This window comes from Mustelus asterias, chromosome 9 (assembly GCF_964213995.1).
Source record: "Mustelus asterias chromosome 9, sMusAst1.hap1.1, whole genome shotgun sequence".
NCBI lineage: Eukaryota > Metazoa > Chordata > Chondrichthyes > Carcharhiniformes > Triakidae > Mustelus > Mustelus asterias.
The window spans coordinates 78164791-78448489 of record NC_135809.1 but is presented as its reverse complement, the minus strand read 5'-3'; the positions used below and the strand labels follow the sequence as shown (position 1 = coordinate 78448489).

Here is a 283699-nt window from a genome sequence, read left to right as displayed (position 1 = left end):
CCTCAGTGTACCCGAACAGGCGCCGGAGTGTGGCGACTAGGGGGATTTTCACAGTAACTTCATTGCAGTGTTAATGTAAGCCTACTTGTGACACTAATAAATTTAAAAAACCCTAAATTCCTCCAGTTCCGACCTCCTGATGGCCTCCCAGATTTTAATTATTTCACTATTAGTGGCCACTCAGCTACCCTAGGCCCCAGGTCCTGGACTTCTTTCCCTACATCTCTCTCTCCTCTTTGCAGAGACTCATTAAAAGCTACCCTTTGACCAAGCTTTTGATTATCTGCTCCAATACCTATTTACGTGGCTGTTTTGCATTTAACATGGTTACATCTCTTCTGGCACAGTGTCACGTGATCTGTAGTGATGTAAGCAGAGGGATTTGAGGGCTTTTCTGGCTTTTGTGTGTTGGTTCTGGAACCAGCAACACTTTCTTAATAAACCTGCATCGTGTTTTACTGCAATCCACTGGCGTAGCACTTCATTATTTTTCTCTTTGTGGTAGCTACCAGTTGATACATAAAAGTGGCTCAGTGTCAAATTTTGTTTGAGAACACTCCTGTGAGATGTTTTACCATGAAGGGTTTTACCAGGATACAGGTTGTTGTTGCCATGTTCCAACATTTTACAGCTCACTGTACCAATTGATAAACACTAACGCTATATGTTCTATCTTCCATGCTTTGAGCGTGCCGATAACTTCTATACCAGCGGAATGAAACATTTTTGAAGGTAGATTTGGTGCAGTGTTTTCAGTAAGTGCTCAGTTATTAGGTAAAATGTAGAGTTGCCATATTCCCGGATGACCACAGTTTGCTCTCTGAGGATCACCATTCCTCAGATGAGGGACAAGGTTGGGAAGGTGGAGCCTTAGCCAGTACAGGAATTGAACCCATGCTGTTGGCATCGCTCTGCATCACGAACCAGCCGAACAGCCAATTGAGCTAACTGACTCACCTAAGCTATTACTTACCAGTTTAACAAGTGAATGTTATGTCCCAGCGCAAGTTTAGAATTTATTACGAGTATTTTTTTTATTATTCTGATTATTGAAAGAGAAGTGAATGACCAAAAAGAAGTGAAACATTTTAGAGGAAGGTGTGAGAGTCATTCCATCTCGTGCTTCACTCTACATAATGCTGGTTTCAAATCGGCCAGCACTCCACGTTTTGAACAGTTTGTGAAACTATCAGTGGAGGGAGAATTACTGGGTGCACTATGGTAAAAATGAATGTAAGTACAAATTAATTGCTAAGTTAAAAGCTCATATCTACTGCAGGGGAACTGTCGATCACTGATTTCCTCAGGTCACCCTGATGGAGGGGATCATACACAAAATAAGGTTCAGGCCCTGTGTAGGGAGAACTGGTCTGTGTGGATCAGCTACTTCTGCCCTTACTCCTTATGATCTTAGCAAATTTTTAATCAGTAAGGGAAACAAGGGTTATGGGGATAAGGCAGGAAGGTGGAGCTGAGGATTAAAAGATCAGATCAATTGCGATCTCATTGAATAGTGAAGCAGACTTGATGGGCCAAATGGCCTACTTCTGCTCCTATGTCTTATAGTCCTATGGGCCAGAATTCTCCGACCTCGCCCGCAGCTGGGATTCTCCAGTCCCGCTGCAGTGAATGGAGTTATTGCTGAACGCCAAATTCTCCGTTCTCGCTGGCAGCGGTGGCAGGCGAACGAGATCGGATCTTGATCTATTATACACCTGGCCCAATGATTCTTTCAATTTAAAATTAAATGTGCAGCGTTCATAATGAGAGGCTAAATGTCTACCACTGGTTTTGCTCCAACACTCAGGAAGCTGTGGCAACTCTTTGATGGATTTTTGCCTCCCTGCCCCACCACCCCAGCCCTATTTTGGATGGCTCTTGGCCTTTGCTTGTGGCTGGGGAAGTATGAAGAACTTGGCCAAGCAGTAAACCCTGATAATGCCCTCAATCCTGCCCGCCTCCAATACTGCAGACGTTGTCACCTTAGCAGTCGTTACACTTCCACACAACAAACTGATGGGTGTTCTTCCTGTTCCTGCAGCCTCGTCATGCGCAACCTAGTTCAGACATTGCAACTTAGAACTGGTGCCTGTGTCAAATGCAGTGCTAAATGCACGTACAAGTAACTTACCAATCAGTCGACAAGTGTGCTTGTTTCAACAAAGAGAGATTTACAGGAAAACAAACACAATGGATTCCTTCACTTACACAAGGAACCTCAGAAAGAACAGTATGTCCATAAATTATTTCAGCAGAAGTGGGGTCTACATGCCCTTCTAAATTGCCAACGACAGTTCAGTCTGTCAATCTTATTAACACACCTCAATTTGTCTTGACAGTAACCACATTGAGGACATGTGTAGAAATAGCCCATCACCTCGGCAACCACATTTTAGTAATATGAAGCCCACCATGCTGGAGAGAGTGAGCAGCAGTTAATGCTGAATACACTAAAAAGCGTCCTATTGAGCAGGTATTTCTATCCAGCTTCTCAGTGTTTTTATTTTAGTTGAATTAACTGAGAGTTCTTTCGGGTCTGCCCAGCACTAGGAACTGGAACGTGTTTCTTCTGTTTCTGCGCCTGGATTCCCCCAAATTACCCCGCCAAGGAGAACTCTGCTCTGACCTGAGCGTAGCATTGGCTAATACAACTGTGTGACATTCTGACTTCCCTTCGCAGAGGGGAATGCAAAGGAGGCCGGAGTAGAGGATGTAAACTGGATATATGTAAATGAAGGGGGTACAGAGGTAGGAGGGATGACGGAGGAACCTAGATGAGGAAGGTCAGGAGAGGTAGTGTTGATTTATTCATTCAAACAATGTGGGTGTCACTGGCTGGGCCCACCATTCATTGCCCATCCCCTCAGAAATACCCTTCAGAAGGTGGTGGTGAGCTGCCTTCTTGAACTGCTGCAGTCCCTGTGATGTAGGTACACCCACAATGCTGTTCGGGAGGGAGTTCCATGATTTTGACTGATCTGACAGGATTTAACATCACTGGGTTAGTAATCCAGAAGCTCAACCTAATGTTCTGAGGGAATGGGTTCAAATCCCACCATGGCAGGTGGTGAAATTTAAATTCAGTTAATAAAATCTAGAATTGAAAGCTAGTCTCAGTAATGGTGACTATGAAACTATGAGGCTACCAAATAAACCTGTTGGACTTTAACCTGGTGTTGTTAAACTTCTGACTATGAAACTATCATTGATTATTGTAAAACCCCATCTGGTTCACTAATGTCCTTTAGGGAACGAAATTTGCCATTCTTATCTGGTTTGGCCTACATGTGACTCCAGACCAACAGCAATGTGGCTGATTCTTAACTGCCCTCTGAATTGGCCTAGCAAGCCACTCAGTTCGAGGGCAACTAGGGATGGGCAACAAAAGATGGCCTTGCCAGGGGCGCTCAGACTAGCGATAGACTAACATTTAAGAAGGGGGCGGCACGGTAGCACAGTGATTAGCACTGCTGCTTCACAGCTCCAGAGACCTGGGTTCGATTCCCGGCTTGGGTCACTGTCTGTGTGGAGTTTGCACATTCTCCTCGTGTCTGCGTGGGTTTCCTCTGGGTGCTCCGGTTTCCTCCCACAGTCCAAAGATGTGCAGGTTAGGTTGATTGGCTATGCTAAAATTGCCCCTTAGTGTCCTGAGATGCGTTGGTTAGAGGGATTAGTGGGTAAAATAGGTAAGGATATGGGGGTTGGTCCTGGGTGGGATTGTGGTCGGTGCAGACTCGATGGGCTGAATGGCCTCTTTCTGTACTGTAGGGATTCTATGATTTCTATGAAGTACAAGAATTTTGAATGCAATAGATTGTGGTCCAGGAGCAAATGAAGTTTGGTGAGAACGGGGCTCACAGGATAAATGGTTGAGTGCAGGGCAGTGAGTGAGCGGGGCAGTTTGAAGTATAGATACTATAAAATCAGAGACCAAAAATACCACCAAATTGAATCAAGCTGGCATTTCCTTCTTTTCACAAATCAGATAGCCAATTTTGTTCTGCTTCTGACGACACTGGATAGAGGTCCCACTGGCCATTATTTTGAATCAGACAAAAGTCTGCGGGAATAATAGTCAATGCTGTAAAATGGGGGTTTGAATTAACTGCTCATTATGCCCCAGGCTTTATTTCACTTTCCATTAGAGTCAATGGAATAATAACAGGTGAGATACAAAGTGGGCTGTAAAGTCACTATCATTTGTTTTACACTATTGTGCCAAGTTAAAAGGTACCCTTATATTTTTAATATCGATTATTTAAGGTGCAACCAGTCATTCTGAATGTGGTTTTACTGTAACCAGTTGTTGAACTGCAGCATACAAGTAGTCAGCAGGGCCTTACAAACACACTCACTGGCCATTGTTCTTATGCAAATACAGTTTGATTGCAAAGCAAGTGGAACCCATGAATCAATTCACCCTGCTTACTTTGTTCTGATATACCATCCATTTAAGGTAAAAGACATGGGCTTGTCAAGCATCTTGTTGAGGTTTAAGAAACTGTTACTTAACCTTGATGGCTTTGATCAACTGTGAAAGATGCCTTTTGAGTTTCCTGTTTCCCAGTTCAAACTTCAAAAGAATAAAAGATGCTTTCCAGGCAATGCACTCTCAGTTCTCGCAGATTTATTGAGGTAGATCTTGACTTTGTGTGATAGTGTTAAACCGCCTGTGGCGAGTTGGCAGTCTGCGTTACAGCTTTTCCACTGTAGTCAATAAAAAATCTGGCCAGATGGAAAACAGGCTGCGAACTCACTATACTATCACACAAAGGTAAATTTCATCCTATTGAGTTAAAGGCAGATTCTTCGAGACTCCTAATTCTCACAGACACATTTGCATCATAAATTCAGATCCAGGTTTGTAACTATTAGCAGAGTTAATGAAGTATCACATTTTAAAATTACTAACTCACCAAAATAGGAAATATAAACTAAATAATGAACTGTACAGCAGTGACCCTCTGCTACTGTTTAACCTGAACTCTTCATCAATCTATCTAGAAGTTTGCTATCTGGGTTGCACGTTCGCATCTAACCAAAGTTCAAAACAGGACAAGAATTCATCACTCATTGAATAAGCCAATTACAATGATGACCCATTGACATTAAAGATAGAATAAACTTTCATTTCTTTACTGCCTTCCATCTCCTCAGGACAACCCAGAGCATTTCAATAGCAATGAAAAACCTTTTCTTCTGAAGTTTAGTGCACAAAACCAGGTCAAACAAATGACCAGTTAATCTGTTTTTAATTGGTGTTAAATGTGGGATAAATTTTAGCCACAACACCAGGAGGAGGAGGAGGACCAGGTGTATTCCTCTGGGGTGGAGGCAGACCAGGAGGGAGTGGAGCAAGAACCCGACAGGGAGCTGGAGTATTGGCGGTGGCAAGGGCCCAAAATGCCAGGAGGACCAGGAAGGCCCTGACTGCTGCCGGATGCTCTGATTAGGAGGCTTGGTGTCCGGCAGCTCCAGCAGCTCCCCACCGCCCCCCCTGCAAGCAAACCTGCAATCCTGCTCCCCCTTCTAAGAACCCTGTCTACCAAACCATGGCCCTTGCCTAACCTTCCAGAACCTTTGTCCACACCCCCACCTCCCACCAAGAACAGCATTTTCTTCCCCCCACCTCCGAGGGTCACATTGACATCACACCAGGCTGATGGGCCTGTGTTGGCCACGCCAGCGAGTGACATGTCCGGACAGGAGGGTGGTGACGATTCACTGTGAGGCAAGCTGTGATGCTGTCCTGGTGATGCTGAGGTCTGACTCCTGCCTGTCCTCTGATTGCACACAGACACCCGTACCCATGTCTCAGTGAGGGTCAGGCCATCATCGTTTGACCCAACGCTCCGGGGGTGAAGGGGATGGCGGGGGGGGGGGGGGGGGGGGTGTGAGGCCTAGGGTTTAGTGAGTGACGAGGCTTTCATTCCAGGATGTCTGTCGCCATGGGTCTCCATGGCTCTCACTGTTGGGATTGCTTGGAGGTTGGGGGGGAGGGTTTGGGCCGTGGGGCTGCAGGAGATTCTGAGTGTAGATGGGGAGATAAAAGCCCTGTGGGAAACTGGACAAAGACGGAGGAGTTGCGGCTTTGCGGTGCAATATTCTTGAAAGCTGATTATTTACAGTGCCAATTACCCTATCCCTAACTATGGTGTCTGCCTTCACCCGTGCCTCTCAGTGCTCCCAAATCTTCTTAATCTTGCATGGCTTAACGCTATATCTAAGTGACTCCCCAGGATGCACATCAGAGGGGAAAGTGGCCTGCTGAGTTGCGTGCCCCGTGGCCAGCGATGCCCTCTGAAGAGTGAAATCTGAGGGGGCCTGGCTGACTTTCAGGTGTCACAGATGTAGTTGTGACATTGTTCAGCCCACTGCCCAGGAGATGCACCTTTTTCAGGAAGCAGGGGATTCAGAAGGACTGGAAACTCCCAGGTGGATGGACCTGGGATGGCCTCAGCACTTCCTTCCTCCTGAGGGTGCACGTGGGCCCCTGGGAACAGGTGGCATGTATCGGCACTGTGCCTCGACAGGAAGGGATTGTGATGAGGAGTGCCAGAGGGATTTGAGGAAGATGCTGGGGGTCGGGTGCTGGATGGCTGCGGGGTGTCAGAGAGTGGATTGATGTGGACATTCTAGGTGTGACAGACCGGACAGATGCCAGGATGTGACAGATGGACACTCACCCTTTGCAGCTCGAACAAGGTCATTCATTTTCTTGCAACATTGGATCCCAGTCCTCAGTGTCAGGCTGCTGTCATTAACTGCTGCAAACACTGCAACCCAGACTGCATTGGCTCCCCTGCTTCTGTGCCATCTACCCACTCAAGGATACAGGGTGGCCCACCTCTGCCCCACGGCATCTAGAATCTTCTCTCTGCTCTGCCATTCTCCTGGCATGACTGGCTGTGAGTGCAGAGGGAGTGTTTGAAAGCAGCTTCTTTTTATTAACAGTGCCCAGCTGCAGCCAGTTCAGGTGAGTCACATACCTGGGGACTCCATACTGGCGTGTTTCACATGGGGGTTCACAGTGTGGGGCGATTGAGATCTGATACACACCAGACATACCGGCACGGATAGCATCGTTTTCCCACCCAAAATGACACTTAGGCCATGATTTTCCCAAACAGTGCGAAAACCGGAGCAATCCACGCCGATCTAACAAGATCCCGACATTCACTCCGCCTCCGCCATAACCCCTGACATGCCCCTTCATGCTCCACTGCCACTCAGCATTCCCCCTTGGCACTGCCCCTGGTACATTTCTAGGGTGGCAGGTGCACATTGCTCAGCCATGTTGTGGGCGGGGCATATGTTATTCATCTCTAAAATGGCCACTCTTCATGTTGTAACTTTGAGAATGAGTCAGCAGACTCGTTTGGTCAGAGCCTTTCAACAGGGGATCCTTGGCTGAACCTGAGGGTGGTGGTTGGCAGAACCAGCCAGCACTGTAAAGATCAGGGATCGAGGATTGAACCTTCCTATTTCATTGGAACAGAAGCAAACCATTCATTTGTTTAGATTATGGCTGATCTATATCTGAGCTCCATATATCCAGGTGAGGGCAGCAGAGTGGCAACGCTGATTGGCTGTTTCAGGTAAGATTTGCATAGGCGCAGTCACTGTGACCAGAAGGTGAACTTCCGGAAGAGACCCTCCGTCTTTGTGTGAAGGCAAGTGTCCACGTGAGGGCAGCAGAGCAGTGATGCTGATGGGACAGCAGGGTGGCACAGTGGTTAGCACTGCTGCCTCACAGTGCCAGAGACCCAGGTTCAATTCCTGGCTTGGGTCACTGTCTGTATGGAGTTTGCACATTCTCCCTGTGTCTGTGTGGGTTTCCTCTGAGTGCTTTGTTTTCCTCCCACAGTCCAAAGATGTGCAGGTTAGATTGATTGGCTGTGATAAATTGACCTTAGTGTCGGGGAGAATAGCAGGGTAAATGTGTGGGGTTACGGGGATAGGGCCTGGGTGGGATTGTGGTCGGTGCAGACTCAGTGGGCCAAATGGCCTCCTTCTGCACTGTAGGGTTTCTATGATTCTATGATATCTGACTTGGCTCCATAACCCTTAATGTCTAACAAAAATCTACTCATCTGATTTTGAATGTTTCAATCGTTTACACTCTTTGTGTGAGGAAAATTATTCCAACATCGCCCCCGAACGGCCTAACTTTAATCCAACGATTATGAGGCCTGTCCTGGACTTTTCCACCCGAGGAAATATTCCTGTCCTTCACTTTATAGGCCGTCAAAACATTCCACCTTCATCGCCAGTGTTAAATCCTGTTGTACTGAGGATTCTCCTCAATAACTGCGCCACAGTCAGGCATCAGGGAACACAGCTCTTTATTCAGTCAATTCACTCCACACTCCAAATGTAAATTGTCCACTCTGGGCGGATCCCAGCACCTCACCCTACATCCAAGGTCACATGGCTTGTTCCCTTAGGCAGCATCTGTGAAGAAAGTCAAAAAGTGACACCAGACTTCAATGCCATTGTAAACAGAAGTGAACATTAAGCCATGGGTTTGGTACTGTTAACATACCAATAAAGGTTTTATATTTATTTGTACATACTGAGCTTTTGTGGCTGGCTTCCATACAGTTTTCATATTAAAATCTGGCCCTCCAAGGTTTCCCCACCTTGAATCTAACCCACACAGTACTTGACATGACAGTGTTTGACAGGACAATGTAGAGGAACATTTAATCTGTATCTAACCTTTGTTGTACCTGATCTCAGAGTGCATGTGTTGCTGATGCACTCCTGATCCTCATGACTGGTCCTCATGACTGGAATCCTTCATCTATGAATAGATTTAAACAAAGGAAACATCACAATACTTCTGACAGGGTGTTCCGCGGTCATCTTCCAGTCCCTTCAGCTACCTCCATTAAGTAATCTCCAGTGAATTTTTCTGCCTCTTCTCCTGAGGATCAATAGCACAGATCTACTTACAGCTCTTAGCGGGCGTGCCCGTACAGGAAAGGTGACGTTATAGAATGACACACACAGCTGATTATTGATTTTCATTTTTCTTCCCATTTTCTCAAACCCCTGTGAGCCCAGCCATAAATGATGAATAAACGCTCTTGCCCCAGGCTCCTTGTGGTGACCTAACATAAGCTGCCACTTCAAAGGCCACATTCATGTGGTGCAATGATAGATAATGAAAGAACATGTTTGTCTCCAGAATTTCCAGTCGCACTGATGGTGCCAATGGCTGCAAGGAATAAAGGTTTCTGTTTGACTTTCAGTCTCATTAGGCTGCTACTGAACCACGTCACGGGATATTATCTCTATAGCAACCCCATTCCAACACATAAAGTGGAAACTTGGCCTCAGGGGCCCTTTACAGACGGAGTTTGTTTGCAGGCACCTATTAACAGTGAAACTGACTGTAGAATGTTGTGGGTTCCCTAAATCACTGGCAACAAGAACTTCCAACCAGGGTAGTTTATTCCTGAGCTTAACAGCTATATACATTTGTGCTGGGCTTATGCTCCCAGGGATAAGTCCCGCGCTCCCACCATGTGACCACATTTGTAGTCACGCCATTGCATTCTTACGTGACCACTTAGTCTACATCTTCCCTGTTTAGTTGGGATACCCGGTGGTATGAGGTGTAAAAGTGTGCACAGTAGGAAACTATGTACAGACCATTGTGTGACATACCATTAAACAAACTGACAATATATAACTACTTACAGATATATAGAGACATGGATAAAACTGTAGCAAATGGTGCATAGCCCATCACGTCGCCTTCTCCCCCACCTTTTCTGTTGGAAAGAAATCCTGCAATTTGAAAGTCAGTTCTAGGCTAGATGGTAATGAAGTCCTGGAATTTTGTGTTTGACCTAGTCAGGCACCCTGAGCGTGTGATTACACCAGTCAGTGGTGTTGTAGACTTTCTGTGGCCAGTGTCCTTACTGTTAGCAAAATGGGATGTTTCATCTGTGAGGTCATCAGGTGCAAGATTTGCTGTATTAGCCTCTATAGGAGACTGCATGTCCACTGGTGCGGAGGGCTGGTGCCGTAGGCGGATGATTGAAGTGCGGTGTTATCTGTTGGTGCTGATTCTGCTCCTTGCAGAAGGTGATGACAATTGTGTACAAAATGGGCACCATCTGAGGCTACCATGTAATTGTTCAGCTGTTAAGCATTGCTGTGCACCACCACCAACTGGTCATGGCCACATGCGATCTGAGTCCTGACCGGTTGACCAGATGTTAGTTTGCCGAGTTTGTGGACCGCTCCAGTTGGAGCAGGGCATCCCGTGTACTATGAATACTTCGGTTTCCCACTTAAAATTCCTGCTTTGTTTATCTGATTGTCTGTTTAACATACAGATATTGATGGCTGTGTAATGTTAAGTCTTTTTCTTACAGCAGCTGCTTATAGACTAAATCGCTATATTTTCCACAAACTACCTGATCCCTGATTAGGTCTTCAGTAACAGCTCCTCATGCATATTTATTTGGCAATACTTTAAAGGTGGCCGTGTAAGATTGTATTGACGCAATGCTCTTTGGTTCATTGATTTGAACAGATGTCTATCAAGAGTTATGTTTTTTACCGGGAGACAGATATTCTTGAACTTTTTCAGGATTATCTCTGGGTCTACTTTTTCCTCCTCTGTCTGAAGAACAAACGACTCAAATTTTTTGACAGTGTATGGATCAAGAGAGTTAACAGGATATAAGCCTGTACCTTTTTCGATTTACAGTAAGAGTTTTAACAACACCAGGTTAAAGTCCAACAGGTTTATTTGGTTTATTTGGTTTATTTGCTACCAAATAAACCTGTTGGACTTTTAACCTGGTGTTGTTAAAACTCTTACTGTGTGATGCGCTATCAATTAGGCAAAAGACTACTTGTGTGCCAATACAACTGTAGGCTTTTATTCATAACAGAATCAGGAGCACATCCCAACAGGTAACCGACCCGAACTGAACAAGGGGGAGGAGACAGCCACCTTTATACTAGGTGACAAGGGGGGAGGAGCCGAGCCGGCAGGGGATGTGTCCAGGCATAACAACGGCACAACTGAAGTCCACCACACTGTGTTCACCCCAGTCCAACGCCGGCATCTCCACATCATGACCTTTTTTGATCTGTCAGAGAATGCAGTATCACAGTAAATACACCACTCCTTCTGGAACTTCTCCCAACCATTTGCAATATTTTCATCAAAGACGGGTGGGTCGATGCGGTGAAATCTTCGTGCCACACTGCCTACTTCTGACACCATGTAAATTGTTGTGGATTCCTCAAAACACTGACATCAAGGACTTCCAACAAAGGTAGTTTATTCCCGAGCTCAATAGCTACAACCCTTTTAATCTGCCCACAATCTCAGGGATAATTCCCGCACTTTCGGAGGTAACTCCCGCGCTCCTGCCATGTAACTTCTTTCGTGGAGGCATCATCATCTTCTCATGTGATTACTTGGTCTACACCAGTTATGACTCCAGCCAGTGGAGAGATTTCCTCCTTATTCCCCTTTATTCCAGTTTTGCTGGGGCTCCTTGATGTCAAACTCGGTCTAACGCTGCCTTGATGTCAAAGGTAGTCACTCTTACCTCAACCTCTGAAGTTCAGTAAATAACCTATTATATTACTTTTGTCTTTACATTTAAATTAGGATTAACTTGCCAGAATTATTTTTGTAGATTTAAACAAACGAAATAGGTCTGCCCTATTGGAATCTAGGTAACTATGGAAATAACAGATAAGGAACATTGGCAGCTGAGACCTAATCCATCAACCCGCATGAATAGGGTAAAAATGCCATTTCAGCTCAGCATCTTGCTCTCATGCCCAGGTATCCATCCTTGCCCTGCTACAATGCTTCAGTGATGCCCAATGCAAAGTGGAAGAACCACACCTCATCTTCCGATTACAACACAATACAACCTTCTGGACTCAACATTGAGTTCAATAACTTTAGACTGTGAATTTTCCCCTCCACCTTGACCGTGCTTCCCACCCCCTTTTTGATTCTAGGTTCCCTTGGCTTGCCCCAACACAACCCCACTCCACTGCTCCCCCACATGGCCATCCGTCCCTTGTATTCAGGTTTGATCTCAGCATTGACCTTTGTTCTCCTATTCACACATTCTGCTATCTTTTGCCACTATTAGCACTTCTTCAGTGCCCTTCTCAATCTCTTCTTTACTCCGACATCATAGAATCATAGAATCCTACAGTGCAGGAGGAGGCCATTCGGCCCATCGACTCTGCATCGACTACAATCCCACCCAGGCCCTATCCCCATAACCCCCATGCAAGTATCCTAGCTAGTGCCCCTGACACTAAAGGGCAATTTAACATGACCAATCTACCTAACCCGCACATCTTTCAGATTGTGGGTGAAACCAGAGCAGCCGGAGGAAACCCACTCTAATAACTCCATGGAGGCAAAAGTCCCGTCACCAAGTTACTTTATTTACACCACATATCTGTACACAACGAGCTCTCCAGTTGCTCCCTGCTGAATGCAAGCTGGGAGTCTGACACACCTGCTTTAAATAGGGAGCATGAACCATTTAGGACTCATCAGGTAGTTCATCCTCTAGCAAGCCAACCTCATTAGCCTGGCTAAAGTCATCACAGTAAAAAGTTTAACAACACCAGGTTAAAGTCCAACAGGTTTATTTGGTAGCAAAAGCCACACAATCTCCACATCATAAAGTCATCACACCCATGCAGACACGGGGAGAATGTGCAAACTCCACAGACAGTGATCCAAGCCGGGAATCAAACCCAGGTCATTTTCCCCTGTGAATGTTCCCCTTCATCTCTCCAACTGTATAATTCTTTACATTTCTACCCCTCTTCCGTTCTGAAGAAGGGTCGTATGTATTCAAAATGTTAACATTTTTTCTCCCTCCACAAATGCTGCCAGACCTGCTGTGTTTATCCAGCATTTTCTGTTTTAACTGATATGAATAGCTGGACAACCCCCATCCCCCCCACCCCTCAAAATGAAGGAGTGACTACAGTTTTAATTAAATAATTATTAATTAATTTGTGGTTTTCACCAGATTGGTCTTTAAACTTACACAGGTTAATATTAGGCATGTTCCTGAAGATATTTTATGCTTGATATAGAGTCTTCTTATAGAACTTAGGTTAAAATGTGGACACAAAGTGGCTAAAAAAGCTATATTTAAATCAGATTAGAAGAAGGTTTAGAAAACAAAAGTTATACAAAATATGAAGTTGCACGTCTGATATCAGATTAAAAGAACACATGGAGCAAGTTCATTATTCTATTTTCAAAATAGGCCAAGATCTTTTCAGCTAAATCAAAGAATACGTCAGCCAATCAATAGGTGACAAGAACACATTAACATGCAGAGAAGGAGGTTCCAGAACCTTCTCTATCCCTGTCGGGTTAAAAATCCCGTATCCAGAGATACTGTTAGCCGGCCATATTCTGCCTGGAAATTCTGATCCAAAGGTTGCACGCCCTCATGGAACTGATCACACAAGAAAGTCACAGAGGTCTTATCGATGAGATAAGTATACTCTATGCTTTGGGTGATGTATTTGAAATGAGTTTAGTGTTGAAACAAGACAGAGAATGAAAGTAATTGTGTCAAAGTATGAGCCAGGATTCTCCCAAATAAATTCTAAATCCCCAATTCATGTGAAAACAGACGTAACTCCGTCCGCTTTTTTTAGTGAGATTTCTAGAATGAATCTCTGACACTCTGAGCATTGCAGTGAGCCCTGGAGGTATTCACTCTGAAAATCCAGGGGCGAGGCCTATTCCCACTGAAGAGGCTGAAATCACCATGCAGAGCGGGCCACCACGCAGAGCGGGCCACCACACAGAGCGGGCCACCACACAGAGCGAGCCACCACGCAGAGCGAGCCACCACGCAGAGCGAGACACACAGAGCGAGCCACCACGCAGAGCGAGCCACCACGCAGAGCGAGCCACCACGCAGAACGAGCCACCACGCAGAGCGAACCACCACGCAGAACGAGCCACCACGCAGAACGAGCCACCACGCAGAGCGAGCCAGCACGCAGAGCGAACCACCACGCAGAACGAGCCACCAAGCAGAGCGAGCCACCACACAGAGCAAACCACCACACAGAGCAAACCACCACACAGAGCGAGCCACCACACAGAGCGAGCCACCACACAGAGTGAGCCACCACACAGAGTGAGCCACCACGCAGAGTGAGCCACCACGCAGAGTGAGCCACCACACAGAGCGAACCACCACGCAGAGCGAGCCACCACGCAGAGCGAGCCACACAGAGCGAACCACCACACAGAGCGAGCCACCACGCAGAGCGAGCCACACAGAGCGAGCCACCACGCAGAGCGAGCCACACAGAGCGAGCCACCACGCAGAGCGAGCCACCACGCAGAGCGAGCCACCACGCAGAGCGAGCCACACAGAGCGAGCCACCACGCAGAGCGAGCCACACAGAGTGAGCCACCACACAGAGCGAACCACCACACAGAGCGAGCCACCACGCAGAGCGGGCCACCACGCAGAGCGAGCCACCACGCAGAGCGAGCCACACAGAACGAACCACCACACAGAGCGAACCACCACGCAGAGCGAGCCACCACGCAGAGCGAGCCACCACGCAGAGCGAGCCACCACGCAGAGCGAGCCACACAGAGCGAGCCACCACGCAGAGCGAGCCACCACGCAGAACGAGCCACCACGCAGAGCGAGCCACCACGCAGAACGAGCCACCACGCAGAACGAGCCACCACGCAGAGCGAGCCACACAGAGCGAGCCACCACGCAGAACGAGCCACCACGCAGAGCGAGCCAGCACGCAGAGCGAACCACCACGCAGAACGAGCCACCACGCAGAACGAGCCACCACACAGAGCGAGCCACCACGCAGAGCGAACCACCACGCAGAACGAGCCACCACGCAGAGCGAACCACCACGCAGAACGAGCCACCACGCAGAACGAGCCACCACGCAGAACGAGCCACCACACAGAGCGAGCCACCACGCAGAGTGAGCCACCACGCAGAGCGAACCACCACACAGAGTGAGCCACCACGCAGAACGAGCCACCACACAGAGCGAACCACCACACAGAGCGAACCACCACGCAGAGTGAGCCACCACACAGAGTGAGCCACCACGCAGAACGAGCCACCACACAGAGCGAACCACCACGCAGAGTGAGCCACCACACAGAGTGAGCCACCACACAGAACGAGCCACCACACAGAGCGAACCACCACACAGAACGAGCCACCACGCAGAGCGAGCCACCACGCAGAACGAGCCACCACACAGAGCGAACCACCACGCAGAACGAGCCACCACGCAGAGCGAGCCACCACGCAGAACGAGCCACCACACAGAGCGAACCACCACACAGAGCGAACCACCACACAGAGCGAACCACCACGCAGAACGAGCCACCACACAGAGCGAACCACCACACAGAGCGAACCACCACACAGAGCGAACCACCACGCAGAGCGAACCACCACGCAGAGCGAACCACCACGCAGAGCGAACCACCACGCAGAACGAGCCACCACACAGAGCGAACCACCACACAGAGCGAACCACCACACAGAGCGAACCACCACGCAGAGCGAACCACCACGCAGAGCGAACCACCACGCAGAGCGAACCACCACGCAGAGCGAACCACCACGCAGAGCGAACCACCACACAGAACGAGCCACCTCACAGAGCGAACCACCACGCAGAGCGAACCACCACGCAGAGCGAACCACCACGCAGAGCGAACCACCACGCAGAGCGAACCACCACGCAGAACGAGCCACCACACAGAGCGAACCACCACACAGAGCGAACCACCACACAGAGCGAACGACCACGCAGAGCGAACCACCACGCAGAGCGAACCACCACGCAGAGCGAACCACCACACAGAACGAGCCACCACGCAGAGCGAACCACCACACAGAGCGAACCACCACGCAGAGCGAACCACCACGCAGAACGAGCCACCACGCAGAACGAGCCACCACGCAGAGCGAACCACCACACAGAGCGAACCACCACGCAGAACGAGCCACCACACAGAGTGAACCACCACACAGAGCGAACCACCACGCAGAACGAGCCACCACACAGAGTGAACCACCACACAGAGCGAACCACCACACAGAGCGAGCCACCACGCAGAGCGAACCACCACGCAGAGCGAACCACCACGCAGAACGAGCCACCTCACAGAGCGAGCCACCACGCAGAGCGAACCACCACGCAGAGCGAACCACCACACAGAACGAGCCACCACGCAGAGCGAACCACCACACAGAGCGAACCACCACGCAGAGCGAACCACCACGCAGAACGAGCCACCACGCAGAACGAGCCACCACGCAGAGCGAGCCACCATGCAGAACGAGCCACCACGCAGAACGAGCCACCACGCAGAATGAGCCACCACGCAGAGCGAACCACCACACAGAGCGAACCAACACACAGAGCGAGCCACCACACAGAGCGAACCAACACACAGAGCGAACCAACACACAGAGCGAACCACCACACAGAGCGAACCACCACGCAGAGTGAGCCACCACGCAGAGCGAACCACCACACAGAGCGAACCAACACACAGAGCGAGCCACCACACAGAGCGAACCAACACACAGAGCGAACCACCACGCAGAGTGAGCCACCTCACAGAGTGAGCCACCTCACAGAGCGAGCCACCACACAGAGCGAGCCACCACACAGAGCGAACCACCACGCAGAGTGAGCCACCTCACAGAGTGAGCCACCTCACAGAGCGAGCCACCTCACAGAGTGAGCCACCTCACAGAGCGAGCCACACAGAGCGGGCCACCACACAGAGCGGGCCACCACACAGAGCGAGCCACACAGAGTGAGCCACCTCACAGAGTGAGCCACCTCACAGAGCGAACCACCACGCAGAGTGAGCCACTCACAGAGTGAGCCACCACACAGAGCGAGCCACCACGCAGAGTGAGCCACACAGAGCGAGCCACCACGCAGAGTGAGCCACACAGAGCGAACCACCACACAGAGCGAGCCACCACGCAGAGCGAGCCACCACGCAGAGCGAGCCACACAGAGCGAGCCACCACGCAGAGCGAGCCACCACGCAGAGCGAGCCACACAGAGCGAGCCACCACGCAGAGCGAGCCACCACGCAGAGCGAGCCACCACGCAGAGCGAACCACCACACAGAGCGAGCCACCACGCAGAGCGAGCCACACAGAACGAGCCACCATACAGAGCGAACCACCACACAGAGCGAGCCACCACGCAGAGCGGGCCACCACGCAGAGCGAGCCACCACGCAGAGCGAGCCACACAGAACGAGCCACCACACAGAGCGAACCACCACACAGAGCGAGCCACCACGCAGAGCGAGCCACACAGAGCGAGCCACCACGCAGAACGAGCCACCACGCAGAGCGAGCCACACAGAGCGAGCCACCACGCAGAGCGAGCCACACAGAGCGAGCCACACAGAGCGAGCCACCACGCAGAGCGAGCCACCACGCAGAACGAGCCACCACGCAGAACGAGCCACCACGCAGAGCGAGCCACCACGCAGAACGAGCCACCACGCAGAGCGAGCCACCACGCAGAGCGAGCCACCACGCAGAACGAGCCACCACGCAGAGCGAGCCAGCACGCAGAGCGAACCACCACGCAGAACGAGCCACCACGCAGAACGAGCCACCACACAGAGCGAGCCACCACGCAGAGCGAACCACCACGCAGAACGAGCCACCACGCAGAGCGAACCACCACGCAGAACGAGCCACCACGCAGAACGAGCCACCACGCAGAGCGAGCCACACAGAGCGAGCCACCACGCAGAACGAGCCACCACGCAGAGCGAGCCAGCACGCAGAGCGAACCACCACGCAGAGCGAACCACCACACAGAGCGAGCCACCACGCAGAGCGAACCACCACACAGAGTGAGCCACCACACAGAGTGAGCCACCACACAGAGCGAGCCACCACGCAGAGCGAACCACCACACAGAGTGAGCCACCACACAGAGCGAACCACCACGCAGAGTGAGCCACCACGCAGAGTGAGCCACCACGCAGAACGAGCCACCACACAGAGCGAACCAACACACAGAGCGAGCCACCACACAGAACGAGCCACCACACAGAGCGAACCACCACGCAGAACGAGCCACCACGCAGAGCGAGCCACCACGCAGAACGAGCCACCACACAGAGCGAACCACCACACAGAGCGAACCACCACACAGAGCGAACCACCACGCAGAACGAGCCACCACACAGAGCGAACCACCACACAGAGCGAACCACCACACAGAGCGAACCACCACGCAGAGCGAACCACCACGCAGAGCGAACCACCACGCAGAGCGAACCACCACGCAGAACGAGCCACCACACAGAGCGAACCACCACACAGAGCGAACCACCACACAGAGCGAACCACCACGCAGAACGAGCCACCACGCAGAGCGAACCACCACGCAGAGCGAACCACCACACAGAGCGAACCACCACGCAGAGCGAACCACCACGCAGAGCGAACCACCACGCAGAGCGAACCACCACACAGAACGAGCCACCTCACAGAGCGAACCACCACGCAGAGCGAACCACCACGCAGAGCGAACCACCACGCAGAGCGAACCACCACGCAGAGCGAACCACCACGCAGAACGAGCCACCACACAGAGCGAACCACCACACAGAGCGAACCACCACACAGAGCGAACGACCACGCAGAGCGAACCACCACGCAGAGCGAACCACCACGCAGAGCGAACCACCACACAGAACGAGCCACCACGCAGAGCGAACCACCACACAGAGCGAACCACCACGCAGAGCGAACCACCACGCAGAACGAGCCACCACGCAGAACGAGCCACCACGCAGAGCGAACCACCACACAGAGCGAACCACCACGCAGAACGAGCCACCACACAGAGCGAGCCACCACACAGAGCGAACCACCACGCAGAGCGAATCACCACGCAGAACGAGCCACCACACAGAGTGAACCACCACACAGAGCGAACCACCACACAGAGCGAGCCACCACGCAGAGCGAACCACCACGCAGAGCGAACCACCACGCAGAACGAGCCACCTCACAGAGCGAGCCACCACGCAGAGCGAACCACCACGCAGAGCGAACCACCACACAGAACGAGCCACCACGCAGAGCGAACCACCACACAGAGCGAACCACCACGCAGAGCGAACCACCACGCAGAACGAGCCACCACGCAGAACGAGCCACCACGCAGAGCGAGCCACCATGCAGAACGAGCCACCACGCAGAACGAGCCACCACGCAGAATGAGCCACCACGCAGAGCGAACCACCACACAGAGCGAACCACCACACAGAGCGAACCAACACACAGAGCGAACCAACACACAGAGCGAACCACCACACAGAGCGAACCACCACGCAGAGTGAGCCACCACACAGAGCGAACCACCACACAGAGCGAACCACCACACAGAGCGAACCACCACACAGAGCGAGCCACCACACAGAGCGAACCACCACACAGAGCGAACCACCACACAGAGCGAGCCACCACACAGAGCGAACCACCACACAGAGCGAACCACCACACAGAGCGAACCACCACACAGAGCGAGCCACCACACAGAGCGAACCACCACACAGAGCGAACCACCACACAGAGCGAGCCACCACACAGAGCGAACCACCACACAGAGCGAACCACCACACAGAGCGAGCCACCACACAGAGCGAACCAACACACAGAGCGAACCACCACACAGAGCGAACCACCACACAGAGCGAACCACCACACAGAGCGAGCCACCACACAGAGCGAACCACCACACAGAGCGAACCACCACACAGAGCGAGCCACCACACAGAGCGAACCAACACACAGAGCGAACCAACACACAGAGCGAACCACCACACAGAGCGAACCACCACGCAGAGTGAGCCACCACGCAGAGCGAACCACCACACAGAGCGAACCAACACACAGAGCGAGCCACCACACAGAGCGAACCAACACACAGAGCGAACCACCACGCAGAGTGAGCCACCTCACAGAGTGAGCCACCTCACAGAGCGAGCCACCACACAGAGCGAGCCACCACACAGAGTGAACCACCACGCAGAGTGAGCCACCTCACAGAGTGAGCCACCTCACAGAGCGAGCCACCTCACAGAGTGAGCCACCTCACAGAGCGAGCCACACAGAGCGGGCCACCACACAGAGCGGGCCACCACACAGAGCGAGCCACACAGAGTGAGCCACCTCACAGAGTGAGCCACCTCACAGAGCGAACCACCACGCAGAGTGAGCCACCTCACAGAGTGAGCCACCACACAGAGCGAGCCACCACGCAGAGTGAGCCACACAGAGCGAGCCACCACGCAGAGTGAGCCACACAGAGCGAGCCACCACGCAGAGTGAGCCACACAGAGCGAGCCACCACGCACAGTGAGCCACACAGAGCGAGCCACCACGCAGAGTGAGCCACACAGAGCGAGCCACCACGCAGAGTGAGCCACACAGAGCGAGCCACCACACAGAGTGAGCCACACAGAGCGGGCCACCACACAGAGTGAGCCACACAGAGCGAGCCACCACGCAGAGTGAGCCACACAGAGCGAGCCACCACGCAGAGTGAGCCACACAGAGCGAGCCACCACGCAGAATGAGCCACACAGAGCGGGCCACCACACAGAGCGAACCAACACACAGAGCGAGCCACCACGCAGAGCGAACCACCACGCAGAGCAAACCACCACGCAGAGCGAACCACCACGCAGAGCGAACCACCACACAGAACGAGCCACCACGCAGAGCGAACCACCACACAGAGCGAACCACCACGCAGAGCGAACCACCACGCAGAACGAGCCACCACGCAGAACGAGCCACCACGCAGAGCGAACCACCACACAGAGCGAACCACCACACAGAGCGAACCACCACGCAGAACGAGCCACCACGCAGAACGAGCCACCTCACAGAGTGAGCCACCTCACAGAGCGAACCACCACACAGAGCGAACCAACACACAGAGCGAGCCACCACACAGAACGAGCCACCACGCAGAACGAGCCACCACGCAGAACGAGCCACCTCACAGAGCGAACCACCACGCAGAGCGAACCACCACACAGAACGAGCCACCACACAGAACGAGCCACCACACAGAGCGAACCACCACACAGAGCGAACCACCACGCAGAGCGAACCACCACGCAGAACGAGCCACCACACAGAACGAGCCACCACACAGAGCGGGCCACCACGCAGAACGAGCCACCACACAGAGCGGGCCACCACGCAGAACGAGCCACCACACAGAACGAGCCACCACACAGAGCGGGCCACCACGCAGAACGAGCCACCACGCAGAACGAGCCACACAGAGCGAACCACCTCACAGAGCGAACCACCACACAGAGCGAACCAACACACAGAGCGAGCCACCACACAGAGCGAACCAACACACAGAGCGAGCCACCACACAGAGTGAGCCACCACACAGAGCGAACCACCACGCAGAGCGAACCACCACGCAGAGTGAGCCACCACGCAGAGTGAGCCACCTCACAGAGCGAACCACCACACAGAGCGAACCAACACACAGAGCGAGCCACCACACAGAGCGAACCACCACGCAGAGTGAACCACCACGCAGAACGAGCCACCTCACAGAGTGAGCCACCTCACAGAGCGAACCACCACACAGAGCGAACCAACACACAGAGCGGGCCACCTCACAGAGCGAACCACCACGCAGAGTGAGCCACCTCACAGAGTGAGCCACCTCACAGAGCGAGCCACCTCACAGAGCGAGCCACACAGAGCGGGCCACCACGCAGAGCGAACCAACACACAGAGCGAGCCACACAGAGTGAGCCACCTCACAGAGCGAACCACCACACAGAGCGAGCCACCACGCAGAGTGAGCCACCTCACAGAGCGAACCACCACACAGAGCGAGCCACCACGCAGAGTGAGCCACACAGAGCGAACCACCACACAGAGCGAACCACCACGCAGAGTGAGCCACCACGCAGAGTGAGCCACACAGAGCGAGCCACCACGCAGAGTGAGCCACACAGAGCGGGCCACCACACAGAGTGAGCCACACAGAGCGGGCCACCACACAGAGCGAACCAACACACAGAGCGAGCCACCACGCAGAGCGAACCACCACGCAGAGCGAACCACCACGCAGAGCGAACCACCACGCAGAGCGAACCACCACACAGAACGAGCCACCACGCAGAGCGAACCACCACACAGAGCGAACCACCACGCAGAGCGAACCACCACACAGAGCGAACCACCACACAGAACGAGCCACCACGCAGAGTGAACCACCACGCAGAGTGAACCACCACACAGAGCGAACCACCACACAGAGCGAACCACCACACAGAGCGAGCCACCACGCAGAGCGAACCACCACGCAGAGCGAACCACCACACAGAGCGAACCACCACACAGAACGAGCCACCACGCAGAGTGAACCACCACACAGAGCGAACCACCACACAGAGCGAACCACCACACAGAACGAGCCACCACACAGAGCGAACCACCACGCAGAGCGAACCACCACGCAGAGCGAACCACCACGCAGAACGAGCCACCACGCAGAACGAGCCACCTCACAGAGCGAGCCACCACACAGAGTGAGCCACCACGCAGAGCGAACCACCACACAGAGCGAGCCACCACGCAGAGCGAACCACCACGCAGAGCGAACCACCACGCAGAACGAGCCACCACGCAGAGCGAACCACCACACAGAGTGAGCCACCACGCAGAGTGAGCCACCTCACAGAGCGAACCACCACACAGAGCGAACCAACACACAGAGCGGGCCACCACGCAGAACGAGCCACCACACAGAACGAGCCACCACACAGAGCGGGCCACCACACAGAGCGAGCCACCACGCAGAGCGAACCACCACGCAGAGCGAACCACCACGCAGAGTGAGCCACCACACAGAGCGAACCAACACACAGAGCGAGCCACCACACAGAGCGAACCACCACGCAAAGTGAGCCACCACGCAGAGTGAGCCACCTCACAGAGCGAACCACCACACAGAGCGAGCCACCACGCAGAGTGAGCCACACAGAGCGAGCCACCACACAGAGTGAGCCACCACGCAGAGCGGGCCACCACACAGAGCGGGCCACCACACAGAGCGAGCCACCACGCAGGGTGAGCCACCACGCAGAGCGGGCCACCACACAGAGTGAGCCACCACGCAGGGTGAGCCACACAGAGCGGGCCACCACACAGAGTGAGCCACCACACATGCGCCGATCTCTGGGAGATCGCTACACACATCCTCCTCGCATTGAAATTGCTGGCCTCAACCTCCCACAAACATCGCTGGCCTCATCACTGGTCTCTGCCCCTCCCCCCACACATATCGCTGCCCTCTCTACCCTCCCTTCCCACTCCTCCCCCCCGACAACCTGGACACTGCTGACCTCCACCAACCCGCAGAGACCCGGACATCAGTGTACTCCTCCTCCCACCCCACTCCGTAACCTGGACATCGCTGGCCTCCAACACTGCAACCACCAACCCCTCCCCCCCGCCCCCTCCCTAGCAACCCCCCTCCCCACCCTCCCACCACATTGTGCTATGCTGCCAGGCCCCCGTTCATCCTCAGTGCACTGGCCTCACTGCTGCCTTTTACCAAGAGCGCTGGGCTGCCGTGCACACCCCCTGCCTGCCAGCATTCCGCCTTGTTGAGTGAGACCCTTGAGCATTGCATCTCCCCCACTCTTGACATGTACCTTGTTGAGTTTCCCCAATCAGCACCTTTGGAGATGGCTCACCCTCTATTGAAACCAGGTTGCCTGGACATTATATGCAAGGAAATTTACCTAATGGGCCTATGACTGGCCCAAACTAACTGCACCTGGACTCCCTTAACAATGATGTGGAGATGCTGGCGTTGGACTGGGGTAAACACAGTAAGAAGTTTAACAACGCCAGGTTACAGTCCAACAGGTTTATTTGGTAGTAAAAGCCACACAAGCTTTCGGAGCCTTAAGCCCCTTCTTCAGGTGAGTGGGGATTCTGTTCACAAACAGGGCATATAAAGACAATTTACAGAATAATGGTTGGAATGTGAATACTTACAGCTAATCAAGTCTTTAAGGTACAAACAATGCGAGTGGAGAGAGCATTAAGACAGGTTAAAGAGATGTGTATTGTCTCCAGACAGGACAGCCAGTGAGACTCTGCAGGTCCAGGCAAGCTGTGGGGGTTACAGATAGTGTGACATGAACCCAATATCCCAGTTGAGGCCGTCCTCATGTGTGCGGAACTTGGCTATCAGTTTCTGCTCAATGACTCTGCGCCGTCGTGTGTTGTGAAGGCCGCCTTGGAGAACGCTTACCCGAATATCAGAGGCCGAATGCCCGTGACCGCTGAAGTGCTCCCCAACAGGAAGAGAACAGTCTTGCCTGGTGATTGTCGAACGGTGTTCATTCATCCGTTGTCGCAGCGTCTGCATGGTTTCGCCAATGTACCATGCCTCGGGACATCCTTTCCTGCAGCGTATCAGGTAGACAACGTTGGCCGAGTTGCAAGAGTATGTACCGTGTACCTGGTGGATGGTGTTCTCACGTGAGATGATGGCATCTGTGTCGATGATCCGGCACGTCTTGCAGAGGTTGCTGTGGCAGGGTTGTGTGGGGTCGTGGTCACTGTTCTCCAGAAGGCTGGGTAGTTTGCTGCGGACAATGATCCAGCCTTCAGGAGAACAGTGACCACGACACCACACAACCCTGCCACAGCAACCTCTGCAAGACATGCCGGATCATCGACACAGATGCCATCATCTCACGTGAGAACACCATCCACCAGCTTCACGGTAAATACTCTTGCAACTCGGCCAACGTTGTCTACCTGATACGCTGCAGGAAAGGATGTCCCGAGGCATGGTACATTGGCGAAACCATGCAGACGCTGCGACAACGGATGAATGAACACCGTTCGACAATCACCAGACAAGACTTTTCTCTTCCTGTTGGGGAGCACTTCAGCGGTCACGGGCATTCGGCCTCTGATATTCGGGTAAGCGTTCTCCAAGGCGGCCTTCACGACACACGACAGCGCTGAGTCGCTGAGCAGAAACTGATAGCCAAGTTCCGCACACATGAGGACGGCCTCAACCGGGATATTGGGTTCATGTCAGACTATCTGTTTTCCCCACAGCTTGCCTGGACCTGCAGAGTCTCACTGGCTGTCCTGTCTGGAGACAATACACATCTCTTTAATCTGTCTTAATGCTCTCTCCACTCGCATTGTTTGTACCTTAAAGGCTTGACTAGCTGTAAGTATTCGCATTCCAACCATTATTCTGTAAATTGAGTTTGTGTCTTTATATGCCCTGTTTGTGAACAGAATTCCCACTCACCCGAAGAAGGGGCTTAAGGCTCCGAAAGCTTGTGTGGCTTTTGCTACCAAATAAACCTGTTGGACTTTAACCTGGTGTTGTTAAACTTCTTACTCCCTTAACAAGCCAGAGCTATGTGTAAACTACAAGTATGGACACACAGGCAGTCACACCAGGAAGATGGCACAGAGGAGAAGTGCACCCAGTTTCTCAGAGGGTGAGCAGGCCCGGCTGCTGGATGCAATGGAGGTGAGGTGTGGGCTGCTCTACCCCACTGAGGGCTGCTGCCCAAGGGGTTGCGCAGTAAATGCCATCTGGGAGGCTGTGGCTGCTGCCGTAAGTGCCCGAGCAGTGGCATGTCGTTCTGGAGACCAATGCCAGAAAAAAGATGAATGACATTCTTCAGGCAGTAAGGGTGAGTGTGCATCCCATTCTGAAATCTGTACAGTGCTGTGCTTACAATGTGAAACCATCCCCAGACAACTTCAAAGGCAGCCACCAGCACCCCCCCTCCCTGACCCCCCAGCACTACGTCCAGCCCCTGAGGCACCACCCCACAATCACTACTCCACAAAGGCGAGGCATTGCCCCGAGATAATCCACCCGAACGCCCTCACTCCTGACACACATTGCACATACGTACATTTCATACATCATGCTTTCAAACCCCCTTATGTCCCCACAGGAGAAAGTCACACATAACCTGCGTGAGAGGGAGAGAGCTGGCGGTGGTGTACCTGAACTTCAGCTGCTCACGGGGTTTGAGCTGTGCGCTCTGGAGCTGGCAGGGGAGGCAGGGGAGGCAGAGGAGAGAATGGTCACTGACAGCCAGGTCAGTGTCCGGCATGCAAGTGAACATCAGCTGAACCCTATTCCTAAGGTCTTCTTTGAAGTAAGTGCCATACTGCGTGGGCTGTTCTCCCTCCCTTACCCTAATGTGTGTCCTTTCTTACAGGGGACGATCCTGATGCACCAGGCACCCCTCCCCCCCCTCCCCCTCCCCTCTGCTTGGGAACCAACTCCCAGGAAACCTCTCACCTCAGAGGGAGGCTCTGAAGAATCCTCTGTGGGATAGCACCGCGACTTGGCATCAACAACACAGAGACTATCACAACGGTGGGGCATGTTAGTGCTGAGGGTTCTGGGTCATGAACTGGTGAGCACTTCACAGCCGCTGATGCACATTGGGTGGAGGCAGGCACATCCAAGGGTTTCGGGCATATGGAAGTCTGCCGGAGGCGAGGATGCAGCTGGCCTCAAGCCAGATGCCGGACCTCAGGATTTGGTAATCCTGAAGCTGGTGGAGATGCATCAGGAAACCCGGGGAGTTGTGGACGGGCTGTCAGCAACTATGCTGCGACTGCAAGGCTGTTTAGGGGAGTCAAACAGAGTGCTGTGGCAGGAGATGGTGCTGCCACAGCGTGCGAACCACGCCAACACTGCAAGGGTGGCAACCTCAGTGGAAAGCCTGGCACAGGGCTAGAGCCCATGCTGAGACCTTCCACCCAGGAGACTCTGGACATCCCCAGACCTTCCTCACAACGGGGCATCTCATGGCCAGCTGAATGAACAGGGTGGCGCAGAAACATTAGTGTCATCCGCAAATCAGCCGGGGCCCTTCAGGTCTCGGCCCCCCAAGGAATGCCTGCCAAGGGCATCACAGGTAACGGGGCGCGGATCACAGCTGGACACCTCTACCTCCGATGTGCATCCTGAGGGAGCACCTAGATGTAGCAGTAGGCCACACCAGATTAGAAAGTTATAGGGTCACTAAGAGGGCACAGGTGAAGGTCAGCAATAGTCAGGGTTAAGATTTTTGTAAATGTTAAGATCAGCATTAAATGATTTTTGTACCCCACAGCTGTGACTAATCTGTCTCTGATTCTCCCCCCCTCCCCGACAGAGCTGAGTATTCCCCGATTCCAGGTATCGAGGCGCAGACTGCTGTGCTGCGTGATACCAGGCTCTCGACCATAAGTTACAGAGCATCTGCCCTGCTTTTCCCACCACCCACTGGACCCTTTGCCAAACACCATCCCCCTGGCATCTGCACTACCCTCCCATCCTTCCCCAACCCCAGGCCCGCCTTAGCACCCCCCTGGCCCATTGGCCCACACATTTATGTTCAAAACCCTTACTCCTATGTGGGCCCAAACGTCAGTGTGTAGTCGGAGAACAGGTAGGAGTCAGACTTGTGTGGCACCATGGCAGGATCCAAGTGTGCCTTTCAGCGAGTTGTCATCACCCTCCGGCCTAGAGCAAAGACTCGCTAGCACAGCCAGTCCAGGCCCATTACCCTGTTGTGATGTGACTCGGACCTGGGGGGAAGGGGAGGTGAAAGTGGGTAGGGGAGGGGAAGGAGGGTGGGGGAGGGGAAGGGTGGGAGTGTGAAGTGAAAGAAGGTCGGGGAGGGGATGGGTGGAGGGTGGGGTGGGGATTGAAAGAGGATGGGGATTGAAAGAGGACAGGGGAAGGGATGGGTGGGGGAATGGGATATGTGACACATACTCAGACATACTCATGCGCACCTGCACTTGCACACACATGCACTCACGCAAATCTGCACTCACACAAACCCACACTTGTGCACACATGTAAAGGATTCCATATGAATTCTCTTCCGCTGTGACCAGTGAAGGCTGGGTGATTGAATTTATTTAAAACAGAATTAGATTTTTGACAGCTAAGGGAGTAAAGAGTTATGCAGGGGATGGGGACAATTTTTACTTCAAATCATCTTTCCTTGTTCTTCCTTCCAAAATATATATCACACGTTTTCTGTATTAAATTGCATCGACTGTTATATATTTAAATGGTTGCATGATTGCTTTAAGAGCTAGTCACATGATTTGATGGTGATGTCATTGGGGTATTTCATAGGCTCCTGCGTTAGTTTCATTTTCTGCTCTGTATAGGTAACATCTCCTACAATAAATCTGTCACAGTTATTTTGAATCTATCTGTGCAAACCACATTTTTTTTCTTTTTGTTTAAAACCTACAACCCTTAACCTAGTTCAGATATCACAAAAAGGAAAATTGGCAACAAGTCAGAAATTTGTTTCATTGAGAACATTGAGAAAAGATCCTGATTAGAAAGAAAACATGGTGGGTCCTCGCAATTTGAATATTAGCAGGCGAGGGGAAATCAACATAGGATTAAAGATTAAAGTGCCAGTAATGGAAGACCAAACTAGAAGAATATCGTGTTTTTCACCAGGGAAAAATAATCGGGTCGTCTCCTTGAAGATACATGTGTTGCAGTGTGGAGCAGCAGAGTGTGAGACTCACTATGCAGTTGAAAAAGGGTAGAAGCTGATGGATGGTTTTAAAAGAAGGGGTTTTTCCAATCAAAGAAGGGTGAGATTCCAGGCAGTGTCTGGCATATTTGAAAAGAGCGGATGTGATGATGTACAGCTGGAATCATTTGAAAAAAACCCACCAAGTCAATGGTCTCCAGGGTAAAAAGGAGGGTACTGGGAAGACAGTAAAAAAGAATATTGAGCAGTCTCGAGTTGCTAGTGCCTGCAAGAGAAATGGTGCGTCAATTAGACACCACGGCTCCTTTCAATAAAGAAAATGAATCATGGAATTCCTATGCAAAGCAGTTTCAGTACTTTCTACAAGCAAATAACATTGAAAATGAGTTGCTTGTCCCAGCTTTTTCTCATTATAATCGGAAGTAAAACTTTCTATTTGCTTCAGAGCTTGATTCATCCGGCAAACCCAGGAACCAAAACTTAAAATGACTTGATCAAGATCCTTGAAAAGCATTACTCTCCGCCAACACTGATCATTGCGGAATGGTGGGATGATCTTTCGGAGATTCAGTGCAGACTTGATGGGCTGAATGGCCTCTTTCTGTGCTGTAGGGATTCTATAATTATATGGTCAGGTTCCACTGAAGGAATTAGCATTGGAAGGCAAAAGCATTGCTTAGTTTGTGACAACCATAAAAAGGCTGGCACAACATTGTGAGTTTGGTGAGTCAGTAGAAGATACCCTTCGAGATCGTCTAGTTTGTGGACTCCAATACGAAGCTATCCAGAGAAGATTGCTTACTGAACATGCTTCGACTTTGTTAAAATGCATCTACTGTTATGTATTTAAGTGGTTTCATGATTGTTTTCAGAGCTGGTCACCTGGTTTGATGGTGATGTCATTTTAGTTTCATTTTCTACTCTGTATAGGCAACAGCTCCTATAGTAAATCTGTTTTTGTTATTTTGAATATTTTTCTTAAAATCCACAACCCTTAACATAATTAGGACATTACATCTACCACATTTCTACCCATTTTTATATCCTTCTGCAGCATGTTATTACCTTTCTCGTTGTTTATTAACTTTTTGAGTTTCACATAATCTGCAAACTTTGAAATTATGTCCTGTCTACACAAGTTCAGGTCATCAATATATATTAAAATGAGCTACACTGGTGTCCCTCCAGATATCTTTAACAAGCTGTGTAAATATGAGATGTTATTATACTTACTGAGTGTAACAGTGACTTTAGTGGCAAGAGGTCTATACTGCATCATTATATATTCTGCTGACAGCCTGTCTATTTTGAGCACACTAGATTAGTCTCGGAGTGGGATTAGAATGTTGATTTGTCTGCTGGATATGGGGATGGTTCACACACTTGCGGAGAGATGGAGAGATGGCTAGTAATTTCAGACTGGGTGTCAGTTGGGTTTGAGCTGCTTCACAATACAAGCTTTTAATGAGTGGACAGAAGAGACGACTCAGAAACTTTTAAGCCCCATCTATGTTTTAGGCCTGGACACCTAGAATTGGACACAAGGTGACATTGACTGGGTGGATCACACAGATCACAAGGTTCAGTCCAAAACAAAACCAGACTCAAATTCCATTTGGGGGTGTGAGGTGGGAGGAGAGCTAGGAACATAGGAATTAGGAGTGAGAGTAGGCAATTCAATCCTTCGAACCCGCTCCGCCATTCTGTATGATCATGGCTGATCTCCATCTCATTCTAACTCCACTTCCCTGTCTTTATTCTGCTTTTGATCGAATATTTATCTATCTCTTTCTTGAATCCATTGATTGATTCTTCATGCACTGCATTCTGGGGCAGTGAGTTCCATAGATTCACAACCCTCTGTGAGAAGTAGCTTCTCCTTATCTTTCATGAACCTCCCCCTCTTACTCTACAACTATGGCCTCTTGTTCTAGACTGTTCTAGAAGGGGGAACATTTGGTTAACATTTACATCATCAATCCCATTGAGTATTTTATAAAATTCAATCAAGTCCCCCCTCATTCTTCTGTACTCCAGCAAGTAGAAGCCCAAGCTACTCAACTGCTCCTTGTATGATAGCCCCTTCAAACCTGGAATCAATCTCGTGAGCCTGTTCTGAACCGCTAAGTTGTAGGGGTTTTTGGGGAGGTGGGGAATAGGGTTGGAATGGTTACGTGTCCTCCACAAATCCACCATTCAACTTTGAAAGCCAACTTTGGGGGTGTTCCCAGGCTACCCAGGAGTTGTACACATTGCATAATCTCAAAAGGCGCAGTGACAGAGAAGTTATTTATTTCTTCTATCTGAGTTGACAGTTTTCTAAGTTGTCAGCCTATCTTTTCAGGATCTGACTATGAGTAGAGTGATTTCATCAAAGCTCATCCCAGTGCTGAAGCAGGAGGAGATGAGCCATATAATGTTTGAAGTGTTTTATAGAAGTTCTTCGGTGCTATGCTGGTCATAGAACTGCAACTCACCTTCCTCTTTACTCCACCAGGTGTCACATATAATCCTTAGTTTGGTCTGGATTTGTTTCTGAATGTTCTAAACTTACTTCATTTTGTTGTTCTTTAACTGTGATTAATGCAAGTTGTTTTTTGATTAGATTTATTATTAACACATGTATTAGTATGCAGTGAAAAGTATTGCTTCTTGTGCGCTATACAGACAAAGCATACCGTTCATAGAAAAGGAAACGAGAGAGTGCAGAATGTAGTATTACAGTCATAGCTAGAATGTAGAGAAAGATCAACTTAATGCAAGATAAATCCATTCAAAAGACTGATGGCAGCAGGGAAGAAGCTGTTCTTGAGTTGGTTGGTACGTGATTTCAGACTTTTGTATCTTTTTCCCGATGGAAGAAGGTGGAAGAGAGAATGTCCGGATATGTCCGAGTTGTGTTTTTAATCAAGCAACCTCTAAATGCTGTCAGTGTTTTCATCAACCCAGTGGTGATTTTTACAAATAGTTTGGTCCAACATTTCCAAAGCTTCAGTGTGAGCCACCTCTCAAAATGAAAAGCCATAGAAAATGGTTAGAGCACAGAAGGAGTCCTTTGGCCCTTCACGTCTGTGCCAGCTCTATACAAAGCAACTCAACTAGTCCCATTCCCTCAGCCTTTGTAACCCTATTAATTTTCTCTCTACTGATGTTTATCCAACTCCCCTTTAAAAGACACAGTTCAACTGTCTCCACCACACTCACAGGCAGTGCATTCCAGATCCTAACCACTCGTTAAATAAAAACGTTTTTTCCTCATATCTCCTTTAAAAAATTTTTTTTCCAATCATCTTAGATCAGTGTCCTCTAGTTCTCAACACTTCCACTGAAGCAGCTTTAATGTCACCAGAAGCTGTGTTCAGAGCGATCAAACATTTCTGAAAAGCTGTAGATCTTTTGTCTGCTTTTTACCTGGGTGCGAGTGAGAGCTGTGTCTCAGTTGGTGGCACTCTCATCTGAGTCACAAGGTTGTGGGTTTCAGTCCCACTCCAGAGCTTGAGCACATCAGTGGAGTACAGAGGGAGTGCCACACTGTCACAGGCACAGCCTTGCAGATTAAACATCAAGCATTAAATTGAGAGCCTGTCAGCCCTCTAAGGGGGATACTAAAGACCCCATGGCATTATTTTGTAGATGAGCAGCCAATATTTAACTTCTCATATCATTATCACATTGCTGTTTGTGGGAGTTTGCTGTGTACAAACTAGCTGCTTCATTACATCTGTGACTACACTTCAAAAAGTACTTCATTGGCGTAAAGCACTTTAGTACATCCAATAGTCATGAAAAGCACTATATAAATGCAGGTCTTGCTCTTTTGTCCTGAGGTCTCTGAGGAGCTTTAATGTGAATGTTGAGTTTTGCATGAATAATTTGTCTAGCTTTTCACGCCTCTTGTTGCTTTGCTGATGTCAACATTGTTGATGTTTTTTCTGACTAAGATATAATCTTAGATGCCATTTCTTAGAACCAGTGTGTATCCAAGCTGTACCTTAACAACTGAAGATGGTGCTGGTGGTGAGAAGGCTGTATTTGATATAACTTCCTCGGAGGACAAGGCTTTGGTCATTGTAATTTCCATTGCCATGTTGGCAAATGAAGCCCTGCCCAGTTTCAGTGTGTGACCAACATGAGGGTTGAAGTTGCTGAGGACAATGAATCAATTCTTAGATACCTGAGAGATAGCGAGAACTAGATCACCATAGAACTTGCTTTTAACTTGGTCTGGGTTGGTTATGTTTGATGTGGGGATGCCGGTGTTGGACTGGGGTAAACACAGTAAGAAGTCCAACAGGTTTATTTGGTTTATATAAGCCCGTTGGACTTTAACCTGGTGTTGTGAGACTTCTTAGTTGGTTATATCTCCTTTAGGCTTGCATTGGAAAAAGAGAGGATCAGGCAAGCTAGGAAAGTGTTTATATGGAGTAAGGGGAAATATGAAGACATTAGACAGCAAATTAGAGGAGTAAATTGGAAGGAGGTATTCTCGGGGAAATGTACTGAAGAGAGGTGGCAGTTTTTCAAGGAATGTCTGTCTAGAGTTCTACAGGACAACGTTCTGAGCAGACAGGGAGGTGTTGGTCGGTTAAAGGAACCGTGGTGCACGAAAGCTGTGCGGGACCTAGTCGAGAAGAAAAGGAAAGCGTACAAAAGGCTCAGAGAGCTTGGCGAAGATAGGGATTTAGAAGAGTATACGGCTTGTAGGAAGGGACTAAAGAAGGAAATTAGGAGAGCCAGAAGGGGTCACGAGAAGGCCCTGGCAGGTAGGATTAAGGAGAACCCGAAGGCGTTCTATAAATATGTGAAGAGTAAAAGGATGAGACATGACGGAATAGGGCCTATAAAAGGTGAAGGTGGGAAAGTCTGTACGGAACCAGTAGAAATGGCAGAGGTGCTCAATGAGTATTTTGCCTCGGTTTTCACAGAGGAGAAGGACCTGGGTGGATGTACTGCGGGCTTGCGGTGGACTGAAAGGATTGAGTATGTGGACTTTAAGAAAGAGGTTGTGATGGAATCTTTGAATGGCATCAAGATAGATAAGTCGCCGGGTCCGGATGGGATGTACCCCAGGTTACTGTGGGAGGCGAGGGAAGAGATTGCAGAGCCTCTGGCGATGATCTTTGCGTCATCGATGGAGATGGGAGAGGTGCCGGAGGATTGGAGGATTGTGGATGTGGTTCCTATTTTCAAGAAGGGGAATAGGGATAGCCCAGGTAATTACCGACCGGTGAGTCTAACCTCAGTGGTTGGTAAACTGATGGAGAAGATCCTGAGGGACAGGATATATGAGCATTTAGAGAGGTTTAGTATGCTCAAGAATACTCAGCATGGCTTTGTCAAGGGCAGATCGTGCCTTACGAGCCTGGTGGAGTTCTTCGAAAATGTGACTAAACACATTGACGAAGGGAAGGCGGTAGATGTGGTTTATATGGATTTTAGCAAGGCGTTCGATAAGGTCCCCCATGCAAGGCTTCTAGAAAAAGTGAGAGGGCATGGGATCCAAGGGGCTGCTGCCCGGTGGATCCAGAACTGGCTTGCCCAAAGGAGGCAGAGAGTGGGTATAGATGGGTCTTTTTCTAAATGGAGGTCGGTCACCAGTGGTGTGCCCCAGGGATCTGTTCTGGGACCCTTGCTGTTTGTCATTTTCAGAAATGACCTGGATGAGGAAGCGGAGGGATGGGTTGGTAAGTTTGCCGACGACATGAAGGTTGGTGGGGTTGTGGATAGTCTGGAGGGATGTCAGAAGTTACAGAGGGACATAGATAGGATGCAAGACTGGGCGGACAAGTGGCAGATGGACTTCAACCCAGATAAATGCGTCGTGGTCCATTTTGGTAGGTCAAATGGGATGATGGAGTACAATATAAAGGGAAAGACTCTTAGTACTGTAGAGGATCAGAAGGACCTTGGGATCCGGGTCCATAGGACTCTGAAATCGGCCCCGCAGGTGGAGGAGGTGGTTAAGAAGGTGTATGGTGTGCTGGCCTTTATCAATCGAGGGATTGAGTTTAGGAGTCCGGGGATAATGATACAGCTATAATAAGACCCTTGTCAGACCCCACTTGGAGTACTGTGCTCAGTTCTGGTCGCCTCACTATAGGAAGGATGTGGAAAAGATTGAAAGGGTGCAGAGGAGATTTACAAGGATGTTGCCTGGATTGAGTGGCATGCCTTATGAGGATAGGCTGAGGGAGCTCGGTCTTTTCTCCTTGGAGAGACGAAGGATGAGAGGAGACCTAATAGAGGTATATAAGATGGTGAGAGGCATAGATCGGGTGGACTCTCAGAGGCTTTTTCCCAGGGTGGAAATGGCTGCTACGAGAGGACACAGGTTTAAGGTGCTGGGGGGTAGGTACAGGGGAGATGTTAGGGGTAAGTTTTTCACACAGAGGGTGGTGGGCGAGTGGAATCGGCTGCCGTCAGTGGTGGTGGAGGCGAACTCAATAGGGTCTTTTAAGAGACTCCTGGATGAGTACATGGAGCTTAATAGGATGGAGGGTTATAGGTAGGCCTAAAAGGTAGGGATATGTTCGGCACAACTTGTGGGCCGAAGGGCCTGTTTGTGCTGTAGTTTTCTATGTTCTATGTTCTATGTTATGTTTGGTCATAGGCATTGATGATGGTGAGATGATATTTCCCAGCTAGTAATTTTGTTGTCACCAAGTGCTCACTGATACCTTCGGGAAAGGATTTAATAGCATTCCCAGTACCAGTCTTACAAAGTCCCTCTTCGGACTCTTCAGCAGAAAGTAAAGTAAGCTCCAGTCTCCTTAAATTGGCTAACTTCAGCAAGCTGAGTTTTGCTTAATGCCGCAGTGTCTATTTTTTTCACTGGACAGTGTGCATTTCAACGCTGAACAGGGAAATACTGACTTCTTAATTTTGGAGATGTGTGTGTGTGGTGGGAGGGGGATGTGGTGAACCATTGTTGGTTCCCACTGGATAGTACTGAGCCAGGGCTGGCCAGTACTACAAGGATGTACATATGTTACTGTTGGATTGTACTACTGTTGCTGTTGGGTTAGGGTGGGGTTGTTACACCTGTGTTTGTTACTGTTGTGGCACATCCCAGTCGGGCTCTGCCTCCTGGGAGAGGTATAAGAGTCCCTGCTCTGGCCGGGACCCCTTCAGTCTGGGATAGTGTACTAAAGTTCTGATAGCTTCATTATTAGTTAATAAAAGCCTTCATTTGCTGAAGCTTCGAGCCTCGTGTCTAAATTGATGTGCATCAATTTTATTAACTAATATTAAACTCTCGACGGAAGAAAAAAAGAAAGGAGAGTATGGAGCAAATTCTCAAGCCAGAACGTCTGACGCTAGATCCACGTGTGGTGGGCGCTTCTAACACCTTCGACCACTGGCTGAAGTGTTTTGAAGATTACCTGGCAGCCTCCGCAGCGGTCACCACAGATGATGACAGACTCCGGGTCCTCCATGCGAGGGTAAGCGACACAGTCTACCTCGCGATCTGTGCGGCCACCACTTACCCTAGGGCCCTCGAGCTTCTAAAGAAGCGCTATACAAAACCTCCTAACGAGATACACACTCGTTACCTCCTCGCTACACGACGTCGGCAGTCGGGCGAAACCATGGAGGACTATGCCAATGAGCTCTTACAGCTAGCCAGGGGCTGTGACTGCAAAGCTGTGTCGGTGAGCAGAGCATGTACGACCTCGCCCGAGATGCGTTTGTGGCCGGGGTCGGGTCATCATACATCCGTCTCAAACTGCTGGAAAAGGGTAATCTCAACCTTACCCAGGCCATCGAATTAGCTGAAATGCTCGAGTCGGCTTCGAAGAGCTTAGTCTTATATCCAGAGGACCACGTGGAGACAATGTGGCAGGAGCAGTCGCAAATCCCTCCTCGCCCCTCGGGCTCGAAGTGCTGTGTTATGGCGTGCTCCCATTTGGGCCAGACGACGGCTGCAGCCCCATGTGGCCCACGGTGCTATTTCTGCGGAGGAGCAAAACATACCTGACAAAAGTGTCCCGCTAAAGCGGTAATCTGCACCGCATGCGGTAAAAAAGGTCATTATGCAAAAGTGTGCAGATCGAAACCCAGGAACGGCAGTGCGGCCTGCGACTCTTCGGAGCTTGGATCATCACCATCGTCGTCGAAGTTGTTGCAGGGTTTGTCCACGTGCGAGTCCAGGACGACGCCATTACGGTCGACGGAGTCGGAGGAGTATGACCACCAGGGGTCGCTGAGTTTGGCGCCCTCACCCACATGTGATTCATGGGGGCGGCCATGTTGGTCGACGATGACCACGAGCGACCAGCAGGGGTCCTCAGCATCGACTTCAGCTGCCTGCAGTGGCGTTCATGAACCAACGGTGGCGTCGATCATCCTGGACCAGGCTAAGCCTCACAGGCTCGATCGTTCAATGATGGATATCCAGGTAAACAATCATGTGCTTTATTGTCTGTTTGACAGCGGGAGCACTGAGAGCTTTATCCACCCTGACACTGTGAAGAGGTGTGGACTCCAGATTCAACCTGCCAAACAGACAATATCTATGGCATCAAGGTCCCGGTCTGTTGCCGTGCTAGGGAGTTGCGTGGTAACCTTGAAAGTACAAGGCACAGTTTACGAGCGTTTCAAGCTCCTTGTGTTGCCGTATCTTTGCGCGCCAATTCTTCTCGGACTAAACTTCATGGTCCACTTGAGGAGTGTGATCCTACAGTACGGTGGGCCACTCCCTTCGCTGGCAGTGGGAGAACAGCTGCAGTCTCCAAATTGCCCAACGCGCCCCGCCTGCAATCTTTCTACGTTAAAGATCACCACACCCTCTTTATTTCAGAATCTGGTACCAGGCTGCAAGCCCATCGCTACTAAAAGTAGGCGTTACAGCACTGAGGATCGGATCTTCATCAGATCTGAGGTTCAGCGACTCCTCAAAGAAGGGATCATACAGCCCAGTGTTAGTCCGTGGAGGGCACAGGTTGTTGTGGTCAAGAGCGGGAACAAACCCCGGATGGTCATTGATTACAGTCAGACCATTAACCGATATACGCAGCTGGATGCGTATCCTCTCCCGCGCATATCTGATATGGTCAATCAGATTGCGCAGTACCGGGTGTTCTCCACCATAGACCTCAAATCCGCCTACCACCAACTCCTCATTCGCCCAGAGGACCGACAATACACAGCCTTTGAGGCGGATGGTCGCTTGTATCATTTTCTTAGGGTTCCCTTTGGTGTCACCAATGGGGTCTCGGTCTTCCAGCGTGCTATGGACCGAATGGTGGACCAGAACAGGCTGCAGGCTGCCTTGTACTTTCAAGGTTACCACGTCAACCAAGCTGGTAAAGATATCCCCGAGGAAGACTTCCGAGGGAATGAGAACATCCTCTCGTGGGGAGTAGCATTGGTCGCCGTACACAGGAGGGAGCGGATAGAGTGAAGCGCATCAGGGAGGACCTCCTGCCAACGGGAGACTGGAAGACCTTTGGATTTCAACGCCAGTAGGACAGCCTTCCAGACTGTAGCATTCTCTTGTTCCACCTGTCCATTACCCCTAGGGTTGTAACTCGTGGTCCTACTAGAGGCAATCCCGTATGAGAGCAGGAATTGCCTCAAGTCATCGCTCATGAACGACGAGCCCCTGTCGCTATGGATATAGCTGGGGTACCCGAACAGGGTAAAAAGATCACGGAATGCCTTGATCACCGTGGCAGCGGATGTATCCGAACAAGGGACAACAAACGGGAACCGGGAGTACTCATCGATTATGTTTAGAAAGTACACGTTCCGATCTGTTGAGGGAAGGGGGCCCTTAAAATCAACACTCAGTCTCTCGAAGGGACGAGTGGCCTTGACCAAATGTGCCCGGTCAGGTCGGTAAAAGTGCGGTTTGCATTCCGCGCAAATCCGACAGCTCCTTGTCACCAACCTGACGTCCTCCACCGAGTAAGGCAGGTTGCGGGCTTTTACAAAGTGGTAGAGCCGAGTGACCCCAGGAAGGCACAGATCATTATAGAGGGCGTTCAAACGATCCTCCTGAATACTAGCGCATGTTCCGCGTGAGAGGGCATCCGAGGGCTCATTGAGTTTCCCTGGACGATACATGCTATCGTAGTTATAGGTGGAGAGTTCAATTCTCCACCGCAAGATCTTGTCGTTCTTGATCTTGCCCCTCTGCGTGTTGTTAAACATGAACGCCACGGACCGCTGGTCCGTGATCAGGATGAACCGTTTTCCCGCCAGGTAATGGCACCAGTGTCTGACGGCCTCCACAATGGCCTGGGCCTCCTTTTCCACCGCTGAATGCCGAATTTCAGGGCCTTGGAGGGTGCGGGAAAAAAATGCGACGGGCCTGCCCGCCTGGTTAAGTGTGGCGCCCAGGGCGAAATCAGATGCATCGCTTTCCACCTGAAAGGGGATGGATTCGTCTACCGCGTGCATCGTGGCCTTCGCGATGTCGTCTTTCAATTTCTTGAAGGCCAATTGGGCCTTTGGCGTGAGGGGAAAAGTCGTGGACTTAATAAGCGGACAGGCTTTGTCCGCGTAGTTGGGGACCCACTGCGCATAATAGGAGAAGAAGCCTAGGCATCTTCTCAGTGCTTTTGCGCTAGCGGGCAAGGGAAGTTCAGCAAGGGGGCGCATACGGTCTGGATCGGGGCCAATGACCCCGTTTTCCACCACGTATCCCAGGATGGCTAAACGGCGCGTACAGAACACACACTTCTCCCTGTTGTAGGTCAAGTTCAGGCGAGATGCAGTGCGTAAGAAGTTTTGGAGGTTTGTGTCATGGTCCTGCTGATCATGGCCGCAGATGGTGACATTTATTTCAGAATCTGGTACCAGGCTGCAAGCCCATCGCTACTAAAAGTAGGCGTTACAGCACTGAGGATCGGATCTTCATCAGATCTGAGGTTCAGCGACTCCTCAAAGAAGGGATCATACAGCCCAGTGTTAGTCCGTGGAGGGCACAGGTTGTTGTGGTCAAGAGCGGGAACAAACCCCGGATGGTCATTGATTACAGTCAGACCATTAACCGATATACGCAGCTGGATGCGTATCCTCTCCCGCGCATTGTTGTCCCTTGTTCGGATACATCCGCTACCACGGTGATCAAGGCATTCCGTGATCTTTTTACCCTGTTCGGGTACCCCAGCTATATCCATAGCGACAGGGGCTCGTCGTTCATGAGCGATGACTTGAGGCAATTCCTGCTCTCATGCGGGATTGCCTCTAGTAGGACCACGAGTTACAACCCTAGAGGTAATGGACAGGTGGAACAAGAGAATGCTACAGTCTGGAAGGCTGTCCTACTGGCGTTGAAATCCAAAGGTCTTCCAGTCTCCCGTTGGCAGGAGGTCCTCCCTGATGCGCTTCACTCTATCCGCTCCCTCCTGTGTACGGCGACCAATGCTACTCCCCACGAGAGGATGTTCTCATTCCCTCGGAAGTCTTCCTTGGGGATATCTTTACCAGCTTGGTTGACGTACCCAGGACCCGTACTCCTGCGGCGACATGTAAGGGCCCGCAAGTCCGACCCCTTGGTCGAACAGGTCCACCTCCTCCACGCCAACCCTCAGTATGCCTATGTGGCATATCCTGACGGGCGAGAGGACACGGTCTCGATCCAAGACCTGGCGCCTGCAGGGGACGTAGCAACTCCTGTCGCTCCCATACCCCCAGTAACAAATCCATTATCTCTCATTTCTTCCCCGGACACGGCGCGGGCAGCATCGGGACCATTGCTTAACAACGTTACTCCAATGCACAGCTTGCCTGAGCCCCGAGGATGGTCGCCACCGCAGGGCGTGTCAGGATCCCCTGCACTACCGTCTCATCAGGGTTAACCGGCCTGTGAGTCCGTGGAAGAACAGCTGGACGCCGTTTTGGGGAGAACGCCACCGCAAGTGCCTACTCCGGTGTCACCGCCGGTATTGAGGAGGTCACAACGACGGTGCGGTCCCCCTGACCGTCTGAACTTATAGACTGCTGACATTTTATTCTGGTTTTTGTACCCCGCCGGCCATGGTGAACCATCGTTGGTTCCCACTGGATAGTACTGAGTCAGGGCTGGCCAGTACTACAAGGATATACATATGTTACTGTTGGATTGTACTACTGTTGCTGTTGGGTTAGGGTGGGGTTGTTACACCTGTGTTTGTTCCTGTTGTGGCACATCCCAGTCAGGCTCCGCCTCCTGGGAGAGGTATAAGAGTCCCTGCTCTGGCCGGGACCCCTTCAGTCTGGGATAGTGTACTAAAGTTCTGATAGCTTCATTATTAGGTAATAAAAGCCTTCATTTGCTGAAGCTTCGAGCCTCGTGTCTAAATTCTTAGAATCCCTACAGCACAGAAAGAGGCCATTCGGCCCATCGAGTCTGCACCGACCACAATCCCACCCAGGCCCTATCCCCATATCCCTACATATTTACCCACTAATCCCTCTAACCTACGCATCCCAGGACACTAAGGGCAATTTTAGCATAGCCAATCAACCTAACCCGCACATCTTTGGACTGTGGGAGGAAACCGGAGCACCCGGAGGAAACCCACGCAGACACGAGGAGAATGTGCAAACTCCACACAGACAGTGACCCAAGCCGGGAATCGAACCCAGGTCCCTGGAGCTGTGAAGCAGCAGTGCTAACCACTGTGCTACCGTGCCGCCCCATCAGGGGAGTGGGGGCTGGGGGGCGTGTGTGAAAATTCCACCCATATACTCTGCTTCCCGCTCCATGGATTCTGTCAGAGCTGCTGCGAGTTTTCAGCATTTTCTGTTTTTTTATTCTTCAGAGGCGACAGTGCTACCATTGAGACAAGGTTCACACGAGATTCTGAGACTGGGGGTATTTAGGCTCATCCTATACCTACCCTCTCCCCCCCTCCTCCTCCTCAGCCCCCTTCTGTCCCCCCCCTTCCCCTACCTACCCTCCTCTTCCCCCTCCCTCCCCTCCTTTTCCCCCCTCCTCCTCACCTGAAACAGTAACAAATGTTTCACCCCTATCAGGACATGTCTGGTCATTCGCACCGGAGGTATTTCTGACTCTGGATAACTATCCATCACTCTGCAGCTGCCTGAATGCTTGTTTGTGCCTCAGGTGCTGTCAGTTTATATGGAAGCTGATGGATTGTGTGCAGAAACCCATACAATAATTCGCCACTCTACCTGCAGCTTTGCTTTCTTTCCGGACATGACTTAGCTGCTTTTTCCACTGAATGACTCTGAGGAGGTGATAAATTAAATAACTCGGAGAGATATTCAACTATTGAATGCAACACACACATCTTCACTCACTGACAGGCTGCTCCTCCCAGGCCCTTATGGAAGCAATCAGCCAGATTTACCTTTGCTTTCTGAGTGTTTATTGCCTTTAGATGCAGGTCAGCTTTCAGAAGGTTCTTTCCATGGTCAAATAGCCCAAGATTTTCCAGTCTTTGTTCAGATTTCAGATGCACCACTGGGGAAATCTGTCACATGGTCCTTCTCTGCAACACTTCTATGATTTGAGTGTCTCCTTAATGTCTCAGCAGCTGACTGGACACAACACTCCAGTCCCATCCAGTCGATTGATGTGCTTCCGAATTCTACATTGCTACGTTGAAATGCTGAACAGTACCTCCAGCTTTTTTGTGCCTCTTATTGGCCTGGCAACTATCTCTAGCTGCGTATCTGACTCTTCCCATTGGCTTTCCTTGGTTATTCAAAGCAGCTGCTCCCACACGTCCCAATGGCTGGATGAACTTCCTGGCTGACCACTCCTCCCCTTCACAGCTAGGTAGTACTCTGGCAAAAGACCAAGCAATAACAAATTGCTTAATGGCGATAAGGGGGAAAAGTTATCCACAAAATCCCTCTCCCTCAGGTGATCAAAGTCACTCCAGGAGATCATATAGGAATGTAGGAACAGGTGTAGGCCATTCAGCTCATTGAGCCTGCTCTGCCATTCAATACAATCAAGGCTGGTCAGATGCTTCAATGCTTTTTACACCCACTCTCCCCATAACCCTTTACGTTACTGTTAATCAGAAATCTATCAATCTCTACTTTAAACATACACAATGACTGAGCTTCCACAGCCCTCTGGGGTAGAGAATTACAAAGATTTATGACCATTTGTCTAAAGAAGTTTCTCCTTATCCCAGTCCCGAGTGGCATCCTGCTTATTTTGAAATTGTGCCCCTGTCAGACGAAGGGAAACATCTTCCCTGCATCTACCCTGTCTATTCTTTTAAGTATTTTGTAGGTTTCAATGAAATCACCTCTTATTCTTCTAAACTTTAGAGAATACAGGCCCAGTTTGCCCAGTCTCTCTACATAAGGCAGTCCTGCCCCACCATCCCGGGAACAAGTCTGGTGAACCTTTGTTGCAATTCCTCTATGGCAGTAATATCCTTTCTGAGGTAAGGAGCCCAAAATTGCACACAGTAATCCAGGTGTGGTGAAACCAAGCTTCTATAATATTGACAGGTGCAGCCTAACCAAGGTTCTATAATACTGAAGCAAGGCCTCACTACTCCTGTATTCAAATCCTCTTGCAATAAAGACTAACATTTCCAGTCGCCTTTCTAATAGCTTGCTGCATGTTAACCTTCAGTAACTTATGGACAAGGACACCCAGGTCCCTTTGTACATCTACATTTTCTAATTTCTTACCATTGGTCAGGGCATGTTTCCTCTTTGTTAATCCACTTCCCAATCCTGAAGGCATGCAGAGAATCACACACCACATTAATCAGCAACACATTCTGGAAGATCACTACTCTCTAGGAAAAGAAGAACTACCAAACATCCAATCTATTCCAACTGTCAGGTAGATATAATGCATGTCCTCTCAGTCCTCTCCAAACCACCATCTGACTGGACTCCTGCAAGATCTTGCCTCACTATGGACTTGTCTTCTGTGATCTCCACTTTGCTCCTTTATGGGAATTACAGATTCAGTAGCAAAGCTCCAGTGAGTGAGGAAGCTGGAAATGGTGTTAATTTTTAACACCAGCAGTCAACAGGGGTTGGACATAAAGAACGGGCTTGTCTGCATTTTAAACTTAACGTGAATGTCTTTCCTTTCTCCCAATGGCTTAAGCCTACCAAGAGTAAAAAAGCCTTTTATTTGATATTGAAAATAATCAAGGCATCAGTTCTCCAGGAGAAAGTAGTTTTATTTGTCTCTATGTAGTACCTGTTGGATTCGAGTTGGTGATGCAGTGAGCTGCGAGACCTGTAGAGAAAGTTCCTAAATGAAATGACAGAATTTACAGCACACAAATGGGTCGGTCGTTTGGCCCAAATAACCTGTGTCATTTTTATTCTTCACACAAGCTTTCAACCATCCCTCTTTATCTAACCCTATTATCATAACCTTCGATTCCCTTTCCTTTTCATGCAGTCACCTTGATTTCCCTTACGTGCATCTGTTTCTGCTCCTTGTGGTTCCACATTCTCTCCTGAATCTGTCGTGCTCAGTAATTACATATTCTGCCGATCGTTCATCCAATGTGTGCACCGTTTGATGAATAAAACACAAACTAGAACGGACACCTGCTCTGATCCTCTCCAATGTGGAATGTGAAATTGTGATTGACAGCTGAGAGTGTGGGCACCACAGAGACAGATAATCCCTTTAAATTCAATTCAGCTGCATTTCCATTTTAATCTCCTGTAAACCAAATGGATTTAAATCCTGATATTCTTTTCCTGCAAGAGCTGCTTATCTCAACCAACACTGCAGATAGTGACAAGAAAATAAATCATGGGGGGAATGCAGCTTTAAAGAGTCTTTACAATTCTTCATATTTAAACAGGGACTAATTAGAAAGTAGAAATTCTAAACACACTCAACATTTTTCAATTTTTAACTGATTATGATACAAGATGCAAATACGTGTTCATGTCTAGCATACTTAGCTGCCCACGGGCTATGGCAGCCTCACATTGTGTGGCTGTTCGGCAGTCGCTCTACTAGCTCTTTGTGAGGATTCCACCAATGTTTCGCTTGTGAATGATGCCCCCCTGTGCCCCCGCCCAACCATCCTGGAAGGACAAAGGTAGCAGGTGCACCGGAAAGCAATCTTCAAGTTTCTTTTCAGGCCACACACTCACCCAACTTGGACATATATCAGCATTCCTTCATTTTCATTTGGTCAAAATCCTGGAGTTTCTGATTATTTGGCAGTACCATCATCACATGGACTACAGCAGATCACCATGACCTTCTCCATAGTAACTGGGGATATTAATAATTGCTGACCTAGCCAGTGACGTTTGTCTCCCAACAATTAATGATGAAATTTAAAACAAAAACCTCTTTGTGACCTACTCTTTCTCTCAATGGCTCCCACCTCGCACCGTTTCTCTAACTCCCCCAAACCCCTTTATGAAGGAGCTGGACCAACCTAAATACCTCATGTGAAAAGATTCCACTCAGTTGAGCGGGAAAATTCCATCCTTATTCTCCTCTGAAACTGTTATTACTGATTCTTTGCAGAAACCCTTCCAAACATTCACTCAATGAACACATGTAACCTCTATTTACAGGTGTTAACTTACAGAGCTCCACCGGACACCCCATTCAGTAAGCTTCCCTTATGATGGTGGTGGATGTTTGAAATCCGAACCTTTTCATTCAGCGGACAAGCTTTCATTCTTTTCTCAGAGAAAGGCAGTTTTTGTCTGATGGCCTCATCCACTGGTGTTGCTTCCACATGGTACAGTGTTGGAACTGATGCATGTATCGAATAGGGACTCAATGTGAGGGAGCTATGGGGACTAAGGTTGTCTGCTAAATGCAAAGAGCAAGACTGGAACACGCTGCCGGAGGAGGTGGTGGAAGCAGATTCTATAACAACGTTCGAGAGGCATCTGGATAGATACATGAAAAGGTAGGGAATAGAGGGATATGGACCACATGGAGGCAAGAAAATAGTAGATTAGAGAAGCATCTGTGTTGGCACAGACTTGGTGGGTCGAAGGGCCTGTTCCTGTGCTGTTCTTGGTTCTTTGGTTGACCATCCCTGACTCATCGGGAAAGACCAACTTGACCAGCCTGGTGGATCTTGTTTCCTTTGGTGGAGGCCTGGGATCACTATCTTCCTGTTGAGGGCCCTGTGAACTATCTAGTAAGTTGGTCAGATTGTCTTCTTGGTTGCCCAGATAGTCAACCCAGTCCAGTGAAGGCTGTCAGCCGATGGATATCAGTGAGGATCTGTTCCACCCGAGGATACTGTGGTCAGTGTGCACAAGATAGGAGCGAAGTTAAATGAACTGACCTGGCTGGGCTGGTTCTGGTCTCGGAGCCAGACAGACTCCGCTAGCGAGACTGCTGTTAGACCTTGTGCATTGTGGCAACGGTTGCATGTCGTGGTTCGGTTTGCACAGTAGTGGCTCTTTTTGCCATCACCTTTTCTATCTCTGTCATCTTGAGGCACAGTCAAAGGGAGACTCGGGAGCTGTGTGTGTAATCTCCTATCTATTGAGAGTCCCAATGGAACCAGACCATTCAGCAGCGGAGTAATTCAGTAAGGTCAGATCCACGTCATCATTTTTCTTCAACAAGGGTTTGACTGTACAGACCCCTCTTTCAGCCTCTCCATTGGGCTGTGGGTATCTGGATGAGTTGCTGATATGGATGAAGCTGTATGGCCCAGTGAAGCATTTGAAATGATCATTGGGGAACTGGGTATCATTGTCAGAGACAATTAAATCAGGGATGCCGTACATGGCAAAGCTTTTCTTGAGCATGGTAATAACCAGCACCAAGCTGGGCCTATGTAGCCATTTGGCATCAATCCACAATGTAATGGTACACAATGATAGCAGGTTTTATTCTTGATGAGAAATAGATCCATGCTGAGGCAATCTCATGGTTGGCACAGGAAGGAGGAGCCCATGAGACTTTCTTGTGGTCTTGCCTATGGATGATACAAGTGTAAATTATGTCCTTAATAACTCTAAGGTACCTGGCCACCAGACTGAATTGTGGGTCCTAATCTTGCATTTGGTGATACCCAGGTGTCCCTGGTGTAACCTTTGGAGAAGGTCCAGCCTGAGGTCCCAGGGAATGACAATTCAGTCATTCCAGACTCACAAATCATTCACAAGACTGAGGTGACAATGTTGTTTAAAGTACTGCCTCAGGATACAATTGCTCGGAACATACCCTGGCCATCCAGTGATTCAGTACAACACAGTACTCCTGTATCTGTGCACACTAATCATCCACTTTTTGGTTTGCTCAAATTTTTCCTGGTTTCTGGATGGTCACTGGGGGGAAGCGGGCAGACAAGGAGATGTAGGACTCAGCATTCTCAGCAAAGTGCACATCATTCTGTGCAGACTTCCCCACAGGAATGCTGGACAGCTCATTAGCTGTGGTTTGGTGTTTACTCAGGACATACTATATCGCGGCGTTAAACCTGAAATCCAAATCTTTCAATTTTGGTGGCATCTTTGCTAATTTTTTGGTGTTATGCAGGGTGATAAATACCTTTCACACACTTTACTGCCAGGGCCATCTTTTCAATGACAGCATAACACTACTTTGTTACTGTCAGTGCCCTAGAGGCATAATACACCAATGTGTGAGAGCCATTCTGCTGAATTTGGAACAATACAGTTCCTGGCCAATGGACAATGTGTCCACCATAGTGGGTATGTCTGCCTTGCAATGGGCCAGTGATTCTGTGGCCGCATGTCTTTGATTGTGTCAAACGCCCTCTACTGGTGCTCCTGCAGCACCAGGCCTGGCCCTGCTTCAGGAGTTGTGGTAACTGCTGTTTGATGTGTACAAGATTGGACAGAAACTTATCCAGCTGATTAACCATGCCCATAAAACATTGAAGATCTGTAACTTTCAAAGGCAGTGGGAAATCCTCAATGGTTTCTGGGGATCTGCTTGGACGTCAGATGTGTAAACAATATGGCTTAAGAAGCAGACAGTGAGTTTTAAAACCTTGTAGTTATAATTAAATGCAAGACCAATGGCCTATAAGCATTGGAACATGTTTGCACCCTGGCGTTGTGCTCCAAAGTGGTGAAGCAATGAATGAGAATATCAGCAGATGACTCCATCTAGTCCTCCCAAAATGTCAGTCATGGTACGTTGAAAGATTTCAGATGCTGAGGCACTTCCAAACGGTCGGCGATTGAAGCAGTCGTGGCTGAATGGTGTGATGAATGCTGTTAGTAATTTGGTCTCTATGTCTAATGTGAGCTGCCAGGGGCCACTGTTGGTGTCTATTAATGAAAACCCAGCTCCTCGCAAGCTTTGCCTTGCTTTCATCAACAGATGTCAAGGGGCAGATCTCCCTCTTTACGGCCTTGTTCAAATCTGTGAGTCCACACAAGTGTGAAGTGAGCCATTAGGTTTGGGTGCAGGCACCATACCTGAGCACCAATGATTGGATAGTGTTGCCTCTCCTTTTTTCAAGAGAGGGTGTGGGGCCTTTCATGGGGTAAACAAACAGAGCGACTTGGCGTCTGGCTCCAAGGTAATATGGTAAGCTGTTGAGATCTGTGAAGAACTGTGGAAATGCATCCTGTTTCTCCTGGGTGTTTGGCACTTGTAAATAGGTTGCATATCTGAGTAGGCTGCCCAGCTCAGTAACAAGCAATTTGGGCAATATAAAGAATCTCTGTAATTTCTCTTTCCTAAAAATGAAGGGTGACAGTCGTCTGCCCTTGCACCTTGAGTGCAGTGCCACCTGAAATGATAAAATGGTTTGAGAACTCAGGCTTCAGCCACTGGACTGCACCAGAAAGAAAGGACACTCCAGCTCCTGTGTCCAAATTAAAATTGTTTTTGTGGCCGTTGACTATGATATCCACACTCCAAAAGGTCTCCTTAGAATTTGCAACTTCGTCCTAGAATGGCACTTCTTCTTCCTCTGTACATTGTCTGGATGCAGCTGGATCTGATTGATCTCCCTTTAAATGTAAGAAGCTTTCTCATGCAGTATACTGCTTTATAATGGCCCCACCTCCTGCAGGAATGAACTCTACATTTATGGTGAAGCAGTCTTCGAGCCGATATGGTATTTCACGCTACAACGGGCTCACTAGATAGTGACAGTGACAATCTCCTCTTTGTTCCATCTCTGTTTTTTAGTGGGTTGCTGGTAATTCTATTGGTCACAATCTGGACAGAGATAATGGTCTGACTCCACAAAGTGACTCAGTCACCCTGGATTAAAATTCAGTCCTGCTTTCGTATCCCAGCCTGCTTCGCCAATTGAACTGCCTTGGACAATGTTAGCTCTTCTCTGGTCAGCAGAAAATCAGATTAGATTTCATTAAGCACTACCATCACAACATGGTCTCGGATGAGTTCATTCTTTGGAGCCCCATACTCACAACTATCAGCCAAACCACAAAGGTCCTTATGGAAAAAGTCAACACTTTCGCTGAATTCCTGAGAGCACCTGTTAAACTTCGCCCAGTCTATAATGTTGCTCTGAAGATTGAAATATGAATCGATTACCTTAATAACTTCTTCATAAGTTGCTGTGTCCTCATTAACATCGTTATTAAAATGTTATCTATGCTGCAGCCAATGGAATAGAAGAGCGTGTTGATCTGTTCTTTATCAGCCTCTGTGCTTACCCTGAAGCGGTCCTGTTGCTGTTGAATCTGCAACACCAGTTTTGGCAGTACGCTGCTCAGTCGGAGACTTCCATGGGGTCAAAGGTAGAGTTGGGAGATTTTCCACAATTGTCTCTTACTTTAATTGACTTCTTGGGAGTCCTTCAGATTCTTTGCTGCAGTCATTCCCTTGCTGCTATATTTTTGACGGCTTTCACTTTCCCACCGCTGACAGTTTCACCAGGGATCCCTGCTATTCAACACATTTATCGCTGCCATCATGAAGTATCGTCACAAGTGGTCCACGGGTGTGTTTAAGAGACTACTGGAAACAAGGCATCAGAAACTTCCAAACATTTATTAACTCCATACCACCACGTATAGGGATAAGTAAGCATGAGGTCCCTTCTAGAAGCACCTCTCCCTGAGTTCCACTGACACACGGTCTGACATCACTGCTATATGATTGTTTGGTGCTTCACAGAGAAGTCTGGAGGCTTGTATGGTTAAACATACTGTTAACCTATAACTATGTACATAGCCAAGGTATTGTCATGTAAGGATGGTGTCTCTATGCTAGCCTCCTTTCAGACTCGACTCCACACAGTCTATTATATGACTCTCTACATCATATCACGATGGCACAGTGGTTAGAACTGCTGCCTCACAGCGCCAGGGACCCGGGTTCAATTCTGGCCTCGGGTCCCTGTCTGTGTGGAGTTTGCACATTCTCCCTGTGTCTGCGTGGGTTTCCTCTGGGGGCTCTGGTTTTCTCCCATAGTAAGAGTTTTAACAACACCAGGTTAAAGTCCAACAGGTTTATTTGGTAGCAAATGCCATTAGCTTTTGGAGCGCTGCTCCTTCGTCAGATGGAGTGGATATCTGCTCTCAAACCTTTAACCTGGTGTTGTTAAAACTCTTACTGTGTTTACCCCAATCCAACACCGGCATCTCCACATCATTTCTCCCATAGTCCAAAGATGTGCAGGTTAGGTAGATTGGTCATGCTAAATTGACCCTAGTATCAGAGGGATTAGCAGGGTATGTATGTGGGGTTAAGGGAATAAGGCCTGGGTAGGATTGCGGTTGGTGCAGACTCGATTGGCCCAATAGCTTCCTTCTGCACTGTAAGGATTCTATAATTCTATACCTTGTTGTTCTATCACCAGGATGATAGGGAGTGGGATAGCTTGATCTTGGTTTCAGATAAAGCTCGGCACAACATCGTGGGCCGAAGGGCCTGTTCTGCGCTGTACTGTTCTATGTTCTATCTTGGGTGCGAGTAATCTCCAGTCCCATATTAAACCTTACTCTGCCAAACACCCTAATATTATAATCACAGATGATGTGTGTTAGCTATTAACATGATAACTATTAACCCTATATATATAGTGACTAGGCTGCCTTGCGGGAGGGAGGCTGCTTTTCACTTTGATTAGAAGATCACAGTTTTACATCCAAAGAATTGTGCTTCAATTTTACTTTCAGCAAAGCTGAATTGTGCAAAACCTGTGACTGATTTGTGAAGAAATTCTTTGCTCAGCTCAGAAATTGCACCAACTGCAGAAAACAGCCAATTGTCTTGTTCAATGGCCCATTAGTCCTTAAATAAGCAATTCAGTCTCAACAAAAGCAGCAGGAAGACAGATTCTAGCAGTGAGTGATGACTTCTGAAATGTGCTTGCAGCATTGTCTCAAGGTAACAGGCTGTGGATTGATTATAAATAGCTTGCTGATCTTGGCTGAATTATCCAGCTTCAGCCCAATATCTGTGCAAGCAGCATTAGGCGAGATTAGCTATGATTTCCAGTTATGTCAAGTAAACTGTGCGTTCGTTCCAGGTTACCTCAATGCTGTGGAGTTTTCTCAAATTGCCTGAGAGAAATGTTCTGTTTTCTTAAATTGGGGCAACACTCTCTCTCCATTGCAGGTAGAAACCTGGTCATTAGATGCGAGTACTCTCGGAGTTGGTGTACGTAGAGCAGGTCTGGCTTATACCCTGATCCTGCGCTGCAGCAGTCACCTGAACCATGTTCGAATTCATCTCGAGATCCAAGATGGATCATATCCATAGGGACACCGTGCGCAAATCTCTGGATAAGGGAGGAAAAAAATGTACCCAACAATGCTCTCACCCTGATGACCACTTTTGTATGTGGCTGCAAACACCAAGTGTTACTATATACTGAGGCGCTACCTGTCCCCAGTGTTGCAAAGGATGAGTCTGGTTACATTGCCGTGAATGCTCCAAGTAGTTAGACTGCGCCATATCACTTTCTCTCTTAGAATCATTTATGCAGAGAAACCTTTGACCACAAGGCAATCAAGCAGTAGTCTGTACGCAATGTCCTTGGGTCACTGAGGAAAAAGGAGATGGTGGATCCTGTTGGATGGCTCCCTGAGCAGACTGTCAGAGTCATTTGGCAGAATGTCTTCTCATCAAAACTTTCAAACAAGCACGGAGACCTAGCTTGGCTGGTAGTGAGATAGGCCCTCCTTATCAGACCCTTTATGCATGAGACATCTGTGCCACCACACGCTGCCCTCGAAGCGGCTGCGGTGGTGAACAGTTAGTTAAAGTTTATTTATTAGCTTATTTATTATTGTTACTTCAATGAAGTTACTGTGAAAATCCCCTAGTAACCACACTCTGATGCCTGTTCGGGTACACTGAGGGACAATTTAACATGGCCAATCCACCTAACCAGCATGTCTTTCAGACTGTGGGAGGAAACTGGAGCACCTGGAGGAAACCCACGCAGACATGGGGAGAATGTGCAGACTCCACACAGACAGTGACCCAAGCTGAGAATCGAACCCAGGTCCCTAGCACTGTGAGGCAGCAGTGCTAACCACTGTGCCACATCACACACCACCTTGTGGACTGTACCTTTGCAAAGAAGGTCTGGAAAGAGATGCCTTGGTTTCAATCGAAGATCACCCCTTCATCCCAAGCAGCTCTGTGATGCAGGATTCTGTTCTCTACAGGCTGTTCCCAGGGCCCCACTCCGAGACAAATATCAGCTGCTGTTGGAGAATCATCAGCTCAATGATAGATGCTCTTTGGTCTGCCCAAAACCTGTTGATCTTCCAGTGCAAAGAATTGTCCTCGACCGAATGTTGCAGACTGGCCAAAGTCCGGGACTATGTGCTGTGGGACACACTGAAGCTTGGGGCAGCCGTCGCTAGGGCGCAATGGGGAAAGGCCACTGTGTAAGACTTTCTATGATGTGGAGATGCCGGTGCTCTGTTTGTGAACAGAATTCCCACTCACCTGAAGAAGGGGCTTGCAGCTCCGAAAGCTTGTGTGGCTTTTGCTACCAAATAAACCTGTTGGACTTTAACCTGGTGTTGTTAAACTTCTTACTAAGACTTTCTAGCCAATGTACACTGAGGGGCTGATAACCAGGTAAAACCCCTCGAACTGTAAACTTAATCCTCACCATATGTAACTCTATTGAAGCACCGCAGAGTGCAACATGACCGATTATATAGTTGGTAAAGAATTGTTCTCTCTGTAATGAAAATATTGAAATGTTTGTAATGTTCTCATTACTGAATTGAAGCACCTCAGAGTGCATCTTCATCTCTGGAGAAAATGTGAATATCATTGCACTTTGTTATAACAATGTGAAATGTCTTGTAATGTTTCTTTCAGATTATATATGAATAAAGTATATTTTTGCAAAAACAAAGAGTAGGAATATAAACAATATACGCTGTCATGGTGATGGAGAAAAAGTCCCACAGAATTATGTATAAAATATTGAACTTTTAAAAAAGACCTGAGTTTTATTTTTTAAAAACCCAAAGATGGCTGATAATGTGCACACCAGCTACTGACTGGATTGCTGCAGGGTGATTCTCCAAGGAACAATGAATACCTTCCTGTTTCCTGTCAAGATACTTCTAAAAACATCCAGATTACCATCTCCATTAAAGACAAAGAAACATAATTGCCATCGCATCTCAAGAGATCCTGTGAGTAATGCCTAGATGGAATTGTGGATTCACCATCCCAGCTGGAATAACAAAGAATGTGTTAAAAGTCAGCTGAAAGACTGCCCGAGTGTCTATCTGTGTGTGCTCTGTAAGAATAATCAGCTAAAAGTATTCCACACTGAAGGTAGTTAATAGTTAACAAACACACTCCACCTTAACTCAGGAAAGCCTAGTTAAATTGGCTCCTTTTAAAACCCAACTGGGTCTGGGTCTGAAGGAAAGGGAACTGTATTAGATTAAATCTTGTTGCTACCTTTAGAGGGGGTTGAATAAACACAGGGAGCCAGTCACCCCTCCTCACCCGGGTTTGTAATAATCCCAACCAAATGGTGAAAATTGAGGGGTCTCACCCAGATCAACAACTTTTGGCGAACCTTACCTGTGGCTGGTCATAACAAGACCAAAGTGGAGTCGAACTAAATGTTAGAATACCCAACTGGAAACAAATGTAAATCTCATCATTGACTGAATGGTATCCTCCAAATCTAGCTTAAAGTGAAATATCAATGACGATAATAAAAGATTAATGGATGTGGAGACAGTGGGCCTGATTTTACCATTTTGAGTCTAAGCGTCGAATCTGGGCGTCAAATAGATCCGTGCCTAGAATCCTCTTTCCATGCGCAGTTCAAAAAAAAATCCGAAGCAGCGCGCCCGGGCGGGAAAGAAAAAACAGCAGAGAGAGGAGGGGCGGGGGGGGGGGGGGGGGGGGGGGAATCTTGCAAACTGCAAATAATGTAGCATCTTCTTTGTGCTGCCTAATTATCTATGGGAAAGGTAATTAAACTCCAGTGTCCTAGTGAGCAATTAGTGACCTGTATAATACATTTGTGATCTGTAACTGGATTGTTGATGCTCAAATGTCCAGAGTCCTGTGGTGAACCTGGAAGAATTGTTCCTGTGGTGGAACTTGGTTGGAAATAAGATTCAAGGAGATTACTAAATCTTGTTTTCACCTGAACATTGCACAGAATTAGAGGAATTCCCTTTGGAAGATAATGTCAAAATTATAATCGCAGGAACTAAAAACCTGACAGTCAAAAATTTGGGAAAATATTTCAAAATATGGATGGGGGTATATAATGTTGAAATATTTTCCCAAATTTTTGACTGTCAGGTTTTTAGTTCCTGTGATTATAATTTTGATATTATCTTCCAAAGGGAATTCCTCTAATTCTGTGCAATATTCAGATGAAAACAAGATTTAGTAATCTCCTTGAATCTTATTTCCAACCAAGTTCCACCACGGGGACAATTCTTCCAGGTTCACCACAGGACTCTGAACATTTGAGCATCAACAATCCAGTTACAGATCACAAATGTATGATACAGGTCACTAATTGCTCACTAGGACACTGTAGTTTAATTACCTTTCCCTTAATTAGGCAGCACAAAGAAGATGCTACATTATTTGCAGTTTGCAAGATTCTCCCAAGTCCATCCTCCCCCCCCCGCCCCCCAACCAGAGATCCATCTGAGCCCGCCCCCCTCCTCCAGCAGAAGGCCAGGAAGGTGCTGCAGGCTCTCGAAGGACTGCAGGTCGGAAGGATGGTGGAGGGAGACCAGCGATTGAGGTAGGTTGGGAGTGTGCTCTGCCGAGGGGGGCCTGCCTCCCAGGGGGGTCTGATCCGGGAGGGGGGGCCTGCCGGGAGGGCCTGCCTCCCAGGGGTGTCCAATCCCGGGGGCGGGGGGGGGTCTGCCAGGATGGTTAGCGGGGGGGGTCCACGAAGGATGGTTGGGGAGGATAGGCTTCGGAGATTCCCCTGCAGAATAGAAATCCGCTTCGGACTTTTATTCTGCAGGTCGCTAAAAACACAGATCCGGTTCGGGCCGCGCGGTGGGATTTAAATGCATCCGATTCGGGCACGGGCCAGACCTGCACCCGAATTGGGTGTTGGTAAAGCCGCAGTCCGCTTGGATTCGGGTGCAGATCGCGGTCCAGGCCCGACGCCCAACTTTACCACAATTTCGCACCCGAAAATGGGCGCAAAGTTTTGGTAAAATCGGACCCAGTGTAGAAGGGTGGAATTGAGCTAAAAGATCAGCCATGATTGAATTGAATAGTAGTAAATGCTGGAAGGGTTGAAAGACCCTTTCCTTCTCCTCTTTCTCATATTCTTAGCAACATATAAGTATGGTACATTGTTAACTAGAACACTGGACTTAGGGGTAAGGAAGGTAACAGCAACAGTGACAGCCAATACTATAACAATTTATGTCGCATCTTTAACATAGAAAAAAAAATCCTCAAAGCGATACAGTGAAGGGCAGTCAAAAAATATTGATATCAAGTTATTAAAGGAGATATGAGGAGGGGTGGCCTCTTAAACAATGAGAGAAAGGTAGCCAGGCATAGGTTAGAGAAGGAATTGCAAACCAAGAGGCCCAGGCAGCTGAAAGTATGCCCACCAACTGTGGGCAGTAGGCAATTCACAAGAGGTCATAACTAGAGGAATGCAGGCTTCTAGGAGTGGGAGTTATTAGGGCGGGAGGAGATTTCATAAATCAAGAAGGAAAGTGGCAGCATGGCTGCTTCACCGCACCAGGGACCCATGTTTAATTCCAACTTCGGGTGATTGTGCAGAGTTTGCACGTTCTTCCTGTGTCTGCATGGGTTTCCCCTGGGTGCTCCGGTTTCTATCCACAGTCCAAAAATGTGCAGGTTAAGTGGATTGGCCGTGTTAAATTGACCTTTAGAGTCCCAGGATGTGTAGGTTAGGGGGTTTAGTGGGTAAATGTATGAGGTTATGGGCACAGGGAAGAGATGGGCTTGGCTAAGATGCTCTGTTGGAGAGTCAGTGTAGACTTGATGGGCCAAATGGCCTCCTTCTGAATTGTAGGTATTCTATGATTCTAAATGCCATGAAGGGATTTAAACAAGGTGGGAATTTTAAGTTGTAGAGACTGAACAGACAGATGATTGGTGACAAAGACTCGATGTGGGATAGGATGTGGGTGCAGGGTTTTGGATGAGCTGATATTGATGGAGGATGGAAAATCAGTCAGGAGAGCTGATTCAAATAGTGAGGAGGTAAGTAATGTTACAGAGGTGAAAGAAATCAGGCTAAGTCATGGGGCAGCACGGTAGCAAAGTGATTAGCACTGCTGTCTCACAGTGCCAGGGACCCAGGTTGTGTCACTGTCTGTGTGGAGTTTGCACATTCTCCCCATGTCTGCGTGGGTTTCCTCTGGGTGCTCCAGTTTCCTCCCACAGTCCAAAGATGTGCGGGTTAGGTGGATTGGCCATGCTAAAGTGCCCCTTAGTGTCAGGGGGACTAGCTAGGATAAATGCATGGGGTTATGGGGATAGAACTTGGGTGGGATTGTGGTTGGTGCAGACTCGATGGGCCGAATGGCCTCCTTCTGCACTGTAGGATTTTATAGAGATATTACAGTGCGAGCAGTTCAACTTGGTTGCAAAAAATCTGTTTCAATCTGAGACAGTGACCAAGGAAGGGGGATAGAATTGATGATGTGGGAACAGAGCTTGTGGCTGGGACTCTCCACCTTGCCCGCCATGGAATTGGCGAGGGCGAGGGTTCAACAACAGAAATCTCCATTGACCTGGAGTGGAAATTTCCAGTCTCGCCCGATGCTGGCTTCAGTTTTTCTAAGGTTCAATTGGAAGAAACAAAGGTCCATAACTTCTGATCAGCAGCAGAAAGCGATGGGCTGCCCAATTTCCCTCCCAATTTCCGAAATCTTCTCCAGCCTTATTCATCCCACTCCTGGAACCTGCAGTCCTCTGATCTTGACCAGAAAAAATTTCTGCACTTTTACCTGCCTTGAAAAATAGAGCCCAAACTCCCAATGGGAGCAGCAGAGTTCAGCCTTCAGCAGAACCATCCCCACAAACCCCAGCCTTCAGCAGGGCCATCACCACAGGCTCCAGCCTTCAGCAGAGCCATCTCCACAGGCCCCAGCCTTCAGCAGGGTCATCTCCACAGGCCCCAGCCTTCAGCAGGGCCATCACCACAGGCTCCATCCTTCAGCAGAGCCATCTCCACAGGCCCCAGCCTACAACAGAGCCATCACCACAGTCTCCAGCATTCAACAGAGCCATCACCACAGGCCCCAGCCTTCAGCAAAGGGAGCCATCGCCACAGGCCCCAGCCTTCAGCAGGGCCATCTCCACAGGCCCCAGCATGACGTAGAACTATCTTCACACGCCCCAGTCTTGAGCAGAGCCATCCCCACAGGCCCCAGCCTTCAGCAGAACTATCACCACAGACTGCAACCTTCAGCAGGGCCATCTCCATAGTCTCCAGCATTCGGCAGGGCCTGTCCACAGGCCCCAGCCTTCAGCAGGGCCATCTCCACAGGCCCCAGCCTACAACAGAGCCATCTCCACAGGCCCCAGCCTTCAACAGAGCCATCTCCACAGGCCCCAGCCTTCAGCAGGGCCATCTCCACAGACCCCAGCCTACAACAGGGCCATCTCCACAGGCCCCAGCCTTCAGCAGAACCACCTCCACAGGCTCCAGCCTTCAGCAGTGCCATCTCCACAGGCCCCAGCCTTCAGCAGAACCACCTCCACAGGCTCCAGCCTTCAGCAGAACCACCTCCACAGGCTCCAGCCTTCAGCAGTGCCATCTCCACAGGCCCCAGCCTTCAGCAGAGCCATCTCCACATGCTCCAGCCTTCACGGGCATTCAGCCTCTGACCTCTGGGTAAGCGTTCTCCAAGGTGGCCTTCATGACACACAATAGCGCAGAGTCGCTGAGCAGAGACTGATAGCCAAGTTCCGTACACATGAGGACGGCCTCAACCGGGATATTGGGTTCATGTCACACTATTTGTAACCCCCACAACTTGCCTGGATGTGCAAAATCTCACTAGCTGTCCTGTCTGGAGACAATACACATCTCTTTAACCTGTGCTTAATGGTCCCTCCACTCACACTGTCTGTACCTTTAAGAGTTGATTAACTGTAAAGACTCACATTCCAATCATTATTCATTTAAATTGAGTTTGTGTCTTTGTGCCCTGTTTGTGATCAGAACTCCCACCCACCTGACGAAGGAACAGCCTGTTCCGAAAGCTAGTGGCTTTTGCTACCAAATAAAGCTGTTGGACTTTAACCTGGTGTTGTTAGACTTCTTACTGTGTTTACCCCAGTCCAACACCGGCATCTCCACATCATAACATTTTACCAAAGCAGCTGCAATACGACATTTTTTGTTCAATTGCATCATTTTTTGAAATTTCTTACAAAATATATTTTTTCTCTAACACAACGATCAATAAAATTATATATATATATATATTATATATTAACACAACAATTCTGTTGTCTGTAAACAAGGGGGTGGGGGAGGGATAGGGAGGGAAAGGAGATGGAGGGAGTGAGAGGGAGGGAGGGAGGGAAAGGGGGGAAAGGTGGGCAGAGAAGGAAAGGGGGAAAAAGGGGAAAGGGAGAGGTAGGAAAGGAGGGAAGGAGGGAGAGGGTGGAAGAGAAGGGTTTGGACAGTAAAACTGAACATTTTACATGTAGCCTGACTCTTCCGCACCTACGTCAAAGCCTCAAAAAGAACTTCAATTAAGAAGCCAAACTAAAAGCATGGTAGAACGTAACTCCAGATTTTCAAACTGCACCAGATTCTGTAATATCTATCAGAGAGATAGTTCACATCAGCTTACATATGTCATCTTAAGGAATACTTTCCCAAAGCATTTGAACTAGCCAAGTTACATAAGGATCAACGCTGTGTCAGGGGACTCTTAAAATTGGAATAAACAATGCTTAAAGTAAATAGCAAAGTCCAAATGGACTTCAGCTGAAATTTATTCCAGACACAATAACATCCACCTTGTTATATATTGTGGCTGAATGGAGTTTAACTTTTAACATGCTGAAAGATCTTTAATCAAGCAAACCTGATTTTTTGGTTAAAGTTGTTTTTTCACTATGCTAGGATTTCTTGTGGCCAGTGGCCCGGAATTTGTCAAAGGACAGAAGTGTCAGATTTTAACAGCTTCTCCTTGGCAGGGATGAGTTCTGTACAGTCTCTTGGAGCCAATGATTTCTTATCTGTGCATTGTAATGTAAACAATATGCACTTAAGAGGCCGAGGTATGATGAGGCCTGAAGTGATCACTGCCACTGTTCTACCTGCATTTGATTGGCCTAATCGAATGATGCAATTAAGGGTTTCTGATCAATTCATTGGCTGGATGACAGAGAATCTTCCGGAAGCGAGTGGAGAATTGTGGATAAAGAGACATGTGAGCCTTTGTTTGGCAGTGATAACTCGAACAGACCAACCATCGCAAGAAGACTTGTACCCTGAAGGATGCTTCAGAGAAGAAGATAGATTCTACATCGAGGATATTTCTTGGCCAAAGTTTTCCTAAACTCGGTAGTATTTATTTTCAGTTAAATAGTTGAAGTTGATGTTTAGTTAAAGTTGATGCTGAGTTAAAGTTAATATGCAGTTTAAGAGTTAAAGTTCAGTTGAAAGTTGATGTTCAGTTAGAGTTAAAATTCAGTACAGAGTTAATGAGTTGCAACTGTTTATGTTTGAGTTGGTATTAGAAGTGTTAAATAAAGAAATAATTGAATTATTGTCCTTGTTTGTCTCATTAAACTGGAATGCTTGAAGGTGTTTAAATTATAGCTATATAACGATATGAACATATTTTGTTCCTGGAATTAGTTGTCATGACAAAGTTGTAAAATATTTTAAAAACCTTTCTTTCACCTTCTGTGTATTACATACATGTTAAACATCTTTGTAAAACATTTACAAAAATAATTAACCCACCCAAAGAATGTCTGCTGCCTCTACTTGCTGCAGCTAGACCAAAATATCAAGGCAAAAGCTCACCTATCATTAGCGCAAGTGATGGAAGTTTGGCCAAAATTGCAGCTCAGTGCTTCAATACCGGCAACTTTCCAAACCCGAATCAGAAGTTCAAACTTGGCACTCTTTCAGCGTGCATGTGCTGGGACTTCCGTGTTGTCCTGACAGGGCACAATCCGCTTAAGTCAGCATTCGGTCCGGAGGTAACAGGCCATAAATTCCTTCAAATTGCATGTTGGACAAGCAACCTGACAAGGGGTGTTGGGCAATAGAGAGCACCAAGGACAGGTCCTTGTGCGAGTAGGAGGGAAATCGCTGTTAGAGATGAGCAAACAATGATTATAGATGATAAAACTGAAACCAAATAAAGGTAGTCCCAACCAGCTGAACAACAGAGGAAAGGCATTAGAGAAGGATGTTATAGGTGACAATGTCATAGGCTGCAGAGATGTCAAGGAAGATGCAAGTGGGTCACGTATCACAGTCACAGAAAGACTCTATGAGAAGGGTGAACTGTTCCCAGCTAACTAGGGGAGTTAAGGATGGTATCAAATTGAAATAAAAGTTGTTCAACATTGCAAAGATTATTAGCAGGCCAGAAGATTGGGAAGAGGGAGTTTAGACAGATTTTTTTATGACAAAGGAGTCAAGGGTTATGGGGGGGCAGGCAGGAAAATGGCATTAATGCCACAATCAGATCAGCTGCAAACTTATTAAAAGGCAGAGCAGGTTCGACAGGCCAAATGGCCTACTCCTGCTCAAATTTCTCATGATTTTGGTCACAGAAATGTGACAAAAAGAAAGCTTTTGTCTTTCTCGGTGGTAGAGGTTGTGGGTTTGGAAGGTGCTGTTAACGGAGCCTTAGCTAGTTACTATAGTGCATCTTGTGACTACTTATCTCATTGTCACTATGGACTGGTGGTCGAGAGACTGAATGTTTAGGATGGTGGATGGGGTGCCAATGAATCAGGCTGGTTTGACCTGGATGGTGTCAAGCTTCTCAAGTGTTGTTGGAGCTGCACTCATCCAGGCAAGTGGGCAAATTGTATCAGTCAATTAGCAAGAGACTGGGATGCCAAACAATCACACTTCATATTTGCCCTCAGTATGCAAGATTTAAAAATTATAATTGAAATGATATATTTGTATATAATAAAACCTCTATGGTGTTCCTACTATAGGTAAGTCAATTTTAGCAGTGAGTTCTTTACGATTTACTCTTAATTTTTCTGTAGGAGGAAAAAGCAGGTTGATTAGAGTTCTAAACAATGGCAGTCAATGTGAAAAGATTTATTACCTTAAAATTCAATAAATGTAAACACAAGAGTCTGATATGGATCACCTTTGATGGAATTGAGTCTGGTATGATGGGATTGGCTCTGATATGATGTAAGTTTTTGTTTTATTCATTCATGGAATGTGGGCATCATTGGCTCAGCCAGCACTTATTGCCCATCCCTAACTGTCTTGAGAATGTGGTGGTGAGCTGCCTTCTTGAACCACTACAGGTGTGTGGTGTAGACACACCCACAGTGCTGTTAGGGAGGGTGATCCAGGATTTTGACCCAGTGAAGCATGGTGAGCCAGTAAGATAGGACGAGGGGCGAAAACTCAGGTTCGCGCCCAGTTTCTTGCCTCACGAGCTTGCCGGCCCCATTTTGCCGGTGAAATCAGCTTCGTGTCCAGAAAGGGCGCAAGGCTGATTTCAACCTTAATTACATGATTAACAAGCCCCAGGTGTTATTGCCTAGGCTCACTTACCCTATCCTGGCAGTGCCAAGGGGGCAGGACATGAGGGGGGCAGGGCCTTACGAGGGTGGAGCCTGACCGGGAGGAGAGAAGGGGTGAAGAACTCTGCAAGGGGGGGGAGTTGATTGGTGGGGTGATGATCGGGCTGGTAGGGGCTCGGCGATTGGGGGTGGCGATCAGGAGTGGGGGCAGTGATCAGGTGGGTGAGGGGCAATGTCTGGGGCAGCAATGTCCAGGGTGACGATCAGAGAGTGTTATTGTCCAGGGCAGCGATTGACGGGGTGGCAATGGGTGGGGGGAGTGACAGGAGGTCTCCCAGTGCACTGTGTACTGGGTGATCAGGGCGCCTGCACAATGGCACCCCTAGAGCTCAGTAGCCAGCTTCACAGGTGAGCTGAGGATCCACCCGCCCCCCCCCCCCCCTTCTACAGGCAAGATTCGCATTACGGCTTCTGTTTTGCACAGAGTGCTGTAAATTCACGTTACTTACCTCGCTGAAAAAAAAGTGAGAAAATCTACCATTTTCTCACCCGTTCGACACTTAGAATTTTTTCTGAGAAAATTCTGCCCCAAGTTTGCAGAATTCATTTTGGAGTGAACTATCTGTGCTTGAGCATCACTTGAAATTCAATACTACATGGAGAACTTCACAATATTATAAAATCCTCATCTAAAAACCCTCTGTACCAAATGTTATAGACATGTATTTCGAATCATTGAATCTCACAGCACAAGAGGCTCAGTTTGATATGGCTATGCCTATGCCAACTCTTTGAAGGAGCTGTCATTTTTAGTCCCACACCCTAGCATTTTCCCCATAAACCTGCAACTTAGTTCTCCTTAAGTACATGTCCAATTGCCGTTTGAAAGCTCCTATGCAATCCGATTCTCCCACCCTCTCAGATATTGCCTTCCAGACTTTAACGGCCTTTCATGGGAAAAGGTTTCTCCCAATTTCTGCCCTTATTATTTTGCCAATATTTTAAATCTAAGATCTACGATGGTTACCAATCCACTTGCCAGAGGAAACACATTGGCCCTAATTGCTCTATCAAAACCTCCAAGAAGAACAGTCCTAGTTTCTCTAATCTTCCCATATAACTGATGTCTCTCATGCCAGCTATCATCCTGGTAAACCTCTTCTCTATTGTTCCCAATGCTTTGACATCTTTCCTCAACCATGGTAACAGGAATTGTACACAAGACTCCAGCAGTGACCAGTGATTTGTAAAGATTTAGCATGCCTTTCATCTCTTTGTATTCAATGCCCCATCCACGAAGCCAAGTATCCCACTAACTGTACGAGAAGATGTCAGGCGCGTGTCCCAACATCATTGTGCGCTTGTGTAATACTTTGGTTGGGCGCAAGAGTCAGAAGTGCACCCGCGATGATCCAGCAGGTAATTTATTCCATTAAGGGGCCAATTGAAAGCAATTTTACGTGGCTCATCTACTTTTACAGTTGGCGGGCAAGCTAATTGGCCATGCGGCATTTATGTTTTAGCTGCAACCTGGATCCAGAGCAGGATGAAATGTTAGGGCTGAAATGCGATTGATAAAGGTGAATGGGGACTGAAGTTTGTGCTTGAATGTGCTGCCTAGACACGGTTTGCAATTTTTTACATCAAATTTTATTTTGTACAGGTCTGCAACTCCCTGAGACAGCTCCGCAGTGGCTGTCTCCCTGAGGGAACCCATTAGAAATGCCAACCTCACCCTCTCTTTTCACAGTGCCCACCCTACCCAGCAGCGCTGAGCGTTTCCTTGTGTGCATTTCATGCTGGCTGCCCATTAATTGGCCAGCCAGTGTGAAATTGCAATCTTTCTAGGGCTGATTAAGGCCGGAAACACATTTCATGCTGGCTTCAGGGCTTGCCGAGAGTGTGCACCAGGTGGGAAAAAAATTCAGGCTAGTAATCAAATTGACTGCAGCAGCACTGGTTGTTTCAAGTTGCATAAAGTTCCCCCAATGCCTAGCATCAGATAAAATATTCATTTGAGTGCTAGTTAGCAGTGGCCCTTGCCCTCTAAAATGAGACAGAAATAAATTTTCAAACTCTCTCTCTGTAATTAGTTTCCTCCTTTTTAAGCTGTAATTAAGCTTGTTTTGTTGTGAAAATTAAGTGACTGGATCTTTGTACCATCATCATTTTAATTTGATTTGCATTGTATTATGCTGCAAAAAGATGCATTTCATGGAATCTGATTGAGAAAATACAGTAGAATTTGCTGGACTGGGGCTCATCTCTTCATGTGCCTTAATGCGACCTTTCCCTGCACCCCCCAACTGAAAATAAAACTTTTCCCACAAAGTTGTTGCAGGTGTGAGCTTACAAGAGTATGGTAAAGGTGACAGGGTATCTGGGACCTTAGTAACCCAGACCAATACTGTCTCATATTAACCAATGAGACTTGAGGGTTAAGAAATACACAGAGGAAACAGTGAGGAGGGTGAATTAAAGCAGAAGAGTTCAATGTTGAATCAGGGCCACAAAGAGAAAGAAAGAGAGGGAAATAAAAACTGGATTAAGAGCGAGAGAAGCGCTAGGCAGAAAGGAAAATTTACACTTTAAAACTTCATATTCTGAGTATCTCCAGCTCAGAAGGAATGAGGCTCCACACTTTTAATTGTTTACTTTCAGGGCTAGAGGAGTTGATTGGCAATCATTCACAATGGTCATGTTGATAAAAAGGTTCTGATTATTAATGTTGGTGTTGAGTTTAATGAGCAATTAATGCGCAATTGCAGTGACTTCATGACAGACATGACTAAGTGAAGTGCAAAATGCAGTTTCTGCAAAGTGAACAGAGGGGCCTCAGCAACTTGTGGTGATTTGCAATTCATGGGCTATCTTTTCCTTGCCAGAAGTCGCTCATTAATTTGCACATTAATCATCAAAAGCATTGTTCGCAAGCTGATTTTTTTCAACAAATTCAGGCCTATTCTAATTTTCAATCTATTTTCATAAATTTCAATATCCCATCCTGCTGCTGAGGTGAATAACGGATGAAATCACATTCCAATTCCCAGCTATAACAAATTAGCAATAACACTTTAAGTTATTAAAAAAAATCTTTTTATTACCGATTACAAGAAACACACAAATTCTGAATAGAATGCTGCAGAGAGCTACTCTATAACATCTTTACCTGTGAGGTCTGACCCTTTTCCAGTGGTGCAGGCCTCCTTGAAGCAACCTTTTATACATAGTCATCCCTTTGTCCATACAGAGCACACTATTGAGCACTATCCTCTCAGCAATTTGCATTAATATACAGTATTGAGAAGTAATAAACAGACAGCTTGTTAAACAAGGACTCTATTGCAGAAAAGACTGCATTGTACACTGGCTGCTTACAATTCTGTGGGAGTGGGTAACAGAATAACACATTCATCTCAAAATCAAATTGAAGGGATTGTGATCAGTGGCTATGCACTATCCTGTTGGGGATCATTCTGTGTGAGTAGACTACAATGGCCCAATGTAATGAGTAATTAGTGCATATTTCATACATGTGGCACGTACATGCCTGAATGTATACTGCGAATAACTTTCTGTTGCCTTGTAGGCTGCTCTGCTATATACTGTGCCGTCATAAAACAGACAAGATAGAGCATCTGGACTCGCAGGATGATGCCACATTTCAAAGAGAAAGGTGGGGATTTGAACCATGTCTGGTACAATCCCTCACATTGGTCTCAATGTGGCTGGTCCAGTTGAATGCACTAGGCTGCATCTTTGGAGACAGCCAGAAGAAACCTCCCCATTCCTCTGAGTGGTAGCTCCAGCTGTATAATAAAAGATTATGACCTAGCAAACTTTTTCAGTGGTTTTTATATTTCTGCCAAATGTACAAATGATGTCTGTCACATCAAAAAAGGAACAAGTCTCTCAGAAATATCTTAAAAGTGCTTTCCACACGAGATGGTATTGTTGATTTTGACTAAAATTGGATCAGCTGCCTGTCAGACATTTCTTTCAATTTACATGTTCAATGAAGAGAAGTGAAGGCTCTTTTATACTATTGACCAAAGTCAAAATCACTCCCAAAGAATTACTTGCAAGCACACTGGTTGTTTTACTTATCAAATAGGGATGCCATCAAGATCCCTTAAAAAGCAATAAATCTGTCGGTGTATTGGTTGAAGGACAAGAGTAGGTCAAGATTACAGACTGGTTTGGGAGATAAGTGATTATATAAGGGAATGTACCCCTGTAGGAGGTCTCGGAGTGGTGCAATCTCTTGTTGAATGCCCAGTAATGGTAGGACTGCTACCTCTGCGTTTCTGAAGGTTTATATCGCATAGCCTCCATGTGGTGTGCCTCTACACTCTCCACATTGGTCGCCTAATCTGTCAATTCTCATGCTGCCAGCCTTTCCAAGTCAATTGGTAAGTGAACAGTGTCTTTTTCACCCAACTGGATGATTCCAACTATTTGCTTTCCCAATTCCCACATTTTAAAAACTGATAAAGAGAAGTGTTGAAAGAAAATGATTTGTTTCTTTCACACCCCTTTTGTTTTTTTCTCCTGGTATGTCCCAGAGATTAATCTTCAATTCAAGAGACTACAGAACAAACCTGGAAGGTTGACAATCCAAAATGATGGTAAAATTCTACCTTGTAAGAGTTTTCTGGGCAATCACTCATTGACCAACGAATCTACTTCAGGCACTGTTAAAGGGATGAAAGGAGGTGCTTCTCATACCATCAGAACAACATGGTTATCGGGAACAGGAATTAACAAAAAAAATCTTAGATATGTGTATAAATCAAACACATCTTGGCCAGTAGCAAGATACAATAAATAATGGCTCAGTGAGGTTACTTGGGATGCACTTTACAGTCTGGTTCTCCATTCAAGACCTCATCTCTGTGAACAATTGTTATCTCTTGCTCCAGGCAACTGAGTTGTCCTCCGGATCCAGCACAGAGATAGCAGCGGTGTCCAGTGATTAAAAAGTTTCCGCATTCATTCAGCAGTTTCCAATTTCAATAGTCATTAGGTTGACACGTTAAAAAAAATTGTTTTAATCCTATGTGAGAATCCAAGGACTTCAATACGAAAAAGTGGGGAAAGCCAGTTGGAAAAAATTCAGGAATATCTGGAAGACAAACAGTTTAAGAAGGAAGACCAATGTTATTGTGCAACAAAGCAGGCAGTTGTTCTCTGCTGTATCTCTGTAGTTTGTTTTACACCAATCCTCCCTGAAAGTCATAGATTTCTCTCAAATGGTGCCACCCAGACCCTGAGGTGCCAATGTTATGTGGGGATTGTTAAAGAAATCTCTCCACCTCTGGGTGAAAAGACAGAGACCACTGCCAATATACCAATTGCAGAGGGGAGAGACTCTCACAGCTGTATATCAATGGGGGTGATCAGCTGATAAACTAAGGCCAGTGTTGAATAATTAATTTAGGACTTACACTATGAAATAATTCAGTCGTAAAGTCAGGCCAGGGAAGGAACACTTAGTGAGATATTAACAGGTCACAACCCTTCATAATTGTGAAAATTAAGGCATAAAGTAAGGGTGTAAGTTGTAAAAGTGGATCCATTCTGCCTGCAGTTCATTGCTTCAACACTGACTTTTAAAGATAATTTATACTAGAAATAAAGTGGGCCAGAGTAGTACATGGGTCAGCTAAAGGTAGAGTTTTCTTTCTCTTTTTCTGTCTCAGCCTCTGTGTTAATTAAAAGAAGACCTCCATACATCTTCTCCAATAACTTTTACTAAAATGCTGTACAACTTATCCTTACAATTACATTGTTCAGGTTAGAAGCTGAATTTGATATAATTCAGTAAGAGGTAGTGCTAAGAGCAGTCTGAGATTGAGAAATGTGAGCGGGAAGTCAGTTTAGCAATGTTATTTCTTGTGTTAGGTGGATTCAGTTGGAACTGAAGATCCAAGCAGAACAGTTAATCCTGTCACAAAGGGTTTCCTCAATTTAACATTCTGGAAGCTAATGCTTGCTTTCCAGTTAAGAAATAAGATTGATCCAACCAAACCATTTGTGAGGATGAAGTTGTTTAAACTTTGAATGCAGTTAATCATAGTTGATTAGTTGAGCTATTTGATTGACTTGCTATTGAAAGCTGTTACTTCAACAGCTATTTAAGGAATTAGGTTTAAGTAACCTCACCAGTTTATAGCCTCAGTCTCTGGTCATTGTTATAATTAATATTCAACATCCATTAGCAATGATTTATAGTGATATACTGTAATGTATGTGAAGCCTATGATGTTTGTTTTGTTAAACAATCTTAAATCATTGCCACTCAACTATTAGTTAACTTTGACATGCATGAATACTAAATATGTGTACCCAATTTTAATGTTAAATTACAATTTGGTACTAATAAAGTACCAAATTTATGGTCTGACTGGTTCCTTGATAATTTGACCAAAAAGAGCTAACTAACTCTCTTAGCAGCTTAATGGTAGCCTAACCAACAGTAATAGGTTTGAGTATTACTGAAAGAAAGAGATTTTGTGTTGAAGCTTTTCATCTTGCACTCATCAGGACAGTTCACAAGAATACCAATGTCAGGGGAAACAACAAATTTATATTTGAGAAGAGTGTCGATTAACTGGAAAGTAGAATCTGATTGATAGAGACATTGCCATGGAGTGCGCAACAATTGATGCTGACTGACAGTTAACTGCCAAGCACTATTGATCACACTGACAACCAATTTAAGATTGTCAGTCGGGTTTGTATGTGTGTGTACTGGGAGGTATGTATATTAATACATAGGGCCCTGTTCTTTGCAGACAGAAATAATGTGTACACACATAATGCTTATTTCAGCTACAAAAAAATAAGAGACAGCCATTTGCTGGTTCAGTTTTCAGGGCAATGTCTTGACCAATCAGTGTCAAACTGCCTGATTTAAATTTCAAACAAAGCTTGGCAGCTAACTGTTGGTCACCATCAACTGGTGCACTCACCATGGCAACGTCTCTATCAATCAAATTCCATTTGCCAACCAATCAACACTCTCTTTTCGTACAGTATAAATTTATTATTTTGCCTGACATTTGTATTCTTACCTGATGAATGCAAGATGAAAAGCTTCAACAAAAAATGTCTCTCTTTTCAGTAATGCTCAAATTCTAATGAAGGTCAAATGACTAGTTAATAAATTCATTTAATTTTGATCCAAACTGAATAATATAGGAAAGCTATATGTCTCTTTAATCTTGATGCCTCAATCACTGAAAACTGTCTATTCTCATTTACCTAGTTCCATCTCTTCATAATTTTGAGTTGTGGGTTGAAAATTAACGTGTCAATTTTACTGTTGCTATGAGATAAAAAGGCTTTTGTTCAATCAGCCCAAGATGAATTTAACTTCAAGTTAGAGATGCAATAAAAGTGCAAACTCCATTACACCATCCAGTCGCCAACCAGCCAGGGGCCAGATTCTCTACATTCATTATTGAATTCTGGTGCAAGCTTACCTGCATCTTGCTTACTTCACCAAGGTCCATTAGCACTGGGAGGCTCGCTAAACCGCCCCCCTGTCCCTGGAGGAGGGGAGTCATCTCTGTGTGAGTTTTCCCTTTTGGAAAAAGAACAGGAATGTCATCTTAAGCAAACACACAATGGTTGATAATTTTGTCAGAGTTGCTTCCACTCTACTGCTCTAGCATCGATGGAAGTACAGTAGAAACCGCATTTACACTGTACATACAGCAAAATACTGGCTGAAGAACAGGAAATTCCAGGTCAATATGTGGTTTATAACATTTATAGGAATGTTGTACTTCAGCAAGTAACACTGTGCATTATTATTTCATTTATGAACAGAAATATTATACCCAGTAACACAACGTATCACAATAATAACGGTAGGCCTGTCATAGCACTGCTCTTGCGTTTTGTTACTTCTGTTGCTTGGAGCCTGAATAGTTTGCCCATCATTGTAACACAGCTTATTTACTAATGCAATGCATCACTTATCTTGCACAAGATCAGAAAATAACAATTTGCTGACGATAAGGCCAATTAACATTTCCATTGGAAGGAAAGCGAGTTCAATGATTTTATATTTATCCATTTGGCAGTTCTGGTTACTGGGGAGTGAACTTTGTACTTTGGATCCCTAGGTCAACATTTATAATATTTGTCAGCTGATTAGCAGACTCCACTGAGTTTTGTGGGGCCAGGATTCTATAGCTGGAATATATTTTACAATCAAATCACATGAAGCCAAGGTACAGATCTGTTCCCCTATTCCCCTGTTGCTCTCCGTGGTGGCACGGTGGCCCAGTGGTTAGCACTGCTGCCTCACAACGCTAGAGATCTGGGTTTGATTCCAGCCTTGGGTAACTGTGTGGAGTTTGCACTTTCTCCCCGAGTCTGTGTGGGCTTCCTCCGGGTGCTCTGGTTTCCTCCCACACTCCAAAGATGTGCGGGTTAGACGATTGGCCATGCTAAATTGTCCTTAGTATTCAAAGATGTTAAGGTTAGGGGGATTAGCCATGGTAAATGAGTGGGGTTACAAGGATAGGGTGGGGGATGGGCCTGGGTAAGACGCACTGTTGGAGAGTCGGTGCAGACCTGATGGGTTAAACAGCACTGTAGGGATTCTATGGTTCTATCACAAGCACTGCAAAAGCACCAAATATCATAGCATGCTTTGTCGTAAATGGCAACCTGATGACAACATCAAGGCTCAGGACTAGGTCTTCTGTCTACAGATCACCTATATGAAAATGCCATCAGTAGCACTTCTTTCCTATCAGTATGAATCATCCCAGCAGCATGAAACCATATAAAGAAGATAGAAATAACATTAAAATGACTCTGTTTCAGCATTTAATTATCTAGGCACTAAAATAGTTATTTTCCTTGTGTTTAGATGAATATTTGGTGAGGAAATCATTTTCCATATTTTATCATTTTAATTTATTGATGTAGAGTCAAATTAAATTCACCATCATAAAAATGGATTATAAATTATGAAATCTATGTTGTTATATATGTGTTTATTTCAATGTGAACAGGAGGTTGAGTAAATTGGGCTTATATTCACTGCAGTTCAAGAGAAAGAAGTGAGCTCATTAAAAATTACAGAATTCTGAAGGGTCTTGATTGGGTCAATGCTGGTCACAGAATCTAAAACATGGGGCACAGTCTCAGGATAAGGGGCTGATCATTTAGCACTGAGAAGAGGAGAAATTATTTTAGTCAAAGGGTTGTGAATCTTTGGAATTCTCTACCATAGAAGGTTGTGGATGCTCTATCGTTGAATACATTTAAGGCTGGAATGGATAAGGTTTTTGGTCTCTCAAGGGAACAAGAGATATGGGAAATGGGTGAGAAAAAGACGTTAAAGCCCAAGATCTGCCATGAACATCTTCAATGGTGGAAAAGGCCCAATGGGCCATATGGTCTATTATGTTCTTGTGCAACATGATGATACAAAGTTGGGTGGGAGGGTGAGCTGTGAGGAGGATGCGGAGATGCTTCATCATGTTTTGGACAGGCTGAGTGTGTGGGCATATGCATGGCCGCTGCAGTGTAATGTGGATAAATGTGAGGTTATCTAATTTGGTAGCAATAATAGGAAGACAGATTATTACTTGAATGGGTGTAAATTGAGAGAGGTGGATACTCAGCAAGACTTTGGTGTCCTTGTGCATCAGTCACTGAAAGTAAGTACGCAGGTACAGCAGGAAGTAAAAAAGGCAAATGGTATGTTGGCCTTCATAGTGAGAGGATTTGAGTTTTATTACAATTGTATAGGGTTTTGGTGAGTCCACACCTGGCATATTGTGTGCAGTTTTGGTGTCCTTATCTGAAGAAGGATGTCCTTGCTATAGAGAAAGTACAGCAAAGGTTTACCAGGCTGATTCCTGGGATGGCAGGTCTGCCATATGAGGAGAGACTAAGTCAGTTAAGATTGGATTCATTGGAGTTTAGAAGAATGAGAAGGGATCGCATAGAAACTTATAAAATTCTAACAGGGTTAGACAGTGTGGATTCAGAATGTTCCCAAAGTGAGGAAGTCCAGAACTGGGGGTCATAGTTTGAGGATAGGCGGTAAGCCTTTTTGAACTGAGGTGAGGAGAAATTTCTTCACCCAGAGGATGGTGAATGTGCGGAATTCACTACCACAGAATGTAGTTGAGGCCAAAACATTGTGTGATTTCAAGAAGGAATTAGATATAGCTGTAGGGGACCAGAGGGATCAAGAGATATGGGCAGGAAGGGGGAATCAGAATATTGAATTCGATGTTCAGCCATGATCAAAATAATTGGCGGAGCAGGCTCGAAGGGCCGAATAGCCTACTCTTGCTTCTAGATTCTATGTAACATGCGATGTTATTTTATGCATATTTAATGAAAAAATTGGGTGTAGGGTAATGTATAAACTACTCAGTAATTGTAATGGTGCAATTGTGTGCTGTACTTTTATTAATAAGACACTTGCCTCTTTAAAAGTGGTTGGTGTTGTTTTGTAGAAAGAGGTTGGGAGCTGATCACAACATTACAAAAAAGCCAGAGGCGGCTTTGGGACCAAAAGCCAAATCATGGATCAGCAATTAGAGTCAACAGCCCAGTTCCAACCTGGCTCCCCAAGCAGCAATTAAAAGAAAACGAAGCTGGCGGCTTGTTTTCATTTCAATTCTAACCCAGTGAAAAGAAGTAAAGATTGCACTGGAGTTCATTGACTGGTTGCAGGAACACACAGGACATGTCGGCAGATTCCGACGCACCATTTGGAACCAAATACTCACCTTCTGGGCTGGATGATGGTGGTCGGGTGTAGTTTTTGGGTGGGAGAAAAAGTAATTTGAGACATTGTTTTTATCTTGCGGGGGAAGATATAAGAGGTGAGATTTAATTAAAGATACTGCGGCTCAAGACAGTGCCAGAAAGAGCACAAAAGTTCACCCTTGAGGGCCATTTTGGGAAAAAGATGAGCTCCCGACTCTGGATGCTATTGAGAAGGATTTCTGTGCGTGTGGGAGTGTCCCAGCACTGCCACTTATACATTGGCAAGTGGGTGGCTATCCAATTCCAAGGATGCATCGCAGCACAGGAGTTTTTTTGGGTTTACTGACAGTAAATGGAGCGTGATATAAAGGGAGGGCGAGGGGGAACGCTGATGTTGTACAAAAGTATTTCATTGGCTGCAAAATGCTTTTGGATAAAGTAAAGTTTATTTATTAGTCACAAGTAGCACTGCAATGAAATTACTGTGAAAATCCCCTAATCGCCACACTCCAGCGCTGTTCGGGTACACTGAGGGAGAATTTAGCATGGCCTAACCTGCACATCTTTGGACTGTGGGGGGAAACTGGAGCACCTGGCGGAAACCCACGCAGACACAGGAAGAATGTGCAAACTCCATGCAGACAGTGACCCAAGCCGGGAATCAAATCCGGATCCCTGGCACTCTGAGGCAGCAATGCTAACCACTGTGCCACCGAGGCGCCCTGATGTTCTGATCTGCATGTCTTTCCTACTTCATTATAACTCCTGCTGCTGCACAGAAACATTATTCATGCCCACTCAGCACCCACTCCATCTGCCGGCACATGCATTGCGTCCCGGCCCCTTGCAAACCCCCCCCTCACTCTATTCCAGCACCTAGCTACTCCGATCGTCCGATGCAGCAAGAGGCCAGGAGCGAGGGGGAGAACAGGGCAGTGTTGGATCTGAGGAGTGGGGTGGGCAATGCTGGGATGAGGGAGGGAAGGGGGTGAGTGAGAGGGATCAAGAATAACAAACACTGTTGTATGTTAAAAATGTGCCATTTTCCATTTTGATGCAGGTAGCTGCCTGATATCTCGCCTTTAAATACTTGTATCATGCACTATACCTCTGCCAAGGCTGATAAATCTTTCCTATGTACTTATAAAACAAAACGCAGAACTCCAGATTGGTTCACGCCAGGCACGGTACAACTGAAACATCCTTCCTCACTTTTTATTTTGCTCCCCTTGTGATAAAAGTCAAAATTCCATTCCATTTTTTTTGTCCTTAGCTTTTATAAGAACATAACATAACATAAGAACATAAGTAGGCCATCTGGCCCCTCGGGCCTGCTCCGCCATTCAATATGATCATGGCTGATCTTTTTGTGGACTCAGCTCCACTTACCCGTCCGCTCACCATAACCCTTAATTCCTTTACTGTTCAAAAATGTATCTATCCTTGCCTTAAAAACATTCAATGAGGTAACCTCAACTGCTTCACTGGGCAGGGAATTCCACAGATTCAACAACCCTTTGTGTGAAGAAGTTTCTCCTCAACTCAGTTCTAAATCTGCTTCCCCTTATTTTGAGGCTATGTTCCCTAGCTCTAGTTTCATCCGCCAGTGGAAATAACTTCCCTGCTTCTATCTTATCTATTCCTTTCATAATCTTATATGTTTCTATAAGATTTCCCCTAATTTTTCTATATTCCAATGAGTATAGCCCCAGTCTACTCAGTCTCTCCTCATTAGCCAACCTCTCAACTCCGGAATCAACCTAGTGAATCTCCTCTGCACCCCATCCAGTGCCAGTATATCCTTTCTCAAGTAAGGAGACCAAAACTGTACACAGTACTCCAAGTGTGGCCTCACCAGCACCTTATACAGCTGCAACATAACCTCGCTGTTTTTAAACTCCATCCCTCCATTTGCCTTCTTAATTACCTGCTGCACCTGCAAATTAACTCCTTGAGATTCCTGCACAAGGACACCCAGGTCCCTCTGCGCAGCAGCATGCTGCAATTTTTTACCATTTAAATAATAGTCCATTTTGTTGTTATTCCTACCAAAATGGATGACCTCACATTTACCAACATTGTACTCCATCTGCCAGACCCTTGCCCACTCACTTACATTATCTATATCCCTTTGCAGACTTTCAGCGTCCCCTGCACTTTGCTCTTCCACCTATCTTATTGTCATCTGTGCACAGGAATGTTCAGTTTCCTTTTCTTCCCAATCCCTGGTCTCCTACCACTAAGAAGAGATTTATAAGAATGTTGCCAGGGCTTGAAAAATGTAGCTTTGAGGGGAGATCGGATAGGCTGGGCTTGGTATTCTTAGAACAGAGGAGGCTAAGAGGTGACTTACTTGAGGTGTACAAAATTGTGAGGGGCCTAGATAGGGTAGACAGGAAAGCCTTGTTTCCCCTAGTTAAGGGGTCAATTACTGGAGACATAGATTTAAGGTGATTTGCAGAAGGATTAAAGGTGTCATGAAGGAAATCCACTGCCTAAATTGGTGGTTGAGGCTGAAATGCTCAACTTATTTAAAAGGTACCTGGATCTAAAGTGCTGTAACCTGCAAGGCTACAGACCAGGTGCTGGAAAATTAGATTAAAATGAGTGGCTATTTTGTTTTCTCTTTTTTTGGCCAGCCAGACACAATGGGCTGAATGGCCTCTTTCTGCACTGTAATGTTTCTATGGTTCTATTTGAAGTTGTCTTTCTCACATTCAAATTGGATGATCTCACATTTCCTGACTTTTTGCATCCCTGTTGTGCCTCATTTGTGGGTGTCTTTGCCTGGTCTAGTGTTCCTACCGTGTGCTACCCCAGTGGCTGCTGCCACATGCTTGGTGGAAGCCTTCTGACTTTCACTGGGGGTGCCTACAGATAGCCTTGCAGGAGCTCCTCAAACAACTCCCTGACTTGACAGCCCAGCTTCTGACTGCATCACCTTGGAAAAAGTGGCAGTAATATGACTGGCTGGCTGACTGGCAATCGTGCAAGTATAAATGTCGGTCATCTTAAGAGATGATAGCAGATTCACGTTCCACAGAGTTACTGGCACTCTGGGGTCAGTGCCTCAACAGTCCTTGCAATCTGCTGGAGCAAAGATAGGTGGATTGCTGTGAGACCCTGAATGCCGCTTTGAGCACTGAAGCCCACACGAGGGCAGTGCTCACATGATAGTAAGTATGGATCTACATCTTCCCTCTGTAGCACTGAGATGTCTTGAAGATCTTTTCCTTTTTAATTCATTCATGGGATGTGGGTGTCGCTGCAGTGGCAGCATCTGTTGTCCATCCCTAGCTGCCCTTGGACTGGGTGGTCTGCTATCCCATTTCAGAGAACTGTTACAAGTCAACCACATATTTTTGGGTCTGGAGTCACATGTAGTCCAGTCCAGGTAAGGATGCCAGATTTACTTCCATAAACGGCATTAGTGTGGATTTTTACGACAATCAACAATGGTTTCATGGTCATTATTAGACCTTTAATTTCAGATTTGTATTGTATTCTGCCATGGTGGGATTTGAACCAGGTCCCCAGAGCATTACCCTGGGTTTTTGCAGTACTAGTCCAGTGACAATACTACTGTGCCACTGCCTGCTATATGCTGCAGTGAAAGTTGAAACAACAGCCAGTAGACACTACATCATGGTTGGTTGAGCAGCACTCTCATGGAATTGTTGAACACTTCATGTTAGAAAGAATGGGCTCCAACCTCTGCTCTTGTCCTCTGCACTGGAGCTGAGATCCTCAAAGCTCCAAGACAGTGACAGGAGGGTATCTGGCAGGTCTGTCAATGCCCCAAACAACTTGGTGTGCATCATCTGTAGCTTTCTCCTGTTCACTGCCTCATCAATGCTCGAGTCCCCTGCAACATAACTCTTCTGTATCCTTGCCTCTGGGGAGCTGGCACATGAGCCACCCTTTGTCTGGTCTGGCTACATTAGGTGCTTTGCATCTCCCAGACTGTGTGAAAATTAAAATCTTCAACTACAACCACAATACACAGCCCTCTGGCATACAGAATTCAAAAGATTCACATCTCTGATTGAAGAAATTTCTCAACTCAGTCCAAAATGGCCTTTTTCTGAGACCCTAACCTTGTGTTCTGGATTCCTCAGTGAAGGGGAAACAGTATCTATCCTGAGGCCCCTTAATAATTGTATATGTTTCACTTATATCACCTCTCATTCTTTGAAATTTCAGGAAATAAAGGTTTAGTCTACTCAATCTCTCCTCATAGTACAATTCCCTCATCCCAATAAACCTTTGCTGCATTGCCTTTAGGGAATGTATATCCTTCCTTTCCAAGGAGACCAAACTACATGCAGTACGTTAGGCTTGGTCTCACCAATGCTCTGTGTAATTGTAGTAAGACTTGGTTACTCTTACACTCCAATCCCTTTGTGACAAAAACTAACAAATCATTTACCTTCCTAATTTCTTGCTGTATCTGCATATTGGCTTTTTGTAATTCATGTTCAAGGACACTCCTGAATACACACCCTTTCAGTGTCTCATCATTTGAAAAATACTCTGCATTTTAATTTTTTTTCTACCAAAGTGGATAACCTTACACTTCACCATATTCTGTTTCATCTATCATGTTTTTGTCCACTCACTCAATCTGTCTATATCCCTTGGCTGCCTCTTTGCTTCCTTGTCACCACTTACTTTCCCATCTAATTTGATCTTGTTAGCAAATCTGGATATGTCAATCCTCTCATCTAAGTTATTGATATGAATTGTAAATAGCTGAAGCCCAGGTATTGATCCTTGCAGTATCCCACTAATTACAATGTCCTGTTTATTCCTATTTTCTCTATTTTGTCCATTAACCAATCCTCAATTCATGTAAAATAGCACTCCATAAAGTATTTTATGTCATAACCTCTTCTGCAGCACCTTATTGAATACTTTTTTGAAAATGCAAGTAAACTATATAAGGATTTCCCCCTTATTCATCTTATTAATGACATACTGAATTGCAATGGATTTAGAATCCATAGAATCCCAACAGTGCTTAAGAAGGCCATTTGGCCCATCGAGTCTGTACCAACTCTCCAAAGGAGCATCTGAAGCTGGGAGGCAGCAGTGCTAGCCACTGTGCTGCCCGTTTGTCAAAAATGCTTTCTGTTTCATAATCTGTGAGACTTTGTAATCATATTATGATTTTTTAAGTATCCTGTTACCACGCCTCTAATGATAGATTCTAGCCTTTGCCATCTCCTGATGTTAGGCTAACTAGCCAATAGTTCTCAGTTTTCTTTTCTCCCTTTGTAAAAGAAAAGGTAAAGGTAAATCTTAAATAGCTGGGTTTTGTTTGTTACCTTCCATTCCTTGGGAACTATTCTGGGACTTAATGAATTGTGCATCCTTTGCTATTCATAATTCTACCCAGAGTGTTTCCACTCCCTGATCATTCATATTATAATTTTTTGTTTTACTGTAGGGGGTATTTTATCAGTATTGGTATCCCTTTCTCTTTCTCTATTTCCCACACCTTTGTAGATCCCAAAGATTGAACTCCTTAACACACATTCATACCCAGTTTATTGCTAAGTCTCTGTAATTGTTAATGTACTATATTTTAAGCTAGGTATGTTTCTAATTTTCTATAACGAATTTGCTTCCAACACATGTACACAAAGGCATGCCAATAATATCCTGTTGTTTCTGACAAGGACTCCTATGTCAGTGCCATCCTGATTAGATTATGACATTACTTAATAGCTTGGTGATGCACATTAATTGTTTCTGGCATTTGTGCGTGTTTGGTGATTGTTTTTCCAGACACGTACATGTGTTAGTAATCAACAATATTGGTGGGGAACATGCCCAGGGATGATCAGTAGTGGTCTAATTGGGTACGTGAAAAAAGATGCAGCTCTATCTTTGGATGGTTTATTTATTTTCTGGGCACGGACAGGCTGAGGTTTAAATGAGTCCACCCAAGACAATTCATCTTCATTTCACAACATGTGATCTGATTTATACTCGAGAGGAGTGTCGTCACCTCATGGGCTGCAAAAATATCCATGTGAGATTATAAGCTTGTGTGCTGTAACTTGTGAAATATGGTTGGCTTAAAATATACATGTCAACTGAACCCAGAGTCCCTTTTAATGTCATCTGTGAGATTACTTAAAAGGACCTTATAGGTACAATACAGCTACAATTTATATGCCTTGTATCGCACATTGAGAACAAGAAAATATCATTATAATCTGGGTGGTGCAGTGGGTTACTAACATTGCACGCTCAGTCCAGAATTATAGGACGGAAGTCTACAAGTCGAGAGGACAGTCCTCATCTACTGGAATATTTTTATCAATACTTTGCTCATAAAATAAGCCTAATTGTGACAATAGTAAATAAACTTAAACTTAAATATGAGTACTGAACCAGGCACACCCAAATCCCAGCACTGTTTGGGTCAGATTTGTTGTCCAAAAGTGGGCTTTTACTCAACCTCAGGACAGCAACCTCTGCACAAAAAAAAAAGATTTTTCATGCTAGTGTCACATCTCATTTGATGAGGTTGATCATTCAGTGCCACCTTTCAGAAATTTAGACAGGTCTGGTATGGATTACTTAGTCATGATGTGGAGATGCCGGCGTTGGATTGGGGTAAACACAGTAAGAAGTCTCACAACACCAGGTTAAAGTCCAACAAGTTTATTGGGTAGCAAAAGCCACTAGCTTTCAGAGCGCTGCTCCTTCGTCAGGTAAGTGGGAGTTCTGTTTTTGGGAGCCTTGGCAAGGAGAATTGGCAAGGATTAACTGCCTTCTGCTGTGTTGCAGCAACTATGCTGAAGATTCCGCAGGTAATTGCTTGCTGTAAATTCCCACTTACCAGACGAAGGAGCAGCGCTCCGAAAGCTAGCGGCTTTTGCTACCAAACAAACCTGTTGGACTTTAACCTGGTGTTGTGAGATTTCTTAATGGATTACTTAGAACAGACTTGATCGAAGACCTGTTCCACGGTTATTGTGGCTGCTCATTGATAGGCAGCAGGGAGAGGGCACACTCATTGCTGAAAACTTCATGGAATTCAACTGCATCTTTGTGACAAAGTGTGTTGGGGCCACATGTGAAGAATGACCATGTGGGTCAGGTATCTGAAACCATCTGTCTTCCATGGGAGAAAGAAGAGATCCCATTCCACAGCAAGCTCCATCAACTAAAATAAGACCAAAATACTGTGGATACTGGAAATCTGAAATTAAAACAGAAAATGCTGGAAAAACTCAAGAGATTTGGCAGTACCTGTGGGGTGAGAAGCAGAGTTAATGTTTCAAGACTGTATGATAGTTCTTCAGAGCTATGATCCTGTTTCTCCCTCTTCATTGGTGCTTTCTAGAACTTTTGTTTTTATTAATTGCAATCGACTGTCAGTTGGCCCGTCAATTAGAGAGCCAGAAATGTCATGGAGCAATGGGGAAACCTCTTACCATCTGGACCAAAACTTTTTCATTACAATAATATTCGCCAATGGAGGTGGTTTAGGACCTACAATTATTCAGGAAAATACGGTATTTCATCAGCCTTTCAGAGGTGCCACACATGAAAAAATAAAACATGACAGGACCATGAATCTTTCCCATTTTCAGCACTAAAGCATTTCACGCCTCAGTGCATACGACACCGTCTCCATGGCAACGGGTATAATTTACAGCAAGCAATTACCTGCGGAATCTTCAGCGTAGTTGCTGCAACACAGCAGAAGGCAGTTAATCCTTGCCAATTCTCCAAGAGTGGGTTAAAGACTCCCAAAAACAGTTTAATGACATTTAAACCTGCTGTAAATTCAAAAATAAATGATCTTTTTTCATCTTTGTCCCCATCCTGAAGGCACTGACTCTTATTGTATCATGGATGCAGGCTATTCTCAGGGCATCAAGACCAAGTGACCATTCTGCATCTGTTCACTGAGGCAGTGAGAGCCAACCAAACCTGAGCCTCTCCTCACCCTGATCTTAACTTGCCTTCATGCCCACTGGGTCAAAACCGTGGAACTCCCCAACAAGCAGCAATGTGGTAGCATTTCCACCACATGGACTGCAATGATTTAGAAGGTGGCCCATGACTGAGGTCTCATGGGTAACTGCGGCAGGCACATAATGTTGGCCTTCCCATCGATGCTCACATGCCGCAGAACGATGATTTAAGAATTGTTTGCCAGTATGACTCACTAGATTGAGACCACGAACAGGAATTTCATGTGAATCTTCCCCAGCCAAAGGGCACAATGCTGTCACCACCACCAATCTCTGTCATTCCGCCTGAGTCACATGTTAAACACAGCACAGACTATGGATTCAAACCGGGACAGTTCAGCTACTCACTGGCTCAAGTACTCACTGAGACCTCAGCAGTGGGGCTAGTGACGTCTTCTCAGTACGGTGGTGTTCACTGCCCCGATGTGGGAGCACCACTGCTTCAGAAACTGCCTCCAAATTTCCTCAGACTCTCTGGTGTTGTGTAGCTGTAACTTTGTCAGTAGTGAAAGGGGAACACTACGACAGCAGAAAGTCTGAGGGTCATAGAGCTTTGCAGCACAGGGGCACAATCCAGTTCCCTGCACCTATCCTCCCTCTGAAGGATACTCTCCATTTAATCCCATTAGCCTGCAATTTTCCCAAATTCTTTGAACTTTCTTTCAGGTATTTATGTCCTTTCCTTTTACAAGTAACCATGAATCTGCTTCCTTCACTGTTTCTGGTCATAACATATCCCAGCAACACTCTTGTGCACAAAAAAGTTAATCTCTCCATTCATATAGTCATGCTCCTTAGTCACTGACTTACCAACCACTGGAAGTGGGATTCCTTTACTTTAGCAAAAATCATCATCCTCATCACTGACAGTGAACTAGATGCAGCATCACACACTGACTGAACGAGACCAAACACAGGTCATCAGCTTGAACTGGTTAGAAATATGGGATAAATAAAGACTTCGCACAACAAATCTTCAGAGGGAAAAAGTTAAAGCAGTATTGCTACCTTGGTAATGATCTTCCTGACATTTCCATTACATTGTAAAAATAATCAACATCTTCAGTATGGGATTATAAATGTAATTTTTAAACTGTCAAAACTTTAATCACCTCTCTTTGTTTTAATTCCCTTTGCTTTACCTCAGAGGGCAGCCATGGCCCTCTTTGTTTGATCAACTCTGCAGTTTACAGAGGTTCTGACTAAGGTTGATGGTGTGTGCCTGGCAGATTCCCTGCACACATTGCAGAGTTCCTACCAGAAGCCATGTCATGTCAGGAGAGGCCCTGGATTAGAAGCAGAATGAGTCGCCCCACTGAGAGTGCAGCATTGGCTGTTTTCCAAATTGGATAGTCAGACCTCTCTGAGGTGGTGGCCAAACAAACACTGGGCTTGGTGTGGCAAAATAATGGCTGTTTTTAACTCAGACTCTGATATTTTCCACAAAAAAGATAACATTTGTTGGCAAGATAAAATAATGAAGTCTAACTGCTACATCTTGCGTATGATCCACTGACTCAAACTCTGCAGCTGTCGAGGACCTTGACAATGCTATATTCCACTGTTAAAAGATCATATTATTCTGAGGTGGGGGGATTGGGTGGAGGTTACCCTCTCTTTCAGCTCTCCATTGCAGAAGTCTAGATATGACACATTTAAAAAACAGGCCATTCTGCCCAACTAGTTGGGTCAGTAATAAAAACAGAAAATGCTGCAAATACTCAGCAGGTCAGGCGACATTTATGGAGAGAGAAACAGATTGAACAACAGCCCAGGTCTTTCAGTCTCCAAGTCATCAGAAACTATGCTCAAGATACACATTGGATCCCTATGGAACTCTGATGCACTGATTTCTGTGGGAATTGCCTTGGAGGTTTCAACTAGAAGTTTCAATGGGCAATTTCCCTGCTCCCCTGGACTCTCCAAAAACAGACTGACTCCGTTGGAGGCTTCAGATGAATCTGATTTACTTATCCGAATAGTTACTTAGGAATCGTTAGACAGAAATTTCCTAGTCTAACTCCTGGGTGACTATAGAACTTACCGCCCCAAGCACCAATCCCAATACAGGAAGCTAACTTTCCTGACCTCCACCAATTACCTTCCAACCCGACCCGACTACCTCTCCTATCTGATCAGCATCGGACACAGTGGTCCCCACACTGATCAGAAGATTTGGGCCAACGTTACAGTCCTGTGATCTTTCATCAAAAACATTAATTCTGTTTCTCTCTCTACAGATGCTGCCTGACCTGCTGAGTATTTTCAGCACTTTCTGCTTTTACTTCCAGAATCTGCAGTATTTTCCTTCTGCCTACAAATAGATCCTGACAGGGAACAGGATTACAGTTGTTGCAGCAAACACTGCTTATGGTCAACAAAGATCTTTTTCCATACATGCTCTGGCAGGAAACCCTTCACTATAGTTGCAACAGGGCGTATAGCCCCCTTCAACAACAACTTACATTTATAAAGCACCTGTAATGTAGTAAAACATCCCAAAGCACAGAGCATAAATCAAGTAAAAATTGACACCAAATCAAAGGAGACATTAGGACAGGTGATCTAGGTTTTAAGGAGTGTCTTGAAGGAGAAGGTAAAGGAAGAGAGACAGAGAAATTTACATACTACCATGGTTAGAGTGAGAACACTGGTTGAATTTAGGGTGCCTGTAAATCACTCACAAGATCAGATACTGAGGTTGCATTTCATAATGATTCTAACAACAAGATATGTGGTACCAAGCTGCCATTGGAGGTACTTACTAAAAATGTACTTGAGCACCACACAATGGCTGCAATTGAGTTTGGGCAAAGTAAAGTGTCCTTGTAACACTTGCTGCAGGAAAAACTGACCTCTCCTGCAGAATGATTTAACATGAGCTTGTCTATTCTCTTCAGTATAGTTCGATCCTGTTGCTTAGAGTTCTTAGTTCTGCCGCAGATGTAGCTGCTACTCTGTCTAGGATAGATAGCCAATATCATAGGGAGACAGAAATAAAGAATTAGGGCCTGATTTTACCATTGCGTAAAACGTGGTAAAGTCGGGCGTGAGGCCATTAATGCAATCCGCGCCCGCGTCTGTGCAGATGGCCACTTTACTGAGGCCGGGAATGGCTGCGATCCGATTCGCGCCCGAAACGGGTGCAACGGCGATTTAAATGCATTTGCATGCATTTCAATTGAATTAATGAATTGCCCGCCCAACTTTATCAGCATTTCCCTCTTTACCATCGCGTTCGTGCGTCCAGATTGGGCGCGAAACAGACATGCTCGGCAAAAAGTCTGTTTTGGGCACTCCAGCTGCTGAAGAGGTGAGTTCAGCACTTCCAATGGCTCTCTGACTCAGATCGGTGGTGGTGGTGGGGGCGGGGGAGGTAGGCGGGCCAGATCATTCTCTGGTGAGGGAGGCCCGATCATTGTCTGGTGTGGGGGAAGGAGGAGGCGGGTCAGATGTATCTCTGGTGGGGGGAGGGGGGGGGGGCAAGGGAGGCCCAATCGTTGTCTGGTGAGGGGTGGGGTGAGGGGGGAGGGAGGCAGGCCAGATCATCCTCTGGTGAGGGGGTGGGGAGGGAGGAGATGTACCTCTGGGGAAGGGGGAGGGGTGGGAGGCCAGATCATTCTCTGGTTTGGGGTGGGGGAGGAAGGAGGCGGGTAAGATGTATCTCTGGTGTGGGGGGGGGGGGGTGTGGGGGATTGGGGGGGAGGGTCGAAGGAGACCTGATTATTGTCTGGTGGCGGGGGGCTAATGCGGGCCAGATCATTCTCTGGTGAGGGGATGGGTAGGGAGGAGGATGTACCTCTGGGGAGGGAGGCCAGATCATTCTCTGGTTTTGGGGGGGGAAGAGGAGGGAGGCGGGTAAGATGTACCTCTGGTGGTGGTGGGGGTGGGGGAGGCCCGATCGCTCTACTGGTGGTGGTGGTGGGGGGGGGGAGGCCAGATGGATCTCTGGTGGGGAGGGCTGGGGGGTCCGCTGTTACTCTGCAGGCGATCGGTGTGGGGGAAGGGGGCAGGGTCACGATCGGTCTGGGTAGGGGGGAGGGGGTGGGGGTGGTGGATAAGGGGGACAGTGATGTTGTGGGGGCCATCGCTCCCGCTTTTCGCTCCCGGGCCGCTTTATCCGCTTTTTGCGGCCCGGGAGCGATGTGACACGGGCGCACTTTTTCAATTTTTTTTCCTCACTGCGCATGCGCAGTTCAGAGCTCCGATTGTTTCAGGCGTGCTAAGCCCCGCCCACAGCGCGATTCGGACTTGCGATTTTTTTTCAAGCTAAGTGCGTATGGGGGCGCCTGAAAGCAGATTTCCAAGTCAGATCTGAATTGCGCCCAGATTCAGCACTTAGAATGAAAATGGTAAAATCGGGCCCTTAGAGTTCTATAGCACCTTTCATGACACAGGATATCCCAAGGAACTTTCCAGTCAATGAAGTGCTTGTAAAATGTAGTCTCTGTTGTAACTTCGGAAATGCAGCAGCCAATTTCTGTACAGCAAGCTCCCACAAGTAGCAATGCAATAATAACGAGGTAATTTGTCATTAGTATGGACTGAGGGATAAATATTAGGAAGAATACCCCTGTTCTTCTAGTGCTATGGTGCATTTTATTTCCAGCTGAGATGGAAGATTTGGCCTCAGTTTAATCTCTCCTCTGAGAGGCGTCGCCAATAGTGCAACACTCCCTCAGTGCCTGGAGAAGCTTTAAATGGATGGCAATGAGTTAATGTATTGAAAAATGAATTGCGTGTCTGTACTAAACTCCCATAACACCTTCATGAAAAGAGTTATGTTACTCCAGAGACATACTGCAGTAATTTGCACGTGTTCTCCATCTGGTATGTCCACCAATTTTGAAAGCCGAAGAGAAAATTCACTATTTTTACAGGCTTGAATCCAAGCTAAGAGCAATGTTTACACATGTGTTTTGTAAGGATTGTTATGAAGCATCTGCCCTGTCTCCCTTGGGGACTGGTGCTAGGCGAGAACCATTGGAGAAGGTAAGACCTGCCTTGTCTCCCTGGGGTGATTGGTGCTGGTATCTCTGTGGAGAGTAATTTGGATGTTAAACAGTGTGTTACCACCTAATTAGACAACATCAATTGGAGAAATCTGTGCTTTGGCAAGCCAGTATCAATCTTCAAGCAGTGTTTGGCCAGTGCACCCAGTAAACTTACTGTTAATTGAGTGTGACCATTACTTTGTTAACTTGCCTTTGTGGAATTAGCTTTTGTGCCCATTTCCTACGAATGGTGACCAGCCCTATTTCTGAACTGAATAAACAAACAAAAAAGCTGCAGCAGATGCTGAAAATCTTGAACTAAAACCGAAAAATGCTGAAAATACTCAGGTCAGGCAACGGGCCATAAGTCTAATTAACTGTGTCATCCTAAAATCTACAAAATTGTTGTTGTGAGATTCCTCTTGACTCTGCAAAAGACAATGGTCGCCATCAGGGACAGCACCATCCACCTTCTAATCTGTGCTGGCCCCAAGAGTGTAAAAAGAGTACAGTACTCTTTCCCAAACTCACAGGAAGAAGATGGACACATATTGCTTTTCTCTGAGAAGGGCCCAAGTCATAGAGGTTTACAGCATGGAAACAGGCCCTTCGGCCCAACTTGTCCATGCTGCCCCTTTTTTTAAACCACAAAGCTAGTCCCAATTGCCCGCGTTTGGCCCATATCCCTCTATACCCATCGTATCCATGTAACTATCTAAATGCTTTTTAAAAGATAAAATTGTACCTGCCTCTACAGCTTGTTCCAGACATTCACCACCCTCTGTGTGAAAAAATTGCCCCTCTGGGGCCTTTTGTATCTCTCCCCTCTCACCTTAAACCTATGTCCTCTAGTTTTAGACTCCCCTACCTTTGGGAAAAGATATTGACTATCTAGCTAACCTGTGCCCCTCATTATTTTATAGACCTCTACCGTCCCTGAGAGGAAGAATCTAACATAGCCAGTCACTCATTAGATATAGTACAGTGGCCTGAACTATGTTAACAGGATTGAACAGAAACAGAGTGAAACATTTATAGGGGTCAAAATCCCTTTGCCTGTAATCAGCACTGCTAATTATCACCCAGCGATTAAAGTGATATGGTTAGAATGAGCATTTCAGTGTGTCTGAGCTAAGCTGAATGGGTATGACCAGGGTCTCCGTGATGATGCTTTAATCTTGACTTGCTCACTCAATTCCCGGTTATAGCCAGGGTTTTGAAAGCTATCTGGATATGAAAGAGGCGTCAAAGAGAAAAACGGCACTGGTCCAACTCCTTTAGGACTTGACAAGAGTACCAAACCGTTACAGGTAATCACAAACAAGTGGTTTGATTGGTTGAGAGAAATGTAACCATTCAAAAACATCCTTTGCAACAGAAAGCAGTCTCATGCTGTGTTTTATATAGCTGTACGCTCAATAAATATTTCAATGGTTATGTGGAAATATGGGACCTATATCTGACAAAAGCAATCAGCTTGACGGTCCCACTCCTGGCATCAAACACACTGGAATGCTTACTCTAACCATAATACTTTAATCATTGGGTGATAGTTGTCAGTGGTGACAGTGCTGCTTACAGGCAAAGGCACTGTGGCCCAATGGATCTTTTGTTCTGTTTCTGTTCTATCCGGCAGCATACAAGCTGCTGCAGTACATCTGCTTCATCCTCACTCATCCTGAAGGCTCTGCTCAAGGATAGTCATGAAACATCTTCACTGTCATACTTGAGTTCTGCTCATTGATTCAAACGTGAGTTCATTTTCAAAAATATATAAATTGGTATCAAATTTTACATCTGCCAAAGTTCATTCTATCTCCACCTATATACACATTTATCATATCCTCCATTATATCTATCCATTTATTGATATGCTCATCTACCTCCTTTTGTCAGCTTAGTTTTCAGATGGTCGATCTGCCTTTTCTATAACGTATGTTTATGTATTTTCTCTGATTGACAATCAATCTGTCTGAATAGGTACTCTCTCACTACCCTTTGCTCTTCCTGTTTGTCTGTCTCTCTTCTTAAATATTTCTGTTTCCCTATTTGGCTGTCTCCCACTTGCACATTGGGGACACACCAGCAGAGTAAATCAAAGAGCCCTTAGTGTTGCCATTTCTTCATGTCCTGACTATTTCCCCAGCCCCTTCCCTCTTTAATAGCTCTTGAACCAATGTACCATTCCTGCAATGTTTTATACTATTGCTTGCTTTGTGAATTATCGTCATGAGGGGGGACTTAAAACATTGGAAGCAGAGTAGGCTATGAGGAGACTTAATCAGGGCTTCTAAAAAAATCATGAAGTGTTTACTGAGAGTGAGAAGGAAGTGAGTACCTCCTCTGCTAAGGAGGTCATTGACAAGGGGGTCAGCAATTTAAAATGATCACTGAGAATAAAGATAGAGGTTAGGAAAAACTGCATAATGTCTGTTTGAGACAGAGATCATTGCATTTAAGGAAAAACTGAAGTAATATTTGAAACAGAGCAAGATACAAAGCTATGCACTGACAGAGAGTAAGGAAGTGGGATTAGTTTAAGAGGTGGCTCAGACCTAGAAAGCCTTGTGTTGTATTGTGTGTGACGGCCTGGAGATATGTGAAAAGCAGCACCAGTTCACTTACTTCCCTCTCTTTTGGGAAGTACTTGATCTGAGCCTTACACTGCCTCAAGTAAATATGGTTTGGGCAAATGCAAATGTGATTCTGTGACTTGTTAGCCCTGGAAGAAGTATTCATAACACGTTCAATGGCTGATAATCAGTCTGAAAGTCCTTCCACCACTTTCTTACTATTCCTCAAAGGGAAAAAAATGCACGTGTGAAGATTTGCCAAAAGAAAATTGGAATCTTCTTTTGATCAGTAACCTTCAGTCTTCTGAAGACTGAATATCCTACACAACTCATGTAGTCAATAAAATCGGGCCCATGAATGCAGCAACTATATATATATAAAAAACAGAGTTTGTTAAATATGCAGAGTCCAAAAACAGCTTCTATTTCACAGCTGACACACTGGAGACTTTTTACATTTGCTCACAGTGCTGTTCAAATGTGAAGGGATTTAAATGCCTTAGTGGACAGTTTTACATTCAAATTAATGAGGGGAGATATTTTAGTTTTGCTGTCAGGACAAACTAGACAAGTCATGCAATTAGTTAGCCTTTCCGTTTCTGTTTTTTTCTTTAATGCATTGGGCCTGAACTTCCACAGATTGGCAGAGTGGTACCACCCTGCTTCGAGTTGCTTACCTCAAACTTATTTCAATCCTTTCTATTCTGACCTTTTGATTCAGGCTGGGTGAGATTTGTGTAGCGCAGCAGGCACCTGAGGCCTTCTGCTGATGGCTGCAGATTCAGATGAAGGGAGGCCATGCCTCCTTTTTTACGGCACTAGCTGTAGTGGGTGCAGTTGAGCTGGGTTGAAATTGGTTTGTTGGTCTGGTAGGGTGTTGCACTACTCTGTTTGTTGTTTGCATGGACAGGGGAATGGCGGGGGGGGGGGGGGGAGGAGGAGGCGGCACAGTTGATTGGTTTGGGGGAGGGGGGGTGCCATCAGTGGTGACATGGGGCAGTCTGGGGAGTTATGCAGTTGGGTTGGGTGGAGAGTTGTTGATTAGTCTGGTGGGCGATTCAGTCACTGGTTGGGGGGCGTTTGATTGGTCGGGGGGGTGCTGTGCAGTGCAGGTGGTGGGGTCAGTTTGTCCGGTGGAGATGTGCAGTTGGGAGTGGTTACTGTCGGAGGAGGTAGAGGCCTAGTCAGGATTTCTGGAATGAGTTGAGGGGTGTCAGTACAGTAGTTACTCAGGAGGTAGAAGTAGTTATTCTAAATAACTATTGCTATAAGACAGTCAGGACCTTCCAATGTATGCAATTTAAATCACATTTTCAGATGGTTCTGTGCTATACTGGTTAACAGCCTAAGCAACTAGGCCCAACATAAATTGGACACTTTAAATTATTACAGTTAAACTGCTTCTACAAGCAAGGCCTGATACCATGTGGACAAGGTTACCACAGGTCAAAAGCAAACGGGCTGGCTCAGAACTGCCCTGCATATTGAATAGGAGATGCTCAACCTTAACAATGGGAGAGTTGTTATGACCCGAAACCCAACAAAAGGCACTCAGCCAGAACAATAGAACAAGACATTACTTTTGTGAATTCTCCAGTTTCAGATGGACTCTTTGATATTAACCATATCTTGAAAGGGGCTATGTGCACCCAGGACACCTAGGATGACCTGGCCCAAACGCATTGGGTGCTGTGACCCCTGCCCTGTGACTCCATTGGCTGAAAGCCAGAGAACATTCCAAAACGGCTTGGAGAGGGGGTAAAAATGGACATCTGGAGATGACGCCTAGCGAAGACTCGACCAGACTGCAACTTGCAACCCGTGATGACGGAAGAGGGCGTGAGAGATCCACCTTTGAACCAAGAAAACCCTGAGTTTATATGTTGATGTGAGGTCAGTAAATTAAATACAACAGCCCAGCCAACTTCACCAGAACGGGTAGTATATGTGCTTTTCAGGCAGTCAGCCTAGTTTCGGGAAAAGTTAATTTATTATGTAAGAGCTGTTTCTTTAACTTGTAAGTGTTTTAATAAAGTGAACCAAAGTCCTTTGTCTGTCTCATAAAGTAAGTAAAGTGACTGGCATGGCAGAGTAGGGAAGTTCTTCAATGCATCTTGATACATTGCCTTGGAGCTGGGAATTTTTGAGCCATCATCTCAAAAATATTCTCCCTTATTGTTATCTGTTGCATTTTCTCTTTTTCTCTTGCCATCTTGCCTTACTCCCTCAGTTTGTGCCTTCATGACTCTTTGGTTTTGCCTGAACCGCTCTTGTTTTTCTTTCTGTGAGTGGAATTTATGCTCTCCCCCGAGATGGGTTTGGTGGCAGGAGAGGTTACATTTAATCAGGTTGGAAGGTGATCGGTAGGAACTATGCCATCTTCCTGCCTTTGCTCTAATTAAGTCAATATTAGTTACATAAGGGCCTCATCCCACCACAGCTGGGGGAGATCGTTGGATTCAATGCCTCCAGCAACATTAGCTTTTGCCATATTATCCGTAACGGTTGCTGACTCCAAAACTTTTCCTAACTCTGAGTCATAATGTAAACTAATAATGGTCTTGGTATCTGCAAACAACTCTTCTGTGTTGCAATCTTACAACCCAAGATACTGGACCACTTTGGTTTAAAATTATTCCCGGTAAACACCTTTGGTTAAAACCAAAGTTCCTGATGTAAACATGATTATCCAGTTTGAACTGCCTCTGTTTGGCATGGTAGTCATGTCCTTCCTTCTGCTTCTCTTGTTGCCTGCTCACTTTTACTCGAGATCTGGATGAAGCAGATCTTGATAAGACTTTGGCCTTCTACCTCACAACAGATTCGCTGGAGAGAGCCGGGTTGTGGATTGTAGCGTGATGCGATACTGGAATAAAAATCTTGACAACTTTGTACTCAAAAGTATCACCTGCCATTCTCTTCAATCCCACATTCAGAGTTTGAACAGCTCACTCTGTCAAATCATTCGAAGCCGGATAAAACAGCACAGTATGAACATGGCGGACATCATTCTTTTGCAAGAATTCTTGAGGTAATTCACTGTTAAATGTAGTGCTGTTATCCGAAAAAAGCATATCTGGTGGACCGATTTGCAAACATTTGACGTCATTTCTCAATTGTCACAGAAGCTGTAATATTACTCATGACATCTGCTTTTTGAATGCGCATCTACGACAATTAAAAACATGCAGTTCATGACATTTCCCACCAAGTCCACATGAAGTCTGTACCATGGACAATCAGGCCATTGCCAAGGATGAAGTGGTGCTGGTTTATATGACATTGTCGAACAAGATTTCATCTTGTTTGGTCTCCAAGCCCAGATCCATATTAGGCCACCAACATATGACCTGCCTAGACTTTTAATTCTAGAAGCAGCTGGATGTGGCTCATGAATTTTATCCATGACTTGAGAACAACCAATGAAGAAAATTGTCTAGGGAGGACACAATATTTTGGATGGCAAATCCAGTAAAGAGAGATGACTCAACGCATCCACATTTGTGTAGTCTTTCCCTGCTCTGTACACGATATTGTATTGATAAGCTGACAATGTAAGCGCCTAGCACTGACTGTATTCTTGCTGATGCCATAGGAAGAATATATTTCAACCTACTAAGAAATTCAATGACTTGTGGCCAGTACATATGGTGAACAAACCATAGAACCATGGAAAATTACAGCTCAGAAACAGGCCTTTTGGCCCTTCTTGTCTGTGCCGAACCATTCTTTGCCTAGTCCCACTGACCTGCACTTGGACCATATCCCTCCACACCCCTCTCATCCATGAACCCGTCCAAGTTTTTCTTAAATGTTAAAAGTGATTTACCACTTTACCACTTTATCCGGCAGCTCATTCCACACTCCCACCACTCTCTGCGTGAAGAAGCCCCCCCTAATATTCCCTTTAAACTTTTCTCCTTTCACCCTTAACCCATGCCCTCTGGTTTTTTTCTCCCCTAGCCTCAGCGGAAAAAGCCTGCTTGCATTCACTCTATCTATACCCATCAAAATCTTATACACCTCTATCAAATCTCCCCTCAATCTTCTACGCTCCAGGGAATAAAGTCCCAACCTATTCAATCTCTCTCTGTAACTCAGCTTCTCAAGTCCCGGCAACATCCTTGAGAACCTTCTCTGCATTCTTTCAATCTTATTTACATCCTTCCTGTAACTAGGTGACCAAAACTGTACACAATACTCTAAATTCAGCCTCACCAATGCCTTATACAACCTTACCATAACACTCCAACATTTATACTCGATACTCCGATTTATAAAGGCCAATGTACCAAAGGCACTCTTTACGACCCTATCCACCTGTGACGTCACTTTTAGGGAATTCTGTACCTGTATTCCCAGATCCCTCTGTTCAACTGCATTCTTCAGAGTCCTACCATTTACCCTGTATGTTCTACTTTGGTTTGTCCTTCCAAAGTGCAATATCTCACACTTGTCTACGTTAAATTCCATTTGCCATTTTTCAGCCCATTTTTCCAGTTGGTCCAAATCCCTCTGCAATCTTTGAAAACCTTCTTCACTGTCCACTACACCTCCAATCTTTGTATCATCAGCAAATTTGCTGATCCAATTTACCACATTATCATCCAGATCATTGATACAGATGACAAACAACAATGGACCCAACAGCGATCCCTGCGGCACACCACTAGTCACAGGCCTCCACTCAGAGAAGCAATCCTCCACAACCACTCTCTGGCTTCTTCCATTGATGTGGAGATGCCGGCGTTGGACTGGGGTAAACACAGTAAGAAGTTTAACAACACCAGGTTAAAGTCCAACAGGTTTATTTGGTAGCAAAAGCCACACAAGCTTTCGGAGCTGCAAGCCCCTTCTTCAGGTGAGTGGGAATTCTGTTCACAAACAGAGCATATAAAGACACAACCTCAATTTACATGAATAATGGTTGGAATGCGAATACTTACAACTAATCAAGTCTTTAAGAAACAAAACAATATGAGTGGAGAGAGCATCAAGACAGGCTAAAAAGATGTGTATTGTCTCCAGACAAGACAGCCAGTGAAACTCTGTGGGGGTTACAAATAGTGTGCCATGAACCCAATATCCCGGTTGAGGCCGTCCTCGTGTGTGCGGAACTTGGCTATCAGTTTCTGCTCAGCGACTCTGCGCCGTCGTGTGTCGCGAAGGCCGCCTTGGAGAACGCTTACCCGAATTGCTAGGGGAGCACTTCAGCGGTCACGGGCATTCGGCCTCTGATATTCGGGTAAGCGTTCTCCAAGGCGGCCTTCGCGACACACGACGGCGCAGAGTCGCTGAGCAGAAACTGATAGCCAAGTTCCGCACACACGAGGATGCCTCAACCGGGATATTGGGTTCATGGCACACTATTTGTAACCCCCACAGGGTTTCACTGGCTGTCTTGTCTGCAGACAATACACATCTTTTTAGCCTGTCTTGATGCTCTCTCCACTCCCATTGTTTTGTTTCTTAAAGACTTGATTAGTTGTAAGTATTCGCATTCCAACCATTATTCATGTAAATTAAGTCTGTGTCTTTATATGCTCTGTTTGTGAACAGAATTCCCACTCACCTGAAGAAAGGGCTTGCAGCTCCGAAAGCTTGTGTGGCTTTTGCTACCAAATAAACCTGTTGGACTTTAACCTGGTGTTGTTAAACTTCTTACTGTGTTCTTCCATTGAGCTAGTGTCTAATCCAATTTACGACCTCCCCATGTATACCCAGCGACTGAACCTTCCTAACTAACCTCCCTTGAGGGACCTTGTCAAAGGCCTTGCTGAAATCCAGTAGACAACATCCACCGCTTTCCCTTCATCCACTTTCCTGGTAACCTCCTCAAAAAACTCTAATAGATTGGTCAAACATGACCTACCATGCACAAAGCCATGTTGACTCTCCCGAATAAGTCCCTGTCTATCCAAATATTTGTAGATCCTATCCCTTATCACACCTTCCAATAACTTGCCCACCACCGACGTCAAACTTACTGGCCTATAATTTCCCGGATTTCTTTTGGAACCTTTTTTAAACAACGGAACAACATGAGCCACCCTCCAATCATCCGGCACCTCCCCCGTGAATACTGACATTTTAAATATGTCTGCCAGGGCCCCTGCAAGTTCAACACTAGCTTCCCTCAAGGTCCGTGGGAATACCCTGTCCGGTCCTGGGGATTTATCCACTCTGTCCTAGAGGTACTGATGGAATCTTTCATTGCAAAAACAATAGCTCGACCTTCTTTGTCCAACTGTGAACATCTTTTTTCAGCCTTTGTCAGTGTCCTAGATGTAAAACTGATGGTTTTTTCCAGATCGTTCCTCATTAAATGAGAAAGTACCGCTCCCACACAAGAAGGCGAGGCTTTGCATGACAGAATAGGTTCCTTGTCTGGGTCAAAATGGACTAGCAGATTAGGCAATTGCAACAGCACTTTCACATCTTTGAAAGCCTTCTTTTGTGCTGACTCCCCACTTCCATTTAGTTTCTTTGTGCAGAAGTAGATACAGTGTTGTCAGGTCTGGCAAGAACTTTCCATAACCATTTAGCAAACCCAAAAATGACTTGAGCTTGAACACATTCCTGGGCTCTGGAGCTTCCTTAAAAGCTCAAATTTTCCCTTCCAAGATACTCTACACTTTGTGCCCGAAAAATGTACTTGCTTCTCTTCAGACGCAGTCCTGCCTCTGAAAACCTTGATCCAGATTGCTGAGTTACTCCTCCTCACTATTCCCTGTAATTAAAGTGTCATGCAAGAGGTTGTCCACTGTCCTCTGAAAAATTGCTAGACTGGAGAATAAACCAAAAACTCCTTATGCGTGTTGATGGTCACGTACTGCTTCAAGTTTTCCTCTAGTAAGAATTGTTGATATACCTGGCTCATGTCCAAGTTTGAAAACATTCTGACTCCTTGCAAGAGTTGAAAATAAATCTTCCACTCTAAATAATGGAGAAGCATCTAACTTGGAAACCTGTTTAATGGTGAGTTTGTAGTCACCAAATGTGCGGACTGTACCATAATTTTTAAGGACAGGAATGATTGGAGTTGTCCAATAAGAAAACCAAATAGGCTCAATGATTCCAAGCTTTTGCAGCCATTCCAACTCCTCCTCCACTTTCCTTCTAATGGCACACTGTAGTGCTTGAAAAAAAACAGAGTAACCTGAGGATCTATGTATAATTTCACGATAGTACCATGCAATGTACCCAATCCATCCTTGAACAGATCTGGATACTTCTTAACAACACCCTCAGTTACCTTTGTGTGCTTGATCAAGACCCAGTTCAATGGAATTTTGCTGAGCCAGTCATGCCCTAGAAAACTCAGCCCCTATCCTTTGATCACAAGGAGGTGTGCCCTTGCTTCTTGACGATTATACATAATATGGATTTCCAACGCCCGAGCAAAGGTATGCAGTCTCCCGTGTACGTCCAGAGTGAGGACCGGTGCTCGGCTGGTGTCTCAAGTTGAATTGTAGGTCTCTTCATTAATTAATTAAATCCTGTGTCCATCTCCATCTTGATTTGTTTACCATCAACCACCGCTGTAGTAAAAGTAGGCTCTGCTTGTGCCTCATTCACATTAAACATGCTGTAAGCTTGCTCCTCTGCCTGCTCTGAGCTGTCCAGATGATGTGTAACTGATTGAGGCTTCTTCAAACTTAAATTTTCTTGCTCACCTTTGCCTTGCTCTTCATAGCCTTGCACCTCTTCACTAAATGTCCCTTCTTGTTGCACCAGTGACAAAATAACATCCATAAATTTCTAATGATTCACACAGTGTGGCTCACCACACCTAAAACACTCCACTGCTTTCACCTTTTTGCTTGCCACCTCTTTATTTATTTGATGCAGCCTGGGCACCAGCATTAGCCTTCTGAATAGCATTACTGGCAGCCATTGCCATGTGCTGCAAAATTTCTAGAGCCTTCTTAAAACTCACTGTGGCTTTCCCCAACAACTGCAGGGTTATGGTGATTCTGGAGCAGAGCAACTAAATCTGCAAATGAAATCTCCCCTGGTTTCTGTGGCACGACCAGATTTCTTATTAACTCATAAGTCTTCTCCCCACACACATGCACACTCAGGAGAATTGAGCACTACTTCATCTCATCTTCCATTCCATTTGCTAAAAAGAAATTTTGCACCCTTTCCACGTATTCAGCCCAGTCCTCACTTCTCTTATTGAACTCACTGACAGCCCCAAACATAGCAATGGTGCTGCTAACTTAAAATTCCATCAGATAAACCGATAATGAAAACTAACTACTCACTGTATGCAATCTCATGTTGCCATGCTGAACATTGGACTAACTTTGTTTTCTTTCCTTGCCACTTTCTCTTCGTCACCAAGGAGGTGATAACTTAAATTCACAATAAAAGGCAGTCGAACGCATTGTCAAAAGAACCATCTTCTTTAAATAATAAAATAACAAAGTTTACAAACAGCAATAACTAATCAACAGTAATTGTAGAATAGGCCTTGCTTGCAGAACACTCTCTGCAGACTGAAAAGCTTCCAAAACCTGCACATGCTCAGAACTCTCAACAAAAGCCAGGGGATTTTCACAGTAAGTTCATTGCAGTGTACTTGTGATGAATAAATAAACTTTACTTTAAGCCAGTAGAACAATTACAGAGGAGAAAAGGCTTTATAAGAATATTCAGTATTCAAAATGGCATTCCGTAACAATGGGAGATTTAACTGCCTTGCCAGTTTGATGTCTCCCTTGACAGCTCAACTGCGTTTATCCACTTTTGATGTACATTTATGTCTATTTTAAACAATCCTAAAGGACATTTGACCTTTCCCAAAGGGCAGCTTACCTCTTCCAAAGATGTCCTAGGACCATAGACAAAAGGGTACCTTACTCTACAAATGGATACCCTACCTCTCCAAAGGTTGGAGCTAATGTGCACAAATTATGTTTTGGACATCTCACTACTGAAAGTTGGTTCTGACAAAGTGCAGACATCTCCATGTACCCCACCCAGCCCCACCTACCTCAGCTCCTCCAAAAAATGGTGGGGGTCAGGGTCGGGGCAGAACTTCTGCATTTGGAATTCTGGCGCCATTTTAACTACAATGGAAAGCCTCTCTATCTGCGTGAAAAATCAGGCCTAAGTGATCAAGGCTGATTGTTAAATAATCAACAACTCCATTATCATTGTATCATGCAGCTGCCAAGATGGTAGAAGTCGGTCTATAGATGGATCCTGGTTTTTACTTCTCCAGCAATTCCTATCTTCCTATTATCTCTCCGCATCTTTCTCTGACTCTCTGGAAATTTGATAATGCCTCTCACGAAAAAGGGCTGCTTAGTCTCAAAGAATGACCAAAGCCTTGTCATTTATTTCCAAATGAACGATAAGGAATTTTCCCCGGGTTTGTTCTTCCCCTGTTGTCAAACAAGAGTAAATAAAAGGTGACACCAATGTAAATGCTGTACAGGATTAGCAAAGAGAAAGGAAATCACTGTAGTTAGTCCAGTAGATGGGACAAAAGATGCCTTTTGTCTGACTAGAGAAATGGAGAAGGGCTGAATGGCCTCCTTCACTGATGCATGAGATGAATAAAAAGCATGTACTTTGCTGTTAATTCAAATCACACAAGCAACCTTCACAGGAACAGTACTGATGAGGCCCTTGGCTCATTGCCAATATAGCCTTTGGTCCTGCGGCAATGCCAGATGACCTCATCTGCAGCTGTGGATAAGGATGGAAGTGACAGACACGGTCAGCTAAAGGACCAGTCCCACATTGGCAAAGACACTAACGCATTCAATGATGCACTTGGAGGCTTAATCCTTTGTCTCTCGTCCATGACGAGTTGGAAGTCAGCTTTCATGGGGGGAAAGCTAGTTCTGAAAGGGTTAATTCTTATTGCAATTGCTCTGCACCTTGAATAAGCAGCTCACAGCATTCTGCCTTTTAAACCCTTCTGATTTATCAGTGGTGAGAGAAAAAAAATCCCCTTTAACTAGTAATCTACCCTGACCTTTAGCAGCCTAATTAGAGAGGGATTAATACCACTACCAGACCATTACACAGGCAGTAAAAATGAGCTCTCTCTAATGTATTTACAAGTGTAATGCAAAACTCAAGAGTGAGAAAATGATGTGCTATTGTAACCAAGGTACCTGGGCTGAGCAGCATACTAATCAGTATGGTGGGAGCAGCCTCCCTCCATCCAACACTCTCCACAGTTGTCACCCTATCCTGCACATTGCTGGATTTATTGCTCAGCAATACTTAATCCTTTCTGCCATTTGCAAGACGTATATTTTTCTGTCCCCCCTTCAATCCTCCTTTGCAAATTCCTTGTTCACTTGTAAATATTCTTTGTTAAAGTCACACCACCCCCCATCTAAACCTAACTGGCACCGTTTCCATTTCTGCCAATGGATCTTATATTAAAATCACATTTGGAAACCTATTTTTAAAAAAGTTTATAATTTGGTTTTTGAAATCTGTGTCGGTTCTATTTCCTCTGTGGGATCTGTACACATGGCTGTTCTGTAACTTGCACGTGAGCCTTGAGAATGAGGACAAGCGAGTCTATTGTGGAGACAGCACCATGTGGGGGTGATTCTGTCTTCACTTTGTATCCAGTTTTAGCAGGGGTCATAAGTAAAGCAGCATCACAAACCAGTTCCTCCTTCACCCAATTCAACCCAACCAAGCCACACCGAGATCAATTCTTACATAAACACTGTTCCTCAGAGCTCAGCTGACTCAGCATACATGGGAGACTGACCTTCATGGTTTGTTTGGCTTAACAATCATTTTAAAAACATGAAAAGACATTGGGGGAAAATAAAATTGCTTAACCATCCCTGGCTGGTATTTCTAACCAAGACTACACTAAAGGAAGGATCCTATAAATTTACATTGCCAGTGGTAGATTCATTTACTAAAAACATGTATTGCAGAAACACGGCCGTGTTGCTCACATTGACCACAATGAGAATCATGGAAAACATGGCCATCACTTCCCATCAGTGCTCACAGTGGACAAGGGTTCTTGCTGGGAGGATGATTTCACACAACTGTCCCTTCAGTTTATGTTAAAGTGCTGTAAAGCACCTTGGGATGTTTTTCCATGTTTTAAAAAAATTCATTTATGGGATGTGGGCATTGCTGGCTATGCCAGCATTTATTGCCCATCCCTAATTGCCCTTGAGAAGGTAATGGTGAGCTGCCTTCTTGAACTGTTGCAGTTCATGTAGTGTAGGTACACCCACAGTGCTGTTAGGAAGAGTTCCAGAATTTTGACCCAGCAACTGTGAAGGGACGGTGATATATTTCCAAGTCAGAGTGGTGAGTGACTTAGAGGGGAACCCTCAGGTGGTGGTATTCCCATGCATCTGTCCTTCTCAATGGTGGTGGTCATGGGTTTGGATGGTGCTGCCTAAGAAATCTTGGTAAATTCCTGCAATGTATCTTGTAGATAACACTGCTGCCTCTTGTTCTTTGGTCGTGGAGGGAGTGGATGTGGGCTGCTTTGTCTTGGAGGGTGTCGCGCTTCTTGAGTGTTGTTGAAGCTGCGCTCGTCCAACAGGTGGAGAGTATTCCATTACACTCCTGACTTGTGCCTTGTTGATTGTGGACTTTGGGGAGTGAAGAGGTGAGTTACATGCCACAGAATTCCCAGCCTTTGACCTGTTCTTGTAGCCACAGTATTTATATGACTCGTCCAGTTAAGCTTCTGGTCAATGGTAACCCCCATTGCTGGGTAGATTCCAGTATTATAGTTAAAGGTGAAATAAAAATACAAGTTGTTACTGAATACAATTGCTGCCACTATAATACACAATGTCCCAGTCAACGCAACTTGGACATCTCTTAAATTGTTACAGTAAGAGTGACACACACGGACACTGGTATCCTCCCCTCCATATATTCTCCACATACCTGTTCTCACTTACCATCTTTCTTCCCTCTATCTCTTCTTCAATCTCACTCTATTTCCATGACTCTACTATCAGCCTCCTGTTTCCCTGACTCCATTTTAAAAATATTATATATATTTAATATATATTATAAAAAACTTGTCCGACGATATCAGGCTGAGTAAATTAGACCAATACCCTCTGGAGTTGAAAAGAATAAGAGGTGATCTCACTGAAGCAGAAGATGCTTCAAGAGTAGACACTTCAAAGTTGTTTACCTTGGCTGGGAAATCTAGAATATGAGGCCACAGTCTCAAAATAAAGAATCAATCATTCACGACTGAGATAGGAATAAATTTCTTAATAAGAGTGTTGTGACTCTGGAATTCTATACCCCAGAGAGTTGTGGATGCCCCAGCATTTATATTCATGGCTGGGATGAATGTTCTCCATCACTTCTCACTCAATTCTCATTTTCCCTTTCTCTCCGGCTCCACTTTTTTATCTCTCTTCTTATGCGAGTTTTACTTTTCCTGCCCTCACTACTCTGTTCTCTCTCTTCTCCCTCTGGCTATATTCCTTCCTCTCTCTGGGTGTGTCCTCTTCCTCCTTCCCTCTGACTATTTTCTCTCTTTCTTTCCCTCTTGCATACTGTTATCTGTCTTTTGCCATCGATCTGTTCTGGGCTGTGTGTTTCCCTTTACCCTCCTGCTCGGCTCTTCTGCTGAACGCGGCTCTCAGACTCTCAGAACTCTTTTTGTCCTCAAACTCGTCTCTTTTTCAGTGGATCTTGCAGTATCTCTTCATCATATTGCAATTATCGTCCAGTACAACCTGTGTGCCTAAACGAACACATCTATTTCTATAAAAAGGTGATGCTGTTCCTACATTACAACAGTGATTTCACCACAAAAGTTGTTGATTCGAAGGGATGCCCTGAGGTCATGAAAGACACTACAGAAATGCACATCTCTCTTCCATATGCTCTCTCGCCCTCGATACTCAAAGCAAATTGTAGTTGCTCAGTAATATGTGTCCATATAACTAATTTACATCTGAATATTAGGATTAAGTACCACAAATCATTAATATTCTGTTCCGAACAAGACCATACTGTTCAAGAACCATTTAGCTGGAACATATTTTGAGTCCGATTCAATATTAATGCAATTTGCATTTGGAAATGGTGACTAATTTACATACTTAATGGTTATGTTGTTGCTAACAGCATAATAGAATAATAATGACACTCCCCGCAATTAAAAATGATTAGACATTTTGATTTAACTTATTCATGAAATGGTAACATCCTTGGCTGCACTTCACTGCTTCCTCAAATCATTCTTGGCCGACAGAAGGCTAAGAGGAAACGACAGAAAAATCATAGAAATTAGAATTGCAATCTGAACACTCCTTACACACTCAACCCGTACCCTGCACACTCATTACACACTCAACTCACACCCTGCACACTCATTACACACTCAACTTGCACCCTGTACACTCATTACACACTCAACTCGCACCCTGCACACTCATTACACACTCAACTTGCACCCCGCACACTCATTACACACTCAACTCACACCCTGCACACTCATTACACACTCAACTTGCACCCTGTACACTCATTACACACTCAACTCACACCCTGCACACTCATTACACACTCAACTTGCACCCTGCACACTCATTACACACTCAACTCACATCCTGCACACTCATTACACACTCAACTTGCACCCTGCACTCATTACACACTCAACTTGCACCCTGCACACTCATTACACACTCAACTCGCACCCTGCACACTCATTACACACTCAACTTGCACCCTGCACACACACTACACACTCAACTCGCACCCTGCACACTCATTACACACTCAACTCGCACCCTGCACACACACTACACACTCAACTCGCACCCTGCACACTCATTACACACTCAACTCGCATCCTCCACACTCATTACACACTCAACCGGACTCTGCACACTTATTACACACTCAACTCGCACCCTGCACACTCTTTACACACTCAACCCTCACCCTGAACACGTATTACACACTCAACCGGACCCTGCACACTTATTGCATACTCAACCCGCACCTTGCACACTCATTGCACACTCAACCCGCATCCTGCACACTCCACCTCACCCTGCACTCCTTACACACTCCATCCTCACTCTGCACACTCCACCCCCACCCTGCACATTCCTTACAGTATTTGTTGTTGTCATCAGTGTAAATCCCCAGGCCTGCAGGGTTTAAAAGAAAAATCTTGGCCCTGTCTTATCAAGTCACCACATCCCGAGATGACTCCTGGCAGCCTTAACTGGAATAACTGCTGCCTTGTCAAGGCTGCTTCACCTGAGCCCTTGAGCCGAAGGAAACCACCAGCTCGCCCATCACCTGTCAGGGTGAGAGGGCTTTACAAGTCAGAAAGTGGCCCAGACCTTCCTCTGAGAGGGAGGGTGGGTGTCTGCACTCACTCTCCTTTCATTGTAGGTAGTACATTATTCTTCATTCTAGACCTGTTGAGCTCAATATGGGACAGCCACTGAGGTATAAAGATCAGTCGAAAAATACTTGAGCGACGGTGCATTGGTCAATTACGTCTCGATGCTGGATTGTTTAGAAGGGACAACCCTGACTGAGTTTCTCAACCAAATAGATACAAGTACCTAAATCAACAGTTGTTACTATATCTGCCTTTACATTATCTTGTATGTTAACGTTAAAGCAAATAAAAGTTTAAACTTTAAAGCTTGAAAGTTTATTTATTAGTGTCACAAGTAGGCTTACATTTACATTGTGTAGACTTTGCACATTCTCCCCGTGTCTGCATGGGTTTCCTCTGGGTGCTCCAGTTTCCTCCCACAATCCGAAAGACATGCTGGTTAGATGCATTGGCTATGCTAAATTCTGCCTCAGTGTACCCGAACAGCGCCAGAGTGTGGCTACCAAGCGATTGTCACAGTAACTTCATTGCAGTGTTAATGTAAGCCTACTTGTGACTAACTAATAAACTTTAAAACAAAGTTTTCACAAAACTATGAAAATCCTCTAGTCGCCACATTCCAGCACCTGTTTGGGTACACTGAGGGAGAATTTTGCATGACCAATGCACCTAACCAGCACGGCTTTCAGAGGAAACCAGAGCTCCTGGACAGGGGGGCTATGTGCAGACTCCACATAAGACAGTGACCCAAGCCGGGAATCGAACCTAGGTCCCTGGCACTGTGAGGCAGCAGTGCTAACCACTGTGCCATTGTGCTGCCCAATACTTCACTGTGTCAGTAAAACCTCAGTCATTATTTGACTCGAGTCTCTTCTCTCCCCTTCTGTTATTGATTCTGACAGGTCTGCTTTCTGCTTCAGATCACTTCCCTCAGGTTCTTCTTCTCCCTCCCACACCTCCATTCCTCAGTTAGCACTTCACTTAGCTCCCTCTCACTCCCCTTCTCTCAGTTTCTGTGGGGACATTGCTCTGTGAAAAGACACAGAATGATGTGGGATTTCACTCTTCCATCTCTGTATGACTGGGCCAGAGCTCTGCCTGGCTACATGCAGTTGAGGAATTCACCAGATGGGTTTTCAGGTTTACTAGACCTTGCCCTACCAGATCACCAAGTAACTTGATTTTCACAGGAACACAGGAATTACTGGATGGAAAAAAAAACCTCCATCTAGTTTGTCTTCTACTTTCCCAGTAGTTGCATGTTATTATTGTGTCAATATTGTGCCTATAAGAAAAATAGTCAGCGTCATATTTCTTGTGAAGGGACTGTTTTATAACTCAACTCTGTTTAAATGGTGCCAATTTGTCCACAACCGGCAGCCCATATGCTAATAGTGCAGAACAATAATTGCTCTTAGTTATTGGGGTTTTTGTTTTAATCTGAGCTGATGCAATTTTGTTATTATTGGGATTGTCCCCTGGCGTTTCAGGGTAGGGTTAATTAAAGAGAAAATCATGTGAATGGGTGGAGCTAAGCTTACAGAGAGAAAAACAGACAGTTGTTGTTTGAATTTGAAAGGAGCAGCTCTTTCTCTCTCTGGAAATTGAAATCTGGAACTAGGGGCATAGCTTCAAAATAAAGGGGAGCAGATTTAAGACTGCATTGAGGAGGAACTTCTTCACTCAAAGGGTTGTGTATCTGTGGAATTCCCTGCCCAGTGAAGCAGTTGAGGCTATCTCGTTGAATGTTTTTAAAGCAATAATAGATACATTTTTAAACAGTAAGAATTAAGGGTTATGGCTCGCAGACGGGAAAGTGGAGTGAGTCCACGAAAAGATCAGCCATGATCTTATTGAATGGCAGAGCAGGCTTGGAGGGCCAGGTGGCCTACTCAATTATGTGAGTAATGTTCTTATGGTCCCTCACATAATGACAATGGAGTGTTGACTAATGATAGAAATAAATCTCTAACAAATTAATTAACAACAGACCCGGGAATGATGTGAGACATATTCCAGTATTGGACCACTTTGGAAACCATAGGTCCTAAAATCAGCTGCTCCTCTCAAGAATGATTCTTGAACACTATCACTGATTGTACTGCTTCTGGGCACTGTGAAAAAAGGGAAGACATTCAAACCCAAGACACGGTTCAGGGAAGAGCCAGGAGACTGATCCATAATGTCACAGCTTTGAGATATGAGGAAAGGCTGGAGAAAATTGGGTTTGGAAAGGAAGCGACTGATCTGGCAGAGTTACGTGGTGAATCATTCACCATGCACTTATGGAAGCAAAGGAAATAATTTTACTCTTTATCTCTGTGCATTGTACAAACTGAGGCCTCTGTTACTTATTGGCAAAGATGGAAACGGGAAATCCAGGATATGCAGCTGCTGGGTCTCCTCTTTATTTCGTATTTGTGTTCAAACTGCTTTCGTTCCAATTCTGACACATTTCACTAAAGCCCACTTCCTATTGGCTATCGGAGGCAAGCAGTCCTGTGGTAAACCATTGGTGCTTTTAGTTGACCGAGCTGTAGAACTTGGTTTCACCACATTCAGATGATTTGTCTTTTATGTGTCTTCAAACTCTCTCTTTTCAACAGGTTCAAAGGATAGAAAGAGCTACGGAGAAGGTCGTTTGGTTCTTGGTGCAAGATTTCCTTTGTACTGCCTCCTTAACTCTTGACAGCTCAGTTCCCAAAGGGCACTGGAAGATGAGTTGTTACTGAACTTTTCTACAACCTGCTCCCTTCTTATTAATAAGGAGACACATCAGGTCAATTAATTAGTCAGTGTAATGGGAAAGGGAGTAGAAGAAAAAAATTACTTAATTGTCCACATTCAATTGAATTGCTTGCAGAAGAAAAACATTATTTACACAAGGTATGTTTCAATCTATATCTTACTGTGTTAATGCTCCCTGGTCTCACACTTCAGTAATCAAAATAATTAATGCTAATTCTAAAAATTAAGGCAAATTGAGTCAATTTGGCTGGTCGTTATGGAAACTGTGTATTCCCCCGCGCCTGGTGCACAAAGAAACAGGCACAAGTCAAACCATGCAGCTAATCCACCAGGCAATTGAAGTCAAAATGGAAGAAGCCTGTAATCTTCAACCTATATAGCCTGCAGTGGTGCCAGTTAGTCTCTTGCCGGGATCTGTTATCTTGAATTCATCCTTGAAACTCTCAGGTACAATTGTAGCCATGCTGCCAGGTTCTAAACCAGTCGCAGGTTGTCCCTGAGTGAAATGTGGTCAGGAGAATGCAGGAGGCAAATCACTTAACCAAGGGGTGCACTTTATCTAAGTATCTGGACATGTAAACAGGACTTCAGTGTAAAATGAAAAGTACATTTCTTCTTTATGATACAACTGAATACAGTGTCCATAAGTGTGCAAATTTTCCTTTCAAAGGGGATGGATCAGAGCACGGAACAAAATCTTTTATTTTGTTTTTCTCTGCAAAATGTAACAGGCTGATTGGCCAAGCCATAAGAGTATACAAAGCAGCAGCAGGAAATGCTGAGAAAGAAACAAAGTGCTTTGGGTTTTCGTCTCTCACTCTACCTCGCAGCTTTATGCTTGACTTGCGCTGACTGCTGTGTGATGTCTGTACAGAGAACTAATTGGACGCCCAAGGTCCTTTAAACAAGGTGGAAATGAGCAATATTCGCACAGCTCTGCTAGTCTGTGAAGTAAAGCCACAGGCAGATTTTTTGCCTTCCCCATTTCCTTCAGCCTTCTGCCTATCGGAATGTCTTTGGTTTAATTCTTTTATCCTTCAGGGAAAATTAATGCCCATACCAGCACTGCCGAGTTCAGCCTGGTGAATCCATTTCTGTGCGTTTCACATACACAGAAACACCTACACCCGATTAGAAAACACAGTAAACAGAATTAAGTGGATCACCTTCATTTCTCTTTTATTAGGTTAACTTTATGATTGCCATTTTATAAAGACTCTGACAAAATTGCATTCTCCCAAGGCTGGAAAACATTAGTGTCTAGACAACAGAAGTCAACTATAATCAAATCTAAGGTATGTATAGTTCATGCGCGTGAGTGTTTCAAGGGTTGATAGCATTAGTGTATATGAATGAAAGAAAGAAATCTAATATCAAATAAAATGTGCAGTACGGATGTGGTTTATTTTAAGCAAGAGAAGCAGATTGAGAGGAATATAGTGGGACTGAGTCTAGCAGGTACAGAAAGATAGCGCAAAAGGGGTTAGGTACACAAACTGAGAAAGGCAGTTGGTATAGGGGTCGAGGGTGGCAGAGTGAATGATGCAGAGAATGAATGAAGCAGAGAGAGAGAGCAATAAATTATCAACAGAGGCAAAGTAAACAATCATGGCAGAATGAGTGAAGAGAAGAGGAGACCGTGGCAGGGAATATATGATGGTGATGCACTGAATTTCCTGTCAACTGGTTTCTGTGCTGTGATGGCCATCCTTCTGGGTTTTGACCTGAAGAGCCAATATTCTTTCACAATATTCTCCAGTTTTGCCCAAGTCCCTGCTCTGTTTGTGATTCTCCTACACTGCCAGTTGTAAGTTGGGGTGGGGGAAGGTTGCAGTCCACTGCCCTGGCATTTTATTTAAGGGATGCTGAAGCACTGTCTTGTTGAACTGTGGCCAGTTCCAATCCAAATCACACACTATCGTCACTTAAGCATATATCACCAGCAAGAAAACTGTAATTCTCCACCCCATACCACTGTGAGAGCAAAATTACTACAACTAACTGCAGAGGTTTCATGAAAAAATCTTCCCCCATTTCCTGATGTAAACTATGCTGGGCAGAAAATGCAGCTTTCACAACTAGCTTTTCAGCAGAGATCCTGTCATTCCTCTTGGCTGTCTTGACCTCTCCCTCTAATTCATCACATCTTGCTTCACTTGATCCCTTGCCTTCACTATTTAGTTTAGAAAGAGCTTTAAACTAAATAATGGAGAAAAGGGATTAAATTAGGGAAGATGTGATAAACTTAAGAGGATAGGACAAGAGAACAAGGCCCACAATATGGGTGGCAGACCACCAGAGTGTGGCAGAAAAGAACAGAACTTACAAACTTAATTTTGTGCCAGCAGATAAGGCTAGTGGTTTGAAAAAATAGTACAAAGACGGAACTAAAGGCTCTGTATCTGAATATGCGCAACATTTATAGCATTTAAAAGAGAACCTGAAGGTGTCCTATAAAGCATACAAATAATAAAAGGGTGATAAAAGAAAGAGTAGGGCCGATTGGGTTAAAAGAGTGGGGACTTACATGTGGAGGCAGGAGATGTAGCAGAGATATTAAACAAGTATTTTGCATTTATCTTTACAAAGGAAGCAGGCTGAGGTGGGAGAGGAGGTACACTCAAAGAATTTACAATTGAAAAGAAGGAGGTATCAAAAAGTCTGGGACTGGATGAGATGCATCCAAGGCTACAAAAGGAAGTGAGAGTGGAAACTGCAAAGACGCTAGTAAAGCTGGCCCATAACTTCCTCAGAGTGGCAATCACCAGGCTGAGCTGGGCCCAGGATAGAGGGTGTTCGGTTTGGGCAGGCTTGGTGGCGGGCGGTGGGTATCTGGTTGGGCTTTGTGGGCAGGGGTGGGGACCGGACTGAGGGCAGTGAAGGGAGTGGAGTTTTGGACTGGGGCTGTCTAGTGTGAGGCTGGGCCAGGGGGGGAGTGAGGGTTGTTCCATGCAGGCTCAGTCTACGTCTTTAAAATATTTACTCTGGAGTTAGAAGTGCCTCTTTCCTTTCAACTCTTTCAGAGTAACTATGAAGGTAAAACTGGCAGAATCATCTGAAGTTAGTGATTTAAATTGCTTTGTCAGATAGTTCCCAACCCAGTGCAATTGTCCAAGGGAAGTTGGTCCTTCTGGACAATTGCCAACTAAACCCTGCCAATGCACCTCAGAATCTTTTTTTTTGATTTTGATTTGGTTTTGATCAAGTCTCTTCTTACTCTTCTAAACTCTAATGGATAAAAACCTGACTTCTCCAACCTTTCTTCATAAGACAACGCGCGCATTCCTGGGCTTGGTCCAGTAAACTTTCACTGAACTGCTTCTGCGCATTTACAACTTTCCTTAAATAAGGAGACTAATACTATACAAAATACTCCAGATGGGTCTCACCAATGTCCTGTATACCCGAAGCATTACCTGCCTATTTTTGCATTCAATTCCCATCGCAATAAATTATAACATTCTATTAGCTTTCCAAATTACTTGCTGTATCTGTATACTAACCCTTTGCAATTCATGCACTCAGACACCCAAATCCCTCTGCACCTCAGAGCTCTGCAATCTCTCACCATTTAAATAATATGCGTCTTTTTTATTCTTTGGACAATTTCACGTTTGCCCACATTATACTCCATTTGCCAGATTTTTGTCCCCTCACTTAATGTATATATCGCTCTGTAGCCTCCTTACATCTTCTTCATTATTTACTTTCCTATCGATATTTGCGTCGTCAGTAAATTTAGCAACCATACCTTCAGTCCCTTCATCCAAGTTATTTATATAAATTGTACAAGATTGAGGTCCCAGCACTAATCCCTGTGTCACACCACCCATCATATCCTGCCAAACGGATAAAGACCTATTTATGCCTACTCTCTGTTTCCTGTTGGCTAGCCAATCTTCAATCCATGCAAATATGTTCCCCCGTACACCATGATCTTTTATTTTCCACATATTGCATCTTAGGCATTATTAAAAGGGGCACTGAGTACAAGAGTACATGTTGAACTGTATACGAAACTAGTTAAGTTTCATCTGGAGTTCTGTGCCAGTTCTGAGTACCATATTTGAGGAATGATGTGAAGGCATTGGAAGAATAGAGGATATTTATAACAATAATTCCAGGGATGAAGAACTGTAATTATGAGGAAAGATTGGAGCAATTGAGACTGTTTCACTCGGAGAAAAAGAAGGGTGAGAGGTGACTTTGTAGAGGTATTCAAGACCTTGAGAGGTATGGACAGGGTAAATAGTGAGAAGCTGTTCCCAGTCAAGAGAGCATCAAGTATCAAAGGGTACAGATGCAAAGTAATTGGCAAAAGGAGTAATAGTGATGTGAGGAAAGGTTTTATGGTTGGAATCTGGAATGAACTTCCTCAGAGGGTGGTGGAGGCAGGTTTGATTGAGTTATTCAAAAGGGTTGCTATCTGAAAAGAAAGATGTACGGGGATAAGGCAGAGGAGTGGGACCAAGTAGAATGCTCTTTCAGAGAGCCAGAGCAGGTTTGATGGGCTGAATGGCCTCCTTCTGCACTGTAAAAATTCTGTTGTTCTGTACAAAACGGATAGATTATCAGCTCAAATAGAAACAAATATGTATGATCTGATTGTCATGTCTCTGTAATGCCTAATGCTGGTAACTGACTATTCAAGGATATGACAATTTGAAAGACAGGAAGCAAGAACAAAGTGGTGGGGTAGTTCTGTTAATGACCTTAGTGCTAAAAATCAAGATGTAAAATTAGCTTGGGTAGGGATATGAAATAGCAAAGGCAAGAAGTCATTTGTGGGAGAGGCTTCTAGTCCCACTAACAGTAGTCACATTGTAGAACGAGGTATATAGGATGAAATAATGGATTCCTGAAAAAGATACAATAATTACATGTGATTTTAATCTACATATTAATTGAACAAAACAAATTGACCAAGGTAGCCTGGAAGATGAGTTCATAGGGTGTTTTCAGGACAATTTCTTAGAGCAGCATGAGAGCCAACCAGAGAGCAGACTAGTCTACAACTGGTATATTATGAGATAGGGTTAATGAATGGCCCCACAGTAAAAGCCATTCTAGGTGGCATGTGATTATAACATAACTGACTTGCAATCAGTTTGAGGGAGAGAGCAATGGGACTAAGACTAGTGTTTAAATAAAGGTAATCTAAAGATGGATGGTACTGCAGCAGCATAGCACCAGGGACCTGGGTTCAATTCCGGTCTTTGTGAACTTTGCACATTCTCTTGTGTCGGCATGCGTTTCCTCTGGGTGTTCCAGTTTCCTCCCACAGTCCAAAGATGTGTAGATTATAAGGATTAGCCATTTTAAATGCGTGGGGTCACAGGAATAGGACGGAGGGCGGGATGCTCTTTCGGAGTGTAGGTGCAGACCTGATGGGCCAAATAGTCTCTTTCTGCACTGTAGGGATTCTATGATTCTAATTATAAGCAGATGAAGACAGAGTTGGCTAAAGTGAACTCTAAAATTAGGTTAAGCGTTATGTAGTCACAGATGCAGTGAAAAGACATTTAAGGAGACATTTCATAACACTCAGCAGATATATTCCAGCGAGAAAGAAAGACTCTAAGTATTATTTGTGTTTAACAAAAGAAGTTAAAGATAGTACCAAATTGAAAGAAAAAGCGTACAATTCTGCCAACATTAGTGGTAAGTCAGAAGATTGGACAGAATATAAAAAAGTGATGAAATACTTAAAAAAAAACAAGAAGGGAGAAATTAGAGCATACGAGAAAGCTAGCTATAAATATAAAAACAGATAAGAGTTTCTACAGGTGTTCAAAGAAAGAAAGAGTAACTAAAATGAGTGTTGGCCCTCTAGTGAGTGAGTCATGGGAAGTAATTCTGGAAAATATGGAAATGGAAGATTAATTGAATAGATATTTTGTGTTTGTCGTCACTGTGGAAGACAAAAATAGCATCACAGAAATATTTGGAACTCAACAGCTGAAAGGGAGGGAAGAACATCAAACAATTAAAATTACCAGAGAAAGGGATGTGAGTTTGTTCTGCCATTCAATCAGATCACGGCTGATCTGCATCTCAGCCCCTTGTACCTGCCATTGCTCCATGTCTTGTGATGCTCTCATAGAACAATAAATAATTCATCTGACTTGAAAATATAACTGGCCCAGTGCTTACAACCTTCTGAAGGAGTCTGTATGAAAATGTGCTATCTGACTTCACTCCTAAATGACTCTAATTGTAAGATTATGTGCTATTTGCACTGGATTTCCTCAGAGGAAATATTTTATAGCTGGGACTTTAAATATCTATATTAGATCACTCCTCGATCTTCTAAACTTGGAAGGAATACAAGCCAAGTTTTTCTAAGCTGTCCTGCTAATTTAAGCCTTTTAAACTTGGTATAATACTGGTGAAAATCTGATGTATACTTACCAAGATGTTTCCTGAGATCCAATGCTCAGATCTGAATACAATACTCCAGATGCTACCTAACCAAACTTTATACAGTTGCAGAATAATATACACTCATTGTTTCCAGCCCCCTTGAGTTAAAGGCCAATATCCCACTCGCTTTTTAAATTATTTTCTGTACCTATTCACAAGGGAGCCAGTTAACTCAGTTGGCTCAACGGCTAGCTTGTAGTTCAGAATAACATTAACAGTGTGGATTCAATTCCTGTTCTGGTTGAGGTAGACTTGGGACTTGCCACCTTGCCCTGCCACTGAGAGTAAAAGACGATGGCAACCCAATACTGACAAAAACTGGCAAGAAAACAACTCAGGCTTAAGCATCATTGGACAATAAGCCCAGAATCTGACTTTGGACAGAGTACACACAAGTGAAAGAATAGTCTGCTCACAAGCTTCAGTGATTTATGTACATGGAGCACTAAATTTCTCTGATCCACCAAAATTCCTACTTACCATTTAGAAAACATTTGATAGGTCTTTCTTTGGTTCAAGTTGGATGACTCACATTGAACTCCATCTGCCAGTTTTTCTCACTCTCAATTTATTAATATACCTTTGCAACCCTCTCATTCTACCTACAATAGTTACTCTGCCAACCAACTTAATACCATCATAAAACTTTGATATACAGCCCTCCATTACTGCATCCCCAAGGTATTAGGGACGCAATCTTACCAGCTTGCCAAGCCGGTCGATCGGTATGGTGAGCCAGGAAGATTGCACTGCAGTAGCGGAGCCTAGGTCCCATGGCCATGCCGGGGGATCAGAGGCCATTGAAATCCCCAGGTGGTCGGAAGCATGGCAGTGCCCATCAGTTGGGCACCATAAGTGTGCCAGTGGCAGTGCCAAAGGAGTGTGGCCTAAGTAGGGGTATGACCCTGAGTGGGAAAATCACGGGGAGTGGCATTTCATAGAAATCATAGAAACCCTACAGTACAGAAAGAGGCCATTCGGCCCATCGAGTCTGCACCGACCACAATCCCACCCAGGCCCTACCCCCATATCCCTACATATTTACCCACTAATCCCTCCAACCTACGCATCTCAGGACACTAAGGGGCAATTTAGCAGGCCAATCAACCTAAGCCGCACATCTTTGGACTGTGGGAGGAAACCGGAGCACCTGGAGGAAACCCACGCAGACACGAGGAGAATGTGCAAACTCCACACAGACAGTGACCCAAGCCGGGAATCGAACCCAGGTCCCTGGAGCTGTGAAGCAGCAGTGCTAACCACTGTGCTACCATGCCGCCCATTTGCACAATGACAGGGGGACCTATGCAGGGGGAAACTTTGCATGGGGGAAGCTCTGCAATGGGGAAGCTCTGCAATGGGGGTGGTCATGCAAGGGGGACATGCAGGGAGTGGCTGTGCAAGGGAGAAGTGCGTGCAAGGGTGGGCCACAGAGGAGGTCATGATGGGGGATAGGGGCATGTCCAGGATCTGCCAGGGAACTCATCGGGAGGGTCCTGATGTCCCAATGCCAGCGGCTCATGTTGGCATGAGGGGGATAGCAATGCTGATGATGGGCTGTGGGGGCAGGAGGAGATACCCGCCCCTCACCTCCAGCACAAAGCTCCCAATTGTGAAAATAACTAACAAGAGTGTAGGAAGATTGCAGTGCTGCACTCGTCCAAATAACCAGTGTGGAACTCCTGTTTTCAAACACTTAGAATTTGTTTGGGAAGATCGTAGGTTGCACCCATAGGGTGGGATTTTACTGCCTCGCTCGGGTGAGACCAGAAATTCCCGCCTGAGGTCATCAGAAATTTTTGTTGTCGGACCCTCGCCCACGCCGATTCCATGGCGGGCGAGGTGGTAGAGTTCTGGCCAAAGTGTCCCAGTACAGATTGCTGGAGGACATTGATTGGCACATCTAGCCAATGGATTGTATACCCTGTTGTGTGTCTCCAATCTTCTGACTCATTCCATACCCATGTCATATAGGTTGCCTCCAATTGCCAACCATCACCTGTGTGGAACCTTACCAAATGCCTAAATTAATAACATTCCCCGATATACCAATGTTATTTACTTCCACATAAAAGAAAATCAACTTTAGTTAGACATGACTTATGCTTTACAATCCCATGCTGGCCTTCTTCTCTGTTAAGTGTTCAGTCACTCTGTTCTTAATAACAGATTCTAGTGATTTTGCCAGAACTGATGTTAGAGTTATAGGCCTGTAGTTTTCTGTTTCTCTCTCCCATTCTTAACTAATGGAGTGTCACTAGCAATTTCCAATCCAAGAGGGAAATTCCAGAATCGAAAGGATTTTGAGCGATCATGACTAAATTAACTACAATTTTCTCGCTTATTTCTGGGTGTGCAAATCATTCGCTCCTGGCAATTCGTCAATCGTCATTATTTTCTCCTTTACCAATATTTTACTGACATTAAATCCAGCAAGTTCCTCTACTTGATTCAATTTTCATTTTCCTCATATCTCTGGAACTCTGCCATACCCTTTAGTGTGAAGACCTATACAAAAGTAATTATTTAACATCAGCAGTTTAAGAAGGTGGCTCACCACCAACTCCTCAGGGAATTAGGGAAGATGAATAAATGCTGGCTTTGTCAGCGATGCCCAGTGAAAGAATAAAAAATTGTGACATGCCCTGATTTTCAATGACAGTATCACCCATGAGTGTTAAGTGGTTCATATTCCTTTTAGTCAGTCACTTCTTATTAATTTACTTGTAAAAACATTGAGTATTATTCTTGATATTCCTTCTTGCAGCCTTAACTGCTTTCTTTGAATTTCTTTGCTGTTCTTTATATTTCTCCCTGTTCTCAAGATCTCTACTGTTCCCTGCATTTGGATAGCTATTTTCTTTAGTTCGTATTATCCAGCATTTTCCTTGTTTGCCATGGATGGTTATTATACAAGCAGCACTCTTGCCCTTATGATAACCCCCACGAGGTCCATGGGGAATCACTGACTGATCACCCTGTGGGGCTTGTTGGATCTGAGTTCCCTTAGTAACAGGCAGTGGCCTGTTCAGCTGTAATTCATTACCTGAGCCTTTTATAAGACAGGCCCAGGACTGGGCCTGCTGAACTGTAGTCCCGGGCAGGGATTAGTGTATGTACACCATGGTAATGGTTTTACTATGTATTCTGTAATAAATTTCCCCCCCAAAATTCTAAGTGTCAAAGTCGCATAAAACTGGAGTAAATCCCGCTGGTTTTTTCAGCAGGAGTTTCAAAATTAATCTCCCACATTCTGTGCACTACAGAGTGCATCAGCGTAAATCACATGAAAAATCTGTGGGTGGGGCCTATTCCCGCTGGAGAGGCCGGCAGCATAGCGCGGAGTGGGCCACTGCGCATGCGCAGATCTGCCAGTGCCAGAACAGCGTATGCACAGTAGCCCCGCACTGCTGGCCTCTCAACCGCTCGCAATTCCAACGTGCCCCCCGGACATTGGCACTTTGCACCTTGGGCAGTGTCAGGGGGCCAGGCTGGCAAAGACCAGGGGGCACCCCCCTTACCCCCAATCCTCTGGGGGGCCTCAATTGCCCCCCTTCACTCCAGCGGGGTCCGGCCGCTAGCTCTCCATTAGTGGGGAGCTATAGTAAACCCCTCTGAAGTGGACCCTCCTGGCATGTATTCTCTCAAATACTTTTCTTCAACATCTCCCACTGCAGATAATCAATTTGATCAGCTAATAGCTCTTCAAAGTTTGCTGCGGGTCAATCCCTGTCTCAGGTTTCCAAGGTTATCCTTAACCATCCTATCAACTTAATATTTTTATCACGAAAATGCTGGAAAATCTCAGTAGGTCTGGCAGCATCTGTGGAGATACTGTGATCCAGACTCGAAACGTTGGTTCTATTCTCTCTCTACAGATGCTGTCAGACCTGCTGAGATTTTTCAGCATTTTCTGTTTTTGTTTCAGATTCCAGAATCTGCAGTAATTTGCCTTTATCTTTTTATCACTATTCGATGTTCTCTAAGTGTTAGATTGTTGTCGAATTCTGGCTATTTACTCAAGATTAAGCCTATTTTCTCTTTAGTTCAATATCTTATTGTTCCAGGAACATCCTCTGTAACACTCAAGAAATCTATTATCCTTGGGACTTGAGATGTTCTGCTTTCTCCAGTCTCTGTGAAAATTAAAGTTTTCCATTGATTTTTTGCAACAAGTTTCTCCAAACTCCCTATTCATATATTCTGCTGTTTGAGACATCACTTATCAAAGTCTTGCAACTAATTATTTTCTTCAATTTTACCCAGAGAATTTCTACTACTTGTTAACCCTTATTGAAAGCTGTAATAGCATCCTTGTCAATGTTGTCACTTCCCCTCCTTTACCAATTTCCCTGTCTAGTCAAAGACCTTATAACTTGGAATATTTATTCCCAGTCATGCCTAGCTCGTAGACAGCATTCAGTTACAGTCACAAGCTCATACTTTTAAGTTGAATTTGCCCTTTTATTTCACTTGTTTTATTCCATATACAATATATTCCAATGGGAAATGGGAGGGGGGGAAAAAGAGATGTTAATATTGAATAAGAATGTAACAGATTGCAAACCTCAGACTGTAGACAATCAGGTCCCCCAGAGAGCCTAAAATTCAGCCGATTCTTCCAAGCTATCTTTTCACGCACTCCAGGCTCTTTTAATGGCTTCAGCGTGCAATGATTTTTGATTTCCACTACAAGAAAATATTTTTGACAAGAGCTGAGAGAACAAATAGGCCAGAAATTACTATTGACGGGAAAAGTGAGGAGTGCTGAATGCATTCGACAGATGCTCCTCTGCCCATTATTTTGAATGGGTTTCCACCTCCACTGAACAGTGAACAAAGAATGTTCTATTAATGTGCCAAATGTCTGTCCATTATTATCACTATCAGTGATGATGAGCTTGGTATTCTAAAATTTTACAGTCAATCTACTCACAGCTAGTTCCCACAAATAACTATGAAATAATGATCAGATCGTTAATTTTGGTGATGCTGGTTGAGGGATAAATATTGGCCAGGGCACCAAGAGTAACTTCCCTGCTTTTCTATGAAATAATGTCAATGGGATCGTATACATCCTCTTGAGCAGGCAGTCAGGATCCGGGTTTAATAGCTCATTCAAAAGATGCCATCTCTGACAGTTTCCTCGGTGTCAGTCTATATTTTGTGCTCATATCTTTGGAGTGGCGCTCGAATCCACAACCTTCTCAAATCACAGCTGACATAAGTATAGGAAGATCAATGCAGCATTGCCTGAACTTTGGCCTCATAGATAATTCTGCTCACATCATTTTCACGGAACCAGAGTCAACAGTATCTAATTGGGTTCCACCAATTTGGAGCTACAGAGACATGGTGAGGCAGTGCTGGGCTACATAGTAGAATATACACATGTTCAGTCACCTTCTCCCCATTTGTCAAATAAGCCAACATCAAGTCCATGTGATTGCATAGAAAACTTGAATTTCCCACATCATTACCTGATCATTACAAAAGCCACAATGAGCGGGAAAAGTCTGTGAACATATTTTTAAATATACTTTATGCTCTGTGCACAGTTGGGCAGAGAGCTGGAAGTAGAACATGGTCATGCACCAACATTAATGCTCCCATCAAATGGCACATACATTTGTGGACTTGAAAGGCCAGATGTTGCTGCACATTGCAAAGTAATGCTGTGAGGATGCAGCAAGAGGCAAGACATTGTACTAAATTGAATTTCACAGCTGATACTGGTCATTCGGCCCAACTTAGTATGCTGGTGTTTAGGCTCCCAACGAGTTTCCTCCCACTTCTCTGAATCTAACCCTATCAACTTATCCTTTTATTCCTTCCTCCCTCATGTATTAAGGTAGCACTCTCTTAAATACATTAATGCTATTCACCTTAACTACTCCATGTTGTAGCAAATTCCACATTCTAATAACTCTTGGTACAGAAGTTTCTTCTAAATTCTTTATTAGATAAATCAATGACTATCTTGTGATTATTGACCCTAGTTTTGGATTTACCTTTATGTTAACCCATTTTCTCTATGTCCACCCTATTGATACTCTTCATAATCTTAAAGAACTCAGGTCATCTATTAGTTTTCACTTTCCTGCAGAAAGGAATCTCAGCCTGTTCAATCTAAGTGTTGTATCCTGGTACCATAATTGCAATTTTTCTTTGCATTTTCTCCAGTGCTTCTCTGTCCTTTTGGTAATATGGAGGCCAGAATTGTGCACAGTTCTCTGCGCGGCTTGGTCTAAGTTCTCGACTAATTTAACATAATTTCCCTTTTTTTTGAAATTCAATTCATCCAGAAATTAACCCCAGTGCTTTGTTTCCATTTTTAAGGCTTTGTTGACTTAGCACTCTGTGCCGGTTCCTGCTTGGGATACTCATGCAGTAGTGAACTGTCTTCCTACATCTGCTTCAGATCATTGTGTAATAATTTTCCATTTATCCTGACATTTTTGAGACATGAGGTATTGATTTGTGACGCATTCCTTTCAAACTAAGCTTCAATAAAGGTAACTACTCATGTTTACCGCATCAGCTAACCCAACAATACTATCTACCCAAGAGAGGCATGAGGCAATAAAATGTGCACATATGCAGCATACCTGGGAGAAGTTAAGAGAAATTGCAGTTTACACATTTAAAATGTACACATATACTCTATATCTGAGAGAGGTAGAATTACAATATGTATGGCAAGAACACCTATACTCCCAAGTTGAACAGCACACTGCAAGTGTGATGTGCTCACAGCTGCTATGTATTTACCACAGCGATAGCTCGTGCTGTTAACTGAGAAGAACATCCCAAAGTGATGCAGAGGCATAATAAAAATATAGTAGCCAAAGGTTCAAGGAGCCCTTTTAGCACACTCTAATTAAAGTTACAGTGCCAGCCACACTCAGATAATCCTTTTAAGAGTTCAACCACATCAACCATAACTTGCTGAATTTAAAATGAGCTTTAACACTAGCTGTGTTTGTTGTTGAAGATTTTCTTACAATAAATGCTGTCTCACCCTGAACTTAGCATTTTGAAAATGATTCCTCTGAACGAAGCTGGCTGATAACGTTAAAAAATCTTACTTTAAGAATACACTGCTCTTAAAGTATCCAGCTGATGCCATCTTTAAATCCCAGTGTTCCATGGAACCCAACATCATTGTGGAAATCTCTGAAATTTGGCACAGATTCCAATCAAAGAAAGGTGAAATCACAAACGACGATAATTGCAAACTTTCACGGGAACAGGAGGAAATTGCAACTCACTAGATGCCAGCACAATCTGAGGCAGCCTTCCCCGGAGTATTCTAGAACATACAAATGCTCTGATGTTCATGATGATTACATTTTGGTAACTGAAAGCCAGGGGAACACTAAAGTGGAATATTTGTCATCAAGTAAGAATTAGGAAGTTTTAGTAATAAGGGCTCAGTTTTCTTTTGGAAATGAAAAAAATCAAAAAGCAATAAACATATGCAAACCCTTCCAAACCTCCATAGAGCATCATTGCTTTATCTAGGTGAGAACATAGTGATATTCAACTTTGTAAAATATTCTGGAGTGATTCAGAATCTAATCAAGGCATTCAAACAGTTTCTACATAAATATTATGTGCAGTGGCCATGTCATCACTGAACAGTGATCATCTCGGTCTCAATATGCTACACAGTCCTCAATTATTGAACATTAGTAAAATTAGAAAATTAGTGAGTATGAAAGGCAGGGAAAACAAAGGCGAGAAAAGAGACAATGAAGGAATTGTTTAGTGATTAGTGATAGAGACTTAATGCAAGGAGTCCGGTGAATAAGACAGATACATTCAGAGCAGAGATAGACACTGGGAAGTATGATATCATACAGAACCATGTCTGAAAGAAAGGTAGGAATAGCAGCTCAATATTCCTTGTTACATGACTCTCAGTCAAGAGATCTGGGGTGAAGGAAGGGTTGTGTTATACAGTTAAAAGAAACAACCACAGCTATGTGGAGGGATGATGTAATAGAAGGATCATCAAATGAGTTGTACAAGCTTAACTGTAGAATAAAACAGATGCAATCATATGCCGCAAGTATGCTATAAAAGAGGGAGATAGAAGAGCAATATTTATGTAGACAAATTGGGGACGGGAGAAGTGCAGAGATATAGGAAGGATGGGGGCGATTCTCCCAAAAGTGCTGAATTGGTGGGAAAACTGTTCGAGATCACGACTGATCATTCAGTGCAGCTTCACACCCGAATCTCCCCACTCTGTGCAATGCAGAGGTCACAATCGTGAATATCATTAAAAACCGTGTCAGTCTGTATATAACACACAGTGACCGTGTCAGTCTGTATATAACACACAGTGACCGTGTCAGTCTGTATATAACACACAGTGACCGTGTCAGTCTGTATATAACACACAGTGACCGTGTCAGTCTGTATATAACACACAGTGACCGTGTCAGTCTGTATAACACACAGTGACTGTGTCAGTCTGTATATAACACACAGTGACCGTGTCAGTCTGTATATAACACACAGTGACCGTGTCAGTCTGTATATAACACACAGCGACCGTGTCAGTCTGTATATAACACACAGTGACCGTGTCAGTCTGTATATAACACACAGTGACCGTGTCAGTCTGTATATAACACACAGTGACCGTGTCAGTCTGTATAACACACAGTGACCGTGTCAGTCTGTATATAACACACAGTGACCGTGTCAGTCTGTATAACACACAGTGACCGTGTCAGTCGGTATATAACACACAGTGACCGTGTCAGTCTGTATAACACACAGTGACCGTGTCAGTCTGTGTATAACACACAGTGACCGTGTCAGTCTCTGTATAACACACAGTGACCGTGTCAGTCTGTGTATAACACACAGTGACCGTGTCAGTCTGTGTATAACACACAGTGACCGTGTCAGTCTGTATATAACACACAGTGACCGTGTCAGTCTGTATATAACACACAGTGACCGTGTCAGTCTGTATAACACACAGTGACCGTGTCAGTCTGTATATAACACACAGTGACCGTGTCAGTCTGTATAACACACAGTGACCGTGTCAGTCTCTGTATAACACACAGTGACCGTGTCAGTCTGTATAACACACAGTGACCGTGTCAGTCTCTGTATAACACACAGTGACCGTGTCAGTCTCTGTATAACACACAGTGACCGTGTCAGTCTATATAACACACAGTGACCGTGTCAGTCTGTATATAACACACAGTGACCGTGTCAGTCTGTGTATAACACACAGTGACCGTGTCAGTCTCTGTATAACACACAGTGACCGTGTCAGTCTGTATATAACACAGTGACCGTGTCAGTCTGTATATAACACACAGTGACCGTGTCAGTCTGTATATAACACACAGTGACCGTGTCAGTCTGTATATAACACACAGTGACCGTGTCAGTTTGTATAACACACAGTGACCGTGTCAGTCTCTGTATAACACACAGTGACCGTGTCAGTCTCTGTATAACACACAGTGACCGTGTCAGTCTGTGTATAACACACAGTGACCGTGTCAGTCTCTATATAACACACAGTGACCGTGTCAGTCTGTGTATAACACACAGTGACCGTGTCAGTCTCTGGATAACACACAGTGACCGTGTCAGTCTGTGTATAACACACAGTGACCGTGTCAGTCTCTATATAACACAGTGACCGTGTCAGTCTCTGTATAACACACAGTGACCGTGTCAGTCTGTATAACACACAGTGACCGTGTCAGTCTCTGTATAACACACAGTGACCATGTCAGTCTGTGTATAACACACAGTGACCGTGTCAGTCTCTGTATAACACACAGTGACCGTGTCAGTCTGTATAACACACAGTGACCGTGTCAGTCTCTGTATAACACACATTGACCGTGTCAGTCTCTGTATAACACACAGTGACCGTGTCAGTCTGTATAACACGCAGTGACCGTGTCAGTCTCTGTATAACACACAGTGACCGTGTCAGTCTCTGTATAACACACAGTGACCGTGTCAGTCTGTATAACACACAGTGACCGTGTCAGTCTCTGTATAACACACAGTGACCGTGTCAGTCTCTGTATAACACACAGTGACCGTGTCAGTCTCTGCATAACACACAGTGACCGTGTCAGTCTCTGTATAACACACAGTGACCGTGTCAGTCTCTGTATAACACACAGTGACCGTGTCAGTCTCTGTATAACACACAGTGACCGTGTCAGTCTCTGTATAACACACAGTGACCGTGTCAGTCTCTGTATAACACACAGTGACCGTGTCAGTCTCTGTATAACACACAGTGACCGTGTCAGTCTCTGTATAACACACAGTGACCGTGTCAGTCTCTGTATAACACACAGTGACCGTGTCAGTCTGTGTATAACACACAGTGACCGTGTCAGTCTCTGTATAACACACAGTGACCGTGTCAGTCTCTGCGTAACACACAGTGACCGTGTCAGTCTCTGTATAACACACAGTGACCGTGTCAGTCTCTGTATAACACACAGTGACCGTGTCAGTCTCTGTATAACACACAGTGACCGTGTCAGTCTCTGTATAACACACAGTGACCGTGTCAGTCTCTGTATAACACACAGTGACCGTGTCAGTCTCTGTATAACACACAGTGACCGTGTCAGTCTCTGTATAACACACAGTGACCGTGTCAGTCTCTGTATAACACACAGTGACCGTGTCAGTCTCTGTATAAACAGTGTGTTTATGTCATTCGGTAAAATGCTGTAGGCATGTGGGAATTAGAGTTCTAAGTAGCTGTGCTTCTTGTTGCAAACACTAAAATGTTACATTAAAAATGCGAATCACACTAATCACCTACCTGGGTTTATCTTCAATGACCTGCAAAGAAACAATACAAAGAATCAGATTGCGTTATCCAATTGATTCTAATCACACTGAATACTGTTCTATAAGTTTACACATGGGACTCTGTGCTACCCATCCACTGGGCAAAAATGGTTTGCATTTTTAGAGCTTGGTGTGAATTGGACTGCCATTTGTCACAACTGTCATTAATCTCTCTCACCCTCTTTCAAATACCATGTCCTTCAAGAGAAGCACAAGTCCCTCAGTCATGCAGGTTCAAACGCATTGGCTCACCCAGCATACTATACCAGCAGAACATGGAAGTCAGTATCGGAGACATGTCCATAAATGTGAGATAGGTCAATGCAATTCAAACTGGCAGCCAGGATGTTCAAAATACAAGAAAAGTTTTTTGAGCAACTGTATAGTTTTAAAATATTAATTGGAATTTCCTTGTAGTGTTAACAGAGGCTTTGATGTTAAGCAAGATTTTCAATCCGACCTTCCACCTGAGCAGAAGTTGGTGCTACTCTCAGTGTTGGTATGGTTCAATAGCTTTGGAGTGGGAGCTTTAATTCAAATAGGGTATTCAGCACCATCCTAATGGGTTTTGCTCATTCACTGTTTGCACATATACCTGCAGTTAGGTAAGTGGGCATCATTTACCTTTGGTTTCAGCAGTGCCAGCTGGTTGAAGGCATTCAGTTGCCTGGTGATCTCTTGCATCTCCTCTGTAAGCTTCTCCATGGTGACATTAATCTCAGCTATCAGCTCAGCTACGTGAGCTGTAGCCACTGCCTCCTGCAGGTCTACCAGGTGAAGGGCCTTGCGCTCTTCCTCAGTCACCAGCTGCCTCATTTTAGCAAATTCCTGCTTAATGCAGTCCTCCATCTGTCCCTGAGTCACCTGCACCAATAAAGGGCCAATGAGAAAGCACATGTAAAAGACAGTGTGGCAATGAATGAAGATACAATAGATTGGAGGGTAATGCAGCAGAGAAAGGATGTAGAATATCTGACATTGTTCAGTGAATAAGGACTGTCACAAAATGGGTGGTATGCTAAATCAGTCAGTACTACACAGAATAAGGGGCATGTTATCTCAGATAAAACTGCATTGAATGGGGATGTGATACCAGATGTTTAGAGTGAATGAGTGATTTGCTATATTGCACTGAATGAGGGATGTGCTATATCAGACAGTATTAGATTGTTTGAGGGGTGTGCTACAACAGATAATAGCATACTGAATAAGGGGTGTGCTGTATCACAGGAACCCCCTGGGTTTTAAAGGGGCCACGGGAAATAATCATTTTATGCATCATCTTAGTCTGCTGTCCTCCTGACCAATAATCTTGTTTAATTCATGCTTTTGGGTTAGATGTGGACAGTCTGGTTGTTCAATTTATTCGGCACTTTGGACAGGCAACACAAAGCCAAGCAGTGCAGTCATTACAGATGGGGTTGGGTCAAGGGACATATTGTGCTTTAAATATGGTGGGACAGAGTGATCCGATGCTGAGAGAGAAATACCAATATTCAAACAATGGGGAGAACATTCAGATTATCACCAATGGCATCAAAAAGATAGGGATTTCCTCAATTCATTTGATAAGGAGCAGCAGCAAGTGAAAAATAAGTAAACATCTATAACACTAGAATCACCAAAGGAGAGCTTCCGCTTTACATCTGCTCACTTCAATGGGCACCAGTAATGCTAGGGGTTAGGACTGATACAGGTTATACTCTGTGGTCATTTGTCTCTGATGTGATGATAATAGAAAAATAAAATTACATCTCATTTTTAGCTATTGTTGAGAGAGTGTGAGGTTATTATTACGATTTAAATTATCTCATAAGCGGATTTAATGATCAATATACTCAAGCAGTTCTTACACTTGCGAAAGACCTTGTTGAATCATAAAATATTGATGAATTCTCTAACGTTAGTTTCTGAATTGCCTCCTACCTTAAGTTAATAAGGCCCGGACACTGAAATCACCAAACTGAGTATATATAATGAAGAGCCTGATATATCAGATAATATTGTACTGAAATGGGGTTTGGAATGGTAAACATGACGAGTTGTGACATCATACGCAGCAGTAGCAGGGAGAATGACAATGAATGTGAAATCTAATATATCAGAGTGGTGCAACAGGTTAAAGGCTTCTATAACTTGGTTTTTGGTTAATATAAATTGGCACTTTCAAGATCGAAGTAGTCAGTGGGCATGCATTCCAAATACGGATGCAGAAGTGTGGGGGTTCACAATGAGAAATATACTGAGTGGCTTACCCCTATCTTTGACCTCATTCTCTGCTGAAGTTAAATGACTACAGGGACATTGTTGTCTGTACAATAAATATTCTTACATCATCTGACAAATTCCATTCATTATCCTCAGCGATTTCATTATATTCCAAGGATTTTTCAAGGGGGACAGATTTCTGAATTTTGAGAGTGATTCTGGATATTTTGAATTTTTTTTTTAAAACAGGCATCAGTAGAAATATTACAATGATTACAGAGACTGGATTTTGTGAATGAAAAGAATGACCGGGAGCAGACCAGCAAAAAAAAGTAATGAACCGTGAGAGGCTGTCAAGGCTGACAGCTTCTGGAAGAAAAGCTTTAATTGAATGCCATGTAGCGCTTTCTGTTAATCAGACAGTAGCTTTCAGATGACATAATTATACAAAGGCCTTGCTTGCCTCCAAGTTCCTTGCTGCTGTCAAACACAACTGTGTCAAGGGCAAGAGGTGGCCCAGTAAAACCTGAAGCGGGTGGTTGCAGGACCTGAATTAAATACACCGGATGCAGGTGCAGTCAGCTTCACTGGAGCCGACTGCTGATGAGGTAAGAGTGAATGAAGACAGATTGAAATTTGATGTGCCCTCTGCCAGCATGAGCCAACACAAATCAGTGCAACAACTGGGGCACTGACGATGCTTTCTGAAAGATAACTGCAATTCAAACCACTAACAATACTGTTATCGTGCTCTCTCTCCCGCAAGTTTTCTTCTTTTATATTCGATTTGTTTTCAAAAGACTAGATGGTACTTCCCTCGCCAGTAATTTTAAGTGTCTTCGACCAAGGTGTCATATTTCCAGAAAGTCAGTTAATGAAGGATATAACTGGAGCCAATCTTTGCACACTTTAATGAGCATTTGCTTAGAGTTACAGATTGTGAGCAAGCACCCTAACTAACTGAAAACAAAGAGTGGGGATAAATGGGTGTTTTTCTGGTTGGCGATCAGTGACTAGTGGTGTGCCTCAGGGATCAGTGTTGGGACCGCAATTAATTACAATTTACATAGATGATTTGGAGTTGGAGACCAAGTGTAGTGTGTCGAAAATCACAGATAACACTAAGATGAGTGGCAGAGCAAAGTGTGCTGAGGACGCTGAAAGTCTGTAAAGGGATATAGATAGTCTAAGTGAGTGGGCAAGGGTCTGGCAGATGGAGTACAATGTTGGTAAATGTGATGCCATCCATTTTGGTAGGAATAACAGCAAAATGGACTATTATTTAAATGATAAAAATTGCAGCATGCTGCTGTGCAGAGGGACCTGGGTGTCCTTGTGCATGAATCACAAAACGTTGGTTTGCAGCAGGTAATTAAGAAGGCAAATGGAATTTTGTCCTTCATTGCTGGAGGGATAGAGTTTAAAAACAGAGATATTATGTTGCAGCTGTATAAGGTGCTGGTGAGGCCACACCTGGAGTACAGTCTACATTTTTGGTCTCCTTACTTGAGGATACACTGGCACTGGAGGGGGTGCAGAGGAGATTCACTAGTTGATTCCGGAGTTGAGAGAGTTGGCTTAGGAGGAGAGACCGAGTAGACTGGGACTATACATTGGAATTCAGAAGAATGGGGGGAGATCTTATAGAAACATAAAAGATTTGAAGGGAATAGACAAGATAGAAGCAGGGAAGTTGTTTCCACTGGCGGGTGAAAGTAGAACTAGGGGGCATGGCTTCAAAATAAGGGGGAGCAGAGTTAGGACTGAGTTGAGGAGGAAGTTCTTCACCCAGATTGTGAATTTGTGGAATTCCCTGCCCAGTGAAGCAGGTTACCTTATTGAATGTTTTGAAGGCATGGATAGATACATTTTTGAACAGTAAAGGAATTAAGGGTTATGGTGAGTAGGCAGGTAAATGGAGCTGAGTCCACAAAAAGATCAGCCATGATTTTATTGAATGGCAGAGTAGGCTTGAAGGGCCAGATGGCCTACGCCTGCTCCTAGTTCTTATGTTCTTATGTTCACCCACTAACCCCACAACCATACTTTCAATTGATATCTATTTATAAAGTCTCAGGTGAATCCCCAGGGAATGCCCCACCTACACTTAAACACAATCATCAGAATCCCTGAGTGGAATTCTCCGTAAGAAGTTTAACAACACCACGTTAAAGCAACCTGGTGTTGTTAAACTTCTTACTGTGTTTACCCCAGTCAAACGCCGGCATCTCCACATCAGGAATTCTCTGGCCATGCTGGTCTAAAAGCCGGAAATTCCCACTCGACATCAATGGCGTTTTGCATTCTCTGCAACTCTCCTGCTAAGCTTCCAGTGGCAGGCGGGATGGGAGAATTCCGGTCACTATCTTTAAATAAAATTTAGATTTGACATGTGCAACCAAAATTTCAAAATAGATTATATCAAAAGCTTCCAAAATCTGCACAAAGCATTAAATTGTGAGAATTCTCCTTGAGACCACCGTACAATTTCCTCATATGTGCAATTCTTTTTGTAAATAATCAAACAATTGATGACTTGCCTCCACCCATTTAATTTGAGAGATTTATTTTCTCTCCAGCATTTGCTTCAAGCCAGCAAGGTCAATCAATAAACATTCTCACTCACAGGGCGAATTTAATGCCCTCCGCCTGGAGCTTATTTGGTGGCGGGGACAATTTAATCAGGTGAGAGTGACGGGTGAGGACCCCACCACACTCCCACCTCCAACCCAATTAAGGCCATGGTGAGAAGGCCCATCGCTGGCCTTCCTGCCCCACCACCAATTGATTTGACTTGAATTATTGTCACATGCCCTGGGATACAGTGAAAAGTATTGTTTCTTGCGCGCTATACAGACAAAGCATACCATTCATAAAGTATTTTGGGGGGGAAAAGGATAGGATGTGGTGTTGCAGTTACCGGTAGGGTGAAGAGAATGATCAGCTTAACAAATGATACGACCATTGAAAAGTCTGATGACAGCTAGGAACAGGCTGTTCTTGAATAAATTAATGCCCACTTATGGGTCTGTGGTGAACCATCGTTGGTTCCCACTGGATAGTGCTGAGCCAGGGGCTGGCCAGTACTACAAGGATGTACATATGTTACTGTTGGGTTGTGCTATTGTTGCTGTTGGGGTTAGGGTGGGGTTGTTACACCTTTGTACTGTAGTGTTGTGGCACATCCCAGTCGGGCTCCACCTCCTGGGAGAGGTATAAGAGTCCCTGCTCTGGCCGGGACCCCTTCAGTCTGGGATAGTGTATATAAGTTCTGGTAGCTTCGTTAACAGTAAATAAAAGCCTTTCATTTACTGAGCTTCAAGCCTCGTGTCTGAATAGCGCATCAATTTTATTTACTGTCGTTAAACTCTCGTCGAGAAAAAAAGAGAGAGTATGGAGCAAATTCTGAAGCCGGAACGCCTTACGCTAGGTCCTCATGCGGTGGGCGCTTCTAACACCTTCGACCACTGGCTGAAGTGTTTCGAAGACTACCTGGCAGCCTCCGCAGCGGTCACCACAGATGATGACAGACTCCGGGTCCTCCACGCGAGGGTAAGCAACACTGTCTACCTCGCGATCCGTGCGGCCACCAATTATCCTAAGGCCTTCGAGCTCCTAAAGAAGCGCTAGACCAAACCACCTAATGAGATACACGCTCGTTACCTCCTAGCCACTCGACGACGGCAGTCTGGCGAAACGATGGAGGACTATGCGAATGAGCTCCTACAGCTAGCCAGGGGCTGTGACTGCAAAGCTGTGTCGGCTGAGCAGAGCATGTACGACCTCGCCCGAGATGCGTTTGTGGCCGGGGTCGGATCGTCGTACATTCGACTTAAACTGTTGGAGAAGGGTAACCTTAATCTTACCCAGGCCATCGAGTTAGCAGAGATGCTCGAGTCGGCCTCCAAAAGCTTAGTTTTATATCCGGAGGACCATGCGGAGACAACGTGGCAGGAGCAGTCGCAAATCCCTCCTCGTCCCTCGGGTTCGAAATGCTATTTCTGTGGAGGAGCGAAGCATACTCGGCAAAAGTGTCCCACTAAAGCTGTGTTGTGCACCGCATGCGGTAAAAAAGGGCATTATTCAAAAGTGTGCCGATCTAAACCCAGGAACGGCAGTGCGGCCTGCGACTCTTCAGAGCTCGGGTCTTCATCGTCGAAGTCGTCGCGGGGTTCGTCCACGTGCGAGACCAGGACGACGCCATTACGGTCGACGGAGTCGGAGGAGTATGACCACCAGGGGTCGCTGAGTTTGGCGCCCTCACCCACGTGCGATTCATGGGGGCAGCCATGTTGGTCGACACTGACCAGGAACGACCAGCAGGGGTCCTCCTCATTGACTTCAGCTGCCTGCAGTGGCGCTCATGAACCAACGGTGGCGTCGATCATCCTGGACCAGGCCAAGCCTCATAGACTTGACAAATCTATGATGAATATCCAGGTAAATTACCACGTGATTTATTGTCTGTTTGACAGCGGGAGCACTGAGAGCTTTATCCACCTAGACACTGTGAAGCGGTGTGGACTCCAGATTCAACCTGCCAAACAGACAATCTCTATGGCATCAAGGTCCCGGTCTGTTGCTGTGCTAGGGAGTTGCGTGGTAACCTTGAAGGTGCAAGGCACAGTTTACGAGCGTTTCAAGCTCCTTGTGTTGCCGTATCTTTGCGCGCCAATACTTCTCGGACTAAACTTCATCGTCCACTTGAGGAGTGTAATCCTACAGTACGGTGGGCCACTCCCTTCACTGGCAGTGGGAAAACAGCAGCAGCCTCCAAATTGCCCAACGCGCCCCGCCTGCAGCCTCTCGACGCTGAAGATCACCACACCCTCCTTGTTCCAGAATCTTGTGCCAGGCTGCAAGCCCATCGCGACTAAAAGTAGGCGTTACAGCACTGAGGATCGGATCTTCATTAGATCTGAGGTTCAGCGGCTCCTCAAAGAAAGGATCATACAACCCAGTGCTAGTCCGTGGAGAGCGCAGGTCGTGGTGGTCAAGAGCGGGAACAAACTCCGGATGGTCATTGACTACAGTCAGACCATTAACCGATATACGCAGCTGGATGCGTATCCCCTCCCACGCATATCTGATATGGTCAATCAGATTGCGCAGTACCGGGTGTTCTCCACCATAGACCTCAAGTCTGCCTACCACCAACTCCCCATTCTCCCAGAGGACCGACAATACACGGCCTTTGAGGCGGATGGTCGCTTGTATCACTTTCTCAGGGTTCCCTTTGGTGTCACCAATGGGGTCTCGGTCTTCCAGCGTGCTATGGACCGAATGGTGGACCAGAACGGGCTGCGGGCTACCTTCCCGTACCTGGATAATGTCACCATCTGCGGCCATGACCAGCAGGACCACAACACAAACCACCTGAACTTCTTACGCACTGCATCTCGCCTGAACTTGACCTACAACAGGGAGAAGTGTGTGTTTCGTACGCGCCGTTTAGCCATCCTAGGATACGTGGTGGAAAACGGGGTCATTGGCCCTGATCCAGACCGTATGCGCCCCCTTTCTGAACTTCCCTTACCTGCTAGTGCAAAAGCACTGAGAAGATGCTTAGGCTTCTTCTCTTATTATGCGCAGTGGGTTCCCAACTACGCGGATAAAGCCCGTCCGCTCATTAAGTCCACGACTTTTCCCTTAACGCCAGAGGCCCGATTGGCCTTCGATAAATTGAAAGCCGACATCGCGAAAGCTACGATGCACGCTGTAGACGAGTCCATCCCCTTTCAGGTGGAGAGCGATGCATCTGATTTCGCCCTGGCCGCCACACTTAACCAGGCGGGCAGGCCCGTCGCATTTTTTTCCCGCACCCTCCAAGGCCCCGAAATTCGGCATTCAGCGGTGGAAAAGGAGGCCCAGGCCATTGTGGAGGCCGTCAGGCACTGGCGCCATTACTTGGCGGGAAAACGGTTCACCCTGATCACGGACCAGCGGTCCGTGGTGTTCATGTTTAACAACACGCAGAGGGGCAAGATCAAGAATGACAAGATCTTGCGGTGGAGAATTGAACTCTCCACCTATAACTACGACATCATGTATCGTCCAGGGAAACTCAATGAGCCCTCGGATGCCCTCTCGCGTGGAACATGTGCTAGTATACAGGAGGACCGTTTGCACGCCCTCCATAATGACCTGTGCCATCCTGGGGTCACTCGGCTCTACCACTTTATAAAAGCCCGCAACCTGCCTTACTCGGTGGAGGACGTCAGGTCAGTAACAAGGAGCTGTCGGGTTTGCGCGGAATGCAAACCGCACTTTTACCGACCTGACCGGGCACATTTAGTCAAGGCCACTCGTCCCTTCGAGAGACTGAGTGTCGATTTTAAGGGCCCCCTTCCCTCAACAGATCGGAATGTGTACTTCCTCAATATCATTGATGAGTACTCTCGGTTCCCTTTTGTTGTTCCCTGCTCTGACACATCCGCTGCCACGGTTATCAAGGCATTCCGTGATCTCTTTACCCTGTTCGGGTACCCCAGCTACATCCATAGCGACAGGGGCTCGTCGTTCATGAGCGATGACTTGAGGCAATTCCTGCTCTCATACGGGATTGCCTCTAGTAGGACCACGGGCTACAACCCTAGGGGTAATGGACAGGTGGAACGTGAGAATGCTACAGTCTGGAAGGCTGTCTTACTGGCGTTGAAGTCAAAAGGTCTTCCAGTCTCCCATTGGCAAGAGGTGCTCCCTGATGCGCTCCATTCTATTCGCTCCCTCCTGTGTACGACAACCAATGCTACTCCCCACGAGAGGATGTTCTCATTCCCTCGGAAGTCTTCCTCGGGGACCTCATTACCGTCTGGGTTGACGTACTCAGGACCCGTCCTCCTGCGGCGACATGTAAGGGCCCGCAAGTCCGACCCGTTGGTCGAACAGGTCCATCTTCTCCACACCAACCCTCAGTATGCCTATGTGGCATACCCTGACGGGCGAGAGGACACGGTCTCGATCCGAGACCTGGCGCCAGCAGGGGACATAGCAACCCCTGTCGCTCCCATACCCCCTGTAACAAACCCATTATCTCTTGTTTCTTCCCCGGACACGGCGCGGGCAGCATCGGGACCATTGCTTAACCATTTTACTCCCATGTTCAGCTTGCCTGAGCCCAGAAGATGGTCGCCACCGCAGGGCGTGTCAGGATCCCCTGGACTACCGTCACCTCAGGGTCAACCGGCCTGTGAGTCCGTGGAAGAACAGCTGGACGCCGCTTTGGGGAGAACGCCACCGCAAGTGCCTACTCCGGTGTCACCGCCGGTATTGAGGAGGTCACAACGACGGTGCGGTCCCCCTGACCATCTGAACTTATAGACTGCTGACACTTTATCCTGTTTTTTTGTACCCCGCCGGCCTTTGTTCTCAAAGGAGGGGTGAATGTGGTGAACCATCGTTGGTTCCCACTGGATAGTGCTGAGCCAGGGGCTGGCCAGTACTACAAGGATGTACATATGTTACTGTTGGGTTGTGCTATTGTTGCTGTTGGGATTAGGGTGGGGTTGTTACACCTTTCATAGAAACCCTACAGTACAGAAAGAGGCCATTCGGCCCATCGAGTCTGCACCGACCACAATCCCACCCAGGCACTACCCCCATATCCCTACATATTTTATCCACTAATCTACACATCCCAGGACACTAAGGGCAATTTTAGCATGGCCAATCAACCTAACCCGCACATCTTTGGACTGTGGGAGGAAACCGGAGCACCCGGAGGAAACCCATGCAGACACGAGAAGAATGTGCAAACTCCACACAGACAGTGACCCAAGCCGGGAATCGAACCCAGGTCCCTGGCGCTGTGAAGCAGCAGTGCTAACCACTGTGCTACCGTGCCGCCCAGTACTTTGTACTGTAGTGTTGTGGCACATCCCAGTCGGGCTCCGCCTCCTGGGAGAGGTATAAGAGTCCCTGCTCTGGCCGGGACCCCTTCAGTCTGGGATAGTGTATATAAGTTCTGGTAGCTTCGTTAACAGTAAATAAAAGCCTTTCATTTACTGAGCTTCAAGCCTCGTGTCTGAATAGCGCATCAGGGTCTCATCCTGCTGCCACTGGTATTAGAATCATAGAATCCCTACAGTGCAGAAGGAAGCCATTCGGCCCATCGAGCCTACACCGACAACAATCCTACCCTGGCCCTATCCCCGTAACGCTATGTTTTTGCCATGCTAATCCCCCGGCACAAAGGGGCAATTTAGCATGGCCAATCCACCTAACCTGCACATCTTTGGACTGTGGGTGAAAACTGGAGCACCCATAGGAACCCACGCAGACACGGAAGAACGTGCAAACTCCAAACAGATAGTCACCCAAGACCGAAATTGGACACGAGTCCCTGGCGCTGTGAGGCAGCAATGCTAACCACTATGCCACCATGCCACCCTTAAAAGACTAGGACTGACTTACATGTGGAGGCAGGAGATAGAACAGAGATATTAAACAAGTATTTTGCATTTATCTTTACAAAGGAAGAAGATACTACACAAGCTGAGCTGAGAGAGGTGGTGACTGGTACACTCAAAGAATTTACAACTTAGAAAAAGGAGATGTCAAAAAGACTAGGACTGGATGAGATGCATCCAAGGGTATAATAGGAAGTGAGAGTGGAAATTGCTAGCCCATAACTTTCTTAGAATGGCAATCACCAGGCTGAGCTGGACCCTTGGGTGGACAGTTTGGGCAGGCTTGGTGGCGGGGGGGGGGGGGGGGGGGGGGGGTGTTGTAGACTGTGTGGACAGAGGTGGGGGGCAGGCTGAGGGATGTTTTGGACCAGGGGACTGTCCAGTGTTGGGTCAGGCCAGGATCAGATGGGCTGGAGTGAGGAGGTGGGGGGGTCGGGAAGTGGGGGGTCAGTGGTGTGAGGGGATTTCCGTGCAGGGCTCAGTCTGGGTCTTTAAAATAGTTACTCTGGAGTTTGAAGTGCATTCTTTCCTTCCAACTCTTTCAGAGTAACTATGAAGTTAAGACTGGCAGAACCTTCTGAAGTTAGTGATTTAAATCACTTTGTCAAATGGTTCCCAGCCCAGCGTAATTATCCCGGGGAAGTTAGCCCTTCTGGACAATTGCCAACTAAACCTTTACATGGGAATTCATGGAGGAATTCCCCAGCGCTTTATTAACCAGGCAGTGGGCAGATGATTCTCCATGCGGCAAGCAGATGAAAATTGGTGTGGCGTTGCCTGCTACTAGGGTCCTTCATTCAAGGACTCCTAGTGCTTGATCATGGAACAGGGCATTGGGTAGGGGATGGGGAGCCTGCTGAGAATCACACCTACCTTTGCTGCTGGCCCTGCTCCCTCACAACTCCCCACACTCACCTGCGGTCTGGGTCCCAGAGATGATCCTGGACATTAGGGGGGTGTCTTACCAGCTGCAGCAACCACGTCCCTAGTGGTATTGCCGAATGTTACAGCAGCCAGCCGCTGATTGGCTGGTAGCTCTCAGTGGGTGGGATGTACTCCCGTTGGGGTCCTTGATCCTAAGGCCTGCACTGCCAGTTAAATGCTCAAGTGGCACTTAAATTGGAAGGCTTTCCCTAAAACAAGTGATTTGGAGCTCTTGCCAGCTCTCAAGACCCACGACCCTCCATGAAATTCCACCCACATGTTTCATAGAATGTACATTACCCCATGATGAGCCATTATCTTTATAACATTCAATGGTACAGTATCTTCAGTATACCCTTTGTACAGAATCTTATTTAAATTATTTGACAAGTAGAATCCCACATCCAGTGCTAAAACCCTGACTCTTGTGGGGATGCAAAGCACTTTTAAGAATCCTTTCTAATTTCTAAGCTTCCCAAGCTAAGGGACACCATTTCCCATTTGCCAGCCATCATACACAGCATGAAAGCAGCTGCATTATGACACCCATCAAAAAGATTAGCAGTGCTTCCTTAGGATCAATGACTAGTTTTATGTTCTTTGGGTCATCCAAGGATGGGAATTTAACAACATTTTTTTCCTGATATATTTTTATCATGCTTTATTTGCCCTTTAAACATTCTTGACTTTAGTGTTTTTTATCATAGTACTCAATGCCAATTCATTAAAGCTAACGTCTGGTCTAGTCTGAGTGTACAACCATTTCAACTGACCAATCAAGCTTCACAATTGCTCTGTCTCTTTTGATATACAGCAACAACATTTTTCTGTGAAGACATATCATAACTGACCAGAATGAGAATACATTCTCTAAATCGGATTGTTCATTCTAAAGTTATTCCATACCTATTCTGCTTATGTCTAAAGTAACATATTTAAAAGCTTGACTCCAGATTTTTCTATAGTTGAGATGAGTTGTGTTCCATCGATAATGTGGAATTCATGATCTTCCTTCTTGTCATTGCATTGGGCTGTCAGCCTAATTCGTCCCTTCAGTATGAGTCTTATGCCATCATATAGCCTCGATCTTACTTTCGAGGGCTTCATTTTTAAGTCGCCATGTTGAACCATTTCGCACAAATCTGTAAAGTTCATTATGTTGCTTGATGCACCAGTGTCTATCTAATACTTCTTGCTCTCTAAATACTTTCGTCTGCAGTCCTCACTGTAACAATCACAAACCAATTGTTGGCATGAACTTGAATGTTTCAGTAGGGGAGCAGTTCGGGAACAATGACCACAATTCAGTAAGCTTTAAGGTACTGATGGATAAAGATAAGTGTAGTCCTCGAGTTAAGGTGCAAAATTGGGGGAAGGCTAATTACAACAATATTCGGCAGGAACTGAAGAATGTAGATTGGGGGCAGATGTTTGAGGGCAAATCAACATCTGGCATGTGGGAGGCTTTCAAGTATAAGTTGACAGGGATTCAGGACCGGCACATTCCTGTAAGGATGAAGGATAAGTATGGCAAGCTTTGGGAACCTTGGATAACGAGAGATATTGTGAGCCTAGTCAAAGAGAAAAAGGAAGCATTTGTCAAAGCAAGGAGGCTGGGAACACGCGAAGCAAGTGTGGAATACAAGGAAAGTAGAAAGAAACTTAAGCAAGGAGTAAGAAGGGCTAATAGGGGTCATGAAAAAGCATTGGCCAGCAGGATTAAGGAAAATCCCAAGGCTTTTTATACATATATAAAGAGCAAGAGGGTAGCCAGGGAGAGGGTTGGCCCACTCAAGGACAAGGGAGGGAATCTATGCGTGGAGCCAGAGGAAATGGGCAAGGTATTAAAATGAGTACTTCGTGTCAATATTCACCAAAGAGAAGGACTTGATGAGTCTGGGAAAGGATGTGTAGATAGTTTGAGTTATGTTGAGATCAAAAAGGAGGAGGTATTGGGGTTCTTGAGAAACATTAAGGTAGGCAAGTCCCCAGGGCTTGATGGGATATACCCCAGAATACTGAGAGAGGCAAGGGAGGAAATTGCTGGGGCCTTGAGAGATAACTTTGTATCCTCACTGGCTACAGGGGAGGTCACAGTAAGAAGTCTCACAACATCAGGTTAAAGTCCAACAGGTTTATTTGGTAGCAAATACCATAAGCTTTCGGAGCGCTGCTCCTTCGTCAGATGGAGTGGAAATGTGCTCTCAAACAGTGCACAGAGACACAACATCAAGTTACAGAATACTGATTAGAACGAGAATCCCTAAAGCCAGTCAGGTCTTAAAGGTACAGACAATGTGGGTGGAGGGAGCATTAAACACAGGTTAAAGAGATGTGTATTGTCTCCAGACAGAACAGCTAGTGAGATTCTGCAAGCCCAGGAGGCAAGCTGTGGGGGTTACTGATAATGTGACATAAATCCAACATCCCGGTTTAGGCCGTCCTCATGTGTGCGGAACTTGGCTATCAGTTTCTGCTCAGCGACTCTACGCTGTCGTGTGTCGTGAAGGCCGCCTTGGAGAACGCTTACCTGAAGATCCAAGGCTGAATGCCCGTGACTGCTGAAGTGCTCCCCCACAGGAAGAGAACAGTCTTGCCTGGTGATTGTCGAGTGGTGTTCATTCATCTGTTGTCATAGCGTCTGCATGGTTTCCCCAATGTACCATGCCTCGGGACATCCTTTCCTGCAGCCTATCAGGTAGACAATGTTGGCCGAGTTGCAAGAGTAGGTACCGTGTACCTGGTAGATGGTGTTCTCATGTGAGACGACGGCATCCGTGTCGATGATCCAGCACGTCTTGCACAGGTTGCTGTGGCAGGGTTGTGTGGTGTCGTGGTCACTGTTCTCCTGAAGGCTGGGTAGTTTGCTGCGGAAAATGGGCTGTTTGAGGTTGCGTGGTTGTTTGAAGGCAAGAAGTGGGGGTGTGGGGATGGCCTTGGCGTGTTGTTCGTCTTCATCAATGACATGTTGAAGGCTCCGGAGGAGATGCCGTAGCTTCTCCGCTCTGGGGAAGTACTGGACGACGAAGGGTACTCTGTCCACCGTGTCCCGTGTTTGTCTTCTGCGGAGGTCGGTGCGGTTTTTCGCTGTGGCGTGTCGGAACTGTTGATCGATGAGTCGAGCGCCATATCCTGTTCTTATGAGGGCATCTTTCAGCGTCTGGAGGTGTCTGTTGCGATCCTCCTCATCTGAGCAGATCCTGTGTATTCGGAGGGCTTGTCCGTAGGGGAGGGCTTCTTCAACGTGTTTAGGGTGGAAGCTGGAGAAGTGGAGCATCATGAGGTTATCCGTGGGCTTGCGGTACAGTGAGGTGCTGAGGTGACCATCCTTAATGGAGATGCGTGTGTCCAAGAATGCAACCGATTCCGGAGAGTAGTCCATGGTGAGTCTGATGGTGGGATGGAACTTGTTGATGTCATCATATAGTTGTTTCAGTGATTGCTCACCATGACTCCAAAGGAAGAAATGTCATCGATGTATCTAGTGTATAGCATCGGTTGAAGGTCCTGTGCGGTGAAGAAGTCTTGTTCGAACCTGTGCATGAAGATGTTGGCATATTGAGGTGCGAATTTGGTCCCCATGGCTGTTCCGTGTGTCTGGATGAAGAACTGGTTGTTCTGGTCCAGGATGAAGCGGATGAGTTGTAAAATTGCATCTGGAAACTGGCAGTTGACGGCATTGAGTACTGAGGCCGTTGCAGCAATGCCATCATCGTGGGGATGCTGGTGTAGAGTGCCGAGACATCCAATTTGACAAGGAGTGCTCCTGGTTCAACTGCTCCATGTGTGCTGAGTTTCTGTAGGAAGTCCGTAGTGTCGCGACAAAAGCTGGGGGTTCTTTGTACAAAGGGTTTCAAGATGCTCTCGACATAGCCAGAGAGGTTCTCGCACAGGGTTCCATTGCCTGAAACGATGGGACGGCCGGGTTTGTTCGCCTTGTGTATCTTTGGGAGGCAGTAGAGATCTCCAAAGCGTGGAGTACGTGGGATGAGAGCACGGAGGGTGTTTTGAAGTTCCGGATCAAAGGTTTTGATCAGAGTGTTGAGTTGACGGGTGTGTTCTTTGGTCGGATCTGTGGGTAACTGTCTGTAGTGTTCCTCGTTGTTCAGTTGTCGGTACACTTCTTTGCAGTAATCCGTTCTGTTCAGTATGACGATGGCCCCTCCTTTGTCTGCTGGTTTGATGACAATGTTGCGGTTGGTCTTGAGAGCGTGGATGGCGTTGCGTTGTGCTTGGGTGATGTTCGGTGCTGTCTTGAGAGTGTGGCTGATGAATTTGGTGTTGACGCACCACCTGATGGCTTGGGCATATATGTCAAGTCGAGGGCAGCGGCGTTCCGGAGGAGTCCAATTCGACTCTTTCTTCTTCAGTTGCACTGCGGATCTCTCTGTCTTCTGTTCCGGTTCATTGGCTGTCTCATTGTGTTCGCTGTTGGCCTCTTGGGGTTTGTGGAAGAACTCCCGCAGCCTCATTCGCCTGATGAATTCCTCTGTGTCCGCTGCGAGGCTGATGGGGTCTATTTTGGTAGTGGGACAAAAATTGAGCCCTTGGCTGAGAACTTTGATTTCATCTGGCTGAAGTGTGTAGTCCGATAAGTTGACAATGGACTTTCCTGCAGTGGTACTGTTTTCTACTGTGGTACCGGGGGAGGCTTGGTTGCTGCTGGTGGTGATGCCGAGTTTCTCAAGTTTCCTGTTCTTGGTGTGCATGTAGATGGTGTAGTTCCTTTGTCTCGTCTGCTTGGCAGAGTTTCGCAGCTGGTCTGCGTCCTGAGCACAAGTTGAGAATATGGATTCGATCTTGGTTTCCAGGCTGCGGCGTTTGCTGTAGAGTTGGTGTATGAGGTGTTTGAGGAGGGTGAGAGAGGTGCAACGGCAAAGTCTCTCAGCGTAGTCTGTGTTATAGGTTGACCTGAGTGGGTTCGTGATCCGTAGTCCTTTCGGTATCTTGTCTGCTTTCTTGCATGTTTGTAGAAACTTGATGTCTGTGTCGATATGCGCGATCTTCTTGGAGATCCTCTCCACTTGGAGCCGGCAGTTTGCGGTGTCGATGGTAGTCATGACATCACAGGGGAGGTCCCAGAGGATTGGAGAATAGCCAATGTTGTTCCTTTGTTTAAGAAGGGTAGCAAGAATAATCCAGGTAATTACAGACCGGTGAGCCTTACATCAGTGGTAGGGAAATTATTGGAGAGGATTCTTCAGGACAGGCTTTATTCCCACTTAGAAATAAGTGGACGTATTAGTGAGAGGCAACATGGTTTTGTGAAGGGGAGGTCGGGTCTCACGAACTTGATCGAGTTTCTCAAGGAAGTGACGAAGATGATTGATGAGGTAAGGCAGTGGATGTTGTCTACATGGACTTCAGTAAGGCCTTTGACAAGGTCCCTCTTGGCAGACTGGTGCAGAAGGTGAAGTCGCATGGGATCAGAGGTGAGCTGGCAAGGTGGATACAAAACTGTCTCGGTCAGTGAGAGCAGATTTCCACTCATCTGACGAAGGAGCAGTGCTCTGAAAGCTAATTGCATTTGCTACCAAATAAACCTGTTGGACTTTAACCTGGTTTTGTTAAAACTTTTACTCAGTCAAAGAAGAGGGTAGCAGTGGAAAGGTGCGTTTCTGAATGGAGGGCTGTGACAAGTGGTGTTCCTCACAGATCAGTGCTGGGATCTTTGCTGTTTGTAATATATATAAATGATTTGGAGGAAAATGTAACTGGATTGATTAGTAAGTTTGCGGACGACACAAAGTTTGGTAGATTTGCGGATAGCGATGAGGACCATCAGAGGATACAGCAGGATATAGATCAGTTGGAGTCTTGGGCGGAGAGATGGCAGATGGAGCTTAATCCAGACAAATGTGAGGTAATGCATTTTGGAAGGTCTAATACAGATAGGAAATATACAGTAAATGGCAGAATCCTTAAGAGTATTGATAGGCAAAGGGATCTGGGTGTACAGGTACACAGGTCGCTGAAAGTGGCAATGCAGGTGGAGAAGATAGTCAAGAAGGCATATGACATGCTTGCCTTCATCAGCCAGGGTATTGAGTTTAAAAATTGGCAAGTCATGTTGCAGCTTTATAGAATCTTAGTTAGGCTGCGCTTGGAATATAGTGTTCAATTCTGGTCGCCACACTACCAGAAGGATGTGGAGGCTTTGGAGAGGGTACAGAAAAGATTTACCAGGATGTTGCCTGGTATGGAGGGCATTAGCTATGAGGAGAGGTTGGAGAAACTTGGTTTGTTCTTACTGGAGCGACGGAGGTTGAGGGCAGACCTGATAGAAGTCTACAAGATTATGAGAGGCATGGACAGAGTGGATAGTCAGAAGCTTTTTCTCAGGGTGGAAGAGTCAATTACTAGGGGGCATAGGTTTAAGGTGCGAGGGGCAAGGTTTAAAGGAGATGTACGAGGCAGATTTTTTACACAGAGAGTAGTGGGTGCCTGGAACTCGTTGCCGGGGGAGGTAGTGGAAGCAGATACGGTAGTGACTTTTAAGGGGCATCTTGACAAGTACATGAATAGGATGGGAATAGAGGGATATGGTCCCCGGAAGGGTAGGAGGTTTTAGTTAAGTCGGGCAGCATGGTCGGTGCAGGCTTGGAGGGCCGAAGGGCCTATTCCTGTGCTGCAATTTTCTTTGTTCTTTGAACCAACCTGTTGTTTCATGCACTGTTCTCCATCAGACCCATTCACTCCAGTGGCTGATTGTAGAGGCTTCTTTTGCCTTTTCCTGATCAAGCACGTGTATGCAAAATGATTCTGCTTCTTGTAGTTAAAATACTGCTTTCTCCTTGCTAGACAATCATTCTTTTTCTGTGCATATTGTTCTCCGCAGTATTTGTATCCTGCCCTTTGTCTGCAATTACTCAGCTCCTTTGGTTTGTCTCTCAGCATAATGTGTCTCCTGTTCTGCTCTGCCATATATATATGCTCTAGCTGACGTTTCACAACTTTGCTTTTTGACAGACTCCAACACTTCCTTTCGCACCAGTTCCTTATCTTTCAACAGACTTGCTTTTATTGAGAGGTCTCTCGTGCCTAAGACCAGTCTATCTTTAATCAGGCCATCTTTTAGCTGTCCAAATTCACATGATTCTGCTAGTTCCATTACTACCAAGCTGTATTGTTTAATGGTCTTTTTTTCTCTCTGAACTCTAGTGCTGAATACATTTTGTTCATATGTAACATTCATTTGGGGTGCAAAATATGTGTTCAAGGCTTTGAAAATCTGTTCTGTTTTCTTTACTTATTTGTTGGATATAAGGTGGCTTTGCAACTGTCCCCATCCCGATGGCCAGCCCCGATCGGCCTTTCCCTCCCTCTGTCACTGATCAAAAATGCAGAGTGGCAGCAGAAACCCCCACCCCATCGACCTTCCCCCCCCAGAGGCCCCGCTCCCAATAGGCCCATTCCTTGGCACTGCCTGATGCCTGGTGGGGTGTGCCAGGGTGTCCTTTGGGCTTTGCTGGTTTGCTCCTTGGGCAGTGCCAGGGGCCAGGCTGGCACTGCCAAGCTGGCAATGCCCAGGGAAGACCCCCCTTACTCTCGACCTCCTGGTGGGGGGGGGGCCTCCATGGCCCCCCTTCACTCCAGCAGGGTAAGGCTGCCAGCTCCCTGTTAGTGGGGAGCTGTTGTAAACTCTGCTGGAGTGAAACACTCCTGGTAGGGGAGGAGGGGGCGGGCAGAGTGGAAGAGGCAATTAATGAGATTTAAATTAGAATTTAAACATTTTAATCAGCTCTGCACCGATTTCTGGTGCGGAGCTAACAACACTTGAAATCCGGCGACTGGAGACGCGCAGAGGCTGTGGCGTCGATAGGAAGCCCACTATGTGGTCTCCACTTATGTCTCCCGGCCCGCTGCGCTGCTAGAGCAGCTTAGTGAGCTGGGACAATCGCCCCTCATATCTTTCAGTCCCAATGTAGTTAATTATGCATCTGGGGATTTTACTTCCATGGCAGGACGGGCTTGATGGTGTGTGTCCCACCATCATATCCACAATGTCAGATCAAAAACAGAGAGATATCATCCATCACCCACCTCTGAAATTCAGTAATACTTCCCTGCACGTCCTCTGGGACCATGTTCAGATGCACAGGAATGTGCTCTCCCGACCTGATGGGAGGAGTATTCCAAGCTGGGAAATCAGTGCTGCATGGGTGCAGGTGGTGATGCCATCAGCGCCCAGGAGGTACGCAGAAGGTCAGCCATGCAGTGCAAGAAGAGGGTGAATGAGGTTATTTGCTCCGCCAGAGTGAGTCTCATCAGATTGTTGCATATTCCAATATGTCAGCATCCAGGAGAGCATGCAGGAGAGGCATAGGACATAGCCATTTGCAATGGGAAGCTTGTCTTTGGGCATCCAACTAGTAAGGATTCATCCATTCAATGCAAACCTGAGGTTTAATGTGCCTCCATGTTGGAGGTAGGTGATGCTGTCACTTGCATTCTCCTATCTCAGTTACAAGTGCCTCCAGGAAGAGGTCTCAGCTTGGTGAGCAGATGGAGGAGGAGAACTCCCTATCAGACCTCAGCCCCAGCCTCAGCCCCAGCCCAGAGATGAGCCAGGAGGGAGCAGAAGAGGAGAGCTTCACGCCTGTAGAGGTGTCACAGCAGTCACTTGCACCCTCCGCCAGCTCAGGGATACCCACCTTGCTGGGTATTAGTACTAGTTCAGGAAGGGTCTCAGAATATGGTGGTCACTGCACAGACACGTGTACACAGCACGCGACTAATTCTGACATCTTGAGCATTTCTCCGATTTTAATTGATCCACTGCTGGTGGCCACACCTCAGTTGCTTCGGGCTAAGCTCTGGAATTGCCTCTTTGCACCTTTCTGCCTTTGTACCTCATTTTCCTGCTTTAAGATGTTCCTTAAAACCTATCCTTTGACCAAGCTTTTGGTCATCTGACCCAATGAGCTCAATGTCATATCTTGTTTTACAATGCTCCTGTGAATACCTCCCAGCCTGTGCTCCTATGGTTAAAAGGTGCTTTGGGCTACCTGCCCACCCTTGTTATTTGGAGGTAAGGATCCAGTGGGTCCAGGACTACCCCACCAGAATCTCCTCTCCTCAGTCACCATTGCTGCCTCAGGGTAGGAGTGCTTGCAACCCCAAACGTGACTGCTGTGATCCCACCGGAGGACGTGCCCCGCAGTTTGAGAACTAGATTCTGGCTGTGATCCCAATGTAAATGAAACTAGTGCTCATAGTGGGCTATAGTTGGGATGTTTTATTACATTAAAGGTGCTATGCAAATATAAGTTGTTTTTATTGTTCTTAATGATCTTAGGACACCTCAAAATACTTTAGAGCCAGTTAAGTACTTTTGAAGTGTAATCACCATTGCAGTGTATGAAACACGGCAGCCAGTTTAAACAAAGCAAGATCCCACAATTAAAAACTTGATGGTGACCAGATAATCTGTTTTTGTGATGTGGGTTGTGGAAAAACTATTGAATAGGACATGGGGAAGAGCTCCACTGCTCTGTTTTGAATAGTCCCAAGGGATCTTTTACGTCCAGATAGAACTTCAGTCTCATCGGAAAGACGGCACCTCAGACAGTGCAGCACTCCCTAGTGTCAACTAGATTGTATGTTCAATTCACTGGATCACAACCTCTGATCAGAGATGTCAATGCTACCACTGAATCAAGGTCAACAGGATGTCATTATGGGAGGCTAATGTATGAACTCTATTCGAGATTAATAAGCTAAGGTGGGCTAAAATCAAACTCCCTCACTATATTTATTTCTATAGCAACTTTGTAATTACTGAATAAAGAACAACTTGAAAGATCTTTTTAAGAACATCTCTAATTGCTTCACGTACAACCAATTACTTTGAAATGCCATCAGTGCTGCTATGTAGACAAATGTTGCACATATCAAGATCACACAAACAGCAAGGAAATAAAAGATCAGTTAAACTGTTTTTGGTAGCATTCACTGAAGGAGGAATATCAGCCAAGGACATCAGGAGAACTCCCTGATTTTCTTTGAATTCTCTATGGGGTGTCCACCTGAACACCTAACATGTTATCTGAAGAATATAACCTCATGTTGCCTCAAGTGTGGGAAAATATTTATGAAGGAAGAACATAGTGCTGACACAGAGAGGGAGACACTTACATTGGGGTCAGAGCTTTTACTCTTCAATCGGTCCACCATCTCTAGCATGGCAGCCTTCAGGTCAGTGGGAGGTCGATTCTAAGAAAGAGAAAAGGATTGTTGTTACAAAGAGCTCAAAAAACACCCCAGCTTTTAATGTCATGGGTACAAGATATCTCAATGCCATTTAACTTTCAAATGTACAAACTCGTTGCATTTGCGAAAAAGATATTGAGATGGATTTGCAAAACTGAGTGTTGATGCCTTTGAAACGGTGAATAATTCCCTGAATGAAGCTGAATAAAGTGAACAGATGAGGAAAAGAGGGAAACATTGAGTCAGATAATCTAACTACTGTCACAAGGGGAAGATGGTGGGATTTCTGATGAATAGCTGCTTTTGTTTTGAAAAACTGGGACCTGGTAATTTCTATACTTGCTTGTAGAAATGAGGGGGACAATTTCACATCAAGTTCATTTTGTTTAGGGATCAAGGGAATAGTGTTTAGGCAGGAGACTAGTAGAAGCTAGCACTTTATTCACTGTGCGACATCATACAATGAACACACATGAGATTCTATGTACCTGGTGTAAGCGAATTACAAACCTGTCCTTTATAAATAGAAATCTTTCCCCTTTTGTGATAAAACACCATCATTCTGTGTGGACTGTCACAGCGATAAAAAAGACTCTCCAACTTCAGTCAGAGAAGTTATTCTTGCCAGCACTTGCGATCATTTTTCTCTCTCCTTTCTATCCCTGTGAACCACGTACATTAAGTGCGAAACTGATAAATGGTTAACAAAGAATGTTGGCGGTCCTGTAAAATAATTCAGAAGTACTATCATTGATTAGCATCCTTTCACACAGACTCTCAGAAACTGTCATTTCTGAAACATCATGAGATTGAAATAGAGTTAAATGCAATTGGCAAGATTAGAAGGATCCATTAATTCTACTATTAGCAGAAAGGGAATAGTTCAGATAAAAGGACCTTCATTTACACTGAGCTTTACAACGATCTCAGAGTAATTCACATACAGTGCATTACTTTGCAGCACGACACTACTATTATGTGGATAGTAATGGCCAAATATATCTCATGGCAACAATGAGATGAATGAGAAGTTCTGATCATATTGCTTGGGGGAAGTATGGCCGGAACATTAGAGGAATCTCCCTGTCCTTCAATTAGTGCCCAGGAATTTTTCAGACCCAACTGAACATGCAGGCAGTGCTGGGTTTAACATCTTACTCAAAAATCAATGTGGCACTCTCACAGAACTCCACTGGACTGTCAGTGTACATTTCAAGTTCGGTTATTGGAGGAAGGCTTGCATCCAAATCTTCTGAATCAGAGGCACGAGTGCTACCAATTCAGCCAAACTGTCACTTACACGTGATAGATAAATGGCACCAGGGTCAAGTGTCATGCTCTCACTATCCCTCTTCCGAGTACCTTCCTGTCTATATTGATTACCTTTCTTGCTCATCTCTCTCTTTCCTCCTCCTTTGGCCCAGACACCTACCATTTTTTCTTACTCACCTTCCTCCTTCAGTCTCTCTCACTGTTCCCATTTTCACATTCAATTTAAAAGGCACATCAATGTAGGTCTAAATCTGTAATCACACAGCTAATGTTATATCCCAGAAAGCCAAGTGGTTTGTTCTAGTTCTATCATTAGTCTTTACACACACCTTTGTATTTATATTTTTGTTTACTCACTACACACAGATGCCTCCTAATACAGCGACCACGCAGTTTCAGTCTAATTCTGTGTCTATTTGTACAGATGAAATTAATCAAAAGTTAATGCCCATCGCCAGCATAAAAAGAATTAATGTAGAATTAACAGATTCCCTTCTATCTAAATACAAATTAGTGAGTTAATGTGTTTTTAAAAATTTATTCATCCATAGGATGTGGGCGTTGCTGGTTGGGGCAGCATTTATTGCTCATCCCTGAGAGCATTTAAGAGTCAACCACGTTGCTGTGGCTCTGGAGTCACACGTAGGCCAGACCGGGTAAGGACGGCAGATTTCCTTCCCTAAAGGACATTAGTGAACCAGATGGGTTGTTCCGACAATCAACAATGGTTTCATGGTCATCAGTAGACTTTTAATTCCAGATTTTTATTGAATTCAAATTCCACCATCTGCCGTAGTGGGATTCAAACCCGGCTCCCAGAGCATTACCTTGGGATTCTGGATTACTAGTCCAGCGACAATATCACTACACCACCGCCTACCCATAACCAAAACTTCAAAACAAATTAAATCAAACTTCCCTTATTCTGCACAAAGCATTGCATTGTAGGACACCCCTCCTGGGCAATATCAACTTATTTGTACTAGCATTTGTTCTTGTAAAACAATCAGGCAGACGATGGCTTGCACCCACCCATTTAATTTTAGATATTATGTTTTGCTCCAGAGTTTATTTCAAGCTTACAGGGTCAATCCGCCCACCACCTTTTCTCACTCATACTTTTTGTGGAGAGTACAATATTACACAATGAGCAATTATCTACAGAACATTCAATACTACTTTCAGTATACCCATTGCACAGAATCTCACTTAAAATCAATTGACAAATAAAATCCCATATCCAATGCCTCCAGCAGTTTCAGCAGTAAAAGGGTTTTCTTAGCTTCCAAAGCTCATTTCCCATTCTCAGCCATGTTTAATATTATGAAACCAGCTGCACTCGAATACCCTCAGGAAGATGAGCATGTGAAACATCACCAAAGATGACCAGTTTCGGGATTTTTTGGGTCCCATAAGGATGGAAACTGAAGTACACATATTTTCCAGACATATGTTTTTTCTAAATGTTTTATTTGCCTTTAAAACATTCTTGGCTTTAGAGTGTTTCAGTGTGGTACTCCAAAACCTGGCCCAGTCTGATTACACAACCAGTTCAACTGACCAATCAAGCTTCAGAATTGTTCTTTTCTTTAGATGTGGATCATCTTTCTATGATGAACTAGTATGACTAACCAGGATGTGAGTATCTCCCCAGGAATCTTTTCAACATAGCAGATATCTGATCCAACAAGGTCCCTATCTGAGAAGGGAACAGCAGCCAGAACCATATGAGATACCTTTGCACAATCCAACAAATTAAACACTAATACTGATTCAGAAATCCCAACTTGAATTCCTTCAATCTTTTACAAACTGGTACAAGTTCATGATATCTTCTACCTGGAATGACAATCTATTTTCTGAAATCTATTTAAGATAATTAGCAGATTAGCTTTTTTGTAAATCTCATTCTAAAACTTCAATAGAAGATCTAAACCTTCTTCATTGTTCAATTGATATGCATCCAGCTCACCAAATACTTTATGTCTGACTTTTCTTCTTGTAGGAAGTGATAAGGTCAAAACCACACCTTGTTTCCTTTTTGGTAGGGATGGAACCCATGTCCATATATCCACTTCATTCTTCCTCTGGTTGGATGGTTCAGACTCAGAAAACATCGGAGGACAATCACAACCACAGCAATTTACACTTGTTTTCTACCAGTTTCCACAATGGCTACTGGTACTATGGTTTTGTGTCTGATTTTTTTCTTAAGTTCCAACCTTCACCAGTAGGCAGCCGTTCATTCTCTGTCACCATGAGAAATCCAAGGAAGCCAGGTGGTGAAGGATAGAACTGGAGCCAATCTTTATACATTTAAATATATATATATATATTTATAGAATTATAAGCTTATATCTCCTAACCTAACAACCACAGTTAGAGTCTGTCTATTTGTAGGTATTCAAGTGAATCTCCAGTTAATGTTCACCATCTGCAACCAATTAAATCCAATTAATAGCTAATTCTCAAAGTATCTACATAATATAAAGTTTACTTTTTAATAATTAATTTCGGTATCTCTTTTAATATCATACAGTTCCTGTTTATTCAACAACATTGGGCTAAAGGTGCCTTCATAAAAAGTGGTTGGTAAACGAATATTCAATTTCTCCATAATGTAATATATTGTGCTGAAATGCATCATTCTTTCTTTCCCATTGACATACTTATGACAATAATACAACGTAGTTCTACTTCCTATCCAAAAATAAAAGGGTTGCTACGTACTTTTTATTGAATCAGTTCTCCTTTAAGGCATCAGTAACACATTTCAGATAATTGGTCATAACCAGAGGATTAGAATCATAGACTTTTACAGCACAGAAGGTGACCATTCAGTCCATTGTGTCTGTGCCAGCTCTTTGAAAGAATTAGCCAGTTGGTCCCATCTATTCTTTTTCACATAGCCCTGCAAATGTTTCCTTTCAAGTTTCTTCTGAGTCACGATTGAATCTGCTCCCCCCACCCTTTCAGTCTAAATCATCATGGGCTCTGCAAAGAAAAGCCTCTGGTTCTTCTGACAATGATTTTAATTCTGTGTCCTCTGATTACCAACCCTCCTGCCTGTAGAAACGCTTCTTTTTTATTTAAAAAAATTGCAATTTTGAACATTTCTATTAAATCATTAATCTGCTCATTTTTCATATAGGTGAATTTCGGATGGGTTAGAGCTCAGATGGACAATCTGCTCTGTCAGTTTAACATCCTGGTGCTTTAGGTGAAGATTAACCATTTGTTCAATGTGTACAGTCTGTCATTATTCAGTAGGTTGATGTAAAACACAGGTCGCAGCTATTATCATATGCAGAGGGACAGTTAACAAATGGGTGATACATCAGCAATTAAAGCAATAAGCGTCTGTGGTCTCAATCACACATGATGGGCTTGAGGAAAGACAATTACACGAGGTCAAGGGTCACACTGTAATGTTAGTCCATATTTAATTTTGACTTTTTAGCAAAATATCCCCATTCTGCACGTTTCCCTCAGATACGATATCACTGACTTCTAGATCTCACTGAATATAGCTGCCAAATTCCACTGTCCTCAGTCACTTGTCTAGTGCAAAGAGCACTTTGTGGTCCAGTGCTAACTCCCACAGCTAATGGGCTCAGACCCAAGAAAAGCAGACACATGTGCAAGACTCTACTTGCCCTGCAAAAAAGGAGCTATTATTTAGCTTTTAATACCCTGCATAAATTAACAAGTAGTTACTGAGAGATGTATTGTTACAATCTGCATGTAGATGTGCAACTGAGACTAGAACTAAAGACTCTTTTCCACCCCACAGAAATTTGTGGAAAAAACATAAATAACAACACGCTGTATCTTAAAAGGCAATGTGTAGTAGCATTGGCTGCTACCGTGTTGCCATGGTTCTCACTCTCCATTAAAGGACATATTACAGCCACTGAGGTACAGTCAGTGTACAGGATCAGTGGGTAAACGGAGTCCCAGTGTGTCTCGTTTCATCAGAACTGACAATAAGTCATCAGCCTGAAAGTTAACCCTATCCTTCCTCTCTTTGCTGGTACGGCCTGAGCTGCTATGTTCCCAGCATTTTTACTTCAGACCTCTGGAATCTTGTTTCCTGTCCATGATTAGTGCCCTTTTTTTTAGCCTCTAGCGGTGGTTCTAAGCTATGTTATTTGATACTGAACTGAAACACTGATGGCGGTGGTGACTCCGAATACTGCCTAGGCCTTTCCCTAACTCTTGGGTCTCCAAAAAGTTGTAGTAAGTTGCTTGTCGCTGTTTCTCTGACTGGGTTAGTGTAGCTTACAAGATTGGTAAACAGACATGGAGAACACCCCACCTGACATCCACAAATGATAGGCAGGAAATCACCAGTTGGTCCACCAAGACTGCCCATACTGATGGTGATTGGAATGTCATGACTTAACAGTTCCTATACACCCCCACCCACAACTTTTCATCCTCATTGCCATATAATCACCTGAGAGAAGCAAAAAGAAGAAATCCCAAGGTCAATGGAAGAAAATTAATTACGTTCCTACCTCCTCAGGTTATTGAAACTAGACAAATTTAATTGTCTCCTTTAGTTTATAAGTTTTGATCAGCAATTAGTAGACATTATCCTCCATGAAAACCCAACCACGAATGCAAAGTTACATTGATGTGGCTGAGACCATACAGAAGTTGCTGGTCTCCAGTAAGTCAGCTCTAACTGTGAGGAATATTGTTCATTGTTTTCTCCAGGTCCCTAATTTACTTGTTTTGAACATAACTCCTCCCACATCCAGTTTGTTTCCCTTAAGGTGTTGACCCCTTACCGGGATAATTAAATCTCTGATAACCCAGTATAACTTACCCAAGCACATTATATTTGGTCCAAGTACATGGCACATAGTGTAAATGGTCCATTCAATCATTTAACTTCCATCTTAGCAGATCTAGCAGTACTTGATGCTGACACTTGAGTGATAAAAACAGGAAAATTCTACTTTGTGAGCATGAACATATATAACACCCATCACCCTGCTATCCCTGCCCAGAGTACAAAACCCAGCCAAACAGTAAAGATAAATGAATGAAATCTCAAGAGTCATTGAGTCATAGAGTCATAAAGGTTTACAGCATGGAAACATCAGGCCCTTCGGCCCAACTTGTCCATGCCGCCCAGTTTTTAACCTCTAAGCTAGTCCCAACTGCCAGCATTTGGCCCATATCCCTCTATACCCATCTTACCCATGTAACTGTCTAAATGCTTTTTAAAAGACAAAATTGTACCCGCCTCTACTACTGCTCGTTCCAGACACCCACTACCCGCTGAGTGAAAAAATTGCTGGAGCCTTTTGTATCTTTCCCCTCTCACCTTAAACCTATGCCCTCTAGTTTTAGACTCCCCTGCCTTTGGAAAAAGATGTTGACTATCTACCTTATTTATGCCCGCGTTATTTTATTGACCTCCAAAAGATCACCCCTAAGCCCCCTACACTTCAGGGAAAAAAGTCTCAGTCTATCCAGCCTCTTTTTATAACTCAAACCATCAAGACCCAGTCCCAGAAACAGAGACGGCAACATTTCAGCTGGTTCCTCCCGCAGCAGATCATGGCAACTGTTTAATCCGACAGTCTGGCATCTCAGCAATTCATTGGAGGGGGATGAAGCCAAAACTAGGCTTGCATTCTATACTGCTGTTATCACTGTCCCCCCTGGCCCCATGTGGAGATGGGGTTGCTCTCCTATGCTCGCTAACATACACTGGGTCGTGGTCTGACAATTTTAAAATCCAAAACCCTCCACAGCTTCACCCACTCTCTCACTGTAATCTCTTTCAACAGTTCTCCAATATCTCTGTGCCCCTCCAATTCTGGTCTCTCATGTACCCTTGATTTTCTTCACTCCATATCGGTGGCCAAGCCCTCACCTGCCTTGGCCGTAAGCTCTGAAAATTCCTCCCTAAACTTCTCCATCTCTTTCTCCTCCTTAAGACATACCCATCTATTTGGCCAAGCTTTCTTAACATGTTCCAATATCTTATGTAGTTGTGTCAAATTTTGCCCAAAAACACTCTTTAACTGTGGTCTGTTTTAGTATGCTAAAGGTGCTCTATTAATGCAGGTTGTTGTTGTTAAGGTTGTTCTGTCATGTTGTTACATACAAACGAGATTGCCTTTGAGATTAAATCTAAAAGTATCAGAATATTGGATTATATACTGGAAACATTTCTATACAACTAGTGATGTAAGCAGTTCACACTGACCTACTATATTTTTTAAAGCTGTAATAGTATTGGGCATATGATTCTTCACAGTGACCAAAGTGATCTCAAGCCTGAGTAAGACCCTGACCTTATCCAATATTCACATGCATTCACTTCTAACAGAGGCCACTGAACATTCAGCAGGAGCTTGACTCCTGAACTATATTCACCTCCTAATCAAAAGGTGCCTAAACAAAATTCTAGTGCCCCTGTGACAACTCCAGTTGAGATGGGAGACTCAACACAGGGCTGGTATTAAATATATGATGTTGAGTGTCTGAATGGCTGAGCTGCTGACTGGATAAAATTGCAGAGCCATTGGCAGAGCTCATTTGTAAAGTGTAACAAGAAAATGGCAATGGAAAAGGCTTGTTGAGAGCAGTTGTGTGCATCTGATATGGTAAGAGACTAGAAGTGCCTTCAAGAAGAAGAGATATTCCTATTCCTCCGATCACCACACCCTCCTAGACATACACACACAAAACCTCACCTACACACACCCCCTCCACACACACAAACCCCACACACACTCAAAACCCCCCACCCATACACACAAATCCCATCCAGACACCAACCACCCTAACACACCACACCCCACTTACACCACTACCATCACACACACATACACAAGACTTCCCACACACATTGTATTCCATAAAAACACCTGGCCACCCTCTTTGGAAAGGATTTTGACAGAGGAACTATCCACAAAATGCTACTTCATTTGCCTCACTCTTTATTCCTTCCGTACCCCACTTCCTAGTGTTTATAGCCACCCTTCAAAGTAGTGGGTGAAGGTGGGAAAATACAGTTCTAAAGTCAGCCTTGGGAAGAACCTTATTTCAGCAACAAGAGGCTTCCTAGAGCCAGAAAAAAAGTTTGGTCTGTTCACTGCATTGAGAAACAGGCCAGGGGATGGATGGGGACAGAGATTGAGGTACAGCTTTGAAATTCAAACATTGTTCTGTGATTCTAGTGCAGCTCAAAACAGTTTTCTTTCTAAACTGTGACATGCTTTTGTTAATCAGCATTGCCTTCAGAGTCACTAATATTGCAACCTCACCACAAAATCATCCATTCTGTTCATCTTAATTAAATTGAGGCCCTGCTGTCCCAATACTTTCAACCTCCAACACAGCCACAGGGTGGTTGGTAATTGAATCAGGCTGAATGAAATGTAGTAAGAAGTTTAACAACACCAGGTTAAAGTCCAACAGGTTTATTTGGTAGCAAAAGCCACACAAGCTTTCGAGGCTCTGAGCCCCTTCTTCAGGTGAGTGGGAATTCTGTTCACAAACAGAACTTATAAAGACACAGACTCAATTTACATGAATAATGGTTGGAATGCGAATACTTACAACTAATCCAGTCTTTAAGAAACAAAACAATGGGAGTGGAGAGAGCATCAAGACAGGCTAAAAAGATGTGTATTGTCTCCAGACAAGACAGCCAGTGAAACTCTGCAGGTCCACGCAACTGTGGGAGTTACAAATAGTGTGACATAAACCCAATATCCCGGTTGAGGCCGTCCTTGTGTGTGCGGAACTTGGCTATCAGTTTCTGCTCAGCGACTCTGCGCTGTCGTGTGTCGCGAAGGCCGCCTAAGAGAACGCTTACCCGAATATCAGAGGCCGAATGCCCATGACCGCTGAAGTGCTCCCCAACAGGAAGAGAACAGTCTTGCCTGGTGATTGTCGAGCGGTGTTCATTCATCCGTTGTCGCAGCGTCTGCATAGTTTCCCCAATGTACCATGCCTCGGGACATCCTTTCTTGCAGCGTATCAGGTAGACAACGTTGGCCGAGTTACAAGAGTATGTACCGTGTACCTGGTGGATGGTGTTCTCACGTGAGATGATGGCATCTGTGTCGATGATCCGGCACGTCTTGCAGAGGTTGCTGTGGCAGGGTTGTGTGGTGTCTTGGTCACTGTTCTCCTGAAGGCTGGGTAGTTTGCTGCGGACAATGGTCTGTTTGAGGTTGTGCGGTTGTTTGAAGGCAAGAAGTGGGGGTGTGGCCTTCAAACAACCGCACAACCTCAAACAGACCATTGTCCGCAGCAAACTACCCAGCCTTCAGGAGAACAGTGACCAAGACACCACACAACCCTGCCACAGCAACCTCTGCAAGACGTGCCGGATCATCGACACAGATGCCATCATCTCACGTGAGAACACCATCCACCAGGTACACGGTACATACTCTTGCAACTCGGCCAACGTTGTCTACCTGATACGCTGCAAGAAAGGATGTCCCGAGGCATGGTACATTGGGGAAACTATGCAGACGCTGCGACAACGGATGAATGAACACCGCTCGACAATCACCAGGCAAGACTGTTCTCTTCCTGTTGGGGAGCACTTCAGCGGTCACGGGCATTCGGCCTCTGATATTCGGGTAAGCGTTCTCCAAGGCGGCCTTCGCGACACACGACAGCGCAGAGTCGCTGAGCAGAAACTGATAGCCAAGTTCCGCACACACAAGGACGGCCTCAACCGGGATATTGGGTTTATGTCACACTATTTGTAACTCCCACAGTTGCGTGGACCTGCAGAGTTTCACTGGCTGTCTTGTCTGGAGACAATACACATCTTTTTAGCCTGTCTTGATGCTCTCTCCACTCCCATTGTTTTGTTTCTTAAAGACTGGATTAGTTGTAAGTATTCGCATTCCAACCGTTATTCATGTAAATTGAGTCTGTGTCTTTATAAGTTCTGTTTGTGAACAGAATTCCCACTCACCTGAAGAAGGGGCTCAGAGCCTCGAAAGCTTGTGTGGCTTTTGCTACCAAATAAACCTGTTGGACTTTAACCTGGTGTTGTTAAACTTCTTACTGTGTTTACCCCAGTCCAACGCCGGCATCTCCACATCATGAATTAAATGTACCCAGGGTAAGTTACAAGTTGTAAATCTTTTCCATATGTAACAAATGCACACAGATTAACATGCAGGCTTGGGAAACTTAAAGGCTAGGATTCTCCCAAAAAAATTCTAAATCCCCAAAGTGCAGGAAAATAGGGGTAAATCCCGCTTTTATTTTAAGTGTGACTTCCAGATGAATCTCTGACACTTTCGGTGTTACAGAGCGCCCGAGCGTGATAAACTCTGCAAATGTGTGGGTGGGGCCGACTCCGACCGGAGAGGCCGGCAGCATGCGCATGCGCTGATCTGTCAGCGTGGAGACTGGCGCATGTGCAGTGGCCCCCCCTTTGGGGCCTCCAGATCTTTGGCCAGCAGAATCATTGGCCAGCCACACACTCTCCATCGCTGGCCTTCCGACCCCTACCCCCGATTGCTGGCCTCCCGATCCTCCCTGGGCCAGTCCCTATGTGTCCCCGCCCCCCCTTCCCCCACTCAGCCCCGATCTCCTGACTCCCCACCCGCCAGCCCTGATCTTCTGATTCACCCCCCCCCCCCCCCCCGGCAGTCCTGATCCCCGCACTGACAGTCCCGACTCCCGCCCCCCCGCCCCCCAACCTAGATTGCCAACTCCGATCACCTCTTCCCTCCCTCTATTTGCGATCCCAATGCAGACTGGCAACGGGACACCCCTACCCCCACCAATCACCCAATAGGCCCCCTCCCCTCTGGCCCTGCCCCCTTGGCACTGCTTGATGCCCAGTGTGCAGTGCGAAGGTGCCCCATGGGCATTGACAGTTTGCAGAAGTAGATCATTCAGCCCCTTAAGCCCGCTCCACCATTCATTATCATGGCTGATCTGTTTGTGTTTCTAATTCTACATTCCCTATCTATCCCCGATAACCTTTGATTTCCTTAACTGATAAGAATCCATCTAGCTTCACCTTAAAAATTTTCAATGATCCCACCTCCATTGCCTTCTGAGGCAGAGAGTTCCAAAGTCACACAATCCTCTGAGAGAAAACATTTCTCCTCATCTTTGTCCTAAAGGGGCGAACCCTAATTTTAAAACAGTCCTCCCTAGTTCTGGACTCACCCACAAGAGGAAAGGTGTTTTCCATGTCCACTTTGTCAAGACGATTCAGGATCTTACATACTTCAATCAAATCACCCCTCCCTCTTCTAAACTCCAGTGAAAACAAGCCCAGCCTGCCCAACCTCTCCTTGTAAGATAACCGACTCAGTCCTGGTATCAATCTAACAAACCTTCTCTGAACCACCACATTTATATCCTTGATTAAATAAGTAGACCAAAACTACACAGTACTCAAGATGTGGCCTCACCAATGCCTTGTTTGGCTGAAACATGATGTGGAGATGCCGGCGTTGTACTGGGGTAAACACAGTAAGAAGTCTCACAATACCAGGTTAAAGTCCAACATGTTTATTTGGTAGCAAAAGCCACTAGCTTTCGAAGCGCTTGCTGCTCCTTCGTCAGGTGAGTGGGAGTTCTGTTCGCAAACAGGGCATATAAAGACACAAACTCAATTTACAAAATAATGGTTGGAATGCGAGTCTTTACAGGTAATTAAGTCTCAAAGGTACAGACAATGTGAGTGGAGAGAGCGTTAAGCACAGTTTAAAGAGATGTGCATTGTCTCAAGACAGGACAATTAGTGAGATTTTGGAAGCCCAGGCAAGTCGTGGGGGTTACAGATAGTGTGACATGAACCCAAGATCCCGGTTGAGGCCTTCACGACACACAACGAGAACCCAAGATCCCAGCGACCTTCACGACACACAACAGCGCAGAGTCACTGAGCAGAGACTGATGCCAAGTTCCGCACACATGAGGACGGCCCTGAGAGCAGCAAGCGCTCCGAAAGCTAGTGGCTTTTGCTACCAAATAAACATGTTGGACTTTAACCTGGTGTTGTGAGACTTCTTACTGGGTTGAAAAATAACATGCTTAATTTTATGTTCAAATCCTCTAATTATAAAGGATTGCATTCCATAAGCCTCCTTAATTACTTGCTGTATCTGCATGATAATGTTTTTGTGACTCATGCGCTAAAACACCTAGGTCCCTCTGAATTCCGCAGTTCTCTATTTAAATAATTCTCTGCTTTTTTATTCTTCCTGCCAGAGTGAACAACTTCAAATTTTCCCACATTATTCCTGCCAGATTTGTGCCCACTCAACCTATCTATATCCATCTGTAACCTCATGTCCTCTTCACACCTTATTTCCCTACCTATCTTTGTGTCATCTACAAATTATATATGCTATATATCCTTATGTATCCCTAGTTGAACCAAGTCCTCTTTATCCACCACCCCTGTGTTTGCTAACCTAATTCAGCTACAGGTCTGGCAATGCCTCAATTTTAAGCTCTCACCTTTTTTTTCCAAATCCCTCCATGGAGTAACCACTCCCCATTTCTGTAACCTCCCCAGCTCGACAACACATCAAGATATCTACACTCTCCCATTATAGAATATTTCCAATTTTCATCATTCCACCACTGACTTTCAGCTGCCTAGGCCCTGAAATGTAACCCTCTCCACTTTTCTCTTAGCCTTCCTTTTTAGCCCACCTTAAAAACCTTTTCCCCCAAACTTTTAGTCACCAGCTCTAATATCTCATTTTGGCATATTTTAAACTTGTATGAAATGCCTTGAGGCAGTTTATAACCTAAAAGGCACTATATGAATGCAAGTTGTTGTTTTTAAGGGTGTGATTTAACATTCTTCAAAACCACTCAATTCTAAATAATACTAACCATGATGTGGAGATGCCAGCATTGGACTGGAGTGGGCACAGTAAGAAGTCTCACAAAAGCAGGTTAAAGTCCAACAGGCTTATTTGGAATCATGAGCTTTCGGAGAACTGCTCCTTTATCAGGCGAGTGGCTTTATTTGGAATCACGAGCTTTCGGAGCATTGCTCCTTTGAAGTAGCAGTGCTCTGAAAGCTCATGATTCCAAATAAACCTGTTGGACTTTAGCCTGGTGTTGTGAGACTTCTTACATATAATGCTAAATGATTCCCCAAGATGTTGCTCATCCATGCCTTGGTTGCTTCTAGATTTGATTATTTCGATGTATGGTTGGCCTGCCTCCCCCATTCTACCTATGTAAACTTGATTACATCTCTGCCTGGCATGTCCTTACAACAAGTCCCGTTTTCCCATCATCCTTTGCTCACTGACAGACAATTGGCTCCCAGTCAAGGAAAGGTTTTGATTTTAAAACTCTCATCCATGTTTTCTAACCCCTCCACAGCCTCATCCTTCCCCATCTGTGTAATCTCCTGCAGCTTTATCTCCACACTCCTCCAATTCTGGCTGCTTGAACTCTGCCCATTTTCATTGCTCCACCATTGGAGGCCACAATTGCCAAGGCTCTAAGTTCTACAATTCCCCCTCTAAATCTCTCCTATCGCCTTCTGAAGGTGCTTCTTCAAAATCCACTTCTTTGACCAAGTTTTAGGTTATGTCATGTTGCTCGGTGTCACACTTTATTTTACAATACTTCTTGTGAAACACCTGGGGACATTTTGTAAAGGTGATCTGTAAAGACAAATTGTTGCTGCTGGATAACGGGCTGGAGGGTGAAGGGAAAGGAAACTTGTGGAGCTGCTTTGATTCCGTTTTTTTAGAAAGGGGGTTGGCACAGGAGTGTTTGAAGTGGAGGTAGCATGGTTTTAACAGGGCAGACATTTGAGTGCAAGGGACGAATGTTTTGCAACATCTTGTGTGTATGGGCCTCCGGAGAGAAACCGGGAGGCCTTTCCCTTTCGGTTTAGTCGCACCGCTGTGGACTTGCATGAAACTTACTCTCAGGGCGAGATAGGCTTCGTCCAATGTGATCAGCTGGTGCTGACTGTGGGGGCCCATGGCGCACAGCACGCAGATGATCTTCTCGTCGTCTTTGCAATAAAGTGTGATCTCCTGGTCGTGATCCACACATTTCTTCCTCTCGCCTTGCTTTCCATCTCCCTCGGCTGCTTCCTGGTTTGCGGCTGTTTCCTCTTGCTGCTGCTGCGGGGACTCTGGCCTGTCGCTGGCTGCCTCGAAGTCACGGAGCCGGTGCTGCTGCCGGCTCGGTTTCGCATCGTGCTCTTGGGCATGCAGTTGACAGAAGGAGAGACAACAGACGTCGCAGACCTTGAGGGCGGGTCGTGCTTCGTCCGGCTCACACACATCGCAGGAGCCGTCTGGAGCAGGCTCGTCCATGCATGATGGCAGGCTGCTGTCACTCGCCATACAGGCCGACAATGCAACTATGTATCAGCTCCACAATAAAATTGCAACAATATATCGGGTCCACAATAAAAAAGTGCAACAATATATCAGGTGCAAGGACCTCAGCGGCAGCAATGTATCCGGGACAACCCTCTCTGCTCACTTCCAGTTAGGCAGCTCGACCTCCTGTTTGAAACCTTTCTCCGGGGCCCGGCAGAAGATTTGTTTAGAAATAATCCTGACTTATTTTTAACATTGCGGTGCAGCCACAACAGGAAGCGGAAAGGTTGACTGTACCGAAGAACAAGAGATCGCGTTCTCAGCCAGAATATTCGCACAACTTCCTGGTTTGACGGCACCTCGGTGAGCTGTGAAATCAAAGGGCCAAACAGCGCCCTAATCTCAAAACCAATTGAAATGACACGTGGGGGGGGGGAGGGGGGACGATCCGCTTTTGGATTTAAATAATCATGTAAATTGATCTGAGGATCATTCAGTGTTATAAGGCAGATTATTACTTATAGAACATAGAAAGCCACAGCACAAACAGGCCCTTCGGCCCACAGGTTGCGCCGATCACATCCCCACCTCTAGGCCTATCTATAGCCCTCAATCCCATTAAATCCCATGTACTCATCCAGAAGTCTCTTAAAAGACCCCAACGAGTTTGCCTCCACCACCACCGACGTCAGCCGATTCCACTCACCCACCACCCTCTGAGTGAAAAACTTACCCCTGACATCTCCTCTGTACCTACCCCCCAGCACCTTAAACCTGTGTCCTCTCGTAGCAACCATTTCAGCCCTTGGAAATAGCCTCTGAGAGTCTACCCTATCCAGACCTCTCAACATCTTGTAAACCTCTATCAGGTCACCTCTCATCCTTCGTCTCTCCAGGGAGAAGAGACCAAGCTCCCTCAACCTATCCTCATAAGGCATGCCCCCCAATCCAGGCAACATCCTTGTAAATCTCCTCTGCACCCTTTCAATGGCTTCAACATCTTTCCTGTAATGAGGTGACCAGAACTGCGCGCAGTACTCCAAGTGGGGTCTAACCAGGGTCCTAAAAAGCTGCAGCATTATCTCCCGACTCCTAAACTCAATCCCTCGATTAATGAAGGCCAGTACGCCGTACGCCTTCTTGACCGCATCCTCCACCTGCGAGGCCGATTTAAGAGTCCTATGGACCCGGACCCCAAGGTCCTTCTGATCCTCTACACTGCTAAGAATGGTACCCTTCATATTATATTGCTGCTTCATCCCATTGGATCTGCCAAAATGGATCACCACACACTTATCCGGGTTGAAGTCCATCTGCCACTTCTCCGCCCAGTCTTGCATTCTATCTATGTCTCGCTGCAACTTCTGACATCCCTCCAAACTATCCACAACACCACCTACCTTGGTGTCGTCAGCAAACTTACCAACCCATCCCTCCACTTCCTCATCCAGGTCATTTATGAAAATGACAAACAGCAAGGGTCCCAGAACAGATCCCTGGGGCACTCCACTGGTCACTGACCGCCATGCAGAGAAAGACCCCTCCACAGCCACTCTCTGCCTTCTGCAGGCAAGCCAGTTCTGGATCCACAAGGCAACAGCCCCTTGGATCCCATGCCCTCTCACTTTCTCAAGAAGTCTTGCATGGGGGACCTTATCGAACGCCTTGCAGAAGTCCATATAGACCACATCCACCGCTCTTCCTTCGTCAATGTGTTTGGTCACATTTTCAAAGAACTCAACCAGGCTCGTAAGGCACGACCTGCCCTTGACAAAGCCGTGCTGACTACTTTTGATCATACTAAACTTCTCTAGATGATCATAAATCCTGTCTCTCATCAACTTACCAACCACTGAGGTTAGACTCACCGGTCGGTAATTTCCCGGGCTGTCCCTGTTCCCTTTCTTGAATATAGGGACCACATCTGCAATCCTCCAATCCTCCGGAACCTCTCCCGTCTCCATCGACGATGCAAAGATCATCGCCAAAGGCTCCGCAATCTCCTCCCTCGCCTCCCACAGTAACCTGGGGTACATCCCATCCGGTCCCGGCGACTTACCAACCTTGATGCCATTCAATAGTTCCAACACATCCTCTTTCTTTATGTCCACATGCTCGATCCTTTCTGTCCACCGCAAACCAGCAGTACAACCACCCAGATCCCTTTCCACCGTGAATACCGAGGTAAAGTATTCATTAAGCAGCTCCGCCATTTCTAACGGTTCCGCACAAACTTTTCCCCCTTCACCTTTTAAGGGTCCTATGCCTTCACATCTCATCCTTTTACTCTTGACATATTTGTAGAAAGCCTTGGGGTTCTCCTTAATCTTACCCGCCAAGGCCTTCTCATGACCCCTTCTCGCTCTCCTAATTTCCTTCTTAAGCTCCTTCCTACATCCCGTATACTCCTCTAAATCCTTAACACCTCCTAGCTCTCTGAACCTTCTGTACGCCTCTCTTTTCTTATTCACCAGGTTCATCACAACCTTCGTGCACCACGGTTCCCGTACCCTACCAACACCCCCCTGTCTCATCGGAACGTTGTCATGCAGAGCTCCAGACAAACATTCCTTGAAAATCCTCCACTTTCCTTCGGTACTTTTCCCCAAGAATGCCTCCTTCCAATTTACCCGTCTAACTTCCTCCCTGATGACACTGTATTTCCCTTTACTCCAGAGAAACACTTTCCTAGCCTGCCTGATCCTATCTCTTTCCAATGCTATCGTGAAGGAGATAGAATTATGATCGCTATCCCCAAGATGCTCACCCACCGAGAGATCCTCCACCTGTCCAGGTTCATTAGCCAGCACCAGATCAAGTACAGCCTCTCCTCTAGTAGGCTTATCCACATACTGTGTCAGGAAACTCTCCTGGACACACCTAACAAACTCCTCTCCATCCAAACCCCTAGCCCTAGGGATATTCCAATCTATGTTTGGGAAATTAAAATCTCCCATCACGACAACTCTGTTATTCCTACATCTCTCCAGGATCTGTTTCCCCATCTGCTCCTCAACATCTCTGTTACTATTGGGCGGCCTATAGAAAACACCCAGCAACGTTACCGACCCCTTCCTGTTCCTAACCTCCACCCACAGAGACTCCGTCGTCAATCCCTCCACGGCGTCCACTTAATTGGCCACTTATGTTACGAACACCTATTTTATAGATGGAGTAAACTCCCAGTCACTTCTCTTCTCCATCTCTTGTGCTGAAGCAGTGGCTGGCTGGGTACAATTCCAGAAGTTCTGACAGCTCGCTAGTTTTCCCTTAACTGAGACAAGTGGTAAATCTTCAGGTGTGACCTTTGACACTGCTATTTTAGCATCAGATACGGGAAAATTACTACAATCCATCATCAGAGACAGAATAACTAAGCACTGGCACGGGTATCTATTGATCAGAGTCGGTATGGATTTGTGACAGGTAGTTTGTAGGAGGTCTTGTAATGCAGTGGGTAAACATCCCTGTCTGAGCCAGAAGCTTCAAGACCCAAACGTTAACACTTGTTCTCTCTCCACAGATGCTGACAGACCTGCTGAGATTTTCCAGCATTTTCTGCTTTTGTTTCAGATTCCAGAATCTGCAGTGATTTGCCTTTATTTTACTCCACAATTTATTTCTGTCTCAATGTGCTGGTATGATTTGTCTGAACCCACAGCAGCTCCACCTCACCCTATCTGCTCCAGATATCCCATGCAAATGTGAAACTTTGAGACTTGGTCAAGTTGGAAGACAACGCAGAAGCAGCAGACATTTATACTTCAGCCCAGGTGAGTGATTTTCTGAAAGAGTTGCATGGGCTCAAAACATTAACTCTCACTGAAATCTTACTGTCAATTACACCAGCAGGATCTTTTGGTCCGCCAACAGCACACCCCAGCTGTGGGTTTCCCAGTGGCAAGGTGTCCATTCAACGGGAAACCCGATTGACAACAGCAGGATAGATCCCGGTCGCCGCCTCTCACCGCCACGAAACACACCGCGGAGGGGAAGGAAAATGTTGCCCATTCTTTGTCTCTCCATCTACGTTTCCTGCTGCCTTGGAAAAGCAGCCAGCATAATCAAGGACCCCACGCACCCCGGACAGGAAAAAGATACAGAAGTCTGAGGACACATACCAACCAACTCAAGAACAGCTTCTATCCTACTGCCATCAGACGTTTGAATGGACCTACCTTATATTAAATTGATCTCTCTCTACACCCTAGCTGTGACTTACTACATTCTGCATTCTCTCCTTTCCTTCTCTATGAACGGTATGTTTTGTCTGTATAGCACAGAAGAAGCAATACTCTTCACTGTACACCAATACATGTGACAATAAATCAAATCAAATCAATGTGCTGCCAGACCTGCTGAATTTATCCAGCATTTTCTGTTAATATTTATATTAGTGATTTTCTAGCCAGGAACAGACTGAAGTTGAAAAACCAGTAGAACCAGTGGCCAGTCACAAGCTCAGCAAGAGACTGTAGTCTCCCAATCACAGCAAGGGTAGGGGAAGGGCAGTAGATTGATTAAAGTTACTTTCAATATCGCACAATATCATTGTGCAGGAGGGAAATCCATGATCACAAGGGGGTTCATGATCACAAGATAAATCAGTGAGCACGGGGGAGATCAGTTATTGAATTCTCATATTATTATGTACTAAAATTGGCAAAGAAAAAAAATCATGCAGCTCATTATTGTCCTTTAAACTTTGTTAAATGTAAACTGCCCCAAATTTTAAGGAAGCAGATATTGAATTGTCTTCAGATTGCAAGCAAACCATAACAAAGAGGAGGTGATAGCCCAGTGGTAGTATTGTTGGACTATTAATCCAGAAACTCGGCGAATGTTCTGAGGACCTGGGTTCGAATCCTGCCACGGCAGATGGTGGAATTTGAATTCAATAAGAAAAATCTGGAATTAAGAATCTTCCGATGACCATGAAACCATTGTCGATTGTGGGAAAAATCCATCTGGGTCACTAATGCCATTCAGGGAAGGAAATCTGCCACCCTTACCTGGTCTGGCCTACATTTGACTCCAGAGCTACAGCAATGTGGTTGACTCTCAACTGCCTTTGGGCAACTAGGGATGGGCAATAAGTACTGGCCAGCCAGCGATGCCCATGTCCCATGAATGAATAAAAAGAACTGAGATACAGAATTATGGCAGAAGGCGCTCATGAACTACCTGAGCATTTACTGCTATATCATGTATATAGGCCAGATCATGTGGAATGAATGATTCTTATTGCTTTGAGCTCATCCCAGGAGCGTATGAACATAAATTTAAAGTGTTGCAGAAAGCTAATGATAGTCACTATATAGAAAAATACTGACAAAAATGAATGGTGAATAGAAATTGTGATTAGGGGGATGGAATTTAACAATGATGTAATGACAACATTAAAAGAGGGTGCTCATTTTCATGTCTCATACAGATCTCGTTGATTGCAATCAACCCTCATTCTTAATGATTCCACCCTCTATTATCTTGCTGTGTATTAACAGCAATAACTTGCATTTAACACTTGCAGGAATGTTGTAAGACACAATTTGACACCAAGCCATGTAAAGAGACATTAGTATCAATAATTGAAAGTTTGATCAAACAGGCATATTTTAAGTTGTGTCTTAAAGGAAAAGAGAGAAAAGCCAGGGAGGGACTTAGAACATAGGTAGCTAAACATCGTCAAGAATGGTGAAATCATGAAACTCAGAGATGCACAAGAGAGCAGAATTGAAGAAATGCATAGATCTTGGGGACACAGAAATAGTTGTTTAGCAACACAGAACTTGAGTATTGCTGAAAGAAGAGATATTTTGTGTTGAAGCTATTCATCTTGCACTCATCAGGACAGTTCACAAGAATACTAATGTCACGGGAAGAACAAATTTATATTATATGAGAAGAGTTCTGATTAGTTGGCAAGTGGACTCTGATTGGTAGAGGTGTTGCCATGGAGATGGCGCCAGTTGATGGTGACTGACAGTTGACTGCCAAGCCTTGTTTGAAATTTAAACCAGGCAGCTTGACTCTGATTGGTCAAGGCATTGCCCTGAGGAATGAACAGTGAAAGACTTGTCACTTATTTTGTTTAACTGAAACAAGTGCAATGTGTGTACATGTTCTTTCTCTGCAGAAAGAGCTCAAAATCAGTAAGGCCCTATTTATTAATATATGCAGCTTCCAGTAGATACAGATGCGCCATACAATCTGCGCTTGCAAAACTCAAAACACAGTCCAAAATTAAAGCTGATTATCAGCTGTTGAACCCCATTATAAATGCTCCTATGGCCAACAAGTCCAGGCATTGGATTTGAATGTGGAGTTTCTTGACCAAATGTAGGGTCACTACCACTCTGTGACAAGGCCTAAAATTAGTATACCTAAGCATGTCTTTCAGGTTGAAGGAGGAAATTTTCCAGAAAACCATATTTGTATCATCAAATATATTTTTATTGGACTAATTGGCACCACTCATAACGGGCCAACAATGCAGAGGGGCACCCCCGGATGGATATTCGATCGGGTCTCCCCCTGCACAGCTGAGAGACTCACGAATTTCAGAAACTACGGAAGATCCCTAATCTGCCTAGCAACAGCGCATAGCTGCATTTTAAACTGGCCAAGGAAGATCAAGATCCCTATGAAACGAGACAGAGAGTGGGTTATCAAAACCAAGCTATCACTGAAATATTACCAATTCGGCCAAGGCAGACATAAAAATCTGATAAACTAAGAGATAAGGATAAAAGGTTAAGAATGAAATACCCCAGACACCCAACAGGACAGGATGACATTAACACTCAATCTCACAAGCAGGAAACACAGACACGGAACAATAGGACCAATTTAAATAAGAGGACACATAGAGATAGTAATGGGAAACGCATTTAGACACCGGGGCAGGACCAAGTAATCCCATTAACACGAACACACACCATACAAATGCTAATCCATGAAACTTCCTAGGGACTTTTGAAACTGACAGACCACTTTATACATTGTGTAAAAAAAGGCATAATCAAATGTTCCCGCGCGAATTTTGGATCCCTATAAAGATCCAGAGCTGATGTGATTTAATTGAGATCAACGTGGCCAAGCCACTGTTTCTGAGCTGGCTACGGGGGTCTCCCTGGGATCCCAGTAATTGTACAATAAAGACACGCTTTGAACCTTGATTTGCGACTCAACGTCTATTCTGCACTGGTAAGGGATATTTCCCTACAACAAAATGGCGTAGTCACGGCAGGATTTGATATCTGACTTCTGACTGATGGCCACAGTTTGAAAGTCGGGATCAAATTTAAACGAATCTGATACAAATCCAGAGCAGTCAGAGGCGAGTGCAGGTCTCCGTTCAAAGTGAGGTACCTTTAAGGGTTAGGGTTTGTCTGTTTTGAGTATTGTTGTCTTGTAGAACTGTATAATCTTGCCTAAGTTTTAAATTGAAACAGAAGTCCGCACTAAAGAGGTACAGGTCAGAACAACCGCGTGGAAGAAGGTAAGTAACTTTTAACTTTAATAGGAGTAAAGGACCAGAGGTAAAGATAACAGGTTTTGGGCTATTTGATAACAGGAATTAAGACTAATATAAAGATAAGAACCGCATGCAGAACTAATTGGTGTAACTAACCCAGGATTGTAAATGAAACCGCTGTCTGTGCCAAGGCAATAGGACAAGGGAGTGCTTGACTCAAGGTGCCCTACCCTAAACTGGACGTTAAGAGGAGAAATCTCCCACGCTAAGGTTGGGTTTTGAAGCGGGCGCTAAGAGGGACAGGCACTCAGGGTGCAAGGCACGGACAGTGTAAATCGGGTAACAACACTGACTCTGAAGGGACGAACAACCTCAGAGTCGATACAGTTACTAACTATAACAGGGGCTTTGATAACAGAGTACAGGTGTGTAAGTGTTGAGGAAAAGTGGACCCGATCCATCCTGACCAAGAGACACGACGACGGAGGATCCATTAGGGACCCGGGCGGAGTTTGATAACCTTGTTCGTCTGTAGGGAACACCACAGCCCATAGCAGGATACCCGGTTTTGGGGGGTAACGGATCAACCCTGCTAGTGGGGGTGGTGGCCGAGCGGGAGGCGTTGTACTTAGAGGGGCTGGGAACAGGGGCGGACAAACCCACTAAACAACCAGCACACATCCCAATAAGACAACACAAAATAGTCCAAGCGTGAGGTGTCAGGAATAGTTGGGGGAGCCCAGGGGAAAGAGACCCACTGGAACCTCACTACGAGGCTCTACAGCAATACAGACGGTGCTGGGGCAGTATCAGTGACAGGAGTTGAGGCACTTTTACTGTAGCAGCCAGCATGCGGGGGTTGCAGGACTGCTAGACAGAAAAATGGCAGACCACGTTGTTAAGGGAGAAACTGCAGTAGCTCTCATTTTGAAGTATCTGTTAGCCAGAGAAGCGATTGTTGCAAAGATGAAACGGAACGGGTGGAACGCATCACAAACTTTAGAAGATCAAAGAAAGTGGGTAGACGGAGTTAAACGGGACAAAACAAAAGTAATGGGAGTAATATTAGTGACCCAGTTAGCTGGACTAATTGAGGAAGTAAATGCCTCTATGGAGGAGAGACACAAAGAGACAGAGCAAATTAAAGTATTACAGGAGAGAGTGAGGGAATTAGAATACAGAAACCACACTGCGGAGATAACGCAGAGATCAGAGGAAACGGACCCTCGGCGCCCATACGAGTCAGTGCAGAAACATACAGCCACTCCAGCATCAAAAGAAAACATAGACAATTATAATCTAGCGCCAGTCACGAGAGGAGGGACGTTAGCACAACCAAAGGCAACCTATAAGCCTTTTACGCCAGGGGAAAGGCAGCAGATGGATAGGAGAGATCTTAGTTTTTGTATTTCAGTGTGTTTGTGAGATCTGGTAGCTTGTCGAATGTAGGTAGTTGTTGTTGTAATTAGATTGAGAGCAGGGAGCTCTTTGTTCCTGTGGAATGTTTGCTACAGGCAGTAGGTGCAGTACATTGCACCTTGGTTTAGCCTCAGGGGGGCTGGGAGAGTGTTAAAACTGTAAAGATTCAAGTGATAGGATTTCTTGAATTTACTTCTGCTTTGAGTCAATTACAGTTTGGAAGAAAGAAGAATAAAAGCGATTGTCTTAATCAATGTTCAGTGTTCTCTTTGAATGTTTTACACTCATCCCAGTCTGAAATGATAAGTTTGAATGAAAAAGGATGTACTGTGGAATGACTTTTGGAAGCTTCCATGTGTATATATGTGTGTGTGTTTAAACAAAGTGGTTGCGTGAATGCTTTATTGTTGTTTGTTTTAATGTTAAGAAAGGATTTAAACCTTGGAAGGAAGCATGTGCTCTTTCCTTTGTCTTGAAGTAGAAATTATAAGAGTTAGTTGAGGAGTTAAGAGAAGAAAATAAGTTATTTTGTGGAAAGGTAGAAAAGCAGGAACAAAAGACTGAGGTCTATGAATTAGTTTAAAGTATATCAAGTCAGTGAAATACAGTATTAATCGCAGAATATCGCGATTTGCGAACGTCAGATAGTTTAGTATTCTGAACTAGTTAAAATTATGTACTGCCGTCGGAATTTCATGAGCCATCAAGGTTCAAGGTTTGCCAAATATAAAAGCACTGCAAAGCTTAAAACCTAGCCAGTTAAGAAACCAAAATGTTCCTAATCAAATAACTGGTATGTATTGTACCTGCTTTGATTTTGATTCGGCGCCTGTTACTTTTCCTAGAGTGCGGGGGTTTCGATCTGGAGCTCAGTTTAAAAAAAAGAAACGGCTTAAATTAAAAGGGTTTGGATATCACGGGTACGATGTGTAAAGTGGTATGATACAACTGCCGCTTGATTATTTTTATTATACAGTATAGCACTGCCATATAGACACAAGAATAACATCAAATCCTGAAAAGCCTTAACCAACTTTGTATGATATATTCATATACTATATTGGGCATTGATAAAGACATAATTATTTTGTGAAGTACTGTGGTGTAGCGCTTGCACGCAAACAAATGATCAAATTAGAGATAGTGTAAGAGTACATCATATAAAGATCGGAGCTGTATGGCATGTGATTTTAATGGGGAAAGCGATGTCTTTTGATAAGATTACAGACAAATGAATGGATGTCCAATTGCAGCAAAAAAAGGCCAGTACAAAGTGTTATTTAATTCACACTAAGCTTGCTATGGATGGGGGATGCCAATTCAAGTTGATTCGGACCAGGGAACACATTTCACAGGAAAGGTTCTGAAAAACATTTGCCAACTATTAGGAATAAAACAAAAATTTCACATCCCCTATCACCCACAAAGTTCCGGGATGGTGGAGAGGATGAATCGGACTCTAAAAATAACAATGGCAAAAGCAATGCAATCCTCAGGTAGAAATTGGACAGAAGTCCTACCTGCAGTTCTGATGAGGCTTAGGGCGACCACAAATCGAACTACCGGCTTGACTCCATACGAGCTGATGACCGGGCGAGCAATGCACTTACCCGAAAACATTATTACAGGCTGGACAGATGTGGGTCCGATAAAAGATAGGATCCGACAATACATCCGAGACCTTAGCACCCAATTGAAGGGGATGCGCCGGTCCGTAATTTCTAATCAGGCACAGGTCGACGCAGAGGGGGACTCAGAAATATTACCAGAAGTCCCAAAAGCCGGGAGCCGGGTATTAACAAAAGTGCTTCCTGCAAAACCAGGATTTGCCCCAAGATGGCACGGACCTTACGAGGTCATTGTTAGCGGAGATACCTGTGCCTGTATAGATATAAGGGGACAGGGGGTCTGGAAACACTGGACCCAATTAAAACTATATGAGGACAAATGAACTAAAAAATACCGTTTTGCTCATTCAACTTCCACAGGAACCAGGACCAGATCTACTATCAAGACGTCGGAACCAACTACTTTTAATTTAAATTGCCTGTTTATTTTCTGTATATACTGTAATTGTAAAATACTGTTGAAAAAAAAAAGAGCGATATGGGAACAGGGACATATCTGATAATAACCCTGACCATTGTAAATACACTCCAACACATGGGGGTTAGGGGAGCAGAACCACCAATCATGGAAGGAAACCTATTCCTGAAAACACACATCCAGATCTATGGGAATAGGACCGCTTGTTACCCCTCAGCGCGATCAGTAAACTCCCTATTCATCGCAACACCAGGGTGGCTCCCACAAGAGTTATTCACTATTGACACATCGGGGGCACCCTGCAAAGAACATATTGGGTACTTTAAGCAAGGGATACAAGGAAGGTGTGTAGAGCTCACTGAGCCGGGAATTCTAAGGGGGACGGGACCCCAACCGGAGGAGACACTTGGGAACTACCCACAATGTTTTAAGGGAGAGGGATGGGGGTGCGTGCATGCCTTTGTCCCTAAAAATGATTCGTGCGCTGAGGCACATTGTGCTCTCCAGGAGTGCCGGGTCCGGGAAGGACACTTCACTTGTGACTGCAAGCAACAAAAATGCATTGCAGTCACCGCGGGTAGGCAGCTTATGTGTGGCAAGTGCAACAGCACCCACGTAAGCTCAGCCTCAGGGACATATCCATTTGATTCTCACCAAGAGGTACAATCAAGTGGACAGTCCAGGGGGAGGGAAGGTTCCACAAGATGGGGCCATGCGGTCAAACGACCCCGGGGTAATGCATGTTATCGGGTTAAAGACGGGTACGTGTTTTTATTTAAAAATGTATATATGACGGCCACAGACAGGCCTCCAAGGTTCTTTTCCGTAGGGACAATCAGACCTCTCACGGTTCCATGCCCAAGTGAAGGGCATGTCCAGAAACGCATAGTGACCAGGGCCATCAGCGCAGAATTTTGCTCCGACTGGCAGGCCCCTGTCACACTAGGGTCTTCTTTAGGATATGGATTTCTGGGGACACTATCCCTGGGAGGCGCCGCAGGGGTGATCAGTGCCAGTAATAGGAACTTCTTCATATGTGGACTGACCATTTTAGGAAACAACACCCTACAAGCATTAGGCGCAATTGACCAAGAACTCGCAGAACTCAGACTATACACACAACAAACGAGATATGCGGTGGACTATCAGCTAGCCAGACAAGGGGGGGTATGCACCATCATCAAGGAAAAATGCATCACATACGTACACGACAAGACACTAAACATAACAGCAGCCATGTCCGGGATACAAAAGCAATTGGATAACTTTAAACAGGGGTTAACAGGGACTGATGGGTGGTTAGGATGGCTGTTTAACACAGTTTGGGGAGCATATATTATGAAGGGATTAATCCTAGTGGTAGCCATCCTGTTCACACTCTGCCTTGGCCTAACCTGTATTAAAGTGATATGTGCAAATATTACATCAAGAATGCTACCCACTGCCAGTATCCAGATGCAAGAACTTAACAACGACCCAGAAGAGGAGGAACAACGGCAAGGACAACAGCTGTACAAATCACAGTTCCTCTGAAGGTCGTCCATGGGGGGTCAGCCATGAATGGCACCCCCTGGACGAGAGGAGGGACTGAAGGAGGAAATTTTCCAGAAAACCATATTTGTATCATCAAATATATTTTTATTGGACTAATTGGCACCACTCATAACGGGCCAACAATGCAGAGGGGCACCCCCGGATGGATATTCGATCGGGTCTCCCCCTGCACAGCTGAGAGACTCACGAATTTCAGAAACTACGGAAGATCCCTAATCTGCCTAGCAACAGCGCATAGCTGCATTTTAAACTGGCCAAGGAAGATCAAGATCCCTATGAAACGAGACAGAGAGTGGGTTATCAAAACCAAGCTATCACTGAAATATTACCAATTCGGCCAAGGCAGACATAAAAATCTGATAAACTAAGAGATAAGGATAAAAGGTTAAGAATGAAATACCCCAGACACCCAACAGGACAGGATGACATTAACACTCAATCTCACAAGCAGGAAACACAGACACGGAACAATAGGACCAATTTAAATAAGAGGACACATAGAGATAGTAATGGGAAACGCATTTAGACACCGGGGCAGGACCAAGTAATCCCATTAACACGAACACACACCATACAAATGCTAATCCATGAAACTTCCTAGGGACTTTTGAAACTGACAGACCACTTTATACATTGTGTAAAAAAAGGCATAATCAAATGTTCCCGCGCGAATTTTGGATCCCTATAAAGATCCAGAGCTGATGTGATTTAATTGAGATCAACGTGGCCAAGCCACTGTTTCTGAGCTGGCTACGGGGGTCTCCCTGGGATCCCAGTAATTGTACAATAAAGACACGCTTTGAACCTTGATTTGCGACTCAACGTCTATTCTGCACTGGTAAGGGATATTTCCCTACAACAAAATGGCGTAGTCACGGCAGGATTTGATATCTGACTTCTGACTGATGGCCACAGTTTGAAAGTCGGGATCAAATTTAAACGAATCTGATACAAATCCAGAGCAGTCAGAGGCGAGTGCAGGTCTCCGTTCAAAGTGAGGTACCTTTAAGGGTTAGGGTTTGTCTGTTTTGAGTATTGTTGTCTTGTAGAACTGTATAATCTTGCCTAAGTTTTAAATTGAAACAGAAGTCCGCACTAAAGAGGTACAGGTCAGAACAACCGCGTGGAAGAAGGTAAGTAACTTTTAACTTTAATAGGAGTAAAGGACCAGAGGTAAAGATAACAGGTTTTGGGCTATTTGATAACAGGAATTAAGACTAATATAAAGATAAGAACCGCATGCAGAACTAATTGGTGTAACTAACCCAGGATTGTAAATGAAACCGCTGTCTGTGCCAAGGCAATAGGACAAGGGAGTGCTTGACTCAAGGTGCCCTACCCTAAACTGGACGTTAAGAGGAGAAATCTCCCACGCTAAGGTTGGGTTTTGAAGCGGGCGCTAAGAGGGACAGGCACTCAGGGTGCAAGGCACGGACAGTGTAAATCGGGTAACAACACTGACTCTGAAGGGACGAACAACCTCAGAGTCGATACAGTTACTAACTATAACAGGGGCTTTGATAACAGAGTACAGGTGTGTAAGTGTTGAGGAAAAGTGGACCCGATCCATCCTGACCAAGAGACACGACGACGGAGGATCCATTAGGGACCCGGGCGGAGTTTGATAACCTTGTTCGTCTGTAGGGAACACCACAGCCCATAGCAGGATACCCGGTTTTGGGGGGTAACGGATCAACCCTGCTAGTGGGGGTGGTGGCCGAGCGGGAGGCGTTGTACTTAGAGGGGCTGGGAACAGGGGCGGACAAACCCACTAAACAACCAGCACACATCCCAATAAGACAACACAAAATAGTCCAAGCGTGAGGTGTCAGGAATAGTTGGGGGAGCCCAGGGGAAAGAGACCCACTGGAACCTCACTACGAGGCTCTACAGCAATACAGACGGTGCTGGGGCAGTATCAGTGACAGGAGTTGAGGCACTTTTACTGTAGCAGCCAGCATGCGGGGGTTGCAGGACTGCTAGACAGAAAAATGGCAGACCACGTTGTTAAGGGAGAAACTGCAGTAGCTCTCATTTTGAAGTATCTGTTAGCCAGAGAAGCGATTGTTGCAAAGATGAAACGGAACGGGTGGAACGCATCACAAACTTTAGAAGATCAAAGAAAGTGGGTAGACGGAGTTAAACGGGACAAAACAAAAGTAATGGGAGTAATATTAGTGACCCAGTTAGCTGGACTAATTGAGGAAGTAAATGCCTCTATGGAGGAGAGACACAAAGAGACAGAGCAAATTAAAGTATTACAGGAGAGAGTGAGGGAATTAGAATACAGAAACCACACTGCGGAGATAACGCAGAGATCAGAGGAAACGGACCCTCGGCGCCCATACGAGTCAGTGCAGAAACATACAGCCACTCCAGCATCAAAAGAAAACATAGACAATTATAATCTAGCGCCAGTCACGAGAGGAGGGACGTTAGCACAACCAAAGGCAACCTATAAGCCTTTTACGCCAGGGGAAAGGCAGCAGATGGATAGGAGAGATCTTAGTTTTTGTATTTCAGTGTGTTTGTGAGATCTGGTAGCTTGTCGAATGTAGGTAGTTGTTGTTGTAATTAGATTGAGAGCAGGGAGCTCTTTGTTCCTGTGGAATGTTTGCTACAGGCAGTAGGTGCAGTACATTGCACCTTGGTTTAGCCTCAGGGGGGCTGGGAGAGTGTTAAAACTGTAAAGATTCAAGTGATAGGATTTCTTGAATTTACTTCTGCTTTGAGTCAATTACAGTTTGGAAGAAAGAAGAATAAAAGCGATTGTCTTAATCAATGTTCAGTGTTCTCTTTGAATGTTTTACACTCATCCCAGTCTGAAATGATAAGTTTGAATGAAAAAGGATGTACTGTGGAATGACTTTTGGAAGCTTCCATGTGTATATATGTGTGTGTGTTTAAACAAAGTGGTTGCGTGAATGCTTTATTGTTGTTTGTTTTAATGTTAAGAAAGGATTTAAACCTTGGAAGGAAGCATGTGCTCTTTCCTTTGTCTTGAAGTAGAAATTATAAGAGTTAGTTGAGGAGTTAAGAGAAGAAAATAAGTTATTTTGTGGAAAGGTAGAAAAGCAGGAACAAAAGACTGAGGTCTATGAATTAGTTTAAAGTATATCAAGTCAGTGAAATACAGTATTAATCGCAGAATATCGCGATTTGCGAACGTCAGATAGTTTAGTATTCTGAACTAGTTAAAATTATGTACTGCCGTCGGAATTTCATGAGCCATCAAGGTTCAAGGTTTGCCAAATATAAAAGCACTGCAAAGCTTAAAACCTAGCCAGTTAAGAAACCAAAATGTTCCTAATCAAATAACTGGTATGTATTGTACCTGCTTTGATTTTGATTCGGCGCCTGTTACTTTTCCTAGAGTGCGGGGGTTTCGATCTGGAGCTCAGTTTAAAAAAAAGAAACGGCTTAAATTAAAAGGGTTTGGATATCACGGGTACGATGTGTAAAGTGGTATGATACAACTGCCGCTTGATTATTTTTATTATACAGTATAGCACTGCCATATAGACACAAGAATAACATCAAATCCTGAAAAGCCTTAACCAACTTTGTATGATATATTCATATACTATATTGGGCATTGATAAAGACATAATTATTTTGTGAAGTACTGTGGTGTAGCGCTTGCACGCAAACAAATGATCAAATTAGAGATAGTGTAAGAGTACATCATATAAAGATCGGAGCTGTATGGCATGTGATTTTAATGGGGAAAGCGATGTCTTTTGATAAGATTACAGACAAATGAATGGATGTCCAATTGCAGCAAAAAAAGGCCAGTACAAAGTGTTATTTAATTCACACTAAGCTTGCTATGGATGGGGGATGCCAATTCAAGTTGATTCGGACCAGGGAACACATTTCACAGGAAAGGTTCTGAAAAACATTTGCCAACTATTAGGAATAAAACAAAAATTTCACATCCCCTATCACCCACAAAGTTCCGGGATGGTGGAGAGGATGAATCGGACTCTAAAAATAACAATGGCAAAAGCAATGCAATCCTCAGGTAGAAATTGGACAGAAGTCCTACCTGCAGTTCTGATGAGGCTTAGGGCGACCACAAATCGAACTACCGGCTTGACTCCATACGAGCTGATGACCGGGCGAGCAATGCACTTACCCGAAAACATTATTACAGGCTGGACAGATGTGGGTCCGATAAAAGATAGGATCCGACAATACATCCGAGACCTTAGCACCCAATTGAAGGGGATGCGCCGGTCCGTAATTTCTAATCAGGCACAGGTCGACGCAGAGGGGGACTCAGAAATATTACCAGAAGTCCCAAAAGCCGGGAGCCGGGTATTAACAAAAGTGCTTCCTGCAAAACCAGGATTTGCCCCAAGATGGCACGGACCTTACGAGGTCATTGTTAGCGGAGATACCTGTGCCTGTATAGATATAAGGGGACAGGGGGTCTGGAAACACTGGACCCAATTAAAACTATATGAGGACAAATGAACTAAAAAATACCGTTTTGCTCATTCAACTTCCACAGGAACCAGGACCAGATCTACTATCAAGACGTCGGAACCAACTACTTTTAATTTAAATTGCCTGTTTATTTTCTGTATATACTGTAATTGTAAAATACTGTTGAAAAAAAAAAGAGCGATATGGGAACAGGGACATATCTGATAATAACCCTGACCATTGTAAATACACTCCAACACATGGGGGTTAGGGGAGCAGAACCACCAATCATGGAAGGAAACCTATTCCTGAAAACACACATCCAGATCTATGGGAATAGGACCGCTTGTTACCCCTCAGCGCGATCAGTAAACTCCCTATTCATCGCAACACCAGGGTGGCTCCCACAAGAGTTATTCACTATTGACACATCGGGGGCACCCTGCAAAGAACATATTGGGTACTTTAAGCAAGGGATACAAGGAAGGTGTGTAGAGCTCACTGAGCCGGGAATTCTAAGGGGGACGGGACCCCAACCGGAGGAGACACTTGGGAACTACCCACAATGTTTTAAGGGAGAGGGATGGGGGTGCGTGCATGCCTTTGTCCCTAAAAATGATTCGTGCGCTGAGGCACATTGTGCTCTCCAGGAGTGCCGGGTCCGGGAAGGACACTTCACTTGTGACTGCAAGCAACAAAAATGCATTGCAGTCACCGCGGGTAGGCAGCTTATGTGTGGCAAGTGCAACAGCACCCACGTAAGCTCAGCCTCAGGGACATATCCATTTGATTCTCACCAAGAGGTACAATCAAGTGGACAGTCCAGGGGGAGGGAAGGTTCCACAAGATGGGGCCATGCGGTCAAACGACCCCGGGGTAATGCATGTTATCGGGTTAAAGACGGGTACGTGTTTTTATTTAAAAATGTATATATGACGGCCACAGACAGGCCTCCAAGGTTCTTTTCCGTAGGGACAATCAGACCTCTCACGGTTCCATGCCCAAGTGAAGGGCATGTCCAGAAACGCATAGTGACCAGGGCCATCAGCGCAGAATTTTGCTCCGACTGGCAGGCCCCTGTCACACTAGGGTCTTCTTTAGGATATGGATTTCTGGGGACACTATCCCTGGGAGGCGCCGCAGGGGTGATCAGTGCCAGTAATAGGAACTTCTTCATATGTAAGGGATATTTCCCTACAACAAGGTATATTCTGTATTTGTCTTTTGGACTTTGTAATGTCAGTAATGCCTTGCATCTCGGGCATTGGTCCTGGTTTCTCATGGTTTGGTTTCTCATGGTTATAAACCAAGTATAATTTTAAGTTGAATTTAAGTTTAAAATTGTTTTGGTTTCAGTTAGGTTTTGTTTATGAACTTTGGTACCTGTGAGTCTGGATTTGAGTAAAAGGTTTCAGGTCTTTTGGGTTTGTTTGTGTGTGTACATATATATATATATGTATTTTTAATGAGGTCTTACAATCCCTAAATTTAAAGAGGTGGGTTGAAAGAAGTTGAAAGTTCAATGAATCTGGAAAAATATACACAAAGCGGAAAAATTTAACTGTTGCCTAGTGATGGTGATCCAGTGACACAGACATAAAAAGGACAGGAGTTGAGAGGGTCTGTGTTCAGTGTGTATAAGAGAGGACCAGGGTTTTAAACTCGCTGAGACGAAGAGCTACAAGGTTGGTGGGACAGTGGTTATCTGATTAATCAATTATAGGAGTTAGTAAAGTGATCAGTTTGGCAGAGGTGCTACTGGAAAACTCAGTTCAGGGAACTCATTTGTTTGCACTGCAGTTGAAGAAACAGTGAGTTTAGAGTGTGGTTTTTGGGTATCTCAAGGAGAGATACGAGTTGGGTGAGAAGCTTCAAGTGAATATTTAGAATTCACCAGAAGAAAACCATTTGGAACTATGCCAATCCCAAGCGAGAAGCCTTGGTGTGAAGCTAGTGTTATAATTCAGGTCCGAAACTCCAAAGTGTTTTATGAGGCCCGCCTGGATCATAAGTTTTGCACTTTGAATTTAGCTAGGGTGAGCATGAGATGTTTTACTTCAGGTATGATTCAAATGACCCACTAGGGAGCTTTTATCAAACAAAGTTTATTTAAGAATATAGTTAACATGTATGGAAAGAAAATTAGCAAGAACCTTTATCAATTACCAACAAAAACAAAACAACCATGATAATGTATAACCCTTAACAAATATATCTAAAATGTTCCAATAAAACAAAAACTCAGAACAGTTTGAAGTCAAAACAGCTTCCTAGAATGACCAGAGAGAAAGATTCTCTAGACAAGCTAGCAACAGCAGATTTTCTACTCCAGGAAGGAAAGAAGCTGTGCTTTCAGCTAACCAGCAGAATTTCCACAAAACAGGGAGAGAGAGAAACACTTTTTTTTCAGCTTGATGTCCCTTCTAAACTAAAACTGTAGTCAGCCAAAACAGAAAATTTACTAAGAAGGAAAAGAAACTGTCCAGAACCCATGAGCTACCAACCAGCCTTCCTCCTGACAATGCAGGGTTATAAAAGATCCCAAAGTAAAAGTAAACAAATCCCATTTAAACCACTGAAGGATCAATAAAATGACTCCTACAGACAACTTAGCAACAATGACATAAGCTGAGGCTGTGAGAGCTGCAGAAAACATGATTTTTGAAAACAATTCTTAAAGGTACACTAATGTCACACCTCCCCCTTAAGAAAAAAAATGAACCATCAACATTCAAAGATGGTTTCATTTTTCAAACCCTTTCAGTTTCACACCACTAGTATTTTACAATAAGTATACGTACATTTTACAGAATCAAAACATGCAAACATAACAGTAGTATCATCCATTTCAGTCCTTGTCTTCCACCATCACATTTGTGACAAACTGCTTCCTCTTCAAAATTCTCCCTCAGTCCTTAATCCTGTGTTGATTCCAAATTCAAGTTCACTTCTGTTGTTACGATAATAAATTAGTTCTGGTAATGTCCTGACAGAACTAGGAAGGATAACACATTACATGTGTGTAGTCAGGCCATTCAGAAAGCTCATTTTATCTCTGTCTCCTTTCTTGTTAATTGGCCTTAGCTCCTCCTTTGCCAAGCAATTTGACTCCTTTGTTTGCTCTGGATCTGCACTATCACTTTCTGCACATTCTTTGGCAAAGACACACGGCAGATTGTCTTCCTTGGTGTCAGAACCCATTTTAGCTGTGATTCCACAGGTCACTGTGGCAGTTACTCTGTTGTGAAAACCATCATAATTCACTCGAACACCAGTTGTGTACAATATACTGGGCATCCACATCTCTGCACAGTGTACAGAATCATTATGCCAGCAGTTCATTTTCAATGATGGTACAATTTTAGCAAACGGTCTGATCTCACGTTGTAGTCCTTTCCGTTGCTCCACAGTAGTCTGACACGTCCACTCCTCAATCTCCTTTTTGAGATTACATATGACTGTTGATTCATCCACACTTTCCTGTGCATAGATGATGAGTTGTCTTTGACAGTCCTGCAACTTATGGTCTGGCAATTTGAACAACTCAGGAACATGTTCCAAAACAGTCAATTTGATTTGTATCTCTCGCCACATCTGCTCACTTTCTTTGTTCACATCATTGTCCATTAACTGGTTCTCCTTCTCCACCTCCACCAGTTCTGTGTGATTGATCAAGACTTTTCAATGCTGCATCTGAGACTGAGTAAACATCAGCTTTTCCATCTGAACCTGTGCCAACTTGAAAAGGTCAAGTTTGCAAGGATGTTGTTTAATTGGAACAGCATTTTCTACAACTATCTCACTCCCGATTATCTTAGCACTTCCCAATGTATTCCCACATACTTGTCCATGTGATATTAATAACTCTTTCAGGTCAGTTCAATTTTCCCCTGGAAGGTAACTCAATAATTTATCCCAATTTTTAATAACGTCCTTGTTATTCAATTTAATTTGAGGAATGTCAAATTTAGAGACACCTGGATTTAGTTCTTCACTCTGAGTTATAACCACTAAAACATTTTCCTTCTGCTCTCCTTCCTGATCAAAATACCTTTTAAGCAAATCCACATGACACACTCTGAGTTTTCCTCTGTGAAAATTTGTTCAATAACTTTCCTCGATGGTTTCTCAAAAAAAGTTGGATCTATCAAACCAGATTTCATTCTGGGATCTGACTTGTCCAGTATTAACAGCAGCTGTAACATCATTAAAAGCTGGACTCTTATGTACAGTGCATGGAGAGGAGTACGGGCACATTTCATCTTCCTCAACTGGGCCTCCAATGTACCACAATTGAGAAAATGTTGTCATGAATGGAAAACCCTGGTTCTTATATTTCATATGGAGTGCTGAGGATACGTTAATGTGGTTAGTGAACTTTATCATCTTGCTCCTTACAAAATGATTACTTCTTCTACTTCAAAAAACTGGTTTGGGTACCAAAAATATAAGTCATTAAATAAGGTAATTTGAAACCAATTAGGGTCCTTGCAATAGATTACTTAGCCCTTTTTTAATTCAAATAAGCTGCCATTTACTACATTGCATTACCTTCCCTTGCAAATCTCAATTATGGTCCAAAAATTAAATACTCTGTGAGTTGCCAGAATCTTCTGCAAATGTGGCTGTGATTGTGTGCTTTCATTTATTTTAAATATTTAATTAAATTATGGTCTTTGCTTTTTAGACAATTTAGCAGGTCAGTGATCTAGACTAACAGAGAGTGACCAAAATACTATAATATGATAGAACTATACATGAAGTTTGAAAGTGTTTTGGTTCAATCTGAAACTAGGGTCTTTAATCTAAACAAAGAAAATTGCCAATGCATGAGAAGAAAGTTGGCTGAGGTAGATTGAAAAACTACATTAAAAGATATGATGGTAGACAGGCTATGGCTACCGTTTAAAGAATCAATACATGTTTGCAACAAATTTACATTCCTTTAAGGCACAAATAGACATTAGGAAAAGCAATCCAACATTGCTAACAAGAGAAATTTAAAGTTCTATTAGATCAAAGGAAGAGGTGTATAAAGTTGCCACCAAAAGTAGTAAGCCTGAGGATTGGGAGCATTTTAAAATTCGACAAAAGAGAACGAAGAAATTGATAAAGAAAGAGGAAATAGAAAATGAAATGAAACTAATGAGGAATATAAAAACAGATTATAAAAGTTTCTATAGGTATGTAAACAGGAAAAGGTTAGTAAAGACACATATGGACCCATTACAGGCAGAGAATGGAGAATTTATCATGGGTTTTAAGAAAATGGCAGAGAAATTAAACAAATACTTTGGGTGAAAATTTACGGCCCCATCATGGCAGAGGCGGTGCTATAAAAGGTGATGAGCCATTCAAAAGTCCATTGACTTTGGAGGAACTGGAAGATCCCGCTGACAGAGGGTCCATAAAATTTCACCATTTGTTTCTGTCTTCATGGAGGAAGACACAAAAACATCCCTGAAATACCAGGGATCCAAGGGGCTAATGAAATTGATAATCTAAAAAAAAGTAAAAAACTAGCACTGGAGAAATTAATGGGACTGTAAGTTGATAAATCACCTGGGCCTGATGATCTATGTCCCATAGTGTTAAAAGAGGTTGCTATAGAAATAGTGGATATGTTGGTGATCATCTTTCAAAAGTCTATAAATTCTGGAATGGTGCCTGCAGATTGAAAGGTAGCAAATGTAACCCCACTATTTAAGAAAAGAGGGAGAGAGAAAACAGGGAACCTATTAGCCTCGCATCAATAGTAGAAAATGCTAGAATCTATTCGAAAGGATGGGATAACTGGGCATTTCGAAAATAATAGTGAGATTGGGTACAGTCAACATGGATTTATGAAAGGAAAATCATTTTTGACAAACTTGTTGGAGATTTTGAGGATGTTACTAGCAGAATAAATTAGAGGGAATCAGTGAATGTGGTGTATTTGGACTTTCAAAAGGCTTTCAATAAGATCTCACACAGGAGGTTGGTGAGCAAAATCAGAGCTAATGAGATTGAGGGAAACACATTGGCATGGTTTGATGATTGGTTAGTGGACAATAAACAGAGAGTAGGGGTAAACAGGGATCTGTATAGAGCCTTGGTCAGACCACACCTGGATTATTATATGCAGTTTTGGTCCTTATCCAAGGAAGGATATACAAAGAGAGTGGTACAATAAAAGTTCACCAGAGACCAATCCCAGGGATGGTGTGATTGCCCTGTAAGGAAAGGTTGAGGATAATCAGCCTGTATTCTCTAGAGTTTAGAAGAATGAGATGTAATCTCATTGAAGTTTACGGAATTCTTGCAGTGCTCGATAGGATAGATTCAGAGAGGATGTTTCCCCTCATTAGGGGCGTCTAAAATCAAGGGATATAGTCTCAGGTTGGCAGGCTGTGACTAGTAGGATACTGCAAAGATAAATATTTCCCAGCTATTCACAATCTATCAATGATTTGGATATGGGGTCAAATAGGGGAGGTGATGGCCTTGTGGTATTATCGCTCGACTATTAATCCAGAAGCTCAGCTAAAGTTCTGGGGACCCAGGTTCGAATCCCGTCAAAGCAGATGGTGGAATTTGAATTCAATAAAAATAATTGGAATTAAAAATCTGCTGATGACCATGAAACCATCGTCAATTGTCAGAAAAACCCATCTGGTTCACTAATTTCCTTCTCTAAAGGACATTAGAGAAAGGAAATCTGCCGTTCTTACCTGGTCTGACCGGCATGTGACTCCAGAGCCACAGCAATGCGGTTGACTCACTACTACCCTCTCAACCCTCTCCAAGGCCAGCGACGCCCATGTTCCATGACTGAATTAAAAAATGTAATATTTCTAAGTTTGCTGATGGCACAAAACATTTGTGGGAATGTGAGTTGTGAGCATGATGTAAAGAGACTTCAAGGATATTTAGACAGACTAAGTGAATGGGCAAGAACATGACAGATGGAAAATAATGTGAAAAATGTGAAGTTATCCACTTTGGTAAATAAAAGATCAATGAGTTCTTCAATGGGGAGAGGTTGGGAAATGTTGATGTCCAAAGAGACCTGGACGTTCTTGTTTGTACATCACTGAAAGTGAACATTGTGATGTTAGTGTACTTTTAAGAAAGGTTTTTTTTAAAAACATGATTTCTGCAGCTCACAGCTTCAGTGGTTTCTTAGCTCATAGCTTCAGGGATGTCATTATTGTTGCTGGGCTGACTACGATGAGTCCTTTTATTGTTACTTAATTGGTTGAAATGAGGTTGTTTGTGTTTACTCTGGGATTAGTTTTATGATCCTGCATTGTTAGGAGGATGGTCATGTGTTTTTGGACAGTTTATTTTCAGTTTCAATTTGGCACTGCAGGTTTGAGTTTTTGGGTTTTAGAAGGGACAGCAAGCTAAAAAGAAGTGTTTTCCCTCCGTCAACCGCACTAGTCACATCTTCATAAAAATCCAACAAGTTCGTCAAGCACGACTTTCCCCTCATGAATCCATGCTGCGTCTGCTTAATCGAACCATTCTTATCCAGATGGCCTGCTATTTCTTCTTTAATGATGGATTCCAGCATTTTCCCAACTACAGACGTTAAGCTAACCGGCCTGTAGTTACCCGCCTTTTGTCTATTTCCTTTTTTAAACAGCGGCGTAACATTAGCCGTTTTCCAATCCTCCGGCACTACCCCAGAATCCAACGAATTTTGATAAATAACCACTAACGCATCTGCTATTACATCTGACATTTCTTTCAGAACCCTGAGATGCATACCATCCGGGCCCGGGGACTTGTCCACCTTCAGTCCCGTTAGTCTACCAAGCACTGCCTCCCTGGTAACATTAATTGTATTGAGTACCTCTCCTCCTACCAACCCTCTATCGTTAATATTCGGTAAACTATTTGTGTCTTCCACCGTGAAGACCGACACAAAAAATTAATTTAAAGTTTCAGCCATTTCCTCATTTCCCACTATTAAATCCCCCCTCTCGTCCTCCAAGGGTCCAACATTCACTCTTGCCACTCTATTCCTTTTTATATATTTGTAAAAGCTTTTACTATCATTTTTTATATTTAGAGCTACCCTAGCTTCATAACCTATCTTTCCTTTCTTTATCGCTTTCTTAGTCGTTCTTTGTTGTTTCTTAAAGCTGTTCCATGCCGGCGCCACAGCGAAAAACCACACCGACCTCCTCAGAAGACAAACACGGGACACGGCGGACAGAGTACCCTTCGTTGTCCAGTACTCCCCCGGAGCGGAGAAGCTACGACATCTTCTCCAGAGCCTTCAACATGTCATTGATGAAGGCGAACATCTTGCCAAGGCCATCCCCACACCCCCACTTCTTGCCTTCAAACAACCGCACAACCTCAAACAGACCATTGTCTGCAGCAAACTACCCAGCCTTCAGGAGAACAGTGACCACGACATCACACAACCCTGCCACAGCAATCTCTGCAAGACGTCCCGGATCATCGACACGGATGCCAGCATCTCACATGAGAACACCATCCACCAGGTACACGGTACATACTCTTGCAACTCGTCCAACGTTGTCTACCTGATACGCTGCAGGAAAGGATGTCCCGAGGCATGGTACATTGGGAGACCATGCAGACGCTACGACAATGGATGAATGAACACCACTCGACAATCACCAGGCAAGAGTGTTCTCTTCCTATTGGGGAACACTTCAGCGGTCACGGGCATTCAGCCTTTGATCTTCGGGTAAGCGTTCTCCAAGGCGGCCTTCACGACACACAATGCAGAGTCACTGAGCAGAGACTGATAGCCAAGTTCCGCACACATGAAGACGGCCTCAACCGGGATCTTGGGTTCATGTCACACTATCTGTAGCCCCAATGACTTGCCTGGGCTTGCAAAATCTCACTAACTGTCCCGGCTGGAGACAATACAGATCTCTTTAATCTGTGCTTAACCCTCTCTCCACTCACATTATCTGTACCTTTAAGACTTGATTACCCGTAAAGACTCACATTTCAACCATTATTTTGTAAATTGAGTTTGTGTCTTTGTATGTCCTGTTTGTGAACAGAATTCCCACTTAACTGACGAAGGAGCAGCATTCTGAAAGCTAGTGGCTTTTGCTACCAAATAAACCTGTTGGACTTTAACCTGGTGTTGTGAGACTTCTTACTGTGTTTACCCCAGTCCAACGCCAGCATCTCCACATCATGACACCCTAACATACAGAAACACATACATAAACACATCAGTTTGGGAGAAACAGGATTGACTCCTGGCAGATATGGCTGAAATCAGCTGTGTGAAAGCTATATACTACTGTGGAAAGGACTTGTACCAATGAACATTTGCATTGCAGAAATGGTTGCCTGCTGGATTGCATTATGCTGAAACAATATTTCCAATTTCTTGACTACTCAAGTGGGGTGAAGTGTAGTACAATATGGAGTGCTTTAGTAGAAGAATGGCAGTATTCTCCTTGCTGCACAACATCGGAGGCAATACTTGATGAGGCTGAGCTGAAAGGAACAAGTAACCAGCTGGATATGAAGTAAAAGATGAAACACCACACCATACCAGACTGGAGCAGCACTAAACCACACTAGACTCATACAGAAAGCACTCAACTGAGGGTAGTTATTCTGGGACCTGTCCTCAGCATCTTCTTCAATAAATCTAATTTCAATGCTGGCATGATTGCAGTTTCCCTATGTCTTTTCATCTGTTCTTAAATTTTCTTTACTTTGCTTTGAAAATTAAAATAATATTGCTCTCTATTTTCTTAGTGATTTGCACTTAATCAAAGAAAATAGTATCTTGACCTATAACATGTGGTGTGCATGGAATCTTCCTTGTGTGTAACAGTTTTTCAGCATCCATTGAAGTGATAGTTCCGAAGAGAGACTATTGACTTTGCTAGAGCTCTTGCATGAGATCCTATGTATTCAGCATACATAGTCCTTTGTGTCTTTGTCCTTTGTGTTACCATTGTGAGGTTTATTGATTATTATGCTTTGAGACTGTCTCTTTTGGTTTAGAAAATTACTAGATTTTGGAGCTGAAGCTTTAAATTTAGGATGAATGACTTGTTCTGCCGTCTGCCTGACAGTAAGCCTGTGTGGTTTTGTTGTTGTGATAGAATACTCTTCACTTGCCTGGATGAGTGAAGCTCCAGCAACACTCAAGAAGCTTGACACCATCTAGGACAAAGCAGTCTGCTTGATTGCTACCACTTCCACAAACTTTCACTCCCTCCACTACCGATGAACAGTGGCAGCCATATGTAACATCTACAAGATGCACGGCAGGAACTCACCAAAGCAGCACCTTCCAAACCCACGGCCACTACCATCTAGAAGGACAAGGACAGTAGATAGCTGGGAACACCACCACCTGGAGGTTCCCCTACAAGTCACTCACCATACTGACTTGGAAATATATCGCCATTCCTCCACAGTCGCTGGGTCAAAATCCTGAATTCCCTCCCGAACAGCACTGTGGGTGTACCTACATCTCAGGGCCTGCAGAAGTTCAAGAAGGCAGCTCACCACCACCTTCTGAAGGGCAACTAGAGATGAGCAATAAGTACTGGCCTCGCCACCAACGCCCATATCCCACAAATGATTTTTTTAAAATCAAAGGCTAGGTTTGGTTTACTGAGAAAAAAGTACAAGATATATTTATACTTAGAGACAATGACAGCAGTCTCTGACTATACCATGATTTTCCAAATGTCCTAAAATGTTGTTGGTATTGGGTTTTAAATAGTTGTGGTAAAAATTGTCCACTTATTTCTGAGATAAAATGGAGTTGGGATCAAAAATAGCTAATTAACAATTCTATCTAGGTACAGGGCTAGTGTGTTTTATGTTGCCAAAGGAAAGAAGGCAAAATAAGCCATTTTTAAGATGAGGTTATACATTTTCCTACAAGTCCATGAATATCGCAGATAGACAGCAGTTTTGTTTGGTGTAGTCTACAGTCATCTGAGAGGAAGAGAGCTTCTCGGTCACTTGGCTAAGATCCTGTGACTAAGTGCAAATGGTTGAGAGCTTCAAGTTTCTAGGTGTCCAGATCACCAACAAACTGTCCTGGTCCCCCCATGCTGATGCTATAGTTAAGAAAGCCCACCAATGCCTCTAATTTCTCAGGAGGCTAAGGAAATTTGGCATGTCCACAGTGACTCTCACCAACTTCTACAGATGCATCATAGAAAACATGTATCACAGCTTGATATGGCTCTTGCTCTGACCAAGACCACAAGAAACTACAAAGGGTCGTGAATGAAGCCCAGCCCATCATGGAAACCAGCCTCCCTTGACTCCGTCTACACTTCCTGCTGCCTTGAAAAAGCAGCCAGCATAATCAAGGACCCCTTGATTACACTCTTCCACCTTCTTCTGTAGGGAAAAAGATACAATAGTCTGAGATTACGTATCAACCAACTCAAGAACAGCTTCTTCCCTGCTGCTATCAGACATTTGAATGGACCTACGATATATTAAGCTGATTTCTCTCCACCCTAGCTATGACTGTAACACTACATTCTGCACTCTCTCCTTCTCCCCCATATTCTCGATGAACAGTATGATTTGTCTGTATAGTGCGCAAGATACAATACTTTTCACTATCCCAATATATGTGACAATAATAAATCAAATCAAATCAAACCGAATCAAGCATTGTCAGATCAAGCCCAAGATGCAATGCCTTATCTTGTCAGCATGGATCCTGATTTCATTTGATTTATTATTGTCACATGTATTAACAGACAGTGAAAAGTATTGTTTCTTGCGCGCTATACAGACAAAACATACCGTTCATAGAGAAGGAAACGAGAGAGTGCAGAATGTAGTGTTACAGTCATAGCTAGGGTGTAGAGAAAGGTCAACTTAATGCAAGCTAAGTCCATTCAAAAAATCTGACAACAGCAAGGAAGAAGCTGTTCTTGAGTCAGTTGGTACGTGACCTCAGACTTCTGTATCTTTTCCCGAAGGAAGAAGATGGAAGATAGAATGTCTGGGGTGCATGGGGTCCTTAATTATGCTGGCTGCTTTGCCGAGGCAGCGTAAAATGTAGACAGTGTCAATGGATGGGAGGCTGGTTTGCGTGATGGATTGGACTACATTCACGACCTTTTGTAGTTTCTTGCGGTCTTGGGCAGAGCAGGAGCCATACCAAGCTGTGAAAAAGCCAGAAAGAATGCTTTCTATGGTGCATCTGTAAAAGTTGATGAGAGTCATAGCTGATATGCCAAATTTCCTTAGTCTTCTGAGAAAGTAGAGGCGTTGGTGGGCTTTCTTAATTATAGTGTCGGCATGGGGGGACCAGAACAAGTTGTTGGTGATCTGGACACCTAAAACCTTGAAGCTCTCGACCCTTTCTACTTTGTCCCCATTGATGTAGACAGGGGCATGTTCTCCTTTACGCTTCCCGAAGTCGATGACAATCTCCTTCGTTTAGTTGACATTGAGGGAGAGATTATTGTTGCCACACCAGTTCACCAGATTCTCTATCTCATTCCTGTACTCTGTCTCGTCATTGTTTGAGATCCGACCCATTACAGTGGTGTCGTCAGCAAACTTGAAAATCGAATTGGGGAATTTGGCTGCACAGTCATAGGTGTACAAGGAGTATAGTAGGGGGCTGAGAACACAGCCTTGTGGGGCACCAGTTGTTGAGGATTATCGTGGAGGAGGTGTTGTTGCCTATCCTTACTAATTGTGGTCTGTAAGTTAGGAAGTTCAGGATCCAGTCGCAGAGGGAGGTGCCGAGGCCCAGGCCACGGAGTTTGGAGATGAGTTTCGTGGGAATAATAGTGTTGAAAGCTGAGCTGTAGTCAATAAATAGGATCTTGTTTGTCTCTCTAGTGGGGACCATAAGTTGGATTCAATTGGAATTTGAATTTGGTTTTTGGAGCAAGCGAGGAGTGGATTTGGGTTTGCCCAGACCATTCTAAGCATTGGCTTTGTAACTTTAAGGACGGAGTTAAAAAAAGGAAGAGAGCAGGAAACAGAGGCAGCCTGCTCTCCACCTGAACAAGATTTAATGCTGACTCTATTGTTCACCATGCAGAATGAGGTGGGAGCTCACGTTCAAACTGAAAACAGAGTGCGTGAGGATTTAAAGGAGGCACTTAGATTTACCAGCGAGAATCTACAGTATAATCTTTACAGTGAAAGTCAGATCTAGGATCAGAAGTTACCCAAATGTGAAAGTTAAAATGAAGCAAGCCACTGGAATAATTTAGACTCATTCCTGGAGGGTGAAATGTCCACAGAAGGGACAGTGTAACACATAACCATTGTACAAAATTTTCAGTTGTGCTAAAAGTTAAACGAAGAATCTGTTTTCTGTAGTTGTATAAGTATAATGTTTTTTAGTCATTTGATATAGTATAATTTTTAAAATGTGCAACTGTTAACTGAAAGTTTTAATTTCTCTTTAAAAGTTATCAGTCTCTGTGGATCTAATGCGTCCAGACCTGGCCGCCAGACATAGCTCCTGGCCAGCATCTTCAGTTTTGATACTCCAAGTGCCCATGGTGTAGTTTGGCCAGTATGTCCCAACGGCTCTGCCTTGGGACGATGACCCCTGCTCCCCACAGCAGTATCCCGTCTTCCACCATGATTTGCTCCCTCCTGCTCCAGTATGGGTGGAACTGTGGATGGACCGGTCTTTCCAGCTGCCCTGTTAGCACCAGGTGCTTTATCTTCACCAGTACAGGATCTTTGTGTCCACTGGCGTATATTGTGTGCATCCATAAAGTTTCATGTCATCACGGTCTCCCACGGTCTCCTTCCTTCTGGTACTAATGGTAGGGTGTCTGGTAACGGTCACCAGCTTAAGGCATTGGCATTTGCCACTCTAGTCCCTGGTCGGTGCTCCAATCGGTACTGATATGCCGCCAGCAATAATGCCCAAATTTGGATCCGGTCTGACGCTATCGGCGGCACTGCTTTGTCTTCCTTCAGTAGGCCCAGCAAGGGTTTATGATCTGTTACGATTGTAAATTTTCCCCCATATAAATACTGGTGAAATGTTTTGACTGCGAAGATTACCGCCAGTCCTTCCTTTTCAATCTGGGCATATCTTCGCTCTGCCATTGCCAGGGTCCTGGAGGCATACACTATTGGCCGCTCTTGTCCGTTCTGCCACCTGTGTGCCAGGACTGCGCCCACTCCATATGGGGATGCATCACAGGTGAGTACCAATTCCTCCTTGGGGTCATAATGTACCAATGCATTTTTGGATGAGAGTTGCTGTTTAATTTTCTTGAAGGTCCTGTCCTGGTGGGCCGACCATTCCCAAGTTTGTCCCTTTGTTAGCAACTGGTGGAGGGGATCCAGAATGGAGGCCCTATTCTGTATGAATTTCTTGTAGTATGTTACCAGTCCTAAAAACGACCGTAGCTCCTGGATGGTTGTGGGAGCTGGGGTGTCTTTTATTGCTTGCACCTGATCCTCCAGAGGATGCAGGCCCGACTTATCCACTTTGTACCAAAGGTAGGTTACTTGTGGTGCTAAAAAGACGCATTTCTCTTTTCAGATGCACTCCCGCTGCTGCAAATCTCCTGAGAACTTCCTTCAGGTTCTGCAGATGTTCCACCCTTGTTTTCCCCGTAATGAGGACATCGTTTAGGTAAATGGCAACCTGTGGTAACCCCTGTAGGATGTTCTCCATGGTCCTTTGGAATATGGCACAAGTTGACGAAACCCCAAAGGGCAATCTTTTATACTGGAAGAGGAATTTCAGCGTATTTATTGTGGCAAATCTTTGCGAATCCTCCTCCAGCCGTAGTTGCAGGTATACATGGCTCATGTCCAGTTTTGTGAATAGGAGTCCTCCTGCTAACTTTGCGTACAGGTCTTTGCTGAGAGTAACGATTTATCGTTGTTTGAAATCGCCGCAAAGGAACACCAAGCCGCCTGGCTTTAAGATAGGAACCATGAGTGCCGCCCATTCCGCGAACTGGACCGGTTTTATTATTCCTTCGTGCTGTAATCTTTTGATTTCCACATCGACCTTTTCCCTTAACGCAAATGGTACCGGTCGGGCTTTGCGAAACTTTGGGACAGCTCCGGGTTGAGATGCAATTTTGCCTTGACTCCTTTGATTGTCCCTCGGCCTTCCCGAAAAACCTCTGGATATTTGCTCAGAGTCTCACTCAGATGACCATTTTCTAGTTGGAAGATATTTGTCCAGTCTAGCTGGATCTCCTTTAGCCAATTTTGCTCTAATAGGCTCAGTCCCGAACCTTCCACTACCATTAATGGGAGCCTAACTAATTGTTTCCCGTAAGGAACTGGCACATGGGTTGTACCCATCAGTTTCATTGATTCCCTGGTAATAAGTTCTCAGCCTTGCCACAGTTTTGGTCAAGGCTTAGGGTTGGAGTCCAGTGCGTATCTTATTAAACACTGTCTCCCCAATGACTGATACGGCTGCGCCTGTGTCAACCTCCATTAAAATTGGACATCCATTCAGTCTCATTGACAATTTGATGAGTTCTGATTTTGTCATCACGACACACAGTAGCTGTTCCTCGTCAGAGGTAGGGGGAGCTTACAGGTTGTCCTGTCCCTCAGCCTACGTGTTCTTTTCAGCCATGTTGGTTTAGGAGACTTGCTCCTCCTCTGTGCATCCTGACACTGGCAACCAACGCAATGTCGTGTCGGGCGGGGCTCTACAGGAACTGCCGACACTCTGGGCTTAACCTGACCTTGTCTAGATGCGGTTCTATAGGCGGACTTAGGCTCCCTCATATCCAAATCCTTCCAGAGGGCCGGTGTAGTGGCCAGCCCCGTAGTGGTAGTCCTCTAACCCAGTCTCCCTGGGCCATCGGGATACCTTGGAGCTCATGCACTCCGCTTGCCTCTATTTCTAATGACAAGGCCAGCTGTAATGCCTGTTTACAATCCAGCTGGGCCTCCGCCAACAGGCATTTCTGTATAGTCATATCGTTAATTCCGCACAGTTACTTTATTTACACCATACATCTGTACACAGCCAGCTCTCCAGTTGCCCCCTGCTAAATGCAGACTGGGAGTCTGACACACCTGCTATAAATAGGGAGCATGAGGTTCCCTGATTTAACCATCAATTAGGATTCATCAGGTCCCTCTTTTTGTGGACCAACCAAATAAACTAAATCAAATTAACTGAGGGACAACTCAAAAAGGGCAGCTCCCTAAAAGGAGTGCCGTTATTTAAGAAGGGTAGGAAGGATAACCCTCTAGACTAACTATCTAGACAGCCATATGAACGGAGTGGGAATGGAGGGATACAAAAGAATGGTCTAGTTTGGACTAGGGAGCGGCACGGGCTTGGAGGGCCGAAGGGCCTGTTCCTGTGCTGTATTGTTCTTTGTTCTTTGAGTGGGAACAGCCTGAACCAAAAAGCAAAACAGAAAGGAAACGTAAAACATCAAATTAAATTGTGGTTATTGGAGTCGATAATACACCACAGCCCCTGCGGTGCCCAGTGGGCACAGTAGGCATCAACTGTGCCCCCGGACACCGCATACTCCCTCTCCAGGGACACCTGACTGCGAATATAGCCGCGGTAGAGGGGCAGACAGTCGGGGTGGACGGGATCGCCCGCTGCTTGGACCTATTGATGGCTCGCCTTGCTAGGCCCAGGAGCAGGTTGACGTGGAGGTCCTCCTCCCGACCCGCCCCCATCCGCACCAGGTGCCCATAGATCAGGAGCGTGGGACTGAAGTGCAAACAAAACATCAATAAGAATTTTTAAAGAAAACTGAAAAGGGTATGCAACCTATAACACAAAACATAGACTCCACAAGATTGCAAAAAGGGCATGCTTGGGAGCCTGTGAATTGGAAAAACCTATGGTTGTACAGTATTGCTGCGTGGAGCAGCCTCCACCCCAGGTCCCCAAGATAGTGGGGGGAGATCTCTCCATAGAGGGACCTCCACTGGGGACCTCCGCCGCCCGGCGGCAACAAGGCCCGCCAAGGTGTATCTGGGCGACAGGCGAGGACGTGGTAGTGGAAGGTGTGCAGCACCAGCCCGTACAGGAAACGCCTCCATGCGGTTGCAAAAGGCACAGAGGGCATTTCCATGAGGCGGCTCAAGCTATGGGGCACCTGACCCAGGAGGAGGGGGGTCTAGGCTTGTGGAGGGATCCCACCGCACAGTTGCGCCACCTCGAGACCGCGTGTGCACTCGGGTCCGAACACGACCATCCTAAGGTCTTGGATGGCTTTGGCCGGGTGCCAGACAGCCACCCTCGCGCACTCAGCCAGTTCATGGGGGCTCATCCAGCCCACTCCTTCACCACCCAGCACATCCCCAATCCTGGTCACCCCGGCATCCATGGCCCTCCTCTCCTCATCTGAAGTCATATGGTTGGAGGAGCAGATTCCTGAGCAGCAGCTTTCGGCTCTTGGGCAAAAGGGCAATGATGGCCCTGCGCTACAAAAGGGGCATCTCCCTGGTTGCAATGCTCTTCCCCAGGACCTCCATATGGTCGTTCCCCAGGGCCATATGGTCGATCCCAGAATGCCCTGAAGAACTCCATGGTCAGCCCGTCCAGCTCTGGGGCTTTGCCCCTTTGGAGGATGTCGAGGGCACCGGTCAAGTCCCCCAGGCTTATAGGGGCCTCAAGCCTGCCGATACCCTCCGGGCTGACCTGCGGCAGGTCCACCCACAAAACTCTGTGGACGTCCTTGCTGGACGGATCTGGAGAGAAAAGGGCAGTGTAGTAATCTCAGGCGATAACCCTGATGCTCTCCGGATCCGAGACGGGGGAACCGTCGTCGGCCAGCAACGTAAGGAGCTGCTGACGGTTAGCTCGCCCTTCTTCCAGTGAGTAGAAGAAGGGGGAGCCACGGTCTAAGTCCACACAGAACTGGAGCCGTGACCTCACGTACGCGCCGCGAGACCCGACTAGTTGCAGGTCCCGCAGCGCGCCTTTCTCCTCCTTGTACTCCAGCCACAGGGCCGAGTCCGCGTCGGGTCGACCGAGGCATGACCCCAGGTCGAAAACCTCCCGCTCCAACTCCTCGACCCTGGATTTCTGCCTCTTTGTCGACCTCCTTCATCAGGTAGTTCATATTCTAGCAAACCAACTTCATTAGCCAGGCTGAAGTCATCACAATGGAAATAGTAGCATTTGCTGTGGGAGGATATGTCACGACTGTGTAGATATTGTGGATTTTTAAAGAAAATTGTTAGAAGTCTATTCCTGTTCTAAAATAAACCTTTAAGTTAAATTTTAAAAGTCCTTTCAAGATGGAAGTGACAGCAGGCAACTGTCTCCACCAATGATTGCTTAAACATTGTTGAACTGTGTTATCTCTGCATCAGTCGCCAAGAGAGCCATTAATAATTCAAGATTGCCTTGGACAACACAATTGAATCTTCTAAAGATTTGAAAATTCACAGTTTCACTGTTGCGGGCAGGAATAATTTCTTCAATGACTTCAATTTAAATAACTCCCTGGCCTTGTTTAAAACAATTACTTATTAACAATAACATAGCAGCAATGTTTTGTGTTTTTGAATTGTACAGAAGAGGCTGCAAGAAGCCATTTTTGTGTGGCAGTGTGAGAGACAATATCAACTCTCAGCAGAACCAACTATGAGCCATCTGAGCCACACATGAAAGCTGGGGTTCCATGCCATTGGGAGTTATAGAGTAAGATATCCAAATAATCATCCAGGTTTGCTGAGATGAAACCAGGCAATCATCAGGCGTTGATACCTGCAGTCACCAGTAAGGAAAAGAGTCCCTCCCCCAGCATCTACTCTACTTATCAGGTCCGCCTACAAAAAAAACCTGACTATTCAACTTCATAAATCATTGCAGTGGCTTAACCAAACCTCAAGCCTCAACCCTTTCACTTCAGAAAGAAGGAATTCAAGTAAGTTATATTTCACTGATTTGACATCTCATCTTTAAGTATCTTTCTTTATCTGCATTTTAATCTTTATATATGTATTCTAGTTAATCATGTTTACTTAAGTAACTTTTAGCAGTAGTTTTGTAATAGACTAACCTTTACCTTGTTTAAAAATAAAGCTTGACTGCTTGGTTGTTATTAAATTGGACCACTCACATATTAAAAGGGGGCCACATACACACACAAATTCTTGGCTTAAGTACCACATTGAGAAAATGCCTTTTACATGGTCGTGACAGTATGGAGATAATTTTTCTATACTACAGATGCTAAAGAGCCTCCAAGATGGTGCCTAAAATGAAATACTAGGTTTAGCCCACCATTAATGTTGAAGAACAGGAGAGTTCTCCCCAGTGCTCCAATCATTATTTAGCACTCAATCAATATCAAAGAAAGTAATTGAATCATTATCTGGTCAGTTATTCATTGCTGTATGTGGGACTTTGGGTTTGAGATTCTGGTCCTCACACACTCTTTTCTTCAGTTGGCCAAAGGCTGAACTGGCACAGTAGAGATGATGATGAACTTCATAATCAATGTCTGACTTTGATGAGAGGAGACTCCCAAAATATGGAAAATGGTCCACATTTTCCAGAATTTTGCCATTGATCTTAATCAATGGGGGGGAGGTGAGCTATGGGAGGTGGTTGGAAGAGGACCTTGATTTTCTAGGTGTTTAGTGAAAGGTCCATTTTCTCAAATGCTTCAGAGAAGGAGTCAGCGAGGTCAGTGAAGGCAGCAGTGGATCCTTGCTCCGATATAGTTTGGTGATTTGGTCAATCTACAACAGGTACCTCAAAGTACTAGAGAAGTCCCACCAACGGTGCCTTTGCAAGATGCTCCAAATCTGGTGGCAAGAAATGTGGTCCAACTACAATGTCCTCTCCCAAGCTAACATGCCCACCATTGAGATCACTCAAAAGCAGCTCTATTGGTTGGGACAAGCTGGTCATATATCTGACACCAGATTCCTGAAGCAACTGCTCTACCCAGAACTCAGTTATCACAGGAGACTCCTAGGAGGACAGCAGAAATGCTTTATGGGTGCCCTCAAAACATTCCTGAATAAAATCAGGATGTCCAAGAGACCAGAATTACAGGGGCACACATTACTCAAAGAGCTTGTGGGTCTGGGAAAGTTTACAGAGATAGGAGGGAGACGAGGCAGGGAGAGATTTGGAAATAAGGATGAGAATTGTAAAGTTGAGACATTGGCAGAATAAGAGCCAGTGTAAGAGGTGATGGGCAAATGGGATTTGGCACTAGTTAAGACATGGGCAGCAGAGTTTTAGATGTCCTTATGTTTGCAGAGGGTTGAAATCATCGAATCCCTACAGTGCAGAAGGAGGCGATTTGATCCATCAAGCCTGCACTGTCAAAGTTTTTAAAGTTTATTTAGTAGTGTCACAAGTAGGCTGTAGGCTATCCCCCTCACCCTCCGGCTGACCCCCCCTCCCCCCCCAGCAGACTACGCCCCAGCCTATCCAGATCGCTGGCCTCCCTCCTGCCCACCCCAATCCCTATGCAAAGTGGCAGTGGGAACCCTTCCCCACTGATTGCCCCCTAGGCCCTGCACCAAAAGGCCCTGCCCCTATAGGCCCCACCCCCTTGGCACTGCCCTATGCCCAGTGGGCAGTGCCAAGGTGCCCCTTGGGCATGGGTACTTTGCCACTTGGGCAGTGCCAGGGGGTGAAGCTGGCACTGCCAGGGTGCCCATGCCCAGGGGGCACCAACCCCCCCCCCCCCCCCCCCCACTGCCCAATCGTCTTGGGACTCCAATTCCCCCCCTTCACTCCAGCAGGGTTGTCCTGATAGTTGCTCTAAAGTGGGGAGCTAGTGAAACACTCTGACGGGGTGGGAGATACTAGCAGGCCCGGAGATTTCAATCCCGGGCCTGCTAATTACACTAAAAACAGATTTAAAATTTATTAAAATTACTTACCTGGACTCCCTGCCGGTTTCCAGCACAGATCTGACGGCGCCAGAAATCCGCGCTGGGAGATGCGCTTGCAGCGGAAACACATGTCGAATCCCGTGCATGCCCGGCTGCGGGATTCACCCACCCCACTGCGCTAGAAAAATTAGCGCGGTGGGTCGGAGAACTGCCCCCCAACTGATTTAGGATCAAGCAAATTAGAGAATTAAACAAGTGGCTCAAAGAGTGGAGTTGTAAAAAGGGGTTTTGATTCATGAGGCACTGATGTTTAACTGCTGAACATCCATTTACCAAATCAGGCAATAGAAGTCATTCTGTGGTGCTCAACTGATTTATTGTTATATTATTCAGTACAAATACCTGTTTCTACTCTTTTCTACTGGATCCGCTCCCTGTCCAAAGACAACCCCCAAATGGGGAAAAACCAGCTCTTAAATACAGGGGGAGGGGGGGGGGTGGTGGATGGGAGGGGGTGGAGAATCAGATGAAGAGAGATATAAAAATGTAAAGAGAAAAATCAAGGCAATGCAGTGAGCAATCTGGGTAAAGGCAAACAGAGACAAGAAGGGAAAAAAGGGAAAGGGAGTTTAACAGTAGTATTGCATCAGCAAATAAGACCATAAGACCATAAGACATAGGAGCGGAAGTAAGGCCATTCGGCCCATCGAGTCCACTCCACCATTCAATCATGGTTGATTTCAACTCCATTTACCCGCTTTCTCCCCATAGCCCTTAATTCCTCGAGAAATCAAGAATTTATCAATTTCTGTCTTGAAGACGCTCAACGTCTCGGCCTCTACAGCCCTCTGTGGCAATGAATTCCACAGACCTACCACTCTCTGGCTGAAGAAATTTCTCCTCATCTCTGTTCTAAAGTGACTCCCTTTTATTCTAAGGCTGTGCCCCCGCGTCCTAGTCTCCCCTGCTAATGGAAACAACTTCCCTACGTCCATCCTATCTAAGCCGTTCATTATCTTGTAAGTTTCTATCAGATCTCCCCTCAACCTCCTAAACTCCAATGAATATAATCCCACGATCCTCAGACGTTCATCGTATGTCAGGCCTACCATTCCTGGGATCATCCGTGTGAATCTCCGCTGGACCCGCTCCAGTGCCAGTATGTCCTTCCTGAGGTGTGGGGCCCAAAATTGCTCACAGTACTCCAAATGGGGCCTAACCAGTGCTTTATAAAGCCTCAGAAGTACATCCCTGCTTTTGTATTCCAAGCCTCTTGAGATAAATGACAACATTACATTTGCTTTCTTAATTACGGACTCAACCTGCAAGTTTACCTTTAGAGAATCCTGGACTAGGACTCCCAAGTCCCTTTGTACTTTAGCATTATGAATTTTGTCACCGTTTAGAAAATAGTCCATGCCTCTATTCTTTTTTCCAAAGTGCACGACCTCGCACTTGCCCACGTTGAATTTCATCAGCCACTTCTTGGACCACTCTCCTAAACTGTCTAAATCTTTCTGCAGCTTCCCCACCTCCTCAATACTACCTGCCCCTCCACCTATCTTTGTATCATCGGCAAACTTGGCCAGAATGCCCCCAGTCCCGTCATCTAGATCGTTAATATATAAAGAGAACAGCTGTGGTCCCAACACTGAACCCTGCGGGACACCACTTGTCACCGGTTGCCATTCTGAGAAAGAACCTTTTATCCCAACTCTCTGCCTTCTGTCTGACAGCCAATCGTCAATCCATGTTAGTACCTTGCCTCGAATACCATGGGCCCTTATTTTACTCAGCAGTCTCCCGTGAGGCACCTTGTCAAAGGCCTTTTGGAAGTCAAGATAGATAACATCCATTGGCTCTTCTTGGTCTAACCTATTTGGTATCTCTTCAAAGAACTCTAACAGGTTTGTCAGGCACGACCTCCCCTTACTAAATCCATGCTGACTTGTCCTAATCCGACCCTGCACTTCCAAGAATTTAGAAATCTCATCCTTAACGATGGATTCTAGAATTTTGCCAACAACTGAGGTTAGGCTAATTGGCCTATAATTTTCCATCTTTTTTCTTGTTCCCTTCTTGAACAGTGGGGTTACAACAGCGATTTTCCAATCCTCTGGGACTTTCCCTGACTCCAGTGACTTTTGAAAGATCATAACTAACGCCTCCACTATTTCTTCAGCTATCTCCTTTAGAACTCTAGGATGTAGCCCATCTGGGCCCGGAGATTTATCAATTTTCAGACCTTTTAGTTTCTCTAGCACTTTCTCCTTTGTGATGGCAACCATATTCAACTCTGCCCCCTGACTTTCCTGAATTGTTGGGATATTACTCATGTCTTCTACTGTGAAGACTGACGCAAAGTACTTATTAAGCTCCTCAGCTATTTCCTTGTCTCCCAAGACCCAAACAAAGACTGCACAAACTATTCATAACAAGATGGATGAACTATCAGCATAAATAGTGATGTTAAGAATTGGGGAAAATTAAGATAAAAAATGAAGTTGGGATAAAATAAAAAGGGGGATTGATAAGTGCAGTTGTCAGAAGGGGTGTTTTGATATGCAGTGACAAAAGCAAGTGTTTATTTATGTGACGAGGGGAAAACAATGGGGTGTTGAAGAGGTGACTTTAAAGTGGAGAGATAAAGGAATTGGCACTTATACTAAAGTAAGAAGTCTCACAACACCAGGTTAAAGTCCAACAGGTTTATTTGATAGCAAAATCCACTAGCTACCAAATAAACCTGTTGGACTTTAACCTGGTGTTGTGAGACTTCTTACTGTGTTTACCCCAGTCCAACGCCGGCATCTCCACATCATCGTTTATACTAAAAGCAGGGTCTACAGGTTGGGTAACATCAAAGGGAAAGAATGATATATCCATAGCACAATAACTGGAGAAAGGGACACAGTAGAGGCAGCTATCATCATAGCCACACCAAGCTGCAGAAAACAGTCTCTCTCTGAAAACTCGAAGAGAGAAAATTTTGCCTTCGCTGAAACTGAAGACGGTTTTCCCAAACATGGACAAATAACCTGAGCATGGTAACCATCTGCTAGATTTAGCTCAGAGTTATATAATATTGGATATTGTTTGGGAACATGGGGTGTCTCAGAGTTCAGGAAACATAGGTAATTGGGAACAAAAGGGTAACGTCATGTGATACTGTGTGTGTATAGCCATCAGTGCAGTTAAGCGTACTGTTGTTGTGTATTATAGTCTTCTTGTCGTGTGTTTTAAGTTAATAAATATTCTTTATTAATTGATCACAAAATGACTGGACTGTTCCTCCCTGGTTTGCATATATTTTCTCACAGTATACCGAACTGAAAATATAAAGCACTAAAGACTGGTGTTCCAAGTTACCCTTATTTGTTTTGGTTTACTTTCGCATTTCATATCAGCGAGGTTCTTAACAGTGATAAATGAGTTTGATCTCATTTTTAATATAGCGACATGGTTGTAAGGTAACCAAAGTTGAGAATTAAGTATTCCAAGATGCACAACATTTCAAAAAGATAAGAATGGAAAAAGAGGAGGAGTAGCCCTGATAATAAAGGATGACAAAAGGACAGTGGTAAGGAAAGATCTTGGCTCAGAAGATCAGGAAGTAGAATCAGTAGAGATCAACATTCAGAATAACAAGTCAGATCTGGTGGGAGTAGTTTACAGGCCTCCACCTGGTCATACTATACTATACTATACTATACTATATGGTCAGAGCATTAAGAAGCAATATAGGCAATTGTGACAAAGATAATGGGTGGGCTTTTCTGGCTGCGCTTGTCCCGAAACCAGAAAATCTTGCCCAAGGTCAAAAGGCCTCTGCATGGTCCACACCCCCTCGCCCGCTATGATTCCCATGGTGGGCAGGACCTGAAAGTTCTCTCCAATGCAATAATTGTGGGGGAATTAATCTACTTGCAACTGGACAAACCAAATTGCCAAAGGTTGTTTAGAAGATGAGATTGCAGAATGTTTTCATGACAGCTTGCTAGAACATTATGTAGATCTAGTATTGTGTAATGAGGCAGGGTTGATTAGTAATCTCATAGTAAAAGACCCTTTGTGAAAAAGTGATCATAATGCAATTGAATTCCATATTAAGATTGAGAATGACAGACTTGAGTCACAACAATCTTAAACTTAAACAAAGCTAATTACATAGCTATTAGAAGAGAGCTTGCCATGGTCATTTGGGTAAATAGACTAAAAGGTATAGTTGAAAGTAAACAGTAGAAACCTTTAAAGAAATGATTAGAATTTTTTAACAATAATACATTAGCAATAAAAATTAAAAACTCAGTGAGAAAGACCTAGCAATGACTTACTCGGGAAGTTATGGTTAGTATTAGATTTTTTCAAAAGTTTATAATATTATGAATAATAATAAGTCTGAGGATTGGAAGTTTTAGATGTCAGCAAAGCAAGACCAAAACGTTGACAAAAAAGGAAAAAATAGGATGAGAGCAAACTAGCTGACAGAAAGCTAGCCAGGATTCAGATTTTTTACCAGTATATAAAAAGGAGAGTAGCTAAAGTAAACATTGGGTGGAATTTTATGGCTCCATTGTGGCAGCAGTGGTACCGTAAAATGTGGCAAGCTGTTCAAAAGTACATTGACTTCGACAGAATCGGAAAATCTCAGCAACAGGAGGGGCAGTAAAATTCCACCCATTTTTTCTTTAGAGGCAGAGAATTTATCGTGGGAATGAGGAAATGTCAAAGAGACTGATCATATTTGTGTTTGTCTTCACTGTAGAAGAAACAAGAAATTGAAGGTGATAAAGAGGCTAATAAGTGAAGAAATTAAATATCAGCAGAGAGATATATTGGAGAAACTTAGGGAATAAATGCCAACACGTCCCCACTTTCTGATGGCCAGCGATTCTAAAAGTGGTAGCTACAGAGATAGTGATATGCTGGTTATGATTTTTCAAAATTCCCTAGATTCTAGAATGGCCCCAGTGAATTGAAAATTTGCAAATGTAACATCACGATTTATAAAATGAGGGAGAAAGAAAACAGGAAACAGGCCAGTTAGCCTGACATCAGTCACAAAATCACAGAATTGTTAAAACACAAAAAGAGGCCATTTGACTCATTTTGTCTGCGCAGGCTCTCCGAATGAGTAATTCACCTCGTACCATTCCCCTGTCTAACCCTGCACATTCTTCCTTTTCAGATAATAATCCAATTCCCTCTTGAGTGCCTCAATTGAATCTGCCTCCATCACACTATCCGGCAGTGCATTCCGATTCTTAATCACTCGCTGTGGGAAAGAAGAAACAGTGAAAACCTCATCTCTCATTGTTTCATTTGCCAATTATTTTAAATCTGTGCCCTCTTGTTCTCGTTTTCTTTCAACAGTGGGAACAGTTTCTCCCTATCCACTCTGCTAAATTACTCATGACTTTGAATAGGTCTTTCAAATCTCCTCTCAAATTTCTCTTCCTGTTGGAAGAAGCCGGAATCTACTATTAAGGAAGTCTTAGCCATGCACGAGAAGGCGGCAATGGTGCAGTGTTATTGTCACTGGACTAGTAACCCAGAGGCCCAGAGCAAGATTTGGGGACTTGGGTTCAAATGCTACCATAGCAGGTGGTTAAATTTGAATTCACTAAAAATCTGGAATTAAAAGGGTGATTTTCCAACCTCGGCACGCCTGCCACAGTTTGCGCTGATTCTGGGAAATAGCATGTGAGCCGAAAAATTGGTTCCGTGCCCGGCACCAAACAGTTTGCAATCATCCTGGCCTCTTTCACCTGGCATAATTGAGGCAGATTGGTGAGAGATTGCCTAGATTTTAATCTCATTAGTGAGTTTGGACATTCCTCCCGGAATGTTCCCACCTCTCCAGCAAGATGTCACATGGGCGCAAATCAGTACTAGTCTCCACCAGCGGAGACCAGGCGCGATGGCCACACTGGGGGCTTGGTGGCCATTGAAGCCCCTGGATGGTCGGGGGCATAGACAGTGCCCAGTGTCACCTGACACATGGCAGTGCCCACTGTATACCCTGGCAGTACCAATTGGGCCAGTGTGCCAAGGTAAGTTGCAAGGAGGCGGGGCCTGAGTGGGCGCTAAGCAGGAGGGGCCTGCATAGATCATCCCCTTAGTGCCATAGAAGTCTGAAAACGGGAGTGTTCCACACCAGTTTTTTGGGCAAGTATGGCACTGCAATCTTCCCATAGTAGCAGTTTTTATGACAGCTGGGGATTCGCACTGGTTGGGAGGTTGGGGCAGAGCCTAAGTAAAGCTGGTGAAGCTGGGGGCAGAGCATTCGAGCGCCATTGCACAGGGTGCCTTGATGTCCTAGTGAACTGGGAGACCTCCACCCATCCCCCTCCCAACGGACCTCTCACCCCCATCATCGGTGGCATTGTCACCCCCACCAACACGGATTGTCAGCATCAGGGCATCGGACCCTCCCGATGATTCCCCTGGCAGACCCCTCACAAACCCCCCACCTGCAAGCCCCCCACCAACCACCCCCTGCACACTCTCCCCGTATATAGCCCCCCCCCGCTTATAGAGCTCCCCCTAGCATAAGTGTCCCCATCTTTGTGCATACATCCCCCTCCCCATCATAGTCCCATTCCACAGGCCCCACCCCCTGGCCATTGTGCCCAACTCGGCATTGGCAGGATGTCAGGTGACCACTGCCAGGGTGTCAGGTGGCCACTGCCAGGGTGCCAGGTGGCCCCTGTCAGGGTGCCACTGCCCAGCAATGTTCCAGACCACCTGGGGGCTTTAATGGCCTCCAATATCCTCAGTGTGGCTATAGCATCTGGTCTCCACAGGTGGAAGCCAGTACCGATTCTTGTCGGCATGCAGGGGACAGTATAGTTGGGGGTTTAGACACTGTTCGCTGCAGCCAAGAGCGAGAATCCAGAAGGTTGTATTGTCTGCTTGGTGCCAGGATTCAGGATATCTGCTTAGGGCTGGAGAGAAACTGGTACTGGGAGGGGGAGGATCCAGTTGTTGTGGTACATATAAGTACTAATGGCACAGATAGAACTAGGAAAATGTTTCTGCATAGAGAGTATGAGGAGATAGGCACTAATTTAAAAGGAACATCAAAGGTAATAATCTCTGGATTATTACCTCAACTATGTGCTAATTGGTATGGAATATATAAAATTAGACAGATGAATGCATGGCTCAAAGAGTGGTGTCTTTAGAAGTGAACTCCAGTTTGTGGGGCACTGGTGCAATGATAAAGGGCTAATTAATAATGTTATGGTAAAGGAACCTTCATGAAAGAGTGACCATAATATGATAGAATTTTACATTAAATTTGAAAGTGATGTAGTTCAATCAGATACTGTACTCTGAAATCTAAACAAAGGAAACTATAAAGGTATAAGAGGCAAATTAACAATGGTTGACTGGGAAAATATGTTGGGTAATATTTAGAACCATAGAATCCTTACAGTGTCCATAAAACCATAGAATCCTTATCGTGCTGAAAGAGGCCATTTGGCCCATCAATTCTGCATTGAATCTCCTGATGATCTACATCCCAGAGTGTTGAAAGGTAGTAGGTGCATTTGTGGTGAATCTACATATTTCTATAGATTCTGGAATGGTTCCTGCAGATTGGAAGCTGACAAATGTAACCCCATTATTTTAAGAAAGGAGAGAGAGGGAAAATTGGGAACTACAGGCCTGTTAGCCATCAGTAGTAGGGAAAATCCTGGAATCTGTAATAAAGGATGTGATAGCAGGACACTTAGAAAATAATGTAGGATTGTGTAGAGCCAACATGGATTTCTAGAAGAGAAATTATGCTGAACAAACGTGTTGCACATTTTTGAGGATGTAACTGGCAGAGATAAGGGGGAACTGGTGGATGAGTTAAATTTAGAGTTTCAGCAAGCTTTTGATATGGTTCCACATAAAAGGTTGATACACAGAATCAGAGCACATGGAATTAGGGGGAATATATCAGCATGGATTGAGAACTGGTTAATGGGCATAAAACAGCAGGAATAAATTATTCCTGTTGGATTGGTTAGTAAGTTTGCGGACGACATAAAGGTTGGTGGATTTGCGGATAGCGATGAGGACCATCAGAGGATACAGCAGGATATAGATCAGTTGGAGTCTTGGGTGGAGAGAGGGCAGATGGAGTTTAATCCAGACAAATGTGAGGTAATGCATTTTGGAAGGTCTAATACAGATAGGAAATATACAGTAAATGGCAAAACCCTTAAGAATATTGATAGGCAAAGGGATCTAGCTGTATAGGTACACAGGTCACTGAAAGTGGCAATGCAGGTGGAGAAGGTAGTGAAGAAGGCATACGGCATGCTTGCCTTCATCAGCCGGGGTATTGAGTTTAAAAATTGGCAAGTCATGTTGCAGCTTTATAGAACCTTAGTTAGGCCGCACTTGGAATATAGTGTTCAATTCTGGTCGCCACACTACCAGAAGATGTGGAGGCTTTGGAGAGGGTACAGAAAAGATTTACCAGGATGTTGCCTGGTATGGAGGGCATTAGCTATGAGGAGAGGTTGGAGAAACTTGGTTTGTTCTTACTGGAGCGACGGAGGTTGAGGGGAGACCTGATAGAAGCCTACAAGATTATGAGAGGTATGGACAGGGTGGATAGTCAGAAGCTTTTTCCCAGGGTGGAAGAGTCAATTACTAGGGGGCATAGGTTTAAGGTGCGAGGGGCAAGTTTAAAAGAGATGTACGAGGCAGATTTTTTACACAAAGAGTGGTGGGTGCCTGGAACTCGCTGCTGGGGGATGTAGTGGAAGCGGATACGGTAGTGACTTTTAAGGGGCGTCTTGACAAGTACATGAATGAGATGGGAATAGAGGGATATGATCCCCGGAAGGGTAGGGGGTTTTAGTTAAGTCGGGCAGCATGGTCGGTGCAAGCTTGGAGGGCCGAAGGGCCTGTTCCTGTGCTGTAATTTTCTTTGTTCTTTGTCCTAAATGGGTCATTTTCAGGTTGGCAGGCTGTGACTACCACAGGGATCAGTGCTGGACCCCAGCTATTCACAGTCTGTATCGATTTGAATGTGGGGAATAAAGAATAGTGGCCAGAATTCTCCGACTGTTCGTGCTGGTGGGATTCTTTGGTCCTGGTGGTTTCCCAGCAGCATGTGATGTCTTCAATGGGAATTCCCATTGACAGTGGCAGGACCAGAGGATCCCACCACCAGTGAATGAGGTGCCTCCTCTGCTGAGAAATACACTGAGGGAAGGCCAGAGAATCTCAATCAATATTTCCAAGGTTGCAAAGAACACAAAACTAGGTGGAAGTGTAGGTTGTGAGGAGAATGCAAAAACACTTCTAGGGGATTTGGAGAGGCTAAACAATGGGGCAAAAAAATTGGCAGATGGAATACAATGGAAATAACTGTGAGGTTATCCACAAGAAGGTCAGAAAGGCAGCATGTTTCTTAAATGGTGAGAGGCTATGGACTATTTCCTAAATGGTGAGAGAAATGGGATTTGGGTGTCCTTGTAAATAAATCACTGAAAGCTAACACGCAGGTACAACAATTAAGAAGGCAAAAGGTATGTTGGCTTTTATTCAAAGAGGATTTGTGTATCGGAGTAAAGATGTCTTACTGCAATTATATAAAGTCTTGGTGAGACCTCACCTTGAGTATTGTGTGCAATTTTGGTCTCCTTACCTGAGGAAAGATATACTTGCCATTAAGGGAGTGCAACAAGGTTTCCAGAATGTTAACTCTTGTTTCGCTCTCCACAGATGTTGTCAGACCTGCTGGATTTTTCCAGCATTTTTAGTTTTTATTTTATATTTCCAGCATCTGCAGTATTTTGTTTTTATTCACTTAATTAATTCTTGGGATGGAGGGATTGCCCTAAGATGAACAATTAAATAGACTGGATCTTTATTCTCGGGGTTTTACAAGAACAAGTACAAGAACACACAAAATTCTTACAGGGTTCTACAAGGTAGATGCAGGAAGGGTGTTTTCCCTGGTCAGCGGGGGAGGGGGGTGTCTGGACCGAGGGGACACAGTCTTTGGAGGAATTTCTTCAGCCTGAGGGTGGTGAATCTTTGGATTTTCCACAGTAATTTCAGTGCAGTGTTAATGTAAGCCTACTTGTGACACTAATAAATAAACTTAAAACTTAAAAAAGGTATGCAGCAACTTTGCAGGAACTTCACTGTTGGAGATTTTGCCGCCTGATGTTGTAAATGTATCTCAGACAGTGAAAATGGAATGCTTCTAGTTGTTTTATGTGATGCTTGAAGATTATTCAAGTCATGAAGAAATGATGTAAGGACCACTGGCTGACAGACTGTTCTGAGATAAACTCTCTGTTCCTTCCAAAGTCTGTGAGTGATTCTGCCAAATTTTGCTCTGAGATGGTTGATTTGTCATCTAGCATAATGTTATTGGAGAGGATACTCCTAAGATAGCTAAACTCTATACTGAATGTAGGGCTTCATTATTGGTAATGACTTGGAGTATGTGGCCAGAGGTTGGTTGATATAAGATCACTGTCTTCTCCAGATAGAAGTCTCACAACACCAGGTTAAAGTCCAACAGGTTTATTTGGTAGCAAATACCATAAGCTTTCGGAGCAATGCTCCTTTGTCAGATGGAGTGGTCTCTGTTCTCAAGATCTCCAGATAGGCCAGGATAGAGAGAAGTGTGGAGGATTATAATGTATATCCTCAGATCCTTGAAGAAAACAGGAAAGGTAAATAAGACGTTTCAGTAATGGGATCCTTTCCTTTATTAGTCTTGTCACAGAATATAAGAGCAGGGATGTTATGTGCAAGTATAAAAAACAAAAGGTCACAGCATATAGTTCTGGAAGGATGTGATTGCACTAGAAAGGGTACAAAAGAGATTTACAAGGATGTTACCATGAATTGAACATTTAGCTATGAGGAAAAGTCAGATAGGCTCTGGTTTTCTTATTTGGAACAGAGGAAGGGGAGGGGAGATTTATTTATGTCTCCACCTCCCAAGGCAGACATCATTTTGGCTTAGAACTATATCACTGTTCTTTCACTGTTGCTGGGTCTAAAACTTTAATTCCTCTCTCACAGCACTGTGGATAGACGTACATCCTAGGGACTGTCGCGGTTCAAGGTGGCTCACCATCAGCTGCTCAAGGGATGGACAAGAAATGTTGGCTATGCCAATGGCACGCTCAATCCATGAAAGAATCAACTGTATAAAATTAGGAGGGACTTAATTAGAGCGATTAGGAAGGACCATCCCTTAACAGAGAAGTCAATATCTAGGGAGCATAAATTTAAAGCAATTGGTAAAGATTAGACGGAAGGAGATTTTCACCCAGAATGTGTGGAACTCACTGCCTGAAAGTGTGATTGAAGCATTTAAAGAATACTTGAACATGTGCTTATATGCTGCAAGCTACAATGACTGAGAGCTGGAAAGTGGGATTTGATTGGATAACTAATTTTTGGCCAGCATAGTTACAGTGGCCAAATGGCCTCTTTCTGTGCCATAAATATTGATGATTCTATGAGAATCAATAAGTTAGTTTGAATATGCTTTCAGCTCTGTAGCATAATACATTTTTTAAACTTATTGAATAATGCAGACTCGTATGTCTGGAAAGAGTAAGAAAAGATAGGCAGGCTTTTCTTTCCCAAGAGGAGAAAGATGAGCAGTTGTGGAGCATGGCCTTGATGAAGACAATGATTCACAAAAGGCAGCCACAGAAGAGGTGAGCAGCAAAAAAATGTTTGAAACTAAGAACCTAATTAGTGTGGCTCATTTGGTAGCACTCTTACCTCTGGCTCAAAAAGTTCTGAGTTCATGCCTCACTCCTGGTCATGAACCCAAAAATTTAGCTTGACACTCTATTGCAGCACTGAGGGAATACTGCACAATCTCATCTTTTAGATGAGATCTTTCAGATGAGATTTTAAACCAAGACTTTGGGCCCTATTTTATCATTTTAATTCTAAGTGCTGGGTGGACTTGAAACTCAGATGCCACCAAATGCACTCTGCCTGAAAAAATATCAGCAATTCCGAATCGTGCTGCAGAAGCCTGTAGGTGGGGCTTGATGTGCCCAAAATCTTGTAGCTCTGATCGGCGCATCCAACTGCGCATATGCAGAAAAAGAAATGATAGAATGCAGCTCCCCTGCCACATCGTTCCTGGGCCAGATAAAGCCTCCCCCAGGCCCCCACAGACATTGCCCCACCCCCACAACATTACTGACCCCCTAATCCCACTATCCCCTCCGCCACCCAGACCGATCGTGGGCCCCTCCCCCCCCTTCCCCCTCACTGATCTCAGGCAGAGTGGCAGCAGACCCCCCCTTCCCCCTCACTGATCACAAGCAGAGTGGTAGCGGACCCCCCTCCCCCCCACACCGATCTGAAGCAGAGAGCCGTCAGACACACCTTCATCCAATCCCCCCCCATCGATTTCAAGCAGTGAGCCGTCGGGCGCTTGGCACTTACCTCACTAACTGAAGCACCCGAATCGAACTTTTGTGGAGCATGTCCATTTCGCACCAAATCTGGACTGGCGAACGCGGTGGTAAAGGGGGAAGTGCCGGCAAGGTTGGGCGTGCAGCCCATTAAGTCAATTTAAATGCGTGCAAAAGCATTTAAATGGCCGTTGTGCCTGTTTCAGGTGCGGTCCCGATCATGTCCATTTTTGTGCCTTGGTACAGGGGCAACCGGCGCGGAGGTGGGCTCAGATCGCGCTACTTGCCTCACGCCCAACTTTACCAAGTTTTCACACCCAAAAACGGGCACAACTTGATGGTAAAATCGGACCCTCTGCCTGCTCTGTCTGGCACTATTTTGAAGAAAATCAGGGAACTTATCTGCGGTGTCCTGGCCAATACTTACTTTTTAATAAACATCAGGAAAACATCTGGTCATTATCACATAGCCGTTTGTGGGAACAAGGACACATCTCACCACCACCTTTTCAAGGATGGGCAAGAAATGCTGGCCCAGCTAGCGATGCCCACATCCCAAGAAAAATAAATAAAAATGTCAACAATTCAAAAAAGACAAAAGAAATTGGGCTTTTATTTTCATACATGACATTTTAGTCTGATAAAACCTTCCAATACCTTAATACAATAATTCAGATATCATTTAAAACATATTAACAAAACGTAAGGTGCATTAGAGAGACGGTGTACAATTGTGAAGAATCCATAAAATTTCACTTTTGGACTGGACAGCAAACGCCCACTGCTGATATTTAAATAAAAGTTACACTCTGCTACAGACATCACATAAAAAAATTATCTGCATTAAAGATTCAGTGCCATGGAGTGTGTAACAGCTGTAACATCTCTCAGCTACACAGAGGGGGAGGATATCCAACAAACATTAAGCCCATGCAGAAAGGCTTGGAGACGCCAAAACGTAAATGGTAATTAAACAACCAGCGAAGGAGGACTTTCAAGAGTCACTATGCAATAGTGACATCTGAACATTTCTTCTAGTAAATTATAAGTATACTACTTTCAAGATATTTTGCCATAATAGCAAACAATTGAAAATGTTATATTATATTCAAGATGTCCCTGACACACAGTGACCACAGGAAATTCTCCCAAAGTGAGAGCGCACTTCAAATTGGAGTTTGGAGTTACTCTGGGTGGGGCAGTCGAAATGCTTTTATCACAGTATTCCTGTGAGCAGATGTTAGGAAAGTTCCAGAACAACGAACAATGCCCTGCAGAGAAGAACCACATGTCTGATTCCGAGTGCCAGAGGATTGAATTATTAAGAGCTGGAGAAACACATGTTCTTCAATCTTCAGGGCATGTCATAGAAGCATGCAAGATAGAAAATGATATAGATAAAAGTGATTTTAAAGTACCAATTCTAGTTAAGTGGTACCAGTAGGATAAGAGAGCACAGTTTCAAGCTGGTGATGGTGATAAGTTCTCTCATTGAAAGAGTGAAAAACACTTGGAATGGACTTCTGGGCAAGCAGGCAGGGTCATGGAGGCAGAAATCCTGGAATCGTTCAGGAGTTGATGGATGCTATGACAAGGAACTGAATTGATTCCACATCACATGATCTATCTTGCACGCTGTGGGCACCTATTCTGCAATGACTCAACAAAGGCTAGAGATGCGGCAGACATGCACTATTAACCATACCAAAGCACCATCAGAGGGGCAAGGAACGAATATATCACAGAAATAATACAAATTTTCAATATTTCAGTGGATAAGGCCAATAAATTAAAATAAATGGATCCCACTCTCATGGGAGTAGCCAAGTACAGTGAAACCTCCTGGCTGCTGACTCACTCCTAACAGAGCCAGATCAGATTGGAATCTGACCCTATTTTTTAAAAAGGCCTCATGACAAAATGGATATGAGCTGAGATTCCAAATTCACCCACAGAAATTTTAGGCCTTTGAGCGTACATCTGACACATCAGCCTCTTTGACATTCATATGAAAGATTTTCTTTTTAAAAAGTGACCATTCACACTTTAAGACATGCCAGTAAAACTATGCTAATAACAGAGGAATTTTCAATAAAAAAGGAGCTTAATATAGTCAGGCAGAAGTTACATCAATTACAATAGAAAAGCATTAATTACAAAATCATGTCACATGTGTCTATTCGTGGACGTGTAAACCACAAATAGCTGACAGTTTGTGTTTCTGTAAATTGAATAAAGGAGACACATGTTATGATATATTTATAAACATTATATGTGAAGCATAAACACAGGTATAGACCAATTGGATCAAGTGGCCTGCTTTTGTGCTGTAAATTCAATGTAATAAGTAATTCCCAGTCTGTGCTCTGCCTAAAATCTTTCATCTGCTCTATAATCCAGCCCACCCACTTCACTGCTCTTAATGTGAAATTACAGGAAGAATGCATAGATAAAGTTAATCTATTACATTAGATCCTTACCATCCATCTGTGCTCTGCATTGGTGGGAATTTGTTGGGAGAGCAGGGTCATTATTCAACTAATGTCACAAAATCCCAGGTCTCAGCTAGAAGCTCACACATGCTGTAAAGATAATCATTCCCACATATTCTTTCGAGTCAACCTCACATTCTCCCTCCTTCCACAAAGGCTTCCCCTTTTTTGAAGAGGGAAAATGCAAACTCTTTTGTTCTCCTTATCTCATACATACTTTTGGAGAGAGCTAGTTTAACTTTGCATGGACAGTTTTCATGAGGCAGCATGTTTTGGAGATTTGGGGGTGGGGGGAGATGGGTGGAGGAAGGAGTAAGAAAGAGTAGGAAAGAAGCACACAGGACCCTCCATTACTCACTTGTCCTCTCACATTTTCTGCCGTTGCTGCGTCCACATTATGGAGCATAGTTTAACAGGAGCAGCATTTATCTAGAGGGAGTGCTGTGCAAAGATTCATTTGGCAATCCCTATGCATTATTTGAAAATGATGTTTCTTAACACACACTTAGTCTGGTGTTAAATCCACTTATATACAGCTGTAGGAAGGTACGTTTGGAATAGGTAACTGAAGTAGGCCATTTTCCAAAAGCCATATTTTTATTATCTCATCAATATTCACCTCATTAAACATATTCATTTATTGGACTGATTGGCACCATTCATAACGTGCCCACAATGCAGAGGGGAACACCCGAATGGGCATTCGTTTAAATCCCCCTCTGCACAGCTGAGAGACCTTTGAAATTAAAGGTCTCTCAGCTGTGCAGAAGGGGATTTAAACGAATGTCCATTCGGGTGTTCCCCTCTGCATTGTGGGCACGTTATGAATGGTGCCAATCAGTCCAATAAATGAATATGTTTAATGAGGTGAATATTGATGAGATAATAAAAATATGGCTTTTGGAAAATGGCCTACTTCAGTAACAAAATGATTCGGGATCAGATATGCTGTGCATCAAGTCTTGGCAGAGTCCAGTTCACTCAGCACAGATTGAGCACTGAACCATGTACTCCTGGTATGTATGGTTAGTACCAGACTGGGCAATTATTTTACCTATTATGCTAGCTTAGAAACTTGGTGACCTAATTTTGAAAAAAAGGTGATAAATTGCTGTTATTATGAATAGAATAGTTACCCAGCTGTCATGTGAAATAACAACCTAATTGTCCACGCGGTTACACATTTCACCACACTTACAATATTGAGTTTAAAAGGATCACCCCCACTACTGTGCCCACACCCTGCAACCTTTCATACCCATGAATTTTGAAGAAAGCTAATTCCAAGTGTAAAGTTGAATGGAGAATGCTGAACTGAACAAAATGTCACCGCTGTCTGTACAGGTAATGATATTGCAGTCTTTCTTTGCACTATATCTCTTAGGGTTGCGAGTGGATCTGTTTATGGTGCCAATTAAGTGGAGGGGCATGCTACACAAATCATCTCCTCTCAGATATTTTCTGACAGTAATTTCATAACAAAAAATGCTGAATCAAGCACTGGCTGAGTAATACCAATAAATGTACAGATAGTGTCTTCGGTTTAACAGTTTGGATTGAATGGCGTATGAAGAGGTGAAAAGAATCTCTCTTTAAGATTGATCAATACACAATAGTAAATAACAGATTAATGGTCCCCTGTTCTCTTCAAGAGTCCATCCTGCATTTAGATATGCCACTTATTCCTCAACTGCAAATGTCTAACCAGCTGAAATGGCAGGATCAATTAAAATAGCTGGATTATCTCAAGTATATAAATCAATTTATTAACATCTCGTATTTTCCCTCTGAAATATATGCTTTGCTGTCTTCTTAAAAAAGCAGCATTATTTAATAATTGAGATGGCTTGAGATAGACATAAGTGGCAATATAATCCTTTCCTTGGAATCCCTCTGCTTTGAATGTCACCACGGAAAGCATGGGCTACAAAGTCAGGTGTTACTCTCACCTCATTTTATACAGGACTATGATCTAGAAGCATGGTACTGTTACTGAGTGTGACTAGATAGGTCACTACCAACCAATTACCTCTCCCTGTACAAAAACAAGGCAAAATGATAAGCAAAATGCTTTACTCTTTCACGACATTTTAATGTGCTGAAAATGCCAGTATAGACTGATTGGGCTGAATGGCCTGTTTCTGTGCTGTACATGCTATGTAATCCTATGTAAACATCTTATCCAATTGTGACAACTCCATTTTTACACCGAAAATGAGCAGATTCAGCTATTGAAGACTCCAAAGCAACAATTATTTGACCCAGATGTTCACTCTAAACCAAAAGCTTCAATTATAACATCCTAAATTTCATCCACATTATAAACATTTCAAAGCTGCTTTAAGTTTAGATGATTTAAGTCTGAAGTAATAGGTACTATTTGTTCTGAGGCAACACACACTGCAATTTCTGATCTCAAGAGGGTTAAGCATTTGAGAACTTACTGGTCTTTTTGGATGATTCTGAGCATTAAATAAATCCTACAGGTTTCGATATTTCCCCAATTTCAAGTTCATTTCTCTGAGCATTCACAGATCACAAGAAGGCATAAGTTCAGGACTGCACCCTTAGTAAAAACATGTTGGAATGTTTATCAGCTGCATAACTTCATCCTAGACAGTATTGGACAGATCCCAATCACACTCAGAAACAAAACAAAATCTGCATCATAGAATCATACTGCGGAGAAGAACCCTTTCGGCTTTTTAGAGAAAGCCCTAGAATTTAATCCCACACTCCAACTTTTTCTCCATTACCTCAAAAACTGGCTCTCTTTAAGTTATGGAATCTGCTTTCATTATCCTCTTATGCATTGTTTTCCAAATCTTAATATCCCTCTGTGAAAAAAATCTAATTTTTCTATTTCTTCTTTCATTCTCTATTTCTTCTGCCAATTATTTTAAAGTTTTACCCCTAATTATCAACACACTTGTATTGATATAGTCCTTCAATTGAGAAAAACTCACCAAAAAAGTCTGATTTTGGATCTAGCCTGAGTCAGGCAAATGCTGATTACAAAAATAAGCCTGGGTTGGTCTTTGTTACATGGTTCTTGGTCACATTTCCAAACAAAAACTTGCCAGTTTGAGAGAGACGTCACAGTCAGAGACAGAGCCTACTCCGTTTGAAACAGACCTTGCTTAACAGTCAGAGAGGTAGAACATTGTTGCTATTTCTATACTCTCCAAATTAGGAATTGTCTGTATTCTTTTGGTTGTGAACTGATGATACCCTCAGAATATCTGTTTACACACTAGCTGTTACAAGACTGTGAAGGCAGATATTTTAAATTTCCGTTTTATTTCCTAGATCAGCCTTAATCTATGAATAGATTTGAAGGACTGAATTTATATTCCTACTTATATGAATCTAACACCAAATATCTGCAATGGAATATGTATTTTGTTTTAAATTTAAAATGTGTGATTTGTGCTTTGTTTGTCTTGGTTGCCACAATGAATCGTGCTGTAACAAGGTTGAAGGGGCCTGCAAGACTGGCCCCACCTGATGAGCAACTGCCACCCCAGATGCCCAGCTATTGCAGTAACTGAAAGAAAACAGAGTTATGTTTTGTTCAGAGTACACTACATAGCAGCACAGCAATGGTAAATATACTCATGTTTAAAATATACAAATTGGAATTAAATTTGTCTTGGGTGATGCAAGCAAATTGGCAACCCAAAGTTGGGTATGGGTGTAAAAAATGGCTGCTGTTACAATAAGGTTTATAAAACAGAAAAGATATGTTACAGGAAGAATTTGTGATTTTATGTTCACGCTGTCTGAATAGCAATCTCCTAATGGCTTCTCTGCTTGGTGTTGTCTCTGGCACATTATGCCTGGCCCAGCTAGCCCACACACCTAAAACACAGCTTCCAACCACAGCCTTCAGCAACGTTCAATTTTAAGTTCTCCTCCTCCAGGCCAGGAGGTTATCCAGGCTCAGAGGATTACTCGAAGTATCTCTTCACATTTTGCTCAAGGGCACCTCCTGGTGGCCTGTTGGTTAATATCACCCAGGTGGCTGGAACACCCTGCCCTTGCAATCGAGAGCACAGAGGTTAACTCGACAGGGGAACTGTGGAAAAATCCAAATCAAAAAAATCCATTGAAACTTATTTACTATATTTAGCTTTACACTGCAGTATATGTTTATACAAACGATCAGTCCTGCTCTGCAACATCTCAGCATGTTCCTCAGACAGGAATCCCATTTGAGAGGCCAGGGGTTCACTGGTTCTGTACAGATCTAATAACTGGTTGGCAACATTTTGGGACTTGTACAACTCAGCAATTTTCCTGGCAGTTTCTTTCCGGAAGATGCACAGGGTCTTCAGCAGTACCTCATGGTACCTGTCCCACATGGGCAGCACCCGGTACCCATGGACCAGCCCTGCTTCATTGTCGATGAAGACCAGAGCCCCTTTGGCAGTCCGGTGGAGGTTATTGGTCGACCTCTCCATTACCCTGGAGTCCCACTGCAGGCTCAGGAGGTTGCTGGCCAGTCTGTCAAAGTTGGCTGTCAGATAGTCAAAAAGGATGAGGTCTGACCATTGCACGAGCTCCAGCATCTCCTGGCTTGTCACATTGGCCAGATCTTCCACCAAGGGGTGCAGCCTCCTTCCTTCTGTCCGGAGAGATGGCGGGGTCACCACATCGGTGAGATTGCTGATCCACTCCGTGAGGCTGACGATGGGTTTGTCCGCCCATTGAGAGCCTTGAACATCCTGCCTGACCCTCAGCCACTGCTCGGCGTTGATGTTGACCCTGGACAGAGCCAGAGCTGGGACGTTGCGAATGCCCAGCAGCCTGGAGAGATAGAAAGAGAGGGTCTCGCCCAGCACTTGGTCAGGATTGATGCCATACCTGAGGCAGGCTCTGGTGCCATCCGAGAAGCTGGCCAGCCTGTTGGACAGCCTCCCGCAGCCTCTCTCCAAGGACACCAGCCTGGAGGAGCGGGCTTTCAGCTGCCAGCGCTTGATGTGGAGGTCGGAAAACCCTGCGGAGGGAGCGCCATCCAAGCGATCGCTCCAGAACACATCCAGCACTTGGGCCGGAGCAGCCCGGGGGGGCGAGCTGGTCCAGGGGGCACTTCTCCTCCCCAGCTCCGGGGCCACGGTGACGGCGAGAAGAGTTCGGAAACTTTTGGCTTTGCTCGGGGAAGGGGAGGAGGATCCCGGAGAGAAAGCCAGGAGACAGATCAGAACCAGGGCTAACAGCAGCGGGATCCTCATCCCGGCCAAAGCGCTGAGAGAGAGAGAGCTCCACTTTGCGCTCCGCGGCTCGCTAATCCCCAGCAGCTCAGCACATCTTCAGCCTGTGAGCCCCGCGTTCCCGGCCCCCGGGTACCGTCCGCTCCACCCGCCGGCCGGCCGCCACCCCCTAACCCCTCGCATCGTCCTGTCCAGAGAGAGCGCTTCCTCCCGCCGATCTCCTGCCTCTCTCACTCCCGGCAATTGCAGCCGCTCCGCTTTCGGGGGGCTCTCCCTCACTGTTGTCGGGCTCTCCTGGTTTAAGCAGTCACCATGTGATCAGAGGTGGCACCGCCCTGACTCCCTTTAAAAGAGCAGTCAGTCCGGGCTTTGAAAGGAGCCTCCCAGCCCGGGCTCCACACAGCAAGCTAGAGGAGCGGGCAGCGTGAAGCACTCGCTTTCTACACTCTTGCAGCAACCGACCTCCCCCTCAGCGGCGGAATACTCGCTCTCCTCCCTCTCTGCGCAGCTTAACCCCTCCCTCCCCTCCTCTAAGCGGTCCAACTCTCTCCCTGCGGGCTAACCTTTCTTTGTGTTTAACTTCTCTTTATCCTAACCGGTTTTTTTCAGTCATGTTCTGCATTAAACAGACAGCAGACTGAAAACAGAAGTGATCATATCTGTAACCAAACCAGATGGGATAGGAGGAAAGGCCAGATCGGTTCAGAGATAGTGCATGAGGCTGGAGGCGGCAGCATCTCCGCTTTATTTGAACTTCATTAATTTCAGATGTCATCTGCTGCCTCAAACTTTTATTCTTAAAATGAGCCCTTCGGCAAATTCCACAGTGTAGCCGACTCGAGACCACACATACACAATTACATACTTAAACATGCTCACACAGAGTTCAGGGGCGGCTGCTGCAATGCTCGCTGACTTGTATAAAGTGTTTCTGTGCATTTACGGATTAATGTTTGAGTGAGGTCGAGAGATAGGAACCATCTCAGGACGCCCTGTAAAATTGGAGGAGATCCAGCAAAACTTCATTCCAGCAACATTGCTTCGAGGGGTAGGTACCCTGTTAAAGACAACAGAGTTCGAGTGGCTTTAGGATCTCACAACACCAGGTTAAAATCCAACAGGTTTATTTGGTAGCAAAAGCCACTAGCTTTTGGAGTGCTGCTCCTCCGTCAGGTAAGTGGGAGTTCTGTTCACAAACAGGGCATATAAAGACACAAACTCAATTTATAAAATAAAGATTACCTGTAAAGACTCGCATTCCAACCAAGTCTTAAAGGTACAGACAATGTGAGTGGAGAGAGGGTTAAGCACAGGTTAAAGAGATGTGTATTGTCTCCAGCCGGGACAGTCAGTGAGATTTTGCAAGCACAGGCAAGTCATGGGGGTTACAGATAGTGTGACATGAACCCAAGATCCCGATTGAGGCCGTCCTCATGTGTGTGGAACTTGGCTATCAGTCTCTGCTCAGCGACTCTGCGTTGTCGTGTGTCGTGAAGGCTACCTTGGAGAACGCTTACCTAAAGATCAGAGGCCGAATGCTCATGACCGCTGAAGTGTTCCCCAACAGGAAGAGAACACTCTTGCCTGGTGATTGTCGAGCGGTGTTCATTCATCCATTGTTGTAGTGTCTGCATGGTCTCCCCAATGTACCATGCCTCGGGACATCCTTTCCTGCAGCTTATCAGGTAGACAACATTGGCCGAGTTGCAAGAGTAGGTACCGTGTATCTGGTGGATGGTGTTCTCACGTGAGATGATGGCATCCGTGTCGATGATCTGGCACGTCTTGCAGAGGTTGCTGTGGCAGGGTTGTGTGGTGTCGTGGTCACTGTTCTCCTGAAGGCTGGGTAGTTTGCAGCGGACAATGGTCTGTTTGAGGTTGTGCGCTTGTTTGAAGGCAAGAAGTGGGGGTATGGGGATGGCCTTGGCGAGATGTTTGTCTTCATCAATGACATGTTGAAGGCTGCGGAGATGTCGTAGCTTCTCTGCTCCGGGGAAGTACTGGACGACAAAGGGTACTCTGTCCGCCGTGTCCCGTGTTTGTCTTCTGAGGAGGTCGGTGCGGTTTTTCGCTGTGGCGCGTCGGAACTGTCGATCGATGAGTCGAGCGCTATATCCTGTTCTTATGAGGGCATCTTTCAGCGTCTGGAGTTTCTGTTGCGATCCTCCTCATCTGAGCAGATCCTGTATATACGGAAGGCTTGTCCATAGGGGATGGCTTCTTTAACGTGTTTAGGGTGGAAGCTGGAGAAGTGGAGCATCGTGAGGTTATCTGTGGGCTTGTGGTACAGTGAAGTGCTGAGGTGGCCGTCGTTGATGGAGATGCGTGTGTCCAAGAATGCAACCGATTGTTTCAGTTGTATATATAGTTGTATGAAACAACTATATGATGACATCAACAAGTTCCATCCCACCATCAGACTCACCATGGACTACTCTCCGGAATCGGTTGCATTCTTGGACACACGCATTCCATTAAGGACAGTCACCTCAGCACTTCACTGTACCGCAAGCCCACGGATAACCTCACGATGCTCCACTTCTCCAGCTTCCACCCTAAACACATTAAAGAAGCCAGCCCCTATGGACAAGCCCTCCGTATACACAGGATCTGCTCAGATGAGGAGGATCGCAACAGACACTTCCAGACGCTGAATGATGCCCTCATAAGAACAGGATATGGCGCTCAACTCATCGATCGACAGTTCCGATGCACCACAGCGAAAAACCGCACCGACCTCCTCAGAAGACAAACACGGGACACGGCGGACAGAGTACCCTTTGTCGTCCAGTACTTCCCTGGAGCGGAGAAGCTATGACATCTCCGCAGGCTTCAACATGTCATTGATGAAGACGAACATCTCGCCAAGGCCATCCCCACATCCCCACTTCTTGTCCTCAAACAACCGCACAACCTCAAACAGACCATTGTCCGCAGCAAACTACCCAGCCTTCAGGAGAACAGTGACCACGACACCACACAACCCTGCCACAGCAATCTCTGCAAGACGTGCTGGATCATCGACACAGATGCCATCATCTCACGTGAGAACATCATCCACCAGGTACACGGTACCTACTCTTGCAACTCGGCCAACATTGTCTACCTGATACGTTGCAGGAAAGGATGTCCCGAGGCATGGTACATTGGGGAGACCATGCAGACGCTACAACAACAGATGAAAGAACACCGCTCGACAATCACCAGGCAAGAATGTTCTCTTCCTGTTGGGGAACACTTCAGCGGCCACGGGCATTCGGCCTCTGATCTTCAGGTAAGCGTTCTCCAAGGCGGCCTTCACGACACACGACAATGCAGAGTTGCTGAGCAGAGACTGATAGCCAAGTTCCACACACATGAGGACGGCCTCAACCGGGATCTTGGATTCATGTCACACTATCTGTAACCCCCATGACTTGCCTGTGCTTGCAAAATCTCACTGACTGTCCCGGCTGGAGACAACACACATCTCTTCAACCTGTGCTTAACTCTCTCTCCACTCACATTGTCTGTATCTTTAAGACTTGATTACCGGTAAAGACTCGCATTCCAACCATTATTTTGTAAATTGAGTTTGTGTCTTTATATGCCCTGTTTGTGAACAGAACTCCCACTTACCTGATGAAGGAGCAGCGCTCCCAAAGCTCGTGGCTTTTGCTACCAAATAAACCTGTTGGACTTTAACCTGGTGTTGTGAGACTTCTTACTGTGTTTACCCTAGTCCAGTGCCAGCATCTCCACATCATGGCTTTGGGATGCCCAGGCTTGTTTTGCTTTTAATAAATCCAGACTCTAGATTGCAGTTTGTCTGCGGGGTAATGGGAGGTACATATTGAAAGCAGATGTCTTCTTTGTATGTATTGTTAACCCGTTCCGTACTGACATTCTGCCAATCCGTTAAAATTCTTTTTGGTGCTGGGATGGGAAAGCTGAGGTAACCATGGCTTGTTTAAAGCCACTGTCAGCATCAGGCAGTCTCAGATCAGTTCTTATCAGAGTAAAACTCCTTATTTCCCATTCCAACAAATTCCCTTAAGCATAACCTCAAACTAGCGCCGTCTATTGCACACAATATATCCCAGCTCTCACATAATTGTCTGTTGTTAGTGAGATTTCCAATGTACTGATAACGGGCAAATGTCATGCTATGACTCTAACTGATATGGGTCCATAAACGTTATGTACTGAACAGTCATTCAGCTGCTGGCTGCTCAGATGATGCGGTTCTAAATTCATTTGGGATACAGCAAGAAATTTCACAACCTTAATGTCACAAAACATTTCACAGGCGATGAAATATTTTATTGTAGTCAGTGCTATGAACAAGAAACAGAAGGTCCCACAAACAGCTATTTGACAAGAAAGCTCCTTTTCCCAAACCCCCCTCCTCAATCAGCAACCCCTAATTGAAATTTACTCAATTCTTACAGGGTGTAACAGAGTAGATGTTGAAAGCATGTTTCTCCTGGCTGGTACAACCATGGGATACAGTCTCAGAATAAAGGACAGGCCATTTAAAGACTGAGATAAGGAGGATGGTGAATCATTGGAATTCTTTGCACCAGTTGGCTGTGGAAGCTCAATCACTGACCATGTTCAATACAGAAATCCATAGATTTCTGGATACTACTGGCATCAAAGGATATGGAGATAGTACAGAAAAAATGACGTAGAGGTGGATGACAAGCCGTGATTTGCCTGAGTGGCAGAGCAGGCTCGATGGGCTGGATGGCCTACTATTCCTAATTCCTATGTTCCACTCCAAACACACTAATTTACTCAGCAACCTCACATCCCAATCCCCACCCCCTCACACGCTCAGCAGCTCCTCTTCCCACGGATCCCACTTATTCTCAGCAACCCCTCTTTCCAAACCCCCTTACCCCCATTCACTCACTCAAGCGCCTGGTCTTTCCAACCTTACAGCAACACTGAACTACTCTGGGCCCCACAGGAAAGGCCATTGTGACTGACAGTTGACAATAAATATTGGTGAAAATGAACCTGCTTTTGCTTCCTGTGCATGCTGAGGTGTGAGATATTTCCTATCGTTATTGTTGTTTACTGCTGCAATTCAATAAGTAAAGAACAAAGTGATAACATTCCAAATACCAGCACCAATTTACTACAACCACCTGAGACTAAAGCTCCACTGCTCCCTAGGAAGGGGGAGCAGGAAAAATGAATAGAAGAGAGACAACAAAGAATGAGGGGATAAAGAAATGGAGGGAAAGATCCACATAGTGCATGCTAAGGTCTCCCGTACAGTCTGAGCATTTGTTGTAATTGCTTATTACCTGGTGATGTTAGTCGGCTGGAAAGATTTTCTTGCCAAACAGGCTAAAATACAGAAACTGTTCTTTTCAAAATAACGTGCTGGTCCCACTGACCTTTGAGACTAAGTTACTAACTAGATATGGGAGGGCCGACAAAGACATGACCTCTAAAGTTTGCTAATCTGCAAGACTTCTGCAATAGACTGAGATTGGGAAATCTTCTAATGAAGCAGAGTTGTTTGATGAGGTATTGTTCCAAAAACTGTCCTTTCTCGCTTCACCATCTTTTTCACATGATTAGTCTCTTCCAGGATTCAGTGACCTCTAAAAGCAAAAATGCTGGAAGTGCTATGTTTAGAAAACAAATGTTCCTTTGGTCTTATTGCTGACCAAACAAATTCAGTGGGAACAGGTGCCTATGCCAATATCCCTTGTGGAACAGAACATAACTAACACTGGATAAAAGCAAATTACTGTGGATGCTGGAATCTGAAACCAAAAGATAAAACGCTGGAAAATCTCAGCAGGTCTGACAGCATTCTTAGAGATGCTGCCAAACCTGCTGAGATTTTCCAGCATTTTCTCTCTTGAGGTGTAACTAATTGGTTAAAAAACATCTTCCACTTGAAAAATTTCCACACACAAGATAACCATCTTCCACTAAGAAGATCAACCATCAATTTTCCTCAGGTCTATTAACATACTAGCAATACCACGTTAAAAAAAACAGCTGCCAATCTAAGAATGCCAACCCTCTGCCCACAAAACCTGCCTTTGAGCTGGAAGATATGTTGGATTTAAATAACTTGAATATAGCTGCATTACAGTTATGTTGAATTTAAGTAGTATGTTAAGCCATAACAAAAGATATATTTCAACATTTGTCCAAGGGTTGTAACAAGAACACTTGTTAGATTCCTTGTAGAATATATTATACTCCCCACACATGAAGGCCAACATTCTATTGTGAGATTAGTAAGAGCGATTATTTACAAATCTGTCATCAGAGTCCTCCTTCTGATTGGATGTGGTCCAAGACCCTTCCAGGTTGTACTGTTGGACACCTCCCTCAGGTCTGTGCCCTTTAAGAAATGTTAGTGATCATCCAAGCTCATCACTCCTCACACACTACCATTTTAGTCCATGCATTGATGAGTTGAAATATGTGGCTAGGAGCGTGTCTGAATTCACATAACTAAATTTAAATTTAAATTTATAATTTAAATTTGCACTTTTTGAGGTCAAACTGAGGAAGAAAAGACAGACCAATTTAGTTTTTTTTTAAAACCACATACCTTCTACAAACTTTTAGATCCATTAATTTCCTAAATTATTTGTTGCGGGGGGGTGGCGGGCGGGGGGGGGGGGGGGGGGGGGGGGGTAAGGGAGAAATTTACATTTTGTGCTTATTAAGGTGTAATGTTAGATAACTTTATTACTAAGTTTGTGTTTGTAGCCATAATGACTACAGACTTAAAATTTCCAGCAACTCCGTTACTTTGCTCAGCTGAACTTACTGTGATTAACATAACCTAAGGTGGAGATTGTTCCAGTGGCTAGTCGAAACATGTCTTAAAGATTTTTACCATCATGTAGAATAAAACTCGCATATCAAATGGAATAATTACACCAACATGTTCTACTACATAGTATAGCTTAACTTCCCTTAATTCACAAAAACAGGTTCAATATATTATGTGCGCTCCAGATAATGACTGGGAGACTGCAGAGGTGCATTCATGAATTGTATTTAATATGTCAGATTAGCAAACTGAGCATTTGGCCAATTGTGCATTGTCAAGGCAATGCATTCACACTTTTACCATTTACTCCAATGATGAAATGAAAAGTTGTGTCAGACTTGCAAAGTGAGTAGCAGTATGTAACAAAAATATTCAGGTAGATTTTCAAAATGCTTCTGACCACCATTGATCACTGGAAACTCATATGCTGTTGCCAGCAGTTTTCTACCTATTGTTTTAATCTTTAGGTTATACCGAAGCACAATTAATTCTTACTTACTGTGCTTGGGCCCAATCCTCAATTACAGGAATAAAATCACTTCACACTTCTCTGCCTTAAATTACACCTTCCATTTGTCTGCCTATCTCTCCAATCTATTTCCCTTTGAAGTTCTACACTAGCCTCATCATGGCTCACAATACTTCTATCATCTGCAAATTTTTTAATTATGCCCCATACACCAAGGTGGAGGTCATTAATATACACCAGGAAGAGCAGAATTCCATTATAAACCCCCCTCCAATCCGAAAAACAACTATTTACCACTGCTCTTTGTTTTCCGTCATTCAGCCAAATTCATATCCATGTTGCTACTGTCCCTTTTACTCCATGAACTGTAACTCAAGAGTCTGTTGTGGAGTCAGTCCATGTACACGTCAACAGCATTGTCCTCATCAACCCTCTCTGATACCTCATGAAAAAACTCAAACAAGTTAGTTCAACACAATCTGCCCTTAACAAATCTGTGCTCGCTTTTCTTAATTAACCTGCATTTGCCCGAATGGTTATTAATATTGTCCCATATTGTCGTTTCTCAAAGCTTCCCCTCCATAAAGGTTAAACTAGCTGGCATTTAATTGCTGGACTTAACGTTACACCTTTTTTTGAACATGGGTGTAACATTCACAATTCTCCAGTCCTATGGCACCACCCCTGCATCTAAGGGAGAATGGAAAATTATGGCCAGTGCCTCTGCAATTTCCACTCTCACGTCTTTCAGCATTGTTGGATACATCTCATTTGGTCCTGCTGCCTTACAGGTAGCCTACCCAAGATGTCCTCCTTATCAGTTTAAGCTCTTCAAATATCTGAACGAATTGCTCTTTTACTGTGACCTGGTTAGCATCTTCTTCCTTGGTAAAGACATGCAGTTAAATTAAATACCTCAGACAAGCCCCCTGCCTCCATGCATAAATCCTCTTTTCACTCTCTAATTAGCTCCACTCTTCCTCTTACCATCCTTTTATTATCTCTATGCCTATGGAAGACTTTTGGATTCCATTTTATGTTAGTTGCCAGTCTCTTCTCATCTTTTCTCTTTAATTTTCGTAATTGTTTTTTCAATTCCCCTCTAAACATTCTATATTCAGCCTGGTTCTCAATTGTACTGTCATAAGCACACACATTTTCTTCTTCATTTTAATCTCTATCTTTTTCATTATTTAGGGATTTGTTTGCCCTACCTTTCCCCTTTGTAGGAATATACTTTAACTATACCAGTGGTGTTCCGCAGGGCTCTGTACTGGGACCTCTGCTATTTGTGATATATATAAATGATTTGGAAGAAGGTGTAACTGGTGTAATCAGCAAGTTTGCGGATGACACGAAGATGGCTGGAATTGCGGATAGCGAAGAGCATTGTCGGGCAATACAGCAGGATATAGAAAGGCTGGAAAATTGGGCGGAGAGGTGGCAGATGGAGTTTAATCCGGATAAATGCGAAGTGATGCATTTTGGAAGAAATAATGTAGGGAGGAGTTATACAATAAATGGCAGAGTCATCAGGAGTATAGAAACACAGAGGGACCTAGGTGTGCAAGTCCACAAATCCTTGAAGGTGGCAACACAGGTGGAGAAGGTGGTGAAGAAGGCATATGGTATGCTTGCCTTTATAGGACGGGGTATAGAGTATAAAAGCTGGAGTCTGATGATGCAGCTTTATAGAACGCTGGTTAGGCCACATTTGGAATACTGCGTCCAGTTCTGGTCGCCGCACTACCAGAAGGACGTGGAGGCGTTGGAGAGAGTGCAGAGAAGGTTTACCAGGATGTTGCCTGGTATGGAGGGTCTTAGCTATGAGGAGAGATTGGGTAGACTGGGGTTGTTCTCCTTGGAAAGACGGAGAATGAGAGGAGATCTAATAGAGGTATACAAGATTATGAAGGGTATAGATAGGGTGAACAGTGGGAAGCTTTTTCCCAGGTCGGAGGTGACAATCACGAGGGGTCACGGGCTCAAGCTGAGAGGGGCGAAGTATAACTCAGACATCAGAGGGACGTTTTTTACACAGAGGGTGGTGGGGGCCTGGAATGCGCTGCCAAGTAGGGTGGTGGAGGCAGGCACGCTGACATCGTTTAAGACTTACCTGGATAGTCACATGAGCAGCCTGGGAATGGAGGGATACAAACGATTGGTCTAGTTGGACCAAGGAGCGGCACAGGCTTGGAGGGCCGAAGGGCCTGTTTCCTGTGCTGTACTGTTCTTTGTTCTTTGTATACCTGAACTATCTTTTTTTAAAGGCAGCCCATTGTTTAGTTACAGTTTTGCCTGCTAATCTTTGATTCCAATTTATTTAGGTTGAACCGCTGTTCAAGCTCTGAATCCCGAAGCTCAGGCTGCTGCAGCAGACATTTCCTGCTCACATAACCAGAATACAGGAAATGTTGTGGAGTTCCAACATGGAACTGAATGTGCAGTCCAGGTATCTGAGCTATCCTGCCAATCAACTACCCATTAGATATAAAACATACAACTTAAAAAGAGCTCACCAGAGACTCAAGTCTCTAATATTGTTGCTATTTAAATATAGCGAGGTTAATTGAAATGCTTAACTTAAAAAAATTAAGAAAAGCATTCTATTTTAATTTCCCATTTCCTTAAGACTGACTTCCTAACTTCAGAAACAAAGCTACAATATTCATCCGCCAATCAACATGAGGCCTTCCTGATTTGATTTTTTTTCTCTCTCCATCACACTCCTGACTTGTGTGTTAGGCCTGTTCTGATATCTAGCACTTTACCTGGGCTACAAATAAACAAAAGTAATGGATGAAGATAAATTATGTTGATCCTTGCTTACATTCAGATTTTATTTACTATTTGTGTATAGATTGCGAACAGTCTTTGGAGAATCAGGAGGTGAGTTACTTGCTGCAGTATTCCTAGCCTCTGACTTGCTTTACATTCCTATTCTGCTTCACAATAATCCCAACCTGTTTTACAATCCTCCCAGTTTCATGAGGGAATTCCATGAAGCAACATATCCCATGAATAACCTTCTGAATTTGATCTTCATTTATGGGATGTGCAGCATTTATTGCCCACCCCTAATTGCCCTTGAGAAGGTGGTAGTGAGCTGCCTACTTGAACCACTGCATTCCATGTGGTGTAGGTACATTCCCAGTACTGTTAGGGACAGAGTTCCAGGATTTTGACCCACTGACAATGAAGGAACGGCAATATATTTCCAAGTAAAAATGGTGAGTGGCTTGGAGGGGAACTTCCAGGTGGTGCTGTTCTCATGTGGCTGCTGCCCTTGTTCTTTTAGATGGTAGTGGTAATAGGTTTGGAAGGTGCTGTTAAGGAGCTTTGGTGAGTTCCTGCAGTGTATCTTGTGGATGGTATACACTGCTGTCATTGTGTGTCAGTGATGGAGGGAGTGGATATTTGTGGATAGGGTGCCAATCAAGTTGGCTGCTTTATCCTGGATGGTGTCAAGCTTCTTGAGAGCTATTGGAGCATCCAGGCAAGTAGAGAGTATTCTACTCCACACCTGACTTGTGCTTTTCAGATGGTGGACAGTCTTTGGGGAGCAAGGAGATGGGTTACTTGCCATGGGACTCCTACCTGCTTGATGCTCCTCTTGATTTGCTTCACAGTGATTCTGATCTGTTTCATGCTCCTCCCGGTCTATTTCACAGTGATCTGATCTGTTTCACATTCCTCCTGGTTTGCTTCATAGTTATCCTATCCTGCTGCATGCTCCTCAAAGTCTCCTTCATAATAATCCCAACCTGCTTTGCAATCCTTCCAATCTCATGAGGGAGTTTCATGAAGGAATATATTCCATGGATAATCCTATGATTCCTTACCTCCCCTGCCCACCAACCCAGAACAGTATCAGTCACTCCACAGAATCCAAAGCACCCTCTAGCTAGTCCAATGTAAAGTGGGTTGCTCTTTTAAGTGGATATGTATTGTCCCCTAGAAGAGAGAAATTTGTCTACACCAGGAGTGGAAAACACATTTTGTGGTTTGGCCTGTTCTGATATTTAGCACTTTATCTGGGCCACAAATAAACAAAAGTAACTAAAATAGAAACGGATGAATATAAATTATGTTGATCCTTACTTACATTCAGATTTTATTTACTGTTACCTGGGTACCTCCTATCCTGAACAATTGCATCACCATTTGAAGAACATGACGGAGTTGAGGATTAGATAAAAACATGAAGATCACTTGTTGCTACAGAATTTTACCCAAACCACCAACACTGGAAATGAATTACACAGACTCACAATACTCTGTGTAATGAGGCTTCTCTTCACCATTGTTCTAACTCTTATATAAAATCTTCTGTCTCTTGACTCCTCAACTACTGAAAACAGTATGGTCGGGATTTTCTGGCCATTCACACCAGCGAGATTCTTCCGCCCCGCTGCAGTGAATGGAGATTTGATTGCAGCAGAGTGTGAACTGTCGGAGAATTTCACCCCTTTTTAAAAAAATCTACCCCATCCAATCTCCTATAATCTCAAACTTTTGAACATTAGAAAGATGTGTCCTAACAGAAAGGACATATTCTGGTCAGGAATAATTTGATCAAACCTTTTGATGAAGTAACCAAAGATGGTTGATATGGGTAATGCAACTGATGTGGTGCATATGGACTTCCAAAAGGCTTTTGATGAAATGTCACATAACAGTTCAATTTGCTGAAGAAGAAAAAAGACTGGATGTTTCTGGCTTTTCGTTCGAAGTTTCGGCCAAGCTTCTGCAGAGAAAAAATATGATCTTGTCCACACAATGGGTTGATGGCAGATGTAATTGATACACAATGGGGGATGAATGGTGGCCATTGACACTTGCTTGTAATAAAATGGTTTCTTCACATCCCTCTTTATTAGATTTCATGTTTGCAGATATCAAGTCTTGCGTGACCACTGTATTTGAGTTATTGTAAATTTCCCAACAAAAGTAACTGTAAATTCCTCAAGTGATATTGTATCCTTATGTTTCTTCAATGGAAGGTCTTCCAAAAGGTCATTTACATTTTCATGACTTTCCAGAGGAATGTTCAGATTCGTTAATCCTTTGCATCAAAGCCACAAAATGGGTCCCATAACCTTCTGGAGTCCATTTTGTCAAGGTAATTGTCTATTATTCCAGGTTGTTTTTTTTTTAAAGTAAAGCACCCATCTTCCTAATTAGTTTTACAGGTATGTGATGCAACTGTGATACCATGTAAAGTCATCCTCACCAACATCTAGAGGCTTGTGTAAAACTTGGGAGTTATTCAATAGATTAGTCAAGGAAAAGTCTGACATAGACATATTCAGCAAATCATACCTTACAACCTTTGACCTGGACTACTCCATTACCTGCCCTGAATGCATTCTGCCCCATGGTGGTGGCACAGTGACAACCAATCAGAAGGGACTGGTTCTGGGAGCCCCCCAACAATAACTCCTGAAGCCTCGTAGTAGCACATCAGACACAGGTAAGAACACTGCTGATTACCGCCTACCGCCTCTAAACTGATGAATCAGTACTTCTTCATGTACTCCAATCAGTACATCTCTTGGGAAAAGCATTGAACAAGGGCTCAGAATATACTCTAGGGTAGGGAACTTCAATGTCCCTCATCAAGAGTGTCTTGGTACCAGCACTAACTGGCAGAGTCCTGAAAGACAGACTGAGCTTATGGCAGCTGGTGAGAGAATCGACAAGAGGAAAAAAGATTACCTGACCTCATTCTCACCAATCCACCTATCCATAACAGTATTGGTACTGCATAGTCCTTGAGGGGACAAAGTTCCATCTTCACGCTGAAGGCATCCTCCATTGTTTTGTTCTGGAATACCATCATGGTAAGTGGTATAGATGCAGAACAGATATAGCAGCTCAAAATTGGGCATCAATAAAGTGTTATTGGTCATAAGCAGAATTGTATTCAACCACAATTTATAACTACATTGCCTGGCATACAAGTCACTCTACCATTACCATCAAGCCAGGGGACCAAGAAGACTGTAGGTGATGCTTACGCAGGAGCAGCACTGGGTACACCTAAAAATGAAGTCTCAATCTGGTGAAACTCCAACATAGAACTACATGCATGATAAACAGCAGAAATCGCATGCTATCAAAGCTCTGCAATTCTGCCACGACCAGTTGTGAATGATGGTGAGTAATTAAATAACAAATTAGAGGAGAAGACATCGCTGCAATCCCCATCCTCAATGATAATGGAGCCAGCTCATCAATGCTACAGTCATGACTCAAGCTTTTGCAATCATGATGAAACAGAAGTGCCACGTGGATGATCAATCTGGATTGGCATGCACCTCCACAGAACTGGCATTTACATTTTTATTGTTAGAGTTTGGGTGAGTTTCTGCAGCTGCCCCGCTTCTGACCTTCCTCTGGGTGCATTGGATGCTGTGGGTTTGTCGTAGATGGTCTCAAAACATGCTGAACCAGATTTCAGTGCTTACCTACACACGGACCACTTGGCTGCAGAGTTTTCCCAAAAGAAGTGAGCTGCAATGCAGAAGTTTCAAAGGCTCTTTATTAGGGTAATCTTATACCATTTATACCGATTGCCTTGATATTCTTTACACTGGGACCATTCCCTATGGGAGTTGCTTGGCAATTCTGTAACCATCTTAGTTGAATTTTCTGGAGGATAGTCTCCAAGCCATTAAGCCTAGCATGATGGAGGATCTCATTGTTTGTGACTTTGTCCTACCATTGAATTCTCATGATGGACTTCAGGTATCAGTGGTGGAAGCGTTCCAGACTTTGATGTGATGCCTATAGTAGACCAAGGATTCTGGGCCATACATAAGGGCAGTGAAGACAATGGCCTGGAAGCGTTTGATTTTAGTTTCCTGCTTAATGCTATGCTGCTTCCAGACATGATCAAGGAGCTGGCTAATAGCAGAACTTACTTTAGGGATGTAAGCACATCTTCATCAATAGTGACATCCCAGCAAGCACAATACCAAGGTGTGAGAATTTTTCTAGTCTTTAAAGTGGTGCCATTAATGGTTACATTAAGTGCTTCATAGCTTGTAGCTGGTGATGGCTGAAGTATAACCTTGGTCTTGGAGACACTGATTTGGCATTATGAGAATGTGTATGCCATGGCATGGCTCTCTTCCTTGAAGCTCTCTGATTATTATCTTTGTGACCTTTGCTGGAGGTACAATCTGGAGGGATCAAAGAGCTTCTTTGAATAGAACCTAATATTGATGATTGTAGACATCCCTCTGGTGGTTTCCTTAGGCATTGCAGCAACGAGGATGTTGAAGGTATGGGGAACCAGAACACAGCCTTGCTTTAAAAATGCCACTGGTTACTGAAGAGGCACCAGATACCTCACCACCAAGGGACTTGAGGCTGTTTTCGTTAGAGAGAAGACTAAGAGGTGACTTAATAGCGGCATACAAGATGACCAGAGGATTAGATAGGGTGGATAGTGAGAGCCTTTTTCCTCGGATGGTGATAGCTAGCACGAGGGGACATAGCTTTAAATTGAGGGGTGATAGATATAGGACAGATGTCAGAGGTAGGTTCTTCACTCAGAGAGTAGTAAGGGCGTGGAATGCTCTGCCTGCAGCAGTGGTGGACTCGCCAACATTAAGGGCATTTAAATGGTCATTGGATAAACATATGGATGATATTGGAATAGTGTAGGTTAGATGGGCTTTAGATTGGTTTTACTGGTCGGCGCAACATCGAGGGCTGAAGGGCCTGTACTGCGCTGTAATGTTCTATGTTCTATGTTCTACAGATACAACCAGACTATCATGCAGTCGGTGCAGAATTCTGACAAACTGCCCCATTGGTCTATTCGATCATCAGAAAAGTTTTGGAATGTGTCAGCGACAGTTCCATTAAGTAGCAGTTACTCAGTAATAACCGGCTCACTGATGCTCAGTTTGGGTTCTGCCAGGACCACTCATCATCAGACTTCATTACAGCGTTGGTCCAAAACTGGATAAAAGAGTTAAATTCTACAGGTGAGGCAAGAGTGACTGCCTTTGTCATCAAAGCAGCATCAGATTCAGTGTGGCATCAAAGATGGGTAGCAAAATTTAAGTCAATTGTAATCGGGGAAAATCACCACTAATTGGAGTCATACTAGTACAAAGGAAGATCGTTATAGTTGTTGGAAGCCAATTATCTCAGCTGCAGGACATCGCAGTAGGAGTTTCTCAGGGTAGTGTCTGAGATTCAACCACCTTCAGCTGTCATCAATGGCCTTCCTTTCATTGTAATGCCAGAAGCGAGGATGTTTGCTGTTGATTACACAAATGTTCTGTATCATTCATGACACCTCAGATACTGAAGCAATCTGTGCCTGTATTGCAGCAAGACCTGGATAATATTCATGGTTAGGCCAAAAAATGGCAGTAACATGGCAGCCACACAAGTACTAGACAACGTCATCTCCCAAGACCATCTTCCCTTGATATTCAATGGCGTAACCATCTCTGAATCTCTACAACATCCTGGAAGATACCATTGACCATATAGATACTGCAGCTACATAAGCAGGTCAGAAGCTGGGAATTTTGCAGTGACTAACTCACTGTGATTCCCGAAAGCCTGCCCACAGTTCAAGCTGAGAGATGAAACATTCTCCACTTACCTGGATGAGTGCTTGGTGTCAAGAAGTTTGACAACATCCAGGAAGAAACACCATTTTAACTTGGAACAATATTGCTACCCCTTCACTGTCACTGGCTGTGTTTTCAGCTGCCAAGGCCCTATGCTCTGGAATTCCTTCCTTAAACCTTTCCTTTTTTCTACTTCTCTTTCCTCCTCTTAGACGCGGCTCAAACCTACCTCAGACAAAGATTTAGATATTTGCCCTATATCTCCGTGTGTGGATAGGTGTCAAATTTTGTTAGATAACATTCCTGTGAAACATCTTTTGACATATTTTACTATGTTAAAGGTACAAGTTGATGCACTCATAGAATTATAGAATGTTTACAGCATAGCTGGAGGCCATTCAACCTATTGTGTCCATGCTGGCATTCTGCAAAAGGCACTCAGCTAGTTCCACTATCTGACTTTTCCTTGCAGTCCTGAAAACCTTTTCTCTTCAGGTGCTTATGCCTCAATTGTGTCTGCCTCCACTACTCTCTAGCAGTGCATTTTATTTTATAGCCACTCACTGCAGGTGTTAAGAGATGGCTTTCAGTAAGAAAAAAGCAATGGCTTATTTTTGCATTTCAAGGTGCATTCCTTGAATAGAGAACAGTTTTGGCAGACAACAACAGGACCCAATAGTATCATACATGGTCCTGCCAGATCTGGCAATGAATGGTTAAACTGGTTGTCCACCTTATACATTCAAACCTTCATGACTTGGACTTAAGAGAGCAGAGATGAGGGGCTGAATTTTCTGGCCCTTACCATGAGGATCTTCCAGTCTCAATGACAGACACCCTCCATGATGGTTTCCCTGGTGATGTGGCTGGCGAACAACACAAAATGTTATAGACATCGGCAGGATTGGAAGATTCCACCTCTGGCCAATGGTGAGCTGTCTCCATTGCCAGAAAGCATGCCGCCGAGGGGAGTTCCACCCAAGGACTGTATCAGGGAAATGGCCAGCGCAAGTAGATAATTGTTTTAATGCAACTATGGATCTCATAGGAGGGTGTAGCTGAGCAAACTGAAAGCTACAGAAACATTCTGGTGAATTGAGGACAAAAAGTAACTTTAAAACCAGAGTTATATGCGAATTGGAATAGAGCTTTTTTCAGGGGTGGATATGGAAAGAAGTTGGGTTGTTGTGGGTGGGTGGGAAGGGCTGATGTGCTTGGAGAGAGAGAGATAGGAACTGAACAATGGTGGCCTTAAGATAGATGATGTAGCGAGGCCAAGTGAAATGGCAAAATCAAAGGATAGCCATGAATATGGGTAGGTTAGAAAGGAATAACACGATTTATAGAACAGAAATAGGCATTCTGGCCCAACCAGTCCCTGCCAGTGTTTATGCTCTTTAAATAGAAACAACAATTAAGAGAAGTTAAGAAGGTGGTGAATGGAGGCTGTAAACAGGGGGGATGATAAGTTGTTCAGTGCAGTGGTTGAGGGAGGAAAGCAGTGAAGATATCTTGGCGAGAAAATTGGCATGGTACTTGGGTGGCTGGTGGAAATGAAGATTTGAAATGAGATGGCAGGGTTGGAACAAGGTGAGATGCTCAATTGAGAAGATGCTGAAGAATAGGGACTAAACCAAGATGAAATTTGGTGACAAAAAGCCATACTGCCACAGTTTTGTTCAACTTCTTATATTCCTAATCAGTTATATAGCAATAATTGTCTACCTTAGTGATGATTTGCTATAAACCACAAATGCATAACGCGTGTTGCTGCACATACTTTGTGAAGGATCCAGTGATAATGCATACAATGTGGTGGAAACCTGCAGGAGTGAAAAAGAGAAGCCCTTTCCTTGTAACATTTACTGTTCAAATAAAGTAACTTCTTTCTGTCTTTTTTTCTAAGACTTATTTAGTTGACCTTTCTTCCTAACCCAGATGTATCATTGATAGCATAGCATCCACCACTGACAGCACTCAGCATCATGCTATTGATGTAGTACAATTAAGGTTAATGATCATTAGGACCTAGCAGCTAATCATAGAATCCCTACAGTGCAGAAGGAGGCCATTCGGCCTATCAAGTCTGCACCAGCCACAATCCCACCCAGGCCCTATCCCCATTACCCTATGCATTTACCCTGTTAAACCCCCTGACACTAAGGGGCAATCCGCCTAACCCACACAACTTTGGACTGTGGGAGGAAACCGGAGCACCCAGAGGAAACCCTTGCAGACACAGGGAGAATGTGTAAACTCCACACAGACAGTGACCCAAGCTGGGAATCGAACCCGGGTCCCTGGCATTGTGAGGCAGCAGTGCTAACCACTCTGCTACCCCTTATTTAGAAATGTTGAGTGAGTAGTTACGATTAGGGTGGTGAGCTAATGGTTAGGTTGACGTGCTAGGGATTAAGGTTAGTGTCGGAAATCATTATTGGCTATGCCATTGTTCTTTATCATTTTGTGTTTTTTCTGATCATTCACAGTCACATCACAAGATAGCTTCATTTTTCAGCTTTCAAGTAAACCTTCTTTCAGGCCCAAATCTAATTCCTTCCCTTTCATATCTCTACATTGCTAACATAGAAAGGCATAAGTGCCATTAAATTCTCACCAGGCAGATCCAGATGCCTGCAAAGTAAACCTATCACCAGGCGCCACCTGATTGCAGAATTATATCTTCTTCAAGTCCTCATCTTTTGCCTTGAGTTAGTTTGACCACCATGACCATCCCTCACCGATCAAGGACAATTAGGAGTGGACAATAAATGCTGGCCACCTGCTTTGAAAGAATGAAAAGGAAATCCCCCATGTCTATTAAATCTGCCACTTGCATCCCTCTCCTCACTTCGTGTCAAAGTTCCTTAAGTTTGAGCTTCGAGTTGCCATCTCCTTTGTAGAAGAGTCATACTGCACTCGAAACATCTGTGTCCCTCTCCACAGATGCTGCCAGAGTTGTTGAGATTTCCAGTATTTTCTCCACCCAACCCAGCTTCTGATATTTCCTTCGATCCTGTCCTTCTTCAGTCTTTGTGCATTTTCCACATTAACCCCAGTTTCCCCAATGCCCCGCCCCCAGTTTTCCAAGTTAATTGAACTGGCTGTTCCCCCCTAGAACCCCCCCCCCCGCGTGAGCGGGATATTCAAACGCAACGGAAAAGGCGCGAGCGAGTGGCCGCGTGGAGGAGGCTCAGCCTCTGCTCCCCACAGCAACCGGCTAAAGGGGACTCTCCCCACAGCACCGGGCTAAAGGGGACTCCCTCCCCACAGCAACCGGGCTAAAGGGGGCTTTCTCCCCACAGCAACCGGGCTAAAGGGGGCTTTCTCCCCACAGCACCCTGCTCTCTCCCCATAGCTTAACAGTGGCTTTGACAAAGGGTTGTCTGGACTCGAAACGTCAGCTCTTTTCTCTCCGTACAGATATTGCCAGACCTGCTGAGATTTTCCAGCGTTTTCTCTTTTGCTCTCCACACAGCACCCTGCTGAAGGGGCTCCCTCCCCCCCCCCCCCCCCCCCGCATCCGCCGGCTAAAGGGCACACTCTGTCCACAGCACCCTGCTAAACATTCTCAACATTCATTCTATTCGACAATGTGGCACCAAAGTCAACACAACTGCTAGTCCATCCTAAATTTAAAACAATCAGCGAGTAACAGTAAGTAGTCTCTCAACACCAGGTTAAAGTCCAACAGGTTTATTTGGTAGCACGAGCTTTTGGAGCGTTACTCCTTCATCAGGGCACCTGGTGCGGAGAGGGGCGGGTCGGGATGCCGACCTCCTCGTGAACCTGCTCCTGGGCCTGGCGAGACGCGCCATCAATAGGTCCAGGCAGCGGGCGATCGACGGGGCCGTCCATCCCGACTGTCTGCCCCTCTACCGCGGCTACATTCGCGGCCAGGTGTCTCTGGAGAGGGAGCATGCGGTGTCCACGGGCGCGGTTGACGCCTTCCGCGACCGCTGGGCGCAGCAGGGGCTGGGGTGTATTATCGACCCTGATAATCACCTTTTGGTTTGACGTTTTAAGTTTCCTTTCGACTTTGATTTTGGTTCGGGCTGTTCCCCCCCTTCCTTTTGGGGAGCTGCCCCTTTTACTTTGTCCCTAAGTTAATTTGAGTTCGTTTACTTGATTGGTGTCGAAAGAAATACCCCTTCATCAGGTGAGTGAAGAGTTCAGTTCACAAACAGGGCATATATAGATACAAACTCAATTACAAGATAATGGTTGGAATGTGAGTCTTAACAGGTAATCAAGTCTTTACAGATGCAGATAATGTGAGTGGAGAGAGGGTTAAGCACAGGGAAAATCAGCAAGTAAGGCAGCATCTGTGAAAAGAGAGTTCAAAGCCTTCAGGTCGATAACCTTTCTCCCATCTTCAGGAACTGCTAACCCAAGTGGAAGAAGATTGTCTGTTTTATGGCTGCCCGAATGAGTCCCATTCCAGCTGCACTCTTTGCATCAATGCAAACCTCTTCTTAAGGTGAGGTTTGTTGCCCTCTGCTGTTTGTGTTTAAATATTTCACAAGCACTGATGGAAGAAACAATGCTGAGAGAAATGTGAATGCATAGAAAACTTAAGATGACCAGAACGGCCTGTCACTTTTATTAATTGCATTCTCAACTCTGAGTTAATGTACTTCGTAGTTATGAGGGATAACTTTGCTTTATCTAGTTAGTTGAGATATCAGTCAGCAGTTGTCACACAAACAAGCCAACATAAGAACTAGGAGCAGGAGTAGGCCACCTGGCCCTTGAACCTGCTCCGCCATTCAGTAAGATCATGGCTGATCTTTCTGTGGACTCGGCTCCACCATAGCCCTTAATTCCTTTACTGTTCAAAAAATTATCTATCCTTGCCTTAAAAACATTCAATGACGTAGCCTCAACTGCTTCACTGGGCAGGGAATTCCACAGATTCACAACTCTGGGTGAAGAAGTTCCTCCTCAACTTGGTTCTAAATCTGCTTCCCCTTTATTTTGAGGCCATGTCCCCTAGTTCTAGTTTCACCTGCTAGTGGAAACAACTTCCCTGCTTCTATCTTATCTATTCCCTTCATAATCTTATATGTTTTTCTAAGATCTCCCCTCATTCTTCTGAATTCCAATGAATATAGCCCCAGCCTGTTCAGGCTCTCATAAGCCAACCCTCTCAACTCCGGAATCAACCTAGTGAATCTCCTCTGCACCCCCTCCAGTGCCAGTATATCCTTTCTCAAGTAAGAAGTCCAAAACTGTACACAGTACTCTAGGTGTGGTCTCACCAGCACCTTATACAGCTGCAACATAGCCTTGGTGTTTTTAAACTCCATCCCTCTAGCAATGAAGGGCAAAATTCCATTTGCCTTCTTAATTCCTGCTGCACCTGCAAACCGACTTTTTGTGATTCCTGCACAAGGACACCCAAGTCCTGCACAGCAGCATGCTGCAATTTTCTACCATTTAAATAGTAGGCCATTTTGCTGTTGTTCCTACCAAAATGGATGACCTAACATGTCATCTGTCAGACCCTTGCCCACTCACTTAGACTATCTATATCCCTTATAAGACTTTCAGCATCCTCTGCACGCTTTGCTCTGCCACTCATCTTAGTGTCATCTGTGAATTTTGACACACCACACTTGGTCTATGTAAATTGTAAACAATTGCGGTTCCAACGCTGATCCCTGAGGCACACCGGTAGTCACTGATCGCCAACCAGAAAAACACCCGTTTACTCCCATTCTTTGCTTTCTGTTAGTTAACCAAACCTCTATCCATACTAATACATTACCTGTAACGCCATGCACCTTTATCTTATGCAGCAGCCTTTGGTATGGCACCTTGTCAGATGCCTTCTGGAAATCCACAAGTTCTCCATTGTCCACTGTGCATGTAATGTTCTCAAAGAATTCCACCAAATTAGTCAAACATGACCTGCCCTTTATGAACTCATGCTGCGTCTTTTCAATGGGACAATTTATATCCAGATGTCTCGCTATTTCTTCCTTGATGATAGATTCAAGCATTTTCCCTACTACAGAAGTTAAGCTAACCGACCTATAATTACCTGCCTTTTGTCTCCATCCTTTTTTAAACAGTGGCGTCACATTTGCTGTTTTCCAATCTGTGGGAACCACCCCAGAGTCCAGCGAATTTTGGTAAATTACCAAATAGTTACATTTGCTATTTCCTCAGCCATCTCTTTTAGTATCCTGGGATGAATTCTATCAGGGCCAGGAGACTTGTCCTCCTTTAGCCCCATTAACTTGTTCAACACTACCTCTTTCATGAAAATGATAGCTTCTAGATCCTCACCTGCCATAGCCTTCTTGTCATCAATTTCTGGCATGTTATTTGTGTCTTCCACTGTGAAGACTGACAAAAAAATACCTGCCCAATGCCTCAGCCGTTTCCTCATTTCCAGTTGTTACATTCCTCTTCTCATCCTCTAAAGGACCAATCTTTACTTTAGCCACTCTTTTTCGTTTTATATATTTGTAGAAACGTTTGCTATCTGTTTTTATATTCTGAGCTAGCTTATTCTCATAATCAATCTTAGTTTTCTTTTATAGCTTTATAGCTGTACATGAATGCATGTAGATAAATACACTTAAGTATACAGAATCTACATTACAGAAAGGGGCCATTCGGCTTATCACTGGGGTGCTTCTCTCTACCACCCCCCCCTCCCCCCCCAAAAAAAACCAAGTGCCCAACGGATGGGAATATGGGGGTTTTCCCTCCCTTTTTTTGGTGAGCTTAGTGGAATGAATTTAAAGCACTCTGTGCATCACAGAGTCTTGATGTGGAGATGCCGGCGTTGGACTGGGGTAAATACAGTAAGAGTTTTAACAACACCAGGTTAAAGTCCAACAGGTTTATTTGGTAGCAAATACCATTAGCTTTCGGAGCGCTGCTCCTTCTCCTTCACAGAGTCTATCAGGGGATTTATGTCTGTGGGGGACGGGGCCTAATTCCACTCGAAGGGCCGGTATCAGCATGTTGAGGGGGCCAGTGCACATGTGCCAATGCGGACAAATGCTACCCGCCCCCACCCCAGTTGGCCAGCCTCTGACCCCTTCCTGATGGCTGGCCTCTGATTCCTTCCCCCCCATCCCTGATGGCTGGCCTCCGACAATGCCCCCCTGCCCAATTCCTGATGGCTGGCCTCCAGCAGTCCCCACCCCCAATGCAGAGTTCCCCTCATTCCTTCCCCTCCCAGTTCCCCCCACCCTTCCTGTCTGGCTCCACCGCTCCCATCTGCCCACCCCCCACTCAGGCCCCACCCCCTTGGCACTGCCTGATGCCAGCTGGCAGTGTCAGGGCCTAGTACTGCCCAAGGGGTCAGGGCCTAACCCCCTGTCTATGACTTCCCCGGGAGCATCAATAGCCTCTGGTCCAACCAGCGAGGCCATCATGCATGGTCCCTGTTGGTGGGCACCATATGTGATCCCTGCTGGTGTGGACCTCCACTGGCTGGATGCTGGTTGCGAATCCCACATTTCCCTGCAATTCAGCAACCCAGAGGGGAAAGGATAGTAGCCTCAAGAAGAAGTTTGTTCTTTGATGCAAACACTGCCCCCCAAATAAAAGGTAGCGAACAGTTAAAAATTAAATAAAATGAAAACAAAGGGATCGAGGTGGGTTAGAGCTAATCATCTGAAGTTGTTGAATTTGATGTTGAGACCGGAAGGTTGTAATGTGCCTCGCCGGAAAATGAGATGCTGTTCCTCCAGCTTGCGTTGAGCTTCACTGGAACATTGCAGCAGACCAAGGACAGACATGTGGGCATGGGAGCAGGATCGTGTGTTAAAATGGCAAGAAACGGGAAGGTCAGGGTCCTGATTGCACACAGACGGAAGGTGGTCAGCAAAGCGATCACCCAGTCTACGTTTGGTCTCTCCGATATAGAGGAGACCACATTGAGAGCAGCGAATGCAATAGACCAAATTGAAAAGTGCAAGTGAAACGCTGCTTAACCTGGAATGTGTGTTTTGGATCTTGGATGGTAAGCATGGAAGAGGTAAGGGGCAGGTGTTACACTTTCTGCAGTTGAATGGGAAGGTGCCTTAGGTAATGGGAGAGGTGTTGGGTATAGTGGAGGAGTGGACTAGGTCATCCTGGAGGGAATGGTCTCTGCGGAACGCTGACAAAGGAGTGAAGGGAAGATGTGTTTGGTGATGACATCACGCTGGAGTTGGCGAAAATAGGGGAGGATTATGCTTTGCATGTGGAGGCTGGTGGGGTGAAATGTGAGAACAAGAACGGCCCGCCATTAACACACCAGTGGGAGAATTGCAACACGATTTTACACCTGTGGGTTTCGGACTATTTTGGCTCTCTTTAGATTTATAAAGTGGATGCTGTCAAATTCTTTCACTGGCTGGAGGCAACGTAGGGAAGGGGTGAGGAGTGGTTGCACAGTCTCAGGATGAGTGCTGATCATTTTGGGACTGAAATGAGGAGAAATTTCTTCACTCAAAAGAGTGTGAATCTTTGGAACTCTCTACCCAAGGGGATTATGGATGCTTCATCATTTGCCCCCTTGTTGTGAGCTTTTCTTGCAGCAGTGCTTCATTGAACACATTCAAGGCTGGGTTGGACAGATTTTTGGTGTCTCAGGGTATTAAAGGATAGGGAGAGCAGGTGGGAAAATAGAGATGAAGCCCAAGGTCAGCCATGATCATATTGAATGGTGGAGGAGGCTTGGTGTGCCATGTGATCTTTTCCTGATCTTATTTCTTATGTTCTTATTTGTGTACGTAAGCCCACAGGTATCTCAGTTCCTGCACTTGAACCATTTTGTTTACATTGCTTCTCCTCATTCTTTCTAACAAAATGTAACACTTCATACTTCTTTGCATTGAAGTGCATTTGACATGTGTCTATCCATTTCACCAGTTTGGCTATGTCTTCCTGATGTTCGTTGCTGCCCTCCTCACTGTTGCCTTGCTCCTCCGTATTCTCCTCCAGCCCCACAGCCTTCCAAGATATGTGTCCTTCTAATTCTGGCTTTTTGTGCAATCCCATTAGAATTAACATTGGTGGCTGTGCTCATTCTTAGTTGCCTAGGTCCCAAGCACTGCAATTCTCTCCCTACTACCTCACTAGCTTGCTGTCTTCATTTAAGATACTCCTTAAAGCCTTCCTCTTTGACCAAGCTTTTGATCATCTGACCTAAGATATCCTTATGTAGCCTTATGTCATTCTTTGCTTTATATTGCTCCTGTGAAGTACCTTAGGATGTTTCATTATGTTAAAGGCGCTATGTAATTATAAGTTGTTATTGTAGCCGGATCTTCACCACTGACAATGGTTGTGAGATTTATTGTTCTTCCATTTAGTTATACATAGTCCTGTTATACACACTATTGTTACACTGTCAACCAGATTATATACAGTCATCTATATTCATGACTCAATTTTTAAAAATTAAATTATGGGATTTATGGGATTTATGGGTGTTGGCTAGATCAGCATTTATTGTCCATCCCTAATTGCCCTTGAGAAGGTCATGGTGAGCTGCTTTCTTGAACTGCTGTAGCCTCTGAGGTGCAGGTACACCTACAATGCTGTTAGGGAGAGAATTCCAGGATTTGACCCAGCGACAATGTAGGAATGGCGATATACTTCCAACTCAGTATGGTGAGTGATTTGGATGGGAAACTCCAGGTGGTCCTTCTAGATGGTTGTGGTCGTGGGTTTGGAAGGTGCCGCATAAGGAACCTTTGTGAGCTGAATTGCACAATAACTCCTGTTATACATATTCCAGCTATACACAGTCATCCTATTGTACACTGTCAGATTGCTTTTTCACAGGCCAGTTAAAGTGATATCAAGGGAAACCCCTGCTTGAGGAGGTAGGGAAGAGAAGATGGAAGAAACCATGTGCAGTTGGCATTCCTCATGGAATGAACAAGCCAGAATATAATGAGACTGCGTAGGTCCTTAGTGAGAAGCAAAGTTGGCACAGCATGCAATGGGAAGAGACTTCATTCATGTCTAGATACCAGCTTTCCTGGCAATCATACTATATTGGATTTCAATGCTGGGCCTTATAACACAGACAAGTAGACTGTATGAAAGGGTGTCAAGATATGAAAGCTCTTAAAAATCCCTTTATATCCAATTTCACTGATTCTAATTAAATTATACGGTCTGAGCCCACTTAACCTTTTAAAAGAACAAATTTGCAACAAGAAAATTGGACTGGGGGATGGGTGGGGTAGGGATAGTGGTGAGGGTGGGTAGGGGCAGTGTGTGTGCACAAACCTTTGAAGGTGGCAGGGGAAACTGAGAAGGCTGTTGAAAAAGCACATGGGATCCTTGGATTTGTTAATAGACATGATGTGGAGATGCCGGCGTTGGACTGGGGTAAACACAGTAAGAAGTTTAACAACACCAAGTTAAAGTCCAACAGGTTTATTTGGTAGCAAAAGCCACACAAGCTTTCGGAGCTGCAAGCCCCTTCTTCAGGTGAGTGGGAATTCTGTTCACAAACAGAGCATATAAAAACACAAACTCAATTTACATGAATAATGGTTGGAATGCGAATACTTACAACTAATCAAGTCTTTAAGAAACAAAACAATGTGAGTGGAGAGAGCATCAAGGCAGGCTAAAAAGATGTGTATTGTCTCCAGACAAGACAGCCAGTGAAACTCTGTGGGGGTTACAAATAGTGTGCCATGAACCCAATATCCCGGTTGAGGCCGTCCTCGTGTGTGCGGAACTTGGCTATCAGTTTCTGCTCAGCGACTCTGCGCCGTCGTGTGTCGCGAAGGCCGCCTTGGAGAACGCTTACCCGAATATCAGAGGCCGAATGCCCGTGACCGCTGAAGTGCTCCCTAACAGGAAGAGAACAGTCTTGCCTGGTGATTGTCGAGCGGTGTTCATTCATCCGTTGTCGCAGCGTCTGCATAGTTTCCCCAATGTACCATGCCTCGGGACATCCTTTCTTGCAGCGTATCAGGTAGACAACGTTGGCCGAGTTGCAAGAGTATGCACCGTGTACCTGGTGGATGGTGTTCTCACGTGAGATGATGGCATCTGTGTCGATGATCCGGCACGCTGCGACAACGGATGAATGAACGCCGCTCGACAATCACCAGGCAAGACTGTTCTCTTCCTGTTGGGGAGCACTTCAGCGGTCACGGGCATTCGGCCTCTGATATTCGGGTAAGCGTTCTCCAAGGCGGCCTTCGCGACACACGACGGCGCAGAGTCGCTGAGCAGAAACTGATAGCCAAGTTCTGCACACACGAGGACGGCCTCAACCGGGATATTGGGTTCATGGCACACTATTTGTAACCCCCACAGAGTTTCACTGGCTGTCTTGTCTGGAGACAATACACATCTTTTTAGCCTGTCTTGATGCTCTCTCCACTCACATTGTTTTGTTTCTTAAAGACTTGATTAGTTGTAAGTATTCGCATTCCAACCATTATTCATGTAAATTGAGTTTGTGTTTTTATATGCTCTGTTTATGAACAGAATTCCCACTCACCTGAAGAAGGGGCTTGCAGCTCCGAAAGCTTGTGTGGCTTTTGCTACCAAATAAACCTGTTGGACTTTAACCTGGTGTTGTTGAACTTCTTACTTTGTTAATAGAGACAGAGGTCTAAATTTTTAGAGAGGTGGAAGGCTCCAGGGCTTAGACAAATATGCAGGAGCTCTGAATCCAGAAGCCCCACTCTCATATCTAAGACTCGCCATTTTCGCCAGGGTGGGGGATGGTGGCTGGACATATTTTGTACATGCATTGTTCACAGAGCCAGCGGCAAGTTTAAAAGTGCAGCTGCCTTATTCAGAAGCAATTTTTTTACACCCGAGATTTGAAATACGACTGCAAATTTTCAGAAAAATGTTCTAAGCCTAAGCCTACTGGAGTTAGAATAGAACATTACAGCGCAGTACAGGCCTTTCGGCCCTCGATGTTGCGCCGACCAGTGGTACCAATCTAAAGCCCCTCTAATCTACACTATTCCAATATCATCCATATGTTTATCCAATAACCACTTCAACGCTCTCAACGTTGACGAGTCCACCACTGCTGCAGGCAGGGCATTCCACGCCCTTACTACTCTCTGAGTAAAGAACCTACCTCTAACATCTGTCCTATATCTCTTACCCCTCAATTTAAAGCTATGTCCCCTCGTGCTAGCTATCACCATCCGAGGAAAAAGGCTCTCACTATCCACCCTGTCTAATCCTCTGATCATCTTGTATGCCTCTATTAAGTCACCTCTTAACCTTCTTCTTCTCTAACGAAAACAACCTCAAGCCCCTCAGCCTTTCCTCATACGATTTTCCCACCATACCAGGCAACATCTTGGTAAATCTCCTCTGTACCCTTTCCAACACTTCCACATCTTTCCTATAAGACAGCGACCAGAACTGTACGCAATACTCCAAATGCGGCCGCACCAGAGTTTTGTACAGTTGCAGCATGACCTCCTGGCTCCGAAACTCAATCCCTCTACCAATAAAAGCTAACACACCGTACGCCTTCTCAACAACCCTATCAACCTGGGTGCCAACTTTCAGGGATCTATGCACATGGACACCCAGATCCCTCCGTTCATCCACACTACCAAGTATCTTACCATTAGCCCAGTACTCTGTATTCCTGTTACTCCTTCCAAAGTGAATCACCTCACACTTTTCCGCATTAAACTCCATTTGCCACCTCTCAGCCCAGCTCTGCAGCTTATCTATGTCCCTGGGAACGTCCGACATGTGGAGTTTTTTCAAGGAGCAGCTACTGCGAGTCTGTGATAGGTATGTCCCTGTCAGGCAAGGAGGAATTGGTAGGGCTAGGGAACCGTGGTGCACCAAAAAAGTTTCTTTGTTGGTTAAAAAGAAAAAGGAGGCTTATGTTCGGATGAGACGTGAGCACTCGGGTAGTGCACTAGAAAGCTTTAGATTGGCTAAGAGGGAGTTGAAGAGCGAGCTTAGAAGGGCTAAAAGGGGACATGAGAAGACTTTGGCGGATAGGGTTAAAGAGAATCCTAAGGCGTTCTATAGGTATGTCAAGAACAGAAGGTTGGTTAGGGCAAGTTTAGGGCCAGTTATAGATGGCAGAGGGAAGTTATGTGTGGAACCGGAGGAGATTGGTGAAGCATTGAACCAATATTTCTCTTCGGTGTTCACGCAAGGGGACATGAATATAGCTGAGGAGGACACTGGGTTGCAAGGGAGTAGAATAGACAGTATTACAGTTGATAAGGAGGATGTGCAGGATATTCTGGAGGGTCTGAAAATAGATAAATCCCCTGGTCCGGATGGGATTTATCCAAGGATTCTCTGGGAGGCAAGAGAAGTGATTGCAGAGCCTCTGGCTCTGATCTTCAGGTCGTCGTTGGCCTCTGGTATAGTACCAGAAGATTGGAGGTTAGCGAATGTTGTCCCATTGTTTAAGAAGGGGAACAGAGACTTCCCCGGGAATTATAGACCGGTGAGTCTCACTTCTGTTGTCGGCAAGATGTTGGAAAAAATTATAAGGGATAGGATTTATAGTTATTTGGAGAGTAATGAATTGATAGGTGATAGTCAGCATGGTTTTGTGGCAGGTAGGTCGTGCCTTACTAACCTTATTGAGTTTTTTGAGAAAGTGACCAAGGAGGTGGATGGGGGCAAGGCAGTGGACGTGGTATATATGGATTTTAGTAAGGCGTTTGATAAGGTTCACCATGGTAGGCTTCTGCAGAAAATGCAGATGTATGGGATTGGGGGTGATCTAGGAAATTGGATCAGGAATTGGCTAGCGGATAGGAAACAGAGGGTGGTGGTTGATAGTAAATATTCATCATGGAGTGCGGTTACAAGTGGTGTACCTCAGGGATCTGTTTTGGGGCCACTGCTGTTTGTAATATTTATTAATGATCTGGATGAGGGTATAGTTGGGTGGATTAGCAAATTTGCTGATGACACCAAAGTCGGTGGTGTGGTAGACAGTGAGGAAGGGTGTCGTAGTTTGCAGGAAGACTTAGACAGGTTGCAAAGTTGGGCCGAGAGGTGGCGGATGGAGTTTAATGCGGAGAAGTGTGAGGTAATTCACTTTGGTAGGAATAACAGATGTGTTGAGTATAGGGCTAACGGGAGGACTTTGAATAGTGTGGAGGAGCAGAGGGATCTAGGTGTATGTGTGCATAGATCCCTGAAAGTTGGGAATCAAGTAGATAAGGTTGTTAAGAAGGCATATGGTGTCTTGGCGTTTATTGGTAGGGGGATTGAATTTAGGAGTCGTAGCGTTATGTTGCAACTGTACACAACTCTGGTGCGGCCGCACTTGGAGTACTGTGTGCAGTTCTGGTCCCCACATTACAGGAAGGATGTGGAGGCTTTGGAGAGGGTGCAGAGGAGGTTTACCAGGATGTTGCCTGGTATGGAGGGGAGATCCTATGAGGAGAGGCTGAGGGATTTGGGATTGTTTTCGCTGGAAAGGCGGCGGCTAAGAGGGGATCTTATTGAAACATATAAGATGATTAGAGGTTTAGATAGGGTGGATAGTGATAGCCTTTTTCCTCTGATGGAGAAATCCAGCACGAGGGGGCATGGCTTTAAATTGAGGGGGGGTAGTTATAGAACCGATGTCAGGGGTAGGTTCTTTACCCAGAGGGTGGTGAGGGATTGGAATGCCCTGCCAGCATCAGTAGTAAATGCGCCTAGTTTGGGGGCGTTTAAGAGATCCGTAGATAGGTTCATGGACGAAAAGAAATTGGTTTAGGTTGGAGGGTCACAGTTTTTTTTTTTAACTGGTCGGTGCAACATCGTGGGCCGAAGGGCCTGTTCTGCGCTGTAATGTTCTATGTTCTATGTTCTATGTTCTTTGTAACCTGCCACTTCCCTCCGCACTGTCTACAACTCCACTGACTTTAGTGTCATCCGTAAATTTACTAATCCATCCTTCCACGCCCTCATCCAAGTCATTAATAAAAATGACAAACAGCAGTGGCCCCAAAACAGATCCTTGCGGTACACCACTAGTAACTGAACTCCAGGATGAATATTTCCCATCAACCACCACCCTTTGTTTTCTTACAGCTAGCCAATTCCTGATCCAAACCACTAAATCACCCTCAATCCCATGTGTCTGTATTTTCTGCAAAAGCTTACCATGGGGAACCTTATCAAACGCTTTGCTGAAATCCATATACACCACATCAACCGCTTTACCCTCATCCACCTCTTTGGTCACCTTCTCAAAGAACTCAATAAGGTTTGTGAGGCACGACCTACCCTTCACAAAACCGTGCTGACTATCCCTAATCAAATTATTCCTTTCTAGGTGATTATAAATCCTATCTCTTATAATCCTTTCCAATACTTTGCCCACAACAGAAGTAAGGCTCACCGGTCTATAATTACCAGGGTTGTCCCTACTCCCCTTCTTGAACAAGGGGACAACATTTGCTATCCTCCAGTCTTCTGGCACTGTTCCTGTAGACAATGACGACCCAAATATCAAAGCCAATAGCCTCTGCAATCTCCTCTCTAGCCTCCCAGAGAATCCTAGGATAAATCCCATCTGGCCCAGGGGACTTATCTATTTTTACCCTTTCCAGAATTGCTAACACCTCCTCCTTTATGAACATCAATCCCATCCAGTCCAACAGCCTGCATCTCAGTACTCCCCTCAACAACACTGTCCCTCTCCAGTGTGAATACCGACGAAAAATATTCATTTAGTGCCTCTCCTATCTCTTCAGAGTTCTTTACAGAGGTTAGGTACCCTTTTTTTTGTACCTTTAAGAGTAGATACGAATGTACACAAAAGGTGGATAAGGTTTGTGGAACTATTCTTTAAATCCCCTGCTCTTTAAATTTTAACAAAAACTTGCTGCATCTCAGTTCAACAAAGTCAGTGCTTACAATTTCAAAAGCTGTTTGCTAACATAAGCTGTGAGCTATTATTATAATGGTTCTGAAAAAGAGTAATATTGGACTTAAAATATTAACGCTGTTTGTCTCTCAACAAACATTGCCAGATCTGCTGTGATTTCTGTCTTTATTTCCGATTTCCAGCATCCGCAGGATTTTGCTTTTCCCATGTTTATTATAAATTTGTGAAGTTCATAAGTTGTTTCAGAAACCTGGATGATGAAAATTGCTTCTTAGTGAAGATATTTTTAAATGTGGTAGTGTCTCTACGAATTGCACATGTGCCAAATATGTTCCATTCCTTCCTCTAGATAGAAATGGTGGGTGCCAGATACAGAAGTGGGACTTCCAGATTTGGGGCTACTGCATCGTTTTGGCTAAGGCACAAAACCCCCCCAACCCACCCCGGCTCTGCTACTTCAGCAAATTATAGTAATGATGTTGCATGACTGCTTCCACAACCTATCATTATCACATTGGAGGCTGTAAATTCACAGTTTTATTGACAGCTGTGAAGGGATTAGCTGTTTTTGTTTTTTATTAAACTCAAACACACCTTTTCCTCCTTAGGGAATAGCAGGGAGGTTGTGAAAGGATTCCCAGCTGATTATCACTCCATTGAACCATGTCATTAATAGTTCTTTTGCTGCCAGAAAGTCTTGGCGTGTGACTTGAACCCAGAGCATCTGATCTAGAGGTAGAGTTGCCTACCACTTCTTCAACATACCTCTGCTCTCTTTGATGTGGAGTTATGAATACAAACAGTTGTTTTGATAAGGGATTAGGTACTTGAATGGATTTAAATGTATTAAATGGGCTGTTATCAATCTATTATTTTTTTCAAATACAGTGAAGTCTAATAGATAGAATTTTGTTTCATTTCATCTCAGCATGGCTCCTGATGTCTGCTCTTGGTAGATACTGGGTGAATTAGCACAGCGAATCGTATAGTTATAGAATCCCTACAATGCTAAAGAAGGCTAGTTGGCCCATCGAGTCTGCACCGACCACAATCCCACCCAGGCCATATCCCATAACCCCTGGTATTTACCCTGCTAGTCCCCTTGCCATTAAGGGGCAATTTACCATGGCTAATCAAAGTAACCCGCACATCTTTGGAGAGATTCTAAGGTAGTGGGTGGGGGGTTGTGGGTGGCATGAGTTGGCACCAAGTTGGCATAGGGGCCATGGCGATGAATGGGGTCATGAGTTGGCATGATAGTATGGGGATTATAAGGGGATGTGGGGGTCATGAATTTGGCACTAAATTGGCATAAGGGCTATGTTACAATCCCACTTGGTGTTGTAACTGGACGGAAAGATACCAGAATGAAACCCTAGCTCAACAGACCGTAACTTACTTTTTCTGTAGAAAATGTGGATGAACAGAGTCACAGGACTTCCAATTAGTTTTTAACAACAAGAAGAAAAACATGAAAAATTTGATTTATAATACAACATTCCTTCACTCCTCCTTTCACGGTGGTGCAGTGGTTAGCACTGCTGCCTCACAGCACCAGGGACCCGGGTTCAATTCCCGGCTTGGGTCACTGTCTATGTAGAGTCTGCACATTCTCCCTGTGTCTGCGTGGGTTTCCTCCGGGTGCTCCGGTTTCCTCCCACAGTCCGAAAGAGGGGTTGGTTAGGTGCATTGGCCGTGCTAAATTCTCCCTCTCTGTACCCGAACAGGTTGCCGGAGTGTGGTGACCAGGAGATTTTCACAGTAACTTCATTGCAGTGTTAATGTAAGACTACTAGTGACAAATAAATAAACTTTAACTTTATCTCCACAAATGTACACTGATTTCAAGGATAACAAAATCTTCTTTCAACCAATGCTTTCCATCAGCTGTTTTCCATTATTTATCCACCTCCAGGTTTTCCAACTCTCCTTTCAGGATTCCTTTGTCTTGAATGCTGTTACACAGACTCTGAGGACCAGCCCCCAATTGCTCCACAATTATTTCATCTATTGCTTCACAGTCAGTGGTAAGATATCACAATCCTTAGAACCACTTCAGATATCTTTCTGACTTCCTCACTAGAGAACTCTTTCTTAGCTCATCTATGGCTTCAATGAACAGTACTCTATTCTAGTTCCAGTTTCCTTTGTTCCTTTAACTTCAGACTTCCTGGAAACTTATTAAGTTTTTCAAGTTCTAAAGTCTTTTTAAACTTAAGAAAAAAGTTTCCAGGAAGTCTAAAGTTACCCTGTTCCTCTAGTTTCCTAAACTAGCTGTTTGTTAGATTTCTGGCTCATGTCTTCATGCCATACTCCGTTGTATGGCTTTTCTTCTAGCAAAACCATGAGAAATGTTCCATTGCTCCTTGCAAATTTCCTTCTACTCTGGCTTCCAGTTAAAACTTTAAAAAGGTCTTCTTCCCAAAAGTGTCTCTGGTTGCTAAGCAACATCTCAGTCCTCCTCCAAGCTCATGTTTACTTCTCCCGTTCTAAACTCTTTCAGCACAATAGAAACACAGTTTGAATTGAAACCAAAATCCCCGTACGTGCAAATACCTTTATTTAACATGAATCTAACTGGAGTTTTACCCTTTCCTACATAAAACTGTTAAGCTTGTTTCTAAAATTGAGCAATATAAATATAGCTAATTTAAATAACCTCTGTTTTCCTGACAGCTATAAGGGCCATGGAGGGTGAGCAGAAAGGCATAGGTTGGCATGGATTGGGCATGAAATGTCTGGATGTAATGGGTGGGGGCTGGAGGACTGTTATTCATAGAATTCATAGAATTCTATGAATAACAGTCCTCCAGCCCCCACCCATTACATTACAACTGTTATGTTTTAATGTTTTTATTATAACTGGGATAAAGTCTCAGATAAGCAAGCTGGACCTTTTAAACAGCCGACCTCAGCAGCCCCGGGGCTGCCGTTGCACTGTTTCAGGGGTGACTGGCCAAATTCTAGTATGCACCCTGGAGTGAAAATCCAATGATTCAGGTCAGTTTCTTCTGAGCTGTGTTTGTAGAGTTGGGACAATTCTTGACTCAGATGTGTAAATTACGCTGATTACATACAAAAGTAAAGAACTCGTACTAAGCCTTCATTAAACAATATTTAGGATCCAGCTTGAGTATTGTATTCAATTTTGTGATTGGATAATTTTATGATATGCAACCTTATCATTGAAATGAGGATTTCAATCTCCTGGGAAACTATTTTTTAAATACTTTTCCAATTCAATCAAATCAAGTCCAATTCAGAGTCTCAACAAGTTGAGACATTTCCGATCCAAACTGATAAGACAGGGCCTTCACACCTGTCTTGGGCCTGATCTACATGAGCCAAGCTGATTGGAGGAGGGGGAGGATTCCGCCTCCAAGGCTTGATCTCATTTGCATCTTAGCCAAAAGGCCGAGATGCCACTTTTAAAAATTGCTTCATATGAAAATGAAGCTTAAATGTAACCTAATGGCCTCAACCAAGTACAGCATCCAATCCATACTACACTTGACCTTAGCCAAAAGGCCGAGAAGATGGGAAACTATTTTTTTTTTGGTACTTTTCCAATTCAATCAAATCAAATCCAATTCAGAGTCTCAACAAGTTGAGACATTTCCGATCCAGGCTGACAAGACAGGGCGAGCGACCAAATCACCCTGTCCTGGGCCTGATCTACATGAGCCAAGCTGATTGGAGGAGGGAAAGTAATACCTCCTCCAAGACTTGTGCTCATTTGCACCTTAGCCAAAAGGCCAAGATGCCGCTTTTAAAAATTGCTTCATATGAAGCTTCAGTGTAACCTAATGACCTCAACCAAGTGCAGCATCCTATCCATACTACACCTGATCTTAGCCAAAAGGCCGGGAAACTATTTTTTTTTATTATACCACACAATCGATACTGTTGAAAAGACAGTTTGCACCAATTACAGGCAAAGTGCATTACTGATTATTATTCAAATGGTGCACTTTCAAGTCATGAGACCTTTGAACTCTCTTCCTTAAAAAGCAGTAGAAGCAGAGTCTTAGAATATTTTTAAGGCAAAACTAAATAGATTCTTGATAAACAAGGTGGTGGAAGGTTATCAGGGAGAGATGGGAATGTGGAGTTGCATTGACAAATAGATCAACCATGATTTTATTGAATGGCTGAGGAGGCTTTAGAGGCTGAGTGGCCAGCTTCTGTTCCTAATTTGTATGTTCGATGTAGAGAGACTCGATCAATTATATTTGTCACCGCTTCACAATGAGGCCTGATACATTGATGTATTCGTCAGCCCACAATTCATTAAGTCTTGAACCATCCAAGTATTTATCTCAACACCCCAATCCAGACTACCAAACTGTTGATGTTGAAATCAACCCTGTACACACACTGTGGTCAAACACCTGATATATTTTATTACTCTTCCCCTCATTTTGTCTTAAGCCATTGTGAGCTTGTCCAATCTCCGATCCCTCAGTGAGCTTGTCCAACCTCCGATCCCTCGGTGAGCTTGTCCAATCTCCGATCCCGCGGGTGAGCTTGTCCAATCTCCGATCCCGCGGGTGAGCTTGTCCAATCTCCGATCCCGCGGGTGAGCTTGTCCAATCTCCGATCCCGCGGGTGAGCTTGTCCAATCTCCGATCCCGCGGGTGAGCTTGTCCAATCTCCGATCCCGCGGTGAGCTTGTCCAATCTCCGATCCCGCGGTGAGCTTGTCCAATCTCCGATCCCGCGGTGAGCTTGTCCAATCTCCGATCCCGCGGGTGAGCTTATCCAATCTCCGATCCCGCGGTGAGCTTGTCCAGTGTCCCTTACCCGTGGTGAGCTGATAAAATTGCATGCAAAACAAAAAATTGGGTCTCGCCTGGTTCTCACCACAAGCAATGTATCTCGCACTGGGGGCGTGAAGCCAGTTTTCATATTGATATCATGGTTAGTATATCATTAACGCAGTTGACACAGATTCATCCGGCCTCACTTGGATTTACCTCCTTGCCGGTCGGACCTCACGCCGGTTAGAATCAGAGTTGGCCTCTACCAGTAGAGACCAGACGTGATTGTTTTGCTGGGGGGATCGGAGGCTAATAAAACCCTGAGTGGGCAGTGCTCATGGGCAGTGCCAACCTGGCATGCTCACTAGGCACCTTAGCACTGTCCACTAGGCAGCATAACTGTGCCAGGGGTGTGAGACCTGAGTGGGTGTGGAGCCCGAGTGGGAGTGTGACTAAAAAAGGGGCTATGCAAGGGGGCGGTGGTGGGGGGGGGGGGTGGGCAGGGTGATCGGCAGGTTGGGGAGGAGACCGGTACTGGGAGTATTGGTGGCTGGAGACTGACACAGGGAGTGACTGGCAAGGGGGGAGGAGTGCAGGGTGGGCCGTGGTGGGGGTCATGATGGGGACTCATTCGAGGATTGGGGGTGTCCCAATGCTGGGGACTTGTGGAGGTGGGGGGGGTGGTTACATTGCCACAAATGATGGACCCCGAGCAGTCTGCAACCGGCTTCAGCTTGGGTTCCGCTCCTCCAAACTAGTGCGAATTGCACTTTTGTCTAAAAAGGTGACAAACGTGTCATACGATTGCTTTTTCAAACTCGTTTCCCCCCCCTCCTTGCATGGCCCCTTTTTTAGCCGCACTCCCACTCAGGCTCCACACCCACTCAGGTCCCACTCCCCCTTGCATAGTTATGCTGCCTCATGAGCAGTGCTAAGGTGCCTAGTGGACACTGCCAGGTTGGCACTGCCCCATGAGCATTGCTCATCCATGCGCTGACCACCCAGGGGTTCATTGGCCTCCGATCCCCCCAGCAAAACAATCACGTCTGGCTTCCGCTGGTTGAGGCCAACTCTGATTCTAACCGGCGTGAGGTCCGACCGGCAAGGAGGTAAATGCCACGGGTAAGGGACACTGGATAAACGCACTGAGGGATCGGAGATTGGGTAAACGCACTGAGGAATGTTGTGCCTGCCGCACAGTCTGTTTTAACCCTTATATGATGGACAAAGAATCGTGAGTAGACTTCTTTTTAGTATAACCAATATTTATTTAAAACACACAATCAATAATCACCCACCCAACCAACAATAAGTTATCTTACAGAAAATACTGAAGTTCAAGTCCAATACTAGACCTTGACTTAACTTTGCGTGACTGACAAGTACTCAAGCAGATATTGGCCTTTATCTGTGCGCTGGTCTCGGTCGTCCTCTGCGTAGTCTGGTCCTTTGGGCTGGTCTGGCACTCTGGCTCTGGTCTTCCTTCCTTCTCGGGTGTGGTGGCTCTCCTCGTGCTGGTCGTTGCTGGCGACGGTCACTGTTGTTGTAGTTCATTCGTGGAGTCAGAGAGAGAGAGAGAGAGCTTCTTCTGTTGTGCAGCACCTTATATACCCCGTTGGGTTTCGCGCCCCTTTTGGCCATTGCTTGATCACCCTGATCGATAAAGTTCAATCGGGTGCTGACACACCAATCTCTGGGTGTGTCCCCAAAGGCCATGTCTGTCGGTGCTGGGGGCACGTAGGACACACATCTCCCTCCCAAATAAGGGGTTACGGCGTCCCTATGTCTGGTAAACAACCCAGTTTGACCAGCAAGTCCCTTTTGTCCTGGAGATGGCCCATATCCTGTGTATTCAGTCGTCTGAGCTGCAGCTTGTTTATCTCTGTCTTTTAGGCGGCAGCCTGCTGTTTAGTTCTTGCCCAATTGTCCCAGAGTGCTTTACAAATCGCCATTTTAGGTGGCCCGTTTGGCTACAGTCCCGCCTTTGATCCTGAACGTGAAGCATGTTGGATCGCAAACTCCGGACCAGTATCTGTCAGGATTTCCCCAGTCACTCAACAGTCAAGCAAGGCCCGGGCATTGGCATGCACAGTAATGATACATCCCTACAACGTATTTACATTCCAGAAGCTACAGATAGCAACACTCGACAAATACAAACAACCACATATTCTAAACACCATTATTACAATAAGCTAATTATAAACCAACATTCAAACAAACATTACAATAAAGTATTCGCAGATCTGAGGCACATTTTGGTAGTAGGATTTCCAACAGCTCATTAGTACAAATCGCAAAATGGCAGGTTTCCTGTAAACATTGCTCTACTGAATTGGAGGGGACCATGGTTCAAGAGTGGACCCTACGTCCTGCCTCCGGGTGATCCTCTTTTTCCATCGGCTGAATTGGACTGTGAGGATGATTAGATATACCAGGGTGAACAAAATCAGTAATACCGCCAGGTGTGACATGCAAACAAATGGGTGGATTTGGATGTTTGAGTCCCAGTCCCATGAGTGTCTTGGAGTTTGAAGGCAGAATGCATTTAAAATTTAGCACAAGTGCCTTTGAGAGTTGAAAATGTAGCCCAGTCGTCTTGACGATCTTAAAATTTAGCACAGCCGCCTCAATGATAAAATTTAGCATAGCTGCCTCAAAGATTTGCATAGTTGCCTTAATGATCTCTTAACTAGAGAAAGGTGGCGAAAGAGCACAGCGTCGGATTGTGTAAATAACACGGTTAATCGTACTAGCAGTATACAAATGGTATGTGAAATGAGTCAGTTGTACTTAACCGTGGACATTTTACTGTTGGTCGGTCACGATGGACCTGCAGTTTGCATGGTTTTAAGTGGGTGCTTCCATCAGAGATTCTTGTACCTTGCATTGGTCTGTATTGTAGGCTGAATTTCATCATTTGGAGCACCTTCGATTCCTTCATTCAGCATTTCCATTAACAAATTGCCCAACACAGACTCATCTTCTGAATCATTTGTCTCATGGAGCTCCATCATTATCTCCTCACCTGGCCTCCATACCCGTGTCTGTTTGTTGGATTGCACTGTGGGGTCTGCGTTTGGATGAGGGTTCAAGGGTCCTTTATCCTTGTCTTCCATTCTAGTTAATCTGTGTGTCTGGTCCCTTACCCCTGGTGGGGAATGCAGCACTGGGTGTCCCCTTCAAAATAACCCGGTGTCGTTTAGTCAGGACCTCACTGTTGGGTCTGGGGCTGTTAAGGCTTATGTTTATGGGAGAATCCATAATACTGCGAGGGCCGATATCTAGTGAATCACGCCAGTCCTCTAGGGTGCGCAAGTCTCCTGTTATGTCTGGGTCGATCAGTACCCCTAGGGACACTTCAGGTGTGGACGAGGCTCTGGGCTGTAGTGTGGTAGGGGTAAGGGTCTGGTCTGAACCTGAAAATGGATGAGAAGGTGTCCGGGGAAATACATTTCCTGGGTGAGGCCATTCCGGTCGCCTAGTGTCATCCTCCCCTATCTCTAATGTGAGATGGTGGAAGTGATTATTCTGAGTCAGTTGATTGACATGGAACCAACCAGTTTTCCCGTTGGCGATCAGGACCTTATACACTGAGGGGCTTATTTTGTCGGTGATGATGTACAGACCTGCATATCTCGGGGACAAGAAGGAACTGGGGTTGTAGAGGGAAATCATTACCTGCTGGCCAACTGTATATTCTACCGGGTGTACCCTTTTATCGAAATATGCCTTGCTCTGTTTCCTTTTAACTCCTAATTGGACAGCCGCGGCTAACTGGGCTGCTTTAATGTTTTTGGTTACCTGCTGGACGGTTTTCTCGTGGGTGGGCGCTGTGATAGCAGGCTCAGTTAAGTCAAACCCCAATAAATATCCAGCTCCCCTCATAGGTTGGCCAGTCATTAATGTGTGGGGGGGTGAATTCAGTAGAACTGGAAACAGTGTTGCGTGCCATCATGAGGGCAAAGGGAAGCACTGTAATCCATGTTGTGTTGTTTTGCTGCACTGTCTTGCTAATGATCCCCTTTAACGTTCGGTTCATGCGCTCTACGATGCCACTGGATTGTGGATGGTAGGCGCTATGGAATTTCTGCTTGATGCCAAACATAGCCATAACGACCTGTCTGGTGAAATGTGTCCCTTGGTCGGACCCTATGCTGTGGGGAAAACCCCATCTTGTAAACACCTGCTGGGCTAATATCTTTGCGGTGGCCTTAGCTGTGTTGGATCTAGTGAGAAATGCCCCGACCCATTTAGTGAAAGTGTATATTATTACCAGGACGTATTGAAATCCATTCCTACATAGCGGTAGTGGGCCGATGTAATCAATTTGGAGATATGTCCAGGGGCCTTCTATTGGGCGTGTGGGTCTTAGCTCCGCTTTTCTGGCATACCTATCGGGGTTGTTCTGGGCACAAATTAAACAATTATCAATATAATGGGCAACGTCAAAGTGCAGTTTGGGCCACCAACATAATTCTTTTAATTGCTCGATTGTTGTCTCTATGCTTGATGGCCATGTCCGTCATGGTACTGGTAGATGAGCTGATTTCTGTCCTGGGAAGGGACTACGTATGTGCCTGCCTTTAATATCAAACCATCCTGAATCTGTATTTTGTCCTTCCATTTCTCATATGGGGCTGGGTAGACTCCTTCTTCTAAAATTTGTTTTAGGGAACTGTCAGTGCGCTGCGCCTGGACCAGGTCGGCTATATTAGTTTGGCAGATGGCCACAGCGTTTACTTGGTCTCCTACAGGTGGCTGCCAAAACTGTCCCGTAAGGGCACCGGCCTTGGCTAGTGCATCAGCCTTACAGTTACTAGGTGGGGAGGTCCTGTGGTGGCTTCTAACCTTAATAATTCCATATGTGCGCCCTTCGGTGGCCTGTAGAACACATTTTAATAAGGGGGCTGATGGTAGGGGCTTTCCGTCCGCGGAGACGAAGCCTCTGGCTTCCCATAATGGTAGGACCTCAGTCAGGCTGTTGCACACGTACATACTATCGGAGTGTATGTTGACAGGGGTTGGGAATAGGTCTGGGTGACTCACTACGTATGTGACTGCTGCTAGTTCGGCAGCTTGAGCACTCAAATGGCTGGGTAGTTTGAGGGCGAGTTCTATTAGTGGCTGTCCCTGTTGATTTTCCACATAAATGCCACATTCTGTGATTCTGGTCCTATCCTCTATGGTGGATGAACCGTCTACATCAATTCTCATGGCTGAGTCTGTCCGTTGGGTGGTCTGTTTTGTCCCTGATCGTGTCTCCTGTTGTTTCGGGATAAACAGACCCGTGGGTCCTTTGTGGCTATAACCTGACACTCATGCGGATCTCCCCCATAATTTAAATTATCTGCCAGGAACGTGGGCACGTTGGTTCGCTTTACAGTGATGTCCCTACCCTGTAGTAATGTCCAACGGGCAGTGCGGACCTGGCTTACTGAGCCATCGTTAAGGCGGCCATCCAGCAGAAGCTGGGTTGGAGTGTGTTCAGTAAGAACGGTTATTGGGTTCAGTCCGGTGATATCGGCGAAATGTGCTGCACGGCCCAAAATACCGCAAGCAGGTGTCGTTCACACCCGGAGAAGCCCTGTTCGACTGGGTCCAATACTCGTGAGGTGTAGGCTACTGGGCCTGGCCTACCATGTCTTTCTTGTAATAATACTGCTGAAAATGTGTGGTCGGTTGCTGCAACTTCTAAGGCGTATGGTAGATGTGGGTCGGGGTCTAGTAAGGCTGGCACTGTGGCGAGGGCGCGCTTTAAATTGGTTACTGCAGTTGTGTGCTGCGCAGTCCACTTCCAGATCGCGTTTTTCTTTAGCAATTGGGAAAGTGGGGCTGCCTTGGTGGTGAAGCTGTCTATATGGTTCCGACAGTACCCTACTAGACCTAGGAAAGACTGGAGGGCACTCACATCCCGGGGCAGTGGGAGGTGCACTATGGAGTCCATCCTTTTCTGTTCAATCTCCCTCTCCCCATGGGTAATCACTGTACCCAGGTATATAAACTTGGGTTGCAAAATTTGGGTCTTTTTCGGGTTGACTTTGCAGCCTAATGAGTGGAGCAGTGCGAGTAATTCATCCAGCAATGTTACATGCTCCTCTTTGGTGTTAGTCTGTAACAATAAATCGTCTACATATTGGACCAAACACTCGGGTCGGGAAAACTTTTCTAGTCCGGTAGCTAGTCGCCAGTGGAAGATGGACAGGGAATTATGGAAACCCTGTGGTAGGCAAGTCCAAGTGTATTGCTATCCCTGGAAGGTGAAGGCAAACTTGTACTGGCAAGACCGATTTAAAGGGATGGACCAGAAGCCATTACTGATATCTAGTACCGTGAAAAACTTTGCCTGGGCTCCCTGTCTCATCATGGTGACGGGGCTTATGGCTACTGTGGGGGCCGTGAATGGGGTACCTTATTTAATTCCCGATAATCGACCGTTAACCTCCATGATCCATCTACCTTCTTCACAGGCCATATCGCACATTATTTGTGGATGCCACTTGTCTCAACACCCCCTGCTGTAACAGACTATCAATTACTTTGGCCACCTCCCCCTTTGCCTGTCTGGGGAAACCGTATTGTCTCTGGTTTTGGGTCCGGCCCTTCAATTAACACCTCCCCAGGTATCTGGCCACAATCATGTTTATGCCGCACAAACACCCCATTGTTTCTTTGAAGCACCTCCCTGATGGCTGGATCACTGCTAATCGTTAAGGGATCAAACCAGAATTCCCCTATTGTGCTAACCCTATTAGCATATGTCCTGACTGGAATGATTGATGGCGCTCTGCTAATCGTAGCCATCTGCCAAATGCATCGATTAGCTGGGTCAAATGAAAGATTACATTTATTCATGTAATCAGACCCAAGGATGTGTTCAGCATTTGGGGGAAGGTCAACTAACACCGCCGGATGGTCACACGCCATGCTACCTAGGCGGACCTGTACAGGGGCTGTAATGCGTCCCTCCTGCATGTGTCCTGTGAATCCACTGAGTGTAATTGTGCCTGTAGTTGGCCAAGGGATGTCTGTTTTTAATTTTGATACATTCAGGGTAGTTTGGGAGACTTTGGTATCCCAAAGGAATTCTACAAAGTGGCCTCTTACCTCGCTGTTAACTAGGGGTCTCCCTACGCTATCCCACCTGGTGCTACAGACCCAGGTTGGGAGGCCGGGCACCGTCAATCTAGGGTTCCATAGGCGGGGACAGTTGGATACAGTGGTAGGCTAGTGCTTACGGTGTGCATGGGGTGACTGGGACCTTCTATCGGTGGTGGGCGGTGCTCTCTCTCGTACCTAGGAGCTGGCCTAACTGGTGGAGCTGGTGGTCCTGGTAGCCTCGGGGACCGTGTATATGGTGGCGGGGGTCTCCTACAATCTCGGGCAAAGTGCCCTGGCTGCCCGCAATTAAAACATGTCCCTCTATCTCTCCCTGGGGCTGCTATGTAAGGTGAAGCTGTACCTTTCTGGTGTTGGTGATCCCCTCTAACCTCGTTTTTCCATACTGGACCCTGGCTAGCCCTCATCGGAAGCATTCTTGTCTCCCTTTCTGACCGTGACATTGGGGTTCCCTGAACTTCCTGTTCCCAGACTCGAGCTAACCGTCAGAGAACCCATGCTTCATTGTGTGTGGTCTCTGCGGGGTCAAAATTAGCGCAGGCTTTCTTGCCTTCCTCTGTGGTGTGCAAGACTAATGTCCTAGCCCATTTGGATGAATCAGCCTCATTTAATCTAGCCCGATCTAATTCCCCATATACTCCCATGAAGTGGATCCATAAACGACCGGCAAAGGCAGTCGGATGTTCCCCTTTCCTCTGTCTACATTTATTTAACCCATCTACAGGATCCCCTTTATTAAACCCTACCGCAGTCAATATCGCTTTCTTAATTTTGTTTAAGGTTCCTTCCCCGACATTTTGAGGAGCTGGCAGGGCAGACCGTCCAGACTTGCTTAAGCACATGACTATCACCTTCACTTCTTCCCCTTCATCTAACCCATGCATTATCTTCTGCTGCCTAACATCCTCAAAGAAACTGTGTGGATCAGCCGATGGCTAAAAGGTTGTGATTTTATTTGCGATTTCGGCCAATTGTGGCACCGTAAACGGGGTTGTGTATGTAACAGCTGGGGCCTGAGACACTCCTACCTGATGGTCAGTCGTCACTGGGTGCATCAGTGCTAGAGGTGAACCTGGGGGCGCGGTGGGTATGACTTCCCCTGGGAAAGATGGTGGTGGACCCCAATCCTCGGTTCGCGTAACGTAAAGTTTAGCATTCTCCTTTAACTCTCCCCAATCCGCATCCTCTATCTCTTCCTCTACTATCACGAAGGTACGCATAAATCCGTTTTGAACCGATAATAGGGATTCCAATTTCTCGCTGGCATTGTGCGGCACGGTAGCACAGTGGTTAGCACTGCTGCTTCACAGCTCCAGGGTCCTGGGTTCGATTCCCGGCTCGGGTCACTGTCTGTGTGGAGTTTGCACATTCTCCTCGTGTCTGCGTGGGTTTCCTCCGGGTGCTCCGGTTTCCTCCCACAGTCCAAAAATGTGCGGGTTTGGTTGATTGGCCAGGTTAAAAATTGCCCCTTAGAGTCCTGGGATGCATAGGTTAGAGGGATTAGCGGGTAAAATATGTGGGGTGGGATTGTGGTCGGTGCAGACTCGATGGGCCGAATGGCCTCCTTCTGCACTGTAGGGTTTCTATGATTTCTATGATTTGAAGTGGTCAGCGGTTGCCTGTCTCTGTTCTTTACTGGCTTGATGTAGCGCTTTTATTGCCGCCTGCAGATCAGTGCACTTAGCTTCCAATTGTGCTACCACCCACTCGGCTTCACCTTTAGCCAAGACAGCGCGCTGGGCGTTTTGGTAGGCTCTCTCATACTGGGTTAGAAAATTGCCCAGATGTTATAAATTTGCCTGGTTGGTTCTCTTTAATTCACCTACCTCTCTGCCCTTTTCGGCTCTTATTTGCTCTATCCTCTCCTGCTGCTGTTCCTTTAGTTTCTTAATCTCCTCCTTTTCGGCTCTTATTTGTTCTATCCTCTCCTGCTGTTGTTACTTTAGTTTCTTAATCTCTTCCTCCTTTTCCTCCTGTGCCCGCTTTGATTCCTCCAGTTCCTTACGAACTGTGTTTAATTCCTTGTCTGTTCCTAGCAGCTGTCCTAAGCAGCTCACAATGGCATTCGCTTTCTCACATTTGCCTGCCCGTTTTCCCTGAACTTTCCTCAGATTGTCCCAATACTTCTACCCTAGGGATCCCGGTCCCGTCTCAGTATTGGCACAAGATTCTGCCCATAGGGGCCACCCTTTCTTCTCGATATATTCTCTGATTTTTGTTTCCCATATGGGACACTTTGCCTCTGTGCTGTTTGCTGCCATTCTATATTCAACGACAAGGGGTAGGGAGTTGATCGGACTGTGGGTACGGCTTTGGGCTGTTCCAGTCCTAATCCCTCCGGATTCTAATGTAAACCTACGGAGTTTATCCTATCCTCCTTGTTAGTAACAATGCATGCACAATAAACAATTTCCCGAAAGCAGTTATTTGTCCAATAAGGAGTTTACACCTGTTGGCTCTGAGTTTTAAATAATTGTTCAATATAGATTCTGTGGGATTTGATATCGGAGCAACAAAGTTACTTCTTGTCAATGTCCCGGCGGAGTCGCCAATTGTTGTGCTTGCCGCACAGATACGATGGACAAAGAATTGCGAGTAGACTTCTTGTTAGTATAACCAATATTTATTTAAAGCACACAATCAATAATCACCCACCCAACCAACAATAAGTTATCTTACAGGAAAATACTAAAGTTCAAGTCCAATACTAGACCTTGACTTAACTTTGCGTGACTGGCAAGTACCCAAGCAGATATTGGCCTTTATCTGTGCGCTGGTCTCTGTAGTCCTCTGCGTAGTCTGGTCCTTTTGTCTGGTCAGGCACTCTGGCTCTGGTCTTCCTTCCTTCTCGGGTGTGGTGGCTCTCCTTGTGCTGGTTGTTGCTGGCGACGGTCACTGTTGTTGTAGTTCGTTCATGGGGTCAGAGAGAGAGAGAGAGAGCTTCTTCTGTTGTGCAGCACCTTATATACCCCGTTGGGTTTCGTGCCCCTTTTGGCCATTGCTTGATCACCCTGATCGATAAAGTCCAATCGGGTGCTGACACACCAATCTCTGGGTGTGTCCCCAACGGCCATGTCTGTCGGTGCTGGGGGCACGTAGGACACACATCTCCCTCCCAAATAAGGGGTTACGGTGCCCCCTATATCTGGTAAACAACCCAGTTTGACCAGCAAGTCCCTTTTGTCCTGGAGATGGCCCATATCCTGTGTATTCACTCGTCTGAGTTGCAGCCTGTTTATCTGTCTTTTAGGTGGCAGCCTGTCGTTTTAGTTCTTGCCCAATTGTCCCAGAGTGCTTTACACATTGCCATTTTAGGTGGCCTGTTTGGCCACAGGGATCGGAGATTGGATGAACGCACTGAGGGATCGGAGATTGGATGAACGCACTGAGGGATCGGAGATTGGATGAACGCAATGAAGGATCGGAGATTGGATGAACGCACTGAGGGACCGGAGATTGGATGAACGCACTGAGGGACCGGAGATTGGATGAACGCACTGAGGGACCGGAGATTGGATGAACGCACTGAGGGACCGGAGATTGGATGAACGCACTGAGGGATCGGAGATTGGATGAACGCACTGAGAGATCGGAGATTGGATGAACGCACTGAGGGACCGGAGATTGGATGAACGCACTGAGGGATCGGAGATTGGATGAACGCACTGAGAGATCGGAGATTGGATGAACGCACTGAGGGACCGGAGATTGGATGAACGCACTGAGGGACCGGAGATTGGATGAACGCACTGAGGGATCGGAGATTGGATGAACGCACTGAGGGATCGGAGATTGCATGTGGTCTGAAACTCTCCCATTTTCTCGAACGTTTGGTACTTAAAATATTTTTTGTAAAATTGCGCCCAGTGTGTTTACCCAGTCTCTGAATCCTCTGAGTTTATCTAGTGCCTGATCCATCAGTGCATTTATCCAGTGTCTGATCCCTCAGTGATTTTCCCCAATCTCTGATCCATCAGTGTGCTTATCCAATTTCTGCCATCTCCTTGTGTTTAATCCTGTTGCTGATCCCTTGTTTACCTAATGCGTATCTGTTCCGAATCTCTGATTGGTCATTGCATTAATAATATCTTAGCATCATCATTATAAAATATAATTTGACACTGGTGAAATATGATAGCACAGTTTGTGCTTTGTGTTGCCACAATGTCTCTGAGGTGCAAATATTTACTGTGAAGGATGCAGTGTGGGATGGAGGAAGTACATTGAGATTGTAATGCTGATAATGATGCGGTTATTTAGTAGTATATTTCTGAGATGTGATTGTACACTGACCACTCATATCAAATCATTAACATCTTTTGCGGTACTGGTGCCATATCCTGAATTCCTGTTTTGACATTTTGCATGATGTTCTTCCGCATCCACTGCAATATTTGCCTCTCTGATTCCTTCCCCACTACAGGTACAGGATATCTCTCCACCTCTGTATTTCATGGAATCCTACAGTGCAGAAGAAGGCCATTTGGCCCATCATGTCTGCACCGTAATCTCACCCAGTCCCTATCTCCATAACCCCGTACATTTACCCTAGCTAGTCCCCCTGACACTAAGGGGCAACTTATCATGGTCAATCCACCTAACCCAGACATCTTTGGACTGCTACATGCTGGCTGCTATTTTACGGCTTTTTGTCTGTGTCGGGTGAGCGTGGAACAGGGAGAGTTCCAGTTCTGTTGTTTTGGCATAACACGCCCGACAGGATTCTGCACATGCACATTGATAGTAGCAGGGGTTTGACAGACGAAGAGCACAATCGCAGGGGCCCTCAGCCCGAGATGCAGCCCCTGCTAGCACTGGGCACCTGGGCAATGCCCACTAGGCAGTGCAGGGGGTGGGGCCAGTGGGGGACAGGTTTAATGGGGTTAGAGGAGGCCTACTGCCACTCTGCAGTTCGATCGCAGACCCCCTCCCTCCCCCACCGATCGCGGCCCTGCTGACCTCCCCCCACTGATTGCTGCAGAGTGGCAGCGGGCCCTCTTTTCCCCTCCCCCCCTCACTGATCACTGCAGAGTGCAGTGGCCCCCTCCCTCCCCCCACTGATCGCTGCAGAATGGCAGTGGCCCCCTCCCTCCCCCCCCACTGATCGCTGCAGAGTGGCAGTGGGCCTCCTCGCCCCCCCCCCATTAGACCCATCTCCCACTGGCCTCACCCCCGGAACTGCTTGATGAGCATTGCCAGGGTGGCACTGCCAGTCTGCCACTGCCCAAGAGGCACCCCAACCTTTCCCTTGGCCTCCCACCGGTGAGAACTCCCGTTCATAGGGAGCAGGTGTTTTCCTCGCTGGAGAGAACCTCTCCCGGCAAGGCCATAAAGGCAAGTGAGTCCGGATAATGAGCGCCGGGCTTGCTAATCATATTAAAATGAGCATTTTAATAAATTTAAATAAATTAACCTGCCTCTTGCTCATTCCCGGTGAGAGGCTTACTGTGCCGGAAATCCTGGGGTCGTAATAGCATGCCGGTCGCGAAAACCGGTGGCAATCGTGCTAATTGCTTCACGCCCCACTTTACGACCACGTCATGCCCGGGTCGTAAAATTACAACCGATGTGTCTGTATGTCATACCTTCGGTGGAAATGTGTGTCTTTAGGCTACATATACTACTCGTGAAAATTGCTCTCAATCAGCGTTTGAGTGCTAAGCAAGCAGATCTTCAGTGTGCCACCTGAAAGCATATCTGAATTATTACAATCATCAGTTAAACCCAAATTTTCAGGATAAAATCAGACCTTTTAAACAAGCAAGTCTTTTTAGCTCAGTAACCACTCAGTGCCTGTTTTCACCCTTTCCACAAAATAACCCCAAACACCTTTAAATTAGATGTAGGTCACAGGAGTGAAATCAGAAAGCGTTTTCTCAGAATGGTAGAACTTTAGCATTTTTTCTCCCATTCTCAGAAAGAGCTGCAGATGACTGAGTTTGATGTATTTTTATTGAGCATAGGAAACCAGGATTATGGGAAGAAGATAGCACTAGGAAATAGATATAGTTTAAGTAAGTTGTATCTGTATTTGTCTGTGTTGAGCATTTAAGTTTAAGCTTAATTTATATTCATTCAATTTTAGCTTCATTTTAAAAAGCTGTCTGCTTAGATGCCTACATTGTAGTGAGGTTTTTATGACCCTTAAGACAAACACAAAGTATTAAAAAAACTAGGCTGTTGCTTTGCAACCAGGGTCTCACACACAAAAGAAAGAGCAATTTGAGGTAGTTGAGCAAAGTAACCCAGGAATAAGCAGTTTTTCACAGAAACGGCTGGAACAGGCAGGGAAATGAGACTGAAGAGAACAGCTCTCAAACGAATAAAACAGATAAAAGGTCCTAAAGCCCAGGGAATGGGACCAAAGAGTGTCCAAGAGGACTGTGAAGTCAAAAAGACAAAGAATAGGAATCTGGTAAAGATTCTGTTCAGTGAAGTTGAGCGTGAGGAGTTGGGAAAGGCTCCAAGTTAAAAGATAAAGCTGCAGGAAGCAGAGGTAAAGCAATAGGCTAGTGAGAAGCCTGAGATCTGAGATGATCATAAGATTGGTGACAGTTTAATATGGCTTGTGAAGCAGTGGTCTTCTGTTAGCATGACTGAGTATCTGAGGGATTTCATGGCAACTTGAATGCATGTGTTGATCCAGGGCAGAGGAATGAAGAAGAGGCTGAAAAGCTAGAGGTGGTTCCTTGGTGAAGAATTCTGAGAAAAGTGTCGTTTGGGAGAGGATTCCAGGGTGTATTCTTTGAAGCTGGAGATTGAAAACCATTGTGTGGAAGATAAAGTTCTAGTGAGACCAGTTGGCTCACAGAGTGACGAGCGTTTTTTAAATTAAACGTTCATTGACATTCCTATGACTCTGTTCAGTAGCTGCCTTCCACGTATCTAAAACAAAGTTAAGATCTATCAAGCCAGTTTTCACTCGGGGATCTGATTTCATAGAAATCATCATAGAAACCCTACAGTGCAGAAACAGGCCATTCGGCCCATCGAGTCTGCACCGACCACAATCCCACCCAGGCCCTACCCCCATATCCCTACACATTTACCCACTAATCCCTCTAACCTACACATCTCAGGACACTAAGGGGCAATTTTAGCATAGCCAATCAACCTAACCCGCACATCTTTGGACTGTGGGAGGAAACCAGAGCACCCGGAGGAAACCCACGCAGACACGAGGAGAATGTGCAAACTCCACACAGACAGCGACCCAAGCCAGGAATCGAACCCAGGTCCCTGGAGCTGTAAAGCAGCAGTGTTAACCACTGTGCTACCGTGCCGCCAGTATTTGTCCAGTAGTAACATGAGCTGAGATTGTAACAAAAGGGAATTAGGTATAAACCGCCATAATACAACTAAATAGCAGAGCAAGGACGGAATGGCTTATTGTTGTTGCATTGGAGATAGTTTTAATCTAACTCACAAGGGTGGGAAACCCATTTGATCAGGTAAAACACTGGATTTACATCTCATTTGGTATTACTGCCCACTGACTTTAATAGTGAGTAAAATTGGCCAGGGTCTAAAATTGGGCAAGGTTTAAAGCTAGCATGGCGTCCAATCGCATCAATCTCCTGTTAGTTATGATAGGTTATAATTGCACCCTGCCCCCCACGTTTCTGTTTTAAAAGCTGCAGTTCATAATCTCCGGATGTGGAGATGCCGGTGTTGGACTGGGGTAAACACAGTAAGAAGTTTAACAACACCAGGTTGAAGTCCAACAGGTTTATTTGGTAGCAAAAGCCACACAAGCTTTCGGAGCTCCAAGCCCCTTCTTCAGGTGAGTGGGAATTCTGTTCACAAACAGGGCATATAAAGACACAGACTCAATTTACATGAATAATGGTCGGAATGCGAATACTTACAGCTGATCAAGTCTTTAAGAAACAAAACAACATGAGTGGAGAGAGCATCAAGACAGGCTGAAAAGATGTGTATTGTCTCCAGACAGCCAGTGAAACTCTGCAATTCATAATCTCCACCAGAGGGTGTCACTATTGAGACAGTAAAGGCATTTAGCACTGGAGCATATTAGCTGCAGGATGATTAATGATTCATGCAGAATGATGATTATACAATTCGGTGGATCGGCTGTAGACTGTGAAACATCAGGTTTGCATTGGAGTCCTACGGTGACTGAACAATTCCCTCTCGTGCAGTTAGACAGATATTGTTGACCTTTTCAGTTATCCAATATTGTGTTATTCATTTCAGCCACTTGGTAATTTTCTTTTCTCAACAATTATAAGGAAATACTAAATGTGGGTCCAGTAACTGTGGTTGTTAGTTATGTAATGGTTGCCTATTCTCTACAGTTATCCAGCAATTGTCTGTTCTGTACAGTTGGCCTGTAATTGCCAACTGTTTACAGTTATTCTGCTATTGCCAGTTGTTTGCAGTTATTCAGTTATTATTGTTGTGTACACTTATCCAGTAATTGATAGTTGTTTACAGTTATCCAGTAATTGTCTGTTTAGATATACAGCAGTGACTGTTTATTGTGATCCAGTTAATGGTCTTTGTTTACAGTTGTCCAATAATCGTTAATTGTTAGCTTGTGTATAAGTGATGGCGTGCTCTGAAAATGTATCCAGTGTTTGCTTGCTATGTACGTATCCAGTAATTGCCAATTGTGGACAATTATCCAGCAATAGCCTGTTCTATACAGTTGTGCAATAATGACCTGCTTTGTGCAGCTAGCCAGTGATTACCTATTGTGTATAGTTATCTAGGAATTGTCTGCTACTTCCATTTAACTGGTAATGCCCATTTTTACAGGAATCCTGTATTTGCTTGACTATACAATAATTTGGTGTTTGCAAATTGTGAACTATAATCCAGAAATTGCTAGTTGCATATTGTTATCCTGTGAATGCCAACTTGTGAAGTTAGTATAGAATAGATTACAGTGCAGAAACAGGCTATTTGGTCCATTGAGTCTGCACTGACTCTCCAAAAGAACACCCCACTCAGACTCCATCCCCATAACTCCACGTATTTACTCCACTAATCCCCTTAACCCTACTTGGGACACTTGAGGACAATTTAGCATGGCCAGTCCACCTAACCAGCACATCTTTGGACTGTGGGAGAAACCGGAGCACCCAGAGAAACCCACACAGACACTGAGCCATTATTATGCAGCAATTGCCTGCTAAATGCAGATAACCTGTTCTGTGAGCTTACCCAATTATTTCCCATCAAGGATAATTAGCGATTAATTGTTTGGATACAGTTAACCAGTAATTGCCTCTTGTTACGGACAAGTAAGGAAGGCAAAACTGAACTCCTTTAGTTTCTTGCCATCTGTCCTCACGCAAAGGTGTTTTAATTTTTGAAGTAGGCTATGGCATGTTTCCACAAATCCTCTATTTGTGAGGTCACTGTTTAAAGTTACTCGCAGCAAACACTCTTTTTAGGGTTAAATCAGAAGTATACTTTATCCACATGTTCAGACCTAGGAAATGGTCATAATTTTACACACACACAAAAACACAATAGGAAGACAAGAAAGAGGAGTTTTTACAACTATAAATAACTTTAACGAAAAAAAACACAGATATGGATCTCAGTTTGCATGATTGGCGGAGTCTAGAAAGTCAGATTCCATTGAGGATTCCATCATGGAGGAGCTACAGTTCAGGTCAGTTCAGTGAATAGGATTTTGCAGAATTCATTTAAAGTTGGTGATGACGCAGCAAGCTGAGATTTGTATACAGAGACTTGGCCTGTTCAATAGGCGATGGCAGGAAGCTCCCAGAGAAACAGGCTCCGAAGAGGATTAGACTTAATGTAGGCTGTCGGTCAGCCTGGAGTCCTGCTTTGATATTTGTAGGTTGGAGTTTAAGCAACTGGCTGAGGTGCAAGTCTAGAAGTGTAAAATTAAAACTTACCAAATACCAGAGTTTAAGTCATGAGTCAGTAGCAGGCTAACATGCAATTTCTATGTCTCTGGTCAAAATCCTTTATTCACCTTAGATGGTGGCTTTTAGCACCTCTGCAGCATGCTGAGTTTTGATGGCTCCTCCTTTGTTATAGGATCAAGGTGGAAAGATTGATTGTCTGCGGGTCCCTGAATTCATTGATGGTAATGTGTCCTTACAAGGAGAAGTGTGTGATTCCACAAGGGATGATGATTGAGCTTTTGTCCTGCAACATTTCGCTTCTGAAACCACACTGGGATTCGGGGTAGATACATTCAGCCAGGATCTGCAGTCTGATGAGAACAATATGCAAATATATTTCCTATGATTTTCAATAGGGAGATATCTCAATGCTTTTTGAAATTGCTGCGGTCACCCATATCTTTGTTGAGAATTACGGTCTTTGCATCACACACACCCTGAGACACTGCCCCCTCCCTCCAGCAGAGACACAGAGAAGTGTCTGGAGTGTCTATAGTACCTGGAGCTTGATGAGCAGATCACCTTTCTGCCTCTCGTGCTCCTGGCTTACAGCTCTCATTTTCATCCCTGAATCCCTGGAGCTTTGTTCATGACTAGTGTGACGGCCTATGGCATGGAAGCAGTAACAACAAGGAAAATTTATCAAAGCTTTAAATGTTTGAATCTGCAGTTGTTTGTAAGGATGTTTAAAAAGGACGGTTAAGAGTTTGCATCAATTATAAATGGATTAGTTGTAATTTTCTTGGAGAATAAGATGTACTGGTCCAGGTGACCCAGCGATCTTTATAAGCACTACCAAGAGGAAGGGAATTAAGGTATGAAAGCTGTGTGGCTTGTGGCTAGATGAAAATGAAAGTTGTAAGCCAGGAGCAGAAAGGTGATCAACACGCAGATGCAGACAGGAAGAGCTGGAGAGGAGCTGAGAAGGTTCTGAAAGAAATTGTATCCTGCAGGGAAGATTGCACAGATGGGAACTGGTTTCCACCAGCTTACGAACAACTGCAGGATGTGTGTGATGCAAAGACTGTAATCCTGTACAAGAACTAGATTATGCTCCTACAATGTTTGTTGGTAGGGATGACTTTGGAGAAGTACTCATCTCTTTCAGCAGAGTGCTTGTGTGATTACGAGGAAATAAAGATTGCTGTATTCAATGATTACGAGTTGGTGCCTGAGGTTGACAGGTGGAAATTTGAGAAAGACAATGGGCCAAACCTATGTAGAATTTTCCAGGGAAAAGGAAATTACGTTTGATAGGTTGTGTTGGTTGAGGAAGGTGGAACAGAAATTTGATAACCTTATGGATATGATAGTTGGTTGAAGAATTCAAAAATATTGTTCCGTTGGGGTTAGATCTCAACGGATGATCATTTAAGTGGGCATCTTCTTAGTGAAATGGAGAAACACTATTTTTTGTAGAACTAGGCTAATTGCTTCCTGGGTGAATATGATTTCTGCTAAGTGTGCATTTCCCCTACTCTGTTCAAGCTACTTGAGTTCCTCTGTTGCACCACTGTTCATTCCCTCTCTTATGCTGCAGGCCAAGAAAAACACAAGCTAAAGTGTCCTTGACTGGGAACAAGTGGTCTGAGCAGCACCCTTGAAGTCAAAGCCAAGGTCTCCACCACTCCCTATAGACTTCATCTACTTTATCCAGCTGTACTACCTCCAAATATTATTAACACAACAGCCAATAGATATCAATCAGTAACCGACCTAGAAGTTTTGAGTCTCGATGACCCTTTGTCAGAGCTCTGATGAAGGGTCATCTAGACTCGAAACGTTAGCTTTATTCTCTTCCCACAGATGCTGTCAGACCTGCTGAGATTTTCCAGCATTTTCTGTTTTGTTTCAGATTCCAGTATGTGCAGTATTTTGCTTTTACCAACCTTAGAAGTGTTTGAGGATCTCTTTGAAAAGCATTTTCTGGAGCTTACTTTCCTGTTGCTGAATGCATGTTTAGGTGTGCAGCGTTAAGTGAAGGCATGAGCAAGGTATTCAGATCAAAATTCTGCCTTGCACAATGACTGAAATTGCAATCTGCCTACTCTGCATATTGCAGATGCACACTCCCATTGCCTATGCAAATGACCAATAGAGTCCAGCATGGCTAGCATCAAAATCTGCACAGGGGGCATATAGACCAGTTTGGATATGAGGTGGTGCATACAGTGCCAAAAGTTTGATCTACATTCAGTGGGGCAACATTTAGGAGACGATGATCATTGCATTGTCAGGTTTAGAATGATGACAGAAAATGAAGATATCAATCCAGAGTAGAAATAATTAACTGGGGGAGCGCCGACTTCAATGAGGAAAGAACTGGGCCAGTTAGACTGGAATAAGATGTTGGCAGAAAAATCTGTAGCTGATCAATGGGCTACCTTCAAAACAGAAATGGTCTGGACACAGTCAAGGTATATTCCCTTAAAAGGGAAAGTTAGGGCAAACAAATCGAGAGCTCCCTGGATGAAAAAGGAGATAAAAATTAAGATAAGCAAGAAAATGTGTGCTTATGACCAGGTGTCAGACAGAAAATACAGTTGAAAACCAAGAAAAATATAGAGGTTCAGAGGGTATCTGGAAAAGCAATTAGAGAAGTGAAGAGGGATTATGAGAAAAGACAACATAGAGGGGAATTCCAAAGTCTTCTATAGGCTTATAAATAATAAAAGGGTGGTAAAAGGAGGAGTAGGGTCAATTAGGGACTTAAAATAAATTTAGACGTGAAGGTGGGGGCATGGCTGATGTACTCAATAAATACTTTGCTTCTGTCTTTACAAAGGAGGTAGATGCTACAGGACATGGTGACAGATGAGGAAACTGAACCAAGAAAGATTCAAAATTGATAAGGAGGGAAGTGTTGAATAGAATGTTGGTACTGAAAGTTAGCAAGGTACCAAGGACCAGCTGAGGTGCATTCAAGGATAGAAGGAAATGAGAATGAAATTGCAAGAGAGCTGGACATAATCTTCCAGTCTTTTTTCAACTCTGAGGAGGTGATAGAGGATTGAAGGATTGCAAATGTTATGCCCTTATTCAGAAAACGTTATAAGGATAGCCCCAGTAATTACAGGCCAGTCAGTATAATATCGGTGCTGGACAAGCTTCCAGAAACAATTATTCCGGATAGAATCAATAGTCACATGGAAAAATGTGGGTTGATTAGGAAGAGCCAGCATGAATTTCAAAAGGGGAAATCGCATTTAACTAACGTGCTGAAGTTTTTTGAGGAAATACAGAAAGTGTCAATGAGGGTAATGCTGTTGATGTGATGTACCTGGACTTTCAGAAGGCATTTGATACAGTGCCACACATCAAACTTGTGAGAAATGTTATAGCTTATGGAATAAAAGAGACAGTAGCAACATGGATACAAAATTGGCTGAGTAATAGGAAGCAGAGATAACAGCCAATGGATATTTTTTGGGCTGGAGAAAGGTTTGTAGTGATGTTCCCCGGAGCCAGTATTGGGAGCCTTGTTTTTCCTAATATATTTTAATGATCTAGATCTTGATGACAATTTCAGAGTCTGTTGATGACACAAAACTTAGAAGTATTATAAACTGTGAAGAGGATAGTGTAGAACTTCAAAAGGACATAGACGAGATGGTGGAGTGGGCAGATAAGTGGCAGATGAAGTTCAATGTGGAGAAGTATGACGTGGTGCATTTTGATATGAAGAACATGGAAAGGCAATATAAAATAAGAAGGAAAATTCTTAAAGTTGTGCAGGAACAGAGGGACCGGAGTCTAAACGTGCATAGAAGATTGAAGGTGACAGAATAGGTGGAAAGAGCAGTAGAGCATACAATATTCTGCATTTTATTAATAGGGGCATAGAGTACAAGAGCAAAGAGGTTATGCTGAACTTATACAAGACACTGGTTAAACCTCAGCTGGAATATTGTATACAGTTCTGTGTGTCAGAAGGATGTGAAGGCATTGGAGAGAATGCAAAAGAGGTTTACAAGAATGGTTCGAGGGATGAGAAATTTCAGTTATGAGGATAGATTGGAGAGGTTGGGACTGTTCCCGTTGGAAACAAAAAAGGCTGATAGGAGATTTGGGAGAGATGTTCAAAATCATGAGGGGCCTGGACAAAGTAGGTGGAGAAAAACTGCTCCTGATCATAAGAGGATCAAGAAAGAGAAGGTACAGATCTAATGTGATTTTCAAAAGAAGCAAATGTATTGTGATTTTTTTCTTCACACAAATGGTTTGGGTTGGAAATACATGCCTGGAAGTGTGGTGGAGGTAAGTTCAATCGAGACATTCAACGGGTCATTAGATGATTAGTTGAATAGAAACAATGTGCAGGGCATGGGAAAAGGCAAGGGAATGGCACTAAGTCATGATACTCATCTGGAGAGTTGGTACAGACATGATGGGCCAAATGGCCTCCTTCTGTGCCGCTCTGTGATTTAACACTTTGATCCCTAAAACTACAAGCTATATTCTGGAACATAACTTAAGAACTAATTCTTTGCAACAGCACATTTTAATCATGATCAAATTTCTAGGCTGCTTTGTTGAGGAGATATCTTTGCAAAAAGCTAAGCAGCGAGCTCATTTACCTTTTTAAATGCATTGACTTATGTTCTTATTTGGAAAGATGCTATCTTGGAGAAAATTCATCATGTTGTATAATTATCGCTCCCATAAAACTTGTCTTAATCACACCGAACAATGACACAATCTCTCAACATTACTCCCTCAAAATGAACCACCAGGAGCATATCTGAAAAGGGTGCTGTCCTACCTCTCCTCTGCCATCTTCAGATATTCCTACCCCAAGCAGTAGAACTGTACACTTCCTAGGCATGGATGGGCACAGGAAAGATATAAGGAGCTGCATCCTTCAGCTTCTTCCAGGGATTCCTGCCGACGGCACGGCCCCTGTGTGTAAGTACATTGGATCACACCAGGGTTGGGCTAGCAGTATGTAAATGAGCAGATACTTGCAATCAGGCAGGTCCTTCTGTGCAATGCAGTGCAAAATATGTTAAGGCATAATGGTGGCAAATCAGTAGTGAAAAATGTGAGACAACATTGAGAGGCCAGAAACAGCAGTGAAAGGTCTGAGAAAGCAATGAATTCTCAAGCGCAGCGGTGAGAGACCAGAGGTTGAGAGACCTGAGGCAGCAATGTGATGCCTGAGACAGCAGTAAGAGGCCTGAAACAGCAAATGCCTCAGTCAGCAGTGAGATAGCAATGAGCCGTTTCCAAGAGGATTTTTGGTGCAAAACTTACATATTAACAAGCAATGACTAAGAATTCCCATCAAAAGCTTTTTTCTTTATGATCTTTCTTTCTGTCTTTCTTCAGGTGATTTTTCGACTTCAGATCCCAAAAGATCCATCTACGGCTGAGATGTTAGGCAACTTAATTGTCAGTTTATGAGATCTGGAAACGATTAGGTAATTTTCTCCATTACTCCCACCCTGTCATCCTGCAACAATATGATTTCTATTCAAGGACCCTGGAATCAGTAAGATAGAGTGGGAACTTTTGTTATCTCACATGTGATTTAAAAAGATTGTGATGCCATTGCCAGGTTGGACCAGCATGAATCCTGTCAATTTCTTTGACCTTGCAACCAAACACCTCATGGTGACTTGTTGGCAGTCTTCTCTCACAACAATTAGATGTTGGTGGGCTCAAGTCCCACTCCAGGACACACAATTCAGGCTGGCACTTCAGTACAGAACTGACGGAGTGCTACACTGTAGGAGGTGAATGTAAAGGATCCATGCGGGAGAGTTCTCTCAGTATTCTGACTTACTTATCCTTCAACCAATATCACCAAAACAGATAATCAGATCATTATCACAGATTTGCTTTTGTGACCTGACTATGCACAAATTGGCTACTGTAATTCCTACATTACAGCTCTGCCGAGAGTTCAAAAGTATTTCATTGGCTATAAAGCAATTTGGGACATGTGAGGTCATGAAAAGCACAATATAAATGGCAGCTTTTGTTTCTTTGATGTACCTGGGATGAGGGACTTGTGGAGCTGTTCAACCTGTGCCTGCCTCCTCCTTGTAGTATCTGGTGAAATAACTCCTCCGAGGTTGGTGTCCCTTCACCAAATTTAGATTTATTTAAATAATAAGCAACACTCAGACAGGTGCTTCCTCTTAGAGTATAAACCCAGAGTGCTAGTAACCCTGGCACTCCATGTTATGTACACATTCAGGGCTTCCTGATTGGACAAGTCATTGCTGCCTTAATCTATGATCTCATATTCTAAGAGATCCACATCGGGACCCTTGTTAAAGTCATTACAATGGGCTGGCACTGAAATGTGCCATTACTGGCGCTCTGTCTGCTCCTAAATTCTTGCAGAGTGGAAGTATTTTGAAAGAGTCATTGGAATAGAGATCCTGGAAAAACTAAGAAATAGTCTGGAAAAAAGTAGTTAAATTTTTGGAAGGGTTCCCTCTCCTTCCAGTTATGCAAATATTTTTTCTGTGTGTTTTTGATCTGGCTCCCTTTGGATGGAGAGAGAGGCAACTCACAGGCATGCATTGCATGTTTGGATCAAGACACATTTCCTTTAGTACTGTCTCAGCACAGTCCTGTTTTATCAATGGAATGTGCAGTTTCCATGTCTGGAAAAGTGAGTGTAACACAGAAACAGTAATGGAAAATAGCAACCCAGGTCCAGGCTTCCTGACAGATTGAGCAACAGCTATTGAGCAACCATTGGGTGTAGTACTGGGATGTGTATTTAAAGCAGGCCCAGCCAGTCTTCTAAAACTTCTTTATTTGATTGTTACTTTCTAGTGCTGTTAAAACCCTGACTTCAAGTCTAATTCAACTCAGAGCTGTTGGAATGGAAGTCTCCAGCCAGCCATTAGGTTGCACGTGCAAAGGGCGTTGAAAACAACCTCAAACCAGCACCTCACAGATGTGTTTTAACAGCAAAAGAAATTGCTCATCAATTCAATAATCTTGGTAAATCTCATGGGAGCAGAAGGAGAGCTAGTGTGGAAAATGGAAGTGTCACAGAGAGGTCAATGAGAAGTATCTTGCTGGGTTAAGAGAAGAGGTGTGATCACACTTTGGCGCTTTGATCTTCCTTCAGCCATGCTAACAGAGTTAACAGAGTGATCGATGTTGACATCAGCATTAAGATTTCAATTTCCCTTATACCTCTGCCATGAGTTGAAACTCCGTTCTTTTCAAAGATGAAATAAATTATGTATTTAAAACACAGCTCACTGACAGAACTGAGTTTGCCAGGGAAGGGGTAACTAAAATGCAACTATATACATTGGAGGTTAATGGGAGATTTGATACAGTGGGATTGTTTACAATGGGATGGGGTTTGAGACAGTGGGATTGTTTACAATGGGATGGGGTTTGATACAGTGGGATTGTTTATAATGGGATGGGGTTTGGTACAGTGAGATTGTTTACAATGGAATGGGGTTTGGCACAGTGGGATTGTTTACAATGGGATGGGGTTCGGTACAGTGGGATTGTTTACAATGGGATGGGGTTTGGCACAGTGGGATTGTTTACAATGGAATGGCGTTTGGCACAGTGGGATTGTTTACAATGGAATGGGGTTCGGTACAGTGAGATTGTTTAGAATGGGATGGGGTTTGGTACAGTGGGAGTGTTTACAATGGGATGGGGTTTAGTACAGTGGGATTGTTTACAATGGGATGGGGTTTGGTACAGTGGGATCGTTTACAATGGGATGGGGTTCGGTACAGTGGGATTGTTTACAATGGGATGGGGTTCGGTACAGTGGGATTGTTTAGAATGGAATGGGGTTTGGCACAGTGGGATTGTTTACAATGGAATGGGGTTTGGCACAGTGGGATTGTTTACAATGGAATGGGGTTTGGTACATTGTGATTGTATGAAATAGGATGAGTGTTTGTCTCAGTGGGATCGTTGACAAAGGGATGGGGTTGGGACAGTGGGATAATTTACAATGGGATGGGGTTTGGTACAGTGGGCTTGTTTACAATGGGATGGGGTTTGGTACAGTGGGATTGTTTAAAATGGGATGGGGTTTTGGATTGTTTACAATGTACTGAGGTTTGGGATTGTTTACAATGGAATGGAGTTTGGTACAGAGGGATTCTTTACAATGGGATGGGGTTTGGTACAGAGGGATTCTTCACAATGGGATGGGGTTTGGTAGAGTGGGATTGTTTACAATGGGATGGGGTTTGGGATTGTTTACATTGGAATGGGGTTAGGGATTGTTTACAAATGGGTGGGGTGTAGGATCTTTTACGATGGGATGGGATTTGGTCCAGTGGGATCGTTTGTAAAGGGGTGGTATTTGGTACAGCGGAATAGTTTACAATGGGATGGGGTTCGGTACAGTGGAATTGTTTACAATGAGATGGGGTTTGGTACAGTGGGATTGTTTACAATGAGATGGGGTTTGGTACAGTGGGATTGTTTACAATGAGATGGGGTTTGGTCCACTGGGATTGTTTGTAAAGGGGTGGTATTTGGTACAGCGGAATAGTTTACAATGGGATGGGGTTCGGTACAGTGGGATTGTTTACAATGAGATGGGGTTCGGTACAGTGGGATTGTTTACAATGGGATGGGGATTGGGATTGTTTACAATGTGATGGGTTTGGGATTGTTTACAATGGGATGGGGTTCGGTACAGTGGGATTGTTTACAATGGGATGGGGATTGGGATTGTTTACAATGTGATGGGTTTGGGATTGTTTACAATGGGATGGGTTTGGTACAATGGGGTTGTTTACAATGGGATGGAGTTTGGGATTGTTTACAATATCATGGGGTTCGGTGCAGTGGAATCATTTACAATGTGATTGGGTTCGGTACAGTGGGATTGTTTACAATGGGATGGGGTTTGGGATTGTTTACAATGGGATGGGGTTTGGGATTGTTTACAATGGGATGGGGTTTGGGATTGTTTACAATGGGATGGAGTTTGGTACAGTGGGATTGTTTACAATGGGATGGGGTTTGGGATTGTTCACAATGGGATGGGGTTTGGTACAGTGGGATTGTTTACAATGGGATGTAGTTTGGTACAGCGGGATTGTTTACAATGGGATGGGGTTTGGGATTGTTTACAATATCATGGGGTTCGGTGCAGCAGAATCATTTACAATGTGATTGGGTTCGGTACAGTGGGATTGTTTACAATGGGATGGGGTTTGGGATTGTTTACAATGGGATGGGGTTTGGGATTGTTTACAATGGGATGGGGTTTGGGATTGTTTACAATGGGATGGAGTTTGGTACAGTGGGATTGTTTACAATGGGATGGGGTTTGGGATTGTTCACAATGGGATGGGGTTTGGTACAGTGGGATTGTTTACAATGGGATGTAGTTTGGTACAGTGGGATTGTTTACAATGGGATGGGGTTTGGGATTGTTTACAATATCATGGGGTTCGGTGCAGCAGAATCATTTACAATGGGATGGGGGTTCGGTACAGTGGGATTGTTTACAATGGGATGGTGTTTGGGATTGTTTACAATATCATGGAGTTCGGTACAGTGGGATTGTTTACAATGGGATGGGGTTTGGGATTGTTTACATTGGAATGGGATTTGGGATTGTTTACAATGGGATGGGGTTTTGGATTGTTTATAATGGGATGGGGTTTGGAATTGTTTACAATGGGATGGGGCTTGGGATTGTTTACAGTGGGATGGGGTTTGGTACAGTGTGATTGTTTACTATGGGATGGGGTTTGGGATTGTTTATAATGGGATGGGGTTTGGAATTGTTTACAATGGGATGGGGTTTGGTACAGTGGGATTGTTTATAATGGGATGGGGCTTGGTACAGTGTGATTGTTTACTATGGGATGGGGTTTGGTATTGTTTACAATGGGATGGGGTTTGGGATTGTTTACAATGCGATGGGGTTTGGGATTGTTTACATTGGAATGGGATTTGGTACAGTGGGATTGTTTATAATGGGATGGGGTTTGGTACAGTGGGATTGTTTACAATGGGATGGGGTTTGGTACAGTGGGATTGTTTACAATGGGATGTAGTTTGGTATTGTTTACAATGGGATGGGGTTTGGGATTGTTTATAATGGGATGGGGTTTGGAATTGTTTACAATGGGATGGGGTTTGGTACAGTGGGATTGTTTATAATGGGATGGGGTTTGGTACAGTGGGAGTGTTTATAATGGGATGGGGTTTGGTACAGTGGGAGTGTTTATAATGGGATGGGGTTTGGTACAGTGGGAGTGTTTATAATGGGATGGGGTTTGGTACAGTGGGATTGTTTATAATGTGATGGGGTTTGGTACAGTGGGATCGTTTGCAACGCGGTGGGGTTTGGTAGAGTGGGATTGTTTACAATGGGATGGTGTTTGGGATTGTTTACAATGGGATGGGGTTTGGAATTGTTTACAATGGGATGGGGTTTGGTACAGTGGGATTGTTTATAATGGGATGGGGTTTGGTACATTGGGAGTATTTATAATGGGATGGGGTTTGGTACAGTGGGAGTGTTTATAATGGGATGGGGTTTGGTACAGTGGGATTGTTTACAATGAGATGGGATTCGGTACAGTGGGATTGTTTATAATGTGATGGGGTTTGGTACAGTGGGAGTGTTTATAATGGGATGGGGTTTGGTACAGTGGGAGTGTTTATAATGGGATGGGGTTTGGTACAGTGGGATTGTTTATAATGTGATGGGGTTTGGTACAGTGGGATTGTTTACAATGGGATGGGGTTTGGTACAGTGGGATTGTTTATAATGTGATGGGGTTTGGTACAGTGGGATCGTTTGCAACGCGGTGGAGTTTGGTACAGTGGGATCGTTTACAATGGGATTATGTTTGGGATTGTTTACAATGGGATGGGGTTTGGGATAGTTTACAATGGAATGGGGTTTGGGATAGTTCACAATGGGATGGGGTTTGGGATTGTTTACAATGGGATGGGGTTTGGGATTGTTTACAATGGAATGGGGTTTGGGATAGTTTACAATGGAATGGGGTTTGGCATTGCTTACAATGGGATGGGGTTTGGGATTGTTTACAATGGAATGGGGTTTGGGATTGTTTACAATGGGATGGGGTTTGGGATTGTTTACAATGTGATGGAGCTTGGGATTGTTTACAATGGAATGGGGTTTGGGATTGATTAAAATGGAATGGGGTTTGGGATTGCTTACAATGGGATGGAGCTTGGTACAGTGAGGCTGTTTATAATGGGATGTGTTTGGGATCGTTTACAATGGCATGGGGTTCGGTGCAGTGGGATCATTTACAATGGGATGGGGTTTGGTAGAGTGGTATTGTTTGCAATTAAATGGGGTTTGGGATAGTTTACAATGCGTTGGGTTTTGGGATTGTTTACAATGGGATGGGGGATTGGGATAATTTACAATGGGATGGGGTTTGGTACAGTGGGATTTTTTACAATGGGATGGGGTTTGGTACAGTGGGATCATTTACAATGGGATGGGGTTTGGTACAGAGGTATTCTTTACAATGGGATGGGGTTCAGCACAGTGGGATCATTTACAATGGGATGGGGTTTGGTACAGTGGGGTTGTTTACAATGTGATGGGGTTTGGTACAGTGGGATTGTTTACAATGGAATGGAGTTTGGGATTGTTTACAATGGGAGGGGGGTTTGGTACAGTGGGAGAGTTTACAATGGGATGGGGTTTGGTACAGTGGGAGTGTTTATAATGGGATGGGGTTTGGTACAGTGGGAGTGTTTACAATGGGATGGGGTTTGGTACAGTGGGAGTGTTTATAATGGAATGGGGTTTGGTACAGTGGGAGTGTTTACAATGGGATGGGGTTTGGTACAGTGGGAGTGTTTACAATGGGATGGGGTTTGGTACAGTGGGAGTGTTTACAATGGGATGGGGTTTAGTACAGTGGGATTGTTTACAATGGGATGGGGTTTAGTACAGTGGGATTGTTTACAATGGGATGGGGTTTGGTACAGTGGGAGTGTTTACAATGGGATGGGGTTTAGTACAGTGGGATTGTTTGCACCGCGGTGGGGTTTGGTAGAGTGGGGTTGTTTACAATGTGATGGGGTTTGGTACAGTGGGATTGTTTACAATGGAATGGAGTTTGGGATTGTTTACAATGGGAGGGGGGTTTGGTACAGTGGGAGTGTTTACAATGGGATGGGGTTTGGTACAGTGGGAGTGTTTATAATGGGATGGGGTTTGGTACAGTGGGAGTGTTTACAATGGGATGGGGTTTGGTACAGTGGGAGTGTTTATAATGGAATGGGGTTTGGTACAGTGGGAGTGTTTACAATGGGATGGGGTTTGGTACAGTGGGAGTGTTTACAATGGGATGGGGTTTGGTACAGTGGGAGTGTTTACAATGGGATGGGGTTTAGTACAGTGGGATTGTTTACAATGGGATGGGGTTTAGTACAGTGGGATTGTTTACAATGGGATGGGGTTTGGTACAGTGGGAGTGTTTACAATGGGTTTGGGTTTAGTACAGTGGGATTGTTTGCACCGCGGTGGGGTTTGGTAGAGTGGGATTGTTTACAATGGGATGGGGTTTGGGATAATTTGCAATGGGATGGGGTTTGGGATTGTTTACAATGCAATGGGGTTTGTGATTGTTTACAATGGGATGGGGTTTGGTACAGTGGGATTCTTTACAATGGAATGGGGTTTGGGATTGTTTACAATGGGATGGGGTTTGGGATTGTTTACAATGGGATGGGGTTTGGTACAGTGAGGCTGTTTACAATGGGATGGGGTTTGGGATTGTTTACAATGGGATGGGGTTTGGTACAGTGGGATTGTTTACAATGGGATGGGGTTTGGGATTGTTTACAATGGGATGGGGTTTGGTACAGTGGGATTGTTTACAATGAGTTGGGGTTTGGTACAGTGAGGCTGTTTACAATGGGATGGGGTTTGGGATTGTTTACAATGGGATGGGGTTTGGGATAGTTTACAATGGAATGGGGTTTGGGATAGTTCACAATGGGATGGGGTTTGGGATTGTTTACAATGGGATGGGGTTTGGGATTGTTTACAATGGAATGGGGTTTGGGATAGTTCACAATGGGATGGGGTTTGGTATTGTTTACAATGGGATGGGGTTTGGGATTGTTTACAATGGAATGGGGTTTGGGATTGCTTACAATGGGATGGAGCTTGGGATTGTTTACAATGGAATGGGGTTTGGGATTGTTTACAATGGAATGGGGTTTGGGATTGCTTACATGGGATGGAGCTTGGTACAGTGAGGCTGTTTATAATGGGATGGGGTTTGGGACAGAGGGATTCTTTAGAATGAGATGGGGTTCGGCACAGTGGGATCGTTTACAATGGCATGGGGTTCGGTGCAGTGGGATCATTTACAATGGGATCGGGTTCGGTACAGTGGGATCGTTTACAATGGGATGGGGTTTGGTAGAGTGGGATTGTTTGCAATTAAATGGGGTTTGGGATAGTTTACAATGGGTTGGGTTTTGGGATTGTTTACAATGGGATGGGGGTTTGGGATAATTTACAATGGGATGGGGTTTGGTACAGTGGGAATTTTTACAATGGGATGGGGTTTGGTACAGTGGGATCATTTACAATGGGTTGGG

At 45.1% G+C, this 283699-nt stretch overlaps 2 protein-coding genes and 1 long non-coding RNA gene across 4 annotated transcripts; 1 reads left to right on the top strand and 2 right to left on the bottom strand.

Annotated features, from left to right (window-relative positions):
- Positions 1–64830: 64830 nt before the first annotated feature.
- On the bottom strand, positions 64831–158830 carry trim44 (tripartite motif containing 44). Of its 2 annotated transcripts, XM_078220394.1 has the most exons (6): positions 158402–158830; positions 144132–144209; positions 123079–123318; positions 122426–122445; positions 69233–69333; positions 64831–66870 (listed from the first exon to the last, which is right to left on the bottom strand). In XM_078220394.1, the coding sequence occupies exons 1-5, from the start codon at positions 158828–158830 to the stop codon at positions 69249–69251; spliced, it is 852 nt and encodes a 283-aa protein (XP_078076520.1). In that variant the 3' UTR covers positions 64831–66870; positions 69233–69248. The 2 variants fall into 2 exon arrangements, with proteins under 2 accessions (XP_078076520.1, XP_078076519.1); XM_078220393.1 differs by lacking the exon at positions 122426–122445 and having other exon boundaries at positions 123050–123318.
- On the top strand, positions 158576–163151 carry LOC144498762 (uncharacterized). The gene is made up of 3 exons (XR_013498753.1): positions 158576–159172; positions 162333–162582; positions 162659–163151. It is a non-coding gene; the product is annotated as an uncharacterized LOC144498762 (long non-coding RNA).
- A 49153-nt stretch (positions 163152–212304) lies between these two features.
- On the bottom strand, positions 212305–217076 carry fjx1 (four-jointed box kinase 1). Its single transcript, XM_078220387.1, has one exon. It carries the CDS (start codon positions 216663–216665, stop codon positions 215547–215549), a length of 1119 nt encoding a protein of 372 aa, XP_078076513.1. The 5' UTR covers positions 216666–217076; the 3' UTR covers positions 212305–215546.
- Between the last annotated feature and the right edge of the window lie 66623 nt (positions 217077–283699).

Bases quoted from the DNA above. Each gene is read 5' to 3' on its own strand.
- trim44 (XM_078220393.1), bottom strand. From the start codon at position 158,830: ATGGCGAGTGACAGCAGCCTGCCATCATGCATGGACGAGCCTGCTCCA. The intron at 144,210-158,401 runs GTAAGTTTCATG...TCTCTTTCTTAG, and splicing joins AAGCCTATCTCGCCCTGAGA to AATCGACCTCCCACTGACCT. The intron at 69,334-123,049 runs GTATATGTGCAA...TTTTTCCAAAAG, and splicing joins GCCCACTTACCTAACTGCAG to GGAAAACTCACACAGAGATG.
- fjx1 (XM_078220387.1), bottom strand. From the start codon at position 216,665: ATGAGGATCCCGCTGCTGTTAGCCCTGGTTCTGATCTGTCTCCTGGCT.